Source organism: Cricetulus griseus, chromosome 2, assembly GCF_003668045.3.
Source record: "Cricetulus griseus strain 17A/GY chromosome 2, alternate assembly CriGri-PICRH-1.0, whole genome shotgun sequence".
Taxonomy (NCBI): domain Eukaryota; kingdom Metazoa; phylum Chordata; class Mammalia; order Rodentia; family Cricetidae; genus Cricetulus; species Cricetulus griseus.
In genome coordinates this window covers 420784215-421022686 of record NC_048595.1, presented here as the reverse complement: position 1 = coordinate 421022686, position 238472 = coordinate 420784215, and the positions used below count along the sequence as shown (strand labels likewise).

At 38.5% G+C, this 238472-nt stretch overlaps 1 protein-coding gene and 1 long non-coding RNA gene across 2 annotated transcripts; both read right to left on the bottom strand.

Annotated features, from left to right (window-relative positions):
* Positions 1-27172: 27172 nt before the first annotated feature.
* Positions 27173-38385, bottom strand: LOC107977783. The gene is made up of 3 exons (XR_003481516.2): positions 38351-38385; positions 30052-30119; positions 27173-28261 (listed from the first exon to the last, which is right to left on the bottom strand). It is a non-coding gene; the product is annotated as an uncharacterized LOC107977783 (long non-coding RNA).
* A 1145-nt stretch (positions 38386-39530) lies between these two features.
* Cps1 (carbamoyl-phosphate synthase 1) lies at positions 39531-151628 on the bottom strand. The gene is made up of 38 exons (XM_027397136.2): positions 151503-151628; positions 138902-139011; positions 135850-135994; positions 134856-134945; positions 132896-132952; positions 129850-129942; positions 126830-126919; positions 124532-124660; positions 123888-123994; positions 122909-123047; positions 121891-121968; positions 120007-120105; positions 118245-118340; positions 115697-115886; positions 107761-107918; positions 105842-105970; positions 103048-103192; positions 101406-101616; positions 99845-100043; positions 97636-97812; positions 94979-95097; positions 77599-77740; positions 76288-76353; positions 75809-75872; positions 74437-74618; positions 67945-68139; positions 67450-67517; positions 65832-65907; positions 61966-62043; positions 59021-59128; positions 57228-57317; positions 55707-55877; positions 53291-53365; positions 50643-50741; positions 42982-43041; positions 41927-42039; positions 40521-40650; positions 39531-39782 (listed from the first exon to the last, which is right to left on the bottom strand). The coding sequence occupies exons 1-38, from the start codon at positions 151626-151628 to the stop codon at positions 39684-39686; spliced, it is 4503 nt and encodes a 1500-aa protein (XP_027252937.1). The 3' UTR covers positions 39531-39683.
* Between the last annotated feature and the right edge of the window lie 86844 nt (positions 151629-238472).

The window sequence follows — 238472 nt, the reverse complement described above, 5'->3', positions numbered from 1 at the left end:
ATCTTCAGGTCATACTTTGAAAACCTGTACTCCACAAAATTCGAAAATCTAATGGAAATGGACAGTTTTCTGGATAAATATCACTTACCAAAATTAAACCAAGATCAGATAAACAGTTTAAATCGACCCATAACCCCTAATGAAATAGAAGCAGTCATCAAAAGCCTCCCAATCAAAAAAAGTCCAGGGCCAGATGGCTTCACTGCAGAATTCTACCAGAAATTCAAACAAGAGCTGACACCAGTACTCCTCAAACTATTCTGCACAATAGAAGCAGATGGGATATTGTCAAACTCTTTCTACGAGGCTACAATCACGTTGATACCTAAGCCACACAAAGATAAGACTAAGAAAGAGAATTACAGACCGATATCCCTCATGAACATCGATGCTAAAATACTCAATAAAATATTGGCTAATCAAATCAGAACATATAAGAAAAATCATCCACCACGATCAAGTAGGCTTCATCCCAGGGATGCAAGGATGGTTGAACATACGAAAAACCATCAATGTAATCCACCATATAAACAAACTGAAAAAGAAAAACCACATGATCATCTCACTAGATGCTGAAAAAGCCTTTGACAAAATCCAACATCCCTTCATGATAAAGATCTTGGAGAGAACAGGAATAACAGGAACATATCTAAACATGATAAACGCAATATACACCAAACCAATAGCCAACATCAAACTAAATGGAGAGAAACTCGAAGCGTTTCCGCTAAAATCAGGAACAAGACAAGGCTGTCCACTCTCTCCATACCTCTTCAATATTGTACTTGAAGTTCTAGCAAGAGGAATAAGACAAGAACAGGGGATCAAAGGGATACAAATTGGAAAGAACAAAGTCAAACTTTCACTATTTGCAGATGACATGATAGTCTACATAAGTGACCCGAAAAACTCTACCGGGAAACTCCTACAGCTGATAAACACCTTCAGCAAGGTAGCAGGATACAAAATTAACTCAAAAAAATCTGTAGCCCTACTGTATACAGTGATAAACTCGATGAGAAAGAAATCATGGAAATATCACCTTTCACAATATCCACAAGCAACATAAAATATCTGGGGATAACACTAACCAAAAAAGTGAAAGACCTGTACAATAAGAACTTTGAGACTTTAAAGAAAGAAATTAAAGAAGATACCAGAAAATGGAAAGATCTCCCATGCTCTTGGATAGGTAGAATTAACATAGTAAAAATGGCAATCCTACCAAAAGCAATCTACAGATTCAATGCAATCCCCATCAAAATCCCAACACAGTTTTTCACAGACATTGAAAGAACAATACTCAACTTTATATGGAAAAATAAAAAACCCAGGATAGCCAAAACAACTCTTTACAATAAAAGATCTTCTGGAGGCATCACCATCCCTGACTTCAAGCTCTACTATAGAGCCATAGTTCTGAAAACAGCTTGGTATTGGCACAAGAATAGACAGATAGATCAATGGAATCGAATTGAAGACCTAGATATTAACCCACACACCTTATTTTTTACAAAGGTGCTAAATTTATACAATGGAAAAAAAGATAGCATCTTCAACAAATGGTGTTGGCACAATTGGATTTGGACATGGAGAAGATTGCAGATTGATCCATACCTGTCACCATGCATGAAACTTAAGTGCAAATGGATCAAAGATCTCTCCATAAATCCAGCCACACTGAATCTTCTAGAAGAGAAAGTGGGAATAACCCTTGAACAAATTGGCACAGGAGAACGATTCCTGAACATCACGCCAGAAGCACAGACACTGAGGTCTGCAATCAATAAATGGGACCTCCTGAAACTGAGAAGCTTCTGTAAGGCAAAGGACACAGTCAGTAAGACAAAACGACCACCCACAGAATGGGAAAAGATCTTCCCCAACCCCACATCTGACAGAGGACTGATTTCCAAAATATACAAGGAGCTCAAAAAGCTAGCCACCAAAACACCAAACAAAGAAATTAAAAAGTGGGGTGCAGAACTAAACAGAGATTTTTCAACAGAGGAATCTGAAATGGCTGAAAGACACTTAAGAAAGTGCTCAAAATCCTTGGCCATCAGAGAAATGCAACTCAAAACAACTCTGAGATACCACCTCACACCTGTCAGAATGGCTAAAATCAAAAATACCAATGACAACCTATGCTGGAGAGGATGCGGAGAAGAAGGAACACTCCTCCATTGCTGGTGGGAGTGTGAACTTGTAAGACCATTCTGGAAATCAGTATGGCGGTTGCTCAGAAAAATGGGAATCAATCTACCTCAAGATCCAGCCATTCCTCTCTTGGATATATACCCAAATAGTGCATGTTCATACAACAAGGACATATGTTCAACCATGTTCATAGCAGCATTGTTTGTAATAGCCAGAACCTGGAAGCAACCTAGATGCCCCTCAACTGAAGAATGGATAGAGAAAATGTGGTACATTTATACAATGGAGTACTACTCAGCAGAAAAATGCAATGGAATCTTGAAATTCACAGGCAAATGGATGGAACTAGAAGAAACCATCCTGAGTGAGGTAACCCAATCACAAAAAGACAAACATGGTATGTACTCACTCATATATGAATTTTAGACACAGAGCAAAGGTTTACCAGCCTATAATCCTCTTCACCAAAGAAATTAGAAATCATGAAGGACTCTAAGGGATAAATAGACTCCAAGAATGGGAAATGGCATGAACTCCCGAGCTAATTGAGAGCATGAAGGTAGGGGAGAGGGTGCTGCCACAATAAGAGCACAAGAAGAGGAGAGGAGAGGAAATGGAGGAGCAGAGATATTGAGTAGGGGGAAGAATAGAGGAGAGGGAGCAGGATGAGAGATACCATTTCAGAGGGAGCCACTATAGGTCCGAGAAGAGATCTGGAACTAGGGAGATCTCCAGAAACCTACAAGGATGACACGATCTAACAGTCTAGGCAGTGGAGGAGAGGATAGCCTAGAAGCCCTTCCCCTAGAATGAGATTGATGACAACTCTCTATGCTATCCTAGAGCCCTCATCCAGTGGCTGATGGAAGCAGAGACAGACATCCACAGAAATACACTGAGCTGAAATCTGGAACCTAGTTGAAGAGAGGGAGGAATGAAGAACGAAGGGGTCTGTACCAGGTTGGAGAAACCCACAGAAACAGTTAACCTGAAAAAGGGAAAGCATATCAACCCCAGACGCTGTTGGGGAGGCCAGTGCGGGACTGATCCAGCCCCCTGATCATGGATGCCAATGGGGAGGCCCCTGCACTCCGGGGAGCCTCTGGAGGTGGACTGGCGTTTTTCCCTGGTGTGTGTGTGGGGGGACTTTGAGAGTCCATCCCACGTGAAGGGATGTGCTCTGTTTCTGGACACATGGGGAGGGGCCTAGGCGCAGCACAGGAAGTTTTGGTGGACTTTGTGGAGCCCCTGTTGGGGACCCTACCCTGCCTGGGGAGTGGTGGGTGGGTGGGGGGTAGGTTGGAGGTGAGGGAGGAGGGATTGGGGTGAGGAGAGGGAGAGGGAGAGAGGACTTACATGTGAAACAAGCCTGTTCCCTAACTTGAATTAATAATAATAATAATTATTATTATCTAAAAAAAAGTGAAGATATATTTCTTATTGATTAAAGAAAAAAAGGAGGGACCCATACCCAGTCCCCCCCCTTTTTTTTTGGTGTGATAGATGACTATTTAGAACTGGCTAGTTTCTAAACAAATGCTTATAAGTCTGTGGACTGAGAAAACATGGTTCTAGTGTCTTTAGGACTTCTGGAGATGGATGTATGCTTGCATAATAATATAACAGGCCATTGTCTTATAAGATTCAGCAAATGTGCTGTTCAAACATATTGTTTCTGACCTCACCTAATCCTCCAAACCTCGCCCACCTTGATCAGCAAATATGCCCCCTGAGAACTATTCCCAACTCACATAAAATTTCTGGGAACTCATATACCATTGCAAGCAAAGATATTTTGTTTTTAACACACTACAAATCAAATATCAGTTTGTGTTTTTAATAATCCTCTCCTGAAATTTAGTTTCAACAATCTTCATTACTAGAGGGTCTAGAAGTCTGAATTCTCTTCTATGTCACCAAATACCAAATACTCATGTTAATAAAGGGAGAGTTTGCCATTGTGACCCACATGCACTCAACACTACATAGCCTTCCCCATCTCTAGCAGAAAGAAGCAGAAGATTCCATACCTTCCTCATCCTCACCCCACACGTGGTCAAGGTGAATAGAAGTCTTCTCTTTACTTTTCTGATCTCCTCCCCACCAGCTGCTATTTCTCCTTAGATGAGGCCAAATACCATTTAATGGATGTATATATGTTCCCACTTTGAATACAAGGTAGAAACCAACCAAAATACTATGAAATTTTAGAATGGCAAATATTCCATAGGTTTTCATGATATTATGAGAAAAATTTAAACAAGATTTTAAAGAGAAACCATACAAATACTGCTGTTTTGGCAGACATTGTTAACATGCGTGTGTTTAGCCACATACATCTGACTCATATAAAGAATCTCTCCTAATTGGAGGCAACAACAGCAGATAATTGATGCTAAGGATGGATCATTAAATTTTGGTAATTAGTCGGATATTATTCCTTCTATCAAACATGAAGAATAATAGATAAATCTCTCAACTTTCAGAATTGTCACATTAACTTATTTTTCATATCTCATTAGAAATCTTCACATGTTCTTCACAGGGTTATTTCAAATTTAAGATCAGTTTATAATTCACTATATATGTGAAATGCCAGCCTATCTGGAGATATGAAGAGAGGAAAAAAATCTCTCTGTATCTATCTCTTTTTTGTTTCTGAAGTACTTAGATATTACTTAGATAACTGTGGACTAAACTTTTTAAACATACTTTTAAGGGAAATGGGGTAGGTATACTAAATTTGTTGATCAATGAGTTGAATCTCTTAAGCCATCAGGTCTCAACCTGTGGGCTGTGACCCCTTTAGGGGTCATATACCAGGTATTTGCATTATGATTCTTAACAGTAGCAAAATTACAGTTATGAAGTAGCAATGAAATGATTTTATGGTTGGGGGGGTCCCCACAACATGAGGAAGGGTAGTAGCATTTGGAAGGTTGAGAACCACTGTATTCTCATACTGGCCCCAACATGCTGACACACAAGATAGTCACATTGACTGCTTAATACCATCGTTATCCATGGTGGAAAAAAAAAGAATGTTTTTGTTTCTTCCCGAAATGAACATTTCAACTCACTTTGATATCTAGTAGCAAAGGCCATCTTTGTTTTGACTTGGCATTATGAAATGAAAGCCTTAAATTATTAATGGAAACACTTCCTAATACATTTTTATGACCAATTACAGGTTTCTACACTAAGCTGTCATTTTTATTAGTGAATATTGTAACAACTATAATACGATCACAATTTTAAAAAAATTTAAACTGCTAAATCAACAGCAAATTAAGAAAATGCCTCTACTTTCTACATGAGGGATGCATAATGGTGAGAATTTGTGCAAAAGTTTAACAATATAGTAGACATCAATACTGGTTTGTAGGTATCTTTCATTGTTTTATAATATTGAGCAGAAATCTTAACATCAGATTATGTACTTGATGATGAATGCGGGGGCCCCTATACATTTCAGCTCACTGTAATCCCTGGCCACACACTCTCTTCATGCCAGGGAAACTGCTCCCATACAGGAAGAGACGTGCTGACAGGGAACTCTATAGCAGTTTCATATTATAGGTGTCTTATCATAATTCCTTCTTCCATCTCCTTTGAAATTTGATTAAACAGAGAGCAAATATGTTACTGCTGAGAAAGGATGACATATTCATTAATCACAATACAATTTACAATTATGAGCTACATTTGTTTATTGTGCTAGAATAATAGCTGCTGCATGAGAAACTAATCTGATGATAATATTCTATTAGAAGAGTTAGACACTGTGTTATAAATCTAAACTAGTAAGAGAATTTAGATGGGGGAGCTACTATGCTCTATGGTAGGTGACACAAATGGATTATTTTCATAAGATGGTCATGGGAAAATATGGAAGGCACAGATTCCATTGTGAAAATACCTTTAAGTAAACACTCAGAAGAAATCTGGCCATTAATCCTCACAGCTTCTTAATTTTGGTTATAAAAGCTGTTATTTAAGGAGTACAAGAAGGTTTAGAGTTATTAAAGCAATACATTTTATGATATGTGCATGGAGATAAAAGTTACTACAAATGCCCGATGCTGATCGTTAAGAATTTTCTCTTTCTAACAAATTCATGTTTCTTGTAGATAACAAGCTTCCCTGGGGAAGAAGGCCCTGGAGACAGGAGAGTGGTAGCTATTACTGAGAGTTTACAGAGTGCTAGACCCTATTAACATTTCCCATCCCCTTGGAGCCTCTCTCCAAGTTCCCCAGGCTCAGCACTAACCCACTAACTCAGCAGGTGGATGCTATCAGGTTATAGAAAAAGTACTGCAGTCTAAATTTAACACAAGCTTGAAAACAAACAGATCCAGGTTCAAATCATGACTGCCTCATACTACACAAAAGGTCTGAAACAGACTGAAATCTCTTGAAATGGAGGTTTCTCGTATATACAATGAATACAGCACTGTCTTCTATCATAATAAACTAAAATAACTTATGTAAATACTAGGTTGAGGTATTCTATTAGCTATAATTAGTATTCATTTAGAAATATTTAGAGGCAACCATAGAATGGGCATCATGGTAGATGGTAGTGAATAACACAGCCCATTGAAACTTAAGTTCACAACTGGTCCAGTTTGCACAGGACATTCTTACAGATAATAATATATCCTATCCCAGGGAAACACTAGGAAAGCTGGTCAACTGACCACAAAATTTACCATAAGAGACATTAGCTAGATGCCCATGACATTATGATCACAGCATGAATGAGTTTCAGAGAGTGGCCAAAGGGAAAACAAAATTAGCACCTCTAATTCCTGAAGTGGGCATGAGAGTGATGAAATTTTAGGGATAAAGAAATTGATTGCAAACACGATGCTAAGAAAATCAGGAGAACAAAGAGCTGGCAAAACAGAAAGGATGGCTTGAAGCTCTAAAATATATGAGAGGATATAGGATGGCTATGTCCTTCATCAGACAATCACAGAATGAAGAAGGCAGAGAGGAGATCAAATGACTGTTTAGGCAACTATGCCCCAGAGAGGAGCCATCTCATGACAATGTTGTGCTAATATTTGCAATGGACAGAACCTAATGAAACCACCGACTGCAAATAGGAAAAACCTCCAGGGAAGGCCTCTATTTCAGTCAGTGAGTTAATGCTAGGGAATTGCCCTTGGCTTCATCTTCCTTGAGCATGGCTTATAATGTCAGCCTCACCCAAACGCTACTCCAAACATTTTGTTGCATGGCTTCTTCCTTGACTGCGCACCTGACCAAATCTCTCCATGGCCCCTAGAGCCATGGCCCTTGGATCCTTATCTCTTTATTAAGGATTCCCATTAAATTTTGTCTACATCATCACTGTTCCTTTTCTTTCATCTCCATTCTACTACTGAAGTTTCATTCAGATCACAATGCCCAAAATATCACAGCAGCTTTTTCGTCCTTCTCTCTCCATTTCATTCCTTTCTAACAGAGCCCCCAACACTGCCATTGCTGGCATCCATTCAACCTGAGAAGGAGAGATATATGATAAATTGTGTTGTGTTCACCCCCAACTTTAAAGCTATTAAAATATCCTATTAGTGCTTTCACCCAGGCTAGCTCCACACTTTCCCTTGTACCCCACAGAATACAATGTTTGTGTACCAACAGTGAACTTCTAACATAAGACATTTGGGGGGAACATACAGTTTGGGATAAATGTGAGTTGATATTATAGGATTCTTTATAATGTTAATATGATAATCCAAAAATTTCTAGGAGATAACTATACTTGGTTTACTCCAAGTCACTTGTGACTGAGAAGTTTTCTGTGGAAGAACTAATCCCCTTCAAAAGACATTTTGGAGAGTGTTGCTCTAATCTTACCAGCTTCAATCCTGCTACCTATAAATAGCCTTTCCCTAGTATATGTGGTACTTCCAGAAATTATGCTCTTAACACCCTTACATCTTAAATGGTCTGATTCCACTTCTGAAGTGTTCTATTATCACACTTACTTCTACCTGATTTACATAGCTTCATGGTCCAGTTCAAATACCCCTCCCTCAACACCCAGACCCTTGGTTCATTCCATTCAAATATCTGGGTTTCCTTATGAAAATAAGATTTCTTACTAATAGTGTCAAATCTCATATTTAGTATCTGAGTTTCTAAGTAGACAGAGAGATGAAGATGACAGAATAGAAATCATTGAATCAAAATATAGTGGAGATTAAGCCAATAGTGAAGTGCCTGCCGATCTGAGAAATCACTAAGACACAAAGTCATCTTTCTGAGAGTTATACATGCAGGAAAATGAACTGTCAACCTCTGGGGTCTTCCAGCTGCCTTTGGAGTCTGAAGTTCTGGAAGAATAATACATAACTGTATGAGTTTGATCTAGCCCTTTCAAATGGATTTATTTTTCTTTATTTAAATAATGTATAACTTACCCTTCCAGGTGAATATCAATAGAAAAATAAATCTTAAGTTAAGTTTCCTAGTATCTTCAAGTTCAAATTCAATAAAATTATAAGACATTGAGGGGGAAAAATCAGTGGATATTCCCCCATTTTCTTTTCATGGTCTGTCTTTTTTGTGTTTATTTTAACTTCTTTTAAAAAATCCTTTTACTGAGAGTCTAAATTCTTTCTTGGCATGTTTAGTGAAAACACTTGAATCTACAGATAAAATCTGTATTTATAACCATCTATTTTTCCCTTGGCAGACACTTTTTTCTTCTTTTATGCCTTCTTTGCTCACTAACCCAGTCTGCCAAGGATTTTGACAGATGGAATATGTGATTAGAGCCACTTTACATCTCAATGTATAGAGCTAAATTTAGTGACAGGGCTTCCAGTTGAAGTTTGGGTTTGTCAAAATATTTAAGTCTTAAATAAAAGCTACCCACACATGCCTTTTACCAACAGGATTCTTGCACACAGAAAGATTCACTGCTCCTCAGTGATTTTGGAATGGGTCACCTAGAGTGACTGAAAATGATATGTTAGCTTTTGCTCCCTACATCTTGGCTTTGGGTTTCCACAGTGAAAGTTTATGTACATCAGTACTTAAAACTCAAAAAGAGGGAGCTTTCTCACTTACCAGAAAGAGCTGTTTTCCAGTGTTCCTTTACCTAGGCTCTTTTCAACACACCCCAGCATGACTTCCACTCCACCATCTCACACAAGTACTATTTTAAATGCACGTTAACCTTTGGGACACTTCTCAGCATGAATTGAGAGGTAAGGAAAGACAAGGTACTTGAAGATCTTGTACAAATAACAAGAGAAAGAGAATTTTTGAAAAGTGAAGCAAGCAAACAAAGAAGTAATGGAAGGAAGGAAGGGAGGGAGGGAGGAAGGAATGTTTATTATGTTTATTAACATTTATTATGTAAAAGCACATGAAGACAGATTGTCAATGTTTTAAAGAGAAGTATTATCAGAACACTAGCAAAAACAGATATCTCCAAGCCTGATTTGTCATAGACACTTGAATTCAAAAGCACATTGACCCAGAAATGATTTATAGTCTACTCACATATTTGTAGATAAACCGCATTGTATATTATATTATCAAAAATAATATTTAATTAGCATATTTTGAACATTTGGTGTAAATAGCAAGAAAATATCTTCTTTCAAAATTCAACTTTTAAGAAAAGGAGTTGAAAAAAATTAACCTATTAATGGGTGGACAATGTTGCTTCTAGAAGACATAGAAAATGAAACATTCCAGTACAAAGCATGAGATAAATCCCTAAAATTTATTGGTTAGGGTGAATCCAGAGGTCTCCTAAACAATATAAGCTACTAGCATTACCTTTGGTTACCCACTCACAATACATGGTAATATCCTCCTGCTGAAGTACCACACATTTTGGGTACAAGATATAGAAAACTGACTCCTGCAAATTACCCTCAGGCCTCCACCCATGTGCTCTCTCCCACACACAAAATAAATGAGCATTTTTTTATTTCTGAGATTATAATATAGTTACATTTTCCTATTCTCTTTTCTCCCTCCAAAACTTCCCATTTACCCTTTTTAAATTGTTATTATATTTATATATGTATGTGTTTAAAAATATGCATTCATAAATACAAGCTTCTCCATATATATAATGCTATTTGTATATATATTTTCAGGGATGGCCATTTGGTATGGTATAAACAGCTGGTGTGAGTGCTAGTGAAGTCATGGGTATTAGAGGAAAATCTACAACCACTACATTACTAAACCAGCATAATCTCTAAAAACAATCTAAATATTTATCTTTATATACACAGAGAAGTATAGTGCTCACCTCTCATTAAGGAAACTTCTCTTTGCAGCAGATAGAGATCATTACAGAAAACCACAACCAATCAATATACAGAGTTGTAGAGCCCAGTCCCAGTGGATACATATACAGAACACTCCCACATCTAAACCACAGGGAACATTTCAGAAGAGAGAGTGGAGAGGTTCAGGAAGTTTTCTGTGAAACTGTGTCTCCTAAGAATGTCAGTCTACACCAATAGTCTCACCAATACAAGTGCCTAAACATGAATTGAAAAAGGATAACAGCAATAGACATGCAAAGGTTGACAGGAGAAAGACCACAAGGCCTCAAGTCTACACAAAGAATATTTTTTGGGTGAAGCAAGATTTTATGTTTTTTTTTTTTTACTTTGGAAGTAAACACACAAAGTTTTAAGGCATGTACTATTGGTAATCTTAAACACACTGATTGACCTCCTTGTCACATTGTGTTTGTTTTAAAGTGACAATAGCACATCACAAGTGTTTCTGTAAATATGAGGAAATGTATGACAGCAAAGAAAACAAAGTGGCCATGATAGGTCCCTCGCTGTGGATCTGCTTCTTCAGTAAACAGAATCACAGTCTACGTGGTTGTACATGCTCACCCCTCATGTTTAACCCAAAAAGCAAGCCCTCTGTCATTGTTGCATGCCTCCCAATTCATACATTCCTCACTAATTCCATACTTACACAAATCTAAGGCATTACCATGTGTCATCTGCAACAACCTCCAGTAAGTCCTCTTCATGTCTTGACCTATTCTTTTAAATCATTTTCGTACTGAGCTACAATTGTAAGAAAGATCATTTCTTCCTCCTTAGCCTCCTGATAATCATCTCATTCAATAGGAAATAAGATCTTTATTAGCATTCTCAGACACCAACAAAGTAAGATAGGGGGAAAGTACCAATACCAATAATAATGAAAGAATGAAATAATATGCCAAGAGAACATTGTGCATACTTATAGCAAAGTTTGCCATGTTTTCTCTCACATGTCCTGCTAACATAAAGAAGATGATGACAACCCTGAGACCCAAAACCAAAATCCCTTCTCAGCTTAATCGTTTCTCTTTGTTCCTCCCTGAACCTAATTCAAACTGCTTGGCCCTTTGATCAACTAACCACATGATCAACTAACCAATATGGACCACATGACCCAAGTACCTTTCTTTTCCTACAGCTTCAAATAGACCTTGACTAATGATAATCTCCATAGGAAACATTAGGAAAGGAAGAAAATATGATTGAGATATTTATTTCCAAGCTCTTTCCCTAATGAGCCATAGATTAATATTCCTATACTAACAGACACAGGGATGTCAGCTCTTGTGGTGACTGGCTCACTTACTCCACCCCCTCTCACTTACCTATCTTCTTAGAAAATCCTAGATCCCTAATTGTTGTTAGCCTTAGGGTAGTCGTCATCCCTTATTGCTTTTGTTTATGTATGACTATCCCTTTAAGGATACACTGCATTGAATTACTTTCAGTTACTCCATTTATATGAACCCCCTGTTTTTACTGAGGATACAAGTGATGGGCATGGATTATAATGTCAGAAAAAATGATAAGGGACTGGACTTCCTTTAGTACAAATTTAACTTCACAAAATGAGAAACAACATTATTATTCAAAATATTCTATAGGTGAGTCTAGAAAAAGATTGAATTATAGTCATCTTTGACTGCTGAAAAGCTGGTTGTCTGTGTATATCCAGGAGGGCAAATAAAAACTAAATAACTCACAGACAAATAAATCTCCACCATATACAATATTGTCTAGGTACTACCTCATGTAGACCTTGTGAAAATTGTTGATACAACTATAATTCATCACTTCAATCAAGAATGTGTTATATTGGAAAGAATGCAGCACAGAATCATTTTATTTTTAATGCTTTGAGAAGATAGAAATAGAAAAAAGCAAATAATAGAACAAAACCATAATCTCTAGAAGAAAATATTGTCAGCAAGCAAATGAAAATCTTAGCCAAGATCATTGCCATGAATTCAAAGTAACCAAGTGAATTAATCAAGGCATTCAAAGAACTACAAAGAATGAGAAAAAACTAAAGCAGGACAGCAGAGGGAGTTGAAATATAATTCTATGTGGCTCGGAAAAAACTGAGGATCTCAAAAAATGAAATATGCCAGGGCAGCAACCACAATGAAACAATACTGTTAAAATACAATAATGGGATGAAGAGACAGGGAAAACAATGGACAGGGGAAAATGGGGTTTAGAGATGGAAATACAGAGCATATAATACTAATGTCCTCAAATTTCATAATAGACTACGAAGTATAGTATTTGAACTTAATGTATTAAAAAGAAAGAATATGACTTGTTCAAAGGAAGTCATCAACAGAAAAATCTAAGAAAAACAATATAAATCATGGCAAACATTTTATGGGACTGATGAGGGGATTATTAGAAAAGAAGGGCATGAATGCTCATTTCATAATGGTTTATTTGTAAATGGGAATAAATATAAACCAAAGTAGAAGTTCAAGTAACCATGTCTGTATATGATAAAAATAGACCTGTGATAATTTTCTCATGTTCATATTAACATATATAATATATACTAATATATCATACTTGTAATATAGATTAATTTCATACGCTTCTTTAATAGAAATCTTTAGTCTTATGTATCTTCACAAAACATTGATCTTACTTTTAATTTTAAGGCACTAATATAGTATAAACATTAACCAGACCAAAATGAAAAAGGCCAAATAATCTCATTTGTGATTTTGTATAAAATTTGTATAAAAATTCTATGTCTTAAACAAATGGGAAGGTTCTTACAATAGTATTGATTACTAGAAAAAGCCCCACAGCATCTACAGAAGAAAGAAAACATAACAAACACATCAATTATCACTATTGCTAATTGTAATTCTTCCAGAACTAGCTCAAAGAAAGATCAGTGGAAAAATAAGGAAAAAAAAGACAAATCAAAAAACGGATTATTTGCACATGATGTTACAAATTCCCAAATAAACAATTTCAAATAACAAATAGTAAAAAAATTTAAGTAAAATCTGTCTAAAAAATTAATAGACCAAAATAATAACCTTGATGAACAAAAAAAAAATCCTACAGAGTATGTAACAGAAGAAAATGTGTCATTCTACACAGATGATTGGGGGGAAATTGGGAAATTAGATATTTTCTGTAGGAAACATTACTGTTTACTGAGAATCCCTAAGAAGACTAGAATAAATGGGAAAGCAACACCATTCTGAAATGCTAGGGCTCCGTAAGCTAATTTATAAAGTGAAAGTGACTAATAAATTAAAAGCAAGCACAGCAGAGGAGAAAGAATGCTCTTTCCTATGGACAGAGCCAAGAAGGCAAGAATCCTACTGTTTTCTTCTCACCATGGACAAAAATAAATTCTAGATGAACTGAGAATGTGAATGTGAAAGAGAGCACTGTAATGTTCTTAAATTAAAAACAGGTGAACATAGCATGCCAGTTGGGTAGGCAGGAAAAAAATCCTAAGATGTATATGAACTCTGTTAACCAAAGTGTAAAACTGTTCAATTGCATCGTTCAAATTTACCTATCAAAGATTTACCTATCAAAATGCACCATTGAAATTCTGCAAAGAAATACCATAGAATGAAAGAAATTTGTAGTATACACACCTACCACCCACCCACAGACATAGTCACCTACATTCAACAAAAGGCTCAAACCCAGAATATATGATACATTCCTATCACTAATAAATCAACATGACCTTACATAGGATAGAATGGAGTATGTAGTTAATAGGTGATGTCAAAAGTGGCCAATAAATACAAAGCGTATTCAGATCATTAGTCACTACAGAAAAGCTAATGTAAGTTATATTTCAATATCATTACATAGCTAGGTCGCTATGTAAGTAAGGCTTTTCCCTAATAAATTCCCTTGTATATTTTACCTGGCTTCATATTGGTAATTCCCACAATATATATCTTTAAAGTCTGTGTGCTTTTCTGTATGTGATTATACTTTGAAAACAAAGGTTTTTCAAAAGCAAACTTTAAAAAAAAAGATAACCAGCTACCACTAAAAATTAATCAGAAAATGCTGGGCATTTTGATAAATTCATAATTACAGGAGCTAGGGGACATAGGCAAAAAGACTGTGGGTCTGAGGCCAACTTGGGCTCCATAGTGAGATCCTTCCTCAAAAGAGAAAAGAAAAGAATTAACTTGGAGATTGTAAAAGTTGAAGAAGGAAGAAACAGCCCTTGATTAAACCCTATTTGATTTAAGATGTAATGTAACTAGCTCAAACTAGTCATTGTTTTCCCCTGCAAATTCTTTATCTGCTTTTTTTCTGCCTTGCTCTTTATTCTAAGGAGACAGGCTCAGAACTGTGTCATCAGACAAGCTTGTGGCTGGATTGCATCAACTGTGTGGTCACCAGCAAGAACTGGAGAGAAGCATGAGGAAAAGGGCAGGCATGCGCTTTGGCCACCGGTGGTTCCTCTCTCATCTCTTTAATGCTGTGGCTATTCAAGTCTTCCCACTGTTGCTACTGTCTGTGTGCTTCAGTGTTCCATGCTGATTCCCTTAATTTTGTCCTGCTGCGTGCTGACACCACATTCAGTGCTCTTTAAACAGTATTTTCAATGTACTCTCTATTGTCCACCAGAGCCTTGACTGACACCTACATTCAACTAAATGGAAATACAGTTCTTATGAAGGCACAAACAGATTATCAAAACATGTAAGAAAATTCAGAAATGCACATGATAAAGGTGGGCAACACATCAGTGGGGAAAATTACAGAAATCCTTTCCTAAGTCGGCTTCCCCATCTCTAAAATAAAACTCCAAGAAACATCCCCAAGGAACCTTCATCCCTGCTCCACATAAAATCAATCTAGAAAATACTGTAGCTCAGTATTTTGCTTCATCTTGACAGGTAGAGACCAGAGCCTGAATCCAAACCAGGGGTAGGGTGTGTTATAGTGTCATAATTTCTTAGAAACATGACTGGATCCTTGTCAAACAAATGCAAGAGCCAAACCAGGAGCATCCTAGATTACCTCTTTTGGCATATGTAGTTAATATTTTTCACCCACTTGGTGGAAAGCTTAGGCTGTTAAAGTCCTTTATTGGTTTAAAACCTCAATAAGACTAGTTCTTTGACCAAATTTTTAATCTCAAAACTCCTTTTCTTCTAGAAGACACAAAGAATCCAAGTGGTTTCTACTGCATGCCTTGACTGGAAAGAAAAGTCAGTCTCCTCTCCAAGAGCCATCAGGATGTCTGAGTATATCGATGCTGTGTTTTCTTCTCCAATGATACTCCAATTCTGTGACTTATTATCTGAGGGGATGGCTGGGATACTGATCCTATGTTTTATTGTCATCAACTAAGAGTGCCCTCATTGGATAACTGATCCTGTCACCTAATTACTGTAAGAAAGTATGGCTTCATAATACCCAGTGTAAAGACTTATTAACAATTTTGGCAGCCCTCCAAAGCTTAATTGGCTTAGTAAACTACTGTGTATCATAGGTCAATTCATTTAGTTACCAAGGGTACAGATTCATAACCAGTCTACCTTGGAAATACACCAGTTGCCTTGCTAATATTTTCATGTTTCCATGAGCAATTAGTATCTCCTGATTTTACTTTTTACATGATAAAATATGAATATCATATAATATATATTTTTGCTAAATTCTACTTTTTTACATCATTTTGGAAGCTTTAGGACCCTTTTATAAGTTTGATAAATAGATTTGACTCTAAAAATACTTCAGTATCACATGACTTATTAAATATTCTACCTAATTTTTTATGTGTATGACTGTTCTGCCCATGTGTATGTCTTACCTTATGCTTACCTGGTGTCCACAGATTCAAGAAAAGAATATCTAATTCCCCAGTAACCGGAGTTACAAATAAGTCCCCTTGTTGGTGCTGAGTTCCAAAACTGGGTCCTAATGTAGCACAAGTTTTAATAGGTCTTAATCCTAAAAGCCCAGAGTCAGAACTATAAGGGTAAATGCTGAAATATCAGAGAGACAAAGGAACAAATCATAGCCAAGCCTTACATCGCCAACTTCTCAGCTGAAAAGAGAGAAAGCACAGGTATCCTCTCTCCCCTCAGCCACGTCACTTCCTGTCTGTCTACATAGAACACCAGACCTCAATGGCTAACTAGTGGCTAGCTCCACCCTCTGATCTTCAGGCAAGATTTATTTGCTAGTACCACATTTCTGCTTTTTTGTCTAAAAAGTAAAAAGGTTATAACTAATATCAGAAAGACTATATACAATAAGTACAATAACTACATCAACAGTGTCTTGTCCATAGCAATTGACAAATTCAGAGAAAATACTCCATATCTATCCTATCTTGGTGAGTCCAAATATTGTACCTAATTCACTTTCTATCCTAACTTGCATTACCAACCCAAAATTATCTTTTTATGTCTCTCAACCTGATACACATTACATATCTTTGGTGAATTTCTTTTCTGAATCTGGTAACAAGGAAAACTTATAACTAGAAAGTCTTCAACTCCATCAGAGACCTGAGAAGGAAAAATATTACCTGAGTAAAAAGGAAGTGCAAACAAGCAACTTCCAAAATATGTAAGCAATGACAGAGACAGCTGAACGCCTGGACAGTCACCCAAGGTTCCTCTGCAATGTTAAAGCATCCATCTTCAGCCTACTGGCCTAGCATATCTGACAGACTTTTCTGTGAAGAAGGAAATTCTGAAGGGCTGTCCTACCTTGTCTTGGCAAAGTTGAGCAGTCCTTTCTTTTGTGTCTTGCTTGTCCAATTTGGACAGTATACTGTCAGCAGTCAAGGCAAGAGCATTTTACATCCAGTGGCTAAGTTTACTTTCTATAATGAAAGTAAACTCAGTATGGTGTTTCTTCAATGTCCATCATCTTCTCTGAGGTAGATCAGTGCTGCCAGGAGCAGACATGTCTCATTTCATAAAAAGAAAAGAAACTATGTTATTAAAACACCTTAAATGCCAGTTCTGTAGATCTCTGAAGTGTTGGAATAGAGCCAGTCTATCTAAAATACATCTCTGTTTGGTTGTAATAGGTGACTAATTGCTAACCTGAATTTCCTTATTATCCTAAATAGCTGATAATAATAACTTTCAAGAGCTATCTTGTTGATTTTTTCCAAGAACCAACTCTTTGTTACATTGATTCTTTGAATTGTTTTCTTTGTTTCGATTTCATTGATTTCTGCCCTCAGTTTGATTATTTCCTGGTGTCTACTCCTCCAGGGTGATTTTTGCTTCCATTTGTTCTAGAGTTTTCAGTTGTGATGTCAACCCTGTGGTGTGACTATTCTCTGCTTTCTTCATGTGAGCACTTAGAGCTATGAACTTTCCTCTTAGTACTGCTTTCCAAGTGTCCCATAAATGTGAGTATGTTATGTCTTCATTTTCATTGAATTCTAGAAAGTCTTTAATTTCTTTATATATTTCTTCAATGACCAAGGAATGGTGCAATTGTGCGTTGTTTAATTTCCATGATTTGGTAGGTTTTCTGCAATTTGTGTTGTTTTTGAACTCTAACTTTAAAGCATAGTGGTCTGATAAGACACAGGGTGTTATTCCAATTTTTTGTACCTCTTGAGGTTTACTATATTAACAAGCATGTGGCCGATTTTAGAGAAGGTTCCTTGTGGTGCTGAAAAGAAAGTATATTCTTTTGTGTTTCGATGGAATGTTCTACAGATGTCTGTTAATCCCAATTGTGTCATAACTTCTGTTAGTTCTTTTGTCTCTTTATTAAGTTTCTGTCTGGTGGTCCTGTCCAGTGGTGAGAGAACAGCCCTTCACGATAAAGGTCCTGGAGAGATCAGGGATAACAGGAACATACCCGAACACAATAAAAACAATATAGAGTAAACCAACAGCCAACATCAAACTAAATAGAGAGAAACTCAAGGTGATTCCTCTATTATCAGGAACAAGACAAGGCTGTCCACTCTCTCCATATCACTTCAATATTGTACTTGAAGTGCTAGCAAGAGCAATAAAACAACAAAAGGAGATCAATGGGATACAAATTGGAAAGGAGAAGTGAAACTTTCACTGTTTGCAGATGATATGATAGTTTACATAAGTGACCCAAAAAACTCTACCATGGAACTCCTACAGCTGATAAACACATTCAGTAAAGTGGCAGGATACAAGATTAACTCAAAAAAAATCAGTAGTCCTACTATATATAGACGATAAGAGGGCTGAGAAAGAAATCAGAGAAACATCACCCTTTAAAATAGCCACAAACAACATAAAATATCTTGGGGTAACATGAACCAAACAAGTGAAAGTCCTGTATAGCAAGAACTTTGAGTCTTTAAAGAAAGAAATTAAAGAAGATACCAGAAAATAGAACGATCTCCAATGCTCTTGGATAGGTAGGTTCAACATAGTAAATGACAATCTTGCCAAAAGCAATCTACAGATTCAATGCAATCCCCGTCAAAATCCAAGCACAATTCTTCACAGACCTTGAAAGAAGAATACTCCAATTTATATGGAGAAACAAAAGACACAGGATAGCTAAAACTACCCTGTACAATAAATGAACTTCCTGAGGCATCACCATCTCTGACTTCAAGCTCTATTATAGAGCTATAGTCCTGGAAACAGCTTGGTATTGGCACAAAAATAGGCAGGTAGACCAATGGAATCTAACTGAAAACCCTGATATTAACCCATATACCTACGAACACCTGATTTTTTACAAAGAAGCTAAGATATAGAATGGAATAAGGAGAGCATCTTCAACAAATGGTGCTGGCGTGTAGAAGACTGCAGATAGATCCATGTCTATCATCATGCACAAAAGTTAAATCTAAATGGATGAAAGACCTCAACATAAATCCAGCCACACTGAACCTCTTAGAAGAGAAAGTGGGAAGTACCTTTGAATGAATTGGTACAGGAGACAGCTTCCTGAACATTATACCTGTAGCATAGACACTGAAACGACAATTAATAAATGGGACCTCCTGAAACTGAGAAGCTTCTTTAAGGCAAAGGACTCAGTCAGCAAGACAAAACTGCAGCCCACAGAATAGGAAAAGAATTCACCAACCCCATTTCTGACAGAGGGCTGATCTCCAAAATTTACAAAGAACTCAAAAAGCTAAAATAATCAAATTAAATAGTGGGCTGTATCCACTCCAGTTGAGGGGCATCTAGGTTGCCTCCAGGTTCTGGATACTACAAATAATGCTGCTATAAACATAGTTGAACAGATGTCCTTGTTGCATGAATGTGCTTTTGGGGATATATGCCTAAGAGTAGAATTGCTGGATCTTGTGGTAGACTATTCCCATTTTCCTGAGGAATAACCATACTGATTTCCAAAGCGGCTGTGATTTCCGAAGTGGATGAGATTGATGACTAACTTATATGCCATCCTAGAGCCTTCATTCAGCAGATGATGGAAGTAGAAGCAGATACCCACAGCTAAACACTGACCTGAACTGGAATCCAGTTGCAGATAAGGTGGAGTGATGAGCAATGGGGCCAATACCAGGCTGGTGAAACCCATAGAAACGGCTGACCTGAACAAGTTGGGAGCTCTTGGCCCCCAGACTGATCACTGGGAAACCAGCATGGAACTGATCAAGACCCAATAAACGTTGGTTTCAGTGTGGAGGCCTCGGAAATGTATGGGGCCTCTTGTAGTAGATCAGTACTTATCCCTAGCATAGGAATGGACTTTGGGAGCCCATTTCACATAGAGGGATACTCCCTCAGCCTAGACACACAGGGGAGGGCCTAAGCCCTATTCCAAAGGATATGACAGACTCTGAAGACCCCCTATGGAAAGCCTCACCTTCCCTGGGGAGCAGAAAGGAGATGGGATAAGGAGGATGTTAGTGGGGGGCAGGGGAGGAGGGGAGAGGGATGGAACTGGGATTGACATGTAAAACAATCTTGTTTCTAATTTAAATAAAAAATGGAGAAAAAAGTGGGGTACAGAACTAAATAGAGATTTCTCAACAGAGGAATCTAAAATGGCTGAAAGACACTTAAGAAAGTGCTCAACATCCTTAGCCATCAGGGAAATGCAAATCAAAACAACTCTGAGATACCATCTTACTTCTGTTAGAATGGCTAAAATCAAAATACCAATAACTAATGATGGAGAGGATGTGGAGAAAGGGGAACACACCTCCACTGCTGGTAGGAGTGCAAATTTGTACAGCCACTTTGGAAATCAGTATGGCGATTCCTTAGAAAAATGGGAATCAGTCTACCACAAGATCCAGAAATCCCACTCTTAGGCATATACCCAAAAGAAGCACCTTCATACAACAAAGATATCTATCTAACTATTTTCATAGCAACATTATTTGTAATAGCCAGAACCTGGAAGCAACATAGATGCCCCTCAACTGAAGAATGGATACAGAAAAATTACACAATGGAGTACTACTCAGCAGAAGAAAAACCAATAGAGTCTTGAAATTCGCAGGCAAATGGATGGAACTAGAAGAAACCATTCTGAGTGAGGTAACACAGTCACAAAAAAGACAAACATAGTATGCACTCACTCATATATGGATTTTACACATAGAGCAAAGGATTACCAACCTACAACCCACACCACCAGAGAAGTTAGGCAACAAGGAGGAATCTAAGAGAGACATACATGGTCCCCCAGAGAAGGGGAAAGTTTAAGAAGGGAGATTAGTTTCAGATTTCTTGTTTTGGAAAGAAAAAAGTTTTTTCTCTGTATTTTTTTTGTACAGGGATAGTAAAAGAAACAATGTTTTAAATCATTAACTATAAGACACCACCCTTTAGGTAATAAAGAACGCAAGGCAGTTCCAGACTGTGGAGAGTTCATTTACTATTCTCCATTTTCCAGATTTCTTTTTAAATACAAATACAGGAGAATTCCAGGGGGTTGTTGATTCTTCAATATGCTGAGCATTTAGGGGCTCCTGTACCAGCTGTCCTAAAGCCTGAAGTTACTTTGTTGCTAAAGGCCATTGTGAAATCCATATAGGTTTTTTCTGTCAACCATTTTAAAGGTAGGACTGTTGATGCCTTTGAAAGATCAGCCACAGTTGTACCCTGACTGTTCTTTAGAATGCCTTCTAATATTTTTCCCAGAAACATATGTTAATTTATAGTTTGTTTATAAGATTAGGGAAATGTTAATCTGAGTATTCTATTGCTATAACAAGTCACATCCCCACAAATTTATGCTTAACATGATTGCTGGGAATCAAACTGGGATCCTTTTCAATAAAAGTACATGCTTTGTAATAACTGAGCCATCTCTCTGATAACAGCTCTCCAGCACAACTCCACTCACTCTAAAACCTCAATTCCTCTTCATTTCCTCCCATATGATCAGCTATAGCAGCTTCATTTTCCCAACACACCCACTGTTTTCTTTCCTGAGACCTAGCAAAATCTCTGATCTCCATACCTAGACATTCTTCTTCCTCATCTTGTCAGGAGCACTTCCTTCCATTCACTAAAATGTGTCTTGAGTTACATCAAATCCATCTATCCAGTTACTCCATTTCACATTATCTGATTGTGTCATATCACAATTCTTTGAAATGAGTTTATTGATTTATCACCTGATTTATAAATATCATTTCTGACTATCATCTGTCTCGATCATCAGTTTGTCTCCAAGGCACATGACAATTTCTTAATAAACATTTTAAATGCTTACTTGAATATATAAATACATGAAGCTAATGATCTGAGTTGCAAAACAAGCAACTGTAAATCTATATAGTATAAAATATTATATAAATACATTCAATAATTAAATATTATTCCCACCATACCTAAAATATTTCCTGGAGATACTCATCTTTTGTATTTACTCACAAGAATGACTGAAACTCCTGTGGTTCATCTGGAATCATATGTCTCTTGCCCTAATTGTACTTCTACTCCTGATTAGAGAGACAGGATCCAAGAGACAGGATCAAGTTAAAGACCTAGTTTCAAGCAGCAGAAACATTCAGTTTTGTAGTCACCCCTTGAGTTACTTATAACATTTATTTGCCTGTCTGATTGTTTTATTTTGATCTTGCTATTTTATACTATCTCAAATCCTATCTGAAATAAGTTAGAAAAACAACAACTAAATAAACTATGTATATTCATTTAATAACATGGGAATCATAGCTCAGAAGCCCCTCTTTGCAATTCCTTCAAGTGTTTATCCCCTTCAAACCAAGGTGGCTCTTAATGTCCTTTGGTTATAATTCAGAACTTAATGAAATACTCTCTGATGATATGTCACAATTAGTTCATAACATCATTTCAATAAGAATTTAAGCCCTAAGTGTGTATTTATATATTCTAGTAGTCTAGTATTAAGAATAGAATTCTTATTATTAAGAATTCTAGTATTAAGAATTCTAGTATTAAGAATTCTAGTATTAAGAATAGAATTTGTCCAGTAATTTGCCTAAATAATGTGCCTAATAGACATTTGCTAAATTTATGAGATGAACACATGATCTTACATGGCTTAAGACTCAATGAAAAGGTAAAACTGTTTTTAAAACCTGAAGACAAACAAAATAGGTTCAACCCTCCCCATAGTTTAGAGTTTACCTACCCACAGTGGAAAGTTGAAGAATGTTTTATATAATTGGTGCCCCCTCCCCAAAAGAACAAAGAAAGCATCCACGGTACTCGACTATATAAATATCGAGAGACAGTCTATGCTGTGCTTCCAGGATGCACAATTCTGCTGGGCACACATTCATCAACTGTGCGATGCTTTTGTATTGATTCTGAAGTGTTTTTTGGATGAACTTTGAAAGCCATTTGCTGAGTGTGGGATTTTGCAGGCTTGGGGTTGTCAATAAGCGTGTTTTGCTGCAATTAATAACTATATGCTCTTGCACCTGTGGAGAAGATGAAGCATCTTTCTAATTTCATGTTCAGCAATAAACATGAGCAACTGTCTGCATGATTCCTCTTTTGATTCCAGCTGCCAACAGCTTGGAAGGCTTTGAGTCCAGCTAACTCTACATTCACTCATTAGCTGGTGTCCCCATTTATTTTTCTGCCTAAATGGGTAGAGAAGTCATTTTGTTTAGCTCATTCGGATCTGTTGAGAAAGATACCAGCAAATCAACACCTGTCACTTTTCAGTAAATCCTAAGAGGAAACGGGCTTTGTAGCAGATTTGCCTTGGCAGTACACAGAATGCTCAAGGGTTGCAGGAAATGCCTAGATTCTATGAAGAAGCAGCCACCCCCAACTCTAAAGTGGGAGGGGGTGACTGTGTGCCTATTATGGATATAATTAATCCAAATCACTCACAAGACAATAAAATTTAATTATGGGTTCTTAGTTTCTAAGAACTCACCAATTATTGTTAATAGGCTTTGCCTTTATCATAGCTAGTGAGTTAAATCTGTTGAAGCTATTTTTCCAACAGCTAATTTCTTAAAAATCATTCTATCTTTGGTTAAATAGGTTTAATACAGCATTGCTTTGTGGTGGCAGACAAAATGCTCTACTGACCTCAGTTTAGTGCCCATGTTTTAGAAAATAATTTAAGGTCTCAACTTATGGATGGTTTTTATATAAATTGGCATTCTCAACATTCAGAGAACTTCTAGCCCTGCTATTTGTCATAAGTACTTCCTTCTCATGTTTGGGCAATTGGGTATCTACTTCTACATTGATTTTTGGGTATCTCTGTGTCTTGAGAACACAGTCAGGGCAAACACTTCAAAGTTCATTCTGATTTTATCAGATCCTATAGTGAGTCCATTGTTGTTTAATCCCTTTAGTGTGTATTAACAAGGGGCCAGTGGACCTGATGATCATTGTACTTACAAAGGACTAAGCTGTCCCTATGAATCAGGAATTTTAAAGGGCATTTAAGAATGTTTATCAAGTTTTTGCTACATGCATGTACAATTCTGTGAGAATCTCCATGGATTATCTTATTTACCTGAACTATACTTCTATAAACTAGCTGTTGTTCCTTATTGGCTGACTACTGGGAAACTGCCAGGACTTTATATAACTTGACAAACATTATGTAGCAGCAAGTCACAGTTGACAACAGATTTTAACCTCAGTAATCCTGGATTTTAACCATTAGCATTCTCACTTAAGTAAAAAGTAAAAGAATATATACTTATAACACAGGCTCTCATTTCTTTAAAACTTGCATGTTCTTACTGTTGCAGAGCAATGGTATTGATACAAAATTCTTAGATGTATGAACACAATTTATAGATGTCTCTTAGGAAGGGAATGTCTAAAATATTTGTTACAGCTGTTCTTGTAGATGGTTTCACTGTTCTAGTGGTATAGTCAGAAATTCCTGCCTGTCTCTCTTTGAGGGTTCATCCAGATATGTGTTGCCTGAAATAATTCTGTTTAGCTTTTGAGTCTGTCAAAATTACTATCATCACAGTTCTTGACCCCAATCAACTTGAAAGTATTGCCTAGCCTTTGACAGAAAAATACTACTTTGTGTTGTTGAGAAGTTGGGTGTATCCTAAAAGAGAAGATGCTGTTTTCTCCTTGATGGTGAGATTTGCACTAAGAATGATGTTTATATCTGAATGGTAACTGAACAAGAACTTCTGCAAGGAAGCAATATAAATTGCTTATGGGCTATATAACTGAAGTCAGCTGTGTGATTAATTAAAGATATCTGTAAATCCTTGGCTGAGCCTCACATATTGAAGGAAGGAGCTTAATTCCTTCCTCCCTCCTTAAATCTGAATTGTCCTTAGTAGTTTATGTGCTTAATCTGTGGAATACAAAGAAGCCATGTCCTGAGAGTCCTAAGGCAAATCCCAAGAAACTGCTGTTTCCACTGGGGTGTCTTGAAATGCTCACTCTGGGAGAAGCCAATTGTCATGACTTGTCCCAGAACTTGACTTATTGGAGACTTCAACTGAAGGCATTCTAACTAAACCCCTGGTTGAGCTCTTACTTCTAGCCATCCCTTCCAAGGAACTATACATATGAATGAAAGCTATCTTGGATATTGGGGGGTGTTTTGTTTTAGGTTTTTTATTTTGTTGGGTTTTCTGATTGTCGTTTGTTTTGTTTCATTTTTGAGACAGCCACTTTATAGTTCAACTAGCTTTGAACTCACCATGTAACCAAGAATGAGCTTTGAAAGCCTAATCCTTCATCTACCTCCATAGTGCTAGAATTACAAAAGTGTACCACCAAGCCTCATTTACTGTGTGGGTATAAAATCTAGGGCTTTCTGTTCTAAATCAGAATTATACCGCCTGAGCTATATTGTCAGCCTTACCTTTGAATCTTCAAGATCAGTCAACTGACCATTTTAGTACCACAAAATGACCTCTGTCAATGTCAAATAGAAGAACATGCAGACAAGTCTGGTCCAAAATACTGAGCTTTGGAGTTATACAGTATAGTAACATGGTATTCTAGCCACTAAGGTCTGGGGTAGTTGTTTTATGGTGGTGAAAACAATCAGGCATCATGTGACTCTGCCACAAGGAAATCAGGCCTTGTGTTCTGATTCTGTCTTCACACAACCCCAAATTCCCAGGCCATAAAGAAGTGAGTTCTTCATACCCACAGCCAAACATCACTTCCATGGAATCCACTGAAGTCAGTGTGGCTGTCTGATGTCTGCCATACTTGAACCATAAGAATATGGCTCAAGTAAGTTCAAGCGTGGACCTTTGCAGCCTATGGGTCTAGCAGCACTCTGCACCTTCTGTGTACCATGAAAGAACTTCACTCACCATGGTTTCTGTGTATCACTCCTTCTTCAGCATCTTCACAAGTTACCAAAGTCTGTGAACTGACTATGACACAGAGCTCACTATTTAGCCATCTCTTCCTTCATGTCTTTGCCCACAACCTCTTTCTCTACTGCTTTGATCTGTCAGTTGCTCTGGCTTACTCTTTTCTGTGCCACTGTATCTCCCCACAAAATTCATCACTTCTCTGCATTCTTCCCTGATATTCTGTATGGCTTCAGGCAGCCCCTTTACTTCCCTAAGCCTTGACTTCACATCTGTATAGAATAGAGATGCTGTATGAATTCAAATAAGATTACATAACCAAAATGTAAGCATAGCATAGGATAAAGTGCTCAGATCATGTTCACTATCTCTTATCCTTTAAGCTTCAGCAGCCAATTCACAGCAGAAGTACTTGACTGCCAAATGCAGTGAACTACCCTACCCACACCTCCTCATAAAAGAAAATCTGCATTTCCCTTTGGGACCACCTCTGTCTGCTACATGAAAAATTTCCAATGAAAATAACTGCATGACACAGAAAACTCACAGCACCATCCTGTGAAGAAGTACAATAGATTCTTCAGAAGCACAGAAATTGTCTTACCAAGTTGCCAGTCAAGAAATCCACACTTATACTAAATAAGTGAACCATTGTAAATTCATGATTTTGCTCAATAAAACTGTATGATCTCTAATTGATGTACCAAAGATATTTAACCTGATCTTATAAAATATCAAATCTCCAACTAATCTAATATATTATTGAAATGTTTCATTACAAACTTGTTGAAGAATAATAATTTACATTTTTATGTCATAAAATACTTTTCCATTCAGGGATCTTGAAATATTTTAACATTGAATTTTACTTTTAAAATGATAAGGTATCAGCAATAACTATAAGGAACCCTCCTTTTAGGAATCATTTATTTCCACTATACAATAGGCACTGAATTTGGTACACATTTATTGATAACCTACCCCGTTCTACTCTAAATATGCAGAAGCCAGATTGTCATCTTTGTCTAGAACCTGTGGTCATGACCACTTGGGAAGATTGAACAACCCTTTCACAGTGTTCAGCTACAATCATCAGTAAACACGGATATTTACATTACAACTCATAACAGTAGCAAATTGACAGTTATGAAGAGCAATGAATAGAGCCTCATGGCTGTGGAACTATATTAAATAGTCACAGCATTAGAAGGTTGAGAACCACTGTAGATGCACTATAGAGTAATAACAATAATCATAATGGCTAACATGTATCACAGCCTTCTCTGCACTCAGCATGATTCCAAGTTCATCATTAATAATCTCTCAACCTACCATCACAATAAACTTCTGATTAGGAGCCATTGTCCCAATGATGTAAGGAAAACTGAGATAGAAATGAGAAAAGCCTGCTGAAGATCAAGCCCTGGACAAGCATCAGAGCCTAGATTCACAGCCAGGAAAATAATCTCTACATCAAGATGTTAGGTACTTACAAATCTACAAAGTCACTTTTAGATAATGCTAACTTCCAGCCTTGTAGGAGCAAAAAAAAAAAAAAACCAAAAAAACAAATAAGTAAAGTCTCTCAAGCACCATCTCTCTCACCCAAACACTACATGGCATTTCTTTCTCCAAAGATCACTTTAAAATTTGTTTCTTGCTCCTATTGTATTTCAAGAAATCTCCAACTCTCCTCCTGCTTCTGCTACCTCATCTATCTGTCTCCAATTCTGATTCATTCATTTTCTTTTCCATAATGAAACTGAGTGTTCAAAAAATTCAAAAGTAATTATGTTCCTTTCTAACTTAAATACTCCAATAGCTTCTTCTTGCCCTTAGCAAAATGTTGAATTCTCAGCACAGCTTACAAGACCCTTGTGAGATAGCCCTATTTTTCCTAGTATTTCCATCCACCCTCTGAGTTCCATGTTCCAGTTATCCTCAGCACTCTTTAGTTCTTCAAATACAGCATGCTTCTGCCTTCTCTGGGTCTTCACGCATATTGTTCTCTTTAAAGTGTTTGCTTGGCCTCAGGGACTTGGACCTAAATGGGGAAGTCATGGAATGAAAACAGATAGACCAAGAGACACACAAACACCCAAAGCTTGTTATAGTTATTAGAAAGAGTTCGACAGAAAGGCAGGAGTTTTTCATACAGCTGAACAAGGGTACAGAATCATTACATACAGATAAACATGAAGGCAGGGTTTATAGTATACACCTGCATCAAGAAGACCATTTAGCTGATGTAAATAGAAGCAATCTCTGTAGTGTAGCAGTCTTCAGGTTGTAAACATCTCAGTCAGAAAGCTATAGTGAGCATTTTCTGTACACACAAGGACTAGAATAGAATGTTTTGCCATTTTCCCATGGGTCTGAGGCTATTGAGTACTTGACACAGCCATGCGCATATCAACAGCTCAAATTCACCTCAGGACTTCAGTCTCTCTCCACCGTATGGTGTGTGTGTGTTTATGTGTCTGTGTGTTCACACCTTTTGTTTGTAGATTAATATGTGAGCTCTCAGCTGATCTTTGCTCTGACATCATGAACTCAAACCAACTAAAACCCATAAGCTAACATTACATGTTTTCCTTAAATTGTGTTGGTCATGATGTTTGATCACAACAATAAAAAAATAACTAAGACACTCCCCTAGTGCCATGTAGATTGACTTCTAATGAAGGATGTCCTTCTGTATGCTGTGAATATATGTTTCTCTTATTGATTGATGAATAAAGTTGTTTTGGCCAATAGATAAGCAGGATGTAGCCAGGCAGGAAGTATAGGTGAGGCCACCAGACTAGGAGAATTCTGAGAAGAGGAACACAGAGAGAGTGAGTCACCAGAGAGAAACCATGCAGCTGCTGAGGGTGCAAGAGGTCTGGGCATCATTGATAAGCCAAGACCTTGTGAAGAGATATCTAGCCAATAAGAAGCCTAAGCCATTGGACAAACAGTTTATAATTAATATAAGCATCTGTGTGTTTATTTGGGACTAAATGTCTGAGGGACTGGGTGGGACAGAAACTTCAATCTATAGACTTCTCCCCTGATACTTCCCAAACTATATCCTCTAGCTTTTCCAAGAGACCCTGAGGCCAAGTACAATTAGGGAAGAACTGCTAACAGCTGGCTGGGATGGTGGACTAGATACTCAGCAAAACTCTTGTGACCTTTTTTCTCCTTCTTTGTAAAGACAACAGCAGCAGCCAAAAATCCCCGCTGTGATGGTATTGCTAAAATGGCTTAGGTGTGTAAGGTCTAAGGGACCTGCTCCAGCCCCTACCCAGGGCTCCAAAGGTGAAATGCTTCTCAGGAGTGAAAGAGGTGGGTAAAAGATTTCTATAGTAACTTCACACATAATCGGAACATCATGCTCTTTATTTCTTGTGCTCTTTATTGTTATGTTTCTACTCTAATAATCCTGTCTTACTTCTAACCTCTCTAAGCTTCTTCTATTTTCTAACCTCTGTCCTTCTTCTAACCTCTTCTCCTTTGGGAGCCTTGAAGTGATAAGGAGTTAAGCCGTTTACCATGGCAACACAAGAGTCCAAGACTATAGGAGCAAAACCATGACCAGACAAGGAGGGCACAGTGGCCAATGACGACTTTAAGACACAGATCTATTGTTAGTAGACTGGCAAGTAAAGAATGGTTGGATATCTATGGCTCTGACATTGTACATAGCTGTAAGTTTTTAAACTTACGATCTATTTACAAAATGTCTTTAGTTTGAACTTGTTCTGAGGTGAAAGTGAGCTAATTGAGTGCAATTTGTCTGAGTAAGACAAAAAGGCAAGCTATTAAGAGTTAGCACTATTTAACACCTACTGTATCTTCATGGCCCGTGACACAGATGGACTCCTGAAGATGGTAGTAGTTCAGGTCAGATGATAGTCCTGTACAAAAAAAAAAAAAAAAAAAAAGACTTAGGAAAGGATATATTATGGGAAACCTAAAAATATTAAAAGGATATAAAGGATATACAGTGGTTGTTGGTGAATAACAGTGGAGAAATGATGGGGGAAGTGCTTCTCTGTGTTTGTCTTACTGGATGATAAAATACTGTTTGGCCAATGAGACAGCAAGTTAGACAGGTCTAGGAATCAAAGAGGATTCTGGGAAATGTAGTAGAGAAGTGGTGATCCAGTCAGGAAGTGACATAGCAAGGAGACTCATATTTAAGCAAGGAGAAACAGGAAGTGTCCTTTTTCCCCTCTGCTCATCCTCAGTGGTGCAATGTGATCCACCGGCAAGAGAGGGTGCCAGCAGAAGGCATCATCTATAAGATAAGTCTTATAAAGTATATAGATTTATGGTAATTAAGACTGAGCTAGCAGATGAGAATCCTAGTCGTTGGCCAAGCAGCTTTGTACCTAATATGTCTCTGTATTATTTTGTCCATCCACGCGGCAGGCAGAACTCAGGCGGCTGGCAGAGACCACCCACGTGGCGGTAGGGCTCGGGCAGCTTTGGTGGAAAGATTTATCATAACAGAGAAAGACTAAATGAAAGTATTCATGCCTTTTAAGAGGTCTGTCAGCACATTGATTAATGCTGTTGGCATTGAGACAGACAATAGCATTCATTAATTTACAGCAACAATAATAGAATCTAAGATATCATGTTGATCCAGGTGCCTTTGAACAATAAGTAGGTTGAAGATTTTGGAAAAACTATGTTGATTTTTTTCTTTACAAGAGCCAACAAACAATCCTAACTTCTTGAATACATGAAGAACCAGGTTGAGATGCCAAGCTCAGAAGAAGCCACCTTGGTTCATGTTCCTATCCCCAAAGAGATGACAAGATCTAGTAACTAAAAAAAAGGAGATAAATTTAATTTTGATGATCAGACACATCTCAACACAAGTATTGTTATCAAAAATATTACAGACAATAAAATAAATATACCCCTAGACCTCAACAATTATGAGAGCTTCTTGTCTGATTTCTCAGCTAATAGTTGAAGAAAGGGGTTGTTAGAATGATCTAAAATCACTTATGAGACTCATCTTACTGGATCAAAAAAAAAAAATCACCACAGATTAAAAGTAAACCTGTAACATTAACACTGCTACCAAGATTATAGTCATTAAAGGACTTCAGCTTCCATTTATGTCTAAGAATGTCGAATTTCAACCAGCTTTCCAGTGCTTAATATAGCAAAACACAATATGGTAAACCAGGGACTATTCGAGAGGAGAGTGTCTGTTTTCATGAAGTCCCTGGGGCCCTACAGATCCAAATTTCAACAGATCCAGGCATTTGGATTAGTGAAGGACCTCTGAAACTAACAGTATTTGCACAGGGCCTGAGGCAGGTAATAAAAGATTGAACACAATATGATTGCTCAGAAGGCTTCCCTGATGCTGAGAGAGTCAAGTTAGAAGTGTTTATTTCATTCTAATCCAGTAAATAAAAGTTGAGCTTACTTTATAGGAAACACTTAAACCTCATGGTTTTTAAAAACTCTATTAACTCCTACTCGCTCATGTTTTGCAGAGAAATAACTTTTCCCTTGAAACTCCTTAGATAGTTTCATTTGGGAATAGAAAACAAAATATAACAAACAGGAGAATAATGTGACAATGTAGCACTATATCTCCATAATTAGAGAACATTTTTGAAAGAATCCATATGCAAACTCACTGGAAGAAAGATTAAGTAACTCTTCCCTTTCAAATTGTTTTATATAAATTTCTTTTGCAATATTCTATGAAGAAATTTACAAGGACTTATGGAAAATACTCAATTAGAATTTTCCTGTTAAACTTAAGGCATAAAAATCCTGGCATCCTTTGGATTTGGGGGTATTGTAGAGAAAGAATGGGCACGGGGAGATTGATAGTGGGATTTCTTGGTGTGTGTAAGCTAGAGAGATACCTCAGTGCTTAAGAATTCCTGTTGTTCTTCCACAGGACCAATAGTCAGCACCTAGCATCTACATGGACTGGCTTACAACCATCTGTAATTTCAACTCCATAGTCTCCAACACCCCCTTTCTAGCCTGTGTGGGAAACTACACTCATGTGGTGCAGGCACACATGCACACACACACACACACACACACACACACACACACACACACAGAGAGAGAGAGAGAGAGAGAGAGAGAGAGAGAGAGACAGAGAGAGAGAGAGAAAGAGAGAGACAGAGAGAGAGAGAGGAGGGAGGGAGGGATAGAAAGAGAGAGAGAGAGAGAAACAGACACAAAAAATTAAGAAAATGAAAATAGATGTCTGTACATCTTTAACTGTCAAAAAGGAAAAAATACTGTGCACTAGATATTACAATATATCCTTTAATAACAAAACCAAATCAAAATTTCAAGTTAATTCTTTCATTCTTTCCTTCAATAACACAGTTTAAACTTGGATTTTCTCCTCTTCCTGAAAGTTGAAGATATCCTATTTTAATTACAACTGCCAAGTGGCAGTAAGCTATGTATGGGAAAGTGTCTTTAGGAGACATAAGCATCTATGACTGCTCAGCAAGATGGATCTCTACATCCTTCGGTGAGCAAAAGCTCCTCCTTGTGGCTTGTAGGTTTATGCTAGAGTAAACCATAAAAAGAAACAATTTGCTAAGCTGGAAGTTTCTAGAAAAATGAACCTTTACTATTGCAAGAAAATCCTGATTTGTTTGTTTCATCTTGTTGAGGGATTGATCATTTTCTATGTGGATATAAATCCTTTACAAAACAAATGTTGTAAAGACATAAATATGGTCTTTACTCAATAAAAAGCAAGCATAAATGGTACTAATTTAGACTCACTGAGTTTTTTTTTTTTTTTTTCATATGGCTGTCTTGATCTCAACAGCTGTAGGTACTTAAGTTTTTTCTGGAGCCTTTACACTCTCCATTATGCACAAGAGAAGATGGAGAGACAATTATTACCAATTTTTCAAGGAATCCAGGGAGCCACTTAGAAGGGCAGACATTCCCCCTCCTGCCATATTAACTTTACACTCTCCAATCGCCACACTTCTGATAGAACAGCATAGTGACAGTCCTTTGGAAAAATAGAACTGTTAAACATATATAAGAACAAAGGGAATAGAAACAGTAATAGAAAGAATCGAGGAATAAAGTTGAGCTAGTCTTTTTCAAGCTAAGGGTGCCTTGAACAATATGTAATGAATGGTCTTTGTGGATTTGATTGGGTGTGTGAGAGCATGTACAGCACGTGTGCCTGCAGGGGGCCGAACCAGCAGCCAAATGGTAACGCTGGTGTGTAATTACGCAGCACTTAACTTCATTCAGACATGGTTTGTTTCTCTGATAATTTCCACTTTCATTGTTCGAGAGGCCGTGGACACTGTAGAAGCCGAGGTTCAAGTACCTGCAGCTGTTGAGACAAATGAGTGCTGGAGCTGTTTTTAAAAAAGTTTCCATCAGGAATGCTGCCTAACAGGAAAGTTTCACAGAAGTACTTTTAAAATATTCTTCTTCCCTTTCCAAAGCTTTAAAATTCCAGATCTATAAATGGACCACTCTTTATCCCTCTTCAACTCAAAAGCTGGCTGTACTCCCTTCCTCCCCACACAGTAGAGTCCATCCCCTTTGGAAGCTATTACACTCTTAATATGGAAATAGCACTTTAGTCTACTGCTCAGTACTATGAATGTTGTCACAGTGTTGACTGCACTTGTATAATATAGCAAACTGAGAGACTTGTTTATAGGGAAAAAAATCAATCTCTACAACAGGACAAAGCCTTACTAAATCTGAACACAAGAGTCTCCACTTCCTTTCAGTCCTCTCTTCCAGCTAAAAGTTGTAAATGCAATATATGTTTGCACTGAAGTCTTATAAAAAAACTAAGAAAGACAACAAAAACAAAAATTAATATAGCACCATGGAGAAGGTGTGAAAACAGATCTCATTCACAATTTGGTTCATTGTTATTACTTTTCTCATTTAATTGTATTTTACAAATGACTTCAAGTTAATATGAAATGGAAAACCATTATTGTTTAGGACAATGTCTTAAGTCACATACCCAAATGTCCATTCCTGATCACTACAGGCAAATATTATTTCACTGTGAGAAAATATATATTATATATGTAAATTTGTAATGATAACACTTTCCACCAGCCGCCTGAGCTCCGCCATCATGCTAGGGCCCCCAAACAACACACAGAGTCTTATGTTAGTTGTAATGCTGCTGGCCAATGACTAGGATTTCTCATTTGCTAGCTCAGTCTTAATTATCAACCATAACCATTAATCTATATATTTTATAAAGACTTATCTTACCAAGGATGCTGGCGGCATGAGTCCTCTCTTCGAGGGACTCCTGTCTTTACTACATTTCCCAGAATCCTCCTTGACTCCTAGCCCCACCTATCTTGCTTTCCTATTGGCCAACAGTGCTTTATTTATCAACCAATAAGACAAACATATATATATATATATATGATATATACTATTAACATGTTATATACAATGAATAATATATTATATTAAATATGTATTTCTTTTTTTCAAATTGTACCTTATAATTTTATTTGTATAAGAAACATTAACTATCATTATTCACAAAACAAGTACAAAAGTTAGGGCATGTGGACTTGTCTAACAGATCCTCATCTGATATTCGAGTAGGTACAACAATCTTATAGTGTGTTCTTTTCTTTCTCTCACTTTCCACCATGCATATCTTTTCCTCCTTGTAGAGTTAGTAATCTAGTTCCTCTTTCCTTACTCATGCATCTTCCCATGTTCAACATTGGTGCCTTATGCCAGGTTCAAATTTAAGTGTCCCTACTTTAGAAATTCATTGTTTATCCCACCAATACAAAAGGAGCTACAAAAGCCCAGTCTGATGCTTTTGAGTATGTCTTTCAAATTTAATTCTGTTAATTTTCTTTATTGCAAGTTGTATTTGATTTCCGAAAAGACTAGATCTCAACGAGATCGAGAGTCATGCCAATCTTCTTCATTATAGTGTATGCTGGGCAAATCCAGTGCCTGGCACACAGTAAGCATCTACTGTTTGAAGAGAGCTTGGTAATGCACAGGTAGAGCAAATGAAAAAAAAAAATAGTATCCAGTTCAGGATTTGCAGTCTACTCAGTTGTAGCTCTTTGTTCACCAGGTACCACACCTTTTCAGTGCATTATTTACACTGTCTCTCTCTCTCTCTCTCTCTCTCTCTCTCTCTCTCTCTCTCTCTCTCTCTCTGTGTGTGTGTGTGTGTGTGTGTGTGTGTGTGTGTGTGTGTGTTCACATGTCCTTATATGAAATATATATATTTCTTATCTTGCTATTATGACTTAGGTGACAAGCATGCCACTTGACTTCTACATATCTAATGTCTACAGGTATTATTCACAGGTTATGAGAATTAATCAGTTAATTTATGGGAGCTATTTAGAACTATTTTAGAGATAGTAGGAACTCTACATAGTTCATATTACAGTGGTGGGTTTTAATTAGTAAAAAGAAGTTGATTAATAAGAAAGTACTAGAATATGTGGCTACAGGAGAGCAAGTATCCTACACAAAATATTCTGTAGCCTCATTAAGTATTTTCAGGCAAATGATTGAGTGGTTGGGTTGCGTAGTTACGAGATCACAAAAATAAAGTATGAAGGCCTCATCCAAAGTTTCAGGGACAAGAAAAAATAAATGTAAAACACTGTAGCCCAAATAATAAAAACCCAGAGACAGATATTGGAGTTCAAGCTGAAGATCAGAAAAGCAAAGCAGCCAGCCACTAGCACGTACCTCTACCTAGGCTGGGGCAATCCTGGCTCCGTGAAACCTCAGTGTGACAAGAGACAGAATGCCTAAGATTGAAGGCCTAATACCTGAATGATACCCTGAGCTGCTATCTTGTATACCTTTCTGGTGCTGGGATTAAAGACGTGTCATCCCAAGTACTGGGATCAAAGATCTCTGTTTCTCTTTTAGACTGATTTGCTTTCATATAGCCCTGGGTTGCCTTAAACTCACAGAGATCCATCTGCCTCTGTCTCCTGAGTCCTGAGATTAAAGGTGTGTACCACTACTGCCTGGCCTCTGATCTCCAAGCAAGCTTTATTATGTCATAAACAATATATCACCACAAAGACACTCTCATGTAGATCTATATAAAACAGTAATCAATTTACTCTAGGGTAAAAGAAAAATTATAAACTTGTCATGGTATCATTATCTCAGAGCCTTTACAAAGTTGTATTTTAGGTGTGGGACTGGGTTTGAACATCATGTGCCCACTGGTACAATCTTCATCAGGTAATGTTGGTTGGTCTCTGTATTCAGTTACTATTCTCTGTGTTATACAAGATATTTTTATAGCTTATCATAGGTCCATGATGTAACTTAGTGGTAGAGCACTTGCTAAGTGTGAGACTCTGTGTTCTACCAAACACTACTGGACATCATTATATATTTGTGGCAATATTTAGTATCAGATTACAGCCATATGTTTTGAAAGGTTTCAAACCAAAAGTACATATAACCACAAAAGCAAACTATGAATTTCATATTGCTACCTCAAGCAAGAAATGGATAGTAGGGAAGGGTGATGGTGATAACTATAGATTATTTTAGCATTAATTTGTTTATAGCCTATATGAAGTTTTACAAGAAAAAATAAGCAATGGTATCCTGGCCCCAAACAATTTTTATCAGAGAAATAAGGATTTTTGTATGCCTATGTTAATAAATAGGCCCCGAAAGGTTAGGTATAGGGGAAGGCACTAGGATCTCCCTGGGGTGGAGAAATAGTATAGATTTTATGGATGGACTGGTGAGAGACTATGGATTTGGAGGGTGAGCTGGGGAAGGGTAGGAAATATGTAGAGAAATAGCTAGAATTAAGGAGCATTTGAAGGGTAGTATGTATACCTACTACAGTGGAAACTTCCTAAAATATATGAAGTAAATCCTAATGAAGCCTCCAAATAATGGGGAAGCAGTGTCCCAGCTGGCCAGCTCTTGTCACAAAATGAAGTCTCCAGTGGGTTACATTTGAATGAATTGTTGGCCAAATGGGTCTCATGGAAATCTGCAAACAACTCAGGCTGTTGCCAAGACAATGCTTTACTCTCCACAAACTGAATGTAAGCCTCAATTGTTGAAGACAACAAACATACAACTTATTGAATATGGAGGGGCCAAGCTGTATTTGCATAGAACCTTTATCCCTATGTTCTATTGTCCATTGATAAGGGAAGGTAATCTTCAGGCTACCAAAAAGAAAAAAAAAAACATATAAATCAACCCAACCACACACCTTTTTATCTTAAATGTCTGATTTGACTTGGGGCCCAATCTATGAGATGGAACCCATATCCAATACTGCTTGGGTGACCAAGAACCAAAAACTGAATAGCCCAGAGAGTGAGGGTAAAGCCAAATATTAATCATCTAAAAATAATAATAATAAAATGACTCCTAATTACATTCTGCTATACTCATAGATAAGTTGTTTGGTCAGCCATCTTTTATTTTTTTATTTTTTTTTTTTTTGGTTTTTCGAGACAGAGTTTCTCTGTGTAGCTTTGGAGCCTATCCTGGCACTCACTCTGGAGACCAGGCTGGCCTCAAACTCACAGATCCGCCTGTCTCTGCCTCCCAAGTGCTGGGATTAAAGGCGTGCACCACCAATATCTGGCTTGGTCAGGGTCAGCCATCTTTACAGAAGCCTTCTCCTGCAGCAAACAGCAATACAGAGATTTGCAGCCAGACATTATACACACACACACACACACACACACACACACACACAGAGAGAGAGAGAGAGAGAGAGAGAGAGAGAGAGAGAGAGGACAGACACACACAGAGAGAGGAGACAGACAGACAGATGGGCCTTGGAATGCACAGCTCTAAATAGAATGTCTCCATGAAATCCCTCCCCTCAGGGCTTAGAAACCCCATGAAAGAGGAGGTGAAAAGTGTGTAAGAGCCATGGGGGATGAATAACACCAGGAGAACAAGGTGCTCTAAATCAACTGAGCAAGGCTCACAGAAACTCACAGCATCTGAATCAGCAAGCACAGGGCCTTCTTGGGTCTACACTAGGTCCTCTGCATTTATTATGTATAGTGGGAAATTACCAATATGGAGTCAGGTAGAAATACAAGTGTATTTAATAGGGAAAAGCCTTACTTACAGAGCGACCTAGCCAACCGGCGTGGCAGCAGTCTGTCCAGCAAGTACCAAAGTGAAACCGAAAGAGAAAACACAGTCATTCTACGTCACCCTGACCACACCCTGGCAAGCGTGGTCAGGCACACCTGTAGCCATCCCCTAAGTAGGCGTGGCCACAGCTTCCCCTACAATTATGGCTTTCAGTTTAGTATTTTCATTGGATTCCCAAACATCTGAATGAGTGGATCACTGATTCTTGTGCCTTAATTCGGGGCTCTTTTCCTTCGATGTGTTTGCTTTGTCCAGCTTCAGTGTGATAATTTTGTTTTAATTTATCTTATTTTATTTTGTTAAATAAAAAGGATTCAACAGCATTTTCATTTAATAGTATTTTATTTAAAAGTTCACCATTAAAGCATTGTAATAACCAAAACACTTAAAGGCAACAAAGGCTACCTTGAAAGAAAAAATCTTGTATGTAAAGGAATGGGGGGAGTCCTATGTTTAGTATGTGTGGAATACAGAATTCAGGGGAGACTCAGATGATCACCAGACTCCATGATACAAAGGGCCATATGTTTAATATGTGTGGAGGACAGAATGCAGGAAAGACTCAGAGGATCACCAAAATCCATCATACAAAAAGAACAGTGACTCCCAACATGTTTCAAAATTTTACCACTGGGTGAATGTCATGACTCTGGACATTTCACTTTGCTTGTATTAAAATTCAGCAAGAATATCACCACCTCTGTGTTCTCTGCCAACTGCTGACATCCTTCAAAAACTTCAAGCAAGTATCCACCAAAGAAATCCAGTCTCACACTGTGTATTGTGGGAAGAAAAAAATGATATTCCTAGATTGGCTAAATACATGAGAATCATTGTCAAAAAAGAAACACTACACAAACATGATGCCTTTCATAAATTAAATCCATATTTCATTTTAACAGATTTTCATGGTAATCTACCCTGTTGTGGTAGATTCTGGGTGTGGCAGACATGACTTTAAAAACAAGAGTATGTTTAGAGTATGGAGTACAGGAGATAGGACAACTTTTCCTACTTTGATCACTATTAATCAGCACCATGAAATGTTAAGAGCAAGTCCACAAAAAAAAAGGTGTAAATGGTTGAATTCCTTGTGAAGAACAAGTGAATTGGGGAGAACTTGGTAGTTTTGAAACAGTGACTGACAACAACTTAATGGCTAAAGAAACAAACTATTAGGAACAGAGGAACCCAAAATAGAGTTTGGCAACAACATCCATTTCTGGAGATAGGCTGGGAATGGTCCTTTTGGAGCGGTGTGACTCATACTGACTCAAGGATGAATTCACTGGACATTTTCTGCTTTATGCTGCCTTGCCAGCACTGTACTGCCTGTAGTGGAACAAACTCTTGGAGTCCACAGTGCGAGATTTCTGCACAGCTTCAGCAAAAAGTTTGGTCACCTGTAAGAAAATATCAAGAATGTTAGCAACCTACAAGAGATGAAAGTGAATGCAGGATGAATCAGGAGTGAAAAGTCACAAGGATCTGCTCCCGATTTTCAACAAGGTATGGAATGAAAAGATGTAGCCTTTTTCTCAGAGACTTCCCCATGTCTCTGACTCATCAAGAATAAACTTATCTCACCCCCAATAAGGAATCAAACTAACTTAAGGGGGAAAAAATAGGACACACAGATCATTAGTGAATGTCAGATATATGGCTCCTTCTGTGTGTGTGTGTGTGTGTGTGTGTGTGTGTGTGTGTGTGTGTGTGTGTGTATTGTGGTCCAGCATGTGAGTTATGTGAGTTACAGCTGCACCTTTGGTCAATAAGCTATTGCTTTCATGCAGTGGATGTCACTTGGAGACAAGGAGACAGAACTCTCAGTCTTCATTCCATTGTATACTATGTCTTTGTACCCAAAGGTTGATTGAATGGGTCACAAAGGAACTAGTCTATCCCTGGCTTTTGATCATATTAATTGTTTAATCTCCAACTCTCTTCAGGTGAGACTACAATCTACCATATTGACACCATTGTTTAAGATTCTATTAAGAATTCCTCTCTGTTTTGAATGCTCAATGAAAGAAAGAGACAGAAACAGAGAGAAACAGAGATGCAGGGAGTGATGAACACACATGAAGGGAGACCCAGAACTAAAACCTACACATGGCTTATATTTAAAGGGAAAAACATACCTGGAAATTAGTGAGGAGAGCAATCCCACTGTCCACAGCTGTCCTCCGAATCACGTAATTATCATGGACGAATTTGGTGTTGTTGTTGGGGAGGTTAATCACGAGGTCAATGCTTCCATCTCTAATCAATCTAAAAAATAAATAAATAAAAACAGAGTTGACGAAGTCCATTTCATAACTAGTTCAAAAGTCCTAACACAAATTCCTTGCTCTGCCATTTAAGTCAATGCTATTTACTGAGCCACCTGCCGCTCTTTTCTACGTGTAAGCCAATGTTCAAGTTGCATTCACTGGGGAGTTACAATTTTTTATTATGGTTTGGAAAAAACTCTGGTAAGAGTCTACCAGAATGCAAAACACTGTTTTCCCTTGAAAATACTACCCAACATAGCCAGACCTGACAATTTGATAGACACCTACTTTGTTTTATAAAGAGGTGATCCTTCCAGCACTGAAAGTGCTTCCACCTCCAGGCGCCTCCCCACATGCTGCATCTGTCTCTGCCCACCTCCCTTCTCTTGCCTGGCAGGAGAAACATGAGACTACGTGGTTGTGAGTCAACCTGTATCACACCTGTCGTTGGGTTGACTGAACACACACAAACAGACCCTCAAATGCCAAAAGCATAAAGTCGGGGCCGGTTTTCATTTTACAAAACTCTAAAGCGAGGGATTCATGGCATCAGTGGAAGGCTTCCAAGATCCGAACATGATGATTTTCTTTCATTTGTTTCATAATGATTTCTTAACAACCTTTAATAAATAGCATACTGCATAGAATAGGGATGTATGAGCTAATGGGTAAATTGTAACATTCAAGAGTAGCAGAGAAGGATCCACTGTGCCTTCTTCCCATGTAGCTTTGTAACAACAGATGCCCTGCAGTTCCTAAAACAATGTGTCTTACAAGATCAGGAGGCAATGTCCTAAGAAACAACCATTTAGTTAAAAACATTGTCAAAATGCTTGCTCCAATTTTCACCATGCAGCAAGTGCTCAATAAATTGACTGATCCATTGATCCATCCTCAGTGAAATGTAAATGATTAATTATATATGTGCATATACATACTTTAGTGTATATATATACATATATATAACATTATATAGAAAGCACTGCATTAAATTCTTCATAGTTTTACTTGTATCTGTCAAGCACTTTTAACAGAAGTATCTAAAGGGTGTTTTCCAACACATATACAGGTGCACACATGTAGTAATTCACTTTTTATAAGAATGAAGCTATCACCCATAAATGTGTTCATTTGTAAATTTGTTAACCAAACAAACTTTTGAAAGGAAATGAGGTGAGAGCTTCATACTGTACTAGTTCCCACCATGTATATCCTGCTTTTCTTTTAATGTTTTCTTTTTTCTCCAATCAGAAAACAGACTATTCAGTTCTTACTTTCTGATTGAAGAGAGGCTGGGATTCTGTCCTTCCTGGGATGGCCATGCCACTGGGGTGGCAGGGACATTGTTGGCATTGAGCCAGTCTGATGTGGCTTCTGTGGCAAAAAGCTGCATTTAAAATAGAAAACTTGGTTACTATAAAGGAGGAGGCATTGTTAATTAAGAAACACATGAATCACAATGGAAAGAAAGAAAAAAAACATGGAAGAAACCTGGTGCTGAGGGTGGCCACTTGAACTCAAAATCCCAGGCAGTGATACCTTAAATATTTTCAAATCTTTTCAGTGAGGAAACATTTAAGAGCCTACGTTGTAACTGCTTTTGTAAAAGAATTAGTCATAGCTTATAAATTATTTTTATGAGGTCCAGGAAGATCCAATTGAACTGTGGGAGTAACTTGGTTTTACTGAACCAGGCTGTGTGCAGAGCAATTTGCTACAAAGACACTGCCTGTAACAGTAACAGCTGGAAACTATGACTTCAGACAGAATCACGAGGAGGAAAAGATTCAGAAATACACTGGTGAGGGTCCTAATTATGCTTCAACTAAAGTTTCCAAGATTTTAAGCTAACTACTCTTCAGTTTGTAGTCATTCTGTCAAACCTAGTCTTCCTAATTATTTTATCCTATGTAAAGTTTATTTTTCTAATGTTTATTGTTTGTAAGTTTCAAGTGTTTATATAATCAGTTTGAACTCTTTTCACTCCCATTCCTCTCTCTCTCTCTGACTCTTCTTTTTTCCACTAGAAATCTTCTCAACAAATTTCCTCCTATTTGGGGGTCTTCTTCAGTGTGTGACCCACAGAATTTAAAGTTTCTTTGCTTTTGTAAAAGAATTAGGGTGTGTAGAAGGCTATTTTCTTTAGACAGGACAACTTAACAGTGTTACAACACTAAAGAAAAGGACACCCTCCTCCCCCAAAGTTGTGAAATGATTGAGTTAATCATTCCAAAGTGAAAGGGCAGGTTTCCTGTTTGTGCAGTATTTATTTCATGAATAATTTTCAATTCTAAAAGAAAGCTATTTAAAAAAAATTAAGAGAGTATACCTTGAAACCTTCATTGTGCAACTGCTCAGCCACACCAAGGAATCTTGGACGGAATGATTGCTGGAAAAGAATTAACAGAATTCACTTTCTTTTTTTATTTTTGTTTTTTTTTTGTCTTTTTTGTTTTGTTTTGTTTTGTTTTGTTTTGTTTTGTTTTGAGACAGGGTTTCTCTGTGGCTTTGGAGGCTGCCATGGAACTAGCTCTTGTAGACCAGGCTGGTCTCGAACTCACAGAGATCCGCCTGCCTCTGCCGCCCGAGTGCTGGGATTAAAGGCGTGTGCCACCAACGCCAGGCTCAGAATTCACTTTCTAGATACATATTATCTTTGTTTGGACACATTCAATAAGGTGTCCCTCTCAACATTGCAAAAGAAAATTCTATATGTTTCTTTTTACTTAATATAAATTACATATTCTCCAATGTAGTGAAATTCCTTTTATGTTATCTTGTTCTCTGCCTTCCATCTATCTCTGAGCCCTTTCACTCATATTGAGTCCTCGACATCTTTGCTTAGATCCACACGGTTTCTTTGTGTATGGTTTCTTTGCCTGCCTAGGAAGACACTAAGGCTGAGATCTGAACACCAGTCAACCTTGCTGGCACCTAGCTGTTTTGTTATTCCAAGCAATCTGCTGTCATTGGTGAGTTCTAATTTCACACTGTCTTTAATAACTCATTCACTGTCCTAGAAACGCCCACTTCTAAGAAACCCTAGAGTACAAAGTTCCACTTCAAATCCTGGCTTTATCATCCCCTAAAAGTGTATGCTCAGAACACTTAATACCCTTGGCCACACTTCTTCACTTCTAAAAGAGAAATGATAATGCTCCTATCTCGTGAGGCTTCACAGCTCACCAGCTTGTGTCTCCCTGGGTGATTTAGCTTTTCTCTGAGGTAATCTCCTGATCCATTCAGTGCCGTGGTAATGATACTTGTGGTATTTGGTCATTGTGATTGTCCAGTAGAGTAATTTATTAGCAATCACTACAAAGTGTTCCTACTCTAAGATTAGCAGTTTCTGGGCTGGTAACAGTTCTCAAGAAATATTGATTAGTATCATTAGCATTAAGACAGTTGCTGTTTTGTTTTGTTTTTTTTTTTCATCTTCCTGGAGTCTAGATTCCAGTCCCTGTAAACTAGTATTAAATTCCAGGTTATTTTACCACTTATTATAACAAAAACAATCTTTCCCACCATACACGCCCATATCCACATATATTTTCCTAATGTCTCAGCTCATTCTTCAGACAGCTTCTGCCAATAGGTTGTTGTATCCTTCCTAGGACCTTAGCTGAACCTGATTTCCCTAGATGCCTACCCATTGTCATTAGAGGTTCACCATTTCTAAGTATTCCCTCTGTTTAAGAGTTTGTGGCTTGCAAGGTAATCTTAAGGATGACACACAACAAAGATGAGTGATCTACCCAAAGACTGAATTCTAACCTTGACCTTATTATCATGAATGCCTTAGTACCTAATATTTTTAAAATCATGTATGCTTAAAAGCATATCTGTTCTTCTTTAGACATTCATGGTCCCCTGGAGAAGGGGAAAGGGACAAGATCTCCTGAGCAAATTGGGAGCATGGGGGAGGGAGGAGGGAGCTAGGAGAATGAGAAGGGGAGAAGAGGGGGGCTAAGGAGGACATGAGGGAGCAGAAAGGTTGAGTCAGAGGAAGAATAGAAAAAAACAAGAAAGGAGATACCATAATAGAGGGAGACATTTAGGTTTACAGAGAAATCAGGCACTAGGAAAAGGTCTGGAGATCTACAAAGATGACACCAACTAACAATCTAAGCAACAGAGGAGAGGCTACCTTAAATTCCCTCCCCTGAAATGAGATTGATGACTGACTTATATGCCATTCTATAGCCTTCATCCAGCATCTGGTGAAAGTAGAAGCAGACACCCACAACTAATCACTGAACTGAACTGGAATCCAGTTTGAGAGAAGGACAAGTGATGAGCAAAGGGGTCCAGACTGACCTGAACAATGGGCCACACTTGGTTCCCAGACTGATAGCTGGGAAAACAGCATGGGTCTAATCTAGACCCCAGGAACATGGGTTTCAGTGAGGAGACCTCGAAAATCTATAGGACCTCCTGTAGTAGCTCAGTACTTATCCCTAGCATAGGTGTGGACTTTGGGAGCCCATTCCACATAGAGGGATACTCCCTGAGCCAAGACACATGGGGGTGGGCCTAGGCCCTATCCCAAAGGATATGATAGACTCTGATGACACCCTATGGGAGGCCTCCCTGTGGAGCAGAAAGCATATGTGATAGGTAGGGTCTTAGTTGGGGAGGGGAGTGGTAGGGGAAGAGGGGAGGGGGATGGAACTGGGATTGACATGTAAAATAATCTTGTTTCTATTTGAAATAAAAACATCTGCAAAAAAGCGTATCTGTTCTTCTTTAAATGAGTTCATTTTGCTGACTTTTTGAAAAAAGGTTTTGTTTAGATGATAATATAATGTAGCTGTTTCTCTAAATGTCTTGTGATTGATTTACAAATAGCATTAGTGATGTTTGAAAAAAAAACATGGATATTCTCCTATTCCTAGCTTAAAAACTAAGAAATGTGATCAAAAACATATTCAGATCCTTGTAAAATTGTTATAATGCTTGGCCCATAAAGTCTCCCAATATTTACATGTGAAGGTTGTCAGAACAGATCTACATCCTAGACAATGACTTTGAAGACTATGTTCAAATATAAATTCTTTTTAGATTCTGACCCTTTCAATCCCAGAACTGCTGTTTGTGAGAGGAAAACACTGGCAAATAGAAAAGATAAATGCAATGCAATGAATCTGTGCTAAGACAGGCACAGGAGTTATTCAAGCCAGCCTTCTATAACATGAATTGTAACCACACCAAGGGTTATAATAGTTTTCTATTTCCACTCAGGACTAAACAGGAATAAATGAGTTTAGATACCATCATTTCGTGACTCTACATAAAAATTAAATTAAATTAAAAAATAATAGAGAAAACAAAATAGTTCTTACTGACTGACACTATGACAATTTAAAGCAGTATACAGCAAGGCCTTAACATATACACTAGGCATAACAGGACACTAGCATGCTCAAGTGTGATCTTGCCTAGGAAGCAAGGGGTAAATAAGATGATCCATTATATATGACTCATAGTTTAAGGTTCCTTATAAGAAACATATATGAAATGTGCAAAATGAATTTCTGCATTTTATCAAATCCCCCTCATATGGAATATTGCATTTGGACTTTCTAATAAACACATACAGACTTAAGTTTGTACTAAATGACAAGAGAGGTCTCAGTTAATACCTGGATAATTGGTGCATTAGTCACACACTTAACTAATGACTCTCAATCTCTTAAACATCCCCTTAGCAAAAAGTCACTGAGGGATTGTGATAATAATAATGTGCTAACCAGTTTCTCTTTGGTGTTTCAAAAGTGAACTACCACAAGCAAGGTGTTCCCAGACATCCCAAAGCAAGAGCATCAGCATCATTCGAACTTACTAAAAGTAGGAAACTTTAGGCTCCACCCAGATGGATTGCATCAGGTAGGTATCTCAGTCATATACAGTTTTCAAACCCTCCAGGTCCTTCTGATGTACACTTCAGTTTAGAAATGGAACTGAAAGAGGCTGGAAGGGCTATCCTTTACTCATTTTGCAATTTGAGGTCAAGATGTATTAACCTTGACCAAAGTCACGACGAAAAATGTTAAGGGAGGAGTACTATAATGCAATTTTTTTTCTTTGCCATTTTAAAATAAAATAAGTCAGCGAGTCCTCTAGGACCTGCAGATAGCAGACAGGACCTTATTATGGAGCTGTTTCACTGCTGTCCCCCAAGTGGAAAAGACAAATATCCCACATGACAGTATTGGCAGTTCCCAACTAGAGAACCACTCTGCCTTCTGGTGTGGGGTGTTTGCTTCCATAGATCCATTATAAACTTCTATCAAACATGTATTGAACACTTGTGACACATAAAACAGCCTCTCTACAAAAAGAAATTACCACTGTCAGCTTATATCTGAGTAAGCTCAGATTTAAAAGCCGATTGAAAATACCTACATAAGAACCCATTCCTTTGTAGGGGTGAAAAGCACAAGTTAGTTTTTGCTCTTGGAAATGGTTATAAGGAAAGAGTTTCATTTAAAAGTGGAATAAATATCCATTTCCGTCGGTGATCATTTTCACAGTAAGCCAACTTCCGGCTGCAGAAGAGAAAGCCAAGTTAACACTAAGTGATGTCTGTGGATGCTACAGGGTTGCCTGGATTGACAACTGTGTGGTTGTTCCTAACGATGCCTCTTTGAAGATAAAAGGTTATTCATGTCACTTGGAGTCGTCTTTTCAAATAAACGCTTGCTTTGTGTTTCTGAGCAATGCTGAAGCCCAGATGTCAGGCTGGTGCCTGCCACTTCACCAGCATCACTGAATAGCCCAATCAGAGGGGGAAACACAGAGAGTGCACTCCATCTCCTCTAGAATAAATCACTCATTGTTAAAGGGTATTCTAGAAAACCTCAAAACAAGGCAGATTGCCTTCTCAGAGTGACTAAAAATACATCGTGACAGGATGAAAGGTGGCTGCAATGACTGCAGGGAAATCAAGGGTGATTCTATTGCCTCATAAACCCATATTATGCTTCTTATATTACAAATGCCCTAGACTGTGGAAGGCTTCTTGGTAAAGACGCAGTGCACATGGCAATTAAGCTGACAAAGATGCTTTGTTAAAATCAGCATCCTGACTTTTCTGTCTCCTAAGTCCTAGGTACACAAGAATGATGATACACTTTCTGAGTGATTTGACTCTGGGCTGTGACATAACAAGTACAGAAAGCGATTGTATGAGTAAAGGATTACAATGGGGAAGAGAAATACAGATTTAGCAAGATTAGCACATACAGCAAGTGTGTGCGTGTGTGTGGACACACACTGCTTTCCACATAATAAAATTAACCTGCTAATAATAAATGCTTATTTTAAAATGTTTTCAACCTGTGACACTAAGTGAAGAAGTTTTCCAGTTCACAGTCACCTTGCTCTCTACTCAGTGTCTCTCTGTTCTCTGAGTTCTCTTTTGGAACCCATTGTGCCAGATGAATGAGTTTAAGTGTCTTCATTAAATATTTCTACTCAGAGCATGTACTTAACTTGGGGACTATGGAGAAGGGAAAAGACAACTGTCACTACAAAGGAGGTAGATGCTTAACATCCTCTCCATTGCTTCATGAAGGAATGATAAAGGAAATTCACAGCAATGATATGTCTCTCAGTGTTCTATGAAGCCTATCATACTATGTGGATGATGGCCCTAAGAAGACAAGATGCAAACGTCAACTTCTCTTCACAACTTGATTAAAAAGCTCCCCCGAACAATTCAGACAAACTTTCTAGCCCTGGTCTTGATTTCTTTATTAGTCCTCTGTTAAGTCCCTTTTGACTCTGATTGTATGTTTGGAGGAGGTAGGATGACCCCTTCTGAACCAGTGATAGATAGCATGTACTTTTTCCAAGTGTATCCTGGGATAAAGAACATCGATGACTGCATCCATACTGCTGTGGGTGCTGGGTAAAAAGCTGATTTTAGAATAGATCCTTTTCTAGCTGAGCTAGAACCTCCAAGACTTAAAGCTTTTGACTCTCTACTAGTCTACCCCATCATATTTTCAGTATGAGTAAGCACTTTTTAGAATTAGTATGAATAGAATAGAGAGACTATATAAACATTCAATGTTGGGGATGAAAAGTGTTCTTTGCCTCATATAAAATAAATCAGAAAATTTTATTCTTTCTCTTTCTATAGGCTTACAATTCTACTGATCAATTTTTCTGAATTGTAGATATGTCAATAACTATAACTTTATTAAATAATTTTAAACTACATTTAACATTGTACTAAAAGATATTTTTAAATCCCTAATGATAGTCCCTCATATACAAACAATATTTTTTGTAACAACTCATGTAATTGCTGAAAGATTGTTGTAAAAATAATGCATTCTAAGGTAGACTTTTAATTAATAAAACCTCATTGCTTTGAAGAATATTGCTCCCCAATCCAGAAAGTCTCCTTTTTTCCTACAAAGCAAAATCCTGTTCACTGATGCCAAAATCCCACAAATATTTCATAGGAACAAATTAATTTTGCGGCACATTTCCCTGCAGCACTGGAACCAAACAAGCCACAATTTTATACATCACTGCCTTCTTAAACTGCTATTTGAAAATGTTAGCAGTGTTTTGATTAGTTGTGAAGATGAGGACTAAGGGCATGGTCTCCTCTGAATGTCCCCAGGTCTCACATTAAACTTTAAGCCGTCACTGAAAGTTGGGCCAATATTCTCCTAGTTGGGCCTTAATAATACTCAGTACCCATTTGTAACGTGATGAGTCACTCATATGATGTGATTTGTCTCTAAACTGCCATTAAGCCTCATGTAGCAAGCCATCTTGTTAGCCTTTGCTCTAAATCCTCACCATCGTCCTTCGGCCACCTTCATCAAGCAAAACCCCAAGTTACTCTTTGCAGAAACTTCTCCAAAGTGACTACCTGCCCAGTCTCTGGAGTCTAATTTGCTAATATTAAGACACCCTAATGAGGCAGCATTTATAATAATCACCCACAGGCTTGAGAATACCTGATTCTCTTCTAATTATGCTTTTATTGATTTTTGTGAAGACATGCAGGGTTTGAGCTTATTAAAGTCACAGCATGGGGGGGGGCTATATATGACCACTCATTGTTTTTAAAGGGCAGAAGAATTACTAATCTCAAGTCAAGATGAATGACCATTTGATAAGTATGTACAATTATTTTTTTAGGAAATTAGAAACAGAAGATGTATATACTGTTGCAATAATTATTTCAAGGAGTTGCATATAATTTATTTCCAAATTTTTACCCTAAGATTAATTTATGCTTGACTTGCAACAATAAACAATAGTGCTCTTTTTGTTGTGGTAAAATATTGATTTAGAGTCATCTCATCTTACTTTGGCCTATATACATAAAAAGGATGCACAAGGCCTGTGCAAGCGCAAAATTCCAACAGGAAGAAAGAAAACAGGCATGAAGTCCCATCCCTACCTAAAGAATTATTGGTAACTGTTAGCTGGAAGAGAGCACATTAATTTGCTTGAATAATGTAGACCCTGTTGGATTGACCACCCTCAAGTGAAGGCCACACATCCAAGAGTATATGGACAGCACAAACTTAGTGGGTTTAAAATGATACAGGGCACAAAGTTGTGTGGGTAGAAAAGGAGGAATGGATCTGGAAGGATAGGGGGTAGATGGTATGTTTGATCAACACACATTGCAGAACATTCTAAATAAATGAGTAAAATGAGAAAAATATATAGAAAAGGTCTAATCAAGGAATAGGGGGCATTGGTTTTCTAAAATAATCCGTTTTAGAACAAAGAATCTTTCCGTAGAGACTTTTCTTTCTGTTTCTTATTTCACTTTTGTATTTGCTGCTGCAGCAGCAGAAGACTAAAAGAATAAATGGAACATACAGTGGCCATTCCCATAAGTTACCATCTTTCAAGGCATGCAGCCAAGGCCCCTCTCCTCTATACCACAATTAACACCCTGGCCACTACCAGTGTGCTACCTGAGAATGAGCACAGCCACACACCACTCACCTGGATTCCAATCAGAATGCCTTTCTGAGGGATCTTAAAGCCTGTAGACAGCATTGCCTTCAGGAAGGCTGTATGAATACCCTCCCCAAAGCACGCCACCTGTTTGGGATTAAATAAAAAATTTAAAATAAACAAGGGAAGAATAGTCAAATGCACTTACACAAAAAAGGAGAAAGTAAAAAGGGGGGAACACGGAGAGGGATGTACTAATAAACTCTTTGCCTAGATTTTATCAGTATTTCCCAAAGACCAAGCAATCTGAATCTGAGGACTAAATGACTGGCCAGGACAGATGTATCTTATGTTTTTAATTAAGCATAATGAATGAATAAGCAATTCCTTCTCTATTCAACGACACTCAATGGAACAACATCCGGGATTGTACTGCAAGCTATTTGGATACAAATCACAGTTTCTGGTGAATTTCCAAGTATTAATGAGTTAATGTTTAAATCACTGTATACGTCTGTGCACCATGCAGCAGTGCATGAATTCAGGGTGAGGAGTGATTAAAAAATGACAAACTGCTTAGCCACTGGTTTGGCTGCCTAAGAGGTGGAAATAAGTACATGAAAGTCTCAAAAGGGTTTATTCTTCTTTATCGTTTTTAAGAAGCTGAACCAAAATATCCTGCAACTCATCCTGGATACCCAAACCATGGGCAAAAAGGGGGAGGAGGGAGAAAAGATGCCAAGCTAACGAAAACTGGTGGGGGTCTATAGAGATTTCCTCTAGGGTAACTGCTGCACACTGTAATTACAAGTCAAACGGCCACCATAACTAGAGGACAAGTGGTGTATTTTAACACGATGGGAGTCAATTCTGCACATCATCATCTGGCACACGTTCAGAGTCACCATTATAGTAAATAATGCTGACGGCTGAATTCGTTCTTTAAGCAAATGACTCTGTCTTGCTGGGCAAAGAAAGTTCTCATGAGTATAACCTTCAGCTGACCACAAGTACATGCCTGCTTTTCACTCCACAGTCGAACATTTTAATCAGTTAAATACTGGCCAATCCACTTGAGCAATGTCAATGGAAGTTAATGAGTCTGACTTCTACTGAAAGGAATCCTGCAGTCCCATCAGAAGTGCAGGTACCCAAAAGAGGTCCCAACAATATTCTGCCTAGCCATTAAAAACAAAACAAAACAAAAAATAGCTACTCAAATAGTCCTGTAAATATCAAGATGACATCCACACTTGACTGCTATAAAATAAAATGTCCTTTAATTAGATAAGAAGTGAGGAGTTTACACAGTCCTACAACAAGCCACGTAAACCCTGTAAAAGTCTCTTTGAAGCATAGCTGAGATTTCTAAACTGGATTTATTATTTTGATTTCAGTTATGAAACAGAATTTAAAACACATTGATGACACTTGGAAAAAATGGCTTTAATATTAGAATTCTTTCTTTTTCCAGTTTGGAAAAGGAGACAACAAATAGGAGCAACTTCTAAGTTGTTCTTATTACCATCGCTATATGAAACAGAGAGGATCTGGCCCTGAAAACAAGGTGCCACACCCTAGGAACACTATAAAAGAAAGGGGCCTCTCCCTGATCTGGCTCTGGACCAGCTGAAAAAAAAATCCTGGGATGGGAATGAGCCTGAAAACAGCATCCCTTAACTGGGGATAATATAGCACCCATCGTTCGCAGTGAGTCTTGTTTTCCAACTAAATCAAAAGACATAGCAAAAGGATCAAGAGCCACTTTCTAAGAGTGCAATTCTAACACCAGTCGTTTGTTCCTCACTGCCTGTCTCCTGGTCTCTCTTGGCTTCTCATCAAAGCTCATGCTTGTAACCAAGCAACCATATAAAACTTCATGTACTCGCTGCAATTAAATATTCTCTTCTTCAGATGTTTCCTTAAAACCAAGAGAAACAATGATGCCCCACAGTCTGATGTTGCCACTCCAGTGTGCACTGATGAGAATCTGAAGGTTGTAGGGGAGTACGTCTGTCAAGGGCTAGGTGATTCATAAAATGTCCTGACACTGACATGTAGAGAACTTTCTAGAATCTGACAGCTCTCGATGAGAAAACACATTTCGAATTCTTAAAGAAACCTTCACTTGACACAATTCCAACACAAGAGAAGAGGGACATCCAGTGGCCAGTCCCATTATAGATCAGCCTCAAGAAGAGGAAGCTGCCTCAAAAGTGGGCTTGGGATTTCTTGTCTATTTGAAGTTTCCACTGTTCACATTCATGGCCTTTCTAATGCTGCCGTTCTACATATTTCTAGTAAAGATGTGCAGATATGCCTAGATCGTAGCAAAGCGGGATATGAACTGTTTTTCCTGAAGCATGTATTAGCCTGAAAAGGATTGGCTCAGGACATACTCAGAGAAATACATGATTGTTGTTCACAGTAGCTAATGTGGAAATGAATTAAATATACATATATTCAATTCCCAAGTTCACATGTAACATGTAAAAATGTCAACTCTGTTACAAAAAGAGGTAGAAGATATATTTTTATTTCAAACTTCTGAAATCTTTGAAATCCTCTGGGGAAGGAAAAGTTTGTGAAGTTTGAGTTTCTCTAACCACTTTACATATAAGACGATTTTCAGGTCATAGAACCATAGACTTCCAAGAATATTTACCAAAATTATTCATGGATCATTAACTATTTACCTCTCCAGTGGAAGCCATCTCACATCTCAGAATAGGATCAGCATCCCTCAGTCGGGGCCAGGAAAACATGGGAGCCTGTCAGATGTAATCGGCAAGGAAAACACATGAGATAAAGGATAAAAAGAGATGGGAGGTAAAGACACTTGGCAAATCACCTCCCACAGCATTCATTAGGCCATAGTGAACAGAAAAAAATAACTTCACTCTGGTCCAAACTCTAACTTGAAAAATAGCTTTAAAATTCTGTTCCAAGAAAATGTTGTACTCCTGGCCCAAAAGTTGGGCTAAGTAATCACAGATGATTTCCGTAAATAGATCCCCTGTGACCAGTCTAGACCAGTACTTCTAATCTGGCCTGCACATATTCTTATTGGAGTTATTTCAAACAACATCTCTGGGCATTCGTCTGCCTAATACAGAGTTCAAACACATTTTCCCCTTGATAGGCTTTTGGAACATTCGTCATCTTGTTCTGTTCATTTGAACTTGCAGCAAGCTACCTTGCCAGACATGGCTGTCTGTAAGCTGACTTCTGAGACATTAAAGTGTTGTTGACACCTCTTAAAAGCTTTGAAAACATTCTGGTTGGAAACCTTTTTCTCTATGTTTTTCCATATAAGCAGGAACACTGAAGTGCTTCCTTTTCAATTATTTTATCAGCGTGACTCATAAGGACCAAGTTCTCATTTCTCACATATGCCTATTCATCTGGTCTAGACAATCCTTCCACTGATACTGGCACTTCTAAGTTATGGGAAAATGAGCTTGCAATCATTTTACTGGATCATCTGAGTGAGATTGCCATGTGTTCCTTATTCATAGTGACAACTATGAAGAGAAGATGTAAAATCAGAGAACTTTAAAATTTTACACTTATTTGGAATAATATCTATTCATACATATGTAAAAAATAAGCACATTCCCTATGTTCGTTAATAAAAAGAATTTAAAATATCTACTACTGGGCTGCCTTGACCAGCCTTGACATGAGGGTTTGTGCCTAGTTTGTGTCTATTTCATCTTATCATGCCATGTTCTATTGCTATCATTTGAAGCCTGCTCTTTTGTGATTGGAAATGGAGGAGCAGTGGATCCCAGGGAAATTGGGGGCAGGGCTGGGAGAAGTGGAGGTAGGGGAGGCTGTGGTTAGTTTGTATTGTGTGAGAGAAGAATAAACAATAATAATAATAAATCTAAGCAGTATCTACTGTGGAAAAATATTTTTGCTGGCTACTATCTTCTGATCTCAAATATAAAATTAATGTGTGTTACATATTTGTAACCATTAAAAACACTTAACAATGAAAAACTAAGATTCTGTCTCAGTACATTATACAATCCAAGGAATCCTAACTTATTACCTTTGTATTTTTGATTCCCAGATACAACTTAAAGACCTATAGCTAATGCCACAAGTCAGGATCTCAGCAGAAGCAGATTTATGATTGGAGCCACCAGTACATATAAGAACAGAATCATTTCAATACAGTAGTTCTCACCCTTCCTAATGCTGTGACCCTTTAATACACTTCCTCACGTTGTGGTGACGCCCCAACCATAAAATTATTTTCATTGTTACTTCATAAGTACAATTTTGCTATTGTTATAAATTGTAATGTAAATATCTGATAGGCTGTATATCCGATATGCAATGCCTGTGAAAGAACCATTTGACCCCCAAAGGGATTGAGACCCACAGGTTGAAAACCACTCTTTCAAAGACATCCAACATATGTCAATGTCACATAACTGTATTGCACAATATAAATTAATGTCGCTGTGTGTGCTTCATCTAACAAATTCAAATGTATTTGTGTATTTCACAAATGCTCATGTCTATCCATCACCGTAGTTCATAATAATGAGTACCCTGTGTATACTGAGGCAACTAGAGGAATATAGTGACTTTATGATTAAGATATTATTAAAATATAATTTCAATTCCATCATCCTCATTGCTCCACTACAAACTATTATTTTAATTTTACAAGTGGAAAATCTGTGCCACGGAAGAAAATACAAATTCAAAAAACGCAGCCACGATGATAAGAATTTAACCAGCCCCTCAGGATAACCACTTTATGAATCTCATGAATTCCTAGAGCCTTCCCATAGTTTATCCTTGCCCGGGACAAGATTGCCTAAAATTTTAATTTCTTAACTAAACCAGCAGCATGTGTCAGCTGCAGAACCACTGGTTAGATGATTTTGAGGCTATGTTATCCTTGATAGTTGTCAATGTTTTTATAAATGCAAATAGTTCACATGAGATGAGGCTGCTGACAGTACAACATTAGCATGTTCTGAAATGAAGATGATCAGTCCAGCAGGTCCACTAAGTCACAAAAATTTGGGGGCAAATGTTCCTTTTTATCTCATCTCTACTCATAAAATGACACATCCTATAAAATGTTACCTTAATGGCAACATAGTCAGCGGGTATGATGGGTTGCTCCAGGGTAGGAAGCCGCTGCTCATCAATCTTCTCTCCAATCATCACCTTGGTAGCTACATCAATGAAGTCCACTCCGAGAGTCTTAGAAACAAAGGGGAAGGATCGGGATGCTCTCAGGTTGCACTCAATCACCTAAATGGAGAAGTCCAAAAGGGAAGAAATATGAAAGCCAGTAACAACAATCCTAATATTCATTCTGACCTCTAGTTTCCTTCTGTGATTAACTCTCTTCCCCAATCCTATCCCCTTTATCTCCACTGATCAGATTTTTGGCTAACTGGTTTCTTTGAGGACATTATCTTTGAATTTTGACTCTTTTTCATCCCATTTCCCCAGGTCACTCCCTGCACATTTATGACACGTTTCATTTAATACAGAGTTAGGATAATGTCACACCCCTAACTGAAAAGTCCCCACTGGAATTCTGATGGCTTCATATTAAAAACTGGCTGGTAAAACTTTCTATCATCTTTGGAATACATACTTCAATATCTATCTCTCTTATCTGACACCACTTTACTGGCCCAAGTCCTACTTTCCATGATTCAGTTCTAGTCTTCATTTAGGAAAAAATACTTTCTCTAAACATAAAGATTGATAAATTAATATCTCCCAAAGTGTTCTTGTTATTCACTGTTGTAGATGATCATGTGTAACACCCTCTCTACCTTCAACCTACCAAAATCCCAGCTATCCTGAAAACTTCCACTCCCAATATAAAATTTTTCTTTAAACCTTTCATTATTTTCTCCAGACAACACATGATATTCAAATATGTGTTCAGTATGTGCATATACACATATGTGTATTTGTTTGTGTGTGTGTGAGCATGTGTGCATGTACACATGTGTTTACCCTGGCAAACATGATCTCCAAAGACATTTACACAACCCTCTGGTAACTATTAAAGCTATTAATATACTTCTAGTTATCTCTGAATTCATTTTCCTCCCAGTCCTTGTTAAGTTACAAAGTATCTGAAGTTGGAGGATATGCCCATACATCACTGTAATCCCCACTTGACTCTTCAGTGAGTAGTGAACAGATTTTGGTTACTAATAGTTTGAATAAAATAAAATGACTAGAAATAATCTAATTGGCCTAGATTGTATTTTGTCTTTCAAGATGGGTTACAAAACAACTTTGTTCTCTGTGTAAGGAGTAAGTCAAATTTCAATGAAAGAACTCACAAATACACACACTGTTCACTGTAAGATATGCACACATTTATCTTGCTTCACAGTTGATGGAATATGGTGATCTTTCAGTACATCAAGTACTTCACAAAGCTGTGAGTGACGCATCAGTGCCATCAAGAGCCCTTGCCTTCAAACAGGAGAGACATTACACACTATGTAACATCCCTCTCAGACAGGAGCAGCTGCCAGGTCAAAGAGAATACCAGGGCAAGGCACAACCCAACATGACCCAACATAACCTTATAAGATAGCAAAGTCCTCCAAGGTCATTAACATTCCTTACCAAGACATCATTTCCTTTGACAAGGAACTGGACATTGAAAGGTCCAGAGATGGCAAAAGCCTTTGCAATCTTTCTGGTTGCATCCTTCACCTAGAGCAAAAAAGGACAATGACACTGTGATAAAGAGCATAGTGGATGTTTAAAGAAAAGCAGAATTCTATCTAGATGGTCTTAATTGCTCTCTATAGAAACTTGTATCTTCATTCATAATGATAATTAATAGCAATAATGGATAATATTAAGCATCAAGAAATAGATAATTTTACAAGAGAATCTGTAATGCACAAAGTACTATCTCTTACAATTATGTACTCTGTTCTTACACTGAAGGTTAAATGAAATCTTTCTGAACACTTCCTACAACACCAGAAACTTCAATTCAGACCAAACATCAATCTAATGGCCTACCTACTGAGAAGGGCAGGCTTACAAAATACATGGTCCTGCAAAGCAGCCAGGGATGTTTATTTTATGTTGGTTTCTGTTACTCTGAACTCTACAAGGATAGATATTATGGTAAAAAAGAAATAGTGCTTGCCTGCAGGGAGGCCTTGTATATGTCAAAGGTTGGAGCCCCTATACCTAGCAAGAAACAGGTTCCCATGTCAAGAGGCACAATGATGACAGGAAGCAAGAACTCTCCAATCATCACAGGTACAGGAGTGGGGCAGCAACTTAATTGGCTATGAATGGAAGCACAGTCTATGGCAGTCGTTCTCAACTCTGATAATACTGCAATCCTTTAATTCAGATCCTAACATTGTAGTGGCCCCCAACCATAAAATTATTTTTATTGCTCCTTCATAGCTATGATTTTGCTGCTGTTACAAATTATAATGTGAATATCTGTTTTTCAATGGCTTTAGGTGACCCCTGTGAAATGGTCATTTGACCTCCAAGGGGGTCACAACCCACAAATTGAGAAGAACCACTGGTCTATGTCCTGTCCTGTCTGAGAGACTTAAGAAAATCTTGGGCTTTTTGCTTATTTGCCCTAACATGAGGAAATGAATCATATTTTAAATCTAAGGACTTTTAAAACTCCTACGCTGTTGTTATTACAAAGCATTTTATCACCTCCATACTCTAGAGCAAAAATCTTCAGATGCACCCAAAGGAAATGTACAGACTGACACAAATTCTTATGGCAGGAAAGCAGGAAAAGCTTTCTATAAATAGCCAAGTCAATTTGACTTCCCTTAAGTTCTCAATACTGATTTAAGATAGCAAACTCTACATAAAACCTTGCCATGCATATGGGGTGCTGAAGCAGTCATATTGGATACTTCTTTAAAGGAACTGCTCTCAAAGAGTTGTCAAGAGAAATACCACAAAGTTCTGGCTTGGAGTAGAACTCAAGGTTCCAGGTTCCAGAGGTTTCCATGTGGCTGATGCAACCTGCTTCTACACTCCTCAAAAGTATCACTTTTTGTTGCTCTGATATCCAAACTCTCTGTCTGGTCCTGAGACTCCTGGTAATAGTAACTCTAGGAATTACTACTGAGAGAGGTTTCCAGAATCGTGGCATCAGTGGTGGCAGCGGTTTTAGCAGGTATTTCACCTGGATGGTTCCGATGTACATTAAAGGTTGAACTATCACACAACCTATCCGGCTCTAACCAGTGAAAGAGATCATCTCTAAGACATTCAGCTAGTTAAGAGTAAGGATGTTCCTTGTTAAATGTAAGCTATAGTATGCCTTACATCATAACCTAGTGTTTTTAAAATCTAAGGGATTTTCCTATTGCTGTGGTGGCGGTTTTCATATTTTGCTTCCATTTATAAATGATGACCTTTTCAATGGCTCCTTGGCTGATGGTTTGTGTAGGTAGCATCAGTGTGGCATCTCCTGAGTGGACACCTGCATCTTCAACATGTTCGGAGATGGCATGGGAGATGACCTGTCGAAAGGAGAGTTTTTAACAGTTGTCAAACATCTATATCCAGATACTACTCCATCACCTACCCCCTTTGATGCTTCACCAGTTTGGGCACCATTAGTGAATTACTCTGCTAAACTCCCATTAAGAGCAGGAGAAAGAGCTGCTCCACTTTCTGAGTATCAATGTAAGGTGACAAGGAGCCTCTAGAGAGAACAGAGAGGGACAAAGATACTGTTTTTTTTCTCTTCTACTGATTGCCAAAGGTATAAACAGGAAAAGACTAAGTCAACTCATAGTGACAGTGAGGATGGCACAGGAAACTACAGTGGAAACAGCTTTATCTTTTAGACATTGGGAAAGAAGACAAGAGAGGTGAATGTTCAGTGAGGTGAACGGCATCATACATCACACACCTTCAAATTTTGGTGAATTAGAGAGAAAGACTGAAGATTTAATGCAGAGATCTATAAAGTGAAGTTTGAGAGACTAGGAAATATTCTTGTCCTCTATAATAAAGAAACAAAGGGAATATAAAGATGAATGATGAAGTTTGTGTCACTAGTGAAATTCAGAGCAACTTGAACCCTTGACGGTCAGATTCTGAAGCCTATAACCTCAATCACTAGTCTATATGTTAATAAGATGTGTTGCTTGGGAACTTATGAGGCTTACTGTGAGAAGAATAATTCCATGGCTGTATAAGACTGTTGTAAAGCACACAGATTTATTTATTCATCATATTTATAAATGGTTTAAATAAGAGTGGCATTGAGTTTCCATTCTTCTGATGCCACTTTTGAACTCTGAGACCTAGACAAGGTTGAGTGGCATTGGTTTCTAATGAAAGGGGACTAACAATGGTGTTTATCTTCACAGAGGGTTCGTAAAACAAAGAATACATGTGAATGAGCTCAAGTGTGTGTGTGTGTGTGTGTGTGTGTGTGTGTGTGTGTGTGTGTGTGTGTAAGTCTATGTGTATTTATATATGTGAGTATGAGTGTGTGAATGCCTAGATGCACATGTTTGTGAAAGATTGACTCTGTGTGTGTGTGTGTGTGTGTGTGTGTGTGTGTGTGTGTGTGTGTGTATTATCTAAGAATCTAGGAAACAGGAGCTATCATACCATTGAACTAAGGAGAATTATGATAAACCTGAGTGATTTGTCCATTTCAGGGAACAAATTTTAAATTTGTGTGAGTAACCTGAAACATTTCCAAAAGACAGATTATGGGACAATGTGCAATGGATTGCAGGGAGAAACCTAGTATATATCCCAGGAACACAGAGCAAAACCAGGGAGCCAGCATGGGCTCCATTGGCAGCAGTAATGGACAAGCGCACCTGTCTCCAGGACAGTCCCCATCCTCCATATCCATAGATTTACAATAACATTCCTCTTGCCTTCTATCTCTAGCTTCAAATAGTAAATGTGGAAAGAAAGGGAAATTTACTCTATGATCTAAAACAGTAGATTAGGAGAGAGTTGTAGGAAGGAAAACATTATCTGGAGATGGATAATGGGTGAAACTCTCTTCCTGAAACAAAAAGAGGAGTCCAACATTTAACCTAACAGTTCTGAAAGTGTGGCTCAATGGCAGAGCACTAACCTAGCATCTTCCAGGTCCTAGAATCCATCCAAAATCCTGAATAAACATGAAGGCAAAAACCATGTGTAATTTTTTAATCCTTTTTTGGTGCTTTCAAGACAGGGTTTCTATGTGTAGATCTGACTGACCTTGAACTCATAGAGATCCACCTGCCTCTGCATCTCTGAGTGCTGAGATCAAAGGTGTGTGCCGCCACCACCCAACCACCATGTGCTATTTTAAAGGAATGTGTGCTTTTTGTCAACAATAAGTTAAAAGAACTAGATTAACACCCTCTGCAGATGCTTCAGCAAAAATCCCTATCCTTAAAGACAGGAGACTGGAAATAGTATCTCTGAGTGCTTCAAATCAGGATTATGAGATTCTGCAGTTAATAGAAACTATCATGAATTTAAAAGAAAATAAGAAAAATCTATTCTGAACTGCTAATCTGTTAGGGAAAATGATTTGATATATTTGGCAGTGTTTTGAATTATTTGCAAAACAAAAGATGAAGGCCAATTTTTTACTTTATCCTTGAAGCAAATAAAATGACATGCCTCTCTGAAACATAAAGTACTACATTTCAAGATAAATCACAAATGCTTTATTAAGACAACCAGCAAGTTCAAGCGAAACACTCTTCCAGATCCCTTTCTCCTTGAAGTGGGAGGCATTCAGTGTTCCAGCCATTCCAGGTGTGATATGGTAAGCTAATTTTATGTTATTGTTCTGCCTACACAATTCTGTTTGGCTACATTTATTAATCCAATGAAAAGGAGGGAGAGAGTGAGAAATAAGAGAAGAAAAATCAGAGATTCAATTAGAAAGTTTAGAAAGCAAAGTATTTGGGTATTTTTATAACACTCGTTGAAACATAAAAGGAATTCCACAGACAAAAGAAAATGAGAATGAAAGATCTATTCAAAAAGAATGATGAGTGTGGGATGATAATTGATACTGAACATCATCAAAGAGAAATGCTAACAGTTTGAAATTCGAGGAATGAGATACCCGTGACACTTCCATTCAGTCATCTTCAAAGACTTCAAGAGTTGGGTTTTAGAGTTGGGTTTTGTTGTCTTATTTGTTATTAGGGAAGTGGGGCAGTGGGGGTGGGGTGATGCTTGTTGTAGCAGTGGTAGTTTTGATTGAACAGCTTCCCCACTATGTTCAGACATACCACTTTTAGAAGCTGTGAATTCTAACCTGTGAATGTTTCAAGAGGGGAAGAAGACAAAGATGGAAAAAGTGAGAGGATGTACATACCCTTCCTTCTTTGCCAACAGCATCCATCTCCACTTCCCGGGCCCCTTCGATAAACTTAGTCAGGACTACTGGGTGCTCCTGCCAACAACAACAAACAAACAAACAAACAAACAAACAAAAAACAAAATTGAAACCATGAGCACAAATTCCATGTATAGTATCAGGTAGTTGTGTAGCTTGAGTAAATAACAAGCCAGTCCCTGTAGAAAACTTAAGGCCAGACATACAACAGACACTCATTAGCTAGTCTGTTTTGTAAGAATAAGGTCATGCTCTGCTTACAGTAGGAGCAAGTGCTTTTCTACAATGCCAAGGGCTCAGCAAACTACAAATGAATCCTGAAATCCCAAATATTGGCTTCTGAGACAGTTTGAGAAAAGAGGAATCTATGGATGAGACAAATATAGTGTCCTTCCCTTCTATCAGATCCATCATTTTTACTCTGTACCTGCAGATTATTATTGGGTCAAATTATTTCTGTCCTCACTTGTTTTGGCAAATGCTACAACTTCCTACTCAAAATGCAAATTAAATGTGTAAGAAATGTTAATAAGCTTAAAGGACAGTCCTAACCTCCAGTTTTATTTTGTTTTTTGTTTTTATTTTTCAGTTTTGAAGATGAACTCCTTTGTCTGAAGTTGATAAGCCTAATCCTGTTTTTAGAGTATGGTGATGGCAACTGAATATCAAGTCAAATATATTTCCTTATTAACCTTAACAAGTGCTTCTTTTGGCAGTGTTCTGGGCTGCCTTTCAGTCTTGAATTTCTTCCTATTCTCGGTTGTCCTGGGACAATGTTAAGGTGTCCCTCCATACCCAGACTGACTGCTTCCTACTAAATGAAGAGGATGCCTGGTGATCTTGCCCATCTATGTATCTCCTCCCCTATGCTCTGGGATTCTGCATTCTGGACCACTTGCAGTATTTACTCGTCTCCATGCCTATCTTCCCTATGTGTCCATCGTCTTTTCTCCTCAGTGTGATTTTTCATATTTCATCTTACCTTCAAAGCCTAGGCCACACATTGCCTTCTTGAAGATTTCTCTAAGCCCCTCTGGTCACTATGCTAAACTCATCATCTTATGCATGTGTTAACTTTAACATATCTCCTTGAACACTGTAAATAGAGTTTAAACTTTAAGGTACATTTTCACACTTCTTTTTCTCAAGACACATCATCCTTTATTTCCCATGAGGCCCTAGAATGCTGGTGTCACTGTAAAGGATAAGCTATTAATTTCAAAGTCAATATTTACATATTCCTTTAAATTTTACCTTATTTTAATCATATGTAGATGTATGTGGCTCTGTGTGTGTGTGTGTGTGCATATAATGGTCATACCTGTGGATGCCAGTGGTGATGGATCCTTCTGGAGCTTCCCAACATGTAAGTGGTGTGTGTGTGTGTGTGTGTGTGTGTGTGTGTACATATGTGTGTGTGTGTGTGTATACATATGTGTGTGTGTGTGCGTGTGTGTGTGTGTGTGTGTGTGTGTGTGTGTGTGTGTATACATATGTGTGTGTGTGTGCGCGTGTGTGTGTGTGTGTGTGTATACATATGTGTGTGTGTGCATGCGTGTGTGTGTGTGTGTGTGTGTGTGTGTGTGTGTGTGTGTATACTGAATCACTAAGCTGTCTCTCCAACCCCACTAACTCATCTCCTCATCCTCAATTATAAATATTCACCACTCTCTGCCTTCACCTGTTCACCCTTTGGATTCCTCTCAGGCTGCCCCATTCAAATGATCTAACATGGGATACATTCCTTCCACTAAACTGTCTCCTTCTCCAGCATTTCTCACCTCTGTCATGTCACTACCTTCCAGCCCTGTTGTCTCTGCATCAGAAACCCTAGTCATTCTCATTAACTTTCAACCTTACCCTCTACCCATTCACCAATTCCCTTCAATGAGTATCGTACTTTGATATTCTTCTCCATGTTATTCCAGAGCACTGCCAGCTCCATCCTGAACTGCCAGAGGAGTTCACGAACCATTCTCCATGGTTTCGGTGTTTCTCTGTAATTCACCCTTTCTGTACTACAGCAGTACAGTCAGTGCTGTATTTTATGTCCTTGATATGTAATGAATGCTTTATGTGTTTCCTATGGTCTTTCTCACCTTCAACTTTTTACATATACATCCTCTTTCTTTCTACTCACACGGCAGATTTTCACCCAGTTAACTCTGAGTCAATCATCAGACATTCGCTTTAAAATCCCCTGGGGAGAAATGGACATCGAAATTCTTACAGTCTCCCTCAGCATTCCAAATTTTCTCTATTGCAATGCTTATATCTAATTATAATTATTTCATGCTTTGATAGTACAAGCAAAGAAAATCTGTGAGTGCAGATAGTGTGTGAGTGTATACCCACAAATATGGTGTGTCTGTTTATGTGTATATATATGCAAAAATATAGAGATAAATACAGATGAATTATTAGATTATCTTTCCATGATTATATCCTTTGACAGTGAGACCAAAACAGTATCTTTTAGCTACTATATATTGAATGAGTAAACAAATGAAGGAACAATGGGATTTTACTCTAAATATGTTGAAATGAATATAATGGGTTCTGTTCTACCATGATGGATAGCCTTGAACAAGAATATATTCCAAAAGGACATCTCTATTACAAAACTGTGGCCCTATGTAGGTTCATCTGACATGTTGACAGAAAAATAAAATAAATTCTACTGAGTTGAAGCCCTCTGAGGCTGAAATGTGCCTGGCAGAGATAAAAAAGAGAACCTTATCCTACCCCTCGAATGTAGGGAGTTGTTTGTGGCCCCTCTGAACAGGAACACAGCAGGATCTTGGGCAAGGATTGAAGTATAAAAGTTAGTTAACTGACCCATTACAGAGATGTCCTTCAGTAATGGACATCCACACAAATATAAGCTCTAACCCCATTGATTTCCTTTCTTCAGACTTTACCTTTTTCTCACTCATTATCTTTCTACACATTCTCCATGAGCAAGCATCCTTGATGACCAGCTATCACAGAGGAAAGGGTCCCAGGTTCTTGTGTTCAGAACAATCTACGATCCTTTCCCACTTTGAAATGCCTCTGACTTCCTTCTTCAGCTCCCTTCAAATTCCACTTGCCTAACATCAAACTCGTCTCTGAATTGTTCTTTTTTTTTTAAACCCCAACTAGCCTTTGAAAGCTTTTTAAAGGAAAACATTACTTTCATCCTCCACGGTGCGAGGTCTGCAAATCAATAACCCTGCTGGGTAAATCTTAAATGGAGCACACCAAGGTAACACCAACAGAGGAAGTAAAAGCTTGGGGCAGTTAAGAAAGGTGTCTAAGTCACTAGAAAATTATAAACATTTTTGTTAACTCACAGATGCAGTGTGTGAGGATGGAAAAAGAAATCAATAGGTGAACAAGGGGACTTACTAATAAAGTTGCATGGTTGATTAAGACCAATCCCCAGGTGTGAGAATTAAAAGCCAAGAAATCTTTCACTAGATAATGATGAGCATGTCTGGATAGTCCTGGAGATGGGGAGTCCCAGGAATAACTTGACCAGCATGGAACTCACGAAGAGGTCAAGATACTTATTAATCATCCAGCATAGGTTCTCATCCATCTACATTCCCAGAGTCTCCGAACATATTAATTTGGATGATCAAAAATGCATAGGTCTTTCTCTTATCTACTAAGCCTAAGAATTGAGTCATCAACTAAGGCCTTCTTTTTCTTTTTTAGCTTGTCATTGTTACCTGTAAGAAGCTAGTACACAGAAAGGAGGAGAGCAGAAAGTGACCCTAAAAGCTTCGTGTGAAAACAAAATCTGCATAGAAAACTAGATGCCAGTTGGTCAGAGTCAGTGAGAGGAAATGGGACACTACCTGAGAGACTCGAGTGGCCTCCTCAAGGAATCTTTTCATCTCATCCTCAGAGAATACCACGTTCATGGCAGACCCACTGGATAGGGTAGAGGAGAAAGCAGGTGAGTTTCTTTAACCAGTTCAGAAGTAAGGCATATTACATTTTATTAAACAATTCCAAGCAATGTCTAGTTCCAATATGGTAGAAAAGAGAAAAGTATCTTCTTTTCTAAACTGAGTTTTTATTTTATGTAATCACAAGGTCAATAAATCAAAGAAAAAAGTCAAAGAACTTAGATGTGTCCCCCTTCTCCCCAAAACCCTGCTGCTCCCAGCAATTGAATAGCCTCAGAATTACACTGTCTGATTCACAGCATCAATACTTTGCTAGTTCCAGGTAGATCTTAATGGTTAACATGATTCAGTCAAGAACATAATTTTTCTCACCCTGTTCCTTTGGTGTTTGTTATTAACAGCTAATCTTAACCTATTGGCACTCTTCGAGACAGGTCAATTTTTAGCCACTATACAATAGAAGCAATTCTTCAGTACCATTTGCAAATATGATATGCAACCTTTGGCTGAAATGCATTCAGTTGTGTCTTCCCTTAAGTACCTAAGAAATAACGCTATCTTAAATAGAGTTATTCTGAATTTTGACACTTTCAAAATGAGATAGGAAAGGAGAAACATTGGAGTAAGGGAGAAAAATTACTTCCCTCTTCCATTAAAAGGTAATATTTTGTTCATCTTTTCTAATTATTATAAAGTTCTGCATGAAGCAATTGCTTTATTGGCTTGTGAGGGGTTGGCAAAAGCAATGAAACTGAGGGTTTAGAGCACAGAAAAGTGGAAGGCAGATATAATGTGCAATGCTCAAAGACTTTCTTCCAGCCCTCTTTAAACTCATTCCTGTTGTTTAAATTGAATTACATTAATTCTTCAAAGTGGTATTATTAGACTGGTTTACACAAAATGTCATTTCAATAAAAGGGCACATTTCCTCTTCTTTTGAAATTTTTCATTATTTTTAAGGATCCCATCTCAAATTCCATTCACACTTCCAAATTGTGCACAGCAAATTGTGTTTCTCTTATTATCCCCTGTTCAGAGAAGTGATTCCTTACATGTGGTAACATCTGAAGAGACTAAGTGATAATTCACAACTTCCCCTTTGATGATAGGACTTAGTTTCAACGTTTAATATAAAAGATCCTCTCTGCCCATGTTCCTCACCATCATAACTCATCTATTACAAAATTCTGATCTCAAACACTCAGAAATTTCAAAACAAAGACACAATCTGAAGGTGCTGATGAAAAACAGATGATGCCGAGAGATGCCCAGGTTTGTGTTTTAATATCTTCTAAGTAAATCCATCCCTCTTTAGTTTGGCAAGGAAATGCCTTAGCTGTGCTACTTGTGGACATGGATAGTAGTGTCTCTCTGTTACCAATCCCAGAAGAAAGATTAAGCTGAAGAAACTGAACATTTGTCCTCACACACTTTCTACATTGCTTTAAAGACTGTGGTTGGACTAACAAATCACTACACACCAAATCCTAGTGTTCTTAGCATGCAGCATGCATTTCTGTATCTCCCAGTTTTCAAATCATTGTTCTGGAAAACAATATATTACCTCAAAACATAGGAAGGTCTCAGTAAGCAAGGATAGCCCACAGAGTTTGCAAATTCCAGTGCTTCATTCTAATTAATAGGGGAAAAATAAAACAACACAAAGGGTATGAATAGCTTAAAATATGCAATAAAATGCAGGCTTGTATCATTAGATCAAGGGGTAACCTAACTCTTTATTCCTCCTCTCAAAAGACTCCATTAAAATGTAAATTGGACACCGAGACACATAAAATTCCTAGTTTCTCATTCCAAATATCAAATCTAGTTCAAAAATAGTTTGAACTTCTTTTCATTGTCTGAATCTTAATGAGAATGCCACTGTCTGTTTATAACCAGCATTTAAGTGCAATCATGGAAACACAGCTACTTCGCAGTAAGTTCACTAAGCATGGCACTCATTCCACCTGCCCTCTAGTTAACTTCACTAGTAGTTAGCATTCGGGTTAGGACTCTAAAAAAGCAAACACTAAAATGAGACACTTGTTCCTCTTCTTACCAATGTGTTAACAGCTTTCCATGGAGCCTGGGCCACCTTTAGCTCATCCAAGACAGCTGAGAAGATGGAGCGGTCCTCAGCCCTATCGATCTGCAGAGGGCTTGTGCCCATGATCTTGACACCATTCTTGTACAGGGGGACGGCCAAGTTGTTTGGAATCTGGCCTCCGACTGATATGATGCAGCCATTACATGCCTAGAAGAGACAATCCACAGTATCAGACACTGGAATAATGTGAGCAGGAATGGACAGCTTTGCTAATAATATTGACAGCATTTCCTCACTGAAATATTTATCACCATGGTGAGATTTTCATCTCGCTTACCAGGGCAGAAGAATATTAGATTTTAACAAAATGGATAAGTAGAACTTCTTTTGACTTTGCAGGTAATTACAGTCTAAAATCTGTGCAAAAGCTCCACAGAACCACATATGAATATCACTTGAGACATTTACATAGACATTTTTAATAAAATACATGAACTGTGCCATGTGCTTGTCACTATAATCCATGCACAACTATTAATCCATGAATTCCTGGGACACTCTTGCCATTCCCTAAACAAATACCTATTTTCCAACTTTTTCCTTTACTCGGAGTTCTCTCAAAGTGGCCAGTACCTAGAGAATAAAGTGCCTACCCCCAACCATTTAATCTTTCCAGTCTTATCCATCATTGGTCCTCTCAACCCAGTGAGACTACTCTATTCATTATCTGCAAGAATGCATGTTACCACTAACAAAGTCTTCATATGACCCAAACCTCTCAGGCTGTTGTTCTTATCCTTTTATGCCCTCACTTATATAGCCTCTAACCAACTCTATGTTCAAGTCCATTTACTTCTCACTTCCACTCTGACATCCTAAATACCTTGTATTCTTTGGCAGATACCTTGGCCTCTCTTCCCTGGATTCAACAAAGCATTTTAGTTCCAATTTCTCACCTACCAGCTTTATAAGCACACACACACACACACACACACACACACACACACACACACACACACACATATATATATATATGCTTATATCTATCTATATATACACACACATATACAGAGACAGACAGGTAAATAACTAATTCTTAAGACTTGTTGAACCAGTGAAAAAGGTAACAGGGAGAAGACTTGCAGACAGCTGTTCATTTCTTTATTATTTCATCCTGTGTACTGACCACTCACACTGAAGTTCAATCATTTTGTCTATAACACTGTACAGGAGCACCACCATGATTCACATAGTTGATAGATGCATTTAATAAGATAATAAAACCTCAAAACCCTACATACATTGTAAGTTTATAAATAAAGATGTTAATATCAAAAATATGACAGCCAATAGGCATTGGGCTTAGCATAATTAACATTTGCCTTAATGACCTACTAATGAATATTGATGGCACTACTGAAGTGATAGATACATGCCAAATTATTTTATCATGATTTGAAATTGCTTTTGAATTACTCCTATAAGGAATAAAGCTAATATCGCTCTGGTGATAACAAAGTACAGTGCTGCCTAAACAAACACATTGCAGGTGAATTCTTAAAGGCATTGTAAATGGTACTGAAAATAATAAAAGTGTTCACATCTTTCTTTACCATCTTTTAAAAATTCATTCAACAGACATCTTTGCAAATCCTTTAAAAACAATTACTCTCTTTATTACCCTAATCTGTGCTTCTTAGTATTTTGGGTTTCTTAGGTGTGCTGTTAAGATATTGATGTTTATGCTGTGTTGACTCCCATGGGAGGCCTGCCCCGTCCTGAGAGGAGATGGAAGAGGGTAGAAGGTAGGTGGAGTGAGGGAACAGGAGGAGACGGGGGAGGGGAAACTGTGGTCAGTACATAAAATCAACAGAAAATTTAATAAAAAATACTAAACTAGAATAAAAAAGATACTGAGGCTTAGAAACAAATTTCCCTTTAAGCATATAGAAACACATGTGAAAAACTTCAAAGAAATTAAAAATAGGATCCATGTTGACTAAAATAGAGCTTGAAGTTGAACAAAATTATTTGAATGAATATAACAACATTTTATTAAATTCATTTCTCCTTTTCCAAGAAATTAACAACTTTCAAAGCAAGAATAAGATAGGCTCTACTATTCTTTGCTTAACCCTTTACCATGTATCTAAAAGGTCTATTTGATCTTTATAGTATCCCTGTGGGGTGGTTGTTACCAAAAAATGTTGTATAGCTATAGAAACTGAGGCTCACTGAAGGCCATCTTTCTCTCTCTCTCCTCTCTCTCTCCTCTCTCTCTCTCTCTCTCTCTCTCTCTCTCTCTCTCTCTCTCTCTCTCTCTCCCCCCTTCCCTTCCTCTCTCTTGTTTTCCAAGACAGGGTTTGTCTGTGTATCACTGGCTATCCTATAGACAAGGCTGGCCTGGAACTCAGAGATCTGCCTGCTTCTCCCTCCCGAGAGCTGAGATTAAAAGCATGTGCCACCACTGCCAGGCATCCAAGTGTATCATATAGCTAACTCAGAGCTGACATATGGATTCAACTCTGTAGACTGTGAAGGACCTAGACTCATGTAATATACCAAATATCTAAGTGCTAGACCAACTCCACTAGTTGTTTTCAGACATTGTTGATGTTAGAGGATAAGAGAACAATTTGAAAAACATTCTTTTGGAAGATGGAAGACAAAACAAAATCTTTCATTACCAAACCAAATTCTCATCATTCATCACGGGGAAATTGAATCATGTCCACAGGAGAGCATAGTGAAAATGTGGGGCCTATGCAGGGCTTGTCTGTGCAGTAAGAGCAATTCAATGTGAGAGCATGTTTGCTAAGCAAAGTTGATATAGAACCATTTCACAGAAGGCCCTAATTTTAGATCAATGGTTTCTCACCCAGTGGGTCACAATCCCTTTGGGAGTTGATAGAACCTTTCACAGGTTACATATCAGGTATCCTGCATATCAGATAGTTACATAACAATTCATAACAGTGGCAAAATTAAAATTCTGAAGTAGTAACAAAAATCATTGCATGGTTGGGGTTTCCACAACATGAGGAACTGTATTAAAAAATAGCATTAGGAAAGTTGACACCCACTGTCTTAGATCACTCCTGACTCTACAGGAATTGTAGATATATACATAGAAACAGAATCCTGGCATTCCACGCAGGTGACCCATCATCTACTTCATGGTCACTTACACCTAAATACTGAAATATAATACTCTAAAGTTAAGGTATTTGTAAATTATTTAATGCCAAAACAGTTCAACAGGCTCTCCAAGTTCCACTGCACTGAAAATTGAAATGAGAGCACGACGCATGTGGGAAAATACATATTTATATCTCTGGCCCCTCAACTTTACTTTCAGCGTCATTTCCTACTTTACACATTGATGTCCCTAAGTTAAGGCAACGTGAGGACATTTCTAAGCATTATCCAAGCTCACACCAGAAATTTTTTTTAAAACCCTAACAAATTAAAAGAAAATGCTTCAAATTTATTCAAGAACTTTAAATTTCTTCTAAGCATTAATCATTTTGGTCAGTGCTGATTAACTGCTGTAGTTCAGGCATTGTGCAACACTAGAAAATGTAACTTATCTTACTAATAGAAATGGCTTTTGCCTAATTAAAATTGGTCTTGATTTCTACAATTTCATGAGTTATCTCCAATTTACAAAATTACACTGTGTGTACCAATGAGAAATAGTATGCCTTATATGTTTGGTACTTTTCAGTTTAGGTAACATATTACACTTATGCAGAACCTTGGCATCATATTTAACTACAACTAAACCAAATGCTAAAAATGACTTCTATTTTAAAGTCTTTCGTTTTCTAATGTGTAGTGCTCATTAATAATTAATGTTTGCAAGTCATCCATTTAACTTTCTATATTACAGAGGCACTATTGTCTAACTAGACCTATAGTGTTAAAACTAATACAATTCAACCATTAGGCACAGTATAGTTTTACAAAGTATAGACCAGCAAAATATGCATTGTGGAAGTGGGGTAAATCATCCAAGGAAGACTCAAACTATCAGTGACATCAAAGGTCTTGTATTTTCAGATGGAGTCTGAGGTACGTGCAAGTGAGAGTATGTGTGTGTGGGCACATGTGAGTTCATGAGTGTGGCTGTGTGTTGATGTGTTGAGATTGAGTCTTTATATGTTGTCCTGGCTGATCTTAACATCATGGACTCAAATTGTCATTTCTATTTCATTTCTCTAAGTATCTGAGAGCACACGTTTATCCTAACCTGCCTCACACACACACACACACACACACACACACACACACACACACACACTGTTATTAAATGAAAAAATATAAAATGAATTGAGCAAAAAGTCTTAAATGGGGTTGAAATATAACTAAACTTAATGTTTTTCATTATACTTTTCAAATAGAAATCTAGTGCAGTAATGAAGGGCAACACTATCCAGAGAGGAAACACACATATGTGCATCTTTGTATATACCACATGACACATGCTATAGTATAACCTAAAGAATGCATCAGTAGAATGTCTTCTATCTGTTCTCCGACATAATATTATAATCTGATATGGTGCTGTTATTTTAGATGTCAATAACTTTCAGTGAAGCATCAATATATTCATTTCTAAAATTCTTCAGATACATTCAGAATGTCATTAAAAGTCATATAAAAGTATATTTAAAAGCAGTATAGAAGATTCTAAATATCCCTTAATCGTTGCACAAGGAAATAGTGTATCATTTACACGATGCTATTGCCTATGATGCTTTTTAACATTTTTAAAGAAGTGTTGGATTTTTCATGATAGGTCATGGATCCCAGTTTTTTTATTAATGCCTTGAAGGTAGAATGTTTGTGCTGCATAGTTTTTATATCAACTTGACACAGGCTAGACTAATTTTGAAAAAGGAAACCTCAAATGAGAAAATTCCTCCAACAGATTGACCCATGGGAAAACCTGTGGTGTGTTTTCTTGATTGATGATAAATGTGGCGAACCCACACCATAGTGGTGCCATCCCTGGGTTGGTAGTCCTGGGTGGTGTAAGAAAGCAGACTAAACAAGCCATGAAGAGCAAGCCGGTAAGCAGCACTCTCCCAGGGCCTCTGCATCAGTTCCTAAGTCCAGGTTCCTGCCTTTAGTTTCTGCTTTGACTTCCCTCAGTAATAACTGTTATCGGAAAGAGTAAGGTAGAATAAACCCTTCTCTGCCCGTGTGTTGCTATTGGTTAGGGTGTTTTATCCAAGCATTAGAACCCTAACTAAGATATATCTTTCCCACTAAACCTGGCATTTACAGAGTGCTAAAAAAGCATCTGTATAATGTACTTCTTTTGGTGCTCACCTACCTATCTGAAAATATAAAGATGTCATCTAGAAAACCTTTATTAGTGAGAGGGCTAAAATCTCTTCTACATCATGGATGATTGTCGTTTATTATATTGAAATGATTTGGTCAATCTAAGCAGACACCTATACATAGGTCCTAAATTTATCTATTGTTTGTTATAAACTTATCACCTTGTTTCAGCTCTATACATTACACTCTACAGAGCCATATCACCCATAATCCCACCTCATCTTCATAGTACCTGCATAGGTTGTACCTACAGCCTCATATTATTCACTAACAAAAGGACACCTCACAGCAGTTTTTAAGAAATTCACACCAGACAGTGAGTTTCTCAGTCAAAACTCAAATCCGATGCTGTGGCTCTGATTCAGTGTAATTTTCCCCACATGTAGTGCTGTTTCTTTGTGGTGAGGAATTAGCTAGAATGATATCAAAGGCCCAACTATTGGATCTCACTCTGGAATTTTCCAATAGCCATTTATATAATATAAGAAAATCTGTTCTACAGACTTACACTAACCTTAAATCACTAGTCCATGAAGAATAACACTCAGTAACATTGGCATCAGGATAGGTCAATGACTGTAAGAGAAAGTCTTACCGGAACCACATTCATTTGAAATAGACTCACTGATCTCAAACTGAAGGGTAATGATAATGATTTCATCTGATTGGGTAAGGGACAAACTGGTCATTGGCAAATAGCTGACCTGTCTCCTCTGAAAACTGTTCATCATTAAACCACGCCATTTAAGTATGTAGAGATGACCTCTCAAATCGTTTCCAAAAATGTTTACGGAGACCTCTCCACGCTATTTAATATGTGAGTGGTATGTGTTACCAAGTAAAGTTTTCACTGTGGTTGAATGCATACAACTTAATGAGCAATACTGTATGAAAATGATCCTTCTGTGCCAAGACCTCAAAAATAAAAATCCAAAGCCATTGTTTTTTTTCAAAGTCTCACTACAAAATGAGGCAATGGAAGAAATTGGTGATATTTCCTAAGAAAAGCTGCACTATAAATCTACACACATGAATGTAATTATATGTAAATTATATATAAGATATGTACAAAATCTCTCTCTCTCTCTCTCTCTCTCTCTCTCTCTCTCTCTCTCTCTCTCTCTCTCTCATTTTTCCTGCCCTCTTTTTTACCTCCTGGTGGTAGATGTCTAGGATTCTCTCCAAAGACAGCTCTTCAAAGTACAGTTTGTCACACTCATCAAAGTCAGTGCTCACGGTCTCAGGGTTGCAATTCACCACCACAGTCTTCTTGCCAAGCTGGCGCAGTGTGCGGATGCTAGAGACAGCACACCAATCAAACTCCACACTGCTGCCTGCAGAGAGACAGATATTGGGGAAAGGAGTGAGAGGAAAAGAAATATTTCTCCAGCCTGTCCAGGCTAAGAAAGCCAATGTCTTTCAGTTAAACTTTTAAAACAAAACTTCAAACCCTGTTTACAAGCAGTGTTAATAATAAGAAAAGTGTGGACTAGTTAGACAATAGTGAAATGCTGGCTTTACACTTATGCTTGGTAATAGATATCTCCGTGTTTGAAGGAATTGGCGCCTTGAGGTCAATGGGAAATATTACTAGATGTAAAAAAATAACCTTCGTTTATTGAAGGAAATTCAGAGTGAAAACACTGGTCTCAGTGTGCTAAACAGCAAAGCCAGTAATTAGAACACTTAAGATATTGCTTTAGAGGGCTAACCCAGCAGTCCCTGGGGTGACTTTCAGCTTTGACAGACCATCATTGATTGAAGAGTCCTGTCCTTTCTAAGAGTGAGTGACCTTCTATGAACTAATCTAAAGCATAATAAAAGCCTGAATGACTCAAAATATCACTCTGCTGGGATGTCATAGGAACCAAAGCACACTTGCTAAGTCTTTGCATTAGGCCATTATCTTCTACAAAGTGTTATCAAAGTGCGCTTATCCACATGCAGATACATGCTCCTTCTCAGTGTCAAGAAAGTATGTGTACTTGGTCATCAGCTTGGCTTTTCTTCTCCTAAGGTTGGAAAGTTCCAAAGAGAAGAGCTTAGGTGCCCATGAAAGCCTTTAGGTTCTACAGCCCTAGGCCAAGCACCGTGATATAAATGGGTGACATTTACATAGATGTCTTAGAAACAAGATCCCTAACACAACAGTGTTTAGAGGTAGGGCCTTTGAAAATGTGGTGCCCTCATGATTACATCCATGCTTCAGGATCACCCTTGGGAGAGAGTTTAATGCATTATGCCCTTCTTTGTTCACAAGATAGAAAATTCTGATGTAATATAATGAGACAAAAGGGAACAGAATATATTGTTGAGGCTTGTGCTTGAATCCTACTTTTTTCTGTCATTAAATCACTTCATAGGTGATTTCTTTCTTTATTTCTCTGGACCTCAGTTTCCTAAATTGTAAAACCATTTTTATAATAACATTTGTTTGGTGAGCTCTCAGAATAATGGAATCAATATTCATAAATGGTACTATAAAAACTGTAAAGCCCCCAATGTAAACATGTTATCACATTACCAATGTGATATGGACCACAGCCCAGCACCATCAATCCATGTTCATCAAATTTGATGTCATGCTCCTGAGAGGAAAAATAGAAAATATTGTATTGTTATTATTCCATCTAATTAAAATGCTTGCCCCATCTCTGAGTATGTCTTTCCCACATGCACCTCCACTAGCCCTAGGAAATCCCTAAGTCTAAAGTGTTATGAAATCTCCCAGAAGCTCTACTCATTTTTAAGTTTATCTACTCAATATTTGCAATTTAGTCATGAGAATACAGCATGGTCACATCTTCTCTAGCTTGCTTGATTTCACTGTTAAATCAATTCCAAACAGAATGGGTACAGAAACCCTCCTGGCAGCTGTCCTACTTGGTGCCACTTCTATTACCAAGGTCAACAGATACTCAGAGGGAAAAAATGTGCATTCCCTAATGTGGGCTACCCCCTAAATCCAGAGGTCCCTTCATGCGATGCTTGTGTAGTTCCTACCTGGCCATTGTAGGTAACATACAGATAGTTTGTAACGGATGGGTATTCTGCGGCCAATGTATCAATCTGCAAGAGAAAATTCATTACTTGATGAGGATTTTACTCTTTCTATCACAATCTTTAAAGACTCCGATTTTTGTTCTGCTTTCGTATTTCTTCAATGTCTATTACTGTCAAATGTAAAGGCAGGAAAAGCTATATATAGTCAAATTGCTTACTGATTCTGAAAACACAGGAGACAAAAGAAATAAAAGTACAATCTAGTGGTCACTTGAACAGTACATAACTGGACATCTCCCAGTGCATCTCAGACCTCTGCAGTGGCAACACCCACATAAAATGTCCCTAGGTCACCAGGACCGCTTACTCAACTCACCTGACCTAAAGAAGCTGTGTATGGAATCTAAGTCAGACCAAAATGACCCATATGGGAATAGGTTTTTAGTTTGCAAATTAACATATAGGATTTAAGTTAGTGATGGCACTAATGGGTGACACAAATACCATAAAGCCCCAACAGGCAATGTAGAATCTGGATCTCACTGAACATAATTGGAAAAAGTAAAATCAATTCTACTCTCAGGGGCCACTAGCTCAGCTTAGTGAGCAAGAATTTGGGGCTGACAGGGCAGGCTGGTACAAGGCTGGTTAGAAAGAAGAAAGCTAATAATCGCTGAGCAGGAACTATTTAGAATCCAGCTTGTGACCTAAGGTTTTACATGTGCACCTTAAGCCCACAGAGAAAAGTCAATGATTCTAAAGGACAAAAAGCAGCTGGTGGTACTTTAAGCCAAGACACTCCTTCCATTAAAGAAAGGGGGGGGGGAGCCAACCAAATGGCATACCTATGAATGTTCATGTGTGATTGTCATGAATACTAGATGAGATCATTATGCCTAGCCCCATCACGATGAATACTGAATGAACCGTAATGATGGGGCACTTAAAATAAAGTATTGCCCTTTAAAAAGTTAGTGCCCAGAAAGATAATGATTTTTTTCAGAGGCTCAGCTGATCCATATATTATCACACCAAGAATTTCTGTCACTACATATATGTTTGGGCATAGGTCAAAAGCAGAGATAATTGCAGTCATTTTATATAAAGCATAGAAATCATATTTTCTTCACATCTCACTGCCCCTTCATCCTTTTCATGTTATACATGAGTCAACCCTATGCTAAGTAAACCTAACAGCATCATGGGCATCAAATAATTGGAGTCGTTTTCTAAGCACTCTTTGTTAATGATTTTGAAGTGATACCTACATTTCCAAACAGAAATCCTTGATAGAGGTAACTATTGCATTACCTGTTTAACCCAAGGGTGGATGTTTTTCTTTAATCTCAGCTCCCTTGTCTGGGCTTCAGTCAGTCCTAAACATTTGGAAATCTGCTTGTCTGAGAACCCAATCTCCTTGGCCTTTCTCAAGGTTTCTTCTGTAACAGACTCACTGGGATTTAATGGAAAAGAAAGATTCAAATAGACCAAACACACAAGCACAATAAGGACCAGTGAATTGTTTCTTTTCAGATGCATGAAAAAAGAAATCCTCTTCTATTCCATCCCCCAAGCAATTCATGCCTCTTTATCTTCCAAAAATATGTAAATATATAATCCATAATTCTTCCAGCCCTTGTGAGACCTCAGACATTTAGCAAGGCTGACATCTCTGTAAACTCCAGCTTTCACAAATCCCCCTCTTGCCCCATCTCTTTAAAATCTTGTATTTCCTGTTCTAATGAATTTTCTTGTTCAGGAATAATTAGAGACTTCCTTTTAGAAAGTCAGAAGTGCTTTCCCAGTGCTCCACTTTATCCTTCTGTCAAAACAATTCTTCACAGTGAGACAAAGTTTACCTTCTACTAAGTAGCATCTCACCCTGTTTTATTTTTTATGTATGAGTGGTGTACATGTGTGTCTGCATGCCAGAAGAGGGCATCAGATCCTATTATTGATGGTTGTGAGCCACCACATGGTTTCTGGGAATTGAACTCTGGACCTCTGGAAGAGCAGCCAGTGATCTTAACTCCTGAGTCATTTCTCCAGCCCGCTCACCCTTTTTCTTTTCTTTTTTTTTTTTTTCTTTTTTCATTCATTGCAACTAGTGTAACTTTTTGTTATGGCTCTGTCCTCTGACACCTACTCCAATCAGACCACATCCTCTCCCTCTGTATATTTAGAGACCATCATGGGATCCATTAGCCCATCCTAAATCTGTGGCTTCTTCTCCAATATCTGACTTTTCCTCTAACTCTTACGGGAATCTGCTTGACCCGGGTGTTCCAACATTACACAAGACTAAGCATTCTCACCATAAACCGATCATTCATCAGATTATTCCCAAAAACTAGCACATCATCTGGCCCACAGACAGTACTTAACCAATGTTTATCAAACAAATGAAGTTATGTTTGTGTCATTTTCTGTGTAACAGACAAGACACAGGTGTGATTAAAGCCACGTTTAAACTAAATTTCAAAACCAATAGAAAAAAATAATTGGTAAAGAACTAAGGCTTATACAAATAAAAATGCTACTGGGTATCATCTATTGCCCAATACCTGAGGGCTGCTTCCAGAAATATCTGATACAATAAAATTAAATTACAATGGTTTGCCAGTCAATACAATGAAACTAAAACATACAGCTGTGGTAACAGAAGCTCTAACTCATGCTAAATAAAGCATTATTGCAAAAACTCTAATAGGATATAGCTGAGGAAGAGGACAAGCCATCTTCTTCAGTAGGATTGCCACTGGCAAATTTCCAGGTTCTAGTAAATGGCCCCAGCTCAAATCCATGCAAGCAACCATAACTAAACCCATTAAGAAAAAAATATAGCTAGAGAGATGGCTCAGAGGCTAAGAGCATTAAGAACACTTGCTGCTTTTTCAGAGGCCCTGGGTTCAATTCCAGGACATATATGGAGGCACAGTAACTCCAGTCACAGGGGATCCAATGCTGTCTTCTGACCCCACAGGCACCAGTCAGGCACAGCCAAGGATGCAAATGTATACAGACAGGCAAAACACTCACACAAATAGAATCAAAGTAATTTTTAAAATAGACATAAAGGGAGAACACTTGGGAAGAAGTATGTCAACTACAGTGGGAGGAGAGAAAAGAGAGTCATGGAGGTAAAAGTCATTAAAAAATATACTATATACATGTTTGAAATTATCAGAGAATAAAAATTTTAAATATGTTTAAAAAGTAAATTACTTCAAGTGACAAGGGAGTAATATAAACACAAAATTTCAATACATTATTTAACACCCCCCATAATATTTTAAAAATGTTATTAGTAGACAATTGTAATCCATGCCACAAATGCAGTGTCTTAAGATATGGACACTTTGAGCAGTTTGTGTATGTCCTGTCTGTGCTGTGCATTTTAACATGAAACATATGCTCTATGTCCCCAGGACATATGTGAGCTGTCAAAGCTATTACCCATACCTCCTATCTGTGTCCAGACAGTGTTCTACAGAAAGTAGGTGCTTGTCAATATAGATTTCATCCTCTCCCACAAGTGAGTTAAGCCCAAAGGAGAGCCATGTCTAGATACTCTGTATTGTGTGAGTTTGCTTCCTTCTCATCTTGCAGACCACCCTCTAAACTGACTAGGGAATATCTATAAGCAGCAATCAGTTATAAATGTGCTAGAAATAAAATTATGTTCTTTCAAATAAAAAAGTATAACTGAATTAAATAATTTGCATTTTACATGTTTTAATCTTTAACCTTTTCCAAATAATTTATATTTTAAGTTTTAAAAAAAAGAGAGTCAAGTTTTTGGGTGTGTGTGTGTGTGTGTGTGTGTGTGTGTGTGTGTGTGTGTGTGTGTGCATGCACGCACGAGCATGCATGTGCACATATGAGCTATTTCCCTGGGTTTTATTATCAGTTTAATGTAGATTATTTTAGCTTTGAATTTCCCAAGTCAATTTGTTTTCCTGTTGGACCTAAAGCTCTTCTGTCTCTAATCAGTGCATTCTTGCCAATGTCTTGAATTTGTTGTTTGATTGCTATTTGAAGTTTTAAGATACCTAGGTATTGAATTGCTGATATTCCCACAATGAGGTAAGCCCAGCCCTTTGCTCTGTACTCAAGAACTTTGCTGTCACTTTGCAAGCCACTAGCCAACTTGTTATTTAAATATAAATGCTTTTTCATAAACTTAAAATTTACATCTGTAGTCACTCTAGGCACATTTCAATTTGCTTAATAGCCACACGAAACTATCAGCCACTCTATTATACGATTCAATGTATCAAATATTCTCCCTAGAAATATCAAATATTCTCCCTAGAAATTTCTGCTGGAAAGTGATGCCCAAAGATATTTGAAGCATAGGAATTATAGAGATTCAAAATAACTCATGGAAGGATAAGCTTCTGGTACAATGTGAGGTCAAAGGAGAGAGAGCATGCATTGTGAGAAGTACTGTGACAGCATAGGGTTGAGAAGATAAATGTAAAGAAAAGTACAGCTCTATGTAGGTGAAGATGATGACAGATGCCCTATAAGCAAGGTCAACTGTATGTGGAATATCCTACAACAGCCAAGTTCATGTCAGATATGGAAATACTAAGAATCTTAGCTGGAAAATGCTTAGGAGCCTGAACGGGGACAAGCAAGATCATTGTTCTATCATCGGTACTCTCATACTTGTGATCCTGCGCATGTTTCAGGAATGAATAGCAGGAGATACAGTCCAAAACTTTTACTTCCAAGTGTGTTAGAGATGGACAAACAACCATTAGTGTCCCTGTACTATATAGACACAATTCTGAAAGGCACCCCCATATATTATATCAGGCGAGAATTTTGAAACAAACACATCAAACTAGAACTGCACAGTGCGTATTTTAGGCTCACAAGCTGATTCTTAGAATAATTTCACAGTAAGAAAATGAGCTATTTTAACATTGACTATTCAGTAACTGTTTCAACAACAGACATGATGTTTTGACATGTCTTGAAAATTAAAGCTCATTAAGACAGACTGACATATTACTACATCTGTGTTCATACCTTAAATGAATGCAAATACTGGGTAAGTGTGTTCATGTGATGTCCAAGGAGGATTTTTATAGGATTTCACTTATAGTCTCTGTGGTATTAATTTCCGCTTTTAACATGAAGCATCATAAAACAATTTTCAGTCCACTTCACTGAGAAATAGAGGCTAATTCTGACCCATGGTAGTAATTACAAAGACAGAGAAGGTTAGGTTTGATGCCTTCCCAGATTGGAACTGCCTGTTTTCAAGGATTCCAACCCCCAAGGAAGAGAGCAAGAGAGCCACCTCCCACTGTCCTCTCTTGTGTGCAAAACAAAGCTGCCTGGCATGTCATTGCACTGGGAAATAAAGTGACTATTCCCAACCTGTTCTGATACAAAATTTTACTCTGTCCCCCATTACAATAAAGTAAAAGAGGAGACAGCTTAAAGTTGCCATTCATTAGCTTAAGGCCAGTGAATCATAAAAAGTTAAATTTCCTCAATATCAAATTCAGGATGAATGACCCTGTATCATTGTTTCTCAGCCTGTGGATCATGATACCTTTGGGGTCAAATGACTCTTTTATATGGGGGTCATCTGAGAACACTGGAAAACACATACCAGTAACAAAATTACAGTTATGAAGTAGCAATGAAAATAATTCTATGTTTGGGGAACATGAGGAAGGTTGGAAGGTAGAGAACCTTGTCTTAAATGAACATGGGCCTGCCCACACCTACATTCTGTCTGCCAAACACAACTTTCATTGCCATCCCAAGAAGTTAGTCTTTCTATTTTTTTCAAACTAGTTAGAATTGTACTTTAGGGAAAAGGAACATAACATGTTAATTTTTCCAAAGGAAAATGAAAATCTTCATTTGGAACACACACAAAGCCCAATAATTGCTAAAAGAAATATAAATGCTGAATTCGTATTCAAAACTGTGTTTTGAAACCTCAGTGGGAATGGTCCATTTATGCTATATTATAAATCAAGGGAGTATTATACCAAGCTATGAGAGTGATCAGCTGAAGAGAACACACTGCACTGAAGCACACAGGGTCTTAAATGTGTGCAGTAAACCATCCTTCTGTTATTTGATATGTATGTGTGGGCTGGTACCTGGTTTATTTTCACTCTTTTAAGCATATATACATTAAATCTGTATTGTAGAGATACTTCTTCTAAAATATGCTATATATACAATTTTTATTTGCCCAATCAGCCTTTCTTTTCAGAGTTCAAGGGCAAACTCTTCAAAGATGGGAGTTTCATCATCTTGTAGTACAATCTAGACAATAAAACAAAGATGCACCCAGTGGCAGGGACACAGCCCACTCAAAATCTCTTGCTCCTCTCTACTGAGAAGCATAAAACAAAGAAAGGGTGAAATTTTAGGAAATAAAACATCTTAAGCCAAGACAATGGGATTCTTACACACTCTGCTATAATCTTTTGCTGGTTAGACAGCATGGTTCAGCTTCTCCGGCAGGGAGCCTCTTGTGTGTTCTCTGGGTTATAAACAATACAAGCTTTTCTCTCTCTCTGTCTCTCAGACTCCCAGTGTGGATTTTGTTGTTGCTGTTTAAAAATCTACCCTGTCATCTTAGAAACTTCCTCTAGTCACACTTGGTCTTCAATAATAAATGATGAAAAGAAATGGAATAAGTTCTCCTTAATGAGGAAATTTTCACCTGGCACAGAGGAGCTGACGAAATCTATTAACAGACTGGGGGAGAGCCTGCAGCCCAGCAATTACCAGGGGAGCTGTGCCCTTGCAGGGTCCTCTCTGCCACTTGACTGCTTTGATCTGATCCACCAACTCACAAGTCATACTAGATAAATTCCCTCCATATTGCACAAGCTCTAATGTGAAAACACTCTACTAAGCCTACAATTATAGGATGGACCTACAGTTATGAATGGACCTACAGTTTTATTGTCATCCTTTCTCTTAGGAAAAGCAAAAGGTAGAACTCAAGTCCCGTGCTCAGTAAATGACCCCAGGTTTAATAACAAAGAAGAATTGAATGGCAGGTTCTCATCCTCCAAATCCTCACTGATGTCTCCCTTTGGTTTGCACAAAGTTACGAATAATTTTTGCATCTCAACATATTAATACCATGCTACAATCATACTGGTTCCACTGGCAAAAAGATTATTTTTCATCTCATCTTTTTTCCTTTGGGGAAAGAGGCCATGTCCATATCTTTAAGAGAATTGCAGAAGATTGTTTGCTAAATCCTAAGTGGTGTTCAGAAAAGCAAAAAAAAGAAAAGAAAAAAATTAAAAGAGGATACAGATACAGCAAGGTAAGTGCTACTAACCTTTCTTCATTTCTAATATCATCATGTCATGTTCCTGTGTAGCAATGGGGTCTTTGAAGGAATGTAACACCTTCATCCTTGCATGTCATATGCAGGGCAGTCATGACCCATACCAGTGTCCATGAGAAAGCACAGCATCTTGAAAATGATCTATTGTGACCTAAATCCAATCGGCATTAATGATGCCATCATATCAGAAGCACTGGTTCTCAAATGATAGCATCAGGTGAAACTACACTTTAGCTTGAAAAGAACAAACTATACTAAGAACTTCAAAACTGGATAGGAAATCAAGACTGTAGTAGATGTTTTAAATAATTCATTTCTAATTTCTCTATTCTATATTTTTCCTGTTTTCCTTTTTTTACAGTTTTTTTGTTTATTTTTATGATCCTGGGGATTGAATTCAAAGCCGTGGGCATGCTAGATAAATATATTATCACTAATTTACATCTCCAGCCCTATGTTTATTTTTAATTCCAGGTTATTTAGAAATACTGTGATATTAGTTTCAATCTGTTAAAGTCACTAATATTCTATCAAATTTAATAGTATAATTTTCCTATGAATATTAATACCAAAGTACTAATTATGCCCAAGTGTGGTGGTGAATGCCTTCAGTTCTAGGGAGATAGAAGCAGGCAGATCTCTGAGAGTTTGAGGCCAACCTGGTCTACATAATCGCTTCTAGAACATCCAGGTCTACATAACAGAGAGATCCTGTTTTCAAAGATAATTACATACAAATTACTAATTATGGAAAAATATCCAAGTATAGTTTGTTATGATTCTTATCCTTAATAAGTCACATTTTATCTATCAGTAATTATGAATTGAACTCTTTAAGTCCCTGCCTATGATTCAATAGATAAAAATCATGTAAAGACTAGCAAAGAATTACATTATACAGCTAACTATATCTAAATGGTTCCATTGCATTCCAATAGGATTCACCTGAATCAGTGGAAGCAAAAGGCATAGTCTATACGAAGAAGCACGGCTTTGGTTCTTGGTTTACTTGTAATTTTAAATCCTGACTTCCCCCATAAAATAAATAAAAATATTAGGTAAATAAACATCTTTTTTTGCATGAACATGTGTTTCAAATTTATTTCTCACAGATAAAAAGAGAACATTCTAAGACCTGGCAGAAAACCCAGACCAGGTATTCTTTGATGTTGTAATCTGTTGTTTCAATTATAAGTCTATTTGAAGATTCTTTGTCTTTGTTTTTAAAAAAAGATATTATTTCAACAGAGGGCTTTTTCAAATACCACATATGTCCTACTAAGCAACAAATATATAACTTCAATGCATACACGATTTTCATTGACTTCTGGAAAATAGCCAGATCCTACCATCACTTTCAACTCTGCAAAGGAAAAAAAAAGGGATGAAAAAAGCTCAAGAGATAAAAAAAAAAGCATATGCACTGACCAGGTAATAAGTGGTTCATGGATGTAAATGCAAAAAGAAAAAGAATGGAAACCAGAGAACACAATGGGGAAAATGAGGAAGAGAAAGGAAACCAGAAAGAGTTCATTAGCACAAACTGGAAAGTCACCTAGATCTGGGCCACACCTCAGTCACTTGTGTCCCTTCCTACCCTAGGTAGAATTCTTGTACACAGTTCTTGAGATAGTGGGGAACACCATAGATTTCACTCCTTGAAAATGAACATTGAAATTCTGGAGGAAATGCTCCCAGGCATTTTGGATACCAACATGAGTCATGACCATTCCCATATTGCATCTGTAAAATGGTGTCTCAGGTATTATTTACCAGGTGAGAACACCTAGATGTCATCACTCTCCAAAATTGTGCCTGTTTTGCCTATTTAATTTTCATTTTCCCTTTATTGTTTTAGTCACACCTGAACATCCAAAAGAAGGCTCATGCACTATTTTAAATATAAAGGTATAAGTAAGTATGTTAGAAGTTATTATTAATAAACCAAATGTTTTCCAGAATATCTTGAAATCCCTGTGCCTTTAAAAATTCTGTTTACATCTTCTAAACGTGGCCTTTGGGGCTTCTTCCCTGTCAGGCTCCCTGTATGTTCCCCAGAAGAGCTCCAGAAAAGGTCACATTCATTACAATACTTCTGCTCTAAGTGAGGTCAACTATTCAGGCAGGAAAACATGCAGCTCACAACATGACAACTAAGGAGACCTGATCTCCAACTGTCTGTTTAAAAGGCATGTTTCTAAAAGCTTTTCAAAAGGGTTGGTGACTAGAAATGAAGGCAGAGGTACTGAAGTGGAGTCCCTGACTTCCCCTGACTGACATGACATGGAGGATGACACACACACCTGGTGTGACTCATTATCACCATCTATAACAAATAGGACCATGCCATTTCCTAGCTGTATCTTATGTAATACAAATGTGCTTTGAGGTCTCAAGAAAACTGCAGTTGTCTTCATTATAAACAATTTCCAGGTTTTGTCTTAATCTTCCTTACCAAGCAAACCAGATCCTTCAGTATAATCCAAAATATTTATGAACATTTCTTGTAAACATTTAAAGACACATATTTGGGGAGAAGTATAAAAACATTGCCTATTTTCAATAAGTAATAAAAAATTTTATTCTACACCTGTAAACATTCTGGTGCTTAGTGGTTACACATATATGATCTCTATTTAACAATACAAAGGGATTAGATAAAGCTTCTTTATTAGTAAACAGCTCATTTACAGCCCTCCTAGATAATTAGAAAAAAATGAGAACCTAATGATGCTGATTCATGCCATCTTCCGCCACACTCATTTATTTCTTGGACCATCCATCTTTCAATTAGTAATTTGGTTGGTCCTTTCAAGCAACCAGAAATCATGTGTTTTCTTTCCTTCTCCTTTCTTTCCTATAACTGAGAAATTCTGATTTTCATTTAGACCAATAATATTTCTTATTTAATTGGTATGCCATCATATAAATTTTACTAAGTGCTTGCTTCACATTGGATCCCAAGAAAATAAAAGATGAAGAGATAACTGCAAATCATTTGCATATGTTCCAAGATGTATGCTCTTCCTTAGGAAGGTGAATTCTATTTTATACTCTAACAAATCAAGAGAGGCTCTTAATATGGAAGACTCCTGCAAAAGTATAATTAAGCAAGTGTGATGGCTCAGCTGGTAAATGGACTTGCTTCACAAGCCTGAAGACCTGAGTTCAGTCCTAGGATCCACAATAGAAAGAGAAAACTGACTTCTAAAAGATGTCCTCTTATTATATATGCTATTTCATATGCCTTTACACACACACACACACACACACACACACACACACTCACACACACACACACACACACACACACACAAACAACACAGAGAGTAAATCTGTAACTTTAAAATGTATACTAATACATTTGCATATTTACTATTATCCCTAGTGGAATTTGTAATATAATTTTGGATGACACCATGCATATAATAATTATAAAACAATGATACTGTGTAGTCTTACTATTACAACTGATGGTCAAATAGTCAGACAACATTCAGTTCAACCTCTGTTCTTACACTATCTTCACCCAATAGTTAAGACTCTCTCATTAAACTTAACATGAAAAATAGCAGCAACCATGATGTTTCAGTTGCTAAGCAGAATCCATGCACTCTCCTACTTCATGTTTCTCACTGTGTACCTACGGCTTCCCTCCCATCTCCCTGTAATCAACTTCGGTAGACTCACTCAATTGTCTTCCACTCTTCTCTCCCCATCCCTCTCTCTCTGCTGTATCAGACTGCTGATAGGAATCAATAGGAAGTGTCTTCCTATTGATTTATTTTGTAGTAAATTCTCTCTTCAAGATGCCACCACGACAGTGGGGTATTTTAAAGGAAAGCATACTTCCTTTGGATTCAGAGTTCAGCTGGAATCACTTGAGAAATGTTGGAGGATCAACCTAAGGCTTCAGGGGCCCTCATTTATAGAGGAAAATAGGGATGAATTATTCTCATCCCACTCATGTTGAGATATGAGATATGCATACAAGGGTATTGGGCCTCTAAGTTTTAGCCTTCATTAACCTTCCCTGAACTAATTAATGTTTTCACTTTCAGTATGTCTATCAATGAAGCCTATCTGTGTGTAGCTATTTATACAGACCATAAGCCCTGTGAACACAGGTTAATGATAAAAAGATTGTTCTTCACCAAATGATACTGTACCTACTACAAGGCCATGCACACAGTATAACCAAATAAATATTTATTAATAAATACTAATAGATAAACATAGTTACTAATAAAGAAAAATGGTATCAATAAATTTATCATGATGCATAACCTAGTAATCATTGATGATTAATAGATTCATACCTTACACACCACTAGTATATGTGCTTTTAAATCAACTTAAGATTTTTAAATTTTCAGATATGTAAAATTAATATATAGAAATGTGTATAACACAATATGAATTTCATGAATGATCTGAATATCACTCTGAAAAGCTTTTGAGTAAAACATCTTGTCCATACCAGAATCACAAGAATGCTTCTATACTTGAAAAATTCACAATTATTATCAAAACTATGAAATTACTATTTAATAAATGAGGCTTCCTCAGCATATTAAAATCTTTGTGTAAATCTTTGTATCATGTATAATTAAATAGATTCCTAGTTAAAATTAATAGTCATATTTTTCCATGAGATCATTTAAAATACCCTATCTCATCAACATAAAATGTAAGAGCAAGTTTAAAACATAATGCATTTTTGTATTAGTTTTGAGACATAAAATTTCCCACAGCAATATTTCTATTTTAAAGAAAAATATTCTTGCATATATATGCTTCAATTTTACCATAGCCAGGAAAGATGGAACACTCCTGTAATCCCAGCACCTCAGAGGTAGAGTCAGGAGTATCAGGAGCTCAAGGCCACCCTCAACCACCTATTGAGTTCAAGGCAAGCCAAGGCTTCTATCTCAGAAAACCAACAGAACAAAGGAAAGTTTTAAAAAATAAGCTCATTACATAAGTGGCTAGGAATATGAAGACAAAAACAACCCACAGACTAGTCATATGTCATGACTAAAAAGTGGATTTCCTGTCATGTTTAACACTTCACATGTCACATATTCAGCAACTTGTACGTCAGTCTAGTAAAATAAAGAAGGGGCAATTGTTATAATTAGGATTAAACTAATAAATACAATTAGTTGGTACTGCTGTGAAATGACATTGCCTGGGAACCAAATCAGAGGGTTGCACTAAAGTATACTACTGCCCGAATCCTGTTCTACATTTAAAAGAATAAATAGTATTATAAACATATGTCATTCTAAAACACACAAATTATAACAGGCAAGTATGTTACATTCATATATGTTTCCTGAATTACTTCAATATTTAATATTTTAACCCGGAAATTATAAATTAACACCAAGAGCTAAAGTACAAACATTCTCATTCGCATATCTAAGCTCTAACAACACTTGGCTGACACTTTCCCTGGGAAACTTCAATCAAACATAAGCACAAAGTGTTCTTGTCTGATTTTGCCATGCCTTGTGAGCAAGTTAAATAAAAAGTCAATAGAAACTAGCATGTGTAGGAGAGGGCATTCAAAGGGACTGTTCCAGCTAAGGTGACACCTGCATTATTACATCAGCCAGAAGTTTGTGGCTGCAGGGAAATGGCCGATTTTACTGAGCTCAATTTAGCACTTGAATGCCCAAGCAGAACTCACCAGGCTTGCCTGAGATTGTCTCCCTAAGCAATAGGCATGCCTGCGATTTTTCAGCACCCACCAATGGGCACACTTTATCACGAAAACATAGTGAAGTTCAGATGGAAACTGGACCCTTGAAAATTGTATTTTCCCCTTCCTTAGTACATTGACTATAGCAGTAAGGGGCGATGAAGGGGGAAGAGAATATTAATATTATCAGAATTGGCATAGCATAAAAACCATAGAAGCAGTTAGAATATTGAATAAAAGTAATTTCTGTGCTTTTCAGGAACCAATAGCAAACTTATGTCACTCACTCATAGAGAAATAAATCCAAATCTTAGCTTCTAAAGTTTACATGATCTAAAATGTATCTCTCTGGTTCTATATACTGCTTCTTAACATCTAAAAAATGGCGGAAAACAAATTCCTTTAAAGAGTCATGGCTACCATGACTAATGTAAATGGACATAAAAGCAGAGGACAAAATGGATGGACCATTTAGGAAAACTGCAATTGCTGTAAATGGCAGGATACCTCCCATCTGGTGATGTAAAATGGGCAGGCTTTCTTTTCTTTAAAACACACACTTGAAGAAACACTGTAAAACTTAATGCAGCTTTGTTATAGCCAGTTTTTTAATAAAAAAAAATGTAAAATTCTCTAACTTCGGCAGATGAAATAACATCCTTGAAGCGCTTATATTAGAAATAGTTAATGAGTCCAAAAGAATAATGTTTGAAAACATACAATTTTAGAGCAACAGACAGGGGATATGGAAGGGCTTATCTTTGCTGACCTGTATATATTTATTTAAAATAGTATGGTTGCCTTTCAACTAAAATGTGTCCATTCCAATTTGATGCTATAAATAAAATATTTAGGGTATAAAGTCCTAAAATAGTTTCTGCTCACAAATGAGCCTTCTTATATTTCCCTTTCTTCTTTAGTTATAGCAACTAAGGGATCTTTAAGCCTATGTTTTGCTAATCATTGCTAATACAATTAAAATATTTCTCATAGATTCTGGCTGTATGGTGATAGCTACCATGCCTCTATTGGCAAATCTAACTTTACTGGAGGTATTTATGGCACAGCTGTTTGTACCTATAAATATATGTGTGTCTGTTTATGTGTGCACATGTTTACTTCCACTAGAAATTCAAAGAGACTTAGCTTCTCAAAGTCCTTGCAAATAATCTTTCAGTCTATCAATAATTTATCAATGTGCAGTTAATAGGTTAATGTGGTAACTAGTAGAGATCTAAATTCCAATTCCAATGCATATACCTCTCTCTCTCTGCTCTCTCTCTCTCTCTCTCTCTCTCTCTCTCTCTCTCTCTCTCTCTCTCTCTCTCTGTGTGTGTGTGTGTGTGTGTGTGTGTGTACATCCTACATGACATAACTCACGTCACATTCAGTAAAGAAAAACTACTCAAACTCTAAACAAATAAGTCACATTGATGGTGTTACATTGTGTTGATTTGTGTCAGTCTACCATTTATTAATCTGATGAACTGTTTAGGATGGCCAACTTCCCTAACATGTTCTTCAGCAGCAACGAATAATTAAAGACAAAATTAAAGTCGGTGAACACAAGTGGAAAAGGGAAATTTTTGGCTGAAGTTGCCTAAATAATGGCTATCATCTTGATTAGTAAATGTGGATTTTTTTTTCAAAGTATTGTATATCTCATCATTTCTAAGCTCATTGATGTGTGATTACAATGATCAGAACTGACTACTGATAGGATAAACAAGGATAAAAGACTGAGTGCAAGTGCAAGAGCATGGCCCACAGAATCAACTAACAAGGGCTCAAAGGGAATCACAGAGACTGAAGGGGCCATCACAGAGCCTGTACGGGCCCTCCGTGTGCATGTTATGATTGTGTAGCTTGGCATTCCTGTGGGACTCCTAAGAGTGAGGGCAGGGACTGTTTCTGACTCTTTTGCCTGCTTTGGTGACCCTTTTCTTCCTACTGGGTTGCCTTGCCAAGACTTAATGTGAGGAGAGATGCCTAGTATTATCATAACTTGATATGCCATGCTTGTTTGATATACCTGGGAGGAGTTCCCTTTTCTAAAGGGAAAGGAGGAGTGAATCTAGGGAAGAGTGGATGTGAGGAGGGAGACTGAGAGGAGAGGAAAAAGGGGAAACTGACGTTGGGATATAATGTATGATAAAAGGATAGATAGATAGATAGATAGATAGATAGACAGACAGACAGACAGACAGACAGACAGACAGACAGACAGACAGATGATAGATGATAGATGGGGAAAAGGAAAAAACAAAATTGAGATGGAGGAGATACTGAGCCCATTGTCACAGCACATTTCACCTCAAATGATGGCACTGATGAAGGCTTGGATTTCACGTCACATGTTTCACACTACCCTTCATGGAAGGGAGAACCCTTGCTATAATTCTCACATTACTTATTTCTATAAGTCACATCTTGCTTCAATCACTCTGCCCTCATTCCTCTTGGTGGACATTCACACATACTCTAAATACATGAGTGCATTGCATTGGAGAGTTGAGTAAAATTCTAAATTCTATTTAAGGAGACTATGTAAAAACATGAGGCACAGACTGACCACAAGTTTGAGTGATATTGTTCTCTCCTAGTGAATGTGTTTATTGACTATTAGAACTTTACAGCATGACTAACTGCAAAGAAGAATTCGGGTTTGTTATCATAATGAAGTGCTCTTGGTCTTTGGTGATGACTGTGTTTATATTGCCAACATTGCTTCCTTAAAAAATAGGCCTATTATTAAAATGGCTGGCAATATATCACAAATAAAATTAAATAATGATACATGGTAAACTACATCAGCAAATTCAAAGTGTATCTATTAAAAATGAACCTTCAAATACAAATATCTAAAGATATGTACAGTTGTTAGTGCAGAGGGGAAGTAAAACCCTCCTTGGGAACTTGACATGTGCCAGGAAGCCTTGATTCTTCTATTAATTGAGCTTCACAATCAAAACTATTAAGCGCACATTAGCAGAAAGAATATGAGTCTGGAGTGAGTAGGGATGACAAAATTCCATAGGTGGTAGATAGTGTAGCAAGCTAATCTATACGGCCCCACAGCCTAGATATTTTCAATACATAAGGAAAGAGCCAGTGAAAAAGCCCATGTCAAGTATTCCACCCTTATCCTCTCTTCCTCTTTCTTCTCTTCTCCCAAGTGAGAGAACCTTGATGTCTATTTCCCCAGAAATGTATGTGAAAAATTGCAAAAGGATTTGTGCACATGGGCACCAGAGATATGCAGAGGCAGGAAAATTTTGGAGTCCTCTCAACATACATCAAACAAATAAATACCTCCTGGGCCCATATCCAAAGTCAGATTTCCAACATGGGAACAGTTAAGATTTTAAAACAAAGTAAACCACCAACAAATGCAAATGTAAAAAAGAACAAACTAGCCTTTTCAACCCTTATCCAAACTGGCAACGTGTAAGTCTACTCCTTGATGTCAGCTGGTAATGAGGTGTTTCTACTGTTTGGGAAATTGTGCCTAAGTTAAGAAGTAAACCTTTCTGGACATTTAAAAGCTTCTGAGGAAATCAAAGACCTCGTAGCACAGGATGTGGTAAGAGCAATCAAAACTGGGCCAGAAAACTTGAGTGTCGAATATTAGAATCAGTTAGTTTTGATATTCTTGACTTCAAACCCTCATACTCCATAGAAGGATTGAGACAGCTAGCCACAGTGGCCATCTACTCTTGTAACATTTATAACAACCGCCACATTGTTATGCATTAAATTGATGGAACTCCAAAAGAAAGTGAACAGTACAGACAGTCTCTCTCAGATAACACAAAATTTAGGTTTACTGCTTTTTGAGTCTCACTACAAGTCTTTAGATTCCAAGGTATAGTAAGCACCAAAACACATTTACGCAGTGATAGACATTTTAGAACCTTTAAAATTGTTTTAAAATCCTTATGGTAGCTTTACACAGATCATTATGAACAAAGGAAAGGAAAATTATGAATGTGCTTATGTCAGAAAATAGAAACTAAACGTGTCAAATTGTCAGCAAGTACATGCAACAGAAGCTGAAGTTGAGATGATAGTGTAAGTTGCCTACAGCAGTGAGTTTATTGTTCTCCTCCTCCAAACGCCTGTTTTCTATCAATACACCTATTTCTACTTCGTTGGAATCTAAACTTGAGTTCTGGCTGTAACAAAAACTATTCAATTAAAACGTTAAATTTGCCCCCAAATCAGAACGTTTATCAAGTGCACACTCCAATATCTGGATTCTACATGCTAGGTCTGTTTGGCATACTGTGAGTTTCTAGCGCCCCCGTGTGGTTTTATTGGAGTGCTTGCATAGGCCTTTGAAGCTCATTGCCTAAAACTGAACAGTGTGGAACAGGCTATATAATTCAACATGGAAGCTCTGTTGGCCTCATAAACCAAGAAAAGAAACCCTAAGTCAGCAAAATCCTTAGACAAATGTATAGACTCCATTCTGTCTTATTTGCTGACTACTGTATATGCTCCATTCTGTCTTATTTGCTGACTGCTGTTCATTTTACACAAGCTCTTAAAAGATGGCTACAGGCAACAGTGGCCAGTCTCATCTTTGTTTGGTAAAATCGCTGTGTACAAAATCAAGAATTTAACATGAGTAATTATTACATAGACTTTTCAAAGGCTAATCTTATTCCAAAAGAAAATCAGGTGTTTCACTGGCTACTGTTATATGAGCGCCACAATTAGACAATGCAATAGCCTGGTTATCTGTTGGCAATGCTAAACACATAAGCAGCCCACTTTCTGGATCTCCCATTGTCCTCAGTGTTTTACAGAATTGAATTGTGTGCATTTCCCCAAGTCATTTGAGAAGAACTTATACTTCCAAATCTTTCTTTCTCTAAATATATCCCTAGGCTTGGAGATGAGATTCCTTTCTAACACTAGTCTGTTTCAGTGTATTAGAGAAAGGAGCTAAAGATGTCCTTAGATCTTAATTTGGTGATGGATGCTCCTCTTTTCAAAGATGTGTGTGTAAAACTGTCTGTCCGTAGGCAGTCTTCAAATTAAATAAAAGGATAAATTTTAAATATCTGACATGATCAAAGTCTCCTTAACATGAAATGAAACTCGTGAGTAATTGGCCCTGAAAAAATGAAAATTGTAAACTAATCAGAGTTAAAGAGGAAGTGACAGACACATGAGTGTGGCTTATTTATATGTTGTTAAAAATATCAGTAGAACGTGAGAGGAATCAATTCTAAATCGATACCTAGTGATTTTTAGGCTAATATTAAAAAGAAGAACTAGGCTTCAAACCTGAAAAGAAAATGCACATAGAGCTGGTTTCATTTGTTGAATATCTGATTAACAGTGTAAATTAATAGATATTTATAAATGTGCACTAGTTATTCTGAGCTCAAAAAACTTAGTTAAAAATCACAATGTTTGATGTCAATAATAAAAGTAGAAATGACTCAAAATCTTAATAAATGTCTTTCAAAACATAATATCTAAGAAGCCACCAGTCATCTGTTAGCTACCTTTCCCTAATGTTGGCACCATTTACTCACTGAAGCAGACTCTTGGCTAACTGTACAAGAAGACCACCCAAAAAGTGCACCAGAAATATTTAGAGTGGTTCAAAGAAATTTTCTTACCTGCTGAGTCCTTTCAGTGTCTTGTCCATTTTTAAAATGTCACGCATCTTATACAAAAACCACTTGTCGATGGATGTGAGCTTCACAATTTCATCGAGGGACATGTTGTTTTCCAGGGCCTGCCAAAAGAAGAGTAAACAGGTTCCTGGGCAACCATTTTCTAAATGGCTTATTTAGTTGGAAACATAAGAGCCATTCCTTTCCATGTTAGAGAGCCTGGGGCCAACCTACCAACTGAGATATGAGACTGAATCACTTGTGTTCCTTGAAATAAACTTAGGGTGCCATTACCTGCACCCTCAAATGGCATACAGAGGAAGTACCTTGAGTAACAAAAGTAATATGTGCTCAGAACAGTCCTTCTCCTCTTTATCTGATGAGGTTATTATTTCCTAAACTATTTGGAATTAAGGAGGATCTAATAACATTATATAACCCTACTCTATTGGAACCTCCCACCATTTTCTTAAACTCCCTTTAACAATTTCTCAAAAGTAAAATGCTTACTCATGGAGCTAAGTATGGCCATACCATAAGACCTACACCGATCATATTTCTTAAGAGAGTCAAAGCTGCCAGCCATTAACAATATAAGGTACATAGAGAGCAAGTCACTCCTACATCTTGCAGATAAAAATAAAGATTACAGCTGATGATGTGAAATGTACAAGGGCCTAGAATCTGGTCCTCATTTCCCTCCAAGGAAGGAGAACCTACAGTCAGACCCTGCTTCCATCAGGAAGCAAGCCTGCTAGACTTCATCTTTCAACATTGCACCTATGCTGTCTTACCCCACTGTAATGAAGTGTATGATGACCCCAGACACATTTGAGGTCGCACAAATGTTCTCCAAATCAAAATGAATGCCCTGCATTCTCCCCAAATCAAAGAGGTGATGATGCAGTCATCCTGAAATAAGACTGCTGCAAAAGCCAGACCTCGGAGTACGTTGCCCTTTTCGAAGAATCATGAAAGCAGGTGGAGATTTACGCCTGCCCTTCATTCTTTTTTCCTTTCAGCCCTGCACTGTCCTTACATTCTTTGTCAAAATCACCAAGTTCCTGGTTGCTGTGGATATGAACAGTAATGATAGACTCTAACAAACAGAAATCAGTTCCTTGTCCCAGCACTCTGGCAGACAATAATTTATATCCCTGGGCCTGCACTTCTTGCTTGTACACAGCGTGCTCTGGGCAGGATGAGCCTCCACACATTTGCCCTGCATTCCCATCCTTTGTAAGTCTGTTAGAAAAGAATGAGAGATTTCCCTGAGTTTTACAGCCTGGCTGGGAACCAGGAAATGCTGTCCTTTTTCATCTGCTTGAAATGGCAGAAACATGATTGCTAGACTCAAGGAAAAGATCCATTTACTGCTCTTGGCGGGGGGAGGGATATATATGTATCTATGTATTTACACATCCACATCCATGCGTATGAATACCATGGATTGCTTTTTAAATAAAAGACTAAGAGGAGTAATAAATACAGCGAAATGAACTTCTAGAAAAATATCACTTTGTTGCTGCACCCCAACACTCCAGGAAAACATGAGTTTTGACTCTCAATATTAGAAAGTAACCATCAAAGATAATAGTCTCTCCCAGAATTTCAACAGGATTTAACTATTTTACACGTAGAATGAGGAGAGTGTATATCAGATGCTATGAAAGAAATAGCCCTTGCTCTTCATCAGCTCTCCACAGGACTGTCCCTAAATGCTCCCGAGTTACAGTGATTTCAAATCATAAACTGCATTTTTCTGTTGCTACAAAGGCATTGTATAAGTCATATTTCTTCTTTAAAGACAAAATTCATATTTTCACTAACTCATCCCACATGTACACACACAGAAAATGGCCAAGGGAGCTTTGTGGACCCAGTGTGGTTTGACACTGTTGGAGGATTAATGTCTGTGCTTCCTTAAATGTCAAAAAGCCATTTTGGGATTTCTGACCAGACAGATTCCAGCTGTCCAAGTCACCTTTCATAAAATCGGATGAGCTGAGACTTCAAAACTCTAAGCACAGTAAATATGAATGGAGATTAAAATGGCACTTCATTTGCATGAAAAGGAACTAGGGGGTGGAAGTGAGAAGTGCGGGGCTCTTTGTTCTAAAAGTAACAGCAATAAGATAATTACATGGAAAAGTAATCGCAATATAGATAGCCTGATGTTAAACTACAGAAAAAAAAGCAAAATGGGTTATGTCAGGGTATTTGCTAGAACGTGCTACCTACCAGTGTATCCATCGCCCCTCTACATATAGTTTCATGCATTTTTCAAGGAACGTTGATAAAGGTTACAAGAAAAGACAAAACAGTACTGGTGCTGGGTATACTAAAAGGAAGGGCCATTTTGCCTGTGTGGTTATTTTTTAAAGGTGCAGCATGCCCTTAGGTCCAAGCTTCAAGCTAATTTTTTTAAAAAAAATTCATTTTATTACTTAATTAGAAGGATGCCTGATGAAATTCAGAAAATGTGTATGAGAGAGGTAAGAGAGGTGTGTGTGTGTGTGTGTGTGTGTGTGTGTGTGTGTGTGGCAGAATACAAGCACAGATGTGTGATGGCACACATGGGGAGGTCAGACCACACTTTGCAACTGTTTGCCAAGCTGACTAAATTTCGAAGCCCTCCCAGGTACCTCATCCCATTTTACCTTAGCGATGGCATAGATGCGAGTGCTGGAGGGTTCAGACAGCTCTTTCCTGAGGTCCATGTTTGCTGGCCATTCCTTATTCATTGGGAGACGGGGAGTGAACCCATCCACAGATGGGTGGCACATCCTCAAAGCCTTCTGGAAACTCTCCTCAAAGGTGCGGCCAATGGCCATGACCTGGAATACACACGTGAGAGCTCACATTGAAAGAATAAACTCGCACATGGTTATTTCTGACAAAATGGGTGTGTAATATTTCCCAAAGGCTTGACAGATGTAAAAAGATTATGAGAGTATCAGTAGATTTTGAGATTCCGTTTCTAGTCTCCTCTTCCCTTTACTCCTTGCTTTTTAATGTAATTAATCTTTAACATTTTATTAGGATTTTTTAGCAGCTAGAGAATGTAGCTGTATTTCCTGAGAGTAAGGAAGATATTTCCTGCACCAGTTCTGAAACATAATAGTATAAAAATGAGGAACAAATGGCTAAGGCATAGGAACCCTCCCGCTAAAAGACCACACATTATGCCAGTGTCCTTTAGAATAGAAACCAAATAAGGAGAAAAGAAACATACTAACAGAAAAACAATCTATTTTAAGAGTCAGGATCCATGACAGCTTGGCTTTTCTGTAGCAGAGTATCAATATTTGAAGACTCCTAAAAATCATAATACAGATAGATGATAACTTTTTAACGTGGGTAGAGGTTAACTCTACCATGACGAATTCTATACGTCTTTTTACAGTCTTTACAGCTAATTGGATCTAACCAAAGGAAGTGGGATAATGTAGTCTGACCCATTGGATCTCAACGCTAAATTTAATCTGGCCTTGCAGCCTATCCAGTTATTTTAGTGTCTGAACATTGTCTTTGAGTCTCTCCACAGAACAGTAGATTGCTCTGTGATTTTTGGCTCCAGTTTAAAATATCAATGGTTACAATGCTGCCTTCATTAAACTTTCATGATTCCGCATATAGACTCAAGTTCACATTAATGGCAGATTAGGAAATTGTTATGAAGACTGTGTGAAAGATACATATTTTAAATATCACTAATTCCTACCCTTTTTCACACTGTTCTAAATGTAGCCAGAAGTAAGGGGAGATTCCTGAGGACAGGAGTAAACAAAATACCAGGACCTTTCAGCTCAGTGCAAGGAAATTGATATTCCACTGGGCTTGGTCAGTTTGGAATTGCTGCACTTGAAGGCTAGTGAGAGCGCACAGAGTCTGCCTGTCTCCTATACAGATGAGAAATGTGAAGCATAAGAAAATGAAAGCCATAGTTCACATGAACAGACTGAAGTCAAGTAATTAACGTCACACCAGTTGTGGTTTTGGACTGCATGATTTAGTGTGTGGTGTTTTTATGTGTGTGATAGATTCATGCATAAACATGTAGGGGTGTGTGTGTGTGTGTGTGTGTGTGTGTGTGTGTGTGTGTGTGTGTGTGTGCCCGCACGTGTGTGCGCGCACACGTGCGCGTGCGTGCTATTACTAACCTACATGCTGTGGATGCCAGAACTTGATATTGGGATGACTCCTAAACTGCTTCTCTATATTAATGTTTGAGACAGGATCTCTCACTGAACCTGGAGCTTACCTTTCAGCTAAACTGGGGACAGTCAATTTACCTGTGACCACTCTACCACCTTCTTCCCAACTGTATCCCACCCAGTAATGGGATTACAGGTACACACCATCACACCTGATGCTATATGGGTGCTGAGGACCCTAATCAAGTCTTCCTGCTTGTGCAGCAAACACTTTACCCACTTTCTTCCCACCGCTTATATTATATTTTATGCTGTTACATTTCTAGGTTTGGTAAAAATAAATAAATTTCATCTCCATATCAGCTTTATATATTATATATATATATATATATATATATATATATATATACACCTGTGAGATAGATATAGATATATAGAAATATAGATATACATATACATATATATATTGCCCACATACATAGCCTTACCTTTGTATGGAACTGTGAATCTATAAAAATATTATGTAATAAATAACATGCTAAATCTCAAAAGGAGCAATATTAAAACACTAAAGAAGAAATTAAAGTCCTATATGTTCTCCAGCCAGGAACCCAGTATCCAGTCAAGCTTTTGACTTTGAGTCATATTAAGGAGTTGACAAGATTACTGAAACCAAACATAATGTGAATGAAGTACTAAATTCTGGACTCACCTCGCCTACACTTTTCATTGAGCTACCAATTCGGCTGGATGTTCCATGAAAACGGTCAAGATCCCAGCGAGGAATCTTGGTCACCATGTAATCCAGGCTAGGTTCGAAGCAGGCTGACGTCTTCCCAGATACAACATTCTTGATTTCTGGAAGTGGGATTCCTAGAGCAATCTTTGCCGCAATGAATGCCAATGGGTAGCTGTAATGCAGGAGACATAGTTATTTTACCTTCATTTTCTTTTTATTAACTTGAGCAATAAGTACTGAAAACAATGCCAAACCTGAACAAATTGTCCTTTAAAATTCTGGCATTAGTCTACTTGAAGGTGTAAGACACACCTGACTTCTGCTCTGTGTAAATATCTACCAGCCACTAAAAAAAAAATGTGATGCATAATAACGCATACAACAGTTGAGAATCCACTTCTATGCCCTGTTTGTATTGCTATAGCCTCCAGCTTTCATGAACACAAAGCCAGTAGATTTCTCAATAAATAAGAATTTACTTCCACTACCTGTGTTTAATGTCCACTCATATCAGAATCTGCAAAACATTCTCTGAGAAAAAATGCATATCTACCTGTATCTAAGGAGACATCTGGAGCTAGGATATATTGTAAATGGTCAGAAAGACAAACTTGCAACTTTGAGTCCTGGTTCTATCTCCAAATATTTGAACTTTAAGCTCTTGTAAAAGCTAACACTCTGGAAACTTGGCTATCCTCTCGAATGTCAGTTCAGATAATTTTATTTGATAAAATAACTCATAGCACTATAGAATTCAATATGAGTTATTTAGTGCAAGTTCCTATTGAACAGACAAGGAAACTGAAGGAGGTAAGTGCTATGCCCAAATTCACATCAGTTGATGAAACGAGCAAGAAATCAAGTCTTCTGACTCAACCTTATGCCACTGTGTAGCTACATAAAAGTACTAAAGAAGCAAATGTTTTCCTCATTTAAGTGCCATACAACTTAAATGCCAGATGCTAAAAATAGCAATAGAAACAAAAGGCTTTGTTTACTTCCAATTATGCTTGCTAGCAGCTGTTAAATGGACATCAAACTTAAATATTTGCTTCTAACATTTAGCCATTGTTTATTCTTATGGAAGTTCTTTTAAATTATTAATTATAACCTGATGGATAATTTTATGTTTTATTGTATACATTTCCAAAATCAATGTAATCTATACTGGTCTTAAGTTATATTTTATCAACTACTCATATACGCAGTCAAAAACTAAAATTAAAGATTAACATTCACTTTGTAACAACATCTGCAAAGTGCAATTAAGAAGCATATTTTTCACAACCTGCTTGACCATCCAGATTTTGATTGGTTTATGATTAGCCAGCAAACACAGTCAACTAGCAATATCATTTGTCTCAATCTGGCAGCAAGCTCATTAATAACCATGCCTTGGGGGTTCTCTAAATGTTCTGGAGCCAGGAAGTGAGGGTAGAATTTACAAATACAGAATGGTCTTCCACTAGCAGCTAATGTCCCATTTCTACCTGCAAAGAAATTACAAACCTGTGGTCAATCATTCTGGTCTTACCCAGTAGCCTTGGAAGCCAAGGCAGAGCTCCGGGACAGCCTGGCATTCACTTCAATGATGCAGTATTCCATCGAAGTAGGATGAAGAGCAAACTGAATATTGCATTCACCCACGATGCCCAAGTGTCGAACAACATTGATTGATGTGCGCCTCAACATCTGGAACTCTGCATTGGACAGTGTCTGGGCAGGAGCCACAACAACTGAATCACCTGTTAACACAAGCAGCACTCATTATTTGGAGGCATATTTTAACAACCAAATCGAGTGACTTAATCCACTAAAAGTATACAGGGCATAGAGTAGGCTGAAGATTTGAAGAAGGTTTTAAAATTTAGATTCACATTTATTTATAAGAGTGAGACATCAGGTACTCTCCATAATTCTTGTTTTGGCCATGTGATTGACACCTTACTTGTATCCCTAACTTCAGCCACGTTCATCTCACTGGTAAAGCTTAATTATCAGCTTACTACATTTTCATCAGAACCTTCAGCTCTTCTTCCTTCTTCTCAAATTGTCTGTCAAGTTTTTCCTTCCATAGAATATTCTCTCCTTGTAGCTAGACTGGTTCAACCTTCTCTTTTCTCCCTTCCCATTCTTATTCTTTTCCAGCATGAGGCTTTTCAATAATCAATCCCAGATTCTTCTACCTTCTGTATGGAGACATGATCAGCAACACTCTCCTCAAGAAGCCCATCCCCAATCTTGTCAGACACACAAACCTTTCATTCTCATCACTAAGCATCTTGAAAGTTTGTCAAGTTTCTTGTCCCTCCTTATTATATAATCTTATCCCATATGGGTTCCATAACTAACTTGAACTATCTAATTTTTCTTCTTGAACTTCTAAAAACCCAAGTTAAATCTTCATTCTTGACCTAGCATAAGAACTAACATGGCCACAAAGAAAACTATTTTGGAAAATTTGTTCTTGCATTGACCTACTTGATATTATTCCACCATTTTCCTCCTAAATCTCTCTCTGCCCCACTTGCTTCAACACTAATTCTCTTTATCCTGCCCTAGAAATTGAATTTTTCCTTCACATCAAAATTTGACCATCTTCTCACCTCTTTCTATGACTATATCCCTAAAATTTTCCTCTACACTAAATGATTTCCAGTGACTTTGTGCCAACTTTTTCATTTCTGTATTCTCAAGTATCCCTTTCTAGATTCCTAACTCCCTTCTCGGAAGTTCCTACCACATCTTCAACTTAGCATTTCTGGAATGTAAGTCATCTTTGTTCTTTAGAGTTGATTAGTCTAACTTGCTAAAACCCAGTTTTCATCACTGTTGAGACTATTGTCTCAATCACTTGGTAACAAACACATCAGTGTGTTTTGGGGCTTTGGAGGCCCTGTCTTTACCTCCAAACACTGCCATAACTTTTACTCAAATTCATTGCTTATCTGACTTTCCTCAGTTTAACTCGGGATAATAATATCTACCATAATCTAGAGGGACTCTGCGAATTCCAAACTAAAGATGACACCATTTTCAATGCTATAAAATACTGTGCGTAAATGTTAAGTGCTATCATTAGTCCATCAGCTAACAGTTGTGAAATACCTTATACGGTTGCTATGGTGATCAGAGGCTTGAGCCAAAAGCACAGTTCTTACAGATTCTTTGCCTACCTGTGTGAACACCCATGGCATCAACATTTTCCATGTTACAGACAGTAACACAGTTATCATCCGCATCTCGGACAACTTCATATTCTATTTCTTTCCAACCTGTCACTGACCTCTCCACCAGAATCTGGTTGGTCATAGCAAATGCCTGGAAATTGATGACACAGATACCAAAAATTTTAGGTAAGACACTGGTTTAAACAAGGACATTAAGGAAAGTGCTCTGACCCAAATTCTGGTCAGCACTAAAGTCTTAAACCCCATCTCCATCCTCCCCCACCTTCCAGAAGGCATAGGGTGTCAGAAAATCAGTGCGACCAGGAATAGTATCCTACAGTGAATATGCTTGATTCGGGTTATTGAGGCTTGCCATTCAAACTGCTGATAAGACATTAAATCAAACTAATTTAGGAAAAAGAGAAAATAATTGAGCAATCAGGCAGAGGGAAATGAAATTATTTCAGTAGCTAGGCTTCTGTGAAACCAGAAAATGTGATAAGTACAAATAAATGTGGAAAAATAAGTCTAAAGACTCTGGCTTTCTCTAAAATAACTGAGGGTACTTTGTACAGTGACACACACAATAAAAGTTAGTTGGTGTTGATGAGGAAGAGAAGGGAGATGATGACGGCTGTAAACAGTTAGCCAAAATGGCATATGCAACTTGGGAATTAGAAGAATCATATGCAGCTATTATTATGGTTAATCACTGCCTAAGTGCTTAAATACTCTGAGTCGTATATCATACATGGCTGATTAGACAGATATGAATTAGTGTAATTACCGTTTCGTATTTACTGCATACCCACAGTATGGTAGAATGCTGAACTCAAAATATGAAAGAGGCAATCTCTGACCTTAAGACATGTGGAAACTGACAAACTGAAGACCAAAATATCCCTTTGTTTCAAAATATATTTGATTTTGGATGGCAGTAAAATGGAAAGAACTTTTATTTTATTTCAAATTATTAGTAGACTGTATGATGAAGTGACAGCTAAATTTAAATTTCCCATGATGTGTCTCAGGCCAGGGTTTTTTGCAACCTCAGTTGTAATTATAGTCTTCAACACAGGCAACTGGAAATGGGACTCTTTTGTCACCACATCTGCCCATGATGAGGGTCTCAAAGCAGTTAGGACATTCCGGAGCTACTATTAACAAGTGAGTAATGATTTAATTTGTCATTTGGGTTGTTTCCAAATAAGAAAAAAGAAAATCCTGAGACAGAGGGAATAAATTGTGTATTCTAGTAAACTATGATAGATACTAAATACAAGGAAAATTGGCATTATTTCAACCAATATCCTAGCCAAATTATGAAGTTTTTCAAGTCTCCAGTTTTATTCCAAAGTTAACTTAAGTACCTAAATGAGTTAGCACAGCATCTAGTGGCTCTAATTATAATCTCAAATAAATAAAGGGATAAATTAAGATGTAATGATATGACTAATTAATCTCAAAGGGAAAGAAATAAGGTTTTCTACAAGGAAAAATATTCAACAACCATTGATTATTTTAGCAGAATAGAAATAATTGAAAAAATACTTCATTCCAAAACTGTCTTCAGATTGTAAATGTTCTATATGAAAATTAGTAATTCAGAATGCTTCATTTTATGGAGAAAATATATTTAATATAGGAGAAATATATGCTCACTGTCACTAAGTATATTGCTAATATTAAGAATATTCATAACATGTATCATGCTATAGTAAATATATTTTATAACTACATAAACATATTTTTGCCTTAAATAAATAACCCTGAAGTCCAGAATGGGAAAAGGAACCATTCGTTTTAAATGTGTTACCTTTTGTATGTATAATTTGGGCAACTTTAGAAAACTGTATCTAAGTTGTTTGCTTATCAGCCTGTCACCACAAGTATTTGAGTATATTTAATTGTATTTATCTGCTTTTAAATTTCAGTGTCAAAAACTCAAAAATCTTACTTTGTTTTATTTCAAAAATAAGAAACAAAAGGGTATAAATTGTGTGTGGGAGACTGAGTGAGACCTTCTTGCAAATAGCTACACAATCATTATGCCAAATTCATCCCCACACTGCACAGATGCCCTCACTACAACTGCATTTCCTGATTCAAAGGCATTACTGAGTACCCAGTGTTACCAGATATGGTTCTCTAGAGGAGAATATGGACAAACATCTCTAGAGCAAGGTTTTGTGTGTTTATCTCTGCTTCATGTAGTCAACATAGTTTTGTTAAATCTCTCAAAATGCATTTAGTGGTGCATTAATGTTCTTTTGCTAGAAAGCAAACTATAAGTACTCCACTCTCACTTGCATTTCTATTTGTGGTAGTAGTTGGCAAAATTCACCCATTTTATTAAGTGGAGAGGCCGATACCATTTGTAGTTTGACATCTGCACTTTGGGGAGAGATGTGTCTTTATCAGGTTTTTTCAAAAGTAGTGTGGGGGAAAAAAAACAGGCATTTTATTCTGCTCTTCTGTTAGCCAGAAAAGCATATTTTAGCAATCTGAATGTTTGAGAGGAGACTGTGAAACGAAGGAAGATGAAGGTTGACTAATGCACCCCAGTGGATTCAGTAGTGTAATGATAATGGACAGATAGGTAGAGTGACCGCTGCTTTCCCTCAAGTCATATGGGTCATGCTGTGTTCTACTGAAAGATTGTGATTGTTTCCCTCTCAACAGCAGGGCCAGTTAAGGATACTTGACTATGACAGTGATGGGAAAGGTCACAGCTTTCTCTAAGTGAATGGGTTCATCAAATCAACTTCTTTGGTTGGATATTGCTCAGAAAAATACTTACTTTTGTGCCAAGGTCCACTAAGGTCTCCTTATTGGGACAAATGCCAGAGCCTAACCCACCCAGTGCATATGCAGACCGGATCATCACAGGGTATCCGATGGTGTCTGCTGCCTTCAAGGCATCCTCCATCTGTGAACAAAACAAAGATATTGATGCTGAAAAGCCGGCCCCCTCTTCATCTCTCTCTTCCTCTCTCTCTCTCTCTCTCTCTCTCTCTCTCTCTCTCTGTCTCTCTCTCTCTCTCACACACACACACACACACACACACACACACACACACACACACACTCACACACAGAAGGGAGGACATGCAGAACCACACTATGAGAGCCCAGAAACCCAGGTTAATTAGTTGATTTGCAGAGAGGGGAACATGTTCTATTATCCCCTCACGTAGTTCTGAAAATTAATATTGCTGAACAAAAGTTATGTAAAATTCTAGCTGGTATAATTCTTTTCATTTTTATTTTTTAAAATAATTTATTCAACTTTATTTTAAGAGAACCAGTGTTTTGCCTGCACGTCTATGTGAAGGTGTCAGATCCTCTGCAACTGGAGTTATGGACAGTTGTGACTACCATGTAGGTGCTGGGAATTGAACCTGTGTCCTCTGGAAGAGCAATCAGTGCTCTTAACCCCTTAGCCTTCTCTCCAGCCTCTTATCAGGTAAATTTTGAAGTTTTTTCTAAACACTGAACCATGATCAAAGCAGAAATAATCATCATTATTTTAGAATAAAAGATATACAGAATAATGGCTTTAACTTCAGTTTGAAAGTCTATCATTCAAAAAATAATAATTTCTAGCTATTTCTGAAGTTAACATGGTAATAAAATAACGACACTAGGAATACTATATAAAAGGATATATTTCATTTTTAATATTTATTCTCAGAACAGTCTCCGCAACTTGGAAATTTTTTTAGTTTCCAAATTCAACATATGGTGGCTACATTTTTCTGTAGTGAAATATTATTACACCACCAATGGGAATGTAATTACACCTTTCCCATATGCCTTCTTCTTATCATGGGGAAGCAAGGACATAATTATATCTGGCAATGAAAGGTATGATTGTTCAACAAGAGCTTCCCAAAACATTCAGGAGAGCTCCCGGGGTATGTCCTTGATTGACAGGTTTGTAGTCTGGCATATACATAGTAGCATTCTTTTCTGAGGCTGATACACCCAGTTTTAGTTGTCCCAGAATTACTTGCCTCATTCCTAAGACTTTGCCTATTTCTACAGTGGAGAGGTTGTGTTTAAAGCTTCCACTTTGCACCTCACCAATTTTATGTCTGAAATCAAAAATGAAGTCAGGATGAAAAGAGATGGAGAAAAGATACAGCTAGTTGAATTTTTCTTGATGATTGGTAATATCCTAAAAATAGGAATAATGTACAGTGGAAAATGAATATAGAAAAATCAAACACAGATCTATACCAAAAATATATACATCCAGGATGAGTCTTACTGACTAAATTCATTTCATTCCCAAATGTTTATTTCATTCCAAGAATCCAATTTTTAGGGTACTAAAACTCACACTCAAGATGTGTGACTTATCCCAGGAAGAAGAGAAGGCAAAAGGAAAAAAGCAAAAGGAAAAAGGGAAAAGAAGTTTGCTATCAGAAGTCAGTATCATTGTTTTCAGTTAAAGAAATCATGGGTACTTCAACCTCAAACAAAGGGATTCACCTCTAGGTTTATATTTTCCATTGCACCGAGTAAAATATCAATATTTATTTCTAAAATTTCAGCACTAAATGCTGCCATTAATATACAGTTTTAGATACTCAGATATTTCTGAAAATATACACAAGTATAAGGATTTTAGATATAGTTATCAGGTGTGACAAACCATTCTCCCTGCAGTCCAAGATGAGTAATGCTCCCCAACTCCCAAGAACAGTTTCTTACTGATTCCACTGCAAAACTGGGTGCGATCTTCTCATTGATCTCATTCAGTTTGTCTGAGAAGAGCTGTCTGTCCTCTGTGGCCATAATGGACTCAACTGATGTTCCCAGGACCTTCACACCATATTCCTTGAGCACGCCCCTCTTGAATAGCTCCACTCCTACAGAAGAATCAAACATATGGTTTTTATAATCTCCAACCTATGTCTTCTCTACAGACACTGAATACATTGTTTACAAAAAATCCCTAAGCCTAGAGAAATGGCTGAGAAGTTAAGAGCACTGGCTTCTCTTGCAGAAGACCAGAGTTCAGTTCCCAGTACCCACAAGGTAGATAACAACAACCAGCAATTGTAGTTCCAATGGTATCTGATGCTGCCTTCTGAACTCCTAGGGTACCAGGTACATATGTGGTACATATCCATGCATGCAGGCAAACTACCCATACATCTAAAAACAATTTAAAATAACTCTTAAAATTGTATCCAAAGAGTCACTACAGTCAATAACAGAGTTGTAAAGTCGAGTCTACACTGCCTTATGAAAGACAAATGCCTCAGCGCTGACTCCTAAGCATGAATATGTTAATATGATAACAATAACCTGTAGGGGAAGCTGTAGCCACGCCTTCTTAGGGGCTGGCTACAAGAGTACCTGAGGGCTTGTGAGGGCGTGGTCAGAGTGAGTAGGGGGGACTGCGTTTTCAGTTTCGGTTTCTCTTTGCTTCTTGCTGTACAGACTACCACCGGCTGGCTGGTCCGCTCTGTAAGTAAGGCTTTTCCCTATTAAATACCCTTATATTTCTACCTGACTCCGTATTGGTAATTACCTACTATATCTGGTGTCAGAAGTGGGATATTGGAAACCCACACCCCATTTGGGACAGGCTGTGGGTTCCATCGGGCCCGCCGCCTAGGCCGGGAAAGCACCCTCTTTCCACAGGCGTTGCCGGCTAGCAGCTGACCCACGGCAGCTGTGCTGCTCAGTCATCCACCCAGTTTCTAGCTGCCTAGAGGTGAGTAAGTTTCGGCTTTCAGCAGAGGCTTCCCCTTGCGGCAGAACGGGAAAGCCAAAGCTGAAAAGCCGTATACTCTCTAAGATAATCGCAGCCGCTTTTGTAAGGTGCGGCTGAAAAGCCGTATACTCTCTAAGATAAGCACAGGCGCTTTTGTGACTGCTCTCCACTGCTGACCGACTGCTGCCAAACGCCTCAGAATAACTGAAGGCCTGTGCTACCTGCTGGTCAAATATATTTACTGCATCTGGAGTAGAAATCAGGTAAAATCATGGCGGAATATTTATCATTTGCTGAAATTGGTAATGTTTTTGCTTATTACGTGAATTCACTGTTTGAGGAGGATGCTAATTTGCCAATTATTGGCCTATATGCTGTCATGGCAGTTAGCTTGCTGGTACAAATAGTATTACTAGCCAGAGGACTCAGGAATAGAGATAAGGATAACCTCACCACCTGCTTACAGGAAATAACAGCTTTACGATTAGGTCAGACCACAATTGTGCAGCAAATGGAACAGAAATTGGATGATAAGCTTGGCTCTGTGTCCAATACACTAAAGACAGAGCTGTCTGATGAGATACAGCGTATTTATGATAAGATAAACACAGAGAGATCCTCCATGTCTGAGGCCTTAGAGGCTAGGCTGTCAGAAGACCATGACCAGCTAAAGAATATCTGTAGCCAGCTAGAAACTCAGATAGGCAATGTTACTCATCAACTAGATGCAACGGTGCAAAATACCCAGCATAGGGTTGAAGAATTGGACAATGCCATTCAATCAGTTATTGAAGCATCCAAGGTAGCAGATCAGAAATTTGAGTCTAGATTTGAATGTTTGGAAGATAATTTACAGTACAGGGCTGACAGATTACATAGGTCCATACGGTCGATTGCTGAGGACTCAAAATCAGCAAATCATGACCTGGAATCTAGACTCCAATACCTAGAAGGCAGTTTCCATGCCATCCAGACGCTGTCTAAGGATGATCGTATGAAAGACCTAGAAAAACGTGTAGATGAGCAGTTAGAGCAATTTACAGATTCACTAACGTGCTTGGAATCTTTTATGATTAAGGAGATTGAAACTTTTCAAAAGGATATCATTGCTAGGCTTAAAGATCAGTGGGATGCCTCAGAAGCAGAATCACTCCAATCCCAGGCACCTACTCCACCCAGGTATCGTGACTATTCTTCTAAGGTTGTTACTCGTACACCATTAGTGTACCCAGCTACCATGGTAGAAAAGCCAGCTTCTAAGAAACACCCTCATGGACGAATGGTTTATGAATGGCAACCTATACAGCCGAAGGATCTTAAGAATATTAAAGAATCAGTTGTCTCATATGGTCTCCATAGCCCATATGTAAAACAGCTATTACATTCATGGGCAACCTTTAACAGGGTGACACCCACAGATTGGGAACTATTGGTAACAGCTGTACTTGAGAATTCATGCCAAATCCAGTGGAAGGCATTGGTAAGGGAAGAGGCAAAGCTCCTTGAATGTCAGGGCATAAAGGAAGGTTTTGAAGCCCCTCTAGATAAGCTTCTTGGTCAGGGTATTTATGCTGACCCACAGGTTCAGGCTGAATATGATGATGATATACTGTCTCTTTGCAGGAAAGCAGCATTAAATGCCTGGGATAAGGTTCGTGAGCCAGGAGAACGTCTAGAAGCTTATACCAGAATAGAACAGGGACCTACAGAACAGTTCCAGGACTTCTTACAAAGGTTAACTAGGGCAGTAGAATTACAGGTAACAGATCCAGAAACAAGACAATCAATTATATATACAATAGCTTATGAAAATGCAAACCCTATATGCAAAAGAATACTTTTGCCTTTAAAGATCAGATCAGCTCCGTTAGAAGAATGGGTTTTGTATGCAGCCAACATTGACTATAATGTGCAAGATACTGGAGCTTGGGTAGGAGAAGCCATCTCCAAAGGTTTAAAACGGCAACAGGAAATTAAAAGTTCTAGAGGTGAGGATGTAAGGGCTTGGCAAGGAGAAGCACCTTACAGAGGTCAACATAGGTACCAAGAGGCTAGAGGTTACTACTACTATGAACCAGAACCTTGGGGAGGAAGAGCCTTCCCCTTGAGACCACGAAGGCGCCAGGAACCTAGATGTTTCAACTGTGGTAAAATGGGACATACTAAGAGAAATTGTAGACAAATGAATTCTAACAATGCCTCATATGGAAGGCCACTGCCTTCTGGATTGTGTAGAAGGTGTGGTAAGGGCAGACACTGGACCAATGAATGTAGATCGACCAGGGACATACAAGGAAACCCCTTAAGGTCGGGAAACCCCGAGGGGGGCCTCAAGAAGGCCCCCACATCGAGAAAGGTCAGGTCATTTCCAATAGCAGTGGAAGACAATCTCTCACAGGAACAATAGACAGTTCTTTGCATATTGTGAAAAAAGATATTGCTCTAGATGGTAGTTTGAATAGTGATGAAGAATCAAGTGTGAATGGACAAAATGAGAAACACATATTTTGGCAAGCTTCTATTAATGATAAAAGGCCTCAGTTAAAAGTTAAAATTAATAATAAAGTTATTTCTGGCTTAGTGGACACTGGGGCGGATGTAACTATTATTACTCAAAAGTCTTGGCCTCAGAAATGGCCTCTTAGAGAGGCAAATGTACAATTTTTAGGAATTGGAACTCTATCTAGAGTTCGACAGAGTGTTAACTCAGTGGTCTGCATTGGACCGGAAGGACAGAAAGGGATACTGAAACCATACGTGGCAGATATAGCTATAAATCTCTGGGGTCGTGATCTCTTACAGCAATGGAATACTCAGATTAATATTCCTCCAGTGTCAGATACAAATTATGAAAAAGATCTGGTAAGACGCTATGGAAAACGGTTACCAACCATCCATGCTGTACAGAAACTAGGTACAAATGATGGACCTTCAGAGGAGCCAAAGGCCCTGCCATTGAAGTGGCTTACAGATGAACCAGTTTGGGTAGGACAATGGCCTATGACCTCTGAGAAGCTAGAGGCTTTAGAAAAGTTAGTACAGGAACAGCTAGATGATGGACACATAGAGGAATCTACCAGTCCTTGGAATTCTCCTGTCTTTGTCATCAAAAAGAAGTCAGGTAAGTGGAGAATGCTGACAGACCTGAGAGCTATAAATAAGGTAATTCAACCAATGGGCTCTCTGCAACCTGGAATGCCATTACCTTCCTTAATACCTAAAGGATGGCCTATCATAGTCATTGATCTAAAAGACTGTTTTTTCACAATACCGTTACAGGAAAATGATAGAGAAAAATTTGCATTTACTGTACCAACTCTTAATAATTCACAGCCAGTTAGGAGATATCAATGGAGGGTTTTGCCACAAGGAATGCTAAATAGCCCTACTTTGTGTCAACACTTTGTACAGCAACCTTTGGGAATAATTCGTAAGAAATTTCCACAATCTCTTGTTTATCATTACATGGATGATATTCTTTTATCAGATTCTAATAAGGAAACTTTGGAACGTATGTTTGAAATGGTGAAGGAAGTTCTGCCTCGTTGGGGATTACAGATTGCACCAGAAAAGATACAAAGAGGAAATTCTATTAACTATTTAGGTTACAAGATAGACTTACAGAGAATCAGACCTCAAAAGGTACAAATTAGGAGAGATCGGTATCAAACTCTTAATTCTCTTCAGAAATTATTAGGGGAAATTTCTCAATTACAGACAATTATTGGTGTAGAAGGACATGACTTAAAGCATTTAAAATGGCCCTTAAAGGTGATAAGGACCTAAACAGTCCTAGAATATTATCTGATGAGGCAGAAAAAGAGTTACAATGGGTAGAAAACAGAATATTGAATGCACATGTAGATCGGATAAACCTTAATTTAGACTGTATTCTGGTTATCTTGCCATCCAGAGAATACCCTTCTGGAATTCTGATGCAGAGGGAAGACACTATATTGGAATGGATATTTCTGCCACATAAACAGAATAAAAAGTTAAAGACATATATAGAAAAGATTTCTGATTTGATTTTAAAGGGTAAATTAAGACTTCGCCAGCTGACTGGAAAAGATCCAGCAGAAATTATAGTACCTTTAACTAATGAAGAAATTTCTTCCTTATGGAAAGATAATGAATATTGGCAAATAGCTCTTACTGACTTTTTGGGAACAATTAGCAACAACTATCCCAAAACTGACAGAATTAAATTCATAAAAAAGACAGTCTGGATTCTTCCACGTATTGTAAGACAAACTCCCATTTCTGGAGTTCTTACCTTCTACACTGATGCCAACAAATCAGGTAAGGCAGGTTATAAAGCAGGTGAGGTAAGTAAAGTAGTTCAAAGTCCATATACATCTGTACAGAAGGCAGAATTATATGCAATTCTCATGGTACTTAAGGATTTTACAGAACCTCTTAATATAGTTACTGATTCTCAGTATGCAGAGAGAGTCGTGTTACATATTGAGACTGCAGAATTTGTTCCTGATAATACAGAATTAACTTCTCTGTTTTTACAATTACAGGAAACTATCAGAAACAGAAGTAATCCTATGTATATTACACATATCAGATCCCATACGGGTCTGCCTGGCCCACTAGCACAAGGCAATGATGAGATTGATCGTTTATTAATTGGAAGTGTGCTAGAAGCCTCAGAATTTCATAAGAAACATCATGTAAATAGCAAAGGTTTGAAAAAGGACTTCTCTATCACTTGGCAACAAGCCAAGGAGATAGTGAAAAACTGTCCTACTTGTTCCTTTTATAATCAAACTCCATTGCCAGCAGGTTGTAATCCTAAGGGCATTCGGAGAAATGAGGTTTGGCAGATGGATGTCTTTCACTTTGCAGAGTTTGGAAATTTGAAATATGTGCATCATACCATAGACACATTCTCAGGGTTCCAATGGGCTACTGCTCTTAACTCTGAAAAAGCTGATTCTGTTATTATACACCTGCTAGAGGTGATGGCAGTTATGGGTATACCTGCACAAATAAAAACTGACAATGCTCCAGCATATGTCTCTACGAAATTGGAACAATTTTTCAAATATTATAACATAAAGCATGTTACTGGTATACCACACAATCCTACAGGACAAGCAGTGGTTGAGCGATCTAATAGAACACTTAAGGAGATGCTCAACAAACAAGCTTGGAAGACTAAACCCCCCAAACATAGGTTGCATAATGCTTTATTAACACTAAACTTTCTTAATGCCAATGAAAAAGGACAAACAGCTGCAGAAAGACACTGGACTACGGAAAAAACTGCTGAACTCAATCAGCCAGTATACTTCAAAGATGTACTAACCTCTGCATGGAAACCAGGACATGTATTATGTTGGGGTAGGGGTTTTGCATTGGTTTCTACAGGAAAAAAAAAACTTTGGATACCATCAAAGTTGATCAAGATTCGACTGGAAAAGGAAAAACCTCTCAACGAGGACAAATGACAGGTATTCTACTAAGGTATATCTTATAAACTAAATAGAAACCTCCCAAAGGAAAGGGAAGTGTTTTGCTTTTATCTTCACAGGAAAACTCATCTTCAGAAGGCAAAAGACACTGCATGGGTAGATACTTAAGAAGAAAAGGTAGCTATAACCATCAAATAGAAGGAATGTGCCATACGGTAAACTTTACAGCTGTCTCTCAAAAAACTCTATTTCTCTTTATTTCCTAGTCCCTATTCAATTAAACCAATGCTGGACTTAGAGGTGGATTTGGCTTTCCTCCTCTAAAATCCAAGCACATTATTTAACTAAGCTTTAGTGTTTCTGTATTGTATCAAGAAGCCAATTGATGTAATACAGAATAAAAGAAGAATTTGGGGACTGTCTTTGTCTTTTCTTGGATCTTTCTCTCAAGGTGTACACCCTTTCATAATTGTTATGCTCTCATGGTTGCATTCCCTAGCATGTGTACATACACAAGCAAACATTTCTCTGCTAACTGTTCATTTTTGAATCCCACACAGCCAATGAAGACCTGCCTGACAGCAATCCCTGGACACCCTGGAAAGAAAATGGGCCACAACACCTCGACTGCACTGGATCCAACTTGCTCCATTTCAGCTGACACTCCAGCCAGAGGTTCGGGTACTGACTTCAATCAAGTTGAGGATTTCAAGCGAGATCTTCAATCAAGTGAATCCCATCTAACATGGACTGGATACTAACATTTTCTTTCTACAGGACCCCACATGACTATCATCGTCCCATTTCAGCAGGAAGTAACTTGGAAAATGCTACGCCCCCTTTCCCCATTGTTGTCACTTAGGATAGTGTATATACCTAGTTAGGAATAGCTTCCTATTGTTTATGACTTTAGGGTTTAGTTAAAATAGATAGTTATCTTCTTATATTTTACCTTTATACTGTTAAGTTTTAATCCTCTTTTAGACTAAAAGGGGAATTGTAGGGGAAGCTGTAGCCACGCCTTCTTAGGGGCTGGCTACAAGAGTACCTGAGGGCTTGTGAGGGCGTGGTCAGAGTGAGTAGGGGGACTGCGTTTTCGGTTTCGGTTTCTCTTTGCTTCTTGCTGTACAGACTACCACCAGCTGGCTGGTCCGCTCTGTAAGTAAGGCTTTTCCCTATTAAATACCCTTATATTTCTACCTGACTCCGTATTGGTAATTACCTACTATAATAACCTAAGATGGAGAAAGAATCCACTAAACCAATTTGCCCCCCACAACCTTAATGTGAAGATTTTCGTTGCATCTCTATTATTTTTTGACATAAACTAGTACTATTTACTACATGGTATTAAAGGCTTTCCTTTGCTGTTTCCTTCTATGTCAGGATAAAGGCTTTGCGAGCACACAGAACACAATTGTTAGATGACTACAAGCAACATGTGTTTCAGATTGGTGGTCAGGTAAAATAATCTACACCTGAATGGAAAAGAACTCACCGCAGTTCAGAGCTGTCTGGCCACCCATGCCCAGAATTAGCCCATCAGGACGCTCAGCTTTGATAACTTCTGTGACGAACTGGGGGGTAATGGGGAGAAAATAGACTGCATCTGCCTGCTTCAATCCCACCTCGTTGGTCTGCACTGATGCAATGTTTGGGTTCATCAGAACTGTTTTGACATTTTCTTCCTGGAAGAAAGCAAACGAATCAAGTGTCTGAATTTAAGGTCTACAGAAGACAGTGGTTACTACACTCAAATGAAGACAAGTTGGGTAGCAAAGCCTTTAGATTATTCTCTGGGCTGGCTGCAGAAATCAAAGGAAAACAAGAATCTGGGCAAATGAAGGAAGAAGATGCTTTAAAATAATGTTAATAAGAAAAACAAACCGCTTAGTCAAGATCATCGTCATGAATCCTTTGCCAGACATATGGCAAGTCAAACTAGAAATCATTTCTAGAGAGACTGACTAGAGATTGTCAGCTAGACTTTAGAGCTCAATTTATCCCAATGGAATGAAATGTTCCTCCAAAGATTTAAAATTAGTAAACACACTATGGAACTAGGTGCAGCTTAGATGTTTTCCTATATATATCTTGTCTGAAAAGAGCATTAAGATTTGTTTAGACTGCTTTAAAATGTATTATAATGTGTCTTATTCTTGCTAGAATCACTAAGATCCAGCTGCTGATTGTCATTTTTTTCTAGATTTTTAAACCTTCTGTAACACTTTTAAAAATTGCCATATGGCAATAAATTAAAATACAAACCAATCTGAGTCTATGTGCATGCATTCATATATGTGTATGCTCATGTGAAAGGATATTTGTAATCTTAACTCATTGCTTACATTTGGAGAGACTTCTTTTAAAATGACTTTCACTTGCTAATAATAATGTTTTTCCAAATCAGGATGAGAGACCCTTAGTGAAGTAAAGTATGAAATGTGGCCAGATACTCCCATATTATTTAACAAATTACTGTGTAGACTTCAATTTCTTCTAAAAAATAAACGAAATATTCAGATGAAAGTCTAAAATTCATTCTTGAAAGCCAAATTTTTCCTTCAAGGAAACTCTGAATTAAAGATAAATGCAGTTTGTGCTATCTTAAATTGCATGTGGTGTAATATTTATTAGCGTATTTTTGTAAACTATTGCAATAAGAGAGATGTCCATTTTTCGATTGAAGTAACTGAGATTCAATGAGGTTAAATGGGTTACTAAAGGTTACATAGCTGAGAAATGACATTGGACTCCATCAAAATAAGGCCGCTCAGATGCACTTTTCTCTGTCTTCAGAATGATTTTTCAGTCAAGATGCTAAGAAACTATTCAGAATAAGAGTATGATTATTAACAAAATACTAGAAGGATTATAGAGTTAAACAAATATATTTTGGATATAAATTGTAGTGAAATAATTGGATCTAAAGTGTAAACCTTTCATTAACAAAGGTATGAAGGAAAGCTCACTTCTGAGGTACCAACAAACTTAGAAGTACCAAGCATACTATATGTAGCAAATACAACAACTTTTATGAACTTTACGGAAAAAAAAAATATCAGGCATACATGTTAATCATTTTTTTAATTGATTTTAAAATCTACACTGATTTTAATTAATTTTACATGAATTGTGCCCTAATTCTTCCCATAATATACGTACATTTATCAGAGCAAATCTTAGCCCATAGGAAAATTTGAGCCAGCTGCTTTCCGATGTTTGTTGTCCCACTTTCCCTCTGACATCTCTGTGCTTTTCAGTGCTAGCCAGGTCTCTGGTGAACTGCTTTAGTACTGCAGTGCCTGAGGCAGGGTCACAGAGCCAGTGTTTACACTACCTCTGGATGCCCTGATAACCCCAAGATGTAGAACTTGATGGGCATCTGATTGAAGAGTCAGCAAGTTATCTCCTCAGTGGAACATGTTAACCACACGAGATAATTTCTCTAAAGATTGATTTTGTAATAATGACAGTGGGGACCTGGATGAATCAAAGATACAGATCTCCTTTCCCAACTTGAATATTAAATCATCTTTCCCACGTGAAAATACAGCTGTATCATGAAGGTTTGCAAGTCAGCACTAAAGGGACAGGATTCCCTAATGACTGGTGATGATGTCTTATGCTTGAACAAATGTGTTGCTACCCTTGCTCATCCAGCTAGGGCATTCCACTTCCACCACAGAGGTGCCTGAAGCATCTAACATGGGGTGTAAAGTAGCCTAAAGCCCAGACTCACTCCTTTACATCAAACACAAGTACACTGAGCAACTCACTGTAGAAACAGGAAAAATAAATTTATGTTTTCAGTGTTAAACGACAATAATGTAAATAATCCCCACCTCTTCACTTGGCTGGTGTGCACATTTGAAACAGTTAAAAATTTTGGTTTTGACCAAACTTTTACTACAGAATTCTAATGACAGCTAAGGAAAATAATTATAGTGACTTTGAAAAGAAGCATCATAAATCTAAATTACAAACTACTAATTAGACTCATTAAGGAGAGTATATTAATCCTGGGAAAGCTCATGCTCTCTCACCTTCATGGCTTTTACAGCTTGAGATCCCGAGTAATCAAATTCACCTGCCTGACCAATGGACAGACCCCCGGATCCCAGGATAAGGACTTTGGAAACCTAAGAACAATAAGAATGAGACATTACTATCATTTCTAAATAATGAAAATAAGTCATTTGCAAGAGAATAGTCAAGCTCTGTTGTCTGTGTTTATACAGTTATTTCCAAGGAAGAAAAAAGATTAACAACTGAAACATATCTAATTTCAATGCCTTTCCAAAGTTCATGAGCATTTTTTCATTTAAGCAGAAAAAAATGAAGGAACCTGATATTTGACTTAAAAAATATACAAATGCATTTGCTCTACAGAAAATACTTGCATGTCAATATATTTGCACATTTTTCAAAATACAAATGCATTCTTCTAAAATTTATATAATTAATAAGAAATCCAGAGCTTGATCATATTAACATAAAATTTTAAATATATAATGACTGTGTTTTATACATATTAATCTTTACCCACCCACCTTTAGAGGTAAATAATAACATCTTGTTTACTATGCTGAATGATGATTCATCTAATTTTAAACAAATAAATTCCATCAACTGCAAGTGATTCAGTAATCTAAAGTATATTAGATTACTAATATTACTTTTACAAAAGACTATGGTAATGAAAAATTACCAAATTGTAAATCAAAGATAACACTATTTTTATTAAGTTGTTTATTGTAAGTAGTCTCATAAACAGAAATTTTTGGAAGGAAATTTTATAAGACAGTATTTTAAATGAAAATTTCTTATTCTCCACAACTTGACCAGGTGTGAGTATCTCTATGTGTTAATTACCATATGTTGCAAAAGCAGTTTCCCTGATGAGGTCTAAGGAATGCACTAATCTATGGCTATAAAAATAAGTCATTTTTACTACTATGTCCATTTAGCAGAATAATAGTCTTAGGATCTCCCCTAGGCCCTGTGGTTTGTCTGGACAGAGGCTCTGTGAAGAGAGTGGGAAAATTTGAATACTCAGCCCTAAATGGGAGATAGATAGATAGACAGACAGACAGATAGATATAGATATAGATATAGATATAGATATAGATATAGATGCAAACACATTCCTTCCAAGGTTTGGGGATCATTATGGAAGAGGGGAATAAAGACTGTATTAGTCAGAGGGAGAAGTGACTACAATAAACACTTCATAGACACATCAGGGCAATTGCACATATGAACTCATGATGTTGATGACAGCATACACAAGACCTGTGTAAGCTCAGGAGAGACAAAATTCTAAAATAGAGGGAGTAACTGGACATAGAGTGCCACCTTTAGTAGAAGAGCTGTTGGGAATTAATTTCAAGGAGAAGAGGAGCCAATTTACTTTAAGGAAGTCTTCCCTTTATAAAGGATGGCCACACACCCAAGAACATGTGGGCACTACAAATTGTTCTTGGTGGCTTTAAGAAAAAAACTTCATGAGGTCATGAGGTTGGGTGGGTAGGGAAGGAAGGGGATCTGGTAGAATTTGGGGGAGGTTTGTCATTATGATTAAAATACACTATGAAATTCTCAAGGAATTAATACAAATATTTTAAATTTTAATGTAAATTACAATGAGTTACCAAGAGCAGATAATAAAAACATATGATGTTGGCATTTGTTTTCCATAGATATTCACTCAATTTTATATCATTTTCTTTAAAAAAAAAAAGTCATCATGTATTAGAGAAACCATGTGACGTATAAACCAGAACAGTGTCCTCCACATCTACTGACCTCTACTCGAGACGCAACCAGTGCTGGCTTTGGCAGAACTGAGGTAATGGTGGTGCCTTTTCCCTTCTTTATCAGTGAGAAAAATGAATCAAATAGATACTAGAAAAAAAATAGAACCAACTAGTTAGACACTTCTAAACTCACAAGGTCTCCAAACACACTGCTGATGCTCAGTTGAGTGTGTGCTTCAAAAACAAATATTCTGTTTGTCTTTTTTTGCTGTTAGTTCCTCCATGGATATTAAGGGCTTTGTTATTTAGTTGTTTCAGTTTGAGTTTTAGGTTTTGCCAATAAATGAATGCCTACTCCTACCAAATTAAGTCAAATAAATACAACAGGGAAGACTAGAAAAGACTCAACTAGGTGAAGGTTCCATAACAACACACACACACACACACACACACACACACACACACACACACACTCACATTACATACAAGTGTTGCCTGCAACTTTTAGGAGCCTTCTAGGCTCTGTTCACCTCAAATTCTATAAGATGAGACATTTTCTATAGACAATAAACATGTCCCATATTGACTTTTAAGAATACCAAGTTTTTAGTTCTTCAATTGCCTATCATTTGTATTAACAAAATTTTGGTTGAACAAAACTTGAAGCTACAGTTCATGCACTTTAAAGTCAGAAATAGTGTTTTCTCATTTCTGTTGGCTCTAAAAAAAAAAAAAAATGACCCCTAATGATTATTCTTAAACTTTACCAATGAGCTTACTTCTATTGCTTCACTAGACATGACAAATGTCAACAAAAGTGCTCATTTGGCAGTTATTTGGCAAGACCAAAAAATAAAACAATAAGTCATAGTGTTTTGATTATATATAATAATCATGTCTTTCCTAATCTGAAGTGCTAGCATCGTCTAAAAGTTAAACATTAAATTAAAAAAAAAAATACTTAGCATGTAATACATGGAAACAGCAACCAGTGTTTTGCTTTGTTTTGTTTTCTTTTTTCAGATTCATCATGAATAGTTAAAATCATACCAGTTTTGACCATTCTGAACTGATACTTCCAAATAAGAATTTAAAAAACAACAACAAAAAATGTCATTCACACATCTAAGAAGGCACTCCAAGATGAAAGAGCAGGAATTTCAGAAGGAAACTCATGTTCTCCTCTTTTTGCCTGGGCACCTTCTCTGGGAGGCTCTGCAGACAGGGATGAAAGTCACTGTTCCTGGAGCCTCCTGGGTGCAGGGTGAGAGGAGCTGCTCCAGACATGCCAGGCTTTGGCATGGGAGTCATCGGGAGCTTTGGTTGGAAAGATGTACTTAAATACTGAACCAAGAGCTCATGTTTCAAAATAGAGAAAATATCCAGGTTAGAAACACACTGCTCTGAGCATTCCTATGGGTCCTTTTGGGAAAAAAAAAAAAAAAAAAAAGATCATATGAGTCACGTGACCAAGCAGGCTGCCTCCTCCCTCCCCAGCTGCCCCTTTCCTTGCCCCCGCTGCTGTTTATTCTCCTTCTGTGGCTACACAACCAGTTGCCATAGGGACTTTTTTTTAAACTCACAGATGGGGGATTAAAATTTCATTTCAGTTATGAGATGGAAAGAGCAAGAGGGAATTCATTTGCATAGCACAACAATTGTAAATTTCAGAACTAAATATATTAGAATGATAATGCAAAAGTTTATACAAAAATAGCATCATAGCATTGCTTCCAGTTTCTTAAGGGCTTTCCCACTTTAAATTTAAGAAAAGATTAAAATTCACTGCATGGTCTTCATGGGGGAATTTAATACAAAATGCAGGATACCAAAACACACCCCTTGAGAATATTGTTCACCAATTATTTTGGTTTCTTGAGTCAGCTCTCATTTTTTTTTCAAATATATAACAGACATCATCTGGCTGGCATACCTCAGTGTCTGTTGGCCCCGGGCTGACCTCTGGGTGGAACTGCACAGCGAAGAAGGGTTTGCTCTCATGCATAATCCCCTAAAGGAATAAGAAACAGGGAGAAATTCCTTCTGTGACAACAAATGTCAAGTATGGCAATGTATTATTCAGTAGATAATAAAGTTCAAATAGGAAACTAAGTTAAGTGCTTAATAAAGTTCTGGAAAATTCCCTGTGCTATTAGAAGTAACATGATTGGAGACGTTAAGGATTCACTGGACTATTTAAGTAAGAATAGAGAACAGTCCAATGAAGAGGAAGCTGGATGGCGGGTCCCATAATATAATAAAAACAAACAAATTTGGTCCAGAACCTCTGGGGCCCTTCTGGGCTCTCCTCAAAATAAAATAAAATTCTCATGTCCAACTCTTAAATTACTTCCCCAAAAGTGATAAAGGCTCTTCCAATACTGAGTGAGATTCAAGGACATACCCAGGGATCTCCTCAGACAGATGTGTGACACCTGACCCCTAATAACCATGAATGTATAAGATGGATTCTGAGGGAGGGAACAAGTGCTGGATCTTTTAGCAAGTCAGCTAATAAGAAAGTGAGAGGGCAATTACTTTTTTGAAGTGACAGGCTGGCTGGGGAGATCATCCCATGGATTAGAGCTCTTGGTCTACAAGCAAGAGGGACCTGAGTTCGAATCCCTATCACCCATGTAAGAAGCTAAGCATGTCAATGCATGTGCTTATAACCTCAGCAAAATGGGGTAGAGCTAGGTGGTTCCTGACAATTTACTGGCAAGCCAGCCAAGACAAACAGTCCAATTTAATGAGTGGCCCTCTCATAAGACAATAATGTAAAGAACAATACAAGAAGATACAGGTGTCCTGCTCTGGGACCCCCATGTGCACACACCTGAACAGTTGCATGGAATAGACACACCATAAACATAGAAAGGAGTATGCATAACAGACTATGAAAGCCCTTAATTTCTCACCAACAACTGGACAGCTTCGTTGAGAGCTCTTACCTCATTGGTTTGGTCATTGACATTCACAAACAGTGGTTTCCAGCCAGCAGGGAGGGTGTTGTCCAGAGCATAGCCATGGTTCTGAGCAGTAATGAAAGCCTGTCTGTTTGTGATATTCAAAACAGGTTGATTCTGTCCTCTGGAGAGAGATTGTGAGAAAGAACAGAGAAAAGGAGAAGTGAAGAGAATGTAAATGTTACTCATAAAGTCAACTTCAGGCCTTTCAACTGCTTTAGTGAAAACTGCTTTGTGAGAAGAGTCACAGATTGTTAATCGCAATAATTTCAGCCTCAAAAAAAAGAAAAAAAAAATCAATTCAGGAAGGCTTGTTGAGTCTTAAGTATCAGGTCTATTAAACCTCTATAATCAGTTTTAGAAAGGCACTCATAACAAAAAGAATTGCATACTGGCTTAACAGAGACACAAATAAGCAACTTATTTAAAAGGAGCGACAGCAATTTTCAAGCCAGAGGAGAATTCTCTGGAGAAAACAAATAGATGACTCCTCAGACCAGAATTAATCTGAGTTGCACTTTGTGTAACGGGAGGGAGGGCAGGCGGGCACCTGGCGTAGGATAAATCAGCAGTATTGGGGGACAAAGAAGTGAAACCAAGGATCCCATGTGTCCTCAGCTCTTGAGTCATTCTAGCTCTTTACAATGTTATCAATGTTCTGTAATGAAGCTTAAAATCGGAACAATTTCCTTCGGCATACCGTCTGATTGAGTATTATAACTTCAATTCATACAGAGAGAAGGAAAATAACCTTAAACTATAGCGAAGTTATCGTTAGAGAAGGCTGCCTCTGAGAAATGTAATAAAAGTGGTATCAGGTGGTCAGGCAACTGTGAACTATGTAATAGGACTGCTGTCGTTTACTCCGAGGACACAGTATGAAAATTCGCTAAGCCTTTTGTGTTTGGTTACCGGTGGTATTTCAGAGGTAGCCCAACGGCAAACAATCTCATAATTGCCTTACCTGTTCGCCATGGACATCTTGTAGGATTTGGCACCAGCAGCCAATCCCGTTATTATGTTTCCTGTACTGATTCCGAACAACGGCTCTTTGCGATCACTCTCCAAAATCTGTGTCAGGGGAGATCATCAAGCAAGTAAGACAGAGCGAAAAACACCTTCTCAAAGAGCAAAGCCAAAGCATCCCCCACCCCTCATTAGCAACATGAAGGAACTAGGAAAGGAACCGCTGGTTAGAATGTAAAGAGAGATCTGTAGCTCTAGAATTCGTTAAGACATCCTTGCCATTCACGTAAAACGATACACAACATTTCAAAACTCCAAGGGCTTAGGGGTTCTGCATCGAGACAAGAAAACCTGGGTTGTCATTTTGCAATTATAAGGCATGTTCTAGGTGAAGATGAGACTTCATCCAGTCACTTTTAGTGAAGGAAGCCATGGCAAGTTCCCTCCGTTCCAAAGCAAAGCAACACTTCTAAAGGTCCTCGCTGACTTCTCTCTAAAACACCTATGCTGAAATCGCCTCCAAGTCCTAAGATAAGTTCTAAAAATACACAAATAAATGAAACACAATCTCTCTGAAGCACAGAGCAGAGAGATGCCCTTCCCCTCTTAGGCAGTTACACACAACCCCCAGGGTCACAGCACCTTTTTCACATTCTGAATTAGTGGTTGTGCAAGAGCTGGATTCCCAGGTCCCCCAGCAATCAGAAGTCCATCATACTCCATCTGGGTGAAGTCATGATTCCAAGGAACTAAATGCACTTCAGCTCCTCGCTGGAAAAGAAAGACAAGAAAGATGAGCTGAATGTTTGCTTTGGCCATGTGTGATTTTTGGCTTGGGCTTCTTTTGAAGAACTAGCCTCTAAAAGAAATCTTTAAAAAATAGTGTTTAATCAAATAACATTGAATAAAATGTTATTTAATGTCTCATGGTGCTTTATATGGCATGGGTGTACGGAATGGCCAATAGGAAGCACTGAACTTTTCCTTATGCAAAAGCAAATGGCACACTCTCTTGGACAAGAGTTGCTTCAGGACCTGGCCTCGCCCTGACAGGACAGCAAGGCTTTGATTATATCCGTAGCTGCAGCGCAGGCTGGCAAACAAACCCCTGCCTCTGCAAAGGTACAGCCATATCTCATCCTTCCACCTTTTCCTTTTTTTGTCTGACAAATTTTAACTTTCTAGTGTTTTCTGATCTATTTATATTCTGATAGGGAGAACAAAGCAAATGATTTTCATAAAACTAAACAGGAGAGAGGGGGCATTCCTTGAAGACAAAAAGTCCTATCCTTCTGGCTACTTTGCATAGTGCCAACAGTTGCTATGCAAGCTGCTGGAGAAGAAAGTCTTCTCTGGCCTTACCCAGCACTGGACCTTGCATGCTACAATGTTGACTGACTGGCAAGATGTATTCACTATTGTAGTAGTGGCATTGAGATTATGGAGCTAACCAACTGCTTTCTTATTGGATATGAGGCCTGTTCTACAGGGGGGAGGGGTTGTGACTGGTACTATAAACCTGGTCAAAATCTCATGACTTGGGGAGACCATAGACCCTAGGGAGTAATTTTCTGTTGTTGTTTTCTAAATAATCATGATTTCAAATATGTATGTTTATACCCATAGATCTGTGCTCCTCTCAAGCTTTAGAAGTCAGAGAAACTTCTTTCAGCAGTGGGTGGTAGTGAATGATGAGACTCAGCACTTGTCAAAAATGCCAAGTATAAGTAGCACTCAGTACCCAGCTCTAGATGGGTCATGTATGTCAAAAGACAAAGAGAAATGGAGAGTAGATAAAATATAAAGAAAATTCCAGCAAAAATAAATCTAATTATTTTCTACCTTTGAAAATTCCCCTAGAGTTCCCTGAGATGAGAATTTGAAAGTATATTAAGAAGGTTTTTGCAATACACATAAATGGGATGGAGAAATGGCATCACTAAACATTCCAGTACAGTATACAACAGTTACCACAGTGGACAACCAGAGTGTGAGATCCTTGGGGAACATGAAACCAGCACTGAGTACTTAGGTATGATCCATGCCTGAGGCAAAGGGACTTTACAGTGACTCTATGGTCAATGGTTGTGGAGTGTTCTAGTGAAAGTTCTATGTATTTCCTGATGACAAACAGTCTCTACCCAACTCTTAGACAGCCCTGGCTTTCTTCTGTTTTCAAATCTCAAAGTGAATGTGGACTGTCTCAAAATAACTGTTAAGGACAGTCAGTATGATTTGAATGAGATAACACAGGCTCAGAAGAATAGTGCATGCTCTCTCTCATATGTGGATCCTAGCACTGTGTGTGTGTGTGTGTGTGTGTGTGTGTGTGTGTGTGTGTGAGAGAGAGAGAGAGAGAGAGGGAGAGAGAGAGGGAGAGAGAGAGTGTGTGTATGGTGTTAGGATATATATATATATATATTTGTATATATATATATATATATATATTTGTATTGGCATGAGTGTCGGCAGAGGTCAGAAAACTAGAAAAAGGCTGCTGAGGAGGGAAAAGGAGGCTTTAAAGAGGGGAATATGGAGACAACTATAACATACTACAAAATTAAAAGGGGGATACCAGCACTGGAAAGGAACAAGGAGAAAAGGGGGCAGCCCAAACTAATCATATAACATGATGCCACAAGGAAACCGCTTTCTTCATTTGCTAACTAAAAGGATAAAATGAATAATTTTAAAAATATAATGAACTAATGATGAGAAAAGTCACTTTTCCATGGGTTTTGGTACTTGAAGATTCTTTTTAAAGACATAGTTGTCTGAATACTTAATTTGAACAGGGATATATGTGTCCTTTTGTGGATCAAAGGCAGCAAGATAAGAGGAGATTCCTGACATTTCGAAGGAAGCCTTCACCTATGCAAAGGGTACAAACAATATGTCAGCACTGCAAACCTCAGCTTCTAGAGGGGGTGAATCACTTACCTTAACTAGCAGGCGGATGACATTGTTTTTTATTCCACAGTCCACAGCTACCACCTTCGTGGGGTTTCCTTTGCCAAACACCTTGACATCCTGCCATTTTAAAAAGCAGCCATTGAGAGGAGATTCCCAGCGTAAGCACCAGGCCCAGACTGTAAATTCACTGAGGGTGTTTTGTACTTAGATGTGTAACAGATTGATTGCTAACTGCTAGGGAGTGACTGGCAGTTAAAAATCAATTTGTAAGAAAAGCACAGCAAATACCACAGACAGTATCTGTTTTGTGAGAAAAAAAATAAAGTACTTTGCTGTCTTATATAAACTATTCATTACAGTGATAAGAAAGATCTTTAAGAAGTTGGCTGCTTCCATAGTTAACCATCATCCCCATGTTTTGCCTCATTAGCAATAAAAGTCTCAAATATTATTGCCTGATTCAGCGGGAGGCAGACGAGGTAATGGATACATCATGCCTTAAACACCACTTGATCATCAAACTGCAGTGCAGATCAGATCCGATAGCACTAAGTCACTGTATATTAGGCTTATGGAGAGAGGCTGAATGGGTGAAATCAATATGAGAGTCATAAAAATTGCTCAGCTAGTATAGACCACCTGGTCCCTTTAGATTACCAGATAGTCGTTTGCATTTAAATGGTAGATTTCATAAGAAAGATCCCAGAGCATAACATAATCATTATCAACATCTTAAATACTGCTTGGAGGCAGATCGATTTTCACAGGCATTTACCCAAGAAGCAATTCTCCAGTCATAAAAGCAAAAAGAACAAAAGAGAAAGCAAGAAGCCTAGAGCATTTGGTGGCCACAATGGTGCTGGCTTCAAGAGTCAACTAGAATACTCTGAATTTAAAATGACTCCTTGGAAGACAAAGGTATCAGATGAATGACGCATTCTGAATATGTGAAAGAACACTTGCTTTAACTGAAATGTCTACCTCTTGGCCAATGTATGAATAGCATACATTCATAATCCTTTAAGTGAGCTTGAGGAGAGATATTAAGACCATTTACTTTCTCCTTCTGTGGCTATTCTGGAAAGAAAACACTGAATCTAGGGAATTATTGCTGGATGATCATTAATGACACAGGTGAAGTCTCTCATCAGACAATTTGTAAAAGTACTGATTTATTCTTAACCTTGGGCTCCTGCTATAAAGTAAAACAATGTTACCAGCTATGTCAAACTACAATCATATGACAATGAATTAAATGATCAACATTTCCATGGCATAGAATCAAACAAAACTCAAATTTTATATAATCTTCTGATACAGATACACATTTTATCACAGCTATCATGACATTATTCAGTCACAAAGGCAGCTGTTATCACGATGACTTTCCCCTTTATTTGACATGGATAAAAATATAGAACTGGTGAGACAAATCAGTAAATAAAGCACTTGCTTTAAAAACATAAAGACCTGAGTTCCATATCTGAACCCACACATAAAAGTGAAAGGAGAAAACAAGGCTTACAAAGTTGTCTTATTCTGAGCTATATACATGCACACACAGAGAGATACAGGCAAACACACTAATAATGGCAAAATAATAAGAATTAATTTAAAAGAGATGATGATAAGGATGGAGACAGACAGACAGACAGATAGATAGATAGATAGATAGATAGATAGATAGATAGATAGATAGATGATACATAGACAGATAGATAGATAGATAAATAAATAAATAGATAGATGATATGCTCATTTCTACTGTTTTCTGCCTAAACCCATTTTATACTCATCTATCCATCCTCATTGGAAATTGGACCAGACACTCTGAGGACCAAATCCCACAGATTCTGAAACCCCTTTTCTAAAATCATACAATATTTCATAGAACTTGCACATTTTAAGTGAGCTCTGATTTATTTACAGTAACTAATAAAAAGCAAATTTCATGTAAATAGTCATTGCACTGCACTAGGCAAATGGCAAGGAGAAAAGAGGTACATTTATATTATATGTCACAATTTTTTAGTAGTTTTGACTCGTATTTGGTTAGTTATGGAGACTGTAGATATAGAAGGCCAATCGTATATTCTTTCCATATCAAGCGGCAGAAGCTGTACAAAACATCACAGACACCTGAATGTGTGAATTTGCCTTAGGATTCTGAAAATGAATGTATCATATAGTGTTTTCAACTGACCACAGAATTTTTTACGGTGAATTTCTCTAAGCTGGTGTACCTGACATCTGGAAAATGAAATGATTTTATTTTCAAGCTACTTGAAACTTTATCCACCTACACCTTGCTCTAGAAAGATACTGAATGAATTTCCCATAGTTCCCAGTACTGCTCTTCAACAACAATACACTAATACACAAAGCTCTGTAGATCTAGTAGGCATCCACTCATCATTGACCAAATGTGTTATTCATATATGTGAATCCTTTGTTTCTACATATCAAACTACTCATCAAACACACCTAGCTGCCACAAGTCTCTGCCTCTCAACATGTGTCATTCTTTCTGCATGAAACAGCTTGATTTCAGTTTATCTATCTCTAAAGGCTGGGTCTTTGTGTCTGCCATCAACCTTAACACCTCACCAAGCCTTCTGTAATACACCTGTCTCATTTTGGTACTGCACCATGAATGGTCTTGCAGAGGCCTGTTAGCATTCCAAGGACAGCCTTTAATTTAACACAGGTTTCTGTACATGCCGGTTGACTTATTTGCTTTTCCAAACTCCTATGGTCTCTGAGGTCAGAGAGAGTAGCACACAAGATTCATTCAGACCTTCATTAAAAACATTAAATCAAGACCAACAGGCATGGCTCTAAAGTGTTCTATACCTTCTTATAAACAAAAGCTAAACATGATTCACTTTGTAGTTACTTAGACATAATTGTGAACATTCATTCTTTAGCTCATATACAGCACAATAAAGTTTTGTGGAACCCTGTCTAAATAAATATTTAATATTATAAAGCCAGTAGGCTTAAAATGAATAAAACAAAACTAGAAAGTAAGAAGAAAATTTTCTCACCTTGGTTGAAACCTCAGCAATCAAATTCTGCTTATTGGGATCCACAAAATCCACAGACTGACCATCGAATTCAATCTTCCCAAGCATGGTACCCTATTGAATTTAAAAAAAAATACATACAGTGGGAGGTAGCAATGTTATATTGAAAGGATAAACCCACAAAGACTATTATAGCTGTTTTGTCATTTAGATGTCCTCATAACAACTTATAGCCATCATCACATCTTCATCTTCTCAAACGGGAACCCAAAGAAGTTGGCAGCTGCATTTCAGGAAATGCAATCAGTTTTGTTTTTCAGGTGAGGGGAGGAGGGTGTGTCTAGGTACATGTGTATTCATATAATTATGTGTTTTGTGCATATGCAAATGGGGGCTAGATGTCAACCTCTGGTGTCATTCCTCCGGTCTACCTTGGAAGCCGGTGTTCCAGTGGCAGGAGCTTGCTGGCTAAACTAAGCCAGCTGGCCACTCATCCATAGGGTTCTGCCTGACTCTGGCTCCCTGGCGTTGTGATTACAAGCATGCGTCATCATGTACAGGATCTTATACATGGGTGGGACTCAAAGTTAGTTTTTCAAGGAAAGTATTTCAACAACTGAGCCATCTTCCCAGTCCTATGAGGAGTTATTTTAGATCTAAGGTCATTGTCTTTTGTGAGGAAAGTTAAGTGGCATCAGAATTCAGGTCCACAGGTTCCAAACTAGCATAGATTAAAGAGAGACCCAGAGACCTTAGTTCACTGGGCCTAAAACTATTACACAGGAGAAGTAGACAAAACAATCTGTTAGAAAGAAAAGATGAAATCTAAAAACCACCAAGAAATAAGCAGAATTATTATATAATTTGATAGTAAATTTGAGCCTCAAAAAAGATGAAAAATTGAAATTTAATGTCAGAAATTTCTAGAAGTCACAGTAAAAGTATTTCACTATGTTAGGCACATCAATATGCAGGTGTCCCAAATTGCCTAAATTTTATTCTCTGCAACATTTTCACAGTCATGCCTGCTAGATTGGACATGACAACGTTTGTCTTCTTTTTATCAGCTGCCTATTGAGATTTACTTGTTTGTCAGGATGTCTGCTCTAAGGTGTCTAGGAAAATACCATGCCATATCTACTTACCAGGATTTCCCCTACAATATTATTGCACTGAAGGAAACAAAAGGCTTATTTCCCTTTAAACTGATTTCTTGGAGAAGTCATTATGTGAATGCAGGTTGAAAATTGCCGCACACCATGGAAGCATCATGGGTTTTGGTGCTACTGTTAAAACCAGAGTGCTAAATCAAAGCCTTAGAAAATTAACCGAAACCCCCTTTTACTTCCACACTGAAGTATGTGTTATTCCTATCTACTTCTTAAACCCAAGTTACACATTTCTATATTTTGCATCCCAATTTCTGAAACTTGTTTTTTTCCTGATGCTGTGTGAAATGCAATTTGAGTTTTCAAAATATGAGTAATGGAAGAGAAAGCTATAATACATATTTTTAGTATGAGCCAGTATCAGCCAAAAACAGAATAACAGGTAATGCTACTATGTGCCCTATGCTATTCAGCTAGACTTTTAAAACTTGAAGTCCCTATGATAAAAATAGAGTTTGTCTGAGCCCTGCACACCACGCAGAAGACACAGTGTGGTCTTGGAAAGAATTTTCACAAGTCATCAGGCCTGGCTATATTCTATCCAGCCTGCTAATCCTGCAGCCTGAATTGCATTCTGAATTCCTTCTGGTCCTGGATACTTCATCATTGTTTACAACTCCCATACGCTGTTAGGCAAAGAAAACCTAAGAATCCACTTGGAATACATAATCTCCCTGAAGTCTCTTCCCAGGAAAATCACTGAAGCACCAGTGGAATGAGAAGCAGAGTAGGTGGCAGCATGAACTCTCACTGCCTTCTGTCAGGTCACAGGTGCTGCCAAGCTCTCAAATTCAATACCATTCCTCCTTTCCGTTTACAGACAGCCCGTGTCGATACACTTGCCTTTGATATCCTCGGGGCACTGGTTCTAGGAATCTCCTTGAATACTAAAATTCACAGTGCTCAGATCCATCATGTAAAATGGATCTATGGCTTTAAATCATGTCTAGATCACTTACAGTGGTTAATACAATGCAAGTATTATGTAAAGGGCCATTGCACAATATTTTTATGGGTAATGATAAAATGTTTGTAGGAAATTTTACAGGCACTTTTTAATAGTTTGTGCAAAACTTAACAGATGCAGATGACTGACTATATTTGAACAAGGAATCCACAACAGATTTTCTGGAAGGACCTGTGTCCGTGTATACTACCAAATTGTATTGTTTTCTTTTTAATGTGTTAACATTTGGTGAGAAAACTTAGTTGCATTTGGGGAATTTGGTGAACACTGGTAAGGGAATGTTTCTTTCTGATATGGGCCATGAAGATACATGTAGCAAAGAAGCTTGATATCGGGAAGAAGGAACCGGGTAGTGATGATATTCTCAAATAGGGGGTCAGATGCTGTAGTCATCAGACAGGACAACAAAGAAAACCTTGCCTTAAGTCTCTTTGGTTATTAATCCAATCTTAGGAAAAACTCTCTAACTGAGGTCACTGACAGTCATGATGTAAAACTCACTAATTTCACCAATAGACCTTCGGGGAGACCTGAATAAACAATACCATCAATGTTCTGTAGTTTCTGATTTGCATTCTTCAGCATGGAGGATTCTGGTTAGGTCAAATTGTTACACACTTTGCAAATACTTTCTCTGTTCTACTAGAGGATTGTCATGTGTGCAGAATTATAATGTCTAGCCTTTTGCCATAATCAACACATAGTAGGCACTCAGTAAGTTCCTTCTGGGTAGGTTGCTCTCAGGTCCACCCAGCTGCATGCTGGTCACCAAGGACTCCATCCTGGAAACCACATCAGAAGAGTAAAGAAAAGTGACATAGGACTGAGCAGAGGGAGCTGCTCAGGTTTTCTCCTTTGTGTATTAGTGAGTCCTTCATGCACTGGGGGAAATGGGAAGAGACGGAGATTCAGCTAAAGATGATGATCATACCTTATCTCGAATTATTTTAGTCAGCATTCTTGTATCCACTCCATAAATTGCAGGGACCTGTAAGAAAAAGAAAATCACAGTGACAGTGGAATGAGAGGAGATTAGAGCCAGCACATTGTTTTCTAGTTGGACACTTAGCCTCATCTATCTTCTTGAGCAGTAAATAATTCCTCCACTCCCTCTTTTCCCTGACCCAGGGTGATGGTGTTGTCAGTTCCAAGGAAATTGCTGCTCTACTTAAGCACAAAACTCCTACTGCCCAAGATTGTCCTCAGAATGAAAAACAAGAAATTCTGCACATTGATCTCTTGTAATAGCTTTGCTGGGTAACCCCAGATATTAAACAGGTCACATTCTATACAAATATACATTTTAAAATAATGAGATATGTGTGTATGCATATATATGGGTTGAAATACGTGTATAATTTTATATTTTAGGTACAGCATATATATATTTAAAAACCTATATTTTAAAGAGTCACATCAGTGAACTTTATAGAAAATAACATGCAAATACGTTTGGAGCCAAATATTCCTGACACACAGTATGTACTCAACACATTTTTTTTCTTAAGGTTTATGTTGTATAGTCATGTTTTCTTAATATGTGTCCATCCCACTCATCAATGAGGCAATATATCCTTTGGGTTTTTTTTTTTCTTTTTTAACTAAGTTGGATAAAGACAGACATGGTCTTTATACATTGAAAGCACACTCTAACAATGTTGAAACTAAAATTTTAATTCTAACATGAAAATAATAACACAGAGTATGTGTGTATATGTATGAGTGAGGGAGAGACAGAGAGAAGAAGATAGAAAGAGAAAGAAATGAAGACAGGGAAAAGGAGGGGGAAGGAAAAGAGAGGAGACCAAGAGACAGACAGAGGGACAGACAGGAAGACAGACAGAGGGATACAGAAGGGGAGACTGAGTGCTAAATAATTATTACAAAAACCATCTAGCTTCCAATTAAAGATAAATAAAGATGCAATGGTTGGGAATATATAAGTGGTGACCCAGGACATGAAAGGAGTGCCTTCTTGCCTTGAAAATTTTAGGAACTGGAGCCTAGGAACCTAAGACCAAGATTTTTGTTTTTACTTTTATTTTGTCACTTTTATTTGATCCCAATATATTGACATTCATTAGAGAGGCAGAATTTTCTGGGCATAGTATTCTATTACATACAGACTAGCAGCATTTGAGCAAAGCCAGCTACAGTAACAGTGAAGATGAAGCTAAATTTAGCAGGTCTGTTAATATTAAGAATCCCTAACACTCGGGGTGAATCCTCTGATGAGTTATTAACATTTAAACTGTGGAAAGAATGCAGGGTTCAACCTTTTCCCATATTACTTTAAGTGAAATTATATCCACTTAGTTTATCATTATGCTTAAAACCCAAAATACTTAATGAGAAACTATTTATACTGGTAAGAATTAAAGATGGCAAAAATATTGGACTGAATAATTATACGCCCTACATATACAGCTCATAGTACCTTGTGCTAGGACCCACACTAGGGATCAAGATAGTAGATGAAATAGTAGAAGTGACTAATATTTCTCAAGAGAACGGAAATTTCTAAAATGTCCCTGTTGCTTTTCCTAAAAGAACACTACCGCTCGTCTGTGAGCGCCACCTAGTGGATAAACTGAAAATATTTAGTTCTATATATTCAGAGACAGTTCTGGAATACAGATTTGTTGTTGCTGTTGCTGTTGTTGCTGTTGTTGTTGTTGTTGTTGTTGCGGTTGTTGTTGTTGTTGTTGTTGCGGTTGTTGTTGTTGTTGTTGTTGCTGCTGCTGCTGTTTAAAAGCCATGTTTACAGTAGAGATATCCAGAGCAGCTCAAGGGTCCTCATGTTCTGTATTCAATGTATCTAAAGACCTCCCCAGTTTCCCACAGACCGGTTTACCAGACATGCTAGAAAGGCAACCTATCTGGCTTCTCACCTTTTCCTCCTGCAGCCATTGGCCCAGACTCTTGGTAGCCAGCCAGTGGTTATAGTCATTGCTGTAATTCAGCACCAGCAGACCTGCCACCTAGGAAGACACAGGACACTGTGAAGGGAGATTCATCAAACACTATGCACTTATGACTCAATGTGACTGTTGTTTGCATTTTTAATGTGTTTTTAGCCAGTGATAAGAGTCTTAACGTTTTGAAGACATGATATAAGAAAAGGTTGTCAGCACTTTTACTGAAGTGTATCAGTGCTTCCTAATTGGTCCTTTGGGAAAGCAGGTTTACCTTTCAGGCAAATTCCCAAATGAAGACACTGTCTCTTCCAGACACACTATGCTTTTCAACCATTGGGTTTATCAACAATATAGTTTGTAATTAGTTATTTAATGCATACAGTAGATAAAATAACTTTAATATACATGCATAAAAGACTGAGTAAACTAGAGAAAATTCTGAGAAATGTGAGACCTGAGTCACTCTGAAACATTACAGTAGAAAGGGAGTGAAGTAGGAATGTAAATTTTAAACTGTTTATATGCTCCACATTCCAAGACAATATCCAAATATCCTTGACTAAGGGATCTGAATATGCTAATTTCCTAATCATCATAGGTTACCTTTTATTAACACTTAAATTAAAAGGCAATAACTAATACAGAGTTGATTATCAAACTTTCTCAAAAGATGACCTTCATCATTTATTGTCTCATTACTTAGACATGTAACAATATTTTATGCATTAAAATAAGTTTCCTCCAAGACATTAAAATCAAAAGTATGCTAATAAATAGTTAACAAATAAATAAGTAAAACTTTAACCTGCCAAGTTGAAAATTATCCCCATGCACTTAGGAATAAGGTTGAAAATGTGGATTTCATACACAGTTTCATGGGAGAAACTTTGCCTTTCTTATATCCTTGGAAATCAACCAATCACACATTTTCAAATGGAGACTCTCAACATGCCATTATGGATGCTACCTTGATTCCATCAGACTCCATGTATTTGTTAAGTCCCAGTTCATCTCGTGCAGTGGTGTCAGGGGCACCACCATTCCCAATAATGGGGTTGGCCATGGTGAGGATCTGCCCTTTGTAGGCAGGGTCAGTAAGTGCTTCCGGGTACCTGGGTAGACATGGCAGAATGTTGTCAGTAAAACGGGAATATAAGTGCAAAACTATTACGTTTGTCCATAATGAGTCACTGAACCATTGAATAAAAATGCTATGAGGTTAAACTCCTAAAATCCGTCTCTAGGTTTCAGCAATCCTGAAGAAATTTCCTGAGAATGCCAAATTTTATCCATGATATAACTAATAGGAACAGAAAAGCTGACTCTGATACAAGGGTAATTTTCATGTTTTTATTCTTTCATTTAAAAAATTTTAATTTCTCTAATAATATTTTAACTTTCCGGGTTCCTTTGGGGGTGTTGTTTTGATTTGGTTTGATTTGGTTTGGGGGTTTTTTTGCTGTTTTTGGTTTTTGTGTTTTATTTTGAGACAGGGTTTCTTTGTGTAACAGTCTTGGATGTCCTGGAACTCTCTTTGTAGACCAGGGTGGCCACACACTCATTAGAGATCCACCTGCCTCTGCCTCCCAAGTGCTGGGATTCAAGGTGTGCACCACCACTACCTGACAGATATTTTAATTTTTTATACATTGCTGCCAATTTAGCATTTGTAGATATATTAAAACCTCCCATAGCCTACTAGATTGAGAAAAAAAACTAATACTTACTGTTGAAGGCTGAAAGTTTCACAAACATATCAACCTCCAAAAAGCTTAAGATAATTTTTCAATATACATTTGGGCACTGAGGAACCCATTATTACAGTAATAACACATGAGTGCATATACATATTAGAACTCGGTAAAGAATTTCACTAAGGAGCTAATACATGTGAAAGAATAACTCAAGAATATTGATTTTTAAAACATTTAGTATTAAAATGAAGCTTACAAGTTTGATAGTTATAAACTAGGAAAAATATCACTCACCTGCAGCATTGCTGACTTAAAAATTAAGATTCCAAATAACTATTTTAAAGGACTGAAAATGGTATTTGAAAGAAATGCAAAATTTTAAAGTTGGAGAGATGAGTGTGTGTGTGTGTGTGTGTGTGTGTGTGTGTGTGTGTGTGTGTGTGTGTGGTAAGGGGAACATTTCCCCATAAATAGTAGGAACTACCAACACTTATTCCATGCACTTGAAGACACTATAGCTTTTTTCCTGCCCTCTTACACTTTGTCTTCCTGCAGACACAGTTAAAACAAATCTTTCTTGTGGATTACAACTGAAAGTGTGAATTTAGGTGCTGAGCAGGACAGAATCGACAACCTTGAAGCCAATCCAATACAGCTCAGATAGCAGTCAACATAAATTCCTCAACTCCATCCAACCTAAGTCCTCCCAGAACTAACTTCATCAACAGAGCACTTTGTCTTCCAGTTCCAGCTTCCCCAGGGAGATGCAAGTACCCAAGCTTCCCCCAGCTTATTTCTCAGAAGCCTCTCATTTGTCAGCAACTGATAATTTTTTAACCAAGGCTTCTATACAATATAAATGTATTTCTTGAAGATGAAAATAAATGTTAATTATAACCATGTTACTGAGTGAGCCAGACAATGGATGAAATCTACATATTTCAATAAAACATAAGGTCTGTGGACTAACCCAATACATGAATGTCTTCCCTACACCAAGAGAGGCTTTGAATTAATTTTATCTTCCTTGGCTTCTTTTTCTTCCTTTCAGGAACCTGGCCTTTCCCTTAAACATAGGCTTGTGGTACTCTCTGGAGAATTCATAAATGTAGCGTGTGCTAGAGAGCTACAGTGTTGGGAGCAAATTAATCCATCAGGTCCTGTTTGACTTTTGTGATGTGACAAGATTTATTACCTGCAATCTATCACCAAGAAGAAAACTCTAGTGCCCTCCATCATTCTGATCTATATTAAACAGTTGTTTGTTGGCAGGTATATTAACACAGCTAGTAATTAGTGTTGTCGAAAAGCTTAAATAATTGCCTGGTGAAGCAAAACTTTGCAAACAGGTTTTCTGTGCTGTAATTTAATGTTCCCACCACCGGGGCTGATTTAAAAACCACCTAATAGTCTTCATTTGACACAGAGAGGTGAGGAATTAGGGAAGCTGCACATTAATAACATAATGACAGGCTTGATCTATCAATACACTCAGTATCAGTTAACCCAATGCTCCTTTCTCCTTACAAGGCTAAAGTGAATGTCCCTGAAGTATTCATCAGGTATCTCATAGATGGTTAGCTGACTAAGTCTCTAAAGGAAACCTTTGAAAATAATCAAGTCATGTTTTTCCTAAGATACATGTGGTTTAAGTCCCAAGATGCCAATTATTGTGTAATCTAGCCCCTTTATTTTTATGCAGGAAAACGGAAACTCCAAAAGGTTAGATAAGGTTTCAATATCCCATTATCAGCTATTGCATCCTAAGATCAGAAATCCAGGCTCCTGGTTCCCTGTTGAACAAATGATTATTGTCTAGGTAAGATCAGCCACATGAATTATATAATAATTCTCATTGTCATTGTCACCTATTTGTTAGTAAATCTTAAATACTAAACTGGGTCAAAATTGATAACTATTAAAAATACTAGGTATGAGGCTAAAGAGATGGCTGAGAGGTTTGGAGCACTTACTGCTCTGGTGGAAAGCCTAACTTCAGTTCCAAGCCATCAGATCAATGCTTCCCCATGTGGTAATCTCCCTTAACTGATGACTTCACAACATACACTTCTAGGATTAGTTTTCTTCTGTTTTGTTTAAGAGACAACTGAAGCATCCATGTTCTATTTCTTTTGCAGGAACAGCAAATATGCGCCTATACCTGTTTTCCAGGCTGGCTACAGTAGGCCACACACAAAGCCCCATGTAACTACAGTTTATAATCCAACGGTGTGGTTTCTCAACCTGTAACCATGAGTCCCATCACCCAGGTATTCTTCTACATAAAGGGGGGGGGGGGAAGCATTCAGACAGAAGCATACTCACCCTCCTAAGCCAGTATTAAAAACCACTTCACCAGCAACTGAGGATGGATGGCCAAAGGAGTAACCTTTCATCTTAGTTCCATCTTCCAGGACAATGTGTGCTGTCTGTGCCTAAAGAAGCAGTTGCATGAATCTCAGGAGCAAAATACAGAACACCAGACACACAGAGAAAAACAAATTCTGAAGACAAAGTATCCAGACATAAATAAATGTACAGCAGATTTACTGAAACCATCCTACCCAGGCCTTGAGTTGTTCTGTGTCACCTGCAACTTTTCTCCAAACGGATGGCTTTTGTTGCTGGTGGGTATTTTGTTTTGTTTTGCTTGGAAGAGGAACTGAAGCATGACGGTATCTATTCTAAGTTTACTTGTAGAGTTGTTGACAAACCCAAAATACTTCAAGTTAGCTGAAAAGCTACAGTTTGTGACTTTTTCTCCTTAATATTCCCTGGCTTTGCTCAAGTATACCTTTAAGGGAAGTCCGTGAGCTTACAAAAGCTTCATGAATTATACCGTACAACTCATGCTCACTCAGAGGTTTAGAGCTAGAAGGAATCCTCGAGATTACCTATTAAATTATGCTCCACAGAGTTCTCGTGTTTGATGGAGTTGTCCCCAGGGCTGCCCTTGCCATACCGTGTCGTGGCCATGGAGAAGCTGGAGTTGTATCACTCTTTTAAAGCTAATACAACAGCAAGCACTGTGGAACACTCTAAAAGAATATTGTATTTTGCCTTTTATTAGAGTTAATTATATCCATGTCTAGTTCTTGCTTTTGGCTATGGGCAGCCTGAATTCGATTACTTTACTGTCTTAATCTTTGAACTAGCTTCTATAAAATTCTTGGCTAAAAGAAGGAACAATTAGAGAAACTTATCTAAAAAGCAAGCAAACATCACACACTCCTTATAAATACTATAATACTATTGTTAAAACAATTTAAATCTCAATTTCCTTACAGGGCAAGGGAGAGAAGAAATATGTTAAACCATAGCTCTAGAAGACACTATAGCCCACTGTAATATGTGACATAAAAACTCCTTAGCAACTGAGGAAATCAGAAGGACAAATTGGTATTGATCACATTAGATACAATCTCTGTTAGGATTAATGATAGCATTGGGGTTATGCTTTTAAGATTCTGTATATTTTAATAGATATATACTGAGATATTAAGTCATAAAGTAATATATCTGAAATTTGCCTCAAATAATTATAAGTCAGAGAAATAGATACAATTATATTTGAGGCCATTTTGGTCATGCACTGTGAAGTTAAGTGAAGTCATTGGACAGAGAAATGCACCATTTCTCTACTTTCTCTCCCTTTTCCAGTTTAGGGCTGAAGTCATAATGTCTAATCCCTCCATATCTTGCTATTCCACTTCTCTCTGTCTGTCTCTGTCTCTGTCTCTGTCTCTCTCTCTCTCTCTGTGTGTCTCTCTCTGTCTCTCTCTCTGTCTCTGTCTCTCTGTCTCTCTCTCTCTGTATGTCTCTGTCTCTGTCTCTGTCTCTGTCTCTCTCTCTCTGTGTCTCTCTCTGTCTCTCTCTCTGTCTCTGTCTCTCTGTCTCTCTCTGTATGTCTCTGTCTCTCTCTGTCTCTCTCTCTCTCTCTCTCTCTCTCTCTCTCTCTCTCTCACACACACACACACACACACACACACACACACACACACACACCTCTTGGGGTATTTAATAATTGGCGTTTAAACCTTTGTTTCTATACTCCTCTAGCTTGGTCACACATACTCAGCTTCTCAAACATTAAAATGTAGAAGCCTGATATTTTCCACTAATAATGACTGAAGACATATGTTTCCTTTATATCCAAAGTACTCAAATCTCTTGCCATTAGAATAATTGTTCTTGCTTGTAAAATGGTGTTTTGATTGCCTTTCGTCCAACACTATGCTTTTAAATTTCAATTATGTATAGATGTGTATATACACTTATATACAGAACTATTTTAGTGTTTCCTACTAAGATCACATCATTTTAAATGGGTAATTTATTTATTTTGTTTAAAATTAGAAATACAACATGTGGATTTCAAGTTTGTTTTCCTGAGAGAGATGAAATATCTTCTATACTGATCATTGGAAAGATGTTTGTGTGTGGAAATGTGTGAGAGAGAGTGATTGGGGTCACAAGCTTGATGATCCATTTGATTGGTTATATTTTGTCTTTCTAGACACTACATTAAGAAAAATTGGGGAATTGCCCATCACAAAGAAACCAAAATGATTGACATCATCTGATACCAGTGGTGAGATTTCTCTGTCAGGGATTAGTTTAGTACACATCCAAATTTCACTGTGTACTTAAATCAGCTCTGTCTGTCACATCTTGTAACACATTGTCATTATCCCATAATTTGTTTTTATTTATCAGTTATTTTTGTGTAATTACAATTCAACACAGTAGCTAATTATTTTAGGAAGTAAGAGAGATAACATTCAGTGTATTTCCAAAGATTGATAAGAGATACTCCACAGAGATGAGTCTCAACAGGGGTGTGTTTATTGGCAAAATTCCCCAGGTAACTCTGACATGTTTCACTAGATGAAACCCTTTGGTCCAAGTAATGAAAATTCACTGTCAAGAAAACATTTTCTACTAGAAATGTTATTTTCTGTTGTTGAGGAACCTGTGTGTAACTGACATGCCCTCACAAAGTAGAAGAAAGGGAATGTGTTCTTAAATAATGTGTAACTTCAAATAATTTGTATTAGGAAATCTTGGCTGTGAACTCCAAATTCAACTATTAACTATACTCCAGTTTATTGGCCTTATTTTGAGCTTGTCTGCCTAAAATGTCACCTTGGTTTATGTCATCTTCTTCCTTCCTCTGACCTACTCTCAACTAAGGCCTTCTTATTGTCTGATCTGTGGATTAGATGACACTTAAATAGTTTAAAGAAAGGTGAAAATTCACAGAAGCAAATCCTATTCTTATTACCTTTGCCTACAGTTCTAGTTGGTAGTTTTTTCTCTTCTCTTTATGGAACTACTTCCCTGTTCTGCTTTCCGTTTTCTAAGATACATTTGGAAAGACATTTACTGCTGTCTGAAATAGTCCCTGAGAATGTGTTCAATATGTCTTTTGCTCCCTTAATTATATTTTTTGTTCTTTTTGGCAGTTTTTATAGATCTTCCAATTCTCTTTCCCACTACACATTATATTGTTACAAGGCTTCTGTTTATTGCCTGTAGTACACTTTATATTCCTCTTAACCATACTAGCCTCCAGTGACTAAAATGATGACTGCCAATTGACTTATCTATGAATTGATGGAGAACTCTGAACAAGGAGCTATTATTTAGAGTCCTCTCTCCTAGATAACAGTCCCCCAAATGCTGTTTCCTTCCATAGACTTCATGAGAATTCACCTTCTACCATCATAAGATATTTTTGGAGCCTCCATTCTGACAAATAGAGGTGCAGAGCCTAAGAATTAGGTTTCTATTTATTAAATTATAATTTAAATGCCCACTGCCAGAGCATATTAATCCCTTGAAGGCTGAAAATGTGTGGAAAAAAATTTTAATTAAGTGTAATGTGTATGCTTGTAGAATGTCATGAAAGGCTAAGCAAAATCAAGGAACTTTTTAATGATACAGTCCCTTTGTGCTTAATAAAAGTGTGTATGCCAATAAAATTATTAAGACAGTCAAGTCACAAACATCACTGAGTCTCTGCCACAGGCTAAGTACTTGTGCTCTGGAGATTCATAGTGAGTGTCTCTAGACTCTCCATACAGTGAAGAAGTTAGGAATTTTCCTAAATTGCAAAATAGAGAAAACCTTGAGAAACACAGCATGAAGTGTTCCTGAAATGCTTGGAAATACAAAGATACATAGAATAGCATCCTTTTCTGTGGGGGATTTTTCTTTAATAAAGGAATTCCCGTTTTCCACCCTAGGCTTCAAATTAAGTCTTTAAGTCTCTCTTGATCTCTGTTTTTAAAATTACAGCCTGCCTCTCAGTACTCCATGTCCTTGGCCAGCACTTTTTCCATGATGCAGCACATCCTTCCAGATGCAGAAGGATGATGAGTTCAAGGCCAGCCTGGACTATATAGTGAGAGCTTATCTCATAAGATGAAAAGTAGAAGAACAAAGGAAGAATGAAAGTAACTTGTAGGCATATGTTATTTGTATCCCTAAACACAAGTACAGCATACAACTCCTTTAAGTTTATATGCACCCACAGAGAGTTAATTTTCATGATTGAAATTGAACCAATGTTCAAATTAGATCTGTAATTAATAATATTATATCTTCTTTTTCAAGAAAAGATAACATTTGTTTTCTTCCACCCTAGCAATCATATTTGCAAAATATACAAAGAACCTAGAAAAAAAAGAGATCAAGGATTTGGGCCAATATGCATCTCAAGGAAGATTCATTTCAGCTAATTTGACCTCTTTTAATCTAAACATTGTATATACCATGGATCTGAGAACCAATGAGGTTGTGAGTGAGTTCTCAAAAAGTGGATTCAGGGATCCATTCTGCAGGTGAAGAACTCGTTGTGCAAGCTGAAGTTCGGCTTCTCTTCTTGGAAGCCTGTAAAATGCCAAGTATGGTAGTATGCCTCTGATACTCCAGCACAGGCATGTGCAGACACATGAGTCCCAGAGGCTCACTGGCCAGGCATTCTAGTAGAAGCAGGATGTTCCAGGTTTGCTGAGAGACTTGCCTCAAACAATAAGGTGGGAGGAAGTAGAGGACCACACTGGTTATTGCTCTCTGGTCGTTACATGCCTGCACATGGGTGGATACACACAGAAATAAACCTGAATTCTGTCCTTGCTTGATAGGAATGTAAAGGCTAAAGAAGAAATATAAAACGTTCTATGGCTTAGTAATGCTAAATGCTAGGTAATTTTTTTTTGGTTGGGGGCTTTGTTTTTTGTTTTTGTTTTTGGGGGTTTTGTGTGTGTGGTTTTTGTTTGGTTGGTTGTTTTTTTTTTTTTCTTTGTTTTGTTTTGTCTTGTTTTTTTGAGGCAAGGTTTCTCTGTGGCTTTGGATGCTGTCCTGGAGCTAGCTCTTGTAGACCAGGCTGGTCTCAAACTCATAGAGATCTGCCTGCCTCTGCCTCCCAAGTGCTGGGACTAAAGGCGTGTGCCACCAACACCCATCTTAAATGTTAGTTTTGCTTACAAATGTTTGTAGGACTCTCCATGAAATTATAGATGTTTTTCTATCCATCTAATGCTTTACTCCAATTTAAGTAACATCTAATACTTTACTCCATTTTAATCCCCTGCTTTATGTAATACTCATATTTATGAAACTGTATTATATAAATATCCATATAATGCCCATCCTTACCTTACCTTTAGTTTGAACATTCTGAACTAAGTCTCATACTGTGTCTTCTAATATTGTGAACCTAGGGATTCTTTCACTAACTAGAACTAATTTTTATGAAAATACAATTTTGTGCAAGAGATTTGTCTATAGCTGGTAACTCCAATACATTTTCCACATTATTTTTGGTTTGCCTGTACAGATTTCAGGGTTGTCATTCTACCATGTCATAAAATATTTTAATTCCATTAATGAAATTTTCTAAAGTGTGATTATGCAAATATTATCACATTACTCCCAAACCACTTTTCTCTTTAGGGCTTTTAATTTGTTCTCAAAATTAAAGTTCATTTTGAAGCTACATTTGCTGGTTGATTTTCATTTTTTGCACCAAGTGACTGATTAGCTTTAAAGGATTACAAACAAATGACCATAATTCTTTACTTTAAGGCTCTCAGTTTGAATCACATTCAAAAGAGTCAAGTCTTCAAAGAATTTTCCAGAATAATAACAATGTGATGACTAATAATGGAAGTCACACAGCTAAATTTTCCTTTCAAAAACTCTTCAAAAATGTCCCTGGGGTTATACTTAGATAACTTAGAGAGGTTCATCCTAGGAAGCATATTCAAAATTGAAACAACTTATAATTAGCTTATAAAATTTCAAATCAGCCTCATGTTTATTACTGCTGGGTGTTTCTTTATGTCCATGATAATGTTGTGTATAGACACCCATGGATGCCCATTCAAGGGTCTGCCTCCCTTCCCAATGTTTGACTACTGACTTTGATGGTATTGGTCCTTTACTTTGAGTCAGGTATTTTGTGGGTTTGCTGATGTTTTAAATCCTTTATTTCAAGACACAAGAAACAACTGGAACAATTCTTTTCTTGTATTTGAAGATGGCCTTGGACTTTTGCATTTGGGAGCACACCGGATGAAGTAACAAGAGAACAATTTGGAAACTGAAAAAATCAGTCCATATTGTTACAGCCACACAACAATGATTTTATTGAAGGTCTAGGGAAATATTGACTCTAAAGAGCACTGTCCTGAAACACCCTATTTGTATAATTTCTGACACCCATGTAGAGCGGCAATCCTTATTGACTCCTTGATCTAAACCTATTCTGAAAGCCCAGCAAAATAAAAGAAAAAAAAGTGCAAACTTATGTGCTATTGGAAGAAAATTCAGATAGATGGGGGCTCTAGCATAAACAACAAAATCCCAGCAAGGAAACTGATGCAGCAGATTCTAGCAATGGCTCAGTCCCAGGAATACAAGCATTTAATAAAAGGTCAGGTTCAAAATATTTATTTGGTGGGAGGAAAGAGAAGGAGAAAATTGTGCAGTTATACTATAATCTAAAATAATAAATAATAGAAAAGAACAATATCTATCTGATGGTTGGGGTCTGCTTAAAGTTCTAACCACATTTTCTGGTAAACATCTCAGTTTGTGAACAAGAACAGTCTTGCTAATTTGAGTACTTACACATCTGGGCAATGGGAGGAGTGATGAAGCCTCTGCCTCTATTTGCAAATAAAATGTTTTGTATGTAACGCTTTAAGCTAACTGAGCAATACAGTCCACGAAGGATTTGTATGTAAAGCATTATAGAGATAATAATAGCCTTAAGCCAGTCGGAAAAATGAAAATGATTTACTCTGGGGATCTGACTATATTGCTGTTAAGTCATTTATCTAAGTAGGCTATTTGCATATCAGAGAAAGTAGAGGTCCTGTGTGTTTATTTCCATTTTCACCACAGCCTCAAGCTATATAATACATTTGATTTCTAGATTACCTGATGTTTCATAGCTATTAGTTCACTTCAGTACCAGCCTCTTAAAACATATATCTGAATTAAGCTTTGGAAAGTAGGAAGCTTAAAGCCAGATTTTTTCAGACAATTATTATGTAAATAATATAATAAGAGCTTAAGATCATGAAGCTTTCTTTTGGGCAAGTGAAATCTTATCTTTCCATTCTTGGCACTATGCTTTCAAATTATCAATATTTAAATTCATAATTACAGCACAATTTGCTATCTTTAAAATGTTTGATGTACCTCTTTATATTTATGAATGCTTAACATTTCAGGATGTCTGAACATTGTAACTGTAGCAATCAATTGAGCCTTACAGCGTCAAAGTCCTCTGGTTTTGGTTAAACATAAGCTAATGTAGAAGATAAAAAATGCAAGGTTAATTTTGAACAGACCCATGCTCTGGGAATTGATGAACAAAAGAGCTGGATTCATAAATAATTTTGTTTTAATTATATTTCTCATAAATAAAGTATAGTATTTATAAAGATTCCATTACAAAACTTCATAAGTCATGTTTTTAACAATCTCTGGAAGAGCATATGCTATAGGACAAATGGTTCTGAATTTGGGAGAATCTAAAATAATTTCATTTAATTTTTACTTTATTTTCATAAACTAGTATGGTCTGATATTTAGTTCTGTAACTTAGGTGAAACATAATAAAATTCTGTAACCATATACCAACCGATTGATTAATTAATGACAATTTCACTACCCAGTAACTTTGTTAAGAAATTTAAAAGCTTTCCAGATGGTGTTTAATAACTTGAAAAAGAATAAAGTAAGGAGAGTGGCCTCAAAAATATGATCATGTTTTGAACTTGTTGGTACACATGAAGAAAAAACAGTGTACGCTGGAGATTTATAAGCTACAAAGTCACAGCAAATTTAACCCTGGCCCGTTTAGCCTTCTCTGAGTCCCCATCACTGTAAAGACATTGAGAAATACTAGTGACATCAAGATTGGTCAGTCTCCTCCTGAAGCTTGCAAGAGTTCCAGCTTTGTGTCACTGCAAAGAGGAGACTGACAGCACTAGTGTGGCTCACAGTCTCAAAAAGTCAGAAATACAGAGATTGTCTAATAGAGATGGGAGGGCACAGAAATGATCTCCATTTCCACAGCACTTAAACCACCTCTTTTCACCTATAAACCATTAAGAAACCTTCTCAAGCTGGGCATTGGTGGCGGGAGGAAGAGGCAGACAGATCTCTTTGAATTTGAGGCCAGCCTGGTCTACAGAGCAAGTTCTAGAACAGACTCCAAAGCAATACAAAGAAACTCTGTCTCGAAAAACCAAAAAAAAGGAAAACAGGGAGGAAAGGAAGGAGGGAAGGAAGGAGAAAGGGAGGAAGGGAGGGAAGGAAGGAGGGAGGGAGGGAAGGAGGGAGGGAGGGAGGGAGGGAGGGAAGGAGGGAGAGAAAGGAAAAAAGAAAGAAAAAAGGAAGGAAAGGAAAGAAAAAAAAGAAAAAAAAAGAAAGAGAAAGAAACCTTCTCAAGCATGGACAAAGAAGGCCTTGAAGAGAAGCTAAGTAAACATACAGACTAAGACCAGGCTAGACCTTTAGACTCTTCTTAACCAGAATTCATAGCTCCTGATCCAGACCAGAACTATGGTAGGCAAGGAAGTACCTAGGGCTCAGCAATAGGAGAAGCACCTGTGATCCTAACAAAGCACCCCTGCTCCCAGAACTTCCTCTCATGGAGTCTCACACACTACCCTCTCTTGTAACTTTCCCAATGGTTATATGCAAAGATACTCAAATGGTCAAAGCACTGTCAGTGGTAAGCAAAAGAATGTGTGCTTCAAGGAGACAAAATATGGATAACATTCACAGGAATGTAAAAGGGAGGCCGCCTCTCAATTACAGAAAAAGCATACATTGAAAACACATAAAGTTACCTTTCCTCTGAACTAATTAGACAATAACTACTTGGGGCTTGAACATGATTTTTATTGAAAAATTTGCTTTACCGTGGTTGAAATCCATCCCTAACATGAATGTAATAAAAGCCTCATAAAATAGCAAACTTTGAATGTGTATAAAAAACTTGCCCCTCTCTCAATCCTTTCCCCAAATATTGTACAAAAGATTCAAATATACTAATAAATTTTATTTTTCATGGATGATTCTTGAGACAACTATACAATAGCTAAGTGATTCTAATTGTAGGACTTTTGTAGTTATCACTTCCTACATTGTCAAATGACAATGGCTCCTCCTGATTGAGCTAAAGAGGAGCTTCTCTGTTGGAATCAGAATATAGTCTTACAAAAAGAAACTCTTCAAAAGACTCTGTCACATCCAGCTTTCTAGAGAGGATGCTGAAATATTAGGTGCCTGACTTAAATGAACACAGGTCTCCGCTTCTAAGTGTAGATTAATTTTAGAAGTGGTACTTACTGGACATTTTCCTATTGACAGGGAACTTAGCCTCTTCAATTGAATACCTTTGAGCTCCAAATTGATTGATAAACACAAGGAAAACTATTTGGTCTTGGTGTCTTTAAGACATGTGAATTCAGAATTCTTAAAACTTTAAATTTATTGAAATCAGAGACCATTCATTAACACCTGTCTATTCCTCTTCCTATATTCTTCTATGGTATGGTATATATTCTATATTATATACTTTTCTATGTTGTATATCCTATATAATGTGTTGATCTGTCTAATAATGAATAACTGAATAAATTGGTAGATAAAACTGGACATTTGACATAAATTTTAATATTGTATAAATGAATTGTATTGTATAATAAAAATTGACCATTTTGGTATTCAAGTCATATTTTCTATTAGAAACATCTTCTTAGAGATGTTTAATATTTAAGCAAAAGCAAAATAATCATAAATGTGTAAGAGTTCTTATCTGGTATCATATCATTGAAATAATTTGTAGTTGACGAAAAACATGAGGACACCATCTAATCCTGCACTAAGACCTTTCCTTAAATGAATGGAACATAATTTTTAAGTATCCATCTTTCATTTTAAAGTGCCTCATAAGCTTCGGTATTGTATGGTGATCATGCACTCCTTTTCCACACTACCTATGATAAAATCTAAGTCTAGAGAATAAGTGAATTACCAAGGTCAAAGTAATAGGAAATGTATAACCGAGGCTAGAATCCATATTTTATTTTATTTCCCAGCCTCAGTATCTTCTACAATATTGTTACAACTGGCTGAGTATAATAATGCACACTGGGCATTTTCAATACTAATAGAAAAAAGATTATGGTCTCTAAAACTTTCATATGTTATGGTTGTTGATCATTTATACCCTTGATACCAACTTCTTTTAAAACAAGGAACACCTTGAAGTTCTTTCTTCTTCCCTATGAGTGAAATGCAGTTGTGTTCAGTGGCAACACACACTCTGTAAATATTAACCACGTGCAAATATGCAAGGAAGAGTCACAGAAAAATACAAGTGCCCTCCAGTTCTCATCACAGGGAGAAAAAACAATGACCTCCACTGATATTGGAAAAGCAACCTGCCTTATAGGGCAATGCTTTCTGATTGGAGTGTCTTTCACAATCCATTTACTGTCTGTAACTAGCTGTCACTAACCTTTCAAAACTGCTCCTATGCCCTTCACTGACAATTATGGAAATATATTCTAATGATTTTAACTATCTTTAAAATTTTGTGCCTTCTCAAAAGAGTAAATTTGGTTACTTGTTTCTTAAAGAACTGGGTTATTTAAAAGAGGGAAAGAATGCAGAGAGGACTATTTCAAAATAAGTGAATAATAATGCAGGCGCCCCTTCAACTTGTTGGGATTTGAGTTCACCAGTGTGAAGCTTAAGGACCTCCATTTTTCATGCCTGGCATTCCTCCAAAATTCTGGTCAGTAATGACTACATGTGAGTAATGGCTTGTACACCTTGAAATGATGGCTTATTCCTCCTGCAAATTTGTCATTCTTAGCTGTGAACCTTGGAAGACCCTTGAAATATCTACCACCATGAGCTAGAACTGCTTTCCCAGGGGTCTGTCCACATGATTAGCTCATGCTGTTGGGTGGTTATTGCTGTATGGAGTGCTTGCTGAGTCTGGGTAGCAGGCTTCTCTAGTCCATCTTGCATCTACCATTCTAACGAGTCACTTCATTGCTCTATTTCTGGTGTCTAACAGCGACACTCTCATCCTTACCCACCCACTTCTGTGAGAGGAAAACAAGCTCCAAATGACCCAATATTAAAATATACAAAACACTTAAACTGTAGGTGACAATGTTGTCATTAGAGTTTCTTCTCTTCGAGGTGACATGTGACTGTCTTCAAGACATTGATAACACTTAAATAAAGCCAAATCATCACTCTCAGTTTATATCTAGTTACTGTGTCTTTGCTGGTGGTTTAGAATATCCATCATCCTTTCTGGCTTCCATCTTGTAATCAAAATGAATCCAAAATGGTAGTTTCTTAGGATTTGCCCAACTCCTCTCCCTGGAAACTATAAGAACCTATGGAAATTGCTTGTCCCTAGAATCCAGACCAAAGCAACATAAATAAGAGACTCCAAGAAGATCCGGGGCAATTTTTAAATCAGCCTACTGTGCATACAAAGTGCAAGCAGAATGCTCCATGACACTCTGATCTGTTTTTACACAACATTTAAAGAGGAATTTTTTCTACTTCTTTTGTACAGCTCTTTACACTAAAAAAAGCACTATGCTGAAGCTACTGTGATTTGTTAAAGTTTGTATTCAGTAAAGAAGCTCTTCATTGGCCAAGTTCCCAAGGTGTAATTCAGACTTCTCCAGTAGGAAATATCCTCACAGCATGATGGGGAAGGGTGGAGGTTTCTATGGGGATTTCATAATCTGAGGAAGAAGGTAAGAGAGAAGCTATTTGCTGTGCCCCTCTGCACTTGCCCCCTCAGCTACAGATATGCCTGCACAGATTATCAGTTGCTATTTGCCTCAAAATCTGATTCTGCAAAAATGAAGATCATAAATTCTTCCTTTGATAAGAAAGTTGAGAGAGAACATGGAAATGCTGTGTTTCTCTCTGTACAGCGACTTCTAAAATTAAAAATTCATAGACATTTCCTTCTAAATTTTTTAAATCTTATATTTCAAAGGCGAACCCATTCCAGTGGGTCATTATATAGCAAAAGCTTAGCATACTGTGGGAGTTGCTATTATGTACATAGAAGCTGCACAAAACAAACTATGATAACTTTTTAAGTGTTTTTTTTTTTCTATAGCACACTTACATTTTATATGCTCATAGGAACTGGAATCTTTCTATATTTGGTAAAGATCACTAATTTTAGTCAGAGAAGATAAAAATAATGCTAAATCAATAGATTCTAGGGTATAGCAATTGTTAATAAACAACACTTTGGAACTGTATTCAAAGCTGTATTTACTCTGATAGCACCCTGCTGGTGTCCTTGCTAAACTGTGTTGTCAAAACAAGACAACAGGGACATTACCTTCACAGACAGGAGCCTGATGCCAGGTCTGGAAAAGTCCCATTGCCTCCTTGCAGTCCCATTGGCAAAACCAAAGCCACTCTTCAGTGTCTTCACCACTTTGCAGGCTGTCAAAATCCTCGTCATTTTGAAGAAGTTTTGTGACTAAAATCAGATCACAAATATTTCATGAGATGTTGTTATCCAAATTGTTTTTATTAATGTTAGAGAAAGCTGTGTGGACACTGTGCAGTTGAGGCTGAAGGCTGACTGCACAGTGATCTTTGACTTCCCATTCATTCTGCCATTAAATGTCTATCCACAGCTCCTCCTCCTCTTAGCCCCTCCCCACAAGCTGATGTCCAGAGATGTTCTAATGGACATGTCATACAAATTGCAAAACAACGAATGAAACCTTCTCCTGTGAAAATAATGCTAATGCTGCAGCAAGTCAGCCAGCCATCAAAAGAGTTGCTTATGCAGCTGAATAAGATGACCTAGGCATGGTAAACAGCCTTAGGGGTGAGTACCCCTTACTCAAAGGGCAGTAACTTTCTGATAATGCAAAAGATCAAACACTTTTCTGTGTTGCAAATGACGTAGAATTTGCCTCAGAAGATATTTGGATTTCTAGGAAACCCAACCCTGGACATTTTCTGCTTGGAAAAGAGATGTTGAATACCACATACAGTAAAGAGAACAACAAAATGACCTCCCCCCCCCAAATATATAAGAAATCCATCTGAATTAGTTGGGAAGAAGGGCACTGATGAAGTAGTATATTATATTCCTATTACAGCATTGTTCTGCCTTCCAGGTTTTAAAGCTCTTGATGTCACTAATCAGAACACAGCTGGAGCACAGTACCATACTGTATACCTCTAAATCTCTAAAGTGTGAATGGAACAATGGAAAGCAATTTAATATAAACATTAATCTTAATTATCCAGCAATTAAAATGTCACCTTACGATAATCCAAAAATGGGCATTCATGTTTTGACCTAAATAAAGTTACGCAGTCAGTCCTTTAGCCACAGGTAACAAAAAAAAGGGGGGGGGGATCGAAAGGGTCACACTTGGCTGGCAGACTATCTCACTTAAGCCAGGGTCTAGAAGGAGGAGACAGCCCCACAGCATCATCCACAGATAGACTTAAAGGCCAAGAAATGAAAGCACTGAAGATTTGTTCATTAGGATTTCCATAATGAAAGTGATACACAAAGATATGATCATTTCACTGAGATGTTATCAGTGCTAGGATGGGCAATGTAAGCCTATAAATAAATAAATAAATAAATAAATAAATAAATAAATAATATCAAGACAGTTTAAACTAAATCCTCTGTCTTGGTGAATCAATCATTCTCTGGGCTCAAACAATTTGGAAAAATTTGTTAAATATTCTAAACTCGAGATGGAAAATTCATACATTGTGACTCCATGACCAACCTCTAGATTGGAAAACTCAATTATGGAGAAAAGGATGAGTGGCTTTGAAATTGAGTGTTCAGATAGACTAAAACTCACACCCAAACTGCCAAACATCATGGCATAGGGGAGGGAACTTACATTTGGGCAAGTCAAAGGGGTGGGGCTTAGGAGGTGATGGGTAGAGAATCAGGAACATCAGGCAATGAAATTTAACAGAAATGGTACACTTTCATGAAAGGCTTTCTTCATATTTGATTTCTTTCTCTTTTTTACTGCATTATTATGAAGCTTTACTCACATAAGGTGCCTACATTTATCTGAGGGGGATGATGGGAATTGTCTGGGAAAATTTACTCCTTGTGAGCCGGATCATTTTGGGCCCGCTAAGCTTACATGGACTTGATGTCTTTTATTCATGCACTTACCATAGCTGCCACTATTTACAGCTTTGTTATTTTCTTCTATATATTCCCATACAGAAAAATAAAATCAAAGTACTTCTCACATCTTAAAGAGGTGGAAGCATTCTAGTACCTTTTAATTTAATGCTTTAAAAGTGTTTTATTCCTTCCCATAAATTGAAAGGAAATGTCTTGATGTTCTCTCTCTCTCTCTCTCTCTCTCTCTCTCTCTCTCTCTCTCTCTCTCTCTCTCTCTCTCTGGCTGGGAAGGTGGTTAAAGTGTTGGCTATGCACACATGAGTACCTAAGTTCAGATCCCCAGAACCCATATAAAGCCAAACAGGACAGCTTGCATCTACAATCCTAATGCTCCAATGGTGAGAAAGGAAGCAGAGCCATGAGAATCCCAAGAAGCTCATGGGTCTGCTAGCTTAGCGTACATCATGAAAAGCAGCAAGAAAGACTGTCTCAAACTAGGTAGAAGGTAAAGACCAATATACAAGGTTTTCTTCTGACAACTCTTAATGTGCTGTAGTGCACAGGAACACACACACACACACACACACACACACACACACACACACACAAATAAATATAGTCATTGAATAATAAAATTACTTATCATCCCTTTAAAAATGGAGGCAGTCAGTCTTCCAAAGTATTCAATTTTAGAAATTTACAACTGAGGTATCTGTTACTGTAATGGTATTCTATTGATTACTATGATTAATTTATTTTTATATTTAAAGAAATTTGAAAAATAAATGTTTCAGCTCAAATATAACATCAATCAACAGTTTTGTATATTTTCTTCTAACATCTATTTCTATGTTAATTTCATAGCTATAAAGACTTCAGAGAACTTACATAGTGTTTTGTGCAGTAAAATCATATCAAAAATATGCTTTCTATTGTTATAAGACTCTTTAAAAGTCTTAACTTGAAAAGGATGCAATGGTTCCACTTTCATTTTTCCTATTGTTGTTTCATTGCATATCAATATTGCCATTTTGATCAATGGTGTTAAGGATCTTTCCAAAAGAAATGTGTTCATTTGCCTACTGATTACAACATAAGTGTCTCTTTCAATGTATACAACCATTACCTCTGGATGCTACCTTCTCTATATTTCCTTTAATGTGGTAAATAGTATTTGGTTTCACTTAACATTAAGGTTCCTGCTGAGACTGAACACCTCTGGTCACATCATCTTTGTTCCCATTAATCTATCCATGGTAATCTTTTCAAAATGAGTACACAGAAAGCAACACTGACTGCTATTGCAGAAACACTGATAACATCTTTTCTTCATTTGTCAAAAGAAGAGGCCTCCTACCTATTGGAAAAGTGAACAACTCATTGTGGAAAATAAAGGCCAAAGGGTAAGAACAAATAATAGCATTAGCAATTCCTCTTCAATTATACAGAAACTACCAAATGCCAATTCTTGAAGCATAACTTGCAGCTAATGAATCAGAAACAATTCTAAGAAATTGAGCTTTTGTCAAAAAGTCATCTACATGGTGCAACAGAAGCTTTGGGAAACCAGATGAATGAATGAATGAATGAATGAATGAATGAATGAATGAATGAATGAATTTATATGTACAAGCTCCTGGCTGATCTGTGACAATTGTTAAAGCAATTGTTTTAAACAAAATGTTGTGTCAATAAACCCAGGAGAAAATAAAGATGCCTAGGAATCAGGGGGAAAAGAGTACTAGTTTTACAAAAGTCTCTTTAGAAAAGAAAAAAATCAAATTAGAAGCCAGGCATGACTGGAAGGCAAAAAATTAAAATAAAGGAAATGCAAAAGCTCCCTGAAGAAAGCTCTGCTCTTGCGTTCAAGTGGGAATGCATGAAAACGAACTATAAAAGGAAGAGTGGTCAAGTTCAAGTCTGTGGTTTTATTGGCCAAAGAGCATAGCAGGAGCATTGTCTCAGTAAGGATGTGGACAAGGAAAGCTATGCTTTGAAGGAAAGGATGATGATGACACCCACATAAAAGGCACAGACTTTCTTTGCTCAAAAGTAAGGCTTGCTGATAGAATATTCCCTCAAGTTTAAATAGGAAGATTTCAACTTGTTTTAATAGCTTATTAACATGTCAGATGTTGATACTGACAATGGACAGATATTAAGTGGTTTGAAGAAGTTGGGGTTTTTTTTATATATAATACTCAGTGTCTTTGGAAACTCAATCAAGTAAAACATGCCCATTAAGATCCCATTGACATTTTGAGGGCTAGAAAATAAGGAACCAATTATGATGAATGTGTTTATCAATCTAACATTTGATAACATAAACGTTGAAGTAGTGATATAAAAGAAGTTGAAAAATGAGCCAGGAGAAGAGACCTTGTAAAATTGGTTTCGCACAATAAAACCCCAAGGTACGTGTGATTCATAGCCTAGGATAATAAAAAAGCAATCACTTAGAAGCCCCCAAGTGTTTGAAAACACCTTAAAGGGAACAAGTTCACTGGCATATGCAACATGTAATTTTATTTAACAACAGTAAATTTTGTTGTACTCATAGTTGTGTTAAGTAGCATTGTTGTTAGTTGAAATAAAAATATCAGATGCAATGTTCGTTAATGCAAGAAGAGTATCAGAAATATCCTAGGCTGGCACTGGGTGTGTGTACAATTTGTAGAGAATGTATGGGAGTAGGCTGTTGCAAATGAGTTAGCCAAGTATATGGAGGACAGGTGAAAAGAAAAGAGAGTAGGCAATTCCTTAGAAAATTGATTCAGAATTCAAATGATTTTGGAAAAATGAAGACACAGTCAAATATAAACATGGTGAAGTGAAATCCAAGTGGGGTCAGACGTAAGTCAGTCCAAAAGATGAAGAAAAATGTCTGCAAAGAAAAGCTGTAATGGACTGATTTCTGGAAGGAAGACATAGGTAGTGTTGCTACTGAACAGCAGGAAGCCTAAGTTAGTCATAGCTGACTATATTTGCATAAAGCATAATTAGAAAACAGGATCTGGAATTAAGAAAAGAAGCTTAAAGCTTATTGGAAGGTTAAATACTGAAATAAAATGTAAAATTTACTACTTTGACAGTGGCTATTAAAATTTAAATCATAATATGTAGGGTTACCAATCAAATTCAGTCCTCTTTAATGCTGAAAAAAGGAAATTACTCAATAATAAATTTAGAAGATCTTACAGAAGAAGCTAAAACACTAGAGTTTATGACTACAGTGTTTTAACATATCACATATGTTTATGTAAAGAGATTGATATATATATAGGCATGAACAATGTTGAGCAATTTGCCATTTATTGTCATTGCTAGGCACCTGCATACCTTATCTGTTAAGCTTAGAAGCAATTCTTGGAATTATCAACTGCTGTTCCTGTTTTATAGCTAATAGTGTCCTAGCATTATAAGTAGACTGTCTAACCAAAAGTGACAAAGTCAGAGTTAGAACGCAGCAATTAGTCAATGCCCATCCTCTCTCTCCATGTTGGTTGTACATGGGGAAAGCAGGCATAAGAACATAGAACGAGCTGGAGAGAGTGGGCTGGGCAAGATCCAGCATGACAGGAAAGCATGAGTAGAGGTGCAAAGGTCAGACTTCAGAGCTCAGAAGTATTTACACCATCCCATGAGAATTACACTAGCCATTTTTGTTCTGCACCCCAGATAAGGCAGAGTGGACCAAGACTTGGCTAGACTTAACTACAATAGCAAATGACATTCTGTAGTTTTCCATTTTATAGCTCATTGTTTAGAATCCCTCATTCTAGAGCCAGAGTCTAAGTAGGTTAGTGTCATTGAATTTTCATATTCATTTGGAAGTAAGATCTAGAATAACTAAAAAATAACCAATTCAGGAAGTATTTATTAAGAAATATGCCAGTATAACCAAACAACATCTACCACGAAATAGGATTGGCTTTAGCTAAAAATGATTTCAAGTGCCTCATCTACATTCTTAGAAGGCAAAGAAACTGACATGTAAGCAAACATACATTCATCTCATTGTTCTTGAATTATTCGGTACTGAATAAGCCTTTAGTTTAGTCTTTAAAAGAGTCAATGCATAAAGACATACATGGTATGTATTCACTTATAAATGGGATACTAGATGTCAAGCAAAGACTACAGCTCACAGCTGTAGAGAAGCTAAGTAACAAAGAAAACCATAAGAGGGACACATGGATCCTGGGTAAACTGGAGAGGGAGGTTAAAGAGGAGGGGATGGGGGATGAGAACATTAGGGAACTGGCTGGTCGAGTTTGGGAAAGGACAGAGTGGGAAAGCAATGAAAGATATATCTCCATAGAGAGAGCTATTATGGGGTTAGGGAGAAGCCTGGTACTAGGGAAACTCCCAGGAATCCACAAGGATGACCCCTGCTAAGACTCCTAGCAATAGTGGAAAGAGTGCCTAAACTGGCCTTCCCCAGTAATCAGACTGGTGAATATCCCCACTATCATCATAGAGCTTCAATCCAGTAATTGATGGAACCAGATGCCGAGATCCAACCACCAGGCCAAGTTCTGGGAATCCAGTAGAAGAGAGGGAGGAGGGAATACATAAGCAAGGGAGGTCAAGATCGTGAAGGTGAAATTTACAGAGACAGCTGAACCAAACTCATAGAAACTCACAAACTCTAGACCAAGAGCCATGCAGCCTCCATGGGACAGAACTAGACCCTCTTTATGTGGGAGACAGTTGTGTAGCTTGGTCTATCTGAAGGGCCCCTGACAGTAGGACAAGAATCTATCCCTGGTATGTAAGCTAACTTGTGGAAACCCGTTCCCTATGGTAGGATGCATGCTCAGCCTTAATGCGGGGGTAGAGGGTCTTGGTTCTGCATCAACTTAATGGGCCAGGCTTTGTTGACTGTGAGAGGGGACAGGAGGAGGGGTGGGAAGGAGAACTGTGATTAGAATTTAAATAAATAGAGTCAATGTAAACCTGAGTTCCATAAAAATAATTTTGTTAATAATTATTTTAAAACAAAATAATTTTATGAATATGTAGCATTAATACCAAATAACAAGAGAAAGATGCTGACAACTATGTCAGTCAAACTAATCTTGGTGAAAGCATTTTCTTAAAACTTGGCCTAAACATACTTACAATGTAAATTTCACAGAGTAGAATGACTAAACTTTGGATATGTGTTCATTCTAATGAGTAAAATATTTCTACAAAACTTAAAATAGTGAATCCATCAGTAGCCTTCTTTGTACAATGCTTATTATTGCCAAAACCCTCCAATCTTATAATATGCTGAACAGAACAAACTGCTCCGATGCACTTGTTTTCTCAACTTGTCAAGAGTAAACACAAATGATTTTGCAAGACTCTAAAGAGCAACCTTCACCAAAAGGAGAGGTGGTAATTCGGGTCATGTGCCAGGACACTACTGAACCCTTTTAAACTAAACATGTGTGATGATCACAGTTTAGAAGTATGTTGTGTAATGGGCTTGAAGGTACCGACCTAGTGAAGCAAGAGAGAGCCATTTACTTTAGAATGACGTTGAGGACTTTTTAAACAGGTCATCTACGCAAATTTTGACTCCACTCCCTTCCACAGGACATTTGATATATTAAATCTGACATCTTCTACGGCCTCCTACTTTCAGGGGAATTTAATCTGGGAAGATGTGTTTCACCTTCTCGGATACTGGAGGAATGCTTTCACAAACTTTAAGTTCCATTATCCTAACATGTTATTGCAGATCGCCAGGAAAACAACGCACAATTATTTCTCCCTCCAGTCTTGTAGGTTGTGAATGGTATTATTATAAAGCATTGAGTATTGTTATTGTGGTGATGTTGGCGGTGGTGGAAGTGGTAAAGGTGAACGTGGTGTTGGTGATACTACTATTTATAGAAACTAATTTTTAATAACATTAATGCTCTGAAAGGAAAATGATAGATAGAGAGGAATGGCAACAAAAGAAGAAAGAAAGAGAAACCGACATGCTGATCTTTGAATTCTATTAACTGTTAACAATTAGTCAACGTCCTCCTTGACTCGAAATTCCTGGTATGGCTTTAAGTGTTGGAGAATTAAGTATTTTACTGTGATGTTGCTCGGTTGATATCATTCATCCATAACCTGTTCTCGACTTCATTAAGATCATTCACAGCTCGGGAAGAAGAAAATATGTATTTCTATCCAATTGATCCTACATAGGAAATAAAGGGTGTTCTCAGAAACTTCAGGAACTGTAAAAGCAAAGGAATCATGTTTTACAAGTCAAAAACTATGAAAATATTTTAAAACATTGTGTTTAAAAGTTAACTAACTAACTGGGCATTTGGGGATGAGCCTGTAAAATCCTAACACTTGGGAGATGGAAAGACCAGGAGTTCAAGGCCAGTGTCTGCTACATAGGAAGCTTATGGGCCAGCTGTGCAGCAGTAGACTCTGTCACAAAAAAAGAAAAGAAAACTAAATTTAATTAACTGTAATGAGATACTGAGGTTGAATAGTAGTTCTAGAAGTCTAACAAGAAGAATAATTAGACAAATTTTAAAGAGTAGGAGAAATGGCATGAATCAAGTCTAACTAGTTCTGGGTTAGTTTAGATGGTACATTACCATTGCTTGGGGAGGTTGGCTTTTCAAATGTGAATAAGAATTATACTAACAATGGTGAATGCATTCTTCAAAAATTAATTGTTCTGACTAAAAAAGTAACTTGCCATGTCTGGTTTTCTAGTATTATCTAACCAATTCATTTGTAACTGATTCACTCAGCACCATTTCTCTTATTACAATCCATATACACTTAAATCAAAGATAATGAAGGGCTTTTGCAGAACAGGCTTATAAGAACGCAAAGGTCCAAGTACGAAGTGTTGTTACTCTCTGAGAAACTGAGGATTCGCCCAGAAACGGATCCAACTCATCTCCAGATCTCAAACACACAACTATGCAACCTGTAGACAGACTGATTCATAGACAAGACTTTAAATAACCTTTTTTGTTGACACATCATTGTTTTCTTCTTTTGTTCTTTAGGGGATGCTCTAGAAAACTTGAGTCATAGTGAAAACTCGATGGCTTTGCCCATGCACTTTTCAGGACTGTAATTTTTAGATTCACATGTGAATCAAAACATTTCAGTTGTTCTTTGAACACAACACAAAAGATGTGTTGTTCTTTAGGTTGTAAAAAACTCCCATTTCTGTTTCCTTTTCTATACACAAGGTAGTTACTTACTGTAAAAGTACAACACAACATGTCTTAATAATAGAAAATTAAAATGTTGCAGTGACCTGAGAAACAAGAATGCATATATGGAAATAAACACTTTTAATATCTCAAAATCAAGTTCTAAATCTACATGTACAAATTGCATTTGTAGCTAACTGACTATGAGGCCAGAATAAGTAATATGAAAATCCATGTTTTAAAGAGGAAGCCCTTTCCAAAATAATGTTTACATTGACCTAAATGCTTATATAACATAATAAAGGTAACAAATACATTCATTTAGCATCATTAATTTGTTTGATTGGTTATTTTTCAGCCCTTCAAGTTTGTAAGTAGCATTTGGGCTCATATTCTAGGTGTGGGCAGGGTTGGTGACAAGTCAAAATGGCTCTTGAGCATGACTGTTAAGTTAGGTTGCTGGCAGAGACTAGGGCAAGGGAGGGTCAAGTTCTGTGAATTCTTTCACCTGCCTCACTAGGGCAGCTGGATGGACTCCAATCTGTCCTAGTACTCAAGATCCCAGATGCTATTTTTCTCTTCTTGCCACACAGAGAAAATACTTAGGGCACAGCAGACTAAGTGGAAAGAAGAAGAAAGCCCAAGAAAAAGTGCATGATTACAAAATAATCCATATGAAATACATAACTCAGTCTTCGCGGTGGCTTGACACTCACTGTGTCAAAAACCATCCAACTTGTGTTTACTGAAGTTTTCTCTGTACAAAATGGAATTGACAGAGGAAAAACAAATAAAGCAGACTGCAACTCCCCTAGCCAATGCAAACTAATGCAATGTTTTGCCCTATGAGGAAATCTGAAGCTAAATGATAGTGAACTTTCTCTGTTTGCCTGAATTCTATCAAACCTTCAAATGCCTACAAAATCCTGCTGTTTTTCTGAGACACAATCTTCATGAACATGTTTTTATCAGTCACCACATTATAACATTGTCCACTATGCTAACACTACTGTCTTGAACAAAAATAATAAGTATCTCCAGGATGCTTTTTAACTACAGGACAAGACTGAAAAATGCAATATATTCAATTTTCCAAAGCCTTAGTCTCATTTCTTCCATGTTTTGTTCTGTGATCCTAATGTAATTTTTGCCTTGCCTCTGTTTATCATCAACAAATAGGAAATAGTAACAAGTATTACTTCTCATGGGTCATGAGGAGTAATCCTTGATCCCCCTTCCTTCAATGTTGACTAAAAGTCTTTTATAGGCCAAGGGTGGTGCTAAAAATTCTGAGAATAAAAATGAGAATGGAAGACAGGCTTGCCCTGCAAAAGCTCACACTCAAAGAGTCTTTACAGTTTCTCCTTAGAAACAGACACATCTTCTCTGCTATTAGCTGAACAATAAAGAAAGACAAAGGGAACTGCAAACCTGAGAAGCTTAAGACCCTCAAGACCCAAGGACAACAGACCAAATCAATATTCCTCCCCAGTGGCCCTGCGGCAATGAAGTGTGAATGCATGTCTGTACACTTCACAAAAATCAAAAGCCCCCCACATCGTCTCACACATCCCAAAGGAGTTGACCCACACTCTAAAAAGCCTCTCAGATCCCACAACCTCTCAAAAACAAAAGAATCAGATTTTATAAGTGGACAATTGTGGCTCAAAGATCTGATTATCAATACTGAGCAAATTAGCTAAACTTTTAGCATATGCAGGACTAAAAGATAATATCTAAAATGAAATCTCATATGAATCATTAAAAAACAGATGTTTTCTAAAAATATAGGAAATATAAGTCCGGGATAAAAGATACTTCAGCATGAATTTATACTAATATTCAATGCTAGAAACAAGTGAGTCAAACATTTTTTTTAAAAACCAGCAAATCTTTAAATAAACCCCAAATGCTCATGAAATAATAAATTGTCAGTGCTCGTCCCACCCAACAAATACACAATATAATTACTAAAAGACATAGAGAAAGGAAAAGGTTCATACCAGGTTATATTAAAGTTATAAGGATTTGTAAGCTCAGGAATAATCAATTTTCTCAAGAACTCCTCATCAGAATCTAATGAAGTACTCGGCTCACCACTGTTCCTTCTTTTCCAAATCTTGAATGTAAACAGCTAAGAAAAGATGGGCCACATCAAAATCAAAGCAAGCAAATTTTTCACTGTTAAAGCTTAGACTCAAGATGGCTGGAAACAAGACTGCCATGTCCAGGCCCAAGTTAGCACAGTCCTTTTAAAAAGCAAATTAATCTTTCTCTTCAGGCTTGGAACTCTAGGCTATGTCTGGAAAATAACTACTCTACTACCTTGATACTGGGCTCCGTGTTTCTTCCAGACCTAAAATGAGACACCTTTCCTTATCTCATCTGTAGAAAAGAAATGGCTTCAAAGTCCAAGAGACAAGCCATATTGCAAGTGCCAATAGAATCAGGGCCTTGTCAGACCACCTGACTTACAATTACTATAGGAGGTAATGTACTGAACACTTATCCAATAAAAAGAACCAAAATTAGCATATTTCCTTGGTAAAAATGCTTGCAAATGTCTTACAGAATGTCACTATGAAATGACAGCTATTGGTTTGCACATTAACTATGTTTCAGAATGATTTAAGCAGCAGAAATGTGCTCCAACTTACAACTTTATCTCAAGCCTGATAAAAAATTTCACCTTAAGAAGTTTGTACATTCTCATATAAGAATTCTAATTAAATAGGGTTGAAAATAACTAATGGCCTTAAAAATGTTTTAAGTAACATTTGCATGTATAAATGATATTTAATTAAGGAAAATACACCTAAGTGTTTCTCTTATGGGAAACGAGGCATCTTGGTTCCCATTAATCTCCCTTTGATGTCTTTAAATCTTAGTGATTGGTAGAGTTATGAGTTTTTAATATTAAATGTTTAAAATGGGGGATAAAAGCATAACCATGTACTTATACAACTCAACCATACATCCTAAACCTGAGCTTTCCTATGAATTCACTTCCTTACAGTGGTTAAGTTATTTAACCTTTGTATATATCACCTTCTTGAAAAAAAAAAAAAAACAACAACAACAAGAAAGATCACTGGTCATGGAGAGTCAGTAGCAAAAGGAGATCTCATCAGATCTGGGCTGTAGTAGAGGAATGGCTGTGGTCACACATTTCGGGAGGGAGTTGCTGGCAACACAAGTCTAATATAAAGTTAATCCCATGATTCTTTCTTTGACGAATAGTAAGTAAGCAAGCTTATTATGCTAGCCAAAAAGGAGAGGCTAGCTCTAACCCTGGCTCTCTCATAACTCCATTCTACTCTTAGCCAAACCAATTCATCAGCATACAGCCTAACATTTCTGGAATCCAAACAAATCAATGACATAAAAATGGCAGCAATACATAAGCTGCCAAGATAACACGTATCACATTCTGTGATTTCAGGAGAAAACACCAAAGAATCACCAATATTTTTTTGTTTTTCTAAGGATTGAATCTAACATCAGCATCTCCCACATGCTAGATCAGTGCCTTGCCATTGAGCTGGTCCCCATCTCAAGAAAAATGAATTTGATGAAACCTCTCCTTTTACAATTTATGCTGAACTCCATCATAAACTTGTTGAGGAATAATCAAGGAGGATAAATATTTTTGATCTGACTCATTCATTCTCATCTTCCATCCATCCATTCATTTATTCAACCAGAAAGTTGAGTGGCCTTTTCTATATATCAGATAGTCCATTATACAAAGGTGAAATGCATTGGTGTACTCTCCCACCTCATGGGTATTAATATAAGTAAATCAGGGTGCTGAGAACCGACATGGTTCAAGTATATCCCCAAAGTTTCACATGTTGCAAGCTTGTCCCCGGTAGGGCAATGTTGGGAAGCAGTGAGGCCTTTAACAAGTGACACTGAAGAGAGGTAATTGCTGTTCACACCTCAGCTCTGGTTTCCTGTCTTATCATGCAATCCCACTCTGGATCCCTCCATAATACAAAGAAAGCACTGTGAGAATATCACCAGAGCCAATGCCGGTACCATGCCCATCAGCCTCTAAAACTATGAGCCAAATGAAGCTCTTTTGTAATAAAGTTTTCAATCTTGGGTATTTCGTTACAGTAACAGAAAACCAAGTTATAGAAAATGGGTGCTGAGCAATAAGGTCATCACTGTTATTATACCTGAAAAATCTGGAATTGGCTGTGGAGCAATATGATGGATAGTAGTTGAAACAGTCCAGAAGAGGGGATTAGAAGAGGCACTTCAGGGATTCTGTGGGTGACTTGGAAGGTGGAGACCTGTAACATATCTCAGCTCATAGAAAGGAGGTTCCTATTGAAAACTAAGGAGTTTAGCCTTATTAACCCACTGAAAAATAACTTGGCTGCATTGTATCTATGCCCAACTACTCTGTAGAAGGCCAAGCTTAAAAGCAATAGAGTACTTTTTCCAACAAAACTGACCACAAAGCACCTGGGTATTGGCATAGGTATTGTTGACTGTGTTTACTTAGACTAGTGGTGAGTTTTAGAAGCAAGATAAAGCCGAGGAGAAACCTCTGAAGATTTCACAGCCTGAGTAGGGAAGGAGAAAATGGCATGTTATGGAGAATGAAATCATGGTCAGCTCAGCATCCTGTGTGCTAAAGAAATTATCCCAGAAAAAAATGGGGGTAATTAGCTTCCCTTCAGCACAACTGGGAAAGGCTTCAAGTGCATCTCCAAAATCATCAAGGTTCCACTCCAGTCCAAGGTCCAGGGCACAATTGTTTCTGGAAAAGGCCTTCAAGGACCCTCCATAGGCTTACAAGGCATACCTCAAGATGCACCTCATGGGTTTTCAACAAGATATTCCACTTACCAATAGTTCCAACAGTCCCAGGCACTGGTTGAGTGACAGACCATGATGGTGCCCATATAGGGCTGATTCTTCAGGTTAAAGAATCGTGAGGGCATGCCAGCTTGCATTTTAACTTCAATGGAAAGTCTGGGTGGGCAGGTGGAAGCTTACCATGGGGTCAAAGCTCTTGCAGAGCACCCCCAGTGAGGTCTTGCAGGGTGGAGCCATGGCCATGGGGACTCTGGAATGAGAGAACAATCAGCAACCTACTACAGGCTCCAGCAAAGCCATAAGAGCGGGGCTTCCTAAAGCCCTGGAAGCCCATTCTTCATCGAAGTGTTCTCAATGCAGACTTAAGAGCTTATTGTCTGCTCTGCTGGATTTCAGTCTTACTTCTGAGGCAAGTTTATCCCTTTTTCTTTGCCCACATGCCCGTTTTTGGAATAGACATTTCCGTTCCCAACACATTATTTCTACTAGAAGTATATATTTTTGCTTTGCATTTTTCAAAGATTTGTGGCTAAAGTAGCTTTCCTTGAGCCTCATTTGGGACATTAAACTTGTACCTTTGAATGATGTACAGATAGCTTAAACTTTGATGACTATAGATAGTGGAGACAGAATAATTGAATTTGGCTCTGTAAGATCACAAGCGTTGGAGGCGACAAGCAGAACATTATACCGTTTAAAGGTATTGCTTCATGTTTCATAGTTTATAAACTTGGTCTTCAATGTTGCAATTTTAGATTAACCTATAAGAGGTTAAGCTTAGAAGAAGGCTATTGCCAGACCCTCCCCACATCCCTGATTCTGGACTCACTATATGGTCCTTGCTTTTGTAGGCCCATTGGGATGCCTAACATGGGCTTCTCAACAAAATCCACATTGATGCCATGCTCTTGAACCTCCTGAACCATTAGGAAAATGATTTCTTTATAAACAACCACTGACATTTTGTGACAATAATAGAAAATAGAATTACATTGGAATTTCAGTGCATTAGAGTTTAGTAATCAATCACACTCCATATTACATTTGATTCTAAACACTACCAGAAAAACTGGAGTGTTGTGGTAGAAAATAGCAGTGCAAACAAATTTTATCTGAGTGGCTAGAGGCAGATAAAATGGGGTAGTACATATTAATTAAGTGGACACTGTGGAAAGGAAGTCATTCCAACTAGAAGGAAAATCATGTGTGAAGGGTTTGAAATGAATATCGATGTTTGGTTGGACAGAAAGATAGCAAACAAGGCAGGGAAACTTATCAGGAAATATCTGAGAGGAGTCAGATCCTAGAGGGATTGAAAAGATATAGAGTTAAGATGTTGATTTGCCATACAGAGTATAATAAGAAAGTAAAATTATTTTATTTATATTATAAAAATTTAGAAAAAAATATTAATGAAGGCTGTGTGTGGCACATTGCTTATTGTAAGGTGTGTTCATGTAAGAAGACAGCTGGGGCAGATCTGTTTGAGTACCCTGCACAGATTTCCTTACTGAGCCAATGAACTCATCTCCAAGCCACTATGAAAACTGGCTGCTGAAATCCCCTCCATGGCTCCTTTTCCCTAGAAAAGGGTTTCCTTCTTCCATCCCAAAGGAGAGAAAGGCTGAACTCCTTTACCATATGCCACCCCTTCCCTGCAGTCTGTGCCCCAGATCCATCCTCTGTAGATCCATCCTCAAGGCTAGACTTACTTTGTGATCAATGACATATCCAGGTAAAGTGGTGGAAGCAGAAGTTAGGTGCAAGCAGATGAAAGAACAAACACATACGGGTGCATGCACACACATGAACACACATGCATACGCACATGTACACATATGTGTGCACAAACATGTTCCCATACACACAAGAACATGTACACACATGCGCATACACACTTACATGCACTCATGTACTCACACACCCACATGCATATGCATACACACATACACACACCATACACACACTTGCATGCACACATGCATGTACACATGTATATACACACATGCATGCACAAACATGTACACATACAAACATGAGCATGTGCACACACACATGTATACGCATGCACATACACAAACATGCACATATACACATGCATGCACACATGTACTCACACACCCACGTGCACATGCACACACACATACACACATATGCATGCATGAACACACACAGCACACATACTCAGAGATGAAGAGATGGCTTGAGGGAAAACGCAGTTAAAAGATAGAATCTGGATGAGAATAGAGTTAGGCAAGTTTTATTGTTGTGAGTTTTAATATTGTCATTTGTTATTTTGGTTTGGTTTGACTTGGTTTTGAGGTTTGAGATTGTGTTTTGAGATGAAAGGTAACAAGAACTTATTTGTAGGATATTTGCCCTGAATGTGAAGACTTAGAGAAAGTGGCAAAGGGGGGTATGAAGAGCATGGGAAATAAGTCACTTTTGATAAGCTGGGCATTTTTCTGCTAGTGTAACTGGAGGGCAGAAGGAGTAGATGACTGTTCCTTGCTGGAAGTTGACAAATTCAATGGTGTAAAGAGGAGAGCATGACCCACCTTATGGCTTCCACTTTTTAATGATGTAGTTGCAGGTTACAAGGTTTAAGAAAACTCTAAAGATGTGGGCTCTGATAGGCTACCCCTGACCCAACAGATGACTCTGTACTCAGTGCACATACTGGAAGCACTAAGCAAACTCAGAAAGTTCAAAAAAAAATGGGAGGGAATGGTGATGGGATAAATAGAGGAGAAACTGGAGAGAAGGGATTGGAGGTGGACTAGATAAAAATATATTATATGTATACATTAAATTTTCAATATTTAAAAAAAGAAAGAAAGAAAAAGAAAACCCCTTAGAAAAGTAGGGTTGTGTGCTCTGTACAGTATGATAGCAAGACTCATTAGCATCAGATTTTCATCTGAGATGGTAATTATGAATTTATAGTGACATCAGAATGTCCATGAACATGATTTTCATCAGCTCTTTTCTAAGACATGTGTGAAGCCTAACACATGGAATATTACTCACCAATGATAGAAGCATTGCCTGGTTAGATAAGAAGAAATGGAGGTGTGAAATATGAGGGTATAAGGAAAGGAATAACCACAGTAGACCTTAAATTCTAAGACAAATGAGAAGATTGCTCAAAGGTGAGATGTCTCAGTCAATAAAGTGCTTGCCATCCAAAAATGAGGACCAGAGTTGGATCCCCCATCACCCACATTAAAAAAAAATTAAAAAATAAATTTAACAAAAGGCAGCTGGGAGATGGTAGCACACGCCTATAACCCCAGCACTAGGGAGGCAGAGGCAGGCAGATCTCTGAGTTCGAGGTCAGCCTGATCTGTAGAGCTAGTTCCAGGACAGCCAAAGCTAAACAAAGAAATCCTGGCTCAAAAAACAAAACAACAAAACAAAAAGGCGGTGGTACCCACCTGAGAACTCAGTGCTGGAAAGCTGGAGACAGGAGGTTCCCTGACACATGCTGAGCACCTACTCCTGCTATACAGGTGATCTACAAAATCAATGAGAAACCTGTCTTAAAAGTAAATAAAGTGGAAGTCAGTAGAAGACATTCAGCGTCACCCTCTGGCTTCCACATCACACACACACACACACACACACACACACACACACACACACGCACGCACGCACGCACGCACGCACGCACGCACGCACGCACGCACTCACGCACACAAAACCTTCCCCAAGCACACAAAGGTATGTTCAAAGAACTATTTAGGCAGATCTGAAAGATCCATACAATAAGTACATGAGTTAAAAAAAAAAAATAGGGCAAGTAATGAGAGAATAAAGATGTTTGGATTTTAGACATGACTCAGTTTCTGGTAAAGATGTCAGAGTGTATCTGTGGGAGTTGGTGGGACATGATTAAGCTGGTCATTTCCACCTCTTTTTGGTCAACCAACTCTGGCCAAATACTACAAATCCTTTTTATAAAAACTAACCACCAACTGGGCGTTGGTGGCACATGCCTTTAATCCCAGCATTTGGGAGGCAGAGGCAGGAGGATCTCTGTGAGTTCAAGGCCAGCCTGGTCTCCAGAGAGAGAGCCAAGATAGGCTCCAAAGCTACACAGAGAAACCCTGACTCGAAAAACAAAAAAAACTAACCACCATGCTATCACAAGGCAATCCACATGAGTAAATTATAATAAATGAAGCAAAAAAAAAAAAAAAAAAACCTCTTATTCCCTTGGACAAAATTGAACTTCACAGAAATATTAGTTTAAATAAAGTTCTAAGGGGAATTCTTGGTTTTTTTGTTTTTTTGTTTTTTTCATTTTATGGGGTTAATTGTACTAATGTGGCCTTGGACTTGTCTAAGTCAGCACACTGATCAATCAGCGTTTCACTGATTGCTTCATTCCTACTTCTCTACAGAAGAGGAGGGAAACCCTTGCAAAACGTGTTTGTTCTGTTTGTTATTCCGGATAAAGCCGATAACGAGTTGCAGCTGCTGAACAGGGTGTACTGCCTGTGAGGCCACGGCTGTAACTTATAGATAGAAAAGAGCAACCAGAGATGTGCCTCAGGCTGGAGCCAGCACTGCAAATAGGACACGCTCTGGGCTACAGGACATGCATTTCATTAGCTGACAATTTACTCCTGGAAGAACATGATTGGCTAGGCGACAGACTCAAAAAGAAAGATTTTTAAATATCACAACTCAGTCCAAAGAGTTTTTCTCTTCTTCTGACATGAAGAACTGGTTTATGTCCGTCTCAATAAAAATGCCTGTAGTAGTACCTGAGTCTGACTTCAAACTACATGGGTCCCTCTGGACAAGGTACACCCCTGACAATTCCAGTCCCAGGGCAATGCCTGAGGCCTCACAGTCCCTAGTGCTTGAAACTGATCTCACACCCAATTCAACTGAGCTTTGGGCCTTTTCCTTGTGTACTTAAGGCTCTGGGCCAAAAGGATGAGTGGCCAACAATCCTCCCTTGACCGTTAAATAGCTACTTAAACTGAGCTAAGGGAGGGCATTATTTACAATATGATCTTCTACTTTTATCCTGGATTATTAAACTGTGCAGAAAACAATAATCATCACCTTCATGAGGATTTGCTCAAAATGACAATGTGTTTCCAGTATGAACAGGAATTGGTATAATTCTTGTGCTTGGTTTGTGAAGTTTCCCAAACTAGTTACTCTTCAGCGAGCTGCTTTAACTCTTCAGACCTCTGTTCATATGTAAATGGGAATGATGATCATAGCTATGCAGGGTTGTTGAGCGACTTCTGAATGAATACATTATATGAAATTAGCAAGCAATGCTCTCTGTGACCTACAGAAAGTACCAGCGTGGTCTAGCACAGCTGGAAAGCTGGCTCATCAGGTCAAGGTTCCTGTCACCAAGGCTGAAAACCCTGATTTGGTCCCTGGAACCCACAAGATAGAAGAGAGATCAGAGGACAGCTGTGGACTCCACATGTGTAACACCCACACACACACTACAAAATGAAATCAAATAAATGAAATGAAAATGGTCTAATGTAATTTGTCCCTGTATAGTAAAATATCAAATGTGTATGTTCTATGGTAATTATGTTTCTCAATATGCGACTTAGAGTCACAAAAATTGATGCACGAAGTTATGAATGTGTATACGATATGCATTGTGCCATCAATGAATCCATGCAAATAGCATTTAAATGTATTAATGTTCTTTTCTATTTTGAAACTAGTTTTCATGGCTTTGTCCACCTGCACACATTTATTTGAACTAGTTTAGGATTGTTATCATTGAAAAACAAGATTAGAACAATTTGTATTTCTCTTCTAGTTTACCAATGGTATTTCACCCAGAAGGCAAAGTTCTAAATAATCAAACGTGTACAGAGACAAAGGACTTTCTGTACCTTAAGTGTTAATTTCTTGTAACCCAGCCTAGACGATTGAGATTATATGGCAGTCTTTAACATCAATAGAAGGCTAATTTTTTACTTCCTATTGCCATTACAAGACATCAGAGTAGAGGGTAGGAGGAGATGTGGCATAAAGGAAGAGATGACCCAAATTCACTACTTCTAGTCAGTGAAGGGAAACGAAGAATGGAAACTCAGGTGTCAGTTCAGTCCCTTTATTTACACTCCTAAACCCAGACTGCAAACAGGGTCCACTCTTCAAAAAATAAAGGGGTAAGTTAACAGTGGCCATATACCATCAATAGTGGAGATGGATGCCCATGGCATTCCAGGGCCAAGAAACAAATGGGGGTCCCGGAATTATCCAAGTCCTCCGTGTCACAACACAGAGGTTCTGAAAGAATAACAGGAAAGGAGAGGCCTAGAATCCAAATAAAAAAGACTCCTGGAGGCAGATCACTTCAAACAAATAACACGCGGCCAAACCAGAATCCAGTATCACCGCCAAAGAACAGACTGAACAAACAACACACTGAGGACCAATACAGAGCCCCACAGCTCATCCCTCTGTGGAAATCATGTGTGGTCCAGCGGGCACCACTGGTCCCCAGAATCTTTTTCTTCTCTACCACTCAATGGCATGAGCTAATCAACTGTCATGAGAAGGAACTGGGGAACCAGTTATCTAAACAGTTCTTGGACCACAGCAGTGCGCCTAAGAGGAGGATTTAGTACGTTAAATGAAAGATGTGTTTCTAGTCAATGTAATAGACCAGATAAATTATTTAAAAACCTACAACTTCACTGCTCACTTGAGCTAACTTCAGGGAATTCTGAGCCTTGCCTCAAAGTAATCAATAGAAATGTTGGGGGGGGGAAATATATATAGTAAGACCACACTGCAGCCTCTCACAAGATCAGAGTGGATTTAAACACTGGTACAGTATTACTGCATGGCAGCTCTGCTCTGAGGGTTCCGCAGACATTAACTAGTATCATGCTCAATAATACAACTACTGTTATTCCCATTACACATGTGAGGGAACTGAAGCAGGGGCTTGGTTAAGTTGTATTCTCAACATTTCCGCATTTATTATGATGGGGCTTGAATGGAACAAGCTCTAGGGTACACCGATGAGTTTTTTGGTTTTTTTTTTCAGATTTTATTTTTTTATTTTTTTTCATTAATTTATTTAGCTCATAAATAAAGTCATGTAAAATTATGATTCACAATACAGTATGTTTACAATGACATGGCTAAATTAAACCAATTAACATGTTATATCACACATTCACTTTTGTTTTGAGAACACTTAAAGTATACTATCTCACAACTTTTAAAATATAGCATATTGTTATCAACCATATTTATCATGCTTTCAGTAGACCTCAAGACTTCACAGAATCCATGCCTCTTGTCCAACTGCAGTTTTATATCCTTAAACCAACCATTTCCCCCATTGTTAAAAGACCCACATTGAAGCCTAATAGCCACAATTCTGCTCTCTGTTCCCATAAGTTCATCATTTACAGAGTGATGTGTATGGTATAGCATTAGTGAAACATGCAAGCACATGCCTGTATTTTATAACTGTATCTGTGAATGAATAGGCAAAACATCTAAAAAGAGGTTATAAAGTTAATCACGATGCTGCTTTCCTCTGTACTTGGAAGTATTATTGTTTCACGCAGAGATTTTTTTTTTAATCTTAGCTCTGATAATTTCATTATTCCACATGGAAAATATAGCAATTTACTGCTCATGTGACTAAAATCAGATAAAATAAACGATACTAAATATGACAGCCAAGAGGATGGTGATATTAGTAATATTTTGTGCTTAATTGGAATATGTTTTACTACAGAATTATAAGTAAACATGGAGAAGTATTTGGATGCTGTTGAAAAATAGTGCCACAGCATTTCCCTAGAATTCCCAGTGGTTGTCAAAGAAGTGATTTCTAGTCATAGAATATTATTTAAAAAAGGACTAATGCCATTCTCAAGAATATTAACACAAAGAAGTTATGATAGACAAGATAATTTTCATTGAAAAATAAAAGAATGGGATGTCAGTTGTCAAAATTAAATGCACAAATATGCCTCATTTTAATGAATTAAATAAGTTTTGCTATTATAGAATTGTATTTTCCTAATTTCTCATGAAGAACAGTGGAACACACCTTTAATCTCAGCTCCTGAGAAGCTAAATCAAGAGGATTGTGAGTTAGAGGCCAGCCTTAATGCCATAGTAACCCTGTCTCAAAACAACAGTTTTGATTTCTCATAAAATGCTATTGCACCCTCATTCTACATGGGCTGTATTATACAATCTGCAACATGCAAAGCAGTATATGTTGAAATGATATTATTGTGAATTATGCATAAAATGGAAAGAAATAAAAATAAAGATTAATTAAAAATTAAATATAAGTTCTTACAAAATCCATAATGTCCTTTAAAATGTGAATAATCTATCAGAACAAGAAAGAAATCTAAAAAATGTCACCTTACTAATTGTGAAACTAATTTTGTTATATAATTACGTCATTTTTATTACTGCTTTAAATCCTGGCACAAAAAAAAATGACTAATGGATGAAAGATAATGAATGGCAGCATCATTGCTCAGAGCAGGAAGACTAAAGGATTCATATGAAATGGATAAAGAATACATTGCTCATTACAAATAAAAGGCCACTTAGGTATGTTATCCATTTACATTTTAACATTGTGCCTGGTCTATACAGCATGGAGATAGATAGATAGATAGATAGATAGATAGATAGATAGATAGATAGATAGAGATAGAAGCTAGATAAATTCATGACAGACAGATAAACAGAATAGATATATAAGTAGATGATAATACATACATAGATGATGGAAGAATGGATGGAAGAATGGATGGATGGATGGATGATAGATACATAGGTGGATAGATATATGATAAATAGATGATAGATAGGATAGATAAGAGATTGAGAGATAGATGATAGAATAGATATGTTAAGTAGATAATTGATATATACATGAATAAATGATGGATAGTTGGATAAATGATGTATAGATACATAGAATAAATGGATGGATAGATATATCTAAATAAATAGATGATAGGTACATACTTAGATGATGGATGGACAAATGGATGGATGGATGGATGATAGATAGATAGATATATACACAGACAGATGGATAGATAAATATTTGATGATAGATAGATAGATAGATAGATAGATAGATAGATAGATAGATCTGTCAATAGAATATATATATGAGTGTTGTTCTTTCAGCCATAAAAGATGAGTAGTTCTGGGAAGAAACATAGAAGAAGAAACAGCAGGTGCTTGGTAGGCAAGTGAATTGCTCTAGTCTCTATGCAAGGCCAGACTCAGTATAAACACATAGCTACAAGCAATAGTGGATGAATCATACCACCTCTGATTCTAAACTAATCACAGCTATTTAATAATTTCCATATAAAATGCCACATTGTTTGGGGAAGTGTGGCAGCTTACCACAAATTGGTGACATAGATACACACCTTTGAATCAAGGTTTCATATTTGATTAAGACAGCAACTGAACAATGATGCTGTAACACCTCAAGAGCGTTGGGATATGTCAACACTCAGCACTTCAGAGTGCCGCTTTGGCAGGTGTTATTTGTGTAGTTTGTGTGTGGCAGACAGCATTGGTGGAACATGACAGTTCCCATTACAAGAGGCTCACCAGCCTGATCATCCAGCCTTTACCTGTCACTCCAGCCAGACTGAACTAGGAAATTGCCATTCTTCTGGAATACACAGGAAATGTAAAAGAAAATTATTCGCATGAAAAGATTTTTACCAGTTATAATTGCTTTTTCTCTTTCTTAACACTAGCCCTTCTTACCACTCATTGGTTTGAAAATTAACCCCTTAGCAATGTACTATAATTGAACCTTTCAGTAACTTGAGGAAATAAGAACCAAAAACTGATAATCCACCTTTAGATAATAGATACTACACCTTGGCGGCTTATCGGCATCTCAAAGGTCAAAAGCTGCAGAATTCCCATCAAAATGCTACTGGTATCGTTGGTGAGAAGAATGGTGAACGTTGGCGTTTTCTGGGTTTCTGTTGTGCTCATCAATATGGCTTAAATTTATTACAGACTTTCAACTGCCGTCATTTTTTCCATGAAATGATGAAATGGAGACCTTGCCTTTTGAATGCTTTTTTTCTTGTGCTATTTAGCTTTAGTTTACAAAGTAATCCAAAAATCAAAGTTTCCAGGCAGCAATTTGTTTCTGTGTTCTTTCTCCTTTTTTTTCTCATTTCTTCCTGTTGGATTTAAGATCTATTCTTTGAATTAATTTATTTGCTATAAGAGCATTATGACAAAAAATACAGAGAGGGGGGTTTCAGTAGTCTTTGGGGGCCTACTGGCCCATTTTGAATTGTTAATTCATTGAACTTGTATCAAAACAATACACAGGTAGGTATCTTTAAAAATTGAGATTCTAAGTACTGAATAATGAATTTCTTTCAAACTTGCAAGTTGTATGAGGTTTTCAAAGAGTGTGTACACATAAAACCCTTGTGTGGGAACTTGTCCTTCATGGGATACATTCAAGATGTGTTTGCTTAACTTCATTTGGGATGGACACAGAATTACCTTGGAGATGGCAATGTACCTTCAGCAGACACAGCTTTGTTCCTAGGTAAGTGAACTTCAGCATAATCTCTCTGAATCATAAGATGGAGAGCTATAGAAGAGCATATCTGAGATCTCCTTTGGCCACACACAAACACACACACACACACACACACACACACACACACAGAGAGAGAGAGAGGAAGAGAGAGAGAGAGAGAGAGAGAGAGAGAGAGAGAGAGAGAGAGAGAGGCGGGGGCAGGAGGAGAGAATGAAAAGGGGGAAAGAGTCAAGTATTTTTATTAATTGTATGTAGTTTTTAAAAAATGAATGCTTTATAGTCGGATGCTATTTTGAGATAGTAATAAATGTGTCTTAGCCTCAGTGAATGACATGTTTCCTATCCTACCCACTGAATGAAACAACAATACTTACTTCCTGGACTGAGTAAATATAGCAGAGAGCCATGTTGTCACCTCACAGCTGGTATTACATTAAAAGAAAATGGGTTCATAAATTGGGCAGAACTCAAATGACTCAGTGTGGTATTTTTAGAAGAAAACTTGGAGCAACAATAAAAAGGAGTTTATTCCAACACTAAAAACCACTTAAAACCTTTGCAGGGAGGGGCAGTAAGAAGTGAGTGTCTGTTAAAGAGGTTGGGTATATTAGAGCATGCCCATGTGGGCATATAATGACTGTTGTATACATATTTGCCCTTCCCAGACTTGAAGACACGCCAAACACTTAGGGAAGGGATTTAATGCTTTGTTTCTCAAAGTACAGCCAGGGAGCACTGCAGGGTCTTAGGAAAACTGCTTGTTCGACGTGGCTTCAGAACAATGTAGCGTGAAAGCCACCATAAGCGTTGGGAAGGTTCAGAACACATGAACCATGGGATGCTTCTTGGAGGTTCTGAGTTCACTTTCCATACCAAAAGCAACCACAAAGAAGAGAGTATGTAGAGGGTGTGTTCACAAAAGACAGCCAGAGTTTGGGTGTGAGGTGTGGTGGTATAGATCTAGCCCAGACTCCTAGCCAAGTTCACATGCACAAAAAGCACCGCCAGATGCTGACTACAAAGCTCAAAGGATGCAAGAGGAGTTTATGGCTCAATAAAGTCAGAAGAAAAAGGGGGGCAAAAGGACATCACACTCTTCCAAATGCCAGTGTGGCCTGTGTGCTACCTGGTAATGTGTAGCTTAGATAATCTTTTCTATGAACATTATCAAAGAAAGGACAAAGAAGAGAACTTAGTACGTGACTGAACAAATGCAAAGTAACTAAATCATGTCAAACTGACAAGGGTGACTTTTTATAGCCAACCAGGCAAATCGGGAAATGGGCCAACTTCAATGAAGGAGAAGCACAACTTCTCTTCTATCCACACAAGTTAGTACTGTAAATTCAAAAGCCAGTATGACATCTCATCTGTGTATTCCCCGGTAACATCACCCACTGAAACCTTTCTTTTTGATCCTTTTTAGACATTTTCAAGTTAACAAAAGCATGCAATCAGGCTATATACCAGAGTCAATAACTGTCGCTGTGAAACAATACTAGAAATGTACAAATTGAACCCACAATACAGAGTAATGGTCTTGTAACATAGTCGCTACAAGAGTGGGCATTCATATACTCTTCAAGAATGAGTGTGCATTGAGCAGAAGAAAGATGAATTGATTATCACAGCCCCTCCTCTTCCAAAGGTGCCCTTCATTCCTCTCCCAGCACAAGTGAATGTGCACCTGGAGGGAGCAGAGTACCCATCAATCACTCCCAGGCTGGCCGCCTGCCTAAGCAACATGTGCAACCATGGGCAGCCCCTCCATGAGCAGGCTATTTGCAATCAAAACATTGCCTATTTCCCTACAGGATCTCATGATGCTTCTTTTAAGAAGCTGTGTGACAACAGCTCATCAGAACATGTGGCAGGAACATCCAACATGGCTCTACCACTCAAATTACACTTTGACTGATCCAGGAGCAGCTAGAAAAAGACAGCAAAGGACAAGCTTAATTGAACAGTTCACCATCTGAGTAAACTGGGGAGAGGGGGTTGGGGGAAGTCCTAGAGGTTGGTTGCCTGTTCTTTAACCTCTCTCCTTGAAGAACAAGAGATGAATGATCACTTCCTGAAATGTGAGAACTTCCAGTGTTTACTAATAATCACTTAATCAATCTCCCTTACCAAGCCCTGATCTGTCACAAAATCCCTGAGCTTTCTTCTAAAAGAAAATGTATATAAAACATCCAAAAAAAAGCCCCACATTGCAAGCTAGAAAATAAAGTAATTCACTTTCCAAAAATCAGCATTTGTTTTATCAGTTGATATAAACCTGTTCTACCATGAATACAGACATGGGACACTTTAATTGGTGCCTACACATCTTAAGAAGCTTGACCTGGGGAATGTGGCTCTTGGGAAAGTGCTTGTCAAGTGAGTATGAGGTAGGTGGTCCTGAGTTTGAGTCTCCACACAAAAATTGGGCATGGTGGCACATGTCTGCAATCTCGGTGCTGGAGATGCCGAAACAGGAGGATCTCTGAGAATCACTGGCTAGCCAGTCGAGCTGAATCAGCAAGCTCCAGGACCAGTGAGAAACACTAGAAAGGAAAGTGGAGGATATAGGAGCGTGCTGTCTAGTTTTATGTAAACTTGACACAAGCTAGAATAGTTGGAGAAGAGGGAGCCTCAGGTGATAAAATGCCTCCTGACAACTGGGCTGTATCCAAACCTGCACAGCACTTTCTTAATTAGTGATTGAAGTGAGAGGTCCCAGCCGATTGTGGGTGGTCCTAGGTTCTCTAAGAAAGCTGGCTGAGCAAGCCATGATCAGTAAGCTAATAAGCAGCTCTCCTCCATGGCCTCTGTGTCAACGCCTGCCCTGTTTGAGTTCCTGTCCTAACTTCCTTCCATGATGAACAGTAATGTGGAGTATAAGCCAAATAAACCCTTTCCTTTCCAAGTTGCTTTGGTCATGGTGTTCCATCCCAGCCATAGTAACCCTAACTAAGACACAGAGAAAGGTACCTGACATCAATATCTGGCTTCTGCATGCATATGCACACACACCTTCACACATGCGCACACATTTGCACACACACACACAGACACACACACACACACACACACACACACACACACACACACACACTGATAACACATATACTCATAATAAAAGAGAGAGAAAATAACATAGCCTCAGAAGCGCCACTATCAAATTCATATCCTGGTTCACCCATTTGTTAAATATGTGAATTTGGAAAAAAAAAATACCTAATGGCCTTCAGTGTGCCTGATCTGTATAATTAGAATAAGAACATACCTCCATCCGGGTCTCAGTGAAGACTAGATAAATGGTACCTGCACAGCATTCATCTGACTCTTCCTAACTTATGGGAAATTCTACAGTGTTAGCTTCTCTTTATTGTTACCATTGTTAGTCTTGCAGTCTTCAAGGTCCTTTGTTCATGACATTTAGTTTCTCAATCTCATATCCAACTTTCAGCATGTGTAAAACCAAATACTTATGGAAAAGTGTTCTCTGTTGTACCCTATCTATACAAAATAATGTGAAGGCAGATGGCAGCCAGCCTCACCAGTTCCCTGTCTTTCATGGTTATATAGCACTCCAAAGAAGTCTGACATCAGGCTCATCTCAATTTCATTGCCACCACTTCTTTTTTTGTTTTTGTTTTTCGAGTGTTTCTCTGTATTGTTTTGGAGCCTGTCCTGGAACTTGCTCGATAGACCAGGCTGGCTTTGAACTCATAAAAGATCTGCCTGTCTCTGCCTCACGAGTGCTGGGATTAAAGGCATGCACCACCAACGCCAGGCTGGCCACTTCTTCTTACGCTGATCTACATGTTAGCTCAATAATAGCAAGGGTTGCTCTTAGGCTAAAAGATCACAACCAGAAAGGGATTTCTTTAAAGCTGAGTTATGGAGGCAGAGGCATGGCTCAGTCAGGAATACACTTGCCTTGCAAACATGAAAACCTGGATTTGATCCCCAGAAGCAAGGTAAAAATGCCCAAGTGGTGGCACACACTTAAAATCCCAGAGTTAGGAAAACAGAGACAGGAGAGTCTCAGGGGCTTGCCTGCCATCCAGCCTAGTCTGCCATTCAACCTGGCCTAATCAGTTGCCTAGGTCCCAGGGAACAACCCTACCTTGAAAGAAGTGATGGGGTTCTTTAGAATATCATCTAGTCTCCACATGTATGCATGCCCATGTGGCACTCGAGTGTGCGCTCACACACACACATACCACAAGACCTATATCATATTCAAATCACCATTTCATTCTTCCTATTTGGACTGCAAGTTAACATTTGATCAAAATTCTAAAACTATTTGCCAAATACAAGGCACCACAAATAAAGATTGTTAACATTAAACTCATTGGAAGACCTATAGTGTTATCTTCTAAACAGAAGTTTTAAATAATTTTGAATTCAACCTTAAGCAATTTAATTCTACAGAACAACACAACATTATAAGAATGAGAATTATGATGTAAAACCACATGAAGGATCTAAAGCATTTGGCTTTCTTGGTCTAGCAACCTTCAATTCTAAAAAGCCAACATAATTGTCAATTACCATGCCCAGGCATCCCTTCATCACCTTAATTTTAAGAGAAAATAGTGAAGGAAGACAGAAATGTCCACATGTACTTCACAATATAAGCACAATTATTTCAGACCAAGAAACTAATTGAGAATTTAAAAACACTACATATAGAGCTTTTTACTTAGAATTTTATTCAGATGTCTCTGTATTCTTCATAATACTTTTAATCTAATGCTTTCAAGGTAACACCTTGCCTTCTAAATGACTACCAAGTCAAAAAAAAAAAGTAACCTTTTCACTTGAATTTGACAATAATACAGATCTTGTTGCCTCACATTTTAAGTATGAAGCTGTCTTTTATCGGCCACTAAAATTCTTTCAACGCTCTCCAAATTGCCTTGAGCTATTTGTGACCAAAACACCGCTGATATAATGCTTGTGCTTTGATGCAAGAGGTTCTGTGCAGAAGACCCAATGCAGAGATGCTGAGACTGTTCAAGGCTTAGCTAAATAAGGATCCTAAAGGCTTGTGGGATTTTCTGAGATCATAGAACCATACTGTTTTGGAACGAATTCTGTGTGAAGCAACCAGGAAGTCTTCATCTCACTATCCTACAGACTTAAAATTATTATCTCAATATGAGGTACATATTTCCCCAGTAAATAATAAGTAAATAGTACCTAGTATGTCTACGTCACCAGAACTATGCACTAGAAAGCCACATGCCATCCTGGGAAACAACAAACATCCTGGGTGCAGGTATCAGCTTATGCTTACATTTTAATGTTCCAGTAGCCTTCAATTTCTACAAACAAGTTATAATATTGTTCCAAAAGTCTTTTTGTTGATGAATTACAAAAACTTAAGAAAGTTATCTAGTCAGGCAGTGGTGGTACACGCCTTTAATCCCAGCACTTGGGAGGCAGAGGCAGGTGGATCTCAGTGAGTGCAAGGCCAGCCTGGTCTAAAAAGTTACCTGCTCAAGGACTGTTGTACTACAGATGTCTACCTCACAGGCATCTGTGCTGAGGGTGTAGTTCACTGGGAAAACACTTGCTAAGCATATAGAATGCCCTGGATTCAATGCCCAAACATTACCCCCAAAAAGTTACCAGGAAATCTCTTTTTTTATCTTTCCTCTTTGGTTAGGCCAAGTGAAATAGAACTTGTAGCTAAAACCTCCTCAAATTTGAACCAATAGTGGAATGCAAAGCTTTGGGTTGGATTGCCTCATTAAAATGTTCCCAATTGATTACTTTTATTGTTCACTTTTTCAGCAGGCACAGAATGATAAGTACCAAAGAAATAGAAATCCTAAAATAACTAGGAAATCACTTGACAATTGAGAGACCATTGCACAATCCTAAATAGAAACCGCAGGAACTGACAGATGACAGAAGAGTGTTGTTCAAATTTATAAAATGAACAGAATTATCTGTTTCACAAAGTTAGTAGTTCATCCGTCCTGTCCCCCCACCCCAATCTTTTCCTGCTGAAGCTAAAATTGATTCCCCAGGGCTTTCAGTCCCAAGGCCATGATCTTTCAACATGCAGGCAAGTTATTCCTTTTGTCATCATTCCTTCTGAATCAGAAACCAGAAAATGTTTAAGTCACATCCCAGAGAGTTTCCTGGCCTTACAGTTTTGTAATTGATATGAGGAGTAGGACAGCATTATCAGTTATGTTTTAAAACATACATATCAGACTTTCTTATGAATAGTTTTTTGATATTAACTAAGGTAACTGTAGTTCAAAAACTTACTATATATAATAACTAAAGGCAGAGGCAGGTGGATCTCTGTGAGTTCGAGACCAGCCTGGTCTACAAGAGCTAGTCACAGGACAGCATCCAAAGCCACAGAGAACCCCTGCCTCAAACCACCCCCCTAAAAAAAGAGAGAGAAGAAATGATTGTTAAAAATGTAAAATTCTTGAGCCATACATTGTCTTGAATGAATCTGAACTGCTGCAACTAAAGTCAGGAATCTACTTTTTTTTTCTGTTTGTTTGAGGGTATTTTGGTTTTTGTTCATTTGTTTTTGCTTGTTTGTTTGTTTTTGAGAAGGGATTTCCTGGTGTAGCCCAGCCTGGTCTTGAACTTGAGGTCCTTCTATCTCATTGTCCTAAATTCTTAGATTACAGATATGTGACACAAAGGCTGGCTTGGGACTCTAAGTGTTGAACAAAATCCCCAGTTGATCCTAAAGGTGATTGTCAACTATGTATTCAATAGAATAGAGACTGAATTCAGGCAGGACTGCCAACAAAAAGAGATAGTGTTTCTGACAACATTCTTTGACCCACCATGAATTGGGCGTCTGAATCTTCTGCTGGTCCTGTCTATGTACTTGCTTATAAAATCCAGCTTTAGAAAGAACCTGGCTAAGTCAGGTCAGCCAAAACCCTGCATCCTTGAACTCCCTTTCTATCTGATCAGCTTCTTCATTCTCTTCCATACCTCAGGCAATATCTCATGATGCTGACCTACCTTAAATGACTCCTCTCATGTCACTGTAGCCAGCATACCCTCTTACCCTTGACGTTTTCCAGACTCAGTGTCTCACACTTATCTATAAATCCCTACTTGCTCATGATGATTTTAGAGTTGGTCCCAGTCTTTCTCTCCCGCTATAAGACCTCTTTGATATGATCCCGACAGGTATCACAATGGTCAATCATAATGCAGCCTTATTACTATGCTTTCAACAATTACCACTAGATCATTCTTTTGTTAACTTTTATGGTTCTTCTGGGTGTTTGGGGGAACTTGGGTTACCAGCTGGCTTTACAACTACCACTCACACCTACCACCTTTGGTTAACTTCTGTAATGTTCCTCAGTATGGACTTACTTACTGGGAATAATTGTTCTATAAGTTTAGACACTGAAAACTCAATAGAAGACAGATACTATAATCTTTCCACCTCCTAATGGAACATCTTTGACAGCAGGCCAGAACAAAATAACTTATCTTTCTTCAGAAACAGTGATGTCTATCTTTCTGTCTTCTGTGTGTAAACCCTGCACAACTACTCCTGAAATGAGAGTCAATTCTGGTTTTAATAGGGGATGGAAGATTCAGAGTTATGCCATCTAATTTAAATTCTAATGCCACAACTTATTTGATAATATTAACTAATCTTTATGTCTGTTTGTTTCCCTCCTTTAAATGCTCAGGAGTTTCGTTACTCTTACAAATAAGAACCTAAATTTTATGGAGATGAGTAAATAATTTTATTTTACATTTTCTTCTATTGAGCATAGAAGAAAAATATGTTTTAACTTTATTAAAGATCAATGAAATTTTAGAAAAGCAAGCACTTGGAATTTATCACAAATATGATCCCACTTCAGAATGTCTTCTCTATCTGAAGAGTGCAATAACACTACACATTTAAAAAACAGATTACATTTAATAACATAACAGCCTGTTTTTATTCATGAATTTGACCATTTTTTCCCAACTTTTAGCTAAGCCGTTTCATGCCCTGATGCAGGTCAATAAATTGTCCTCAGGAAATGTCCTTCATATCAATGAAAATAATTATATTAAAGTAAACCTTACTGAGATAATCCAATATTACTCTTTCAATGAAATGTTTAAAGTTGAAGATAATGAGTGGTTTAAATTCACGAAACTGTAGATGCTTCAAAAGAAGACTTAGCTGATGACAAGATCTGAAAATGTTTTTTGATTTGGAAGTGTCTGGTGTAGTATCACATGTCTATCTCAAGCTAGCACAGAGCAATGAATGAGCAATAAGATGGACAGAGAATAAGTACAGGTAAGATGAAAACAAATAGAATTTATATTTTATCCATCTCCATAATGCTGCCTATTGTTATCAGGAAATCTAACCGAGTTCTGACTTGAAATGTGAGGGAAGACAGACCATACCTTGCTGGTGGTAAAGTATCAAGCAGTGAATTGTAAGCAAGAATATTGCTATCAGTCCAGATGGGGTTTTGGGGGGAGGGGTGTTTTTTGTTTATTGTTTTGGTTTGGTTTTTTTTTTTTTTTGTCTGCATTCAAAGGAAAACTCAGACAAGAACATCTCTTTCCTTGTTTCCTCCTAAGAAGCTAATGTTAAGGTTTAAGTACCTATCATGAGGTAAGTTCTACAACCAAGAGAAGCAAGTGACACTTCCTAAAGAGCACAAATCTAACTGAAGAAAATAAGTTTTTTTTATTTTTATTGAAAGAGGAGTCTTCTGAAACAAGTTTGTTCTGACAGAGCCTTAATAACAAATACAAAAGCTTGAACTGATCCCAAAGCTAAGGTTGTTTGTAGCATTCTACTTCTTTCTTGTAGACTCAACTCAACCTAATGGGACATTGGTCATTTTTGCACCTACTAAATGCTAAATCTAAAAGGCTGAAAAAAATAATCAAGACATGGTTCCTATGTTTGAAGAAATGAGGAATCAGAGATAAATCCACTACAGGTGGGTTTGTTCTAGTCCAGTGGCTGTCCTAATGTCATTTTCATAATCCAATCCTTTGAATCCTAATTCCCTTGTGGTGATTCTGAAGAGGAAATGCCCCGCCTACCCCCCTACCCCCACCCTACCCCCACCCAAGCTAAGATAATTGAACAGTTAGTCCCCAGATAGTGCAGCTGTTTGGGAGGATCATTGGACCTTTAGGAGGTTGAGACTTGATAGAGGAAGTACATCACTGGGGCCAGGCTTTGACTTTTTTTTTTGAGCCTGGCCACACTTCCTGTTTTCTCCCTCTGTTTCCCAAGTGTAGATACAATGTGACTAGCCAGTCTCCTGTTCCTGCCACCGTACCTTCCCTGCCTAATACTGTATATTCTCTGTCAAGATAAACTGCATCTGCTTGGAACTGCAAAAGCGAACAAGCCTTTCTCCCCTTAAGTTGCTTTTGTGAAGGTATTTTATCACAGTAGCAAGAAACTGTGACGTCTCTTTAGCAATCTTTGCTTAGACATCCCACCACCATGATAAATTTACATAACAAAATAATCTCTTCTCCATCAAATAAAAAAGCACTTTGTAGTCCATATTTACTTGGTGTAACTCTACTTTCCCAATCTCTCAAAGCTCTAATTAATATTGCCTTTATCAATCCTTTTATTTCTCGGCCATACTCAATTAGCTATTGAATCCTACCAAATTTTCTGAGGAATTTATCCTATAAAAAATAGGCTCTCAACTCCCACTACTGACCACATCTTGTTTCATATTCCCTTTATAGTCAGTAGTAAAGAGCATGAAAAATCTACCTCACCCACAGCCACTGCCAGGAATGCCCTCCTCCCACCCCGTGCCATCTAATTTACAAGTTCCCCACTAATGTCCCAACATGGTGCAGCTCCTACTAGTCAGTTTAGCATGGCCTTTCCTTCTTTGAATGACTTTGGCATATTTTCAATAAATTATTTTCTTTAACTTGTTGGGTTTTGTTGCTTACAGTCAAAAGAGACTTAACTGGAGTAAATAGGGTTAAGAATAAAATATGTTAAATCAGCCTATACTAAGAGGCGAGAGAATAGTCCCAGATCTATAATATTTTACTAAAGGTCACTTGGTGTTCCTGACACAAAGAAATTGTGCACACTAAGTGATACTTATCATTAAAGTGTGTTGCGCTAAAATAAAACTGTGTACATGAAAAAGAGGCATTGTATCACTAAAAATGGTGGGTTTCTTTTTTTTTTTTTTTCATTTCTGCTGTGGAATAAAAAATGTGTTTCTCTGGTCCCATAGAAATATAGACAAAATATGGCTCCAAGTCATCATCTTTCTGTGTAGCATCTTCATGCATTGAGTGACCTATACTGTACAGATACAATTTCTATTTTTAAATGATAGTGTATCTGTGTGTTTGAGTACTTAGAATTTTTTTTTTGATTACTGAAAATTTTTAACCAAGACACTCATCATTCCTGAGAATGCCAACAAAAGTTAGCCTATGGGCCTACCATGTAAATAAATATTTTAAATGCCACAAATTCATAAGAAAAACTTCAGTGGGCACTTCTCTGATGCAGGCTTCTCATAACTGAGTCTTATCAAGCTTCCTAGCTCTGCTACATCAAATTTCAACTCCTGTGTGACCTCCCTCCCCACAAAGGATCCCCGGTTCATTTGCTCATTTTTTTGACCTGTTTTAAACTGTCAAGAATTTATCAGATAATGAAATGCAATGACACAAAGATAAAAGCAGCTAGTGACAAATAATTTATTAACCTTTTGTTGGTGGATGAATCAAAGAACAAATAGAAGCTTCCCCTACAGCCTGTGTGACTAAGACTTCCTTTAGGCAGGGATGTCAGAGCACGTGTCTCAGAGGGGATTCTATTAAAGCTAGACCAGAGAGGTGGCCCTCAATTACATTCTCCAAATTTTCTTTCTTGCCATTGCAGACTAATGTTTAATACACCTTCAACAGTTCCATGCTGAAAATATGCCTTCGAAGGAGAACAGTTAAGCTCAGAGACTTACTTATCTGTAGGCATCACTGACTGGGTGATCTTGAGGGCCCACAAGACCTAAAGCTCCTGTTATTATTTTCCAGTGTGTTCAATCTTATCAGAGTTCAACAATTAATTGGATGTCCCTGATGCATCCTTGGGTAAGAAAAACAAGTTAGAAAGAAGGATGTTATTCTATCTTAAAGAAAAATAGACAACAAATTAGTCTAGGTGTTTTTGTTTATATAGTTTTGTGCACAAAGAGAAATATGTAGAAGGAAAAACCCCAAGGTCCCAAGGTGTCAGGGGTAGTTTCTAAAGGGAAGAATCTAGACAGCGAGCAACAGAGAATACCAAGAAGCTGAAAATAACTGAAGAATGACAACGCTTAAGCAAAAACTCAGATATGAAAGGCCTGATCTAATCTATAAAAATTGAAAGCAGTATTTCAGGCTTTTCCCAGTAAAAATATCACAGGTCAGCCTTGATCGGCTGTATAACAAGATTATAGTAATTTCCACTATTGATACCTGATTTCATTTAATATTATGTTCCCAGTTGAATAATGTTTAATTTTTTGTGTGGATTAGGCACAATCTTGCCTCCCAGCTTCAAAAACTCTTTATCTTTACTTTGTCTCTATTCTAACTACATCCACTTTTTATAAGGAACCTTTGGCTTTGTGAGGTTTGTGGTGGACTTCAGGGTGTGGGGATGGGAGAAGGAGGAAAGGAAAGGCCCCTTGGTTTCTGCTATGTGGTATGTACTGTGCTAGCACTTTGAATTCATAAATCCATTTAGTTGATCGGAGTAATGTTAAGATGGGAGTTCTATCACCTTCTCTTTTGTGTAGATGAAGAAATAGGTCGGTGTCTTTCTTGTATTCACAGAGGTAGAACTTCAGTTTTTCACACAGGATAGCATGCTGTCAATGCTCCTGCTTAGCTACCGGGTTTTGCAGTCCACCTACTTTCTCCATCCATCTCACACAAGCCTCTTAATGGACTCATCACCCAAGTCATGCCAGCTAAAGTGTGCTATGTGTTACAAGCCATTCTCTCGTCCCTCTCCCAACCTTTCCCCAACCTTCTTCTATTTCTTCTTTTCCTTCTTTCTTTTCCTTCTTCCTTTTCCTCCCCAAACACCTCTCTTCCTTTAGTTCTTTCCTTCTCCCTCTATTGTTTGGGATGCACCATTACCAGTCACCTATATATTAAATAAATTCCCACATCCTCCCTAAGATCCAGCCATACTCTCCTTCTGTAGTTCATGTCTGGCATGACATCAGAGCTTCTTTTCTTTTTTTTTAATTTTTTTATTAGTTCAAATTAGGAACAAGCTTGTTTCATATGTCAATCCCTTCTCCCTCTCCCTCCCCTCACCTACACGCCTTCTCCCCCACTCCCTACCTACCCCCCACCCCATCCACCCTCCACTCCCCAGGCAGGATAGGGCCCTCAATGGGAGTTCTGCAAAGTCCAGCAAATCATCCTGGGCTGGGCCTAGGCCCTTCCCCCTGTGTCCAGGGCAAGAGTGCATCCCTTCTCGTGGGATGGGCTCTCCAAGTCCCTTCTTACACCAGGGAAAAATACTAATCCACTACCATAGGCCCCCTAGAGTACAGAGGCCTACTCATTGACATCCATGTTCAGGGGTATGGATCAGTCTTGTACTGGCCTCCCAGACAGAATCTGGGGTCCATGTGTTCCCCCTTATTCAGGCCAGCTGTTTCTGTGGGTTTCACCAGCCTGTTACCAACAACCCCTTCAATCTTCATTCCTCCCTCTCTGCAACTAAATTCCAGAGTTCAGTGCAGTCTGCCTCTGCTTCCATCAGCCACTGGATGAGGGCTCTAGGATGGCATAAAAAGTAGTCATCAATCTCATTTTAGAGGAAGGGCGTTTAGGTTATCCTCTCCACCATTGCCTGGATTGTCAGTTCATGTCATCCTTGCAGGTCTCTGGAAATCTCTGGAGAGGATGTGGAGAAAAAGGAACACTCCTCCATTGCTGGTGGGAGTGCAAACTTGTAAGACCACTCTGGAAATCAGTATGGCAGTTGCTCCAAAAAATGGGAATCAGTCTACCTCAAGATCCAGCAATTCCTCTCTTGGATATATACCCAAATAATGCACATTCATACAACAAGGACATATGTTCAACCATGTTCATAGCAGCATTGTTTGTAATAGCCAGAACCTGAAAGCAACCTAGATGCCCCTCAACTGAAGAATGGATAGAGAAAATGTGGTACATTTATACAATGGAGTACTACTCAGCAGAAAAAAGCAATGGAATCTTGAAATTCACAGGCAAATGGATGGAACTAGAAGAAACCATCCTGAGTGAGGTAACCCAGTCACAAAAAGACAAACATGGTATGTACTCACTCATATATGAATTTTAGACATAGAGCAAAGGATTACCAGCCTACAATCCTCTTCACCAAAGAAACTAGGAAACATGAAGGACTCTAAGGGATAAATGAATGGACCCCAGGAACGGTAAGGGGCAGGAACTCCTGAGCTAATTGGGAGCATGAGGGTAGGGGAGAGGGAGCTGCCAGAATGAGAGCAGAAGAAGAGGAGGGGAGGGGAGGAAATGGAGGAGCAGAAATATTGAGTTGGGGGAAGAATAGAGGAGAGCAGGTTGAGAGATACCATATTAGAGGGAGCCATTATAGGTCCGAGGAGACATCTGGCACTAGGGAGATTTCCAGAGATTCTTTTCTATTCCTATGTTGCCTATTTTTACATCTTTCTTGTCCTTTTCATCACTTCCCTGTTACTTAGCCAATAGCTTACTTAGTCTTCCCTTTCTCCATCCCAATTATGTGCTACTGTGGGACAGCAGCTGTATGGAGTTTCCCTTTGTCCTTTCAAAGGCTCAGAGAGAATCTGAAACGAATCAAACACTTACTAAGTACATACTAAATAAAAGAATGAGTTCATTGTTCCCTGGAGTTAATATAGCAATCTAGGGCAACTTAGAGTAGATAGGTGAGTGAGAAAGACAGAATGAACATGAGTTTGCCCTCTGTTCATTGATGATAACAGGTCTTTCAGATAAGTTAACTGTCTGAGAGAGGCTTTGCATCTGAGTAATCAGCTCAATGGTACAAAGTCTCCAAGGCATAATAATATAGACAGTAAGCTTTGCACATTGCACCTGTAGGAGCTCAACCTTAACTCCCTGATAACCATTCTTGCTAACAATCTTCTTATCCTATCATAGAGCAAAGGCTGCAACAGTGACACCTCAGAAACTGGCTACTGCTTCTTCAGCCATAGAAGAAAAGGGGAATCCCCATTAAAAATTTTTAATTGAACTTCTTACCAGCCTAGTGGATAAAGGCTGAGAGTTAAATTTGAGGAATTAAAAAAAAATGTGATGTTTTTCACTTCGAAAAATGTAATGTGTTAGCATAACTGGATGCCAAGCAATACAAAATTATACTTAAAATAACTTGTGAGAAACTACAAAGGTTTTGCCCAGGAAGAGCAGCCAAGGAAAAAGGCCTTTAGAACAAGCGAGAACAAATGAGGCCCTGAGTCTTAGTTGACAGGAGTTAATAGTCTTTGTCAAAGAGCCATCTTTGTGTTGAACACATCCAATTATATTCAGTTTTTCTAAGCATCTGATTGGTTGAGTATGGTCATGGGTTTACAAATTGGCAAAGGGAAAGAGATTGGGATATGGTCAGAGACTGTCCTGCCATGACACCAGTCAAACTGGATAACAAGTTTCACACACATCAGGATACAGCAATTAGAAAACGAAGAAGCATAAACGTATTTGGAAATAGCATATCCATTATTCATTCATATTCCCTACTTTTCATTGTAACATTTACAACACATGTTCCATGGGGGCAGAAAATTTTGTGTTGTTCCTTTACTGTACATGTGTCATTAGGATATTCCATAGCTTATAAGAATCATTCATCAGATATTAGAAGAGGAATTAGCTCTGTGGTAGAACAGTTGCCTAGCAAATAGGTTGAATATTTAGCACCATAATGATAAGAAACTAAGAATTGGTTAATTTATTACTTTGTCCTTAAATAAATTCACTGCGATTATGATAAATATGTGTAAGTCCAAGAAGGAAAACTATGTAGTCAGCAAATTTTATGCAAAAGCAAAAGCTTACAAAAGAATCGAAGTCTAAAGCAGACTCTGGTAGAACACCTTAACTGGACAGAGCACCATAGAAAAGTTCTGAAGATGTACCAGTGTTGACTAGCCATGCAGAAGAAGGTACAGGGATAGTGTGAGAAAGGATGTGATGGTGAAAAGGCTACCTTCGGGCAGCTGTTGTGAGCATTTTTGCACATGCTGTCTCATCAAAATGATGTGTCAAAACTCAAAGAAACATGTAAAAGTAATGATCATCACAGAATATGGACTTCATTTGCTGCATAATCATATGTACAGCAGGCCGGCCCTTGACCTGAAGTACCCTCTGCTAAATACACATTTGGGTTGCACATGGGGCCATTGACTCTGGCAAACAGCAGTGTCAACATTGCTAATCAGAAACAACAATCTTTCATGCCCATCTCAGCCCCACCTTCAAACACACCCACAGCAAGGAATATGACAAACACTTTATATGTGCCTACCTGAGCATCCTCTTTCCCTTGTGTAGACAGGACAGCCTTGTAGGAACTCCCCTCTCCCCTGGCTTCTGAAGGCAATAGAATCCAGCTCACCCTGTCCTAAAATACTTGCTGTAGAAAATGAAATGTTTTTAGACTTTTCTTCGTATATATTTAGATCTAGAAAAGTTTTCATGACTGTTTTGCAGCTAACAAAAAAAAGTTCAAATAAGGGGGCGGGGTCACTCAATACCTCACAATGTATCAGTCCTGGGCCTGGTCTTTAACCTGGGCCTTCCATTTTCTGCTTCAGTTCTCTTCTCATTCCCCAGTGTTTGCTCAGATTCATGCTAGCAATCAATTTTCTACAACACCCAAAAGAATAAAATCTTGTGTTCTAAGTAGTTTTAACTCAGGATGCTCTTTTTTCTGTTTAAAAACTCACAAAGCAACCTGATGGAATTTTCTTTCTAATTATACAGTGTGCTAATGAGGTCCATGTATCCAAGAGGCATCATCTAATGTCCACCCTGATCTCTGGAGAATATATATATATATATATTATATATATATATATATATATATATATATATAGTTTTAGCCACCCAGACACAAAAGTGCCTTGGTCGCTGAGCCAACAGCACCCTCTGGTTGACAAAAGCCAAGGCAAGGTCAGAATAAATGGTTATGATCTCATAGATTCTCACTCTTTGTTTGGATTCAAAGTCCCTGAAATGGAAATATAATTTTTTTACTGCTTCTTTATCTACTCTATCAACCAGGGTTCAAAATATAAAATCCACTCTGAGAGTTCTTTTAAATAGTACATCCTTAAAACATATCAAAACATGATCTACATGATTGAATTCTATTAACAAATACGAGTGTTATATTTCTTATACATAATTATGTTGAAATAAAGTTCTACATCAAAAATATTACCTAAAAGATGAAAAAGTGAATTAAACCCCATCAAAATTTTTAAACATTCATTAAAAAGACTGTTAAAAAGATGAAAAATAAGACACAAGCTTATAAGAGAATATTTGCAAACTATATTATCGATAAGACAGTTGCATCCAGACCAGATCAAGAGCTGTTAAAAGCAGATATCAAGACAAATAACCAACTTAAAGTAAGCAAATTGGTAGATGACTCAGGGGAAAACTGTAACCGGAAGTCTAATGCCCATCATGAGGAAGGGGAAGAGGGATCAGTATTTTAGAGTGTTTACTACTCTCCCAGAGTACCCAGTGCCAGTTCACTCTTCCTACGTCAGGAAGCTCACAGCCACCATAACTCCAACTCTGGGGAAGCGGACAGGATCATATGAAGAAATGACAAGAAACATTGATGAAGATGAGGAAAAATTGGAAATATTATATATTGCTAGTGACATTATAACATGGTGCAGATTCTTTGAAATCTATTTGACAGTTTCTTAAAGATGTAAGCATAAATTTCTAGTATAATCCAACAATCTACCCCCAATATTTACTTGAAAAATGAAATTCACAAATTATGCTCTCACAAAGATGTCTATGTCTGTATCATGGAAACATTAATAGGTCTAAGACAGAAGCAAGCCAAATATTTATAATAGGAACATAGATAAACAAAATGTAGGATATTAACTAATACAGAAGTATATGACTCAGTAGTCATAAAAGAACTAAAAATGGATAAATCTTATAATAAAAGCTTATCCTGTTCTAACAAAACCAGATGCAAAAGGCTACATATTACCTGATTCCAGTTTGATAAAAAATGTTAAGAAAGAAGGCTAAAGAGATAATTTAGTGGTAATGAGCACTGGCTACTCTTCCAGGGGACCTGGGTTTTATTCCCACCACCCACCAGGCATGCAGGGAGTGCACAGATATACATGCAAACAAAACATCTGTATACAATTATTTAAGTTTAGAAAGGCAATTCCATATAAAATACAAATTTGTGGCTATCCAGGCTGCAAGTAAGAACATAAATTGACTGGGAATGGGCATGTGATCTTTGGGGAACTGATGGCACTACTCCAAATTCAGATAGTGGTGATGGTTGTGCCAATACAAGAATTTACTGAAAACCACTGGACTATGCTTTTAAAAAGATAGATGTTGTGGTGTGCAAATTACAACTTGAAGCTCGTTGAACAAAGGGTAAAATTTTCCTTTTCACTAATAATCAAAGGGACTTTATCTACCTTCCTTCACATGAAGCATCATCAATGAGAAACATCTTTTTTTCAAGACTTGGGAAAATAGCAGATACAATAAGGCAATCCTGTGCTCATCTCACCTTAGTGTCTTGACTTTGGCTTAGAGAGCAGGGACTAAGATACAAGCCAATGGACTCAAATAGTATCAGATGGTCAAGTTAGGAGCCCAGAGAACATAATGTCATAGTAGCGTGAGCTACTCTAAGAGAAGTTTCGAGATCTATGCAGGGGTTTTCCCAGGCAATGAGAATGTGCATATAAGGACATTACACCAGGTCAGAAAAACAACTTGACTAGATCAATGAGAACAGCCAAACTCACCATCCACAAGGTATTGGAAACAGTCATATGACTCTTATTTCAACAGTGAGAGATAATTAATCTAAGAGTAAACATAGTTGCAGTTTGACCTAGAAAAAAATATATTAAGCTTTTATCAAATAAGTTAGAAATGTCCTTGGGCAAAACTCAAGCGTATTTGTGTGAATACACAAATTTCCAGCACTAAAAGACCACAGTGTCCAGCATCCATTCAAAAGTCACCAGGTGTGATGGTTGATTTTTACTGTCCCCTGGATTTGGAATCACCTAGGAGACTTTCCTCTAGGTGTGTCTGTAACAGTGTTTCCAGAGATGTTGGGTGGAGGAAGGAAAACTCGCCCTGCGTGTGGGAGACACAACCTCACATCATGAGGTCTGAATTAGCCTGACAAACAAAACTGAGTGACTATGAACACCCAGCATTCATCTCTACCTCTGCTTCTTGATTACAGAAGCAATATGGCCACTCCCCTCACATCCTTGCTGCCATGCCTTTCTGCCATTGTGAACTGGACCACTTCTTAAACTATGAGACAAAATCAATTCTTCTTCCTTTAAATTGCTTCTATCATTACTTTTTCCCAATAATTTTTGTTTCTTATTTTTTGGGTTGTAATTTTATTACATTTCTCTCTTCCCTTTCTCCTTCCAAGCCCTCCTATATACCACTCCTTGCTCTCCTCCTAACTCATGGCCTCTTTTTCATTAATTTCATTGCACGCATATGTGCATTTGTATATACATATGTATTTCTATGTATAACCTGCAGAGTCCATATAATGCTGCCTGTATACATGTTTCAGGGCTGAACATGAACATTTAGCACTGAACAACCAAGTGTGTGCTCTTCTCTGGGGAGGGCATCTCTCTTGCTCCCAATTTTTCTCAATTGCCTGAAGTTCTTTGTGTAGGGTTGAAGCCTTCCAGGCTTTCTCCATCCAGTTTAATATGTTCAGTGGTGTCATCCTCATTCGGCTCGTGGTTTTGACAGTCATGTTGATGAGATTTTATGGGTATAACTTCTGATGTTACTAAGAGACACAATCTCACAGCCAACTCCCTGGTCCTCTGGCTCTTACAATATTTTCTCCCTTTGTTCCACGATATTTTCTGAGCCTCAGATACAGGAACATTTTGTAGATGTATCTGTTGGGCCTGAGTTCTACTCCACAACTCAGCATTTTTATTGGTTGTGGTTTTCTGTAGTGGTCTTCATCTCTTGCAAAGAGAAGTTTCCTTGAAGAAGGAATGAAGACTACAGTTATCTGATGGTATGCAGATAAATGTTTATAGACTGTTGTCAGGGATTATGCTGGGTTAGTAAATTAGTGGTTGCAGATTCTTCTCCAATAAGCATAACCTCATTAGCACTGATTAGTTAGCTAGGTTTCCAGTGCCAGGCATGGTATTCTTTTTGCTGAGTGGGCCTTAAGTTCAATTACAGAGCAGCAGATTATGGCCAACATAGGTATGCTACTACTGTACCCATGGAGTCATCATGCCATGCTGGTTGTTGATGTGGTTAATAGGTGTCATTCAGAAGCTTTTGTGTCACTTTCTGGTACCATGAAAGCCAGTTCTCAGAGAGGAGGCTTTCAAGTCAATTCCAATTGAGTGGACTCGGAACCTTGTTTCTGAAGTGCATGGTGTCTTCAGCAATAGGGACTTACCTTCCACTTTTTAGGGGTAACTAAAGGCAACAGCAATAGGCTGTATGTTTTGGAAGTCTCTTAGGTAGCCCTGGCCAACAACCACACACACACACACACACCAAAAAAAAAAAAAAAAAAAAAAAAAAAAAAAAAAAAAAAAAAAAAAAAAAAAACCTTTTTTTTTTTCATGTCTGGTGTAGGACGTTTGTTAGGAAGTCTTTGATTCTTGGAAGAACCATCAACACAGAGGAGAAAAGTTTATTAAAATTACATATGCATATTTATGCACTGAGTTGTAGACATATTGGGGTTTGCTTGTTTGTTTTAGGTAAATAGATAATAGTATGATTCCTTGTGGCTTTTTCAATTATACATACTGTTATTTTATCTACCTACCTTCTTCTCCTGTATATACCTCCCTCCCTTATCCCTAAGAAACCCCTCTTGCTTCTCTTTCCCCATCAGGCCAATTGCATCCTGTGGTTCCCCTTTGCACTCCTCGCACTTTCTGTTGCATTAACTCTCTACCCCACCTAAGTAACTTCCATTTCCCATTTCCCCCATCAGACCACTGTATCCTATCATTCCCCTTTACCCTCTTCCCATATCTGCCATATTTCCATTTCCCTGATCATATTATTCATACCCCAATATTTCCCTCTCTATTGCTCCCAACACCCAACCCCCAAATCCTGAAAATGCTACCATTTTACTTTCCTGATTTCCACAGTTACACTTGAAGATTTCAAGCTAGGAACCTCCAATAAGAGAGAAGATACTAAGTTTGTCTTTCTGTATCTGTATCACCTTGCCCAATACAATCATTTCTTATTCTATCCATTTACATATGAATTTCTTTATTTCAGTTTTCTTTTCCATTTAATAGTGTTCTATGGTGTCTTTATACCACATCTTCATTACCCATTCATCTGTTGTAGGAATTTAGGTTGTTTCCATTTCCTAGCTATTCACAACAGTTTTTAAAGGTAGCTAATATATCAGGCATGCCAAGAAACAGAAAAGCCAATCAATCAAAGCTGACATAGATAATAGAATTACCAGACAAGAAAATTAAAGATGTTATAACCATTTTAAGTTCAAGAAATTAAGTAGGAGCATGATGTTATATATAAAAAAAGAGGCACTGAACTTTTGAAGATGAAAATTATAATGCCTGAGGTTTAAGATGCATGGCAAATTAGGCATTACAGAATTAATTACCAATCAATTCAAGGTTGGGGATTTAAGTCAGTGGTAGAACACTTGCCTATCACTGTAGACCCCAGGATCCATTACAGAACCACAAAAAAAAAAAAATCAATGAGTTCAACTCATTTTAGAAAGCAGTAATAATTGTTTAAATGAAACTTAGAGATAAAGTGGGGATTTTTTTTAAAAAGAAATCATTTAAACATTGATGAATCATTAGAAAATTCAAATGATCAGATATACAAGTACTTGGAATACCCAAATAGAAAAGAGCATGGAAAACAGAAAAATAGTGCTCAAAAGGTTCTAAATTTAATTTTAAAAAACCTGTAAAGTTCAAGAATACACAAGCAAGACAAAAGAAAATCCCACCAGGAAACATTAATTGCTCAAACTTAGTGACCAGGCGAAAAACCATCAAAGCAAAAAAAAAAAAAAAAAAAAAAAAAAAAAAAAAAAAAAAAAAGGGAAGCATCAGAGAAAAAGAACAAAGACAAGGATACTCAGGGTTTCTCCTGAAAAACAGTGTAAGCACAGCAACATGTTTAAAGTGTTGAAAGCAAACAAACCCACAGCCTGCAATCCTTAAAGTCTCATCCCCCAAAAAGCATTCATGGAGAGAAATGCCAGTTATAACTACAATGAGCTGCTACTAACAGCAGCCTATAAGAATGGCTGAAGCTAAAGACTGGTATTTCAAATACAGTCATGAGTTTGGAAGGACTTAAAGCTATATTTTGCTACTGGTTATGTAGGCTTACAGTCACATTGGTAAATATTTTGGTTTTTGTGTTTGTTTGTTTGGTTGGTTGGTTGGTTGGTTGGTTGGTTTTTTGTTTTTCAAGACATGGTTTCTCTGTATTGTTTTTTGGAGCCTGTCCTGGAACTCACTCACAGTATACCAGGCTGCTCTTGAACTCCCAGAGATACACCTGGCTCTGCCTCCCGAGTGCTGGGATTAAAGGCTTTGCCACCAACGCCCTGCTAATAATCTGAAATTGAATAAGAAGCTGTAATGTTCAGTTAACCATTCATCCTGCTCATTTTATTTCTTGAGTTTTACTCAACAGAAATAATATGTCCATAAAGAGACATGACAGCTAAAGTTATAAGAAACTTACCTTTTAGTCACCAGAACCTGGAAACATATCTAAATGACCCTGATAATCACATCAGAGAATGATCAAAAGAAACTGTAATATATCCATACATTAGAAAACACAACCCCAACAAGGAAAAGATGTGAACTATTGATTGTTACACAGTAGTATGAATTGACCTGAAAATAATTACACTCAGTGAAAGAGGCTACACAAAAATAATTCATAGTGTATAATTCAATTTTATAAAATGCTATAAACTCAGCTAATCCATACTGACTGGGATGGTCAGCTTTATGTTGCTGTAGTGAAATATTTGAAGAAAGATAATCTTATGAAGAAAAGGAATTTATTTAACTCATGCTGCATTTTATTGTGGAAAATAAAGAGAAGAGCACATACTGAGAATAGCTAGCACTTATCCTAAGTGTCTAAAACAAATGGCTCTGGAGTAGCATCTCTCCCACTTGAGACAGAAAGCGAACAGCAGGATGACACTGATCATGGAACTCCAGCCTAATTTACAGAGCAGAGAAGCCTTCATGGTCTTCGGTACATTACCAGTCATTAGTGACAAATCACTTGCAAGACACACAGATCACAGTCTATCAAAGAGTCAGAATGATGCCCATGACAAACCACCATAGCATGATTTAAGAAGTCTCTATTGGTTCTAGCAGCTTTACACGTGGGTAAATGAATAAACACCAGTCACAGGATATCATGTACTGTCCTGGTGCTGATATTTAAATGTTATGAGGTTTGACAAAGTACCTAATATAAAGCTCTCCATTTCAGTGGGTAGCTGTTGAGTAATTCAAACTCCAGTATAGCCACAGTGAGAATCAGCAAATAAATTATTGAAGAACTTCCTCAAGATCCTTACATTCCTATTAGTCAGATACAAAAACTAAAAGAGAATTGAAAGAAACACCAATGAGGAATAAAAAGGCTAAAGTGTGTAAATGGAATAACCACTATCATTTTTCTTTGCCATTACCTTGACAATAACTGGTTTCTATGGAAGCTCCTGATTTATGGCCCCTTCAAGGCAGTCGCCGCTGAACAAAGCCACATTGATTTCCCAAGATCAAGGTGGGGCAGGTCAAGGCGACTAACAATTGCAGTTCACACTTCTATTGGTTGATATCTATGAATTAAGCCTGACCCAGACCAAATTTATGAATGGGGCCGATCTCGGCCTACCTGTCTTATCGTCAACAAATGGAAACTTTTACCTTACTGTAAGTCATGTACAGGAGAGCACCCTGGTCTTGTGACCCACGAATGGGCAAGTGTTCTGGGTTGGAGACCTTAAGACTTCCTTTGAAGATTATGCCCCAATAAAGGACATTAATCTCTGATACAGCTGAACCTTCAACTGCTGAGAACAGAGCTATTACAGTGAGACTAACAAAAGAACCACTCAGAAAAGTCCAGCATGTTTCTTTTGGGTTTTTTTTTTTTTGGGTGAGTGTGGTATTAAAATCAGTTTTGAGTATTTTCTCCTTCATGGGACATTAGAAAGCAAATATGCAAATAAAATAAGTAAATAAGAGAAGGCAAAAGTGTGTTATGCACATATATAACTATTTGCATAAAGAATAGAAAAAGAACACTAAAAGGAGTGAAGAAATCATATTTCAATAAATAAGAAGAAAAGCCTAACCAAATAAAAATAAAATAAGTATATAAGAGAAGACAGCAAAAATGTGTCATGAACATGTATAATTATATTCGTGAAGGAATAGAAAAAGAACATGAATGGGAGTAAAAAAATCATATTTCAAGAAATAGGAAGAAATGGCTAGCCAAATAAAAAGAATGGAAAAGAAAAATAGCAAAGGTGGTTTGCAATCAGAGAAGGCAGTCGTGTGAGTGCATGAACTGTGTGGGCAACTATCAAAGTCTCTAAAGTGGCTACAGTGTGTTTCAAAGCACAGGTACCAGGCAGCACAGAGGACAGCTGTAATGTGTGTCACATGGATAAATTGTCACGTGTTCTTTGAGCTCAATGAGAAGCTGGTTCTTGAATAAGGTCTCCCCTCCCCCTATTTCAAACCTAAGTAGATTGGTTTCAAAGTGTCTTTCAAGTCCGCTTTTAGGGATGGGATTTCCCCCACCCAACTCTGTTCAGGGAGAGAAGAAAATGACAAAAATAACCAACACAAGTGTAAACACAGTGTGCTTTTGGGAACAGCTAGAAGGTAACTCATTTCCAACCAATGTTATTTCTGTTTCCTCCACAAGGTAACAGTGCCTGTAGTGGGGCAAAGGAGCTGGCAATTCAGCCATGGGAAACTCACCCACAAAGATAACTCAGCTTCTAAGTTGATTTCTGCTAGATGTTTATTAGCCCTGACTGTCTCAACAGGGCTTCCCTAGTCAATTTCTGCTAGATGTTTTGAGCACCCAGTTTGGTGTTTTGCCATCCATCCATCCATCTATCCTTCCATTCTTCCAAGTCTTGTTCTTTATTCTTTTGCATTGGCTTGCTGTATACTTAGTAAATCCACTCGTTCAAAACTCAAAGTATGACTGTCGTAGACCATTCTCTAGGCCATACAGAACAACAGTACGTATGAAGACAAGAACGTATGCATAGAAATCCATCTGGGGAGCTGCCAGGTGAAACCCCAGGGCTCTCCAAAGAAAAGCTTATATGCTTTCATCCAGCAGCTGGTGGAAGTAGAAGCAGACAGCCATAGCTAATCACTGATCTGAACTGGAACCCAGAGGCAGAGAAGGACCAGTGAAGAGCACAGAGGTCCAGACCAGGCTGGTGAAACACACAGAAACAGCTGACCTGAACATCCAGGAACTCTTGTTCCCCACTCTGGTAGCTGGAATACCAGCATGGGACTGATCCAGACCCCAGGAACATGGGTTTCTGTGAGGAAACCTCAGAAATCTATGGGACCTCCTGTAGAAGCCCAGTATTTATCCCTAGCATAGGTGTGGAGTTTGGGAGCCCATTCCATATAGAGGAACACTCCCTGAGCCAAGACACACGGGGGTGGGCCTAGGCCCTATCCCAAAGGATACGAAAGACTCTGATGACACCCTATGGAAGGCCTCACCATCCAGGGGGAGCAGAAAAGATATGTGACAGATAAGGTTTTAGTGGGGGGGTAGGGGAGGGGGGGGAGAGAAGGGAAATGGGATTGTCACGTAAAACAATCCTGTTTTCTAATTCAAATAAAAAAAAAGGTGAAAAGAAAAAAAAGAAAGAAAGAAAAGCAAGGTTTAACTTTACCCTGCAAGCTCTGTGTAGCTGCTGAAAAGTACCATCAGCTATGCATCTTACAAAGGCTGTGTACCAGAGGAGGATTTGTAGGAAGGTGGTAAGAGAGGCTGCAGAAAATTGATGGGAAGTCACAAGAGTTGAACTTAAGGATGTTTGGAAGGACAAAAGACAATGGGGTTGAAAAGCATTGGGAAATGGAGACTGGCCATTGTGAGGCTGGCCTTATTTTCTCTGGAATGTGGTTGCCAGGAGAATGAAGAGGAGAAGATGGGAAATTCTACTCTAATGGCATTCAGTGTGAGGTGTTTGTGGATGATCTGCTTAGTCAGAAAACAACAGAATGACGCTTCAGGAATTCTCTTCATTGGTGATGCAATGCCTCACACAGATGGAATCCTTTAACTGGAGTATTACACTCATGTGAACACATACAATGAAAACAGTTGATACCTGAAAAATGCAGCACTCATTTTTGAGTGTAGGCTTCAGCCCATCCTCATTAGGGAACTGCCCTTGGTCCAAACCAGTATGGTTGGAGACACAGCTTCTCTAATAGCCCTTCAAAGTTGTTCCATTATTCTCTTTACCCCAATAGGTTAGACTACAGTGAGCTTATTTCATCCTGCTTTTTTTCTGACTGTAGGATTCTTGGAGCCCTAGTGTGGAGACAAATTTATTGCAGTGTCCCAGTTACAAAACTGTATATCCCTGGACAACATTCAGTTGGAGAAATACTGTTGTCTGTTTTCCTCATGCCCAATATTACATAAATAATATTAAGACCCTCCCCTCCTAGGCAGAGTGAATGGCTGACTCTTCTAGTCTTTTGTTGGCTAAATGGCCTGGGCTATGGCTAATAGGAAAAGCTCCCACACACCATATCTTAGCTTTCCCTACATGCTGATCATTTCTATAGCCCCCTATAGATATAAGAAGTACATCAGAAAAAAAAGTAGATGTTGGCCATCCTTCTAAATTGCTAGCTTCCCAAGCTTGTTTGTCGTTGAAGAGACATTGGACAATGTTAATCACAATGAGAAGGGCTGTTTCCTCCTCTTGATTGTGTCATCAGTGAGACCCAGGTGTATAGCACAGTGTACTTAGCTCCTTTAGAATGGAGAAGAACTGGGTTTGGGGCTTTGCCCAATCTTCTACTAAAAGAAATACAGCCACATTAATAATAAGTACAGCTTTCCCTAATGACTATCAGGAGACTCTTATTTTCCCTAATGATTACCAGGAGACTCTTATTTTCAGTTGTGGGTAACTTGATGCATAATCCTCGGCCTCAGGGTTACTTCATTGATTACCTAGACTGAGACCTTGATGGGTACTTATTAGCTTTCTGACCTTGAGACATTTATTTAACTCTATTTACGATCATCTGTAGATGATCTGGGCTATGCAGTTTTCTCATCTGCAGATTGGAAACGATTTTAGGATAAACTGGTGACATTGACGTGAGGATGAAATGCCACGGCACACGTCAAGTGTATAAGCATAGCATGCAGTACGGACTTGGCACACACTAAGAATTTAGTAAACCTGAGCCACCCATACCAAACAGGCTTTTTTGTTGTTGTTGCGCTTTGCTTGTTTTTCACATGATCTGAGGTTGCTTGGTTAGCTGGTTGTTTTGTTTTCTATTAATGAGGATTGGAAATTAATGCGGCCATATGGAAAACATCAAGGGGCAAACAAGGGATGTTCACACGCCAGCTTTGACCCAGTGTTTCAGGCAGTGACCCATCAGTATATGTCACTAAGGGAAGAGGAAGACATGGCGGGATAGCCTGACAACAAGAGCGTGGCATCTCCCTGAACCACAAGCAAATGGGCTGGAACAAAGCCAGGGAAGACGGCAAGCTCAAAAAGGAAGAAAAAAAAAAATCACAACCCATCTTCCTGTTTTGACAGTTCAGGGGGAAAGGCAGCTTTGTAGAATAAAGCAGTATGTGTTGAGACCTCCCAGGGAAAAGAGGGAGAGAGAGGCACAGCCTGTTACAGTGCAAACCCCCACCAGTGTGTGCAGGAAGGACTTTCACCCTCAAACGAACTGGGCTATGCAGAGAGGATTTTGGTTGTTTCCCCTGGAAAGACCTAAAAGTCTTTCTTCCTTCCTGGATTTGCCCTGTGCTGCCTCCGATGCTAAGAACACACGCCGCATCACAGATCAACTCTCTTGAACAATAATGCTCCATTTTAACCGAATACGTTTCCCCTTCTAAGAACGTTGAGTTGGAGTCAAATATTCAAATTCCTGAAAGTTATACCAACCACAGAGGTAGCGAAATAAAATTAAACTCCCCAATTCATTATATCGCCGATTATAAATGGTAGTTACGGCAGGAGTGGAAATAGGAGAGGGCATGGAAGGCACCAATAAAGAGTAAGAGAGAACACACCTGCTAGAAGAGAGAAGAAAAATGGGAACTAATATTTATGCAGTGTTCACCTCTTTCCCTTCAAACGCTAGAACGCTTATTTAATGAGTCTCTCTCTATCAACTTGTCAAGCAAAACAGCTGCACCTTCTGAGTTAAAGTGACATGTCCCACAAAGCTTCCAAAACCCGAGCCTCAAGCTTATGCACAGGGAAAAGGGAAACTCTAAACCACAACTACCTCCTCCCTCCCAAGAATTGCTTCCGCCATCTAGTGGCAGCATGTTGCATAGCATCCAACTGGTTAAGGGAACCGTTTCTAAAAAGACTGTAACAAGGGCAATATCAATAAATATGCTAACGTGGAAGAGGGGAAATTTCATCGGTTCTCATCGCTAAACAGAGAAATACAGGTAACTAATGTTTTCTGTGGTGTGTGTGTGTGTGTGTGTGTGTGTGTGTGTGTGTGTGTGTGTATAACAAAGAAAAAGAAACTATAGTGGGTTGGGGAACATGACAGAGGTTGGAGCGAAGGAGCCTAGGGGGAGATAGAGAGAGGGGAAAGGGAAAGGAGGAAGTCATGAAGTGATATGATTCTATTTTAATTAAAATGTATTTTTAAAAAGACTTCAATCATCTACCTTGTCACACAATGTCTGCTGGGAAAATCTTAGCTGAGTTTCGAACCAGCAATCACCTCTCTGTACAAAAGAATCAACTTGGGCGTTTTTAAAAATAGATCAATACTGGATTTTGTAAAACACCCACCCCCTCAGGGACTCCAGCTCAAAGAACTGGTTATTTTGTTTTGTTTTTAATAGAAAAAACATTTTGGGCAATCTGAGCTTTAAGAAACACAAAATTAACTCAAGCCTTTCTAGTTTAAAAGTGTAGAGAGCATGGCGGGGCAAAGGACCTGCGACTGACTTCTCCTTAGTGTGCAGTACTCCTCTTCCTAAAACCCAGCCCTGAAATTGCTCAAACCAAATCAGCAAATGCAAGCTGTATTCTCGAAAAGATGCTTTTTCTATAATGGAAATGCTTAACCCTCCAAAGGTAAATAGAATATTTGCTACTCTTATCTAATTTTTAAGCAATTCTATGCTCTCAAATGTTGCCAGCATTGAGAAATGAATTGATTCTTCTTTACAACTTGCCTCACTCTTTTAAAGATTCGATACAAAAATAGATATAGAACAATTTAGAGGGTCTTAATTCAGAGTAAAAAGTACAAGTGACCAAATAGCAAGGTGAAATTAGAATTGCCAGAGAATAATGGATTCCTTAATTAGAGCCTACACAAATTTTGCTGCACTTAAGAGAGCTAATGAATAGAAAGGGAGAGACAATTAGTTCCAAGATCTCTGTTCCCTTTTGGTCAGTTCCTCAGAATGAGAATGATTTTGTTTTTGACAGAAAGTAAATAAGATAAATAAGCTACATGTGGTATCAGATGGCAATCAGTGAAACAGAGGGAAGGATGAAGATTAAGTATTCAAAAGTGGCTAGAAAAGACATTACTGAGGAGATACTGCCTGAGCCGTGGCTTCCTGGAACCAGGAACTCTGCAAACACAGAATAGCAAGGCCTTGAGGAAAGAGGGTACCTGGCACGCTGGAGGAACAGGAAAAAAAAAAAAAGGCAGTTTGAGAGTAGTTGCAATTAAGTTTGAGTCTTTTATTTAAATTACATCACGCCTCTATTCAGGATACTCCAGTGTTTCCTGTCTCCATGCAAGCAATCAGCAAAGCTGCTGCAATCATCTACAGATCCTCCAAAAGAATTCTTACTTTGATAGTGTCAGTTCATGAACACTGGCATTCAGATGTGTCTTGTGCAGGGGCCTTTGTTCCTGGTCAGTGTGAAAGGAGGGTTTTGTTCAAGGGCCTGTGAAGAACAGAAACATGATAGGGTGGACAGCTCTTCTTACAGTAGGAAGGTCTCAGAGATGCTAGCAGAGGAGACAAAGGAAGAAGGACACACACAGACACAGGTGGACTTTCCTTAATATCTGGGGGAGCAAATTATAGGATGGGAAAGTTGACTCATAGGACCTAGTTAATGCCATAGACACTTCTTGTGCATTCACAGTGGTTAGGACTTTTCAGTGAGAAACATGTGTGAGAAATCACTGAGAGTTTCTTGCTATGGGGACAAGACACTTTGGCAACAACAGGATCTAAACAGTGAGAAAGTAACAGAAATTTAAGGAATTCAGCAATTTGTCTTTATTTTACAGAAAGAGAAAGGGGGAAGATGGAAGAGGGAATACCCTTAGAAAGGAACATCTTATTACACACACATACACGTGTACTTTTCCACACTCTCCTGCATTACACACACACACACACACACACACACACACACACACACACACACACTGCCCAGGCAGGTACTGAATCAATACTCAATAGCAAAGCAAACTAGAAAGTCACTTGCTGAACACTTTTCATATAATCTGTTTCTTTTTTGTTTGTTTGTTTCTGTTTTTTTGTTGGGTTTTTTTTTTTTGCCTTTTTTTTTTTTTCTTTTTGACAGGGTTTCTCTCTGCCTGTCCTGGAACTAGCTCTGTAGACCAGGCTGGCCTCGTATTCACAGAGATCCTCCTGCCTCTGCTTCCCAAGTGCTGGGACTAAAGGTATGTGCCACCATCACTACCACTACCCCTACCTCTGTTTCTTTTTTTAAGTCCTAGCTTGAATGGGCATTACAAAATTAAAGAAGACTGCTGACGAAACTATGCAAGACAGAAACATGAAAAGAGAAAATGTTCCCTGGGGCTAAATAAGATCTGCCCCTAACTGGTAGAGACAGGCAAGAAGGAGATAGTATGTCTGTATGCTAGATTTTGGTGACTTTACACTATTACATGATTTGTGTGATTCCTGAACTTAATGGCATCACTTTGTCTCTAAATGGGAGCACACAACAGAAAGAGGACAATGTCCCACGTATACCACACCACTGAAGACAAAGTGCTACAGGCATCTCACTGGAAAGATAACCTAAGAAAAGAAGTTTCTCTGCTCTCCAAAGTTTAGGTATGAGAACTCTGAACTCCAAAGAAAGGGAATTAGCAGTAAAGTGAAGGTGGAAAACTCAGCGTCATGTTCTGATCCCTGCTGACTTCAGTTTGGGTGTGCACAGTCACGTTCATCTGCCCGTAGTTTCCAACCCTGACTGCTCAGCAGAATCACAGAGCACCTGTAACATAGGCCAGCAACAGAGTCCTGCCCACCCCATAGAAGGTTCTAAGTCTATTGGTGAAATTTTCAGTCCCCAATTTATTTTACTAGGTAGTTGGTGCCAAAAGCCAACACTTGAGCTTAAAGCATCAGCACTGCCTACCATTAGGCATTCCAAAAACTAAATTGGGCCCAAAGACCCTACTACTTTCCAATCTTCCCTTCTTATGCACCTTCAGAGTAAACCTCATAGAAGTAAGATGTAACAAAACCAAGCTGGTAGCAAAAAACTAGAGAGCATGGGAACACATTTTGCATGTCAAATTTAAGACTCCTTCACTAGGGGCCCATACAAGTGCCAAAGAATGTTTGTATAGCACAGAAAAATAAAAGACCCAAAGACTGATATTGGGGTTTAAGATTCAAGCTGAAGATCAGAGAAGCAATGCGGCCAAGCCATTAGCTCTTACCCCTACCTCAACTGAAATGGCAATACTATCTCTACCCACCTCAGACTCCAAGTCCAGACTTGGGCCTTTCCTCAATGTGGCATAGGAGAACAATATGCCCCAGCCTGATATCTGCTCCTGATTATATACCTCTCTAGAGCAAGGATTAAGGGCGTGGAATCCCAAGTGCTGAGATCTCCTTTGTGAGCACTGTTTTTCTTTTGTGCTGATTCAATTTTGTGTAGCCCTGGGTGGCCTTGGACTCACAGGGCTCCATCTGCCTTTATCTCCTGAATCCTGGGATTAAAGGTGTGTGCCACCATTGCCTAGCTTCTATAGCTAACTAGTAAGACTGCTGGGATTAAAGGTGGGTATCACCACTGCCTGACCTCTATAGCTTGTGTCTGACTTTGCATCCTGAACCATCAGGAAAGCTTTATTAAAACATAAATAATATATCACCACATGTTTGCCTCTATGTGATCGTTTTAGTTAAGATGTCAACACCCTCTTATCAACACAAAAGTTAGAAAATAAACACATTTTCAAAACGAGAGAGCACAGAATCTATCTTAATGCCTTTTAATGAAACTAGCCTATTATCATAGCTTGAGTATTTTCTCTGTGTATTCTAATCATCATATGGTAACAGGGAACCCAGAGCCATTGTTGTTTCTAAAGGCCTAGAAATAAACCATTGCTCTCTACTCCATGTTGTCGGGAGCCTGGATTAAATTCAGTTTAACCCCAGTTTCCAAGGCACTTATAATCTAGCCAACTATTGGTAGCTGAGTATTCGGCATCATGACACCATGACAGATGTCCATGAAAACACCTGTGAACCAGCTTACAACTCCAGACAGCTTTATTAACCCATCTGTTCACTCACACGAATGAAATCATTCCTCTGTAAACTATAAATGGCTATCACCTTAAATGACAGTAGCACAAATGAGATGTTCAACTTGAAAGGGTATTTGTGCATCTCCCGGGGAAATGTTGCTGCCAGTGATAGCAGAACCAAGAGCAAACAGAAAAGAACTACTTTTGGGCTTTGTCAAATGAGACTTACAACTGACTGACAGTGGTAAAAGGAACAGTCCATCTCTGTGATTGAGATGGTTGAAAAGTGTTTGCAACAGCCAACAGCATCCCTTTACATTCTGTAAAAGTCAACAAACAACATCTCTTTATACATGACACAGGTGTAAGAAAAAAATCACAACCCATCATGGGCACTAGATTCCTTGTTTTTTTAATAGCATGTCTCCCTTGTTAATGCATTTAAATATCCACACTCAGTACAGCCATTCAAAGGCCATGGTGCTGTCACTCATGATCATACCTAAGGGAATTCTGCATATGACTTAGAATTGCCCAGACACCTGATGGGTTGCCACAGATGACAAGTTTATCACTTTACAATTTGGTCAGATGTTACCCAGCCCATGTTCATAACTATTCTCATCTTCTACTGAATGAACCTACCAGTTCATCACTATAAAACTCCTATTTGAACAACAGCTTGGCGAAGCAAATAGCAAAGGGTGATTTGGAAATCCAACAAAACAGTTCTTAAGTTTGAGCTCACAGAGAGCAAGATGAGAAATGAATTCTAAAAGACCCATGAATCTGAATGGGAGGAAGGTGTCTGCCATCTATTTTTTGTAGCATCTAGCCAAATTTTAATATTCATTCAAATATAAATGTCATAACTCAACCTTAGTAGAGTTATCTGTGATGACAATTTCATTGTAGAGTTTACTGATTGTAGGGGAAGCTGTAGCCACACCTCTTAGGGGCTGGCTTCAGCTTCCCCTACAATTGATAATTAAATTTCTCATTGTAGTGGTGCACATGCCCGGGGTGGGGTAGGGGGATACCTATATGTACTATCTATTTGGCTTTAGGATGACTGATTGACTGAATTCTGCAAACCTAGATTCTGTTAGGAGGAGAACACATGCTCTTGTGCTGCAACATTTTAAACTATTATGTAACAACATGTCGATGTGGTAGGATTTTTTTCCTTTCTATTTTATATTGCAAATTTGAAATCATTGTTGTCAGATGAGATAGCTAGGCTTCACCACACTGCTATTCATGACACGAAAGGTAAAGAAACATTAGTTATCTTTTTTTTTTTTGTAGTTATCAACAGTTAGATTTTTATGTGGCTTTTATACATGGGCTACGTACATGATTTTTTCTCTCATGGACATTGAAGATTCTCAGATTCATAGGAACAAGACAGACAAGAAACAAAATATCTTCTTCTAGGTTCTTCCAGGCCAATGGCCCTCTGTGTTTCACCACAAGTTTGAGAGGGTTTTTTGGGGTGGAGGTTGTTTTCTTTGGTGGGGTGGGGGAGATTTGTTTGTTTGTTAAGGCAAATATCCTCTATACTTAATTCCAAGTAATACATTAAAAGTTACTTTCTGCAGATGGTCAAACAGCAATGACATGAAATACTTTCGGTTGCATGTCTTAAAAAAGAAAAGAGCTGAGTGGTGGTGGTGGCACAGGCCTTTAATCCCAGCACTTGGGAGGCAAAGGCAGAAGGTTCTTAGGAGTTCAAGGTCAGCCTGGTCTACAAAGTGAGTTCCAGGACAGCTAGGAATGTTACAAACAAAGAAACCCAATCTTAGAAAAACAAAACAAAAAAGAAGAAGGAGGAGGAGGAGGAGGAAGAGGAGGAGGAGGAGGAGGAGGAGGAAAGGAAGGAGAAAATGATGGAAGGAAGAAGGAAGGAAAAGAAAAAAAAAGAAAAGAAAAGGAAAGAGACTTCCCAGTGTACACTGAAGATAACTGTCCTACTTCTAGCTTCTCCAGTGTTTTACTCAAGGACTCAAGCCAACCAACCTAGCCTTTAGGAACCCCTTCTCCCCTGTGTGTACAGAGCATAAAACCGTTGGTCAATAAGCTGCCTAACTATGTCCAAGAGTTCTCCAGCTACTGCTTATAATGTATTTTGGGTATTCCAAATGATAAACGTTATATAATCATAACATGGCATCACACAGAAAAGAGACTTTTGTCAAGATAGTGAAACCTTGTTTCTTGTATGCTGGTTTGCCTCAGACTAAACACATAGCCATCAACTCTGTTGAAATCGGCTCTAGCACCTGGTTCTTGGATCACCTGTTTATTCCCACACATGTTGGTTGCTGCCAGGGTCTCACTGACACCACCCGGCTTCTCTGCTGCCAATCTTAAGTTGTCAGTGAAGCCTCTATTAAGTTAGGAAGGAGAGGCTTCCTATCACTTCTCAAGCTAATGTGCTTAAGGGAAGCCCTGTTTGTCCAGCTGTTATAAGACACCCAAAAATGCCAACAGAAGGCTTCTAAGTGTGACAACTGAAACTCCTCATTGCTAACAGACATTGTAAAAATCTTACAGCTTCTTCTGAAGAAAGAAGTATCTGCTAGATGCCTTAATCATGGAGGTGAGGTGGTAGCTTCCCATTGCTATAGGGCACTTAGAACACACCACAGAGGACCTACTGAATCCACAGATATCCAAGCATGCTTTTATCTCCCATACAGCTCAAAATAGTCAACCCTGAAGTCATGCCTGCAGGAACTCAACACAAGCAGCAATTAACGCCTTCTGAAGAAACAAAACAAAAGCAAAACATTCTCTTACAGTCAATTAAACACATTCAAGTCAGTTATTCAAACAATTCCTGCCAATAAACAGTTCAAACCCTCACTTCAAAAGAAATTTGTTTACAGCCCTACTAATTGCCTCTGGATTTCAGGAAGCCAGGGGCACGGTGTTTGAAGGAACTTTTCTGACACCAGAGACTTGCATGACAAAGACAAAACTAGACTCTTAGTTTTGTTTCTTCTTGGTAAGTTAAATACTGACCAAAGCAACTTAAGGGGGAAAGAATTTATCTTGGAGCACAGTTCCACAGTACAGTTCATCGTGTAAGGAAATCAAGGTACCTTGAAGCAGCAGGTAACATTACATCCACAATTGGAAAGCAGAGAGTAATGAGTGCATGATGTTATCGGCTCAGTTTATACGGTACAAGGTCAAAGTCAGGAAATGGTGCTGCCCACAGTGGATGGAACTACCCATCTTTATTAATGTAATCAAGCTAATTCCCAAGACAATCCCAGAGGTCTATCTCTCAGACGATTGTAGATTCTGCTGAGTTGACTGTCACCACTCCCAAAGCAAGGACTCTGTGGGCAGGATTGTTTTCATACATACAGGAGAAAAAACATAAGCTGAGCTTCTGAGGACTTGTATTAATACATGAACAAGTTCAAGATAATGTATTATGTATGTATGTATGTATGCATGTATGTATGTACGTACATGGGGGTGCTCAAAGTTTAGACACAAGTTTAATACTACAAAAATAGAGTATTCCTGCTGTTATTCTTTTGTTTAAAAAGAAGAAAAGAGAAATGCTGAGACAGACATATTGACTATAAACTTATTATAAGGCCCGGCAGAATGGGGAGACTAAGAAGAGGAACAGGGGTAAATGGCTGACCGTCATGGCCGGTCGCCATAGAGAGAGCACATAGGTGAGGGAGAGTAGAAAGGAAGCTGAGAGGAAACAGAGCGGGGAAACAGAGAGAGGGAACAGAGAGCATAAAGGGGCATTAAAGGGGTCCTCTGCACCTGCGTGCAGACTTAGTTCCCATGGAACCTTGGGCTGACCAAGGTACTGCTTGTTCCACCAGGTAACAGGGACAGGCCAGCATAATGCCTGAACCTTTCATTCCCACCTCGACTTATTATTTAAAAAAGGTGGGGTGTTTAGACATGGCAGGTTAAGGAATAAGGGCATCGAATTCTCAAGACTGCTTCCTGCTGACGTGGGGAGCGTTGACCATCTTTGGGGGACCCGAGAAGGTTGGGGTGCTGCCATGTCCTGGGGAAGCTGGTTGTTGCATTGCAGTCCAGGCTGTATGGAACTCCTTGGTGCCTCTTAGACCTGGCAAGATGTTGACAGAGTAGAGGACAAGGTTAAGTTTAGAAAAAAAATTTTTTCTTCGGTCCTGTCACTTGAGGGGAAGATTGTAAGATGAGGGAGGGGTTCCTGAGGAGTCCCAAGATGAATGGAGGGAATTTGGGACCGGGGAAAGGTTGAATATTACCTGGAGTGAATCTGACCTGTTTGGATCTGATTCGGCTCCCTGGAACTTACAAGAATCCTTAGAGTTTGTGGAAACATAAGTATTAGACATGTTAGAAGCATATTCATGTTAGAAGCAACTTGGCTGAAAGTATTACCATTTAAATAGACAGATTTTTTTTAGGACAATGAAAAGCATCTTAAATCTTGACTTTGTAGTTATGACCCTATAGTGGTATTGGTGAACTTTATTATGAAACAGTAGCATGAGAAAAATAGAGAAATCCGGAACATATTTTATTCTTTTTAATGTCTCAACTCATTTTATCATCATTTAAGCCTTTTTATCCTCAGGCCTTCGTAACTACATTCTCAGACTTTTATACATCTTAGACTTTCCTATCTTCACATAGATAAACCCTAAAAATACCTGTTACTGGAATCTGTTTTGCTTTAAACAGTCACCAAAAGCTTCAAAGTTCTTGAGAAGGATAAGATTTTACCTGAATCAACGATTAAAGAATAACAGAGACTTGCCAGCAGGCTGCATGGACAGCCACCCCCAAGGTCCTCCATCCATAGTAGTGGGCTGCAGGACACCTGACTTCTTGCTGATAGCATGTGACCTGTGGATTAGACTATAGGAAGACTCGCCTACCGTTGGCCCAAGCAACTCAGGGAAAGTCGATTCCGTTGTCCTTTTGTCCATGATCTGAAATACTTTGTAGTAGTTGAGGTGAAGGGCAGGATTGCTCAGTGACCAGCGTTGTCACTGACTCGAGATGAAGCTTCTTCAGTGCCCATCAGTCTTCTCGGAGGAAATGGGGTGGGGCCAGCAGCTGGCCTATCTCTCTGTTATAAAAAGCTTTTTAACAAAACATTTTAAATGCCATATTCTCTAGATCTCTGAGCATTTGAGGGCTGTCTGTTTAGTACCTCAGCAGTTAAGTTTGCCTTTAGTTAGAGAAAAATCCCTTTTTGTAATAAAAGCTGTACCTTTGTAAACAGCTTATAGGATGGACTGAGTGGTATAAATGTTTTGTTAGTTTGAAATAGACCTTTATGGTTTTAAACTTTCATCATCATTTAAAGATACATGAGTTAAATTTAAGTTGTATAGACTTAGCTTATATTTTAAGTATAGTTAAATTAGACCTTTATGACTTTAAATGTTTACCATCATTTAAAGATATATAGCAATTTAGAAATATGAGACTTAGTATAGTTTAATTTAAGTTGCAAATAGAGCTAGATAAGTATAAAGTTAAATTACAGGTACAGAGACAAGCAGGACTGAATAACAATAAAGGGGGAACCAGAATGTAATCTCTGATCCATACATTGTAGCAAATAGACAGGAGATTTAAAGGGAGAGAGTAGATTTAAACAGAGGGCCCTGGAAAGGCATAGTATTTAGTAAACAAGCCATGAACAACAGAGCCAGTGAAAGAAGAAATCACAGACAAAAAAATAAAATAAAAAGCAAAAAGATCTGGCAGAAATCAAAAATCCGGCAGACAGGTTTGCTGGCACAGGCCGCTGGAGCTAGGTGTGCCTACAGGTAGGTCACATGACCAAAACGGCGGCAACCGTAAGCCGCTTTTGTCTGTTTACCTGCTTGTTGGATGAAACCAGAAAGGTTCCTCTATGCATTTCCCATGGGTGAGGCAAGTGGAAAACCGGCAAAAAGCTCCTCTCCGGATGCACGTCTGCCCGTGGGAGTTGCCAGGGGCCTGGCCCCAAAGGGGACACAGCTGTGCTGAAACCGAAAAAGTACCCAGCGGTCCGAAGTGAAAAAAGCAAAAAAGCACCGCTCCTGGAGCGGGATCCCATGCCTGACCTTCAGGAAATGCACCCAACAAGTGAAAGAAGAAATAAAAAGCAAGATGTCAGGTGGCAGTACTTGCCTGTGCAAGTCAATGAACTGAGTGGGCAGGCCTAAGGTAGGTCACCTAGTTATGACCAAGATGGCGGCCCCAGGTTAGCCCACGTGGTTGAGATGGCGACCCCCGTAAACATATTCTCAAGTGCCAGAAAAGTTTCAAACCTTATTCATGTGGAAAAATGAAAACCAGCAAACAAACAAAAAAACTCTTAGAGCATCTCAAGCAGAGATTGCCAACCAAGAAGAAACAGTCAGAAATAGAACAATCAGAACAATGAGGGACATTCCCAGGTGAAAGAAAGTTCCCACTGGGAGGCAGAACTCCGATCATTTACCTACTCGCTGCCAGTAACCGAAAGATCCCCTAAAAATGTATTTCCCGTGGGCAAGGCCAAAAAATGGCACAGATTGCCCTGTCTGCGAGCACCCGGCCCGAAACCAAAAAATGGACCCAGAGTGAACAGTGCTGGGTCTGCCCCATGGAAAAGGTTCTGGGTATCTTACCGGATTGTAGCGAATAGGCAGATCAGTGAGTTCCAGAAATACTTAGTTGGAAAAGCGGCAAGTTGAGTTCCGGCATCTCAGGCTGCTGCAGGCAGGAGGGAGTACCAGGAAAAGTGGAGATGGAAGTGGGCTATGAGTTCAGATTTTAGGATCTCCGAGATTTCCCGTGCTCCGGGCAGGAAAAGTTACAAAGAAAGACTATCCCACCAGCTAGCTTTGGAAGAGAGTCTACGGAAAGAGCCTAAACCAAGTTGGGCGCCAAAATGTTATTCTTTTGTTTAAAAAGAAGAAAAGAGAAATGCTGAGACAGACATATTGACTATAAACTTATTATAAGGCCCGGCAGAATGGGGAGACTAAGAAGAGGAACAGGCGTAAATGGCTGACCGCCATAGCCTGTCGCCATAGAAAGAGCACATAGGTGAGGGAGAGTAGAAAGGAAGCTGAGAGGAAACAGAGCGGGGAAACAGAGAGAGGAAACAGAGAGAGGGAACAGAGAGCGTGAAGGGGCAGGACTTGTCTTTTAAAGGGGTCCTCTGCACCTGCGTGCAGACTTAGTTCCCATGGAATCTTGGGCTGACCAGGGTACTCCCTGTTCCACCAGGTAACAGGGGCAGGCCAGCATAATGCCTGAACCTTTCACCTGCTTTGGACTTTCCAAGAAGTCCTGCCTTTTAAAGTTGTAGCCAGGCCTCACACCAAAGGAGTCTTCTACCTCTATCTTTAATGTGCCCTGTCACCTGTAACTAAACCAGTAATTTTATTGTATCCTCTCCTTGTCACCTTCCACAAATATTCTCTCCACAGATGCAATGCTACAGTAAAATCACTTAGGGCATAATTCTCAGGTTATTTATTTAAAATGTATGCATGCATTGGATGCAAAATTATTCTATACAACCGATGCTGGAATTGATGTACTATGGGGGCGGGGTCACATAGATCTACATAGTTACACCTACCATGGTTGAACATGAAAGGAAAGAATACCACATAGAAAATTATAATCTAAGATTTTATATGTATACATATAATATCAAATTTTATAAGCATCTATATGCTTCCATAAACTTACAGAATATTCTTAGTAGCAATAAAACTCTGGCTGTAAATCGGAGACTGAATTGGCAATGGACACAGAGAGCAACCCCCACCAAGACTCTTGGGTCTCCGGGTGCCACAATCAAGCAGGAGCCAAGGACCCAACCCGGACCTAAATTGGTGATGGACACAGAGGGTGTGCCCCCCACACACACACACCCAGACTCTTGGGTCTGCAGGGGCCACAATCAAGCAGAAACCACAGGTCCAACCAGGGCCTAATCAGCAATGGAGCAGGGGCAGGGAATCTAACCCTGGCTCACAGCGGAACTCCAGCCAAGTGCCTACGACAGGCCAAATGCAGCCAAATGCACCAACCAGAAGCCCGCATGGAGCTGCATGGTTAGATACTACTACAATGAACTACTTGTGATGAGGAAGCACTACCCAGCCCAGCATTACTGAGAGCTGAGTGAGACAGGGAGCCCCACATGCAGGCCTGGGGCTGCCCACCCCAGGCTCCGGAGAGATAACATGGACCCACCCAGTACCTTGCAGCAAGTACCAGCCAGATGGGTACTATTAGAGTGAGCAGAGTTATAGCACAGGTACCTTATGGGAGGGAGAAAGTCGGGGGGGGGGGAGAAGTTCAAGACGTGTGGACAAAGGCATATATGAAGATATGAGCGGGCTGAGATGGTGAGGGAACTGACCAGAGGCAACACACGGGAAAGCGAGCCCTGCACTTTGGGCAGCACAGAGGAGACGACCCTGTTGATGAGGGCACAGGTGAGCACCCCCTGAGGATTCGGACATGAGGGACATAGCTCCATCCCTCATCTGCCATATGGTGGCATGGGCTGGGAAGAGATGCCTCCCCATCCCAGCTTCAACGCCTGAGGCCAGTGGGAGAGCTGTCATGACCCCCAAACAGCTGCAACAGTCAGGAGAGCAGGCCTTGCACCTCGTCAGAGCAGCACAACAGAGCCAATCCTGTTAGCACAGGTGGGGGTGAGTCAGCCCTAAAATATTGTGAGCACAGGAGGGCAGCCCGAATTTCTCATCTGTCTTGTGGTAGTATGGGTGGGGAAAAGATCTCCCCTCACCCCTCACCCCCACCCATCAACACCTGGAGGATGGGAGAGCTGGCCCTGTGGTCATCAGAGTTAGGAGAGCTCTTCCTGCCCCCACTAGATGCAACACTAGGGAGAACAGGACTGGTACCTGCCAGGGCAGCACAATAGAGCCAACAGTGTTAGCTTAGGTGTGGATGAGCCAACCTCAAAATTGTGACCATTGGAGAGCTGCCCCTATTTCTCATCTCAGCTGCCCAGGCCCAGGGTTATGACTGGGCCTGCCCCAATATCAGTCCCATCTATGATCTGCTGGAGCACATGAAGGGACCTAATCCACAGACCCAAAGCTTCAGGATCTCCACAACACAGGATGACAGCAGTAAGATATCCAGAAAGAGTCCTAGTGGGGCCCCAGCATTGATCATGTAGTGGAGATCAGGGGCCTCCAACCATACCAATGACTCTTTGCAATGAACACTTTCACGTAGAGATGTATGGACAAAGCCATGTACGGTGTGACTTGTTGGGTTGCACTGCAGCTTCCATGACAAGATTTTTAATACTTCCGTTTTTATTTTTTTCATTTCATTTTCTTCCTTTCTTCCACTTAAACTTCATTTTATTTGAAGGAGTTGCAGGGGTGGAGGGCAGATGAGAAGGAACAGGGAATGAGTGGGATCTAGAGACATCGTGTGAAAGACACATAGAATAAATTAAATTTTAAAATAAAGTAATAAAACTCTGACTGTAGATTTCCTGAGTGGTATCACTGAGCAGCCACAGATAATACTGCTCATCATTAAATGTTCAGTAACAGAAATAAAGCCACATGCAAGGTAAAATGTCTTTCCTCTTTTTCACTTCATTCATTTTGTCCTCCCTCTTTTCTTCTTTTTCTGTTTTTCTCTTTCTCTTCCACTCTTGAGGCAGCATGATGAAAAGTCCTGTAACGTGTTGGTAAAACTGTGGCCCTGTAGTGTAGCATTGAGCTTAATTGTATCTTTTAATGTTTCTCTACCTAGTATTTGTATACCTTCCCCAGTGACTTCCAAATTGAAAATCTCAGAGTACCATCAGGTGCACGTACCATGAAAGAAAAGGGTTCCCTCCTAAGATGTGTCTAGCTGTGTCTCTGAATCACTCGACTGAGGTAAAGTCAGTTTACAATGAGAAAAGTATTCATTCTTGATCTCTATCCGGGAAGGGCCAAGTGCCACCATCAATCAACCCAAACTCCACCCAGAAAGATATTTTTTGTGTGTGTCCTCCAACATGCTCAGTAGGCAGAAATACAAAGCAAAGTCCAAAATAGTTGTTGACCGTTCTTGCCATCTTCTCATCTCTAATTTCTAGGACTTGTGTTAAAATAAAGTCTAACAGGATATTAATGAAAATGTGAATCTATAGTCCACTAAGACTCCTTAAACTTGATAGGAAGAGTTCCATAATCTCAATTGGTAAAACTTCTCCACATTTTTTATTATTGCCTAGAAAAAATGTCCACTGTTTTACTAATTTCTCTGGATTTGAGATTCAGTAATAAATGAAAAATGAATAAGGGTCATGAGAAGAAGATAGGCATAGTTACAAACCTAAGTTTTGTTGTTGTTGTTGTTTTCCCTAAGTTTTTAATCTACCGTTCCCAGAGAAAAGCACTGTTTCCCCAAGAGATCTTCCCATTATTGTCTAAAAGATGGGTGGAATCTGTATAATAGATGATAAACACATTGGTTTATTTCTACTCACAGTGTATCCCTAATCTCTAAAGGTTCCTATAGACACAAAACAATCACTGTCACAGCAAGTGCAATGGAAGCAATAGAAGAGATGGGCAGGCAGGATATTAATAAGGACACCACTGACAGACTACAATCTGCTAAGCCCTGGAAAAGAAATGTGGCCATGAACATGCTAGCCTACACTCAGAGGCAGATGCGCTTTTACAGTGTGGTTCTGATGACAATAGGACCCCGTGTATATTATCCTTGCTCGCTTTTGAAATATAATAGAAATTTGAAATCTAGCTAGGCAGTGATTGTAACATGTCTTTAATCCCAGCACTTGGGAAGCAGAGGCAGGTAGATCTCTGTGAGTTCAAGGCCAGCCTGGTCTACAGAGCAAGTTCCAGGACAGCCAGGGCTATTCAGTGAAACCCTGTCTCAAAACACACACACACACACACACACAAAGAGAAAGATGCATTAACCTTGACAAAAGCACTGGAGGTAATTTGCACTGACACTGGCTCTTCTCCCCTCTGCAACAGAGGTGTATTCTTACCTTCAACACAATTCCCAGAATTTGAAAGGTATGAGTCATTCCCATTTTCTTCTCTTCTAACCTTGGAAGAGAGCCAAACCGTATAGCTAAAAAAGGAACAATGCAAGCAAACCAAAGAAAAAGGTTGTGGGGCAAACCCGATATTTAATAAAGAAAGGAAAAGGTCATTTCAATGTAGATTCAATTAGTTTTACAGCCAAAGGTTTCCCATAGGTCCCCAAAACAGACCTGTGAGTTGTACTGAGTGAGATGAAGATGCCCTTTTTCTGAAGAACTGGGACATGTCCCCCTGGTCCACGACACAGGCAGGAAAACTGATTTAGTGACCTAATTCCATTCTCAAAATTTGAAACTCAAGTATTGCCTTAATGCCTTCTGGGTATTTTTCTGACATTTCACTGAGGCTAAATTGTACTCCATTTCACTTTCTACAAATTGATATGTATGGCTGGGAGCACAAACATGTGTAAAGGTAAATTTACTATCCAAACACTTGAACGAGTAAAGCCAAACTATTGGGGGAAGGGATTTGTAAGAGAAAATCAGCTTTAGTTATAAACTAAAAGAAGAGGAGGTATCATGTTGTAACAAACAATCCCAGGAGAGTATCAAAGACAAGTTAACAGTCAACTGACGTCAACAGACAACTTAGAGGAACAGGGCTATGAATTCCATTCATCATCACGCGCCCTCATTCCATAATACACACATCACTGTTTTTCTATCTTTGTAAAATCACTTGCAAATACCAGTTCAGAGAACCCTATTGTGTACTTCATCCCAAAACAGATACCTGAGCCACAACTATTTGTAAAACCTAAGCTTTAATGAAATTCAGATGATTCAGATTGAGTCTGCTGTGTAACAGGGCCCATCAATCATTTGGACTGTCCAGATATAAGACAGCAAAGCTGTTCTTCCTGCTTTCCCTAGCTAGCTTCAGCTATTAAATTAACCTGTGGAATCTCAACTGAGGGGGTGCCCAGATCAGAATGGAATGTGTCCCTGTCTGAGAAATAATCTCTTGAGTGATGGTTAATGTGAGAGGACCCGGTCCACTGCAGGCAATACTGTGCCTGTGCAGGTGTGTTTGGACTAGGTAAGAAAGCTAGCTGAGTCTGCAGAGCTATCATGCAGCCTTCCTCCATGGTATCTGTTTCAGGTTACTACCTTAAGTTCTTTCCCTGACTTCCCTCAGTAATGGACTCTGATTGGCAAATGTAAGTCAAAATAAAGCCTTCCGAGTTGTTTTTGGTCAGCGTTGTAAGCGAGGGTGCAATAAAGAAGCCACCCAAATGCCCACTCGGTTATTTGGGGGAAGGTTTTTCATGTGACTAAGAGAGGACAGGGAGAAGCATCCAGATGTGACCAGAGCAGAGAGAAAAAGAAGCAGACTGGATATGACCGTAGCTAGGGAACCAAGAACAGAAAGCGTGAGACTAGTGAGAACAGGAGGGGCAGTAGGAAAAAAAACTTGTCATTGTGTAAAGAATGAAGAGTTATCTGGTGTGGGGGACCAAAATATTTCCGCTATGGAACATTTTGAGATCCAGCCTTGGTTTCACTAAACAGGAACACTGGAAAGCTCTGGCCCACTATTGTATTGCTAATGCCAGTAAGGCTACTATTGTTTACCATGGCCTCAGGGTAATATGCCTCCTATTTGCATCTCTGTGGGCCTAAGCATCTGAATAGGCCTGCACATGGGCTGAGATACAAGGTGCAAGGTGTGAATTGTGTGAATGACTAGGGAGGGTAGAGGTGAGGAGCTGAGCAAGCAACCAGAGAGGAGAGAAGGGAGAGGAGAAAAAAAGATATAGATGGTTCCCTCGTGGTATTGGCAGGATGATTAAGAAACACCAGAAAAGATGGCTAATAAAGAAATGACTCTAGTTCTACAGCATGGAACAGAGAGCTCTCTAAAGATGACAAGATGCTTGTGTTTGATCTTTATCGCCACTGGGTTGCTAGGAGTTTCCAGGTCCACACACCCCCACTCAGGCAGAACCTCATGGATTAATGCTGAGACATGGTGGGCCACGACAAAATGGCACCACCACCTCAGGGTCTGAGAACGGGGGAAGAAGCCATGGACACCACGAAGAAATGGACAAGGCAGAGGCTTGGACACTTGGAAGAGATAGTCGTCGTGGGCGAACCGGTTGGAGAAGAAGCATGAGCAGAAAAAAGAAAAAAGAAGTGGCCGAATGTGGTGAGTGAACAGCATTAAGTCAGGAATAAAACTGTATATAATTGTAGAAATAGGAAACAGATATATGTAATATAAAATAGGAAGACGTCAGCTGACGAAAAAAGATAAATCGGGTTATTTAACCTTTAAAGCAGAAATCTGCATAAAATATATATAAGACAAAAACGTCAGCCAGCAGCTGACAAGAAAGGTAAAGCAGGTTATTTAACCCTTAAAGTAATGGAAGATGGGCAAATAGGAAAACGTCAGCCAGCAGCTGACAAGAAAGGTTAGGCGGGTTATTTAACCCTTAAAGTAAGAGAAAATGCACAAAGAAGATGTCAGTCAGGTGATAAAGTAGTAAAATGTAATGTGTTAAACTCCGGAATGAAAAATGCAGGTAATTGTAAATATGAAACAGGAATATTAGCCAGATGGTAAAGAGTAGTAAGTTAGCCCTGAAAGTAAAATGTATATAGTTAGAGAAATCAGGCAGGTAATTGTTAGTCAGATGATTGTATATTTATTTACTTGGATATAGTTTAATAGCCAGAAGAGCTAAACCAAAGTGAAAGCAAGTACAGGAGATTTTAAAGTTTTAAAAGGATCCTTCCCGCTTGCAAAAGCCACCGCCATGATGCAGCATTTCGAGTTATACAGGGGCTTGGGAAGACATAGGTGTGGCCTCGCATACACGCAGGCCCTCGGGAGATATCTAGGAATGTAATGGAGAACAGAAAACTCTGAGCAAACTTAGGGGTGGCTGGATGGTAAAGAATATACAGGACCAATATTTGGGATGAGCAGGGAGAGAGAGTTAATAAGTACCAAGATGGAGGGAACCTTCACCTCCTTCCTTCATTTTAAACTGGGAATACAGAAAGGCAAATACTCAATGGTAAAATTCAGCAAGAGCTAAGAGAATTGGAAATTTTAGCGAAATTGCTTACAGGAGATAAGAAATTTACAGGTTTCCTGGGATCAGAGAGAGAGAGGTTCAGGGGAACATAGCAGGATACATGTGCCAATACCATTCAAACAGCTCCAGGAACTAAAAATGGCTTACGTCCAGTATGGACCCACAGCAATTTTTACCCAGAGGCTGATAAGGAATATTGCTGTAGAAACCTTACCCCTAGGAAATTGAAAGTGGGTAACCAAGGCCTGCCGGTCAGGAGGAGGATATTTGTTATAGAAAGCAGGCAGGGACTAGGGAGCTAGTTCAGAATTGTTTCTAGGCCTGTATGGACATTATGCAAAGAAGTTAGAGACACAGGTGTTAAAACTTTGATTGTGAAACAGCTAGCTTTATGAGAATGCTGGTACTGCATGCCAGACCACGCTAAGGCCTCACAGGAAGAGGACTGACATAGGTGAGTTCATTAAGATTTTTTTCAGATATGGACCTAGCTTACACTCAGGGATGATTAGCAATGGTGGCTGCCTTACAGGAACTTCAGTTAAAAATAAGTTTTTCCTACACAGAAAGCAAGGCATAGGGAAGAAGAAATGCACAGAGCTTTCTAGAGGTTGCTTTGGACATGTTCAGGAAGGGCACCAAGTCAGACAGAGTCCCAATAAAAGAGAAAATAGGGGATCAGGCTTGTGCCCAAAATACAGCTGCAGATTTTTCAGTGGCCCAGAGGGCATAGTCAAGCTAAGGCCGAGGTCAGCCGTGGCAGTGGCCTCAGTCTGCTGGCCCTCAGCCAGTGGCTTGGTGCCACATTGTGCTGGCATCTATGGCAAGCTAGACAAAATGGCTGGCAGGGCAGTGGACAGCCTGCCTCCTCAAGGTAACTTACAGCCTTGGGAGATGCCACCATGGCTGATGGCTAGTCAATGTATATAAATGCTGTTGATACAGCCAGACAGAAACTGTTTTTGAGACTTATAGAGAAGAAAGGGCAACATATTTAAGCTTAGATTTGTTCAAATTTTGGATGCTCATATTTCAAGGATTGACTATAGCTACTATGTTAGGAGAAATTTCAATTAGGGATTTTTCTTTTCAACAAATTGATCATAACCTAGGCAAAAGGAGAAATGTGAGATGTATGCAAGTTATGAATGAACGGTGTGGCCATACCTGGATGCATGATGTGATTATAAATTTATGAATGCAGATGAATGAAAATGCCTAAATTGCCTTGGATATGATTAGAGAGATATTTCCATTGCCTCAGATATAGTTTTAAAAATATCAAAATCACTTTAATATGGTCAAAGAGAGCATCCAGTTAGTCAGTCAATGTCTTAACAGGAAAAATTAATGATTTGAGCCCTAGGAGGTAGCCAATAAAAAAGTTAGCAAAAGCCTATAGTGTTAGCTTAGAGACATGAGGAATCTATGGATGATTCTGTAAAATTTGGCAGATGAAAGGATACAGATCTTCCTAAATTTGTATGGTTAAAAAAGGAAAATCTAAAAAATAAAAGTGGATACATGATTTTAAAAAGGGTTTGTGAAAAAGCCTCAGGAGAGAGCCATCCTGTTAGATTCACACCTTTAATGTGTCTTTGTAAATGCAAATTAAGCCAGGTCAGCTAAGATGCAAATGAGGTCTTATCAGCTTGTCAGCTTCAAAGGTTATATTAGGAAAGGCTACTCAGAAACTTTAAATAAATCTTAAAAATTGTTTGGGACATATGCTGTATTCTAGAGAAATTAAGGCTTAATAGATAGCAATTGGAAAGATAGTTTAAAATCTTTAAATGAATTTTTAAGAAGTTGTTATAAAATATTCATTGGTTAAGTACCTTTTTTGGAACATCTAATGATGATTTAAATCCTTTAAGTAAAATTCTATAAGGAACTAATGATCCAGATCTTCCCAAACAGCTAACTAAGAAGGTAGACAAGTTCTATAATTAGAGGAGGTGATTCAGCATCATCAGATATATTGACTATGCAAAACCATGGGAAGCTTATGTGCTCCCCACAAAGCATAGTCCGACTTCTGTTCTATGGCAGAAGGAACCATTATGGTGGTTACGTCTACCTGACTCACCAGCCTAAATATTAAACCCTTATTTTAAAACAGTAGCCTACATGGTGCAGAAATGCCATATAGATTCTAGAAAGTATTTTAGGAGAGAACAAAGTATGATACATGTCCCCTACGCTAAGCAACAGTTTAATTGGTTGTTTCAGTACAATGAGTCATGGGAGATTGCCTTTGCTCAGTCTTCAGGAAGAATTGATAATCAGTTTCTAGCTCATGGACTGTTACAATTTGCAATAATGCATCCTTTTGTATTTCCAAAATTGTAAAAAACAGTTCTGTATAAATATGCTATGTTAGTTTTTACCAATGATTCTATTGGGAGAGTTACAAATAGAAAGGAATAGATAGAGCAGACAGCTCTGGCTTCAGCTCAAATAATCAAATTGCAAGCAGTTGCAATGGTCTTTCAGATCCTGGTAAATAATTCATTTAATTTGTATACTGACAGTCACTATGTCTTTAAGGCTTATAAGGTAATAGAGACAGTCCCATGCACAGGGTCTAGTAATAGTCAAGTCAGAATGTTATTTGAGCAAATTCAAAATGTTATTCACCTAAGAGAATTACCATGTATATGGGTTACACTGGGAACCTATTAAATAGGCCTTTCCCTGATTACTAGACAAATGGAATGAATTAACTGATTAACAAAATTTGTTGATTTGCCTTAAATAGAAAAAGCTCGAAAGGCTTGTAACTTTCTTCATCATAATAGCAAATGTCTAAGAAAGCAATTTGGCTTAACCAGAGAGACTGCTGGTCAAATCATCAAACTATGTGGAATATGTCCACAATATGGCTATGACTAATTTAAGGGTGAATCCTCAAGGCCTGCTCCCCAACCATTTATGGCAAATGGATGTGACTCACATCACGGAGTTTAGCAAGTTAAAAATGTGCACGTGGCAATTGACACGTATTTAGGTTTCTTAATGGCCACTCCACAAACAGGAAAAGCCACCAGACATGTTGTAAGTCACTGTTTAAGATGTTTTGCTTACATGGGAGTGCCAAAAGTTATAAAAACAGATAATGGGTCGGGATATACTAGCAAAGCTTTCCAGCAATTTTGTGCTTAATGGAAAATTGATCAAAAAACATGTATTCCTTATATATCCCCAAGAACAAGGAATAATAGAGCAGGCCCATAGTGCCCTAAAAACACAGTTTCTAAGATAAAAAGGGGGGAGCTGTGCCCCCAGTCTCCACATGATGCATTAAATCACGTACTGTTTATCTTAAACTTTTTAAATATGGATGCCAATGAGCAATCTGATGCAGGCAGATTCTGGCATGAAGGAACTCGTGCAAATTTCGCTCAGGTCAAATGGAGAGATGTATAGAAGGGACCAGACCCCGTAATTATTTGGGGGTTGAGGGCATGTCTGTGTTTTCTTGAAGGTGGAGAACGACGTGTGCTGGCTTCTGGATCGGTTGATGAGATGCATGGAGCAGAGAGGAATTGGACCTGGGCCCACAGGAGACTGTCGGAACCAGCTGGAGTGAAACACTGAACCTGTATTCCTGAACTTTGAGGGCATCTGACCTACAGCTGGAGGCAGAAAGGAGACCCACCCAGTTCCAGTTTTGAGATGCTTTCCAGAGTTCCAGCTTCCCTACAGACGGACTACATTCACCTCTCTGAATCCATGACTGCTCACCCAGGAGCAGACTTAAGAACTCGACAAAAAATAGCTTGCTTTCTTGCCACAAACAAACACACAAAATTGTTTTGCCAGTTTTCCCGTTGGGAAAAAGGACCCATTTAGGGCAGTCGGATACTGGCATAAACCAGAGTGGCAGAAGCTCCTTCACAATGCTTAAACAAGACATGGACAAAAGACTTTTTAGTTAACTTTCAAAGACTGATATTACAAACCTGATGTTAGTGTAAGACCCTCAGAAAGCTGAGGCTTCCAGAATCTTAGCCCAGGACGGCGGCCACCCCAAACACAGAATGGAGGCGAAAGCTTGATGCAAACTGCATGAGGCTTTATTGTAGTTTAACGAGCTAACCCCATGTTAGCTCGGGTCTTTCACCCACCCGCCATGGCGGATGGCGAGAAAATACGGCTCCTACGGGCTCCCAAAAGATCTTATAGGGCAGCCTAAGGGGAGTGTCTAGGGGTACGCACAGGCTTACGCACAGGCTCACGATTGGTGTGCTTCCAGGCTTGGAAGGCTTGCCCTGTATTGATTGGTCAACTGGTTGTTATAGCCCATAGGCCCTCCCAGGGTGGTTGCTATGCTCTCTACGTCACTGTCGTGCGCTTGTCCATAAAGCACACCCAGGGTCGTAAAGCATAGCGCCACCAGCTAACTTCTGATTGGTTCCTTGTCACAAGACAGGCATCTGACCTCTAAGTGACTAAGGTTCCTTGTCACGAGACAGGCATCTGACCTCTACGTGACCAAGGCAGGTTTATGGCAAGCACGTGTTCGGCTGTTATGGCTGCCAAAAGGAAGCTGGTTCCTTCATTCCCCCATTTTCTTTTTTGTAAATTCCAATCATGGAATTGCTGTCTCTCTAGCATCCCCATCAGGGAGTGATAGATATTGGCATCCCCATGTAAGGGAGTTCCTTTTGACTTAGCATTTTAACCAGGGAAAATGGACGGCGAAATTTCTTTCCAAACTGCTTCCTGCTGACTTTGGGACGAAGTTAGGGACCCCAGAAGGTTGAAATGCTAGTCAAAAGCAAAAAGGAATTTAGGCAATGGGGAATCCATCAGGGGCTTCTGGTTAGCAGACACTGTTGCAGAGACAGGGGGTGTCCATATCAGCTGGACTGGTTCACATCCACAGCAAGTCCAGGGCTCGCAGTCTACTTAGAACAGCCTGTAGTCAGCAACTGATACTCAGATGTCAGCCAGAAGCAGAAACCTGTTTAAGACATGTTTAAACTAGGAACAGAGGTTAAAACTTATTTACTGAAGCCCACAGTGCAGAAAAAGCAGATATCTGGATATCTGTTCAAACAGCAGGAACATATTTATAACTTTGGGTCCTAGCAAAAACTACAGATTTGGGCTATAAGCATGTACATTTTTCTTCTGTCCAGAGAGCCAGGTATGGATTGGACAGAGGTGCCTTTGGCCTGATGAAAAGCCCTTTAAGTTTGTACTTAGATGACAACCAAAATAAACTTAAAAACCTTGAGCTTGTGCCTGAACAGTAGATAGTCATTATTTTATCAGCTAACATACTTACTAGTCTATAGTGGATCTGACTGCCTGATGCTGTCAAGCTGACAACCAGTAATATTTCAGAGATCTGAGAAGGGTATACTTTGTCCGAATCTACTAAAAAGTGACAGAAGCCAGTTAGAAGCCAGTCCATATATAGTTAGCCATACCCAAGTTTCTCCATTACCACTGGAGGCAGCTGTCTCAAAGACCAGCAATCTTCGCCAGGCCTATACTGTGAGAGTTTTTTTCCTCTCTGTGGAAGAGGGACATGGAAAAGACTGACCTTGTTTTGTCTAGGCAAAGGGGTACAATCAATTTTCCAGTGTCCAGCAGCTTTGTCCATATTCTCGGCCAGGTTCTGGCAGGCGGCAGGTTTCACATCTGAGCATCTCGCTCACTGGTCCAGGTGCAGGAACTGAGGTGCCTCGTAATCTTCTTTGGAGACTTCTTTGGTCACTGTCCGGATCTGGCAGTCTGTCTGACATTATAAACTTTAAAGATAACAATTTGAATGCCATATTCTGAAGATCTCTGAAGCATTAGAGGTCTGTTTGTCTGTTTTAGTTACTTGCCTTAAGCACACATTGCCTTAAGCATACAGGTGGCTAGGTAAGGTCTTATTTCTGTAAATGATTTTTAGTCTGACTGTAACTGGTTTTAACTTAGTAAAATGTTTGAAACAGCACAGCTGAACTTAAAACTGTATAGAGCTACCTTATATTCCTTAAATAGTAGCTTAACTTCTTTCTGAGGCAGGGTTTTTCTGTGACTTTGGAGCCTGTCCTGGAATTCGATCTGCCGGACCAGGCAGGCCTTGAACTCATAAAGATCCATCTGCCTCTTACTCCGAGTGGTGGGATTAAAGGCGTATGCCACCAACGCCCTAAACTTAAAGATGTGTGCCACCAATACCCTGAGCTTAAAGGTGTGTGTTACCAACATCTTAAACTTAATTTTTAAAAACATGAACTGTAACATCTTAAAATAGATCAGCATCTTTCATAAAACAAGAACTTTACATTGTCAGGCTTTGCTTAAGAATAATTCTAAATTGAAGCTCTTTAAGTACAAACATTAATAAAAACAAACATTTGAAAACTGGTTTTAAAAGAAATTTAAATTCCCTTAAGGTCTTTCTGTAATATATAGAAGCATTAACATTCTAAATCTTAATCGAAAAACTTGTTTCTAAGATGGTACCTCTAATTTCCATGCGGTCACCTTTAGTCAAGATGGCGGTTTAAGTATTCTTTTTTTAACTTTAGCAAAATGGCAACCAGTCAAGTCATGTGACCAGTTGGCCATGTGCTGGCTAAACCAGGAAACAGAACATTTTAAAACAAGTATACATAAATTACTTGAGAAATAAACAGGACTTTTTTAAAAACAAAATCAGCTTAATATGATTAAAATTTTAACTTATATTATTATTTTTAAAAATTTATTATTTGTAGACATGAGAAACCATAGCACAGTTTACATTTTTTTTTAACTTGTAACAACCTTTTCTCTGACCTTCGACAACTTTCCTCTGACCTTCTACAACTTACTTTATCCCTCTATAACTTTCTGTAACAATCTTTTTCTCTGACCTCCAACTTTTCTCTGACCTTTTACAACTTGCTTTAACCCTCTATAACTTTTACCGCTTGCTTTAACTCTCTATAACCTTTTAGTTTATTTCTCTGACTTTCTTAGACATTCTTAGACAAATTTTCTTTTTTCCTTTCCCTCTTTATTATTTAAGTCTCCTACATTTTTTTTTTAATTTCTCAGTCAACATAAAAATTTTGTCAAAGTCCCTTTTACAATTCTTAATAACTTTAAGGCCCTTTTTTTTTTTTTTTTTTTTGAATATCCGGATCAGGACAGATGGTTCACCTGCCTGAGCTAGCTCCATGTGCTCAAGGCAGAGAGACCTGGGGTGGGGGTGCTGCTGGTAACCCCAGACCCTTGGCCAATCCAGGGGTGGGAAAAAGACTCCTGCGGCCCCCCTGCATACCATGTGTGTGGAGCACAGAAAGACGGGTAGCAGATGGCGGCCTTGTAGCCATGTTCCCTCAGAGCAGGGAAACAGCCACAACGGCAGCTGGGGCAGAAACAGCCCTACTGGGCATGCCTCAGACCCGCAGGTGGGGATAGAAAGGGGGTGGCGTGGTGGATCCTGAATTGAAAACCAATGATGATAACACAGAATAGACAGGAAAGAACAGACGCCAAACCAGTCCGCCCACGCTGCTCATAAGGCAATGGCGCCGGGAAGACGGCGGCAGAACTCGGCGGCTAACTGAGGCGGGTCCAAGTGTCCTTGGCCCGAGTCCGTACCTCCTGGGTCCTGGGTGTCCTCAGAGTGGCAGTCTGTCCTCCGGGTGCATCTGCCGATCATAGTTGAGGTGGCGCCACGTGCTCAGAGAATCAAGAAAAGACCCCTGACCCCCTGACCCATGCATGCCACGTGCATAGGGAGAGCAGGGACAGAAAGAGATGTTTAAGAAACATATAACACAAATGTGAAACATGGACAGACAGTACAGTAACACAGACTAGGGTCCTATTCGGAATTTTAGATGACTTGATTCCAACAAGTACCTCTTTTACAGATTGGGCGACCCGCTTGGTTCCCCTTACAGATGGAGCAGGCAACTTGCTCCCAGCAAGCCCCTGTCCTACAAATTGGGCCACCCGCTTGGGTCCCCTTACAGATGGACCAAGCAACTTGGTCCTACCAAGTCCCGCTCCTACAGACTGCAGAAGCTGTCATCCGAACCTCCACCCTAAACAATTCTTGTACAGAAACCATACAGAAACAAAGACTGGAAAAATAAAGTTACCTAGTGTGGCGCCACGTGACTCAACGAAAGAGGGTGCTGTAACTTTAACTGACTAACTATGGTCCTTAACGTCCATCCAGTGGTCAAAAGTCAGACTGAGGGGGGTTGGTTACAGTCAGTCCCATCATCAAAGTCACAGATAAGACAAAACAACACCCAAGACACAGACAAAAACTATCAGATGTCTGTCTCCACCTAGACAGACAAAACCATTCCAGAAATACAGACGGCCGGGAGGACGGATAACTTCCCCAATCCAGGAGAACTACCGTACCCTCACCGGCTCCCAGACAGGAATCTCCCAAGCGTCCCTGAGGTTCCCACAGACTTCCTGGAACGTCTTCCAGGGTGGCAGTCGGTGATCTCCCAAGCACGTCTACTGATCACTTTCTGTCTCCTCCCGAGACCAGAGCTCTTGTCTCTTCCCGAGACACGAGCGACTGCAAAGCACAGAACCAGATTTCAGCCGGCACAAAAACACAAAGACACAGACAATACAGGGTACCCACTTACCTCCAAGATCGACTCCACTCAGGTGAGGGGTGGTCGCAAATCCCGGACGAGCCCCCAAAATGTAAGACCCTCAGAAAGCTGAGGCTTCCAGAATCTTAGCCCAGGACGGCGGCCACCCCAAACACAGAATGGAGGCGAAAGCTTGATGCAAACTGCATGAGGCTTTATTGTAGTTTAACGAGCTAACCCCATGTTAGCTCGGGTCTTTCACCCACCCGCTATGGCGGATGGCGAGAAAAGACGGCTCCTACGGGCTCCCAAAAGATCTTATAGGGCAGCCTAAGGGGAGTGTCTAGGGGTACGCACAGGCTTACGCACAGGCTCACGATTGGTGTGCTTCCAGGCTTGGAAGGCTTGCCCTGTATTGATTGGTCAACTGGTTGTTATGGCCCATAGGCCCTCCCAGGGTGGTTGCTATGCTCTCTACGTCACTGTCGTGCGCTTGTCCGTAAAGCACACCCAGGGTCGTAAAGCATAGCGCCACCAGCTAACTTCTGATTGGTTCCTTGTCACAAGACAGGCATCTGACCTCTACGTGACCAAGGCAGGTTTATGGCAAGCACGTGTTCGGCTGTTATGGCTGCCAAAAGGAAGCTGGTTCCTTCATTAGAACTTCAGACTTTGAGCAAGAAACAGAAAGGTTCAAGGGGCATTGAGTCCCAGGCAGGGAATAAAGGAAAAAGATTTAGAATTGTGAAATTGTTCACACCCCATAGATTGTGAGAATATCTTATTGTCTTTTGATTGTACTGTAACTCACCCTAATGTATGTTCATGAGATTGTTAATGTCTGTAACCTTGCTATATGTGTTATGCAAATGTTATTAGAAACTAGAAGTCAGAGTTCATTCTAACAGGAATATAACGTGTAATTTACAAGCCTTAGGATAGAAATATGTTTTAGGGAGCAAACTTTAATAAGGTACATATCAGAGGCACTAGAGGCATTGCCACGCAGATTTCAAAAGGCCATTTTAACCTTTATATGTCTCCATTCCTCAGGAGAACGTTTGCAGACATGAGAGCTGAGGTGCTATTCTCATGGAGGTTTCTTGCTGATTCAGAAACTCTTAGAGCTGGACCATGGCCCATCCCCCACTAACCTTATTTGCTTTACAGAGGCTGTTTCCAGCCAGAGATGGGTATGGTTTTCCTTGCCTTCCAACAGAACACGCATGACGGAATGCGTGATTCCATGATGGGCACCCCTGGTAGGTTGAAGGGAGCCTCCTAAAACAGGTGCAGTCATCTGTCCTGATGCAGAAACACAGGTTTCTTTTTATTAATTTAAGAGAGAGAGATTGTGGGGGACCAAAATATTTCTGCTATGGAATATTTTGAGATCCAGCCTTGGTTTCACTAAACAGGAACACTGGAAAGCTCTGGCCCACTATTGTATTGCTAATGCCAGTAAGGCTACTATTGTTTACCATGGCCTCAGGGTAATATGCCTCCTATTTGCATCTCTGTGGGCCTAAGCATCTGAATAGGCCTGCACCTTGGCTGAGATACAAGGTGCAAGGTGTAAGTGTGTGAATGACTAGGGAGGGTAGAGGTGAGGAGCTGAGCAAGCAACCAGAGAGGAGAGAGGAGAAAATAGATATAGATGGTTCCCTCGTGGTATTGGCAGGATGATTAAGAAACACCAGAAAAGATGGCTAATAAAGAAATGACTCTAGTTCTACAGCATGGAACTGAGAGCTCTCTAAAGATGACAAGATGCCTGTGTTTGATCTTTATCGCCGCTGGGTTGCTAGGAGTTTCCAGGTCCACACACCCCCACTCAGGCAGAACTTCATGGATTAAAGCTGAGACATCGTGGGCCACGACAATCTGGGAGGAGAGAAGCCTGTCAACTGTACCAGCCTGAAAGCAAGCAGAGTGGAGGGGGAAGTAAGAAGGACCAGGATGCTAGCCAGATGTATAACAACCATCAAGTCAGTGTGAATAGGAGGAGGAGCCTGGAGGCCAGCATGGGCTTTGATATGATGATATGATGACAGATGTATGTCAATATAGAGTCCTATGTCCCTTCAACCAGAAGCAAAGAAGATGACTCCTCTTTTCACAACTTCCCGAAGAATGCTGGCTTTTATCTAACCACCAGAAATCCTCCTAGAGTCCAACTTGAGTTGAGCCTAGATTCAATTTTGGAGCAGGCCAGTGGGCCTTCCCTTTGGCAGGAGGGGATGAAGAATGGGGAACCTTTTGGACCTGACAGTGTTTTATCACAGCAATAGCAAAGGAAACTAGAACACTACTGAACATCTCAATGGCTGAGGGCACATGGCACATGAGAGTATGTCTGTAAGCTAACATGGAACAGGTAGTGGGGAGCTCCGTAGCTAAAGTCCTAAAAAACGGAAACGTGGTGTGTGGTTCAATAGACCTTAAAAAACCACACAGTGACCTGTGTAGCAGGCTTTTTTTTGGATTGGCAGCCCCAAATCACGACACACAGACTTATGAGTTATGAAAACTTGACCTTAGCGTAGGTTTGTTCCTAACTAGTTCTTATGACTTAAATTAACCCATATTTTTAAATCTATGCTCTTGTATGTGGCTCAGTTACCTTTACTCTCTACTGCCCATGTTGCTGCCTCTGTGTCTGGCTGCCAACTCCTCCTTTCTTCCTCTCCGAGTACTCTCTGTCCCCAGAAGTCCCTCCTAATCTCTTCCTACCTAGCTAATGACCATTCAGCTCTTTATTAAGCCAATTACAGTGACACATCTTCACACAGTGACAAGGAGTAGTCCCCAACAGTGTCTCTTAGGGAAAGGTGAGATTAGAAGACTAGGAACAATTCTTGAGCTATCCTTCATTTCTAGACATGGTAACTAGGGCCAAATAAAGAACCTCTCTGTGTCTTTGTTGACTCACCTAAGGGGAAGATTTTAACTTTAGTAAGATGCTTCTCTGATATAAGTTTTGCATGTGAGGGTGCAGCTTTTCTTATGGTAGGTTCCCCTTACAGCATAGGCTCCGTGTGGACCCTACCAATGTTTTGCTAAATGACTATGTGATCAAGCTCCCTCATAATCTTTATGTTTATATACATAGATTTGTGCAGCTATCACTTATGTCAGAGAATCTTCTTTTTTTAGCAGATTGGTAACTAGTCAAAGTCCTGACAATAAGTGACTATGAGTGCTCAAACATGAATAAGACAGCTATATCAGCACCATATCCCTACAGGCTCAGCCAATGTCAAGGAAATGTTAGTAAGAATGCTACGAAATACTATCTTCTGGGCATGACATGGGCATTGTTCATATAAACTCAAAGCAATTGTAATTACTGATACAAGATCGATCCAGGTAGAATTCCAGCATCGATGGGGAGGAAGTCCTAAGGCCTCATCTCTATCAGAGGAGCTACTGGAAGTTGATGCTTAGGGAAGGGTAGCCATTTTTCTTTGGGAGTGTGGCCACAAGTAAATGTCCATAGTCAGTGTATAGCCACATCCCAAGCACAAATAAGCTGTACTAATTAAACTCAGTCAGTTATTTTAAAATAACCAAAAAAGCCATGCAGTTGTGAGGGAAACATTTTTGGGAAGGCCCAGGAGTAAAAGATGGTACATGTGATCAAGACACATTGAATACATACTTGAAAATTTCAAAGAATACTAAAACACACACACACACACACACACACACACACACACACACACACACACACATATAGAGAGAGAGAGAGAGAGAACCAGAGGGGAAGATGAAAAAGAAAAGAACCTGGAATCTAAAGAAAGAAGAGGCTCCAGGAAACATAAGTGTGTGGCCTCTTCTCTGCTTTATTCTTGCATTTATGCTCTCAACAAATCTTAGTAAAGGGCACCAGAGCTATGTGATGTAGTCACATGACAAGTGAGATGGCCTCTTTCTCTTAAGGAAGCTAGGATCTAAGAATAACACAATTAAATGAAAAAGCAGGTAGCACTTTCTGCAACAAAGATAGGTCAATGTTGAGAGTTGAGGCTCAGAGAGAGGCAATAGGGAGGCCAGATTGGAAGAAGGCTTGGGAATTCCCTTCTATCAGATGTTTTGTGAGATTTCACCCCAGAGATTCTGATGTAGTTGTCCTACTGCAGGGCCCTGAGTACAAGAAGTTTAAAGACTTCTGACTAATTTCTATGTGCAAGCAATGCCGATCCCCAGTGCATCAGTGGGTAGTTGAGTTAACGAATCTCAAATAGCTACACATGAGTCTGTTTTAATGATGGACAGAAGTACAAGTGCTTGGCACAGGGACAAGGTCCTGTGAACACAAGCTGTTGCTATTGGGAAGGGACCATGAATGGTCCAGTCTCCCTTTCTCAGCCTTTTCATATGCCTGCCAACCACAATGAATGTTCTGAAGGTTTATGAGTCTGTGTATAAAGAGTGACAGAAAGCTTCCTGCTGCCTTCCCCAAAAGCCCCTGACTTGGCAGCAGAGAGACATATTAGGGAGATTCAGTCACACAGTGGAAATGTGCGGAGTAGAATTTCTCTGCCTGGGGTCCAGGGAAAGCCACAGGACTCCCGGAAGATTTGCCCTGACTAGTGCTTCTCCACTCTGCTAGAAACATGTTTGAACTTATGGTTGAAAGATATACTTCATGGAAGAGAGAAATCCTTGGGAAACAGAAGTGGAGTTGAAACTTAATTGACAAAATGGGGGGGAGGTGACTGGTGCATGCCTATAACCCAAGCACTTGGAAGACAGAGGCAGGCCAGGCTAATCTCTGAGTTTGAGGCCAGCCTGATCTACAAAGCAAGTTTTAGGATAGCCAGGGCTATGCAGAGAAACCTTGTCTTGAGAAAAAAGAAAAAGTTAGGTATGGTCCTTCTCTGAAGTGTCTAGGTAAAATATCCAAAATCCTGCCTAGGAGCACAGGCTGGTTCAGATTAAATAAGGACACAAACCCACCCACCCCCACTTCCTTCCTTTCTTCTATTCTCTCTCCTTTCCCCCTCTTCCTCTCCCCTACCCCCTCACTCCCTCCTCTCTTCAGTTCTTTTTCTTAGCTATAGTGTAGAGAATATTTCAGGGATTATGATATGCCAGATGTAAACTGGAAATCATTAATTCGAAGAAACTTCAGGTTGTTATTGATAGGCACTGTTTTGTAATATCCAAAGTATGCTCTTTCATATTCTTCTCTCTTTTTGTAGATCCAGAACATGCCAAACTCTAGACAGCAAGAGAGGCATGTGACAGTCCAGCCTTAGTCTCCAATTCTTGCCTACAAGAGATTCGTAAGAAGATTTTCATAATTTGGAGTCAACCCAATCCCCTTACAACAGAGCATCTATCTGGCAGGAAGTCGGAACTGTATAATAAATATGCTTTAATGGTGATGATGTATTAGAATCACGAAGAGCAAGTTTTGAGTGACTCCTTAGAGTCAGTATCCTCTCCTTTTCTCGGCCATCCAGAGCACAGCCTTGAAACCAGGCTTTGTGGCTCAGCCCAGGCATTGTGCTGAAGGAGGAAGGCTCTTGGGGAGGCCCAGCCTGATCCATGGCTGTCACAGTCAGATCTGCAACACGAATGGTTCAAAACTGATGTGACATGGTGGTAACAAGCTGACCAGTAGATAGATTCTTAAGCCTCCTCCCTGGTCCATGAGCTCTATTTCCAGATACACATGGTCCTATTGAGGCAGCCTCTTTGGCTTTTCATTGTAAACCTTAATGGCCCACAGTTACTCACCTTGACATCTGACCTCCTGATTCTTATAGCACATAGAAAAGAAAAACCAAGTTTAAATAACACAGTTATGGTAAAAGCTGCAAGTTTTTAATGTTTTCTTTTAATTGACCAAACTGTGCCCACTGTAAGGCAAGTCTGTAACTTGACATGAAACACTGTAAACACAGCTGCCTCCTCCTCAGCCAGTGGGACAGGAGACATCTCAAACGAACAAACCAAGGATGAAGATGTGTCACCTCATGGCATTCATTAGCAGCAAATGCAATTTACTTCATTAGTGGCTCAGTGATTAAGGGTACTTGCTGCCAAGCCTGACACCCAAGTTCAATCCCTAGAAGCCATGCAGAAAAAGAGAAAAAAGTCCCTCAGATTGGCCTGTAACCCACACACACAGCACACAGCACACACATGCACACACACACACACACACACACACACACACACACACACACACACACACACATAGATAAGTGTAATAAAAATTAAAATATATTCTTAACTTGTAATGTTTTCTGATTGTGGAAAGAAGCCAGGTGCAGGTCCAGGGCCATGACAGTTTTTCATCCCCAGCATGCTTATATATACCATGCATGCAGGAAAGAAAGGTCTGTGTAACCTCAGCAACACAACACAGGCACACATTTTCAACAACAGAAGGGAAAGCCTCTCTCTTCTTGCTACTAAAGACATGAGCTATGGGGTTGACCAACATCCTTTCTAAAGGGTTAATAGGAAGTGGAGAAAACTGTCTAAATGTTTGGACATTTTCCACCAACTTTCTATACTTGCAATACTTTTAATCTCTCAGAGAAGTCCAGGGCCCTGTGTTTCATATAACAGGAGCTCTCACCAAGCATTTAGAGATACAAAGAATCAGTCCTGACCAGGCAGGAAGGCAGTGTTGTCTGTACCATGGGAACATTGTCTCCAGGAAATTAAAAGTGTACCACAGTGTGCTTGGTGAACATCCGTTTACATGCCTGTCTCCTCTGCTGCCAACAGCATTGCCAAACAGTGGGGTCAGTATGGTGGGTGAATCACGAAGTTGCTTCAGCTCTACATAGCCCCAACTGGATGTTAAACTGACAGGACAGTGATAATAAAGTCAGACCTAGAGACCTTCTATTTTATAGCTTTTTGAGCTGAAAAGAAAATAGACTTCTCTTAAAACAAGATGAAATCATATAGAAAGTCATTGGATGTGTGGTAGTGGTATGTGTTGTAGAGGAGATGTTTCTGAAAGAGGAAATAGTAAAGAAAGAAACCACGTTTTATGCTTTTTTATTTTATCCCCTCCCCCGTGTGTGTGTGTGTGTGTGTGTGTGTGTGTGTTGTGTGTGTGTGTGTGTGTGTGTGTGTGTGTGTTGGGGAGCGGTGAGTGGGTGGGTGTTTAGGCCAGAAGAGGGCATTGAATCTCCTTGAGTTCTGTTCATCATAGGTAGCCCAATATGGGTGCTGGGAACCAAACTCCAGTCCTCCACAAGAGCACCAAGAGCTCTTAACCTCCAGACATCTCTACTTCCCGGACAGGTATTTGAACTGAATTCCCATATTCTTTGAACCTGATGTGTCCCAGGTAGAATTTAATTTCAAACGAAAGGTGTTGCACTGAGATGGCTCTCCATTCTTTGTGCTTCAAATAGTATTAGAATCTAATTTAGGCTAGGGAGCCTAAATTAGACTAAATTTAATTTAGACTAAATTAGACTAAATTTAATCTAATTTAGACTAAATTTCCTAAGAGCAGAGATTTGAGGTTTTTTTCATAAATTCCCTGATGTTTTTGTCACTTGTCAGTTGGTGCCTGGTCCCCAGCCTCTACAGTGCCTTGAAGAAAAAAGTGTCCAGGAAGTATTTAACACATCTTGGTTTTGCAACGGCGGTGCTGGCCGCGTAGTTAGTCGTTGTTGCTTCCTCCGTTGTCACTTCTGTGTCTCCTTTTAGAAATGTAC

Bases quoted from the DNA above. Each gene is read 5' to 3' on its own strand.
- Cps1 (XM_027397136.2), bottom strand. From the start codon at position 151,628: ATGACGAGGATTTTGACAGCCTGCAAAGTGGTGAAGACACTGAAGAGT. The intron at 107,919-115,696 runs GTGAGTTCTTTT...ATTCTTCTGTAG, and splicing joins CCAGACAGCTCTGAACTGCG to GAGTGGAGCTATTCAAGAGG. The intron at 74,619-75,808 runs GTAATGTGATAA...GTCTCTCTGCAG, and splicing joins CTGTGGTCCATATCACATTG to GCAGCAGTGTGGAGTTTGAT.